Source organism: Schistocerca nitens, chromosome 2 (genome assembly GCF_023898315.1).
Source record: "Schistocerca nitens isolate TAMUIC-IGC-003100 chromosome 2, iqSchNite1.1, whole genome shotgun sequence".
Taxonomy (NCBI): domain Eukaryota; kingdom Metazoa; phylum Arthropoda; class Insecta; order Orthoptera; family Acrididae; genus Schistocerca; species Schistocerca nitens.
In genome coordinates this window covers 364,770,093-365,058,450 of record NC_064615.1, presented here as the reverse complement: position 1 = coordinate 365,058,450, position 288,358 = coordinate 364,770,093, and the positions used below count along the sequence as shown (strand labels likewise).

General features: G+C 41.9%; 1 protein-coding gene and 2 non-coding genes across 3 annotated transcripts; 1 reads left to right on the top strand and 2 right to left on the bottom strand.

The window, feature by feature from the left end:
* Positions 1-83,270: 83,270 nt before the first annotated feature.
* On the bottom strand, positions 83,271-262,139 carry LOC126235022 (calcitonin gene-related peptide type 1 receptor-like). The gene is made up of 5 exons (XM_049943758.1): positions 262,100-262,139; positions 261,592-261,703; positions 209,251-209,324; positions 178,395-178,508; positions 83,271-83,404 (listed from the first exon to the last, which is right to left on the bottom strand). Exons 1-5 carry the CDS (start codon positions 262,137-262,139, stop codon positions 83,271-83,273), a joined length of 474 nt encoding a protein of 157 aa, XP_049799715.1.
* On the bottom strand, positions 172,444-172,518 carry Trnat-ugu (transfer RNA threonine (anticodon UGU)). The gene has a single exon. It is a non-coding gene; the product is annotated as a tRNA-Thr (tRNA).
* Positions 173,087-173,161, top strand: Trnat-ugu (transfer RNA threonine (anticodon UGU)). Its single transcript has one exon. It is a non-coding gene; the product is annotated as a tRNA-Thr (tRNA).
* Positions 262,140-288,358: the final 26,219 nt, after the last annotated feature.

Here is a 288,358-nt window from a genome sequence, read left to right as displayed (position 1 = left end):
TCTACAAATGTGTTAATTTATAGTATTGGTCTACAATATATCACCTATTTAACTTTCACGCGCTAATTTGGTTCAAATGGCTCTGAGCACTATGGGACTTAACATCTATGGTCATCAGTCCCCTAGAACTTAGAACTACTTAAACCTAACTAACCTAAGGACATCACACACATCCATGCCCAAGGCAGGATTCGAACCTGCGACCGTAGCAGTCGCGCGGTTCCGGACTGAGCGCCTTAAGGGGCTCCGGAACGCCCTATACTTGCAATGTTAAAATAACGCTTATAAATTACATCTTTCCTCACAAAGTATTTGAGGTAGGAAGTTGAACTTTTTACAGATTATTTATTGGAATAAGGGCTACAACGTAACACAGGGATTTTACAAAATTTTAGTTCAGTTATTAAAGATGATTTTTTTCAATTGTGATGAAAATTCACAACATTTTTTTGCAATTTTTTATTTATATATTCAAAAATATACAGTTTTTTGGAAAAGGGCTGTGTTAAATTATGCAGAAGGTACTGTGTAACATTTACTGAAAGTTTGAAACAAATATGTTTGGAAGATCCTTAGAAAACATGTAATTAGTATGAGAAAATAAAAGTTTTGGGAATCGAGCGACAAAGATTGGATTAACTTTTTAGTACATTCCAGGTCCATAGGATGTATTATCTTCATCCTCTGCATCCTCCAGCTTCCTCTTATTCCTCCTCCTGTTTACTCTTGCTTGTATTTATAGACTCTTTACAGCCCTGTCTGCAGCCCGAAGGCGTTCCTTGTCTAAAGCAAGCATCGCTCGTACCATGTTAGAACCTATCTTCATTCCCATATTTCTAAATACCTTGCACCTTACAATGTTGCCATCATTGAAAGTCGCAACAGCATCATACACACCAAAGTGAAGTGTTTCTATTCCAACAAATACAGTCTTGGGGATTCTCGACCATATAACACTATTTACACTTTCATTGGGGTTTTGAGTTTTTCCGTGAATACACTTTTTCAACAGTTCAGGTGCTGCTAAGTCTCTGAAAATAGGTTTTATCACCTCCATTATTGCATGAGGCAGACTATGCTTATGAGTGTACACTTCACCAGTTAGCAATCCTTTGTTATATTTACACCAACTGTCTTCTTCTTTGGGACACAAGCTATGTTGGGGATTTTCATCGGTTGAAGAAGTATGAAAATAAAGAGCCCAAACAGCCTTCTTCATTTCGTCGACACTTTGTGTATTTTGCCTAATAGCCATTCCATAATAGTTCTGTATTTTGTCAATTACACTGTCAGTTAACCTTCCCTTCCCATCCAACCCTTTACCACCACTGAGTTTTTGTTTTTTGTACGAAGGTTTCAGTCGCCGAAGTCTTGTTCCCATTCGCTTCTGTACGTGTACAATACACTCAAATTTCTGCACTACAACATCATCACCATAGGGCTTCAGTCCTTGAACATGTTTGAAACTTTTAGAATCACCGTCACCAAGGTAATTAACATATCGCACTTTATCACACGCCTCAGAACGCTGGAATATACTGGCAACACCAGCCACTTCCATTCCTCCACTACTGCCACTATAGTTAGCTTTGCAATAATTTTCATGTGTACCTTTATATTTTTGTGGACATCTACAATACTTTGATATTCTGGTGGCAGATACTACACCATGAAGAGATGTGTGTCCCCGTTTATGCCAGGTACCATCGAACGCTGCAGTCAAATCTCTGTTACCATTATTTTCCATTACTGCCTCTTTCACAGCGTTCTTCATCGATTCTATACAGACATCATCTACTTTAGACCCTATTAATTTATTATAGGTCGTAAACTTGGTTGGGGGATTTGGAAGATTCATGATGCCACAGAAAATTGCACCTGCAGCAGCACCCTTACCAACTGAACGCAAGGAATAAACAAATCTAATGTTGTGTTCGTAGATTTTGCTACCATTTTCTTCAGTTGCAGTTACTGCAACACTGATCCAAAAGGTGGTCATGTATGAACACTTATCACATTTCAGTTGTATTTCACTAGCAAGTCCTACATGCTTTATTATGGAGAGTTCCAGACCAACTTCACTACAATGAATACATCTTACACAGTTTGAAAAAATTCCTTTGAGAACCGACATATCAAATATTTCATTCACATCCGATTCGCCCATAAAACATTCATAGTTTTCACTCATTGAACCAAGCTTCTTCTGTGAAGTATTTTCTTTCCCACTTTGACTGCTATGGGCAGGTGTACTTGAGAGGTTAGGTTCGGTCACTTGGTTATCGTCTTTATTGTTTACAGTAATAACACATACCTTTGGCTTTCCAACATTTCTCCTTTTCTTAAAAGCCTTCAGAGGATTTCTAATAACTTTACTTTTACTCATTATTATACTTCAACAAAACAGAGACTCAAGAAACAGAATTAATTACGAATATTTTCGAGATAACGACAGAGTAAATAAACATGAAACAATCGACAATCACACCAGCGATATATATTGAACCATCACAGGTTAGCCACAACACATACTTTATCTCACATCACTAAAATGTACCTGATGAACACGGACGTTAATAATAACACCATTTGACAGCAGTTTAACAGCGCCACAGTGGGTCACGCCCATGTAGAACACATTTCAAAAAAAAAATTAAAAATAGTTGTAGTCTTCGGAATTGAATAAATTATATGTCTATTAAAAGGTAATAGTCTGCACATTCAGAAAACGCAAAAAAGTAAAAATTGAACTTTTTATCATTTTGAGCCTATCCGGAGCTCCTTAACCGCGAGACCACCGCGGCTGGCGCGCTAATTTGCTAAGGCGTTCAAATTAAGGGAATGCTATGACGCTTTAGTAGCTTATAAGTACTTGTAAGATTTTAGTTAACACTTACGTGAGACACCGCAAGCTTTCCGCATATAAAGATAACTCGTAAACATGGGCTGCCCCTCCTCGCACGCTGCTCTCACCGGCACCGAAGCCCGCGTGAAGCCCACTTATCATTCTGGCTTCTAGCTTCGTCTCCAGAATATTAGGAAGTACAACGAATAGCTGCTGCACCAATGGTCCATGGTACCACTATCAGCTTTTAAATAAAATTCTATACCAGCGTTCTCTTAACCCCCTCCTACCTAAAAATTCATATGGACAGTTAAATGCCGGTTGAATTTCTTTTGTTCAATGTACAGAATGTTTATAATTAAACCTTCACTACTTGAGCCAGTGCACAAGGGAAACTATTTACCCAATGTGAACCCTAATTTATAGGAATTATATTCGGATTGTGTTCTGCAGGATATGCGTTGTTAAGGGGAGGTTTACTATATTTTGGTTCAAAAAATCGATTTTTTTAAAATTGCATTTTTGGATCCATAAAAGTGTTTGGAATCCACCCCTTTAAGGTTTCTCCGAATACGGAACGGAAATGTTTGCTATTCGCGGTTGAACAAAAAAATGCACCTGTCTGAAGTCGGCTTTTTTCACGCACTAGTTTTTTTCCTTTCGGAGGACGAGTTATTGTACCTGTCCTTGGGAGGAAACACACAAAACTGAATTGAAAGTTTGAAAGCGTGTGTTTGGAAGTTTGCCCCCAAGCATTTGCATTCTGGTGCGAACACTGTGAAGATTGCGACTTTGCCGGCCGGTGTGGCCGTGCAGTTCTAGGCGCTTCAGTCTGGAACCGCGTGATCGCTACGGTCGCAGGTTCGAATCCTGCCTCGGGCATGGATGTGTGTGATGTCCTTAGGTTAGTTAGGTTTAAGTAGTTCTACGTTCTAGGGGACTGATGACCACAGATGTTAAGTCCCATAGTGCTCAGAGCCATTTGAACCATATCAAAAGAGAACGCGCAAATGACGATAGCCAAAAGTGAATTGAAATTCACGCGTTTGTAGAAAGATCGATGCGCCAAGAGTACAACAACTACCACCGTCATACCTTAACAATAGATCTTGTCGAAATCCGAGAAAATTCTCGCCCTTCGTACAATTGCTAAGTGGGTCTGTAAAGTCCCTTGATGAGAAGCCTGGCTCGTTGGCAGATTGAACGTAAGTTGCATAATATTGCATTTATATGTAGTCAAAACTTAAATCGCGTTTTTCTCGAAATGACTTTTTTTTATCGCGCTGTATGGTAACTTCAAATTTACTGAACCGATTGGCATGAGTCTTTGTTTCCAACGAAGCTAACTAAATTGTCTAGGAGTTGTACCACTTTTATTCCGATCCATCAACTATAAATGTTTTTACTTGGCCGACGAAGTCGAAAAATCGATGAAAAAACCCTATTTCTTCAAATGGTCTACATTTTGTTTCCTATGGTCTAAATAACTTAAGCGAGGCACAACTCCTACAGAATTTTATATACTTCGCTAATCTCAACTCAGTTTTGATTTCAGTCGAGCCGGCTGACCTGTAACATACCGCACGTGAAGGTCTTCATCGAAATTTTGTTTCTTTCTGACGGCACTTCCGCTTTTGCTCTTCGGTCGAAAAAATTCTAGTTTGTAGACAAAATATCAATAAATATTTTGACAAAATTTTACATTGATGTCTATAACACATCCCGAGAAAAAGATTCTCAGAGAACATGCTTTTTTCGGGCCAAAGATAGTAAACCTCCCTCTAACTGTGCTACCGTCGTGACACTCAGATAGGCGCCGGTACTGGTTCGGCGATGTAGAGTTGTAACAAAAGCATCGGCATGCATCAGAGTTGCAAACAGCCAAAGTGGATCTAGACGTGATGAACAAGACTTTTCTGGTAAGCCTGTTTTATCTCAACATCAGCAATAGTGCTGCTGTTCTTCGTTAGTACCGAGGCATTTAAGATTGCGGCGAGGCCCTCTTTCAGCACCGTGATTGAAGAACGTGATTCGGAGACCGAATTAATTGGCGATTTGGGAATTCTTCCTGGGAGAGGTCAACGACCAATTGCGCCGCAAACTGTTGAAGAAGTTATTGATACCATGGCTGAGAATGGTGGACACAATGTGCGATTTTCAAGGAGTGCACGAGACTGAACATTCCATGGTCCACCGTTCGAAAAGCACTGGGAAAATCTGTGAAATGGTGTCTGTACAATCTTCACAAGTCACCAAATTTTGCCACGTGATGCAGACATTCGAGTAGACTTTGCTCTTATGTTTATAGCAATGGTTGAAGCTGGCGGCATGTTGCCTTGGAACATTTTGTGGATTGACGAAGCACACTGCCTTCTCGCAGGCATACGTTCTATCAGGTGCTAGAAGGTTTCTTGGGGAATGTCAGCCCATTCTTCACAGAGTGCTGCACTGAGGACAATGTCTGTTGTAACCTCAGAACACAGTTCCCATATTGGTCCATTTTTCGCTGATAAACTCGGACCCCATGGATTACACACATGCACTGTGAACGGCACACGTTACTGTGAAATAGATCGTCAACGTGTCATCCCTGCTCTTAGGGAGGGAGGTGCTTTGGACTCAACCGTTTTGATGCACGATGAAGCTCCACTCACATTGCTCGTGAAGTCACTGAGTTATTCCGCGCCGCGCGGAATTAGCCGAGCGGTCTAAGGCGCTGCAGTCATGGACTGTGCGGCTGGTCCCGGCGGAGGTTCGAGTCCTCCCTTGGGCATGGGTGTGTATTTGTCCTTAGGATAATTTAGGTTGAGTAGTGTGTGAGCTTAGGGACTGATGACCTTAGTGGTTAAGTCCCATAAAATTTCACACACAGACACAGTTATTCCGCAATACACTTGTAGAAAACCGAATCATTTGCCGATCGTTCCAAACTGCCTGCCCACCACGAGCACCAGATATGAACCCGAGCGATTTCTGGCTGTGGGCTTACCTACAGGACAGGGTTTATCAACGGGTCACTAACACACGTTGGAGGTTGAAGATGAACATACTGAGCGAGGCAGTTGACAACCCACCTGACATGTATTTGGGGCAGCAGTAGAGCAATCTCTAGAACACTTCCAGGCTGTCATGGATTCAGGTGGTCGATACACTGAGCAACGTTTGTAATTTCGAATGTAAACATGCAACGCAGTTAAGAAAAGTTACCCTCTCATATGTAAATTAACATGTGTTTCTTTCAATGGTTTGTTCGTTATTTCTCTTCCGCATGCTCTTACAAATGTTTCCACAAACTTTCATTGTCCTACGATCACTCGTTTTACGTCAGGAGTCCTCTCAAATAGCGATAGTTTAAGTATAACCACTTCCCTCTACTATGCCTGAGTCTTACCTTTCAAACGCTTCTATAATGTTCCTCGCTGCTAGCGTACCTATTTGACTCTGTACATAATTGAGATAAATTCTCTATAATTGTAATTTATCAGTATATGGTTACAATTTTCACCTGCACAATATAGATTTTCCAATACGTCGTGTTATTATTATTCGTTAAAGAAGATACGTTATTTTTCCGACTCTTAACCATTTCACAACAGGTAATTTTAAACAAACATTTTCAGCTTAATCTTGTTAGAACTTCTTAACTGTCCGATCCTAATTCGACACCTGCTAATCCATGCTATAGGCCGGAAATGAGTAAGTTTTTTGTAACACACTTTTTGTACTTTACATACAGTATGTGATTAAAAGTATCCGGCCACCTGGCTGAAAATGACTTACAAGTTCGTTGCGCACTCCATCGGTAATGCTGGAATTCAGCATGGTATTGGACCACCCTTAGCCTTTATGACAGCTCCCATTCTCGCAGGCATACGACTATCAGGTGCTGGAAGGTTTCTTGGGGAATGGCAGCCCATTCTTCAGTGAATGCTGCACTGAGGACAGGTATCGATGTCGGTCGGTGAGGCTTGGCACGAAGTCGGCGTTCCAAAACATTCCAAGGTGTTCTATAGTATTCAGGTCAGGACTCTGTGGAGGCCGGGCCATTACAGTTATATTATTGTCGTATAACCACTCCGCCACAGGTGGTGCATGATGAAAGACGCTCGATGGTGTTGAAAGATGCAATCGCCATCCCCGAATTGCTCTTCAACAGTGGGAAGCAAGAAGGTGCTTAAAACATCAATGTAGGCCTGTGCTGTGATAGTGCCACGCAAAACAACAAGGGATGCAAGCCCCCTCCATAAAAAACACAACCACGCCATAACACCACCGCCTCCGAATTTTACTGTTGGCACTACACACGCTGACATATGACGTTCACCGGGCATTCGCCATAACCGTACCCTGCCATCGGATCGCCACATTGCGAACCGTGATTCGTAACTTCGCACAATGTTTTTCCACCGTTCAATCTTCCAATGTTTACGCTCCTTACACCAAGAAAGGCGTCGTTTGGCATTTACGGGCGTGGTGTGTGGCTTATGAGCAGCCGCTCGACCATGAAATCCAAGTTGCCTCACCTCCCGCCTAACTGTCATAGTACTTGCAGTGGATCCTGATGCAGCTTGGAATTCCTGTGTGATGGTCTGGATAGATGTCTGCCTATTACACATTACGACCGTCTTCAACGGTCGGCAGTCTCTGCCAGTCAACAGGCAAAGTCGTTCTATACGCTTTTGTGCAATACGTATGCCTTCACGTTTCTGCTTCATTATCATGTCGGAAACAGTGGGCCTAGGGATGTTTAGGAGTGTAGAAATCTCGTGTACAGCCGTATGACACAAGTGATACCCAATCACCTGACCACCTTCGAAGTCTGTGAATTCCTCGGTGTGCCCGATTCTGCTCTCTAACGATGTATGATGACTAGTGAGGTCGCTGATATGGAGCACCTGGCAGTAGGTGGCAGAACAATGCACCTAATATGAAAAACGTATGTTTTTGTGGGAGTCCGGATGCTCTTGATCACATAATGTACGTCTACAGCCGTGTTATAACGATTTGTATTTTCCTGAAGTTTTTAGACACCGAAAATTGCAGATTAATTTGTCGAAACCGATTTACTGTAATAAAATATTCCAACTGTGCCGCTAACAAGTGATTTTATTTAAAAGAAAATATATACCACAGTCGCTAGAAAAATGACAGCTATGAACGAAGCTGTAGACTGTTTTGTTTTGTCTCCCGCGGCACAGTGCTGCCGTTATATATAACGGTACCCGTTTATTTACTCAGTCTGGAATGTGGGAGAAACCTCGTGATTTTTAGAGTAAAGGAAGGAAGAGTAGGATAAAAATTCCGTCGACACCGAGGTCATTAGAAATGGATCACAACCTCCGACTTCTTCAGAGATGAGTAAGGAAAGCGGCTGTGTCCTTTCAAAGTAAGCATCCCGGAATTTGACTGGAGCGATTTAGGGAAATAACGGGACGCCTAACACGGCCGGAAGCGAACTTGAACTGTCGTTGTCTGGAATGCGAGTGCAATTGCCAATCACTGCGCCGCCTCGCCCTGTTGGGAGTCGCCGTTGACCACGGGCGGGAGCTGTAGCTGATAGTCACAAGCGACGCTCCCCATCGCATGCCCCTCAGATTTAGTGGTAAGATGGCCCAGTCGATAGCCCATTAAAAAATGAGCATGCATCAAGCATAAAAACAGAAAAGAAGGTATACTGAACTGTGAAAAAAAAAGCAAAACAGAAACAGTGTACGGTCCAAGGTTAACAACTGCAATATTGAGGAAGGGTAGCTAGCCGTGACGTCGAGGTTAAGTGGCTACGATGTTGGAGTGTAAACTAGATGAGCCGCGTCAAACTCACTCATACGATTTGTTTTTGTTTATTTTGTTCGTCGGGTCATTGAAATGTCTGTTCTCTTTCTGTAGCCTCGGCAGTTGTCATACATAGACAGAACATAGTTGTGTGGTAAGAATACGTTACTGTCGCAAGTAAACGTGGGAGTAGACGTCTCACAGAAATGAAAACAAGAAATAAACGGGTGTGAACTACATTACAACAAAGGAATTGAAGAGTCAAAACTTCGAAACTAAAAGCCACGTTAAAAATATGTGTTTTGGCAGAGCACAGTGAAACTGCGTGATTCTGAAATTGTTGCTTTCATTTGTTGCAGCTTATGCGACAAAGTATTATGTTTTCATCATTTCCTTGGGAGTGGTCACATTCACATTCATACGAACAAAAATGGTTTAAATGGCTCTGAGCACTATGGGACTCAGCTTCTGAGGTCATTAGTCCCCTAGAACTTAGAACTAGTTAAACCTAACTAACCTAAGGACATCACACACATCCATGCCCGGGGCAGGATTCGAACCTACGACCGTAGCGGTCTCGCGGTTCCAGACTGCAGCGCCTAGAACCGCACGGCCACTTCGGCCGGCTCATACGAACACCTAAATAAGGTAAGGAGGCATATTTCACTCAGTTACCAGGCGTACAGGTTAGGTGCAGCGATAAGAGATTCCTATCAGATGACACACGTACTGACACTAATGCTGTGTATGACACACCAGACGTGTTTCCGGCGGAGGCTTCGTCAGATTTATCGCCTTGTCCTCAAACGTTCGCCGTTATCATTTGACAGCCACTTCCTTGCTGCTGCAAGTAGATTAGTTCTGCATTATAGGTCTCTTCCTTACACCTCGCTGTTGCAGACGGATGTTACACTACGACACAATACAACGAGTAGCGAAGAAAGAAGTCCCGAGAGGCGTTCAAACACGACTCGTCGTGTGTCAATCCAACACCGTCACCACTTCACCACGACGACGTCGATGTTTCAGCCTACTCTACAGGGTGTTACAAAAAGGTACGGCCAAACTTTCAGGAAACATTCCTCACACATAAATAAAGAAAAGATGTTATGTGGACATGTGTCCGGAAACGCTTAATTTCCATGTTAGAGCTCATTTTAGTTTCGTCAGTATGTACTGTACTTCCTCGATTCACCGCCAGTTGGCCATATTGAAGGAAGGTAATATTGACTTCGGTGCTTGTGTTGACATGCGACTCATTGCTCTACAGTACTAGCATCAAGCACATCAGTACGTAGCATCAACAGGTTAGTGTTCATCACGAACGTGGTTTTGCAGTCAGTGCAATATTTACAAATGCGGAGTTGGCAGATGCACATTTGATGTATGGATTAGTACGGGGCAATAGCCGTGGCGCGGTACGTTTGTATCGAGACAGATTTCCAGAACGAATGTGTCCCGACAGGAAGACGTTCGAAGCAATTGATCGGCGTCTTAGGGAGCACGGAACATTCCAGCCTATTACTCGTGACTGGGGAAGACCTAGAACTACGAGGACACCTGCAATGGACGAGGCAATTCTTCGTGCAGTGGACGATAACCCTAATGTCAGCGTCAGAGAAGTCGTTGCTGTACAAGGTAACGTTGAGCACGTCACCGTATGGAGAGTGCTTCGGGAGAACCAGTTGTTTCCGTACCATGTGCAGCGCGTGCAGGCACTATTAGCAGCTGATCGGCCTCCACGGGTACACTTCTGCGAATGGTTCATCCAACAATGTGTCAATCGTCATTTCAGTGCAAATGTTCTCTTTACGGATGAGGCTTCATTCCAACGTTATCAAATTGTAAATTTTCACAATCAACATGTGTGGACTGACGAGAATCCGCACGCAATTGTGCAATCACGTCATCAACACAGATTTTCTGTGAACGTTTGGCCAGGCATTCTTGGTGATGTCTTGATTGGGCCCCATATTCTTCCACCTACGCAAATGGACCACGTTATCATGATTTCATACGGGATACTCTACCTGTGCTGCTAGAACATGTGCCTTTGCAATTACGACACAACATGTGGTTCATGCACGATGGAGCTCCTGCACATTTCAGTCGAAGTGTTCGTACGCTTCTCAACAACAGATTCGGTGAGCGATGGATTGGTAGAGGTGGACCAATTCCATGGCCTCCACGCTCTCCTGACCTCAACCCTCTTGATTTTCATTTGTGGGGGCATTTGAAAGCTCTTGTCTACGCAACCCCGGTACCAAATGTAGAGATTCTTCGTGCTCGTATTGTGGACGGCTGTGATACAGTACGCCATTCTCCAGGGTTGCATCAGCGCATCAGAGATTCCATGCGACGGAGGGTGGATGCATGTATCCTCGCTAACGGAGGACATTTTGAACATTTCCTGTAACAAGGTGTTTGAAGCCACGCTGGCACGTTCTGTTGCTGTGTGTTTCCATTCCATGATTAATGTAATTTGATGAGAAGTAATAAAATGAGCTCTAACATGGAAAGTAAGCGTTTCCGGACACATGTCCACAAAACATATTTTCTTTCTTTGTGTGTGAGGAATGTTTCCTGAAAGTTTGGCCGTACCGTTTTGTAACATCCTGTATATTGCACTTCTCGTACTTGGACCGTTCACTGTTTCTATTTTGCTTTTTTCACAGTCCAGTACACCTTCTTCCTGTTTTCATGCTTGACCTGTGTTCAGTTTTTGACGGGCTGTCCACTAGGCCCTCTTACCACTAAATCTGAGCCGGTGCCACGGGGAGTTTCCCTTGTTAGTGACGAATATTCGACAAGACTCGAAGTAGCGTACAGTTACTGCCTGAAAACGTTTCGTTACTCACATTCCTCGCTCGTAATTCTTGCTGAATTTGTATTTTTCGAATTCCTCCACTTTCTTAGTTTCAGCGAACCCAGTTCATAGCGACGAGGGGTACTGGATACATTTAGTCACTCATAATGTTTTAATTCTCAATAAAATTAGTAATCCTCGAATGCCGTGCTTCTGCATAGGTTTCGTTAGTTTTATGAATTCAAATGCTGTGCGTGAGTCATACGAAGATGCTGAGTAACATGCACAAGAACTATATGTCTCCGACAAAAATGAGTTCAAATTACCTTTGTTTTCATTAAAGGGTTCATTTCGAATCTAAAATTAAATTGTGATCAAAGCAGAGTGGAAGGATAGTTCTATTTTAGAAGGACACGATATACTATTCATATGGTTTCGCATCGACGAAAAAAATGTAGCACTTTTTTTTCACTGTATAGTGCAATCATCATATAGCGCAACAGAAACAAATAGTACTACTTTTCTTTACAGAGAAAAGACTACAAATAAAGCATACTATCTTTTTCTTGGCAGTCATCATCAGAGGAGGGTCGACAACATATTTCGAAAAACTTTTATGCGTAATGACGTTTAGTAGTTAAAGTAACGAGTAACGAATGATTTGTAACGGATGTTAGACTCTAAAATACCGTATAAAAGCGGCAAAAAATGTAGTCGTTACTTTTAATACCGTATGAAAGCGGTAAAAATTGTAGTCGTCTTTTTACAGCTCTAAGGGGAAGACAAGAGTGCAGAAATCCTGAGGAAGAGGCAAGTCGAAATTCATCAGACGAAACTTAAGCCTTCGGAGCTGGTGACGTTACGGTGTGGAATTCCGCGTTGCACTACACTGTGGAGGGTGAAATAAAGAAGACAGTATGTTGGATTTTTGCCGCTTGGAGGAGTACGCGACATCGTTTTACGTCACAAGCAGAACACAGAATTCGCCAAGTTGATAGGCGTTAAACATCGTATTTGGAGGGTTTTCTATGTCATACTGTACGAATATAACCTGTATCAAAGCATCATCAAACTGAAGATCTCTGGACACGCGCTGTTTTAGCTACGATTTGTTACAATAAAACGGGAGGAATATGCATATCGAAAAGCAACGGCTACTTGCAGTTAATGTACTTAGTCTTGTAACTTGTGTGCTACGGCAGCATATCGTTTCGGTGCTATAGCATAATGGTGATAACGGTGATAAGCGCGTCTTCCTGGTGTAGTTTGCATATTAAATATAACATAACGACATCTGTAGAAACAGTCTTCAGAGAGTCTGTATAATATAAGGACGCCAGGTGCCCGTATCATGTCTGCAGCGCAGTTAAGACGTGTCGTAGACTGCAAACTGCTACGAGAGAGGTGATTGGTTCCTGCCCCCGTCTTCCAATAGTTTTTTTATGTTGTTAATTTCCCATTCATTTAACAGACGTCGATGTTACAACAGTGCATTTGCTGCAATTATCGTTGCATCAGCCAACGGCTGGAATATTTCCCCAGCGGCCAGAGATCATAACGTGATTGGCCGTCTATATCAGAAGGTAAGCAAGCTATGCATTGGAAGTTTCTGCTATTAGGAGACTTTCTGTAATATCAAAATCTGGTTTAATGGAAAGGCTCATGTTTGTATCTTGACTGTAAATAAATTTGTCAGTGATGATGATCAGCTTCGAAAAAAATCTCCTCTTCCTTCCGAATGAAATTGGGAAACGAATTTAGATCTTCAAATATATCAGGTGAAGTACTTAATTTCAGAGTGTTGGCAAGAAATGGAACATGGAGAATAACGATTTTATGCATGCACAAATTGACATTGGACCCTGTACCTTAAATATATTCAATCTAAAACCGAAATGAAACTGAATTAACGAATAACTACTGGTACGTATTTCACAGGTCGTTGTACGGTATTATGTATTGTTCGTCTACCTGCAATTCGCTGTTCAAGCTAACGACGAGTCCAGAATCTTTTTCGCGATTTTCTCTGCTCTTCTTCGACAATCACTAACAGCTTCCAGGTTCGCGCCCCGGGCAGATTTAATCTGACAGGAAAATTCTTACTGATGGGTTGCTGTAAGCAAATTTCCCTGAACGACTGGCTATTTGAGGACAAGATGATGAGTACCTGGGAAGGTGGAAAGAAGCAAATGATTTCGCGGCTACTGCAAGAATAAAAGCCGAACGAATAGAGATACAAGAAGCACCTTCTGAAACGGCAAAACGAGGAGAGTGAACACAGATGAACACTGACTGTGGGAGGTGTAATTAAAAAAATGGCTCTGAGCACTATGGGACTCAACTGCTGTGGTCATTAGTCCCCTAGAACTTAGAACTACTTAAACCTAACCAACCTAAGGACATCACACACATCCATGCCCGAGGCAGGATTCGAACCTGCGACCGTAGCAGTCGCACGGTTCCGGACTGCGCGCCTAGAACCACGAGACCACCGCGGCCGGCTTGGAGGTGTAATTGATTATTTAGTGGTGTCGAAAGGTGTAGACATTATCTTGTACTTAAAAAATATTAGCCCAAATTTTTGTGCCGTTGCGTGTCAGCAGACAGTGCTTAACCAGTGCTACCGAACGACGGAAGCAGTTTTGTTTTCAAGTAGATATACTATGATTAGAAGCCAGTTCGCTGATTCCGTCGTCTAAGCTTACTGCCTTCCGCCACAAGATATACAAATGCTCCTCTCCATTGACCAAAAGTTAATGTCAGCCGCCACAGAAGCCATTGATACAAGGGAATATTTCTGCTTCCGCAAAGTAGATCGGACATGGCCATCAATTCACCCCTCGCAGATAAATGGATATGCACGGCTTCTGTTGTGTTGGCGAGAAATTATCTGTTGCCGCCAAAGTTATAGCCCAGCTGTGATCAAGGGACGGTGAACGCCGACTGTCAACGTGTATAGCTTTCGCTGAGCCTCATCCAACAGAGGTGTCAACGAACAGGAGTCCATCATTGAACTTCTGTTGGATTAGATACCACACACTCAGTTCTAGTGTCACGCAGCTACATCACACTATGATGACTTTTTATATTGTATATACTTCGAATAGATGATTGTTACTTGTTTCATAATGTGTTACCCAAATGGTTTCTGTGTTAGTATCAACCGCCGTGTCGTGAGTCTACTTGCAACTGTGCAAGAATGCCACGCCAGTACCTTCAGAGCAACTACTTTTCTCTCGCAGGGTATTCTTCTATCCTTTATGTTTGGTGCCAGTGTCATTTTAAATTGTGTATTGCTTAATTTAATGTGTGTACGATTTTCCATGGGTTTAAAGGAAACATACTGTACACAAATATTACCAATTACCATTCCGTGGTCAACAGATGTGAATTAGTTACTGATGCGTCGCCAGTAACGTTAACAAAAATGTACCTTGAGATGACAAATGAAACAGTGCTGAAAATGGTGTAATTAATTATACATTTTCGCTGTCGATATGTATTAACAGGGAGATTGAAACGCGAGGAATAAACAGCAGACGAGTAGCGAGTTAGCAGCGCTGCATGTTTGGCGGTGGCAAAAAAAAAATAAAATGTTCAAATGTGTGTGAGTTCTTAAGGGACCAAACTGCAGATGTCATCGGTTCCTAGACTTACACACTACTTAAACTAAACTATGCTAAGAACGACACACACACACCCATGCTCGAGGGAGGACTCGAACCTCTGCCGGGACCAGCCGCACAGTTCAAAGTGGCCTGATGACTCTTACAAGGGAACCTCCCCATCGCAGCCCCCTCAGATTTAGTTATAAGTTGGCAAAGTGGATAGGTTCGAATCCTGCCTCGGGCATGGATGTGTGTGATGTCCTTAGGTTAGTTAGGTTTAAGTAGTTCTAGGGGACTGATGACCTTAGAAGTTAAGTCCCATAGTGCTCAGAGCCATTTGAGCCAAAGTGGATAGGCCTTGAAAAACTGAACACAGATCTATCGAGAAAACAGGAAGAAGTTAAGTGGAACTATGAAAAAATATAAGCAAAATATACAAACTGAGTAGTGCATGCGCAGCATATGCAACATCAAGGATGACATGAGCTCAAGAGGGCCGTGGTTCCGTGGTTAGCGTGAGCAGCTGCGGAGCAAGGGGTCCGTGGTTCAAGTCTTCTCTCCGATGAAAGTTTTTATTTTCAATTATTATCTGTCCGTCCGTCCGCTATATTTGCTGGATTCATATTGCCCAAGGAATACATCTCACGTATTTAATGCACTCTCGTCCAAAGTAGCGAACAGTCAACTGCCAGCCAGGGAGCCTCGTTGGGAGGAATACTCTCTCTTCCGTGCGTTGTAGTCGACTGACGTCGTGTGTTTCGAAGTTTGTTTAGGTGTAGCGTCCCCATACTACGGCGCAGTTACCTCGTATCGGACGGACAGATAATAATTGCCTGAAAATAAAAAATTAATATTTTCGCTCGAGGGAGATTTTTAACCAAAGACCTCTCATTCCGCAGCTGCTCACGCTAACCACGGGACCACGGCACTCGTGAGATCTCCTTCTCCTTGATGTTGCCTATGTTGTGCATGAACTACTCAGTTCGTATATTTTGCTTATTTTTTTCATAGTTCCGCACAACTTCTTCCTGTTTTCTCGATTGATCTGTGTTCAGTTTTTCAAGGCCTATCAACTGTGCCAACTTATAACTACGTCTGAGGGGGGGTGCGATGGGGAGGTTCCCTTGTTAGGAGACACACCCAGTATATGTAGCTTTATTTATAACTACTATATTTTTGATAACATGTTCTTTTGGATGTATGCAGGGAAGTGTTGCTACTAATAAAAATCTCTATTGGTCTTTGACTGAAACCGGTCGCACAAGAAAGAATAAATCGAACAGAGACTTAAGATATTACATGATGTCGTTTCTGCGACCTTATCCCGCCTAAAATCTCTCCAGACGGATATATTTTGATAGTAACCAGTTCTGAGTGATTGCAGTGAATGATCTCTGATCGAGAATGACAGTGGTCTGATGTTGGACTGTGAAAATATGAGGGTAACCGTACCCATCAGTAAGTTTCAGGTCAACACGTCTGACCACTACAAGTGAAGATACCCGTATTGTGCACCAAGCACAGAGTAACACCTTCACATCATCACCTGCTATCCAAGGTCAAGTAATGGACTCGGTGTCATCCCGCCTTGTTGCTCGGAGACTAGCAGCAGCCGGGCTAGAGAATTACCGTCCCGTCCGTACTGCTGCCGTTGACAGCACACAGAAACCGCTGCGCTTGGAGTAGCGCTGTAATAGGGAAACATGGGCTGCTGATGAATTGAATCACATTGTGATAAATCGCTGTTCTGCACTACCGCGGATGATCATCGTTGGCGCGACCTGGTGAGACGTTCCAGTCTTTCGATATTTTGAAGAGAAACAGCTGGGTAACTCCTACAGCCACTGTGTGGGGAACCATTGGTTATGAGGGTTAGTGATTGAATGAACTCTGTGAGCCCAACGGTTCGTAACAGACATCGTACGATCACGTGTGCGACCTCTCAAGTGACAGTATCATGGTGCCACTTTTGAACACAACATTGCTCTTGCACATACAGCAAGTCACTCTGTCAACTGTCTGCGTGGTGTTGAGGTACATACGTGGTCAGCAAGATCCCCCACCTGTCCCCGATGGAATATAGGTGGAAGCAGTTCCGATGTCAACTTAGTCCAACTGTTAATATCAAGGGTATTATGGACTGCATATAACTGTTGGCCAGACTGCCTTGGGAGACGATATAATGGCTTTACGACATCCTTGCCTCTCACATTTGCCAAGACTGTTTCGAGTGCGTTGTAGAAGATTCGCTGTGGAGCCCTTGCACATCCTTCATACAGTCTCGATCTCTCTTCAATTTACATATTTTTGGAGACATGAAGAACACTCGATTTGCTTCAGTCGAACAGGTGCACACCTGGTTGCAATCATAGTTCTGTAGGCAACCAAAGACAATTTTCCATGAAAGTACTAACCATGTTGTCTAACGATGGTATAAATGTATGAACGGCTATAGCGATTAATTTTGAAATAATAAACAACTTATTTACTTTTTCCCATCTGCATCATTTTCATTTGACCATCCCTTATATATACGACCAGATAAAGAAAATTTAAAAATTTCTCGGGACCCTTGCCTTTCGCGGGCAAGTGCTCTACCATCTGAGCTACCGAATCACGACTCACGCCCGGTACTCACAGCTTCACTTCTGCCAGTATCTCGTCTCCTACCTTCCAAACTTTACAGAAGCTCTCCTGCGAACCAGATACTGGCAGAAGTGAAGCTGTGAGCACCGGGCGTGAGTCGTGCTTTGGTAGCTCAGATGGTAGAGCACTTGCCCGCAAAAGGCAAAGGTCCCGAGTTCGAGTCTCGGTCGTTTCACACAGTTCGAATCTGCCAGGAAGTTTCATATCAGCGCACACTCCGCTGCAGAGTGAAAATCTCATTCTGGTTATTAGAAAGAAGATCGGAAGAATATTAATGATTCTCTCTGGATTTATGAGTTTACGTGAAATAATATAACTAGAGAAATAATTTTTCGGCTATTGAAAGCAGATAAAAAGTGATTAGTAAATCTGATACATTCTTATCTATTCATATTTGCGATAATTCAAGCAAAGTGTATAACCAATAACGAAATTTGTAAGAGTCGAAAATCATTAACAGCACGTCGACTGCAATATATCATCTGCTGAACAATTTTGGAGCAGCAAAGGCGGAGGACCACCCTACGATTCCATACGACGACAAGAACACTTTCAGTGACATTTTTACTTCCATTAGCTCATATCTGCGGGAACTTATGAACAATAGACGAAGAGAGTGGATCACAAATATAGCTATGAAGAAAGTTCACACAAAAAATTCTCTGAATAGTGACCACTCTGAACCAAAGTTGTGAACACGCGGTGAGGCCTTGCATCCAGTCCCATTCCATTTGCCCTCTTATTGCTGCTTTATTGCAGCGGGTCCTCATGGCAACTACGGCGTAACACTGTACGGTGAAGAAGGAATTAGTAACATAAAGTGTACTCACGTGTGGGGTCGAACCCCTCGACGAAGGCCGGGCACGGGGCGTAGACGGTGGATCCTGCGGGGGCGTAGTCCCAGCAGCTGTACCCGTCGAAAGTCATGTTGCAGTACCGCACGCCTGTAACAACGAGCAGTAAAGGAGACGACGTCACAAAGTGAGAGAAAATCCTGATTTCGTTACTGTGCCATGGCTTTCTTTCAAGTGTTCTAATGCTATGAAGTGGGACTTACACTACGAAAATCACTTTTTAAGACTAAAATCTTTACCGAGGTGAACAAAAACCTCACGAAAGGCTGTCCTCCAAATTGTCACAAGATTCTTCTTTTGAACATGGTAATGCGATCAACCCAGGTATTTTAGAGCATCATCTCTCAACCGCTTAAATATTTGTCATCTAAGCAGGTAAAGCTCTTTGTAGACGCTAATGGCAAAAGGAGGTTTTCATCAGCGATTCGCTTATAGCAAATGTAAAGCGACTTTTGCAGAAAAAAGAAGCAGCTGTGTGACTGTCAAGAGCTCAGGTCGTAAACAAGAGAAAATCTAAGACAAAAACTAAATATAGAAGGGCTACTCAAGGGAAAAAACTTAATGGTAAAATTATAAAAACGGAAGATTGAATAAATGAAAACGAAATGTGAGATACGATACTGCTACAGAATTTCACAGAGCCCTGAAAAACCTAAGTAGAAACGAGACCCCGGGAGTACGCGACATTCTTTTCCGATTAGTGAGATCTTGGAAGAGCTAGCCATGGCAAAACCATTCATTCTTGGAGAGATGGTCATTTTTTAAGTAACTTAAGGAAAGGCTGCTTGTTTTGTTTCATACGGATTTCTCTTTTATTAATGAGGCATCTACACTGGCATTTTCATGATTTTGTTATTCCATAATAAGTGTCGTCCTGGAGTCGCGTTTAGTTAGCCTTGGTTAATGTATCATCCATGAAGATGTTTCCTAGATCAAAGAAGAGAAACACGTACGACATAAAACTTACAGCCCTTGTTTTAGTTACATAAACGGACCTCATAACCAAGAATATGGTAGCAACTAAGAAACGACAGAAAATATTAAAAAAATGACGAAAACTATTTCGCCTGGTATGCGAGATACATGAGACAGGTGAAACATTCTCATACTTTCAAGAGACTAATAATTCCAGTGGCAAAGAAGCCAGGTACTCACAAGTGTGAATATTTAAAAAGGCGTAGGTGCAAAGTACTGACGCAAATTACTTACAGAAAAACTCTTAAAGGCCGAACTCAGGAAAGATCAGTTTGAGTTCCTGAGAAATGTAGGGAGACACGAAGATAGGCTAAAGAAACGAAAACCTGCATTTGTAGCATTTGAAGAATGACAGTGTTGATTGGAATACATTCTTCGAACCTCTGGAGGTAGCAGGCATAAAATGCGGGTAACGAAAGATTATTTATAACTTGTATAGAAACGAAAGCGTTGTTCTAGAGTCGAAGGACATGAAAGGGGCCCACTTGAGTGGTAAGTGATACAAGGTTTTAGTATGTCCTCCATGTTATTCGCTCTGTACACTGAGCAAGCGGTAAATTAAACCGAGGAGAAATTTAGAGAGGGAGTTAAAGGTTAGAGAGAAGAGATAAAAACCTTCGGCTTTTGACTACAACGTCGTAATTATGTAGGAGAGAGATAAGGACTTCAAAGAGCAGTTGAACGGGAAGGATACTGTCTTCAAAAGAGGCTACAGGACGAAGATCCATAAAAGTAAAGGAGGGCAATGGAATGTAGTCGAATTAAATCAGATGATGCTGCGGGAATTAGGTTAAGCAAGTAGAAACTGAAAGTAATAGATGTGTTTCACTATTTGGGCAACAAAATAACTCATGATGATGGCAGAAATAGAAAGGATATAAAATGTAGCTATAACAAGAAAATTATTTCTGGAAAAGAGGAAATCTTTAACATCTAATATACATTTAAGTGTTATGAAGTCTGCGCCGTCCCTGGCTCATCTTCCCGCCATCATGTATTTTACACCCTCTTTTCAACGTACTTCAACCTCAGTACGTTAATTTAAATTTCTACTGTCACTGAGTTGCTGCTTTGCCTGACCCTGACTCTCGTAGTATCTTTGATCGATTGCTATTACTTCCCGGTCGTCGTCTGTCGTAAGGGAGTCCGGGTCGCGAGTTCGGGTCTGCCAGTCAGTTGGAACGTGTCTGGAACGCAGTCCGGACCTGCCAACCGGGGAGTTGCAAGGCGGCACTGGTGCAGTCGGGTTGGAGCAGCAGTGAGGTCTGCGACGACATGGCTCGCCCGACCACTGCCGCCACGCATCACATGAGCCGGGCCACGGTCTTGGTGGATCGTCGGTCGGTCGTCCTACCGGACGACGTGTTTTGGCTCGCCGATCGTTAATGAGTCGGCTGTGTGTGTGTGCATCGACTCCCGATTTGTCTCCGTGCCTGCTTAGTTACTGTGAGTATCGTTCAGGTCTTCGTGCAAGTGTTTGTCAGGTTGTGTGTGTAGTTGGTGTTATTTGCACTGACGACTATTTTAGATGTTGTCAGCATTCTGAGTGGAGTCGGTCGGTTGCTGCGGACCAGGGAAGCTATCTCCACGTGGTGCATGTTTTCCTGTGAGCAACACCGAGTGTTTCTATTGCCGAAATTTAGCCGCCATGCGGTGCAATTAACTATATTGGTTGACGACAAATTCAAGTGTAATAGCGGAATTTTCTGCTTAGTGGCTGTTAGTGTTCCGGTTACCTGCCCTGGCCACTAACGTAATTTCAGGCAGCGTCCTTTCTTCACCTGTTGTCGGTCTCCAACATGGTGTGTAATTTTGACAGCTAATACATACTCCATTGTGGATTATCACGTTTGTAACCGTTTTTGTTTGAGTTCTTATGTACTGATTGATGGGAAGCAAGTCGTTGTGTCGGTCGGTCCATGGCTGTCCCCTGATTGGGTTCCAACGGATCATGTGTAGTTGGGCTCACCACCTGTCTCGCCTAAGTGAACGAGGGCAGATCGACCTCCCTGGAGGCTTTTGAGTGCCACCGGTGTTTAATTATCTGTTTACAGCTACTTAAAATTTAAGGCTTTTCTTAAAAATTTTGCAAAATTAATTCTTAAATTTATCTTTCAAGCTTAAACATTGCGGCCTTCTGCCTTTAAAAAATTATGGTAATATATTTTAAAATTTTGAACTTAATTGTGGCCTTCAGCCATTGGCATTGCACCTTGCATATGTTTGTTCTATCTACTTTGCTGTGATGTTTTCTTGATTATTTTACTGGTATTTTAATTGGATTTTTATCTTGTTGATTTGTTAAGATTTCTTGTTTGGAGGCCTTCAGCCGTGAAAGAGTTGCATTCGGCTATGTGCCGTTTTGGTTGTAAAAGTGTTATTAAATTACTATAAATTACAGTTACAAGGTGAAACTGACCCAAACCTTATTTGGCCCTTTCCACAATCCTAATTTGTTCTGCCCAGAGGATTTGGCGGGCGTTTCAAAGTCTTTGCTGAAAATATTTGAAATGAACTCTTGTACGGAAGTGAAACGTGGACGATAAGCTATTCAGACAAGAAAGGAGTAGAAACTATTGAATTCAATTGTTTGAATTCACGACATCCAGGGATTTGCGGCACTATAAGACGTTTTAGTTTATTTGGAGAGGTGCATGTGGGGCTTGAAGATGTCGTAGTGAAATTCTGAAACTGGTAGCGTTCAAAATAAAATAAAATAAAATAACATCGTAAGTTACGCGGCTGGTGGAGAATTTCATTCACATTGACAGTTACTTAAACAGCCGATGTTCCCTGTCCATGATGGATCAACAGAGACGGAAATGGTTACGTTTGGCTACTTGGAGACCATATCTAGCCATTCGTTCCTAACAACGATAGAATCTTCGCGGATGACAATGCGCCATGTCATTTGTCAGAAGAGTTCGCGATTGGTATGGAGAACTTTCTGGACAGTTCGAGCGAATGCTTTGCCCTCTCAGATCGTCCAACATGAGTCCAATCGAACACTAATTAGAGATAACCGAGAGGTCAGTTCACGCACAACACCCTGGTCCGACACGACATTAGGAGGTATCTAACGACTTCTGTTACCTCAGAGTAGAGCGAGGGAAAAACGACTGTCTGCATGCCTCTGTATGAACCATAATTTCTCGAATCTTATCTTCGTGGTCCTTACGCTAAATGTATGTTGGCTGCAGTACAATCCTTCAGCAGGCATTTTCAAATGCCTGGTCTCTAAACGTACCCAACAGCGTTCCTCTAAAAGAACGTCTCCTTTCCTCCAGGGATTTCCGTTTGATTTCACGAAGCGTCTACGTGTCTGTTGTTCGAAATAACATAAAATATTCCCTCCGTTACCAAACTGTTGACTCCTTGATGCCTCCGGACGTATCCTATAAATCGATTCCTTTTTTTACTCGGATATTTATTTTTTCTTGAATTCGATTTAGGATGTCCTCATTAGCTATTGAGCCTATCCATCTAAGTTTCAATATTCTTGTATAGCACCACAAGTCAAAAGCTCCTAAGCTCTTTCTGTTTCATCTGTTTATCGTCCACGTTTCACTTCCTTACAGTCTTTAACTCCATATAACTACCTTCAGAGGAGTTCCTAACACTTAAATTACATTCGGTGTTAACAAATTTCTCATCTTCAGACACGCTTTTCCTGCTATTGCTGGTTTGCATTTTGTATACTTCCTACTTCGGCCATCATCAGTTATTTTGTTGCATAAGTAGTAAAACGCATCTACTATCTTCTTTTCAGAACAGTAGCAGTTTCGTTCAACAACTCTTCAAAGTTCTATACCGTCTCCGACAGACTCACAATGTCAGCGACAAAAATCATTGTAATTCTATCAGAGACGGCTTAAAATTGGTAAATTGTACACATGTGGGAACGTTTAAGGTTACACACACCAGAATTACTATATCAATAGATCAATGCACAAAAATGCCAAGATAAGGACATCGTAGGCTGTAGAACAACTACACACAGTTTCATGGCTCCACGTAAGTAAAATGACCACATCGAATCGTGAAGTGACATGAAAAATAGTTCAAAACCTGTAAACTAAGAAGTTGTTTTCAACTTAAAAGTATCTAAAAAACTGCAATGTAAATAGATACACAGAATTATTCCATTACATACATAACATATAAATAAAGTAAGAAATAAAATATACTACTGTATTACATGCCACTCAAGGGCTTCGAAACTAAATGAAGCATGTGGCACTCAAAGAAATAGTGTTTCATTTTCTCGCAGAGATGGTTATTAATACCCTAAGTACTCGTAAATATAAAAATAAGTAAGTTTCTTTTACAAAATCACACCAAATGTCTGACTCTGAAACAAACATTCCCGTCATTAAATAATGAGGTTTAGTCCTTAAAGTGATAGTAGTTGCCAACTTTAGGAAGATTCCTTATTATTCTTAAATAAATCGATATCTTAAGTGTCTTTGGGACCATCAACTCAGTCCTGTGAAGAAATAGGTATCTCCTTCTCATTCTCCACCTATTAATTTCGTTCTCTGGGCGCTACTGATGCCTGCTCTGGAGTCTTACCTCAGATCTCATGCATGAGCAAGTTTCACTGAGCTATCCTTTTTGTTTAATGGAAGTAGCTCGTATCAGTATTAAGCCCCTATCGGCTACTTCTTTTTCATTTGTTCTGACACTAGTGAATCACGTACCCTATATCCCAGCCATCATTCATTTCCCAGTTTCAGAAAAAGTATGATTCTTTCTTCAAGTATTTGTAACTAAAGCTGTATCTTAGGCAGGTGGTGGAACATGCAATTACTTTGGAACTTCCTACTAGACGAAACCTTTACGTCGGACTGGAGTCCAATCCCACAACTTTGCCTTTCACGAGAAGTCTTCTTACAGACAGAGCTATCTGTGAGTCACTGCGTACCAGTCCTCACAGCTTTAATTCTGTCTGTACCTCTACCCTTCTTTCGAACTTCAGGGTAGCTGTTTGCACCTCTTGCTGAAGGAGCAGTCCTGAAAATAAAATTATAGTGGAGAAATGGCTCAGGCACAGCTTATGGATTGATCCTTGGTTTGCAGGAGAGCTTATGTGAAAATTGACAAGTGGAAAAGAACACTGAAACTGTTTGGCTATCTCGGTAGGTAAGATGGCAGATAGTTTTCATCGGTCTTGATGTTTCAAAGCAAAGCAAACTCCATTGAAGATCGACAGATTTTTTTTTTACATCCATTTCCATCAGATGCTCTGCCACGTGTGTTCCACGTTTATCTTTTTGTAGCCTTCAGGGTCCGGAATGTCCAAGAATGTCATCGTCCTCATTTCACCCGAAATCAGTTCACTAGGCGGTGCAGTGTTTGAGAATCTGGGAGCTTCAAGTAACTCGCGTGTTTCGGCCACAACACGCCGATCTGCTCCGACTATGTATTTTGGGTAGCAATGAATCCTATTCAATGCTAGAGCCATCAATTGAGTTTCTTGCGGGAGTAATTCGCATTGATCCACTCATTTCAATTTGTCAATTTTAGCTTTTTTAAATTCTATAAATGTACCTTTAATGTTGGTTTATTTGTCCCTATGTGTATTTGTTCCTACCTACATCTAAATCTAAATTACATCCACGGTCTGCAAAATACTGAGCACTCCAAGACGGAGGGAAAGTCCCATTGTGTCAGTTACTGAGGATTCTCACCAGTTCCATTCACTTGTTTCCACTTTGCCCACCGATCTGAGAAAGAACAGTGAAAGGCTAGTGTCTTAGGTAAAATCAGTAAGCGGATCGAAATCATTTATTCCTTCACTCAGGGACCATACTGGTATGTAAATGGCAGATATTGAGATAAGTAATCGCGGAACAGAAAAGCAGCTACAATCGCTTAGCAGTGGAAAGGCATCAGGACAAGACGAGATTCCTATATGATTCTACAGAGATTACGCGAAAGAGCTTGCTGCCATACTAGCAACAGTTTGTCGTAGTTCCCTGGAGCAACGAAGGCTACCTAGCGACTGGAGAAAGCGTAGGTCATTACAGTTTTCAAGAAGGGTCGAGAGACAAATCTTCACAATTGTAGGCCTCTATCGTTGACGTCAGTCTGTTGCCGAATTGCAGAACATGTTTAATGCTCGCGTGTTATGAAGTTTTTGGAGAACGAAAATCTACACCATAACAATGAACATTGATTCCGCAAACGGAGATCTAGCGAAACTCAACTCGCTGTGTTCCTCCACGAGAGCCACAGTGCTATAGACATCAGAAGTCAGGTTGATGCTGTGCTCCTTCACTTGAAGAATCCTATTTATACGGACCTGAACTGCCGTTTGGTGAAAAAACGAATATCGGAAAAGATTTGTGACTAGGTTCAACATTTCCTTGCAATGAGAACTCAACACGTCGCACTTAACGGAGCAAAATCGACAAATGTAAAGGTAATTTCAGAAGCACTCTAAGGATGAGTGATATGTCCGTTACTGTTTGCAACATATATATAAATACTCTAGCAGAAAATGAGCCCATAAAGCTGTCAGCAGATGATGCGGTTGTCTACAGTAAGGTATCAACACCAAAAGACTATAGCGATTTGCAAGGATTAATGTGTGGTGCAGAGACCGGCAGTTGACCCTCAATATAACATAGTGCGCATGCCTTAGAAAAGAATTCCACGACTGTACAGCTATACAACTGACAACGAATTGCTGAAAACAGTATCCACCGTGAAATACCTGGAAGTAACCATCTGGAACGATCTTAAGTGGAATGACCATATACGAGAAATAGTAGGAAAAGCAGATGTCAGGCTGAGCTCCATAGGAAGATTTTTAAGGAAATTTATCTCAACCACGGAAGAAGTGGCTTACAAAACACTTGTTCGACCATCTCTTGAGTACTGTTCTTCACTCTAGAACCTTTACCAGGTAGGACTAATAGATGAAATAAAGAAGATCTAACGACGCGTTTCGTCACAGGGTCGTTTAATGAGAGCGAGCCCGTTACACAGAAAACGCCAGGGGGAGACGCTGCAAAAGAGGCCTAGTTCATTAAAGAGTCGGAAAATATATTACTTCCTCCCACATGCGTCTCGCGAAATAACCGTAGCGATAAAAGTTGAGAAATGATAGGTAATACAGAGGTTTACCGACAACGATTCTATCGAAAGGGCCGGCCGGAGTGGTCGAGCGGTTCTAGGCACTACAGTCTGGAACCGCGTGACCGCTACGGTCGCAGGTTCGAATCCTGCCCCGGGCATGGATGTGTGTGATGTCCTTAGGTTGGTTAGGCTTAAGTAGTTCTAAGTTCTAGGGGACTGATGACCTCAGATGTTAAGTCCCATAGCGCACAGAGCCATTTGAACCTATCCACACGGGGAAATCAGGTAGCGATACCAGAAGTACCTTCCGCCACGCGTAATGAAATGGCTTGTGAAGTATTGATGTAGATAATCAAAATATCCACGGGTGTACTGCCGGTCTACAGTGTCCAACGGGCACAATATTTCGGCGATCATACATGTCGCCATCATCAGGTGAACTGACGGACTGAGCTCCTGTGAACGTGCCGGCACGGAGATCCGTACACTATGGCTGCTCAGGTGGAACTGGGTTCGGTCGCGGCGGCGGCGGATTTAAATACCCTCCGCCCGCGGCGCGCTCACTCCGCCGTCCGCGCCCCGCGCCACGGTCGCGCGGTGGAACAGATTGCGACGGCGTCTGAGATGACGTCGGTGTGATGGCTCCGTCCGCCGTGGTCGTCACAACTATACATTTGCTCGATTTACTCTTGATTAACCCAATCGCTGGTTCCCAAGCCTTGCTAAGATTATAGCCACAGTCACGATTTATGAGGTCGTCATTGGTGCGAATTTCGATGGCCTCTCTAACAACGCTGTCCCAGTATCTCGACGTCTGTACCAGAATCCTCGTGCGTTCATACTCCATAGCGTGATTTTCCGACAAACAATGTTCAGCGACCGCCGACTTGCTCGGATACATCAGTCGAGTGTGCCTCTGGTGTTCACGGCATCGATCCTCGACGGTACGCATCGTCTGACCAATATACGACTTGCCACATTGACACGGAATCTGGTACACGCCGGCCTTCCTCAAACCGAGGTCATCTTTGGCGCTCCCCACCAGTGCACGAGTTTTATTCGGAGGACAAAACACCGTTCCGACCCGGTGTTTCTTCAAAATGCGGGCGATCTTTCCCGAGAGTGCGCCTGTATATGGGATAAACGCAGTGCCTACCTCCTCCCTCGTGACTTCATCCATATCCACAGGTTGTGCTGTAGTGGTTGGGCGGAGAGCACGTTGAATCTGCCACTCTGAGTACCCATTTTTTCGAAATACAGTTCTCAGATGTTCCAATTCCTGGGGTAGACTCTCTGCGTCAGAGATAGTGCGCGCCCTATGTACTAGAGTTTTAAGTACCCCATTCCTCTGTGAAGGGTGGTGGCAGCTGTCTGCGTGCAAATACAGATCAGTGTGCGTTGTCTTCCGAAACACCCCATGACCTAGGGTGCCGTCAGGCCTTCTCTTGACCAAGACGTCAAGGAAAGGTAGTTTACCCTCCGTTTCAGTCTCCATAGTGAATTTGATGTTGGGGTGTATGGAGTTTAGATGTGTAAGGAAGTCAAGGAGTTTATCCATACCATGTGGCCAGATGACGAAAGTGTCGTCCACGTAACGGAAAAAGCAAGTAGGTTTCCATTCGGATGACGACAGGGCTTCCTCCTCGAAGTTCTCCATGTACAAATTCGCTACCACCGGGATTGGATTGATGGGGTCACCTGGGTTGCAGCTGATTCCGCCCATAAGAAGGCAACGGGACGTCAAACAGCTAAGTTCTCACGTCTCCTTGACAAACCATCTCTGCAGGTTCCGGGCAAGACTGTCATCAATTTGAGTGGCATGGTGTTGAGTGATGATGCGGTCTCGGTTTTGCAGAAAGGTCTCAACTTCGCTCCCACCCCCAAGTTCACTCCGGTCGCAGAAATTGTTAGTGCTGTTGAACAGGTTGCAGCTCGACTTCCGCCTGAATCAGCTGAGGAAATACGTCGTGAAACTTGTCGTGCGTTGACGAAATCCAAGCCGATGAAGTCAAATATCACTAGTAAAGAGAGGGCGGCCATTCGTGATCTGAGGGAGCGCTCTGAAATTGTTGTCTTACCGGCTGACAAAGGCAATGCTACAGTTGTTGTCTCCCATAAGGACTACACTGATAAGATGCAGAGCCTGCTAAATGACGATTCCTACCGGAAGATCAGCGTTGACCCTACAAAGAAGGTGGACAACAAGACGAGGTCGCTTCTCAAGGACGCAGAATTACCGGAGGGTGACGCTAAGAAATTGTTACCCCAAGGTCCGGTACCGCCTAGACTATATGGACTCCCGAAGGTTCACAAAGAGGGGGTACCATTACGCCCCATTGTCAGCAACATCAGGGCACCTACATATTTGTTGGCCAAATACCTGACGGGAATATTAAGTCCTTACGTGGGTAAATGCCCTCATCACATCCGTAATTCCGTGGATTTTGTTAAACGCCTTGATAGCTTCACGTTGGGTGAGTCAGATATCATGGTGAGTTTTGACGTCGTTTCCTTGTTCACGAGGGTACCCCTGCGAGAGTCACTAGAATTGATTAGTCATAAGTTTGACGAGAAGACCACTGAACTTTTTAGGCATGTCTTGACTTCCACGTATTTTCTTTTTAATGGAGAATACTACGAACAGACGGAGGGAGTCGCCATGGGTAGCCCACTCTCACCGGTGGTAGCGAATTTGTACATGGAGAACTTCGAGGAGGAAGCCCTGTCGTCATCCGAATGGAAACCTACTTGCTTTTTCCGTTACGTGGACGACACTTTCGTCATCTGGCCACATGGTATGGATAAACTCCTTGACTTCCTTACACATCTAAACTCCATACACCCCAACATCAAATTCACTATGGAGACTGAAACGGAGGGTAAACTACCTTTCCTTGACGTCTTGGTCAAGAGAAGGCCTGACGGCACCCTAGGTCATGGGGTGTTTCGGAAGACAACGCACACTGATCTGTATTTGCACGCAGACAGCTGCCACCACCCTTCACAGAGGAATGGGGTACTTAAAACTCTAGTACATAGGGCGCGCACTATCTCTGACGCAGAGAGTCTACCCCAGGAATTGGAACATCTGAGAACTGTATTTCGAAAAAATGGGTACTCAGAGTGGCAGATTCAACGTGCTCTCCGCCCAACCACTACAGCACAACCTGTGGATATGGATGAAGTCACGAGGGAGGAGGTAGGCACTGCGTTTATCCCATATACAGGCGCACTCTCGGGAAAGATCGCCCGCATTTTGAAGAAACACCGGGTCGGAACGGTGTTTTGTCCTCCGAATAAAACTCGTGCACTGGTGGGGAGCGCCAAAGATGACCTCGGTTTGAGGAAGGCCGGCGTGTACCAGATTCCGTGTCAATGTGGCAAGTCGTATATTGGTCAGACGATGCGTACCGTCGAGGATCGATGCCGTGAACACCAGAGGCACACTCGACTGATGTATCCGAGCAAGTCGGCGGTCGCTGAACATTGTTTGTCGGAAAATCACGCTATGGAGTATGAACGCACGAGGATTCTGGTACAGACGTCGAGATACTGGGACAGCGTTGTTAGAGAGGCCATCGAAATTCGCACCAATGACGACCTCATAAATCGTGACTGTGGCTATAATCTTAGCAAGGCTTGGGAACCAGCGATTGGGTTAATCAAGAGTAAATCGAGCAAATGTATAGTTGTGACGACCACGGCGGACGGAGCCATCACACCGACGTCATCTCAGACGCCGTCGCAATCTGTTCCACCGCGCGACCGTGGCGCGGGGCGCGGACGGCGGAGTGAGCGCGCCGCGGGCGGAGGGTATTTAAATCCGCCGCCGCCGCGACCGAACCCAGTTCCACCTGAGCAGCCATAGTGTACGGATCTCCGTGCCGGCACGTTCACAGGAGCTCAGTCCGTCAGTTCACCTGATGATGGCGACATGTATGATCGCCGAAATATTGTGCCCGTTGGACACTGTAGACCGGCAGTACACCCGTGGATATTTTGATTATCAAATACGCCGGGAGAAACTCAAGAATCATATTGATGTAGATGATGTAGAAGTAGATGGAGCGCGAAAAGAATGACTGTTTAAATAGTTCTGTGCACGTTCTAATTAATAAAATGTAATCCCCGCATTCCTATTGGATCTATACGTATGGGGTTGTAGCGTATCCCTAGATTCGTCCTTGAAACGTTGTTTGTGTTCATGTTCAAGAGTCTGCCTTTTCAATTTCTTCTGCACGACACTCACCCATCCGCCAAAGAAACTTGTGATCATTCCTGCTGCTCTTCCCTGTGCCGGTTGCTGCGGCTGAGCGGTTCTAGGCACTTCACTCTGGAACCGCGTGACCGTAGGGTCGCAGGTTCGAATCCTGTCCCGGGCATGGATGTGTGTGATGTCCTTAGGTTGGTTAGGTTTAAGTAGTTCTAAGTTCAAGGGGACTGATGACCTCAGATGTTAAGTCCCATATTGCTCAGAGCCATTTGAACCATTTTTTTGATTTTCCTTGTAAGTTCAATGTTCCCTCTTAGTCCTATTTGGTACCAGAACCACACACTTGAGAAAGATTCTAAGTTGTGTGGCAAGAGTGTATTGTAAGCGATCCAGTTGTGGTTCATTGGTCCGGCATTCGTAGAATACCACGCTTTCTCTCCGTATTTTGAAGTCTACATTTCTGAATATTTGAAGCAAATTGCCAATCTTTGCACTATTTCGAAATATTATGAAGATCCGAGTGAATATTAATAATAGTGTATCACTTACTGCTTCCAGGGACAATGAAGACACAAACCGACAGAGTACTAGACATGCAAGAAGATGCTGAAGATGGTAATGCATGAAAAAGTCGGTTGGAGACCTGTATCAGGCAATGTATGTCAAATAGCTCAAGAGGTCGCTCTTCTTCGTCGCCATGAGATTAGTCTACAAGGTTTGTGAGAAAAGTAAGGAACTGGTTTTTGTACCTACCAACGTTCTTATATTTTCCGAACAACAGTACTGTCCCTTCAAAGTAATTCCCTTCGTCAGCTATGCACGTAGAAATAGTTTTTCCCAGTCTTGATAATAGCGGTGAAAGGCTTCAGCTGATATGGCCTTTAACATTTCGGTCACATTCTTTTGAATGTTCTTCAGTGTCCCGATATGACGTCCTTTGAAGCCATTTTTTGATTTCGGGCAAAGAATAAATGTGACAAGGGCTCAGACCAAGTGATAGGGCTTTGTCATGGTGCAGCAGCCACTTGTCTGTAATATCCGATCTCCCTTGATTCACCCTTTTCCTTAGGTTAATCAGGTCTCCCATCATCCTTATTGTTAAACACTGCTCTGATCTTACAAGAGCACATACACGTTCGACGCTTTCATCGGTTTTTGAAGTTGAAGGTCTCCCTGAGCGAGGATCGTCTCCAGCTTGTTCTCGGCCTTCTAAGAATGATTTGCACCAGTGAAAAAAACTTGTGCTCTTGATCAGAAATGTTCCCCATAGGCCTGCTTCAACTGTCTACAGGTCACACTCGCGGATTCCTCAAATTTAACGCAAAAGTTGATGGCATACCATTGCTCTAAATCGCTCTCTTCCATTTTCGTAACGCACAACAAAAACAGAACTTTACTGATGGCGCTCTCAAAAATCACGTGATGGCTGTAGGGAGCTGAAACTTGGACTTACCGTCTGAAAGGGATGAACACACCGCTCTACACAAGTGTAGAAACATAGCATATCCAGATCGCTCACTGTGCTGTCGGTCTCTTTACTTTTCTCACATATCTCACATAAGCTCCGTATCTCTGTCAAATGGTTCAAATGGCTCTGAGCACTATGGGACTTAACATCTGTGGTCATCAGTCCCCTAGAACTTAGAACTACTTAAACCTAACTAACCTAAGGACTCCCTAGATGATGCCCAATGTGGATTTAGACCTAACAGATCGACTATTGACAATATATATGTCCTAAGGATGTTGGGTGAAAAGAAATATGAATTCAATCAAAATGTACATATGCTTTTCATTGATTTTAAAAAAGCTTTTGACAGTATCAACAGGGAATATTTATGGAAGTGCATGAGGCAGATTGGCATCCCTAACAAATTGATAAATTTAATAAAATCTTGCACTTTAAACTCAAAATACAAAATAAAAGTAGCCAGCAAACTTTCTGAAGACTTTGAGGTTAAAACTGGAGTCAAACAAGGGGATTCACTCTCACCATTTCTTTTTAACATAGTAATCAATAGAATAATTCAAAAAGTAAAGCTACTACAAATTGGAGCACAACTGGAAAGCAAAATTAATATTGTAGCATACGCTGATGACATTGCATTATTATCTGACAGTGAGAATGATTTGAAGCTTCTTACAGCACAATTAATTAAAGCCACAAATGGCACAGGCCTCCAGCTGAATACAGACAAAACAATGTACTTTATCTTATCCCGCTATCCATCAAATAATAATGTACTGAAAATTAATAACACAGCTTTCACAAAGACAAATGAATTTAATTACCTTGGTACAATAGTAACCTCTGACAACTCCATAAAAAATTGAAATAGAGTCACGAATTCAGAAGGCTAACAAATGCTACTATAGTCTCTTGACAGTTTTCAAAAGCAAGTTAATTTCTAGGAACACCAAACTACAAGTATACAAATCATTGATTATACCAGTACTCACCTATGGATCTGAAACCTGGACTCTCACAAAAAAAGAGGAAAACAGATTAAGAGTATTTGAACGAAAAATTTTGAGAAAAATATTTGGACCCATAAGAGATAGGATCAGTGATGAATGGAGATTGCTAAATAACAATGAAATTTACAAATTATATAAAGACTCCGATATAGTGGCCAAAATTAAAGCCAAAAGACTGAAATGGATAGGGCATGTCATCAGAGCACCACCAAACAGGACCATCAAGAAAGTGACTGAAGAGATTCCCACCGGAAGACGACCTCTTGGACGCCCACGCATGAGATACTTGGACAATATTCAAGACGATCTCAGAAAACTAGGACATGACAGACAGTGGCAAATTACTTGTAAAGACAGAGCAAAGTGGTTCAACATTGTCCATTCTGCAGCAAAAAGCCTTCATGGATTGTAATGCTTAATAATAATAATAATAATAACCTAAGGACATCACACACATCCATGCCCGAGGCAGGATTCGAACCTGCGACCATAGCAGTCGCGCGGGTCCGGACTGCGCGCCTAGAACCGTTAGACCACCGTATCTCTGTCCTAGTCTTTATCCTCCCGGGCAACAATGTCACACGATCGTTTTATTTTCTTGTCGTACACGTATGATGTTTTCGTGATTTGGTAAATTTATTTTATTTTAAATTTGTCGACGTATGTCCTTCTCGTCGCCACAGTCATCTGTTACCGTAAAGGACGGAAGCTGTGTGGCTCATCTGACAGTGAAGTGCTTAGCTTATTCTGTGTGTTATCGTACTGTAACTGGCTGTGTTTGATATAGTCTGAGCCGGAGACTGTGGAACTGCCCAGCAGTTGCTTAAGCGAGTATGGAAAACCTGAACAACACTGAGGGTGAGCGGCGTACCAAACCGAGGGACAATAACTCGCCCAGGTCTGGCTCACTTCCCTGCATCGCAAACTTGATCGCTGTGTTTTGAGATTTACAAGCAGGTCACCAGTCTATACAGGCAGTCCACAAACTATTCGTTCAAATTGACACTCGAGGTTTTTTACTGGTCATCAGTCTTCTGACTGGTTTGATTAAGCCCGCCACGAATTCCTCTCCGGCACCAACCTCTTCATCTCAGAGTACCACTTACAACCTACGTCCTCGATTAACCTACGTCCTCAATTATTTGCTGGATGCCTTCTAATGTCTGTTTTCCTCTATAATTTTTGCCCTCTACAGCTTCCTCTAGTAGCAATGAAGCCATTCCCACATATCTTAACAGGTCCTATCATCCTGGCATTCTCCTTGTCAGTGTTTTCCACATATTCCTTTTCTCACCGATTCTGCGCCGAACCTCCTCATTCCACCTAATTTTCAACATTCATCTTTAACACCACATCTCGAATGCTTCCATTCCTTCTGTTCCGGTTTTCATACACTCTGTTTCATTGCCATACAAAGCTGTGCTCCAAACGCACATTCTCATAAATTTATTCCTCAAATTAAGATCTATGTTTGACACTAGCATACTTCTCTTGGCCAGAAACGCCCTTTTGCTGGTTCTAGTCTGCTTTAGAAGCCCTCCTTGCTGTGTTTGTCATCGGTTACTTTTCTGAAACTTTCTGGCAGATTAAAACTGTGTGCCGGGCCGAGACTCGAACTCGGGACCTTTGCCTTTCGTGGGCAAGTGCTGTACCAAGCTACCCAAGCACGACTCACGCCCCGTCCTCACAGCTTCACTTCTGCCAGTACCTCGTCTCCTACTTCCAAACTTAGAGAAGCTCTTCTGCGAACCTGCAGAATTCTGGTTATTTTGGTGGCTAGGTAGCAGAATTCATTTACTTCATCTAGTTCGTGACCATCAATCTTGATGTTAAGTTTCTGCTATTTCTCATTACTTTCGTCTTTCTTAGATTTACTCTCAACCCACATTATGTACCGATGAGCCTGTTCATTGCATTTAGTAGACCATCTAATTCTTCTTCACTATCACTCAGGATAGCAATGCCATCAGGGAATCCTGTCAATGATGTCCTTTTACCTGGAATTTTAATTCCATCCCCGAATCTTTCTTTTATTTACATCATTGCTTCTTCGACCTACAGACTGAACATTCTTTTTAACACTTCGTTCTTGGTCGTTCACTCTTAATATTCCCTCTCGGCTCTCGTACATATTGTATATTACCCGTCTTGTGTCAGTGTCAATGTTTACTGACATTCAAAATTGCTCTTTGTACGGATGGTTTGATGTACCGGTTGGATATACCGCTGAATGCTAGACAAAGGGTGCCCTTCAAACACGATGGGACAACAGCTCATTTCAGCATAAGCTGTGAAGAATTTTCTGAGAACCACATTCAGGGTTGATGGATCGGCCGATGTGGCCCTGCGGCCTCGCCACCCAGCTCATCTGACCTCACTTGTTTTGATTTCTTCCTCTGAGGACGACAGCCTATGCAGCTGCTGTATAAGACCATTGTGGAAGCAGAAGAATATGTCGTCACTAGACCTGCCGTCGCTGCTGGTACCACTGCAGGCATGACAGGAATCTTCGAACAGACACAACAGACAAAGGTCTGACGATGTAATGCGTGCATACAGGCCAATGGTTGCACATACGAGTAGCCACTGCTGTAATTAGCATGGTAAACTACTTTTTGTGTAAATCGTCCCTAGCATCAGAAATTACCATCAGAGGTGATATGTAACTTGATTAAAAATATTTGTTTTGATATTCTCTACTTCCTATATTAATTGAAACGAATGGTTTCGGAACAGCGTGTTTACTGAGTATTGCTGGAAAAAAGACAGAGACGAAAACATTACATTGACATGCACTTGAGAATGAGCGACAGTTTGAATAAATACAGAATTCGGGGGCTCACCATCGTCGGGCGGGCGCGGGTGCAGCTTGATTCGCCTCAGGCAGTCCTTGTAGCGCTCCATCACGGCGTTCAGCAGGTGCTCAGAAGTCACAGGCGGCGGCGTGGGCGTCGCCTTCTCCACGTGGCGTCGCAGCACCTGCACAGCAGACGACGCACGACTGCACTCAGGTTGCTTGTAGGCAAGCGTGAGCGTGCCGTGCTGTACGTGACCTCACAGTGACTGAGCATTACGAATACCAGACCATTCAGACAAAATAGGGGAGGGCATCAGTGCGGCACGAGTCACTTGGCTTCGCAGCAGTTGTGCGGAATATGTACAGTTCCACGCAAAGGGACAGACACAAGCCTGAAGTGTCCCATGTGACGCTGTACCACCTGCATTCCATGCATACCACTGCCTTCAGCCATCGTGTGTCATTTAGTGTATCTCCACAGGCCACGACGGACCATGTCTATTGGCTGCTTAAGTCTTTACAATCAAGTGGATGGTCTTACATTAGGGACTTATGTTCGAAAGAGAACACAAAATGTTTGAGCAAGTTTATTGTGTGACCGTTAACTATAGCAGGTGCATGAATATAAATTTGTCATGCGTTCTAGGTGGAAATTTTGTTTTCTATGGGGCTATGGAACGTTTTTTTCCTATGGGGCTACATGAAGTAGTTCATGCATGAAAGTCCACTAGTAACTGGAGAGGAACTGTTTGGTAGGATGTTAACGGTCTTATTATACAACAGGCGAAAAAGGCATCTGAAAGAGAGCATCAGAACTGTAAGTGCTGTTATAATTCATCCACTGAGAGTTTCGGTCGTCTCTGCGAATAATAGAAATGAGTTTTAAAAAATCCTCGACTACAAGCTACAGCGCATTTTCGTACTGTAATTAATGGCTGCTAACTTCCACATGTATTTCACCTTTTACGTAAGGGAATAATTGGGGGCATTTTCTGGAATAATATACATTAATTCTTTCACGCATGCTACTCTTAAATTTTATGTAGTACTGGCTCGAATTTTTTCACAAAAATAAAGTGTCAGTTGAATTGCTAGTTGGCTGTTCAGCTAAAAGCTGGACAAATCACTCCATATTTCCAGAGCATTAGAAACAACGTATTCACAAGCTATATCTACAGAAGAATATATGAAAATAAGGAATAAGCAAACACTTTTTACCGTACAAGAACATTATGACGCACAAAATCAAATCGGAAAAATACTTTTAAATGACCAAGCGAACAAATAATTAATTGTTTGCATTAATAGAGAAGATTGTAGAAAAACATCCGAACAAATGATTGCCTTAATAACTGCTAAATAACTCCCTTCTCCTTATTCTACACCACTCATATCACCCAAATAACCTCTAAAACCAACAAACATCGAAGCCTCAGAACTGAATACGATCCCCACCCGCATCCCCATCCGTACTGCGAGAATCTCCCTTTACCCACCCACTCCTGCAGCCGACATCTCCCAATACCACAACACCACTCTCCTAATGTCTTAACGTAATGTCGACATTCCTGTAATAAACACGCTATCAGTATTCACCCTACCCGTTTTCGTACTTACACACACTAACGGAGGCAGGCAGGCAAGGAAAGTAAAGAATGGAAAATAATAGATGCTAGGTAGTTCTGTGCGCAGATACGAGAATGGTTGCCAAGCAAACAAATACGCTGACAGAAAAAAATCACAACACCAAAAAACAATTAACATAGAGAAATGAAATTTCAGGAACAGATTTGTCTAGGTGACATATTCAAGTGATTAACATTACAAGAACACAGTATAATCCAGGCGTTAGATAAGCCATTATAAATGTGATTCCTGCTGCATTAATAACCAGTGTAACGGTCAGAATGTTGAATGCAAGCATGCAAACGTGCATGCATTGCGCTGTACAGGTGCCCGATGTCAGTTTGTGGGATGGAATTCCACGCGTGTTGTACTTGGTCGGTCAGTACAGGGACGGTTAACGCTGGATGACGCTGGAGTTGTACGATGATTCTCATATATGCTCGACTGAAGAAAGAAGTGGTGACTGAGCAGGCCAAGGCAACATGTCGACACTTTGGAGAACATGTTGGGTTACAACAGCGGTATTTTGGGAGAGCGTTATCCTGTTGGAAATCATCAGCTGGAATGATATTCATGGATGGCAGCACAAGAGGTCAATCACTAGACTGCACTCAGAGTGCGTGGAATAAACACGAGAATCTCCCGCTGTCGTACGAAATCGCAACGGAGATCATAACTCCAGGTTAGTTGCAGACCCTCAACTGGCCCCCTTCTAACCAAAACACGGCCATCACTGACACGGAGGCAGAACCAGCTTTCATCAGAAAATAGAACAGTCCCCCACCCTGTCCTCCTGTGTGGCGGAGGGCACTTTACGTGCCACTGTCATTACCTCCCTTTCCTGTTCCAGTCGCGTATGGTTCGCGGGAAGAACGACTGTCTGAAAGCCTCCGTGCGCGCTCTAATCTCTCTAATTTTACATTCGTGATCTCCTCGGGAGGTATAAGTAGGGGGAAGCAATATATTCGATACCTCATCCAGAAACGCACCCTCTCGAAACCTGGCGAGCAAGCTACACCGCGATGCAGAGCGCCTCTCTTGCAGAGTCTGCCACTTGAGTTTATTAAACATCTCCGTAACGCTATCACGGTTACCAAATAACCCTGTGACGAAACGCGCCGCTCTTCTTTGGATCTTCTCTATCTCCTCCGTCAACCCAATCTGGTACGGATCCCACACTGATGAGCAATACTCAAGTATAGGTCGAACGAGTGTTTTGTAAGCCACCTCCTTTGTTGATGGACTACATTTTCTAAGCACTCTCCCAATGAATCTCAACCTGGTACCCGCCTTACCAACAATTAATTTTATATGCCCGTGGCCCATCAGGAGCCCAGTCTTCTTTCGGCCGTATATTCTCGTGACCACTCATGCCAGCAATCATGTACAGTGGCTACATTCTTGCCAAGTCTTTCTGCAATATAGCAAAAGGAAAGTCCCGCTTTTCATATTACACGACTTCGTTCAGACTCAGCGAGTTATTGATAATGGCGTGTTTGTCGCCTAAAAAGCAATCTTGACTAACATGAACTCACCATGTCTAACCTGAAAGATAACTAACGCTCACGGCCGTTACAGCGTGTATTCGAAGCAAATCTGATACCCATCCTCTCAGTGGCGCCACTAGCGCCACTCTTACGTGGCTGGCGCAAAATCTGAACCGACATCATCTTCCAGATGCCGAAACACGCGTACCAACTTTCGTTTACGTCGCATAACTACTTCTTGGTGCTGCGCTTTGTTTTGCATCAGTGTAGTTCGTCGAGCAAAAATCGTCACAGTTCTCGTCCCATCAATCTGAAGTTATAGCTAAATCTCCAGTAAAGAGTTTCACATTATTTAGTAAAGGAGAAAAATCAAAGAGATGTGTCCAGGTCGTCTTCTGTCGTGTGTAGTACCACAACGATAATTTTAATTTTTGATCCCTGAGATTACAACTTACTAAAATAAATTTTTCGTGCCATATATGTTTCGCATTTGTTATTTGCAAGGCATCGTCAATTTAGCATATACTGATCTATATGAATTCTTGTTCCGGTTTTAAACCAGTTATGCTTATTGTCATTCCATATGTTACTTGCACATACAAATGTTATGTTTGAGGATGTTGTCTGGTAGATAAACCAAATGAAAAAAATAGATATATTCGTGAAACTTCCTGGCAGATTAAAACTGTGTGCCGGACCGAGACTCGAAATCGGGACCTTTGCCTTTCGCGGGAAAGTGCTCTACCAACTGAGCTATCCAAGCACGACTCACGGCTCTCCTCGCAGCTTTACTTCTGCCAGTATCTCGTCTCCTACCTTCCAAACTTAACAGAAGCTCTCGTGAGAACCTTGCAGAACTAGCACTCTCATTCTGGAAACATCCTCCAGGCTATGGCTAAGCCATGTCTCCGCAATATCCTTTCTTCCAGGAGTGCTAGTGCTGCAAGGTTCGCAGGAGAGCTTCTGTGAAGTTTGGAAAGTAGGAGACGAGGTACTGGCGGAAGTAAAGCTGTGAGGACGGGGCGTGAGTCATACTTGGATAGCTCAGATGGTAAAGAATTCGATGGGCATTTTCTCTTTGGCCCACTTCAACGCGAGGTCGGCCTTGTTACAATGGATTTGGCGATGTAGTGTCAGAGGGTGGCCGGATGCCCTTCCTGCCGCCATACCATACCCCCCGGGACGGAGTCAGTGTACCGCAGCTGTGTGCGTCTAGTGGATAAATGTCTGCGAATCGTGTAACTGAGGCGGGACGTGAGAACCAGCCCGGTATTCATCTAGGGGGATGTGGATAACGGGTTCGATCCGGGGCGGGCGCGCCTACCCGAGTCCAGGAAGCAGCGCATTAGCGCTCTCGGCTAACCTCGCCGGTATTTAATAACCTCTAATATTACAGTAGATAATTTTATTAAACTAATAAGAAAGTATCAGAATCTATTAGGAAACTCAAAGATTAGTAAAAAAAAATTAGACCTTTTGAGATGCGAAACAGCAACACAGCACCTACACCACTCCATTGTTCTGCGACGCTGCTCTTTACGCTATAAGGAGCATGTATTACATGCGACCAAATTCAGCAGTTTACCGACTCCTGAAGGCTTTAATCGAAGCTACCTTATTACCTGAAATATAATTATAACAAATTGTACCAAGAACAATGAGTGTTTGAACAGTCGTCAATGTGTCATTGCCTTGAAACGGCGTACTTTCATAAAACGTAAGTCACAATACTTATTGAACCACTAATATTACGTTTCCAGTCATTTTGTTGCAACAAATCGTAGAATTTACAATCTGTTATGCAGAGATCCTCAATTTGATGATGCTTAAGGGCATACAGAGCATAAATACATATGGTCTTCAGCTGAAAGCCAATATGACGTCTCGTGACTGTACTGAAGAGGGATGGCGGCATGTGACGTAGACGGCGTTCTTTCATCTCGCTGGTCTACGATAAAACGCACATCCAGAATACCTGATGTATATTGATCTGAACGTTCGGAAAGACTTCTCAATGTCTCTTTTCTACGCTATGACGTTAGAAACATGGCAAGTTCAACACTCAAAATTCGAAGTCACGGTCCGTTTGCCGACGGCTGAAGCTATAACCAGAGAAGTTAAAATACAGTTTTCTACATTCCTTTCACATATCATTTGCTCACTTACGTTTTACTATCTTTTAACAGCATCATAGTTTAACCCTCTCTAGTTATAACACGGTTGCGGTTGTTCGACCTGCAAGTTGCTAGTTATGTAAACATAACTTCGAAGCGTGCGTCTAGCGGTATATTGGCGGTAGACCTAGAAAGAAATCATTCAACTGAACTCTCGATCCCAGTGTTACGTAATTTGAAATGAATTTAAATCTGTGTTTAAAAGACGGGTAAATAATCATACTATGCCTCGTACGAAATTACAGGATCCACAATTATCCAGTTCGACTTAACTCATGCATACGTGTGTTCTAGTTCGTTCTCACTAACTGCTTAGCCGGCCGGAGTGGCCGTGCGGTTCTAGGCGCTACAGTCTGGAACCGAGCGACCGCTACGGTCGCAGGTTCTAATCCTGCCTCAGCCATGGATGTGTGTGATGTCCTTAGGTTAGTTAGGTTTAATTAGTTCTAAGTTCTAGGCGACTGATGACCTCAGAAGTTAAGTCGCATAGTACTCAGAGCCATTTCACTAACTGCTTAACAACAGATTCCAATTATGCTTCAGATTTTAACTGAATAAAGTCATCGGTATATTTGCAGGGACGACAACAAATTTCCTGATTTGGCTGTTTCCCAAAGCTCTTTAAAATTTTGTTTCTGTGAGGATTCACAGTCTCTAAACACTTTATAAAAAAACAGCGTACAACGGATCACGTTCTCTTTTACATGAAATTCTGTTGTACTTCTCGACCCTAAGAGTGTTCTAAGAACAGCTTGTACAGTACAATCACGGAATGGTTTATAGTTACATATTAGCTTAATATTTCTGGAGCATTTAACTTTGTGGGTTGTTATTAAACAATTAAAAACAAATTTAGTCACTAATAATCAAACGACTATTAGAACACAGGAGCTCGTTCAAACGCTTGGCTATAGGTCAGGCATCCTTTTGTAGTTGTTAGTATTAGAATGTCACAAGAGGGCTAAATTGCTGCCGAGCAGTAAGTGAAAACAGCAGCGACGAAGAGTATTTTCGTCCAATTTCGTTTACTTTGGAATATTCACTGTAACTTGTCAAAAGAGGATACGGATCTTCCAAACGGATACCTACAGAACAGCCTCCAGTTCCGAAGTCCTACATCTACAGTTGCACTTATTGTACTGTATTCGTGGTTCACTTCGTAGCCTCCCCACCGTAGTTGTTTCTGTATGAAATCTAGCCCAACTTTACGTCCCACTCTATAAAAGTCTACGTATCAGCTAAACTATGTCCCACAAACTGTTATCCTACTTAAAGTCATATGCTAACCTTTGACTAAACAGAACCTAATTTGAACTGAACTGTAACTAATCTGAATACAGCTTGTCTTTATATTAATAGAGCAACTGAAGTGGAACAATTATCTGGCTCTAATCAAAATTTCCTCTTACATCGCGTCTTGAGAACATTGTTGCAGATTTCTAGAAAGCACAACAGCAAACAGTAAGCTGACAGTGGCTAAGCTAGATTTCTATTGCTAAATAAAATTTTCAACTGGTGCACAGAACATGTGGTAAAGCATAATAATAAATAGTGAAGTGGGGAGAGTAACTGTTCGTATGAAAGGATATTCCAAGACAACGATTTTAGAATGAAGTGTATATTCAGCAAGACAGAGGTAAAACTTCGGGTGATCTTCACACATAACATTAGTCTGAACAGCACTCCGTTAACAAAGTGAACAATGATTTAAAGAGGGTGCAATACTGAAAGAGAATTTCTATAAAAATCAAACAGCTTAATCATTTAATATGTTAATACATGACTCAGGGAAGTGGGTGGTTTTTCTCTGCACCTTACAACTTCACATAGCAATCTACTCTCCCCAACGGTGTGCTCTCCTTCATGGCGATATAATACTACAAAGTATCAGAACAGAAACAGTTACTACTTGTAAAACACGTAGAAAACATCACAGGTATGGAAAAGAGGAGACTTGAATTTCGATTTACACGAAGAGAGACGCTCAGTAATGAAAACATTTTTTTCCCTTTTGAACGGTGGTGTCGATAACCCACAAAATTTCTTCGGCTTTGCATTTCGCGACCATACGAATTGCAAATTAGTAAAGCAGCTTGCAGAACTTCATGAATTATGCACGAAAGTCAGCGGTCTCTGCTCTCATTCATTGCTAGAAAAGTCTCGAGGTGTTCCAGAGCGAACAGCTGTGGCATTACAGAGCGTTAGCTGCAGGTAAAGGACGAAGAACTACTTCATGGCACCGTCTCCACTAACAGAAAGAAATTCTCAACTTACTTAGTCCCTTATTCGAACAATAACAAACAGATTTTTCGTATTTTTGTGCTTAGTGACAGTTGAAAATCCCAGTTTTCGATTTACGACTTAGTTAAATTAAAGCTGTCATCAGTAAAGAGGATGATTGACATCTAAGAATGTTCATGATCTCTAGCTTGTCAAGAAACTCAACGGCATATAGAAAATGAGAGGAGACTGAGTTTCACGATCCGTCGACAGCGTGATCATTGGATGTGTAACATCTTGCTCTGTTAAACAAGGTGTCGAAGTAAGTAGGCAGAAACTGATTCTTAAGAAGCATAGCCACTTTGAGCGGATATGATTTAGGGATGTAACAAATAATCTAAATCATGATCCTTTATCCACCTAAATATTAGGCCGCCTCGTTGGTAATAGTGGAGCCTATAGTTTAGCATAAAGTACGAAAGGCGTGAAACACGGTTAGCAGTTGCATAATGCGTTATCAGAGGCAAATGTAACAATACACCCAATAAACATTTTTGGACAAATCAAGAACTGGAGAACATCCCCACTAAACTATCATTCTAAGATTTAACTATTCCCTCTTCGTCTTCTCTTACATTTCATCTTATTTTCTTCTGTTGTGGCACGTGATACAACTTCTGGCAGACATCGTATGCGGCTGCTGTAAGAAGAAATGCCAGACACGTTTCACAAACTAACTTCAGTTAGTGTGGAGTTTACTCCTACCAAGGAGACGACATTAACCTCTGCTAAGGTTTTCACGTTTAACATGCAAGGTATAGAAATTTCAGTTAGTGTATCGCCGAAAGTTGCCTTTGAATACTACAGTCTCTAACGCAGAATTAAAAAAAAAAAAAAAAAAAAAAAAAAAAACAAGAAAGTTAAAGGACTGAGTGTTTGTCTAAATTTTATAAGGCTATTAATTAGCAGAGGTAAATGATTTTTAAAACTCTAAATGAAGCAACAGTTGAATGAGCAAACAGGCAAACACTACGTGAGAAAGGCACAAAAAGCACCATAGTGGTAGAGATGTGTTGACTCGAAATCGCTGAAGTACAAGCTGGGCTCAGATTTTACTTTCTAAATATACAGAGAAACAGAGAATCGTACCTTGATTTTAGAATATTATCTCATTTTCTCGTAAGTGGTAATCGTGTGGTCTGCAGCTTATTGGTGTATCTGATGTTAAGAATACGCAACTAAACAGGGTAATCCTACGTTGGGATACCACCTTACCATACGCACTTTTAGTGCCAGGCGGGAGGGGTTTGCGCGCCACATTGACGTAAAGGACTACGCCGAAGGTAGCTTAGCTACTGACAGGGCCACCCAAGCCTGGACAGGCGTCAGCGGAGGAGCCTAATGAGGTGTGTCTCACAGATTATGGAGGCAGGGCGCTTTTTCCCCAGTGAGCTCCACCAACAGTGGTTGTGTAAGGGCACAACGCTTGTATTGTAAGCTCCGGGTATACTTCAGCGACCTCCATTAGGTACGAGGGTGGAATGTTGTGTGTTCTCAGTCTCAAGGTGTGTTACGTGCTGATGGGTGAGTGGCTGTTGAGGTAAACCAGTAGCTAGTGGCCAAGCTCTGGGGCGCCTCCCCCTCCCCCCCCCCCCCTTCCCGTTCCTTTCCCCCCTCTCCCCTCCTCACAGTATAAGGCTTGCTCATGTACGCGGAACTCTTAAGTCGACATTTATTCCCCCAGCTGCTTCTTGGATTACCACGGAGCGACCTCACATGAAAACTAGTCCTGAGGAGAAGGCTGTATCGTCAGACAGCACCTGCAGCCACGCAACAAAGAAAGCTCGGACATTCATGTCTGACTGCCAGAGAAACTTCAGAATGATAGGACGACGGTCTTCCATAATCAAGAGTGAAGGGGAAATCTCTGAAAAGATTTCCTCTTTCTATATTCAGTAAGACTTTAGGATATTGCTAGGTGTTTAAGAAGTATTAGACGACTTCGTAATGGTACAATACTACAATAGCTGAAATAAGCACGTCACAACAAGCATCTAAGCTACTAGTAAGCAAGAAATTAGGTTACTATAATGTTTTAGCGGAAATGCATAACACCTTTCACTTCGACATAGATGTAGTTACTTGCTCCGATGTAATGGAGATAGACAATGTGGAATTACAAGAATGGAAATACATGGGCGTCGCAGAAGTGCTGAACTATATGAGGAAAGTAAACGGCACATCAGGAAGAACTGAAACATTTATTTTAACAAAGAGAAAATGGTTCAATCAGGTTGTAATATATTTATTGTCCGTGCTGTTGTATAATTTCACTTTTAGTCACTTTCAAGTACTTACCACAAGCTTCCAGCTTCCTATCACATTTGACTAAATAGCTTGTAAACTTGTAAAGGCGCACATCCCTTTCATGTGCGTGTGTAGCACAAACATAATCCAATAGAGCACTAAATTACGTCCATAATAAGTGTTTGAAAAATTCTTAAAGAATTGGAGGTTTACTGGTATCTATAGAATCAATGAGTCACAACTGCAATCTTTCAACGTATACAAATGCCGGTGTCTACTAATTTGAAGCGATATGAAGCTGGGTGATCTCAGAGGCTCTTCGTAGGTAAAGCAGAATTCAGTTCGCTGGTAGAATACTTTTTTTGGTCATCAGTCTACTGACTGGTTTGATGCGGCCCGCCACGAATTCCTTTCCTGTGCTAACCTCTTCATCTCAGAGTAGCACTTGCAACCTACGTCCTCAATTATTTGCTTGACGTATTCCAATCTCTGTCTTCCTCTACAGTTTTTGCCCTCTACAGCTCCCTCTAGTTCCATGGAAGTCATTCCCTCATGTCTTAGCAGATGTCCTATCATCCTGTCCCTTCTCCTTATCAGTGTTTTCCACATGTTCCTTTCCTCTCCTGCCGGCCGAAGTGGCCGTGTGGTTAAAGGCGCTGCAGTCTGGAACCGCAAGGCCGCTACGGTCGCAGGTTCGAATCCTGCCTCGGGCATGGATGTTTGTGATGTCCTTAGGTTAGTTAGGTTTAACTAGTTCTAAGTTCTAGGGGACTAATGACCTCAGCAGTTGAGTCCCATAGTGCTCAGAGCCATTTGAACCATTTTTTTTCCTCTCCGATTCTGCGTAGAACCTCCTCATTCCTTACCTTATCATTCCACCTAATTTTTAACATTCGTCTATAGCACCACATCTCAAATGCTTCGATTCTCTTCTGTTCCGGTTTTCCCACAGTCCATGTTTCACTACCATACAATGCTGTACTCCAGACGTACATCCTCAGAAATTTCTTCCTCAAATTAAGGCCGGTATTTGATATCAGTAGACTTCTCTTGCCCAGAAATGCATTTTTTGCCATAGCGAGTCTCCTTTTGAAGACCTCCTTGCTCCGTCCGTCCTTGGTTATTTTACTGCCTAGGTAGCAGAATTCCTTAACTTCATTGACTTCGTGACCATCAATCCTGATGTTAAGTTTCTCGCTGTTCTCATTTCTACTACTTCTCATTACCTTCGTCTTTCTCCGATTTACTCTCAAACCATACTGTGTACTCATTAGACTGTTCATTCCTTTCAGCAGATCATTTAATTCTTCTTCACTTTCACTCAGGATAGCAATGTCATCAGCGAATCGTATCATTGATATCCGTTCACCTTGTATTTTAACTCCACTCCTGAACCGTTCTTTTATTTCCATCATTGCTTCCTCGATGTACAGATTGAAGAGCCTTGTCTTACACCCTTCTTAATACGAGTACTTCATTCTTGATCGTCCACTCTTATTATTCCCTCTTGGTTGTTGTACTTATTGTATATGACCCGTCTCTCCCTATAGCTTACCCCTACCTTTTCCAGAATCTCGAACAGCTTGCACCATTTTATATTGTCGAACGCTTTTTCCAGGTCGACAAATCCTATGAGAGTGTTTTGATTTTTCTTTAGCTTTGCTTCCATTATTAGCCGTAACGTCAGAATTGCCTCTCTCGTCCCTTTACTTTTCTTAAAGCCAAACTGATCGTCACCTAGCGCATTCTCAATTTTCTTTTCCATTCTTCTGTATATTATTCTTGTAAGCAGCTTCGATGCATGAGCTGTTAAGCTGATTGTGTGATAATTCTCGCACTTGTCAGCTCTTGCCGTCTTCGGAATTGTGTGGATGATGCTTTTCCGAAAGTCAGATGGTATGTCGCCAGACTCATATATTCTACACAGCAACGTGAATAGTCGTTTTGTTGCTACTTCCCCCAATGATTTTAGAAATTCTGATGGAATGTTATCCATCCCTTCTGCCTTATTTGACCGTAAGTCCTCCAAAGCTCTTTTAAATTCCGATTCTAATACTGGATCCCCTATCTCTTCTAAATCGACTCCTGTTTCTTCTTCTCATAGAGGCTTGCAATGTATTCTTTCCACCTATCTGCTCTCTCCTCTTCATTTAACAGTGGAATTGCCGTTGCACTCTTAATGTTACCACCGTTGCTTTTAATGTCACCAAAGGTTGTTTTGACTTTCGTGTATGCTGAGTCTGTCCTTCCGACAATCATATCTTTTTCGATGTCTTCACATTTTTCCTGCAGCCATTTCGTCTTAGCTTCCCTGCACTTCCTATTTATTTCATTCCTCAGCGACTTGTATTTCTGTATTCCTGATTTTCCCGGAACATGTTTGTACTTCCTTCTTTCATCAATCAACTGAAGTATTTCTTCTGTTACCCATGGTTTCTTCGCAGCCACCTTCTTTGTACCTATGTTTTCCTTCCCAACTTCTGTGTTGGCCCTTTTTAGAGATGTCCATTCCTCTTCAACTCTACTGCCTACTGCGCTATTCCTTATTGCTGTATCTATAGCGTTAGAGAACTTCAAACGTATCTCGTCATTCCTTAGTACTTCCGTATCCCACTTCTTTGCGTATTGATTCTTCCTGACTAATGTCTTGAATTTCAGCCTACTCATCATCACTACTATATTGTGATCGGAGTCTATATGTTCTCCTGGGTACGCCTTACAATCCAGTATCTGATTTCGGAATCTCTGTCTGACCATGATGTAATCTAATTGAAATCTTCCCGTGTCTCCCGGCCTTTTCCTAGTATACCCTTTCCTCTTGTCATTCTTGAACATGGTATTCGCTATTACTAGCTGAAACTTGTTACAGAACTCAATTAGTCTTTCTCCTCTTTCATTCCTCGTCCCAAGCCCATATTCTCCTGTAACCTTTTCTTCTACTCCTTCCCCTACAACTGCATACCAGTCGCCCATGACTACTAGATTTTCGTCCCCATTTACATACTGCATTACCCTTTCAATATCCTCATTCACTTTCTCTATCTGTTCATCTTCAGCTTGCGACGTCGGCATGTATACCTGAACTATCGTTGTCGGTGTTGGTCTGCTGTCGATTCTGATTAGAACAACCCGGTCACTGAGCTGTTCACAGTAACACACCCTCTGTCCTACCTCCCTATTCATAACGAATCCTACACCTGTTATACCATTTTCTGCTGCTGTTGATATTACCCGATGCTCATCTGACCAGAAATCCTTGTCTTCCTTCCACTTCACTTCACTGACCCCTACTACACTCCTGGAAATGGAAAAAAGAGCACATTGACACCGGTGTGTCAGACCCACCATACTTGCTCCAGACACTGCGAGAGGGCTGTACAAGCAATGATCACACGAACGGCACAGCGGACACACCAGGACCCGCGGTGTTGGCCGTCGAATGGCGCTAGCTGCGCAGCATTTGTGCACCGCCGCCGTCAGTGTCAGCCAGTTTGCCGTGGCATACGGAGCTCCATCGCAGTTTCCACAGTACATCGATGTTGTCGCCAGTGGTCGGCGGAAGGTGCACGTGCCCGTCGACCTGGGACCGGACCGCAGCGACGCACGGATGCACGCCAAGACCGTAGGATCCTACGCAGTGCCGTAGGGGACCGCACCGCCACTTCCCAGCAAATTAGGGACACTGTTGCTCCTGGGGTATCGGCGAGGACCATTCGCAATCGTCTCCATGAAGCTGGGCTACGGTCCCGCACACCGTTAGGCCGTCTTTCGCTCACGCCCCAACATCGTGCAGCCCGCCTCCAGTGGTGTCGCGACAGGCGTGAATGGAGGGACGAATGGAGACGTGTCGTCTTCAGCGATGAGAGTCGCTTCTGCCTTGGTGCCAATGATGGTCGTATGCGTGTTTGGCGCCGTGCAGGTGAGCGCCACAATCAGGACTGCATACGACCGAGGCACACAGGGCCAACACCCGGCATCATGGTGTGGGGAGCGATCTCCTACACTGGCCGTACACCACTGGTGATCGTCGAGGGGACACTGAATAGTGCACGGTACATCCAAACCGTCATCGAACCCATCGTTCTACCATTCCTAGACCGGCAAGGGAACTTGCTGTTCCAACAGGACAATGCACGTCCGCATGTATCCCGTGCCACCCAACGTGCTCTAGAAGGTGTAAGTCAACTACCCTGGCCAGCAAGATCTCCGGATCTGTCCCCCATTGAGCATGTTTGGGACTGGATGAAGCGTCGTCTCACGCGGTCTGCACGTCCAGCACGAACGCTGGTCCAACTGAGGCGCCAGGTGGAAATGGCATGGCAAGCCGTTCCACAGGACTACATCCAGCATCTCTGCGATCGTCTCCATGGGAGAATAGCAGCCTGCATTGCTGCGAAAGGTGGATATACACTGTACTAGTGCCGACATTGTGCATGCTCTGTTGCCTGTGTCTATGTGCCTGTGGTTCTGTCAGTGTGATCATGTGATGTATCTGACCCCAGGAATGTGTCAATAAAGTTTCCCCTTCCTGGGACAATGAATTCACGGTGTTCTTATTTCAATTTCCAGGAGTGTATATCTAGATTGAGCCTTTGCATTTCCCTTTTCAAATTTTCTAGTTTCCCTACCACGTTCAAGCTTCTGACATTCCACGCCCCGACTCGTAGAACGTTATCCTTTCGTTGATTATTCAATCTTTTTCTCATGGTAACCTCCCCCTTGGCAGTCCCCTCCCGGAGATCCGAATGGGGGACTATTCCGGAATCTTTTGCCAGTGGAGAGATCATCATGACACTTCTTCAATTACAGGCCACATGTCCTGTGGATACACGTTACGTGTCTTTAATGCAGTGGTTTCCATTGCCTTCTGCATCCTCATGTCGTTGATCATTGCTGATTCTTCCGCCTTTAGGGGAAATTTCCCACCCCTAGGACAAGAGGGTGCCCTGAACCTCTATCCGCTCCTCCGCCCTCTTTGACAAGGCCGTTGGCAGAATGAGGCTGACTTCTTATGCCGGAAGTCTTCGGCCGCCAATGCTGATTATTTATCAAAATTTAGGCAGTGGGGGGATCGAACCCGGGACCGAAGACGTTTTTGATTAAGAATCAAAGACGCTACCCCTAAACCACGGGTACCCTCGCTATAATACTAACGAAATGAAATCAGTCTACAAAGCAGACTTCTTAAAAAAGACTCATGCCCGACATCCTACAATATTGTGTGAAACACGTACCAAATACCAGTGGGTACTGGAAGTATACAAAGATGTTGCAGTAAGAATAGTCACAGGTCTGTCTGACCCATGTGAGGGCATTACAGAGATGCCGAAAATGCTGAATTGGCAGACTCCTGAAAAGAGACGCAAACCATCCCGTGAAAGCCTAGTTATAAGGTTTCAAAGACCATCTTTAAGTGATGGATCTAGGAATATAGTCTAGCCTCTTACCTACCCACTGAAAGAAACACTCAAATAAATTATTACTCAAATTGCTCACTTTTCACCTTCAGATTTATTTCCGTCATCAGATATCCAACTACACAGAGCATCATAGGATATGAACGTTGCTACATGAATATACAGGATGTCCCAAAATAATGTATACAGTCTTTGAAACAGAATACGATGAAAAACATAATAATGCTTTCTTTTGTTTCAGGATTGTTAGCAAACACGGCGTTATCGCTTGAACAACGGAAATGGGTGCTAAAGTATTACTGTAAAACGGAGAATGTGAGTGCGGTAGTCGACTATGGAGAGTTGAATTTGGAACACCACCACCGACAAGGGTAACAATTAACAAGAATCAGAGATAAGTTTGAAGTCGAAGGGACGGTGCACGATATGAAGAACGGACACAGCGGACGAAAGAGAAGTTCAGCAGACAATGAGAATGTTGATGCAGTAATCCAGGCATACACACGATCCCCGAAAACATCTGTGAGGCAATGCTCTCGTAATACTGGGATCTGCAGAAACAGTGTTCATAGAATTTTGCGGTCTCAGAACTTTAACTCTTACATTCAACAATTTCTCCAAGCTCTTAACGAGGATGATCCTGATAGGTGAAGCGACTTTTGTGAGTGGTTCATTAACAGATGTGAAGAAGAGTAACGTTTGCAGGATCGAATTCTTTAGTCAGAAGAAGCGATGTTTTACCCTGATGGGACAATCGACTACCAAAATTGTGTGTAATGGGCCAGGGAGAATCCACACGTAACCGAGAAAAGGCACGTTAATCTTCCAGGAGTAACAGTCTGGTGTGGTCTGTCTACTAGAGGACAGCCCATGGTCTCGCCGTCACGTTCTCGCTTCTCGAGCACGGGGTCCCGGATTCGATTCCCGGCGGGGCAGGGATTTTCACCTGCCTCGAGATGACTGGGTGTTTGTGTTGTCCTCAAAATTTCATCGTCGTTCATGAAAGTGGCGAGATTGAACTGAGCTGATAACCGCGCAGTTGAGCGCCCAACAAACTAAAAATTATCATCATCATCATCTCCTAGAGGGTTAATCGGACCGTACACCTTTGACAACATTATCACGGGCGACTCGCACTTGGAAATGTCGGAAATGATAACTCCTGGTCTTAGCGTTGTGTGTGGAAATGAAGATGATTGCTTTCAACAGGATGAGGCGCCACCTCGCTTTCACCTGGATGTGAGGGCATTTCGCAATCTTACATTCCCTGCCGGACGGTTAGGACGAAGAGGGAGTGCGGAGTATTCCGCTCTGTCTTCAGATTTAACTCCTCTAGACTTATTTATGTGGGGTATTCTCAAGAGCACGGTTTACACTGCGATACCACACACACTGGGTGGTCTTAGAGAGCAAATTGAACAAGCCTGTGACGCTATTCCGTTGGAAACAATAAAGTTGGCATGTCGCTCAGTCGTAATTCGTTGTCGACGGTGTATTGCGATGGACGGACACCAATTTGAACATTTACCACCTTAAGTCGGACCATGAGGCACCTAACACCACTAAAATTGTATTTCTAACCACTTTCATTAAATAGATGTTCAGTTTCAAAGACCGAGCGAGGTGGCGCAGTGGTAAAACACTGGACTCGCATTCGGGAGGACGACGGTTCAATCACGCGTCCGGCCATCCTGATTTAGGTTTTCCGTGATTTCCCTAAATCACTCCAGGCAAATGCCGGGATGGTTCCTCTGAAAGGGCACGGCCGACTTCCTTCCCCATCCTTCCCTAATCCGATGAGACCGATGACCACGCTATCTGGTCTCCTTCCCCAAAACCAACCAACCAACCAACCAACCAGTTTCAAAGAGTGTATACATTATTTTGGGACACCCTGTATAACATAGGCTGGCAGACTACTGAGGTGCTGAAGTGCTGCGAAAACTGGTTGAGAGTCAAGGTTGCCGCGTTAGCTGTTGCATTGTTTTATTACGTACCGCTCCCGTAAGTTTCGCGAAGAGAAGCTTAAACTAATTACAACGTGCACAGAAACATGTAAGCAAACATTGTTGTCGAATTCTTTCTCTAGGTCCACAAATGTTAGGCAGGTATCTTGATTTGTCTTCAGTCTGTTTTGCCGGCCGAGGTGGCCGAGCGGTTCTAGGCGCTACAGTCTGGAACCGCGCTACCGCTACGGTCGCAGGTTCGGATCTTGCCACGGGCATGGATGTGTGTGATTTCCTTAGGTTAGTTAGGTTTAGTAGTTCTAAGTTCTAAGGCACTGATGACGTCAGAAGATATATCCCATAGTGCTCACAGCCATTTGAACCATTTGAATCAGTCTGTTTTATATTACTAGGAACAACGTCGCAATTACTTCTCGGGTTCCATTTCCCTTCTTGAAACCAAACTCATATTGTCCACTATGTTACCAATGTTTCTACCACTATGTCTCCAATGTTTCTACACTGCCGTTTGTGAAAAGCGCAGCACCGAGATGGAGTTACCCGAATAGCGCCACACTTCGTGGAAATGGCGACGGGTGTGCAAGCAATACGTGATACGTTTTGCAGCGAGATGGGGGTACACGTAGGCCGAGCACAGCCCTTCCGTGTCGGTCCAACAGCGTCGGTGGAGAGCTGTCACACAAGGTGGAAACAATACAGTGAGTGCCAGTATGCCTCGTCGACGTCAAAGGGAGCCATATCGGCAAGTGAGCGACTTCGTACAGGGCAGGATGACCAGTCTCCAGGACACGGGGTTGTCAAACCGTGACATTTCGGCTCGTACAGGGCATGCTTTTACGACAGTGATGTGTGTGTGGAAGCAGTGGAAAGAGGAAGGTCGTACGCAGTGACGAGAGGGAACTGGACCATGGACCATAACCACAGCGCGGGATGACTGTTATCTTGTCCGCTGACCATTACGGACCGTACAGCGTCATCCACATTTTTGGCTCATCGCTGGAGCACTGAAAAAGGTTTGAATTTGTCTGCATCAACGGTTCGTCGCCGCCTGCTGCAGGTTGCGCTGGTTGCACGCATGCCATTACGTCCATTGTCCAGAAACCACAAGCTCTTCCGACTGCAATGGGCACGTGAACACCGACACGGGGGTGATGAGTGGTAACATGTAATCTTTTCTGACAAGTCCCTCTTCATCGTGTCCTACAGTGTTGGCCGCATACGTGCCCGGCGGTACCGTGGTCAGCGCAACCTGGAGGGCTGCATTGTGGAGCGGGCAAACACCAGGTGTGATGATTTGGGGCGCCATTCGTTACAACAACCGATCTCACCTCGTACCTATTGCGGGCACATTCAACAGCAACCGGTACCTAACGGAGGTTGTGGAACCTGAGGTACTCCCCCTGCTTCAGGCATCTCCACAGGCCACATTTCAACAGGACAATGCCCTGCCACATATTGAGTCGAATGTACAGCCCCTCTTCGAAGAGCGACGGGTACCATTGCTTCCCTGGCCTGCACGTTCGCCAGACATGTCGCCCATCGAACATGTCTGGGATATGGGTGGTCGGCACCTGGTGCGTCACGGTCCTCCAGTAACTGGTGTCACAGATTTGTGGGCTCGGATACAGGATACAGGAACGTATTCAGAACCTTATTGATTCAGTGCCACGGCGTATAGCAGCTCTAATTGCAGCGCATGGTGGCCACACGACATACTGAATAATATGGCTCAAAGGACATGTACAGATTTGAAAAGGTAATCATTTGTTACTTGTAATACACCTGACCCGTGGTATTAAATTAGTTGAACCTACGCGTTTCCTTCTTAGTGTTGCAGTTTCAACCAACGGTAGTGTATCCTTTCATTTGCATATTTTACTGCTCATCAGAAGCATGACTTCTCAGACTAATCATCCGATGGAGTTATATGCACGGTCCACTCACGTTAATATGACTACCACAAATTTTGACTTCAGCGTGCAATAACCACTCACAGATGGTAGGTCGCAGTACTAACGGTGGAGGGTTTATGACGTGTGTCAGTTGGACGCGGTAAACAGTGTAGTGGTTGTCGTAATGCGGAAACGTAGCAATGTATCAAACGCCTAAAGGCCGTGATCATTGTCTTTCGCGCCAAGAGTGGAGACATTTCCGAAACGGCTGAGTTTCGAAGTGTTCGCGTGCCGCCGTGGATAAGGTGTGCCGTGCATGGCGAAAAAGTACTATCCAAAACATGGGCTGAGGCAGCTGTGGAGTACCACGGGCAAAAGATAACAGGGGTGAACCATAGATGCGGTGATGTGTACGGACGAATAGACGTACAACCGTTGAGCAACTGAGCTGGCAGATGAACCAAGAGTCTATCAACAGAACACCATAGGTACAGTGAAAACAGGTGAAGATGCCATGGAGACAAGAGCTTTTTGAGTGAAGAATAAAATAAGAATCTTAAGAATGAAGTACAAAGACAGCATTATAAGTTGCTTAAGAATGAAACCTCAATTAAATGCATTAGAATGATGGAAAAAGTACAATGAAAGTCTGTATGACATAAAGAAACTGTTCCGGAAGTTGAAAAAAGGAGAGGAGGAATTGGCGTGGAAATGATCCAGTCATGTGGTCACAGTCTGATAGAGCTCTGACTTTTCTGAGCCGAGGCATGTTATTTTGTCTGGTGAAAATGCGTCAGACCACCATTCCTTTTGCTCCTAAAAGTCAGCTTCACTATCCTTCAGAGTCACAATAAGCTTTTCTTTCTAGAATACCGGAGTATGAAAAAAAATTTAATATCCACAGAAAATAATGGGCCACTGTATGGTAAAACACTTTTGGTGTAGCTGAACTACAGTATTAGGGACGCACCGGGGTACAGAGACGCAGGGACGGGTGGCGAGAGCGAGGCGAACGGCAGCTGGTGGCGTCGTGCAAACCGCAGACCGGATGGCGGCGGGCCTCATCAGCTCGGCACAGCCGTCTGCTGTGGCCGCCACTGTGCGATAGAGGCTGCTCTGTGTGTGCTGCGCCAGCAGTCGGGCACACCGCTGATTCTGCACTCGCCAGAAGCCCGCTGTTCACTCGGTGACGCCAGCCACACGAGCCACAGTCAATAACTGGGATTTGCAGTTGATCCTATTCACGTAACCGATTTCAGCCTTTCCGCCCCTGGATTACAACTCGACAGATGGCACTTCTAGACCAAGATCCCAAGGCTGCCAGACGCTACTTATTTTCTACATAACGAAATGTGTCGTACGGGTTAGATCAGAAGTAGATCAAAAAGTCAGTATAAATTTGAAAACTGAATAAATCACGGTTCAAATGGTTCAAATGGCTCTGAGCACTATGGAACTTAACATCTATGGTCATCAGTCCCCTAGAACTTAGAACTACTTAAACTTAACTAACCCAAGGACATCACACAACACCCAGTCATCACGAGGCAGAGAAAATCCCTGACCCCGCCGGGAATCGAACCCGGTAACCCGTGCGTGGGAAGCGAGAACGCTACCGCACGACCACGAGCTGCGGACATAAATCACGGAATAATGTAGATAGAGAGGTACAAATTGACACACATACTTGGAGTGACATGGGGTTTTATTAGAACAAAAAAAAAAAAAAATACGAAAGTTCAAAAATGTCCGGCTTCATCTGATCACAATAGCAATAATTAGCATAACAAACTAAGACAATGCAAAGATGATGTTCTTTACAGGAAATGCTCACTATGTCCACCATCATTCCTCAACAATAGCTGTAGTCGAGGAATAATGTTGTGAACAGCACTTTGAAGCATGTCCGGAGTTATGGTGAGGCATTGGCGTCGGATGTTGTCTTTCAGCATCCATAGAGATGTCGGTCGATGGCGATACACTTGCGACTTCAGGGAATCCCAAAGCCAATAATCGCACGGACTGAGGTCTGGGGACCTGGGAGGCCAAGCATGAAGAAAGTGGCGGCTGAGCACACGATCATCACCAAACGACGCTCGCAAGAGATCTTTCACGCGTCTAGCAATATGGGGTGGAGCGCCATCCTGCATAAACACCGTACGTTCCAGCAGGTGTTTCTCAGCCAGGCTGGGGATGATACGATTCTGTAACATATCGGCGTACCTCTCACCAGTCACGGTAGCAGTTACAAAACCATAACCACGCATTTCCTCGAAGAAAAAAGGCCCGATAACGGTAGATGTGGGAAATCCAACCAATACCGTGACTTTCTCGTCGTGCAATGGAGTTTCCACGACAGTTCTAGGATTTTCGGTAGCCCAAATTCTGCATTTGTGGGCGTTGACAGACCCTCCGAGCGTGAAATGAGCTTCGTCGGTCCACAACACGTTACTCAACCAATCGTCATCTTCCGCCATCTTTTGAAACGCCCACACCGCAAATGCCCTCGGCTTCACAAAATCGCCAGGTAACAGTTCATGATGCCGATGGATTTTGTACGGATAGCATCGGAGGGCACGCCTAAGTGCCAACCAAACAGTAGTGTATGGAATGGCGGTGCGACGTGCGATTGCATGAGCGCTGACTTCCCCGTGCATAGACGAACCCGCTACAGTGTACATTTCTTCCTGAACTGTCTCAGCAGCATTACGCCTTGTGCTCGGTCAGCCACTACGGGGTCTATCGTCTAAACAACCCGTGGCTTCGAACTTTGAAATCATTCTCGCCACTGCTGCATTTGTCAACGAACCTTTACGCGTTCGAATCCCCTTCCTATGGCGACAGGATCGTAACTCTGAACTAGCACATTCCCCATTCTGATATCACAGTTTCCCTAAAAGCGCCTTTTCAGCTAACGTCAACATGCTGCGACTGCTGGCGCATCTGATACTCTCTCTCATTACAGCTCCTTTTATACACGATTGTCATGCGCAGTCACTTACGTTTTGCTGTCCAGCGCCATCTGTGGGACATTTTGTGAACTTTGTTTTTATTTATTTTTTGTTCTAATAAAACCCCATGTCATTCCAAGCATGTGTGTCAATTTTTACCTTTCTATCTACATTATTCCGTGGTTTATTAAGTTTTCAAATTTATACTGACTTTTTGATCACGCGATATTAATACACTGAGGAGCCAAAAACACTGGTACATCTGCCTAATATCGTGTAGTGCCCCCGCGAGCACTCGGAAGTGCCGCATCACGACATGGCATGTACTCGACTAATGTCAGAGGTAGCGCTGGAGGGAACTGACACCTTGAATCCTGCAGGGTTGTCCATAAATCCGTAAGAGTACGAGAGGGTGGAAATCCCTTCTGAACAGCGGGTTGCAAGGCATCCCACATATGCTCAATAATGTTCATGTTTGGGGAGTTTGGCGGTCAGCGGAAGTGTTTAAACTCAAGAGTGTTCCCGGAGCTACTCTGTAGGAATTCTGGACGTGTGGGTTGTCGCATTATCCTGCTGGAATTGCCTACGTCCGTCGGAATGCACAATGGACATGAATGGATGCAGGTGATCGAACATGATGCTTACGTACGTGTCACCTTTCAAAGTTGTATCTAGACGTCCCATATCATTCCAACTGGACACGCCTCACACCATCGTTGGAGACAACCTCATCAATGCATGGTCCCTGCATGTTAGCAGGGGATTGTTCAAGCAGGTGGAGACTGCACAGTATCAATGAAATTCAATCAATGCAATCAATCAGAGGTACACAGTATCAATGAAATTTAATAATCAATAATGCCAGACAGTTTCCGTCTGCCGTAATTTCCACCACACTGTTTCAAGTTCACGAAAAAATAACAGTATACCTACAGTCTGAGTGTGTATTTTTGTATGAGATATTTAGGGAACTATTTCAATACGTAAATTATGCTTGGGACGTATGAGTTCCAGCTTTAACTGTATCTTCTTAGCGGACAGCAGACCCAGGTTCAAGTTCCGTCCGTGGCACAAATTTAATTCATTTCTTCAGGTTATATCATTATCGTATTTCAATATAATTTGTAAGTTTGCATAAAAATCGTAGTGGCCAAACATCCCCCAGATACATTTAAAATGTCACCATGAGCACGAGCGCGTGATTGACAATCAGATGGCTTTGTAACACAACCCCATTGAACTTATGTTTTTTTGTGGTCTAATGAAACTGTCCGTATGAATCAAATGATATTTTAATACTAATTTACAAATTACAGTATGGTATTAAATTGTTGACGTACGGACGAAAGTTATACGCTAAATGTATTCTGAAAATGGACGTTTCTTACCAGCATTTAATTTCATCAAGATATATTGATTTGCATTTTTTCTTACAAGATAGAAATGTGTACAGTAAATATTTTAAAAATGTTATTTAAAGATTAGTTATTTTCATTAATAAGCATATTGCGCTTCTTTAACGTTCATCATCGTCGTCGTTAATATTTAATAACTCGTCACCCAGCCAGTCTTGGTACTGGATATCTAAGTCATCTTAATCATCAGAATTATTTGTGTCTGCCTCTCTAAAAACAAATACCATAATTAAGAGTCGAATAGTTACCAATTTATAAAAGTAATTTTAAGCTAAAGCGAAATACTTGAATTTGACTCAAGCGAGTTACTAAAGAAAGCCAGTAATTGGTCTCCGTCGAACCAATTGAATTGCTACTGGGTGTCTTTTAACTTCCGCCTATTGTTTTCAAATCAGAAAATATCGAGAATCTTCATTATGAGCATAAGTCCAGAGACTAGGGTCGTAATTTGCTCCCCGGAACTGCTGTCGACGTTCACTCGCATCTAAGTTTTTAATATTTTACCGAGTGCACGCTTCATTTACGTTGGAAGCAGTGTAAGTGTTAACGAACAATTGAAGTCTTACAGCATCTACATCTTTAATTACTGCAATGTTGTTAACATTACAAATTAATTCTTGAATTACATTGAAGGTTTTTTCTTATTGTTAGGATTCATTGAATAACTGCAGCTCACCGAATCTGGTAAATGCGTCTTGGTACTGTCCTTTGTTTGCCTTTCTTGGAAAAAGCTAGGTTACAATCACACCCAGTGATCGCATGAAAGCCTGGTAAGTTTCGAGAAATGGACAGTCCCAACTTCCCGTAAATATTTTAAAGATCAACGTATCTCAGCTTATTTCCTGTGTCAGTCAATATTCACAAGTCAGGTGAGAGTCATCGTGCTTTAAATGATGCATATTGCCCAGCATGATTGCTGCAATATGCAGTGTGAGTCACCTAACATTACCGCTGGATATATTTCGTAAACCACATCAAATACTGACGAATCGATTCCACAGACCGAACGTGAGGAGAGGGGCTAGTGTAATTGGTTAATACAAACCATAAAAAAATGCACGGAAGTATGTTTTTTAACACAAACCTACGTTCTTTTAAATGGAACCCCGTTAGTTTTGTTAGCACATCTGAACATATAAACAAATACGCAATCAGTGCCGTTTGTTGCATTGTAAAATGTTAATTACATCCGGAGATATTGTAACCTAAAGTTGACTCTTGAGTACCACTCCTCCGCTGTTCGATCGTGTCTATCGGAGAGCACCGAATTACGTAGGGATCCAAAGGGAACGGTGATGGACCTTAGGTACAGAAGAGACTGGAACAGCACATTACGTCCACATGCTAACACCTTTTTATTGGTCTTTTTCACTGACGCACATGTACATTATCATGAGGGGTGAGGTACACGTACACACGTGGTTTCCGTTTTCAATTACGGAGTGGAATAGAGTGTGTCCCGACATGTCAGGCCAATAGATGTTCAATGTGGTGGCCATCATTTGCTGCACACAATTGCAATCTCTGACGTAATGAATGTCGTACACGCCGCAGTACATCTTGTGTAATGTCGCCGCAGGTTGCCACAATACGTTGTTTCATATCCTCTGGGGTTGTAGGCACATCACGGTACACATTCTCCTTTAACGTACCCCACAGAAAGAAGTCCAGAGGTGTAAGATCAGGAGAACCGGCTGGCCAATTTATGCGTCCTCCACGTCCTATGAAACGCCCGTCGAACATCCTGTCAAGGGTCAGCCTACTGTTAATTGCGGAATGTGCAGGTGCACCATCATGCTGATACCACATACTTCTACTCGTTTCCAGTGGGACATTTTCGAGCAACGTTGGCAGATCATTCTGTAGACACGTGATGAATATTGCAGCTGTTTGGGCCCCTGCAATGAAGTGAGGACCAATGAGGTGGCCGCCAATGATTCCGCACCATACATTTACAGTCCACGGTCGCTGCCACTCTACCTGTCTGAGCCAGCGAGGATTGTCCACGGACCAGTAATGCATGTTCCGTAGATTCACTGCCCCGTGGTTTGTGAAACCCACTTCATCGGTAAACAGGTAGAACTGCAACGCATTCTCTGTTAATGCCCATTGACAGAATTGCACTCGATGATTAAAGTCATCACCATGTAATTGCTGATGTAGCGACACATGAAACGGGTGAAAGCGGTGACGATGCAGTATGCGCATGACACTACTTTGACTCAGTCCACCGGCTCTCGCAATGTCCCGTGTACTCATGTGTGGGTTCATGGCAACAGCAGCTAACACACCAACTGCACCCGCTTCTCCTGTGACGGGCCTGTTACGGATCCGTTTGCGTGCTACGACCATACCTGTTGCATACAGTTGGCGGTAGATGTTTTGCAATGTGCGGCACGTTGGATGCTCTCTGTCCGGGTACCGTTCTGCATACACCCTGCAAGCTTCAGCTGCATTTCGTCGACAATCGTCATAGATAAGTATCATCTCCGCCTTTTCAGAGTTCGAATACACCATGGTCACAGTTCCTACAACACTACACTATCACAGACGTCTGGTAACACGGTGTGTTACCGTCACCGCTTTCACCCGTTTCATGTGTCGCTACATCAGCAATTACATGGTGATGACTTTAATCATCGAGTGCAATTCTGTCAATGGGCATGTGTTACTTCAAGAAAGCCGGCCGAAGTGGCCGTGCGGTTCTAGGCGCTGCAGTCTGGAACCGCGAAACCGCTACGGTCGCAGGTTCGAATCCTGCCTCGGGCATGGATGTGTGTGATGTCCTTAGGTTAGTTAGGTTTAACTAGTTCTAAGTTCTAGGGGACTAATGACCTCAGAAGTTGAGTCCCATAGTGCTCAAAGCCATTTGTACCATTTGAACCATTTCAAGGAAACAAAAACTAAGATTGGTTGTAAAGTGCAGAAAGAGATTTATTTGGACGTGTGCTCGGTATATCGATTGACCATGAAATGGACGTGGCCAATATTCTGTTATATCCCATGAAGCAAAAGATATTATGATAACTGATGGTTTTTTTATTACGTCATACTGTGACGAATGTCCCTAAAACTTCTGAATGTATTTCAAAGAAAATTATACAAATGGTGACCCAATTAAAAGCAGCAAGCTATGACGTCATTTTTGACCAGTACATTTCGCTATCAGTTACAGATTATGAGAGATCTCTTCAGCATGAGTCAACACAGCTCGAGTTTAACATTACTGGACTCTATCAAGTTCGACCATCTGACTTCGCAAATGAATTGAAAGACATACGCTTTAAACACGCTATTGTTGATCTCTTTATCTTGCTCTGGGCTTCTAACTAGATGGTACCATTCATTGGCAATAAACGCGTTTTCGTTCATTGTAAACAGTGTCACTCTTATACTATCACCTATAATACAGTCGTGTCTGATATCGAAGAAAGTCTATCGTGTCTATATCATCGAAGGCTGACACGTAAATTGTGTACCATGTCTGTAATATTGATGCTAAGGCTAATTTTGTCAGTCGATATACAGGGTGAGTCACCTAACGTTACCGCTGGATATGTTTCGTAAACCACATCAAATACTGACGAACCGATTACACAGACCGAACGTGAGGAGAGGGGCTAGTGTAATTGTTTAATACAAACCATACAAAAATGCACGGAAGTATGTTTTTTAACACAAACCTACGTTTTTTTAAATGGAACCACGTTAGTTTTGTTAGCACATCTGAACATATAAACAAATACGTAATCAGTGCCGTTTGTTGCATTGTAAAATGTTAATTACATCCGGAGATATTGTAACCTAAAGTTGACGCTTGAAACCTCCGACGTTCAGTTGCGTGTTGTAACAAACACGGGCCACGGTCGGCGAGCAGCATCTGCAGGGACATGTTTACGATGACGACCGTGTTTACGAGTGTGGCTGTAGTGCACTGTTGTGGTTTCATCTAGCTGTCGCAGTGTCCGCATGTAGCGCTTGCTGCTATTGTTATTCTGCATTCGCCTCCGCACGCAGAGCAACGTAGAATAGTTGTCTATCGGATTTCTTTTTCTGCTCTTCTCAAACCTGTTTATGTCATCTGTATATTCTGCAATGAAACTTTTACGTTTGATCTTACAGTTTTGTTCAATATTCAGAAGGAATTTTTCACAGCAGAACCGTACAAACATACCGTCATTTGACCACTAGGGAGACTCCCATACGGACGACATAGAAATAAGCATACCTGGCGTAGAGAAACAACTAAAAGATTTGAAAACAAATAAATCACCATGTCCTGATGGAATCCCAGTTCCATCTTACAAAGAGTACTCTTCGGCCTTGGCCCCTTACCTAGCTTGCACTTATCGTGAATCTCGCGTCCAGGGAAAAATCCCAAGCAACTGGATAAAGCATAGGTCTCTCCAGTATATAAGAAAGGTAAAAAAAGGACCTGCAAAATTACAGACCAATATCCCATAACTTCTGACTGCTGCAGAATCCTTGAACACATTCTCAGTTCCAAAATAATAAACTTTCTTGAGACTAAGAAGCTTATGTGCACAGATCAGCATTGTTTTAGCAAGCATAATTCGTGCGAAATTCAGCTTGCACTTTTCTCACATAATATACTGAGAATTATGGATGATGGGAAACAGACAGATTCCATATTTTTAGATTTCTGGAAAGCATTTGACACTGTGCCCCATTGCAGGCTGTTAACGAAGATACGAACATATGGAATAAGTTCACAGATATGTGAGTGACACGAAGACTTCTTAAATAATAGAAACAAATATGTTGTCCTCGACGGCGAGTATTCATCAGAGACATAGGTATCGTCAGGGGTGCCCCAGGAAAGTGTGATAGGGCTGCTGTTGTTCTCCATATGCATAAATGATTTGACAGGCAAGTTGGGCAGCAGTCTGCAGTTGTTTGCTGATGGTGCCATGATGTATGGTAAAATGTAGAATTTTAGTAACTGTGGGAAGATACAAGGCGACTTAGATAAAATTTCTAGTTCGTGTAATAAATGACAGCTAGCCCTAAATGCGGAAAAATGTAAGTTAGTGAGTTGTGTAGGAAGATGAAACGTGTAATGTTCGGATACAGTATTGCCAGCGGCCCGCTTGACACAGTCAATCCGTTTAAATATCTGAGCCTAAAGTTGCAAAGTGAAACGATGTGGAACGAGCATGCGAAACTGTAGTAGGGAAGGCAAATGGTCGACTTTGTTTTATTGGGAGAAATTTTAGGAAAGAGTGGTTCACCTGTAAATGAGGCCGCATATAGGGCACAGGTGTGACCTATCGTTGAGTTCTGCTCGAGTGTTTGGGATCTGTAAAAGGTCCGATCGAACGAAGACATCGAAACAATTCAGAGGCGGGCTGCCAGATTTGTTACCGGTAGGTTCGAACAAAACGTAAGTATTACGGATATGCTTCGTGAACACAAATGGGAATCTCTGGAACGAAGGCGACATTCTTTTCGAGAAACAACATTGAGAAAATTTAGAGAACTGGCATTTGAAACTGATTGCCGAAGGATTCTACTCCCGCAAACATACATTGCGCGTAAGGACCACGCAGATAAGATACTAGAAATTAGGGCTCGTACGGAAGTGTACAGACAGTCGTTTTTCCCTCGCTCTATTTGCGAGTGGAACAGGAGGGAAAATAACAAGTAGTGGTAGAGAGTGTCCTCTGCCACGCACTGTACGGTGGCTTGCGGAGTGTCTATGTAGATGTAGACTTGGATGTAGATGACGGTGGTAGCCGCGCGGCCTAGGGCGGATTGCCACGGTTCGCGCGGCTCCCCCCGTTGGAGGTTTGAGTGTGTGTGTTGTCCTTAGCATAAGCTAGCTTAAGTTAGATTAAGTTAGATTACGTACTGTGTAAGCCTAGGGACCAATGACCTCAGCAGTTTGGTCCCATAGGAGCTTACCACCACCACTTTTTCCATGTAGGCATTAACCGGCCTGTCTTATAGTGCGATAAATTACTGTTGAAATAATAAACAGTTTGCTTACTTTTTCCATGTATCTCATTTTCTTTTGACTGCCCCTTATAAATTCCTATGTACAGCAGTTATATAGTAATTGTCTTGGTGCCCTCTCTCTTTCCTGGCGATGCAGGCCAGAGGTTGCGCGTGAATTTTGGGATGTGGTAAGCAAGGAAGTGTTTGGCGGTAGGGCGTGTTCTCTTCAAAGCACTTCTATGGATGCAGTACCCTGGCTGCTTCGGCTTTGAGAAATCGTGTTATGCTGCTGCGTCTTGGCTATGTGAGAAACAGGTCCATGGTTGGGAATTTTCTATAGCCAGATACTACGAGACAAGTGCTTGCTTCAGATAGCCTTTGAAAAAGTTTAGCTCCCTACCTTCTCTCTACAATGTATCCTTCAAATATTTTTTTCCCAACAGTGAAATGTCTGGAGAGTTTTTGTTGACAGGAAGTGATAATTAGAGACAGTATACTGGGTATTTTCACAGTCTCGTCAACACTCTGAGAGCTTACAGTAAGTGTGCAAGTAGATACCATTTTGAATAAGAGCTCAGGTCCAAATATATACCATTTTTGTGAGACAATATGCTTTACTCTTCCGAGTGCGTTCACTGACGGTGCATAGAAATTTGTTGCACGTTGTTAATAACCATTTTTATAACCGACCTAGTAGTGTGATGACAAAATCTGTTCTACAGAGTAAATGTATCTTAGAGTAGTCTCGTACCCTACTGTACGGTTAGAGTGCCGTGTGCCATTTACAGTACTAAAATCATTTCGTTACGACGAGAAAATAGTCCATTCCTTGTTTCCGAGAAAGAATTTTATTTAACTTAAGCAGACTTCAAGTTAATAATTTATCTTCTTCAGACAATCAAGCAACGTTTTACGTGCTCTTGACAGCGTAGATAGAAACCGTTGTAAATTACAATAAAGCTAACACCGACCCAAGGTTATTTCAACATAACAGTGCTTTTCTGGGTAGAGAAAATGATAAGCCCTTATCTTTCTCCGGTTTTTGTATAGACTCACTCAGCCAGTTATTGAAAGATCTGCAGTTTAATGACTCCAAAGCGCCTTAAACTTGGCGGATAAGAGACAGAATAAAATCATTGGACTGACTGATTTTCTAGTCTCCCTCTTACTCCCTTATCTAGCGACATATATTTATCAAAACTGTAACTAACATCATTCTTCGTTGTAATTACATTGTGAGACTGGGGTTTGTACACTAAATCGTTGCGATATCTAATAGCTCCGAATACATTTAATCAAGAAATTAACGCCAAAACAAATTATATTCGTTAGTTTTTGCATTAATACATACACCTATATATGGCGCGCACACACGCACACACACACACACACGACATGTTGCGAGTCTATGTGGGAAAAAAAATGAATGGCTACAGAGTTACGTGTATATATTAACGAAACATCTAGTACCTTTGATTTGTTTGAATGTTAACTTCTTCATTAAATGTATTCAGAGTTATTAGATGTCATATTGTACAAATCAAAATGAAAAAGCAATTGTATTAAAGTATACTAAGTAACAGTACGTTTGTGTTACATACTTTACGTGTTTGCCACATGTTACTTAAGAAAGTTCTCCCATTTTAAGTCAATTATCAAAATCGGTTTATTAGCAAAAGGTATCTAATATAGCATGTTTCTGTAATGGAAACAAATTCACGAGTAACGCTCTGTATGCTTTCTGGTGTCATTTAAGTCAGAAACTTGAAGCAATTGCCTCTATAACGTTAATTTTTCAGAGAATTGCCGTGATTAAATTAATCTTCTCAAAAAATTTTAGGCTGAATAGAAATCTCAGTATATCTCCGGTAATAGCATACAAATGACAGAAGAGATACTTTCATTCGGAACTAACTAAATCGATTCATTAGGATTCTTACACCACTCTGACATTGCAAATACGTTATAAGAAACGCTTTTACTACGGAAAGAGATCTGATCAAGTTTACTATCTCATATGTTCAATACTGTCTGCTTCCTCTTCGTTTAATTCCAGAAATTTATTAGATCCCCGTATTATACAATCTTATTTGCGCCCTCTACTGCTCCTCTGAAGATGTCCTGGAGAAGGGTTTCAATGAAGCGACAGAGCTCTGGTTTCAAGTGGGTACTTGTCAAGGGCTCTAGCTGTTGTTTATGTAGTCTCGAACTTGTCTGGAACGCGCTTAAGAGAGCAGTCTAGACGACAAATCCTTATCGTAGCCAGCTCGCTGACTTAAACACTACAGTCATATGTGTGCCAATTCTTGAGCACAAGTAAGTGTGGTGCTACCTTCTTGCATCTCGTTTTGTACATATTCCTTAGAGTAAGGGAATGAACTGGGGACACCAAGCGATTGCAGAGATAGATTTGTATTAGAAAAGATACGTTGAGAACGTAATGCAGACAATAATGTAAGGAGGTATTGGCTGCATTTAAAGACAAGCACCAAAATTTACAGTCCAAACATGAGTTTCATTCTTACAACTCTATAGTCTTCCGCAACAATCTCATTTTAAGTGGAACCAACTACTAAAAGATTAAAATTTGTATGAAATCCATAATAAGATACTCTAGTGAGGGCTAAATCACAGTGCGCTAGCTTGCAAGACAGTGAGGTAAGCCAGATCTGGGTCAGATGAACGACCGTTAACTTGCTACACCGACCGCCCTAGTATGGTTTATATGAACCTATCTACGCCCGTTTAGCCAAATCTCGGGCTGTTGCCAATCTCCGTCCCCGAAAATACGATATGCAAACGGTTAATACAATAACACACATAACAAAATTTACAAACATTTGCACACGCGATTTCCCTCCGTTACGTTAAATGACGACCAGGCGATAGGTAGGGCATACAACCACGGAATTAAAATAAAATAAATTTTACAAATCATGAACAACAGCGCTATGAAAGAGAGGAAATCCATAACGATGAAGCTACAGGGTGATCACTTGTTCCTACCGATGTCATATGTGCAGCCTGCAGTGTTGTATCTGGCCTTCATATACCAAACACGAGATGATCATATTCTCTCACTCGCTATGAGCAAACTATTAGTCCTACAGAAAAAAATGAACAGGATCTTTTTCTAGGAAATTTAATGTAGTTAACTTTTGTACTGGGATACGTTTTCACTGGAGGCCGTGGATTTCGAGTTACTTAAGAAAAACGAGCAAAAGTGACCTGCAAACTTATCCCTTATCAGTCAAGATTTGTAGTATGTTCTTTGTAGTATGTTGTTCGTGGCACTCCCTTCTATAAGAGTATCAAAAATTCCGAGTACATGAACCATTTCCGATGTTCGACGTTCTTTCGTCTCTACTGTTTGAGCTATAATAATTTAAACGAGAATGAGAGGATAACGAAAGGAAAATGACTTATGTAAACATTGCGCTGAATCTGATTACGTTGACAATTCTACCCGAACTTAACCCTTACAAGCGCAGTAATTTCGTAATCAAAAAGCCTGCGAACACGGCGATGTAACTATTTCGGGGTGCACTCAACCCTTGTGAGGCAAACTGAGGAGCTACTTGACTGAGAAGTAGCGGCTCCAGTCTCGTAAACTGACATACAGCCGAGAGAGTGGTGTGCTGACCACATGCCCCTCCACATCCGCAGCCAGTGACGCCTGTGGGCTGCGAATGACACGGCGACCGGTCAGAACCGTTGGGCCCTCATGGGCTGGTGGAGTGGAGTTTAGTTTTTTTAACTGTTTATTGTATGCTGTTGAAATTCACAAAATTGTTAAGTAAAATTTACACAAACGTCAAATTTACAATTTTTAAGTGCTCGACTAAGCCGGTGGGGTTGTAAGAGGTCCTTGATCAAGGAATTTGTTGCTACCGCACTTGAGCAGATGTAATTTCGATGGATTGCTCACGCGCTACCTGCGATATGTAAGCTATAAGAGAATCTCAGACCAGAGAGCAGTGTTGTATGCAGTAGAAGCCGTGTCAGTAGTAGTGGTAGTAGCGAGCAGTCGTGTGTATGGAGTTGGCTGGGCCGGTCGTGGGGAGCGATGGCGGTGCCTGAGCGTTGTAGTATAAGGTAAAAACAGCCTCGCGCATATGTAGTATTGTCATATCAAGTCCTATGTAAATGTATTTAAAAAAATCTCTTAATAATAATCTTTCCTATAAAAATTAACATTTTGACTGTCATTCATTTCAATTTAAAGAATTTACTAATTTCTCCAATCCATGGTCATCCCGATTACTGTAAAGAAAAATCAGTTGTTTCTTTTTTATACATGACAGATCTATCGGCCAACATTGCACTCGGCTGTGCCAGGAAAATTTCTTATAGGAGCAGATATATATACGCGTTATCCGGCGACTTCATTGAGGTAAGATTTTTCAATTTATTCAGTATGATCTATCAGGTCCATGACGCAGCACTGCTGACGTCCAAATTTACCAGTTTAAATTCACAGTCAATTATTGAAAGGTTATAAGTGAGCCACAATTTTATTGAGAGGTTAGTCACGTTATTATTTCAAGGTTACGGAAGTAAACTGTTGTGCAGTTACACTGAATGTGAATGATATAAATATATTTATTACTGTTGGGAGGTTACAGGATGTTCAGGTCAGTTAATGAAGGCCAGAAAAGGTCCGATGTGGGAAGCAACTTGTGCAACCGCAAATTTCTGTACAGTGGTTAGAAGGAAGTTCCATGAACAACATACTAGAAATCCTGACTAGTGAGTGCTAAGTGTTGAAGTGAGGCTGCGTCTGAAGGTAACTTTCGTAAGTTTTTCTTGAATAATTCGAAAAGTACCACCTCTAGTTGAGCCGTGGCTGGCTCATTCTATGCGCTGGATTAAACCTTCGTTGCGATTCTTTGTTTAGTCTCCGGCGGTTATCGCGATTATGCTGTTATCCTCTCCTTCTGCAGGTGGCAGCAGCGGTTTGTATCGATATTCGCACCTTGGACTATCTTTGACCTGGCACTTAGTTTCCTCGGCTGGGCGGTGTGCGACCAGTTGGTCGGTTGGCGTGGAGCAGGGAGGAATTCTCGGCGGGGCGTACTTTGGCCGGGGCCCGCTGGCGGTCTCTACGCGGTGTCGCAGTGTGTGGCGCTGTTCCCATTGCTACGAGGTCCGTGGCTCGCCGACCTGGACACGAAAGTTGAGTTTTGATTTAACCTACCAGCAAGTCAAGATTGTTCACAGTGTGTCGTTTGGAGTTCGTTGTCGGCTGTAGCGATATGCACGCGAGCAACAACGTGGTTTTCAAGTTTGAAAATTCTAGCCACCCTCCGGTAGAATTTCACTGTATTTGGTTATTTGAAGTTAAGTGCACCAGCGGAATCTTCTGCCTTGTGGTCGTTAACGTTCTGGCTACCTGCCCTGGCCGTTGACGTAAATTTCAGGCAGTGTAGTTTCATGTGTTGTTGCTATCCAGCACGGTGTATAGTTTGACACCTCCATGTATGATTGGTTGTGGGCGCCAATATCTTCTACGTTGTTCCGTTGAACTCCCTGTTGTGCCCTGGTCTCGTGGAGTGGAAGTTATCTTGTCGGTGGGTCGTCGTCGGATCATGAATGGTTGTCCCGACTGCCTATCTCACCTAAGCGAGAGTTAGTGTTTGAATTTCAGGCCGATTCTCGAACATCTGGGCGCCCTTATGTGTACTGCCTTATTTTTTAAATTTGTTCTTGTTGTTTGTACTTGTATGGCATTTAGCCGTTTTTTTTTTGTTTTAAATTAGAGTTCTTTTAAAGCCTTCAGCCTAGTTTAAAGTACTGTTTCATGTAAGCCCTTTAGCATTTTTAAAAATTTTAATGTTGTTGAATTTTTAAGTCTTCGGCCTTCAGCTGGTTTTCAGTTTTAGTTGTTTGTTCTTACGGCCTTCAGCCTAAATTAAATAATTGTTTCACGTGAGGACTTTGGTATTTAAAAAAAATTAATGTTTTGGAGTTTTAAGTGTGCGGCCATCAGCCGATTTGAATTTAACTTGTTTACATCAACTTAACTAAAGAACTCTTTTAAGGCTTGCCTTTTAAATTTCTGATTATGCTTGAGTTTTAAGGTATTGACCTTCAGCCGTTTTTAAATGAAAGTGGCCTTCAGCGGGTAATTAAGTCCTAAAGATTAAAGCTGTGTGTTTAAAAAAATTTTTTGGGGCTCTTGTAATGTTTCATAAAATAAGTCATATGTTCGAGTGTAACTGATAGCCCCTTATTTTGGCCCCTTTCCACAATTTATTTTATCTGTCCTGTCCTGCGGGTTAAGCAGGGAATTTCACTAGTGAAAACACAACTACGTTAAATTTCCTACAAAAAGATCCTGTTCATTTCGAATGTAGCAGTAATAGTTTGCGCGGAGCGAGCGAGGGAATATGAAAATCTCGCTTGTGGTTATGAAGGACAAATAAAACATTGCAGGTTGCATAAAACGACATCGTTAGAAGCAGCTGAATCACCCTATATATAGTGAGCACAGTTTAAACAGGAAGGTGGAAAATGATACGTTCAAGCAGAACTATCAAATCCTAGAAAAATAGTTCAATTCAGTCTGGAATAAAAAAGGATCACATTTGACTTCTCACATCTTCAGTTTTTCAATTTTGTATATTAAAAGAAAGTGAAAGAACCTCGCAGCGTACACATAATCTTTTCTATAAACAATAAGCTGTAGACAATCAGACAAGGTTAATAGAGGCAGTGGTAATTTCCTCAACTTTGACTTATATGCTCTGCCTAACACTGGGTGTTGTGTGCTGTCCTTAGGTTAGTTAGGTTTAAGTAGTTGTAAGTTCTAGGGGGCTGATGACCATAGGTGTTAAGTCCCATAGTGCTCAGCCATTTTTTTTCTGCCTAACAAAACAAAATGAAGCACCCAGAAGACACGGTCGGATGTAAAAAAATGAAAATTGCGTTCCTCTATAACAGATAAAACGGCGTTAGTGTCGATCGTGTTAAGTATTGCTGTCACGCCTGATATACACTCCTGGAAATGGAAAAAAGAACACATTGACACCGGTGTGTCAGACCCACCATACTTGCTCCGGACACTGCGAGAGGGCTGTACAAGCAATGATCACACGCACGGCACAGCGGACACACCAGGAACCGCGGTGTTGGCCGTCGAATGGCGCTAGCTGCGCAGCATTTGTGCACCGCCGCCGTCAGTGTCAGCCAGTTTGCCGTGGCATACGGAGCTCCATCGCAGTCTTTAACACTGGTAGCATGCCGCGACAGCGTGGACGTGAACCGTATGTGCAGTTGACGGACTTTGAGCGAGGGCGTATAGTGGGCATGCGGGAGGCCGGGTGGACGTACCGCCGAATTGCTCAACACGTGGGGCGTGAGGTCTCCACAGTACATCGATGTTGTCGCCAGTGGTCGGCGGAAGGTGCACGTGCCCGTCGACCTGGGACCGGACCGCAGCGACGCACGGATGCACGCCAAGACCGTAGGATCCTACGCAGTGCCGTAGGGGACCGCACCGCCACTTCCCAGCAAATTAGGGACACTGTTGCTCCTGGGGTATCGGCGAGGACCATTCGCAACCGTCTCCATGAAGCTGGGCTACGGCCCCGCACACCGTTAGGCCGTCTTCCGCTCACGCCCCAACATCGTGCAGCCCGCCTCCAGTGGTGTCGCGACAGGCGTGAATGGAGGGACGAATGGAGACGTGTCGTCTTCAGCGATGAGAGTCGCTTCTGCCTTGGTGCCAATGATGGTCGTATGCGTGTTTGGCGCCGTGCAGGTGAGCGCCACAATCAGGACTGCATACGACCGAGGCACACAGGGCCAACACCCGGCATCATGGTGTGGGGAGCGATCTCCTACACTGGCCGTACACCACTGGTGATCGTCGAGGGGACACTGAATAGTGCACGGTACATCCAAACCGTCATCGAACCCATCGTTCTACCATCCCTAGACCGGCAAGGGAACGTGCTGTTCCAACAGGACAATGCACGTCCGCATGTATCCCGTGCCACCCAACGTGCTCTAGAAGGTGTAAGTCAACTACCCTGGCCAGCAAGATCTCCGGATCTGTCCCCCATTGAGCATGTTTGGGACTGGATGAAGCGTCGTCTCACGCGGTCTGCACGTCCAGCACGAACGCTGGTCCAACTGAGGCGCCAGGTGGAAATGGCATGGCAAGCCGTTCCACAGGACTACATCCAGCATCTCTACGATCGTCTCCATGGGAGAATAGCAGCCTGCATGGCTGCGAAAGGTGGATATACACTGTACTAGTGCCGACATTGTGCATGCTCTGTTGCCTGTGTCTATGTGCCTGTGGTTCTGTCAGTGTGATCATGTGATGTATCTGACCCCAGGAGTGTGTCAATAAAGTTTCCCCTTCCTGGGACAATGAATTCACGGTGTTCTTATTTCAATTTCCAGGAGTGTATGTTGTGTGATCGCAGTTAAGGACTCAGAGATGTCTCACTCGTGTGGGACAGCGTAATTAGCGCCGTACAGAAAAGGGCGTCATTCAGGGTCTCCGTTTGGTCTTTTGCTCGAATCGTGCAATATCCAGATTTGTGGGTAATACGGATGTGATGGTGGTCCAATGTTGGCCAGTATGGGAACCTGAGGGCAGACATATTTATCGTCAAGATTCAGATGACCACATTCGACCACCAAAAGGGTAGATTTCCGTATTGTGCTTCAATCCATTCGTAAGCCTTTGAAACATGCGCCGGACATCCGAGAACATGTAATGGACTCCCTGGAACATTCTGTGTCAACCCGCACTGTTGTTCACGGATTAGCAGCAGCCAGACTAGGGAATTACGGTGCTATGCGTAGTCTGTTGTTACTATCACAGCACGTACGGCTGTTTAGAGTGGTGCCCTCACCAGGAACCATAGACTGCTGATGAATGGCGTCGCACTGCGTTCAGCGATGGATCGTGGTTCCGCACTACCTTCGATAACCATCGCCGGCGGATATGGCGGTGACTTGAGGTCTCATTCTTCCAGTGTTTTGGAGAGGATTAGCGGTGTTATTACTGGCGTCATGGGATGAAGAGCCATCGAGTATGAATTCAAGCTACTGCTTGTGTTGACTGAGAAAACTCTGACGGCACATCTGTACGTCGTAGACATCCTTCGTCCTCATGTATCGCCTCTCACGCGACTCATTCGTGCTGCCATTTTTCAGCAAGACAATGCTTGCCCACACATGGCACGTGTCTATATGAACTGTCTAGGAGCTGATGAGGTACTGTCCTGGACAGCGGGATCCCGAGATCTATTCCTAATAGAACCTGGGTGGGATATGCTGCTACCTAATGTTGGTCCCGGTGCCGCTATCCAGTATATCAGATACCAGTTGCAACAATCGCGGGCCAACATGTCTCAGGAAGGGATACAACGATTTTATGATACCATTCTCAACCGAATTGCCTGACTTTAGGCCAGAGAGGGTGCAACTTCATACAGATAAGTAGGCTCACAGCGCGAAGCTCTTTGTAAATTTGGCTCGATTTTGTAATCACAGAAGTAACATGACATACCTTCTCAGCACATGAAGTTTCGTTTCCTCCTTCCCTTCTGGGCGCTTCACTCTTTGTCAAGCAATGTATAAATATCAGAGTAGCACAGTCACTAAACCCTTTTTTTCAGTAGCGCTCCAGTGTTTGTATAACCGCTGTACAGCCATTTGGCTTTTGGGCAAGTGATGACTATTCCACAGCAGCTGTCTGCGTGACACCATGAGCAACGGCCTATACTGAAAAGGAGGTCGAACCGTTTCGCTGTGAATAGGCACGACCATGTTACTGTTTCTGCGGGAGTTGCCTGTGTTCTTTTTTTTTGTGAATAATCATTGTGAGGATATAACGTGTGTGTGTGTGGGGGGGGGGGGGGGGGGGTACGTGTGTGTGTCCCACTCAGGAACGTAGTGGCTTGTCGGTTGATTACCAGCTCATCTCTCTACTCCATTAAGTGCGGTTCTGTGGCAACACCCCAGCGTCCAAACTAATGCTGCCGCCATATGTCACTTAATCGGGAGATCCTTGTAGCCATGCATAATCTTGTTTCCGCACTCACACAACGCCTGTTCGTACTTGCAGTGGAAAATGAGCGAGGTTCCAGTCGCATCACTATGTATCACACAATATGATCGTTACACATGCATTATTATAAAATTATGGAAAAATCCATTGTCACATCTAGATCAGGATTTGCACCCATCTCTTATCATCAAACGATTTCGTCAGAACGTCTCCTTCAAGGTGACTACACATATTTTGTTCTTATTTTTGTCCACTGATGCTTCCCAGTCTTCATGGGTTTGATCATGTTACAGAAATGGCTCTCTTGTTGACCAGTGTGTTTTTCTACTTTACGATTATTACCAAATAAGTAGCTCGTTTACAGTGTAATATAGATGAGTAGGGGTTGTCCCTAAATTCATTTTAGGAGTTTCTTGGACGTATAACGGCTACTGGGTAGATGATATAGTGCGGCCCCCGAAAGTCGTGCACATGAAAATAAATGTCTGGAGTTGCATTGCATTTGTCCGAACAGTCACCGCAGGACAGCACTTCAGTTATCATCGAAAACAAACTAAGACGCCAATGTAAATGACATTCTCATGACGTCTGTAATATTGCGCACTTCATTACTTGGTAAGCATGTCGCTTTCTCGAGAGCAACAACAGTATTTGGCAGTTGTTTGTACGCACGTGTTCAAGTTACGTTTCGTGCGAAAAACTCAGATATTGCAATGTCGAACAATTCAATAATAACGATATTAATCGCCCGTTTCCGCGAAAGATGATATGTTGCAGCTAAGAAGAAAACTAGAAGACCGATCATTTTGGCAACGCTAAACCGGCTAAGGCGAGGAATATGATGCTGCGTTCGCCTTCAAAAAGTTTGAGGAGGCTATTAGTTCAGTCTCAGATTTCGCACGGTAATGCTCAGAAAGTGACGCAGAGGTTAAAATATCGGGCATATCATGTTCTTTGTGTGCAGGAATTGAAATCACCTGATAAAGAAAAGCGTCTAGCGTACTGCACGTGGTTTCAGTCATTTGTTGACGGCCATGGCATCGCACACACTTTCTTCACGTACACGGAATGGTTTCAGCTTAGTGTTTGGGAGAATAGTCAAAACGCAAGAATTTGTTCCACCGAAAACCAGGTACATTTCTTGAAAACACCTTGTACTGTCAAAAAACTGGAGTGTGACGTGCCGTACCGCGTCGACGAATAGTTAGTGATATTTTCTTTGAAACTACAGTGAAGAGAGTTTTGTGTTTCGCTTCTTGAGGCTGATGTGAGCGACTTTTTGAGTGCCGTGTAATTTCCGAAATAGGAAGTTCCCATGTTACATATTAGCTCGTAAAATGTGTTCTACTGCCTTCTGTCTGCTGTGAGGATCAGTGACAGTAATTTACTGTTGGTCTGCTTACATGTGCAACATACTAGTATCATAACTACCCTGTGTTAAGGTACACATGAAACATATAGTACCCTTGTACAACATTTTGTGCCCGGTGCGTCTTCGGGTCCCTATGGTTCAATTCCCCTATAAGATCCCCATTTACTGCATGTAAATGGGGATCTTGTCTATCTTGGCTACAATTTAGGTGCGTGCACTACATGGAGGCCCACCATAAAATTTTTTAATTAAAGTTGTTCTAACATGTGGTGAAAGCCACCTTATAGTCGTGGGGGAACGTAGACGTAGTTATTTTTATGGTCTTTCTCGGCTGAATTGCTCAGTGGACAGCTGACATGATTTAAATTGGCATTCACCCCTCAAACTCCACGCTCGCTTGCCTCAGGTTCATAGTGGCATCCAGACAATAGCGTGGCACTTCAGCTGATAAAATCACTAACACATTTAAACGGATCGTTACTTTTTTTTTTCAGTCTGAAGAGAGTTAGTTTTTGCAGAAAGCCTACCCTACTTCACCCAAAGCAGGATCCATGAAATTTTTCCCTTCCTGTCCCCAGATGCCGATTCCTGAGCTCTTGAGGTTGGGGAAAACCAGTACAAGAAATATTTGTTAGCTACTATTTTGGGAAACACAGAAGTTTCCTCATATTCGTATTATCTAAAGGACAACTTACTGACTAGTGAGGTCACAGCAGAAATTCAAGAGTCACATTAACAAGACAAACATATTTTCATAAAAATTGTTTTTGTCGTAATGATGATGCCACTTGCTATTGGTTCCAATCTAAAAAGTTTCCACTATTCACATTACAGCGTTATGAAGGCTGTATCAGTCATTGTAGCCCAACACACAATTGTCATTGCAGTGTTAATCTTGGATGGAAGCATGGTTTTAAAGCTGTTGGGCGCTTAACAGCAAAGGCATCAGCGCCGTTGCTCAAGACCACGGTACTGTTGTCTATGTAGTTACTGTTATTGGAACAAAAAGCAAAGGCCTTATAACTACAGCCACTGTCGTAAAAAAACTCTCCCACCCTCTCCGGTATACCTCTATACCTGTTCATACCATTAACATACGTCAATCCATACATATCACAAGAATGGATGTGTGTAAGTATGTATATACGTATGTGTGTATGTATGTATCTTTCACATCTCTTCCTTCACCACTGGACCGAATTAAATCAAACTCGGTTAACGTATGATTTACTGTCTGGAAATCATCGCTATAGGGGTAAGAACTACCTAATGAAACGGGTGGGGTGAGGCTGAAAAAGTAGTGTAGGCCACGACGCATGAATACCCATACTTTAGAATCCAGTAATTGAGAATGAGAGCTCTTAGAGACTTGCAATAAACTTTACACACAATTTAAAGCTCTTAAACTTTTTCACGGTGACAACCTACACAAAATGATGAAAAAAACAAGAATCTTTATTGCTTGCTACATTTTCGCTATTCAATCATGTTTTAATTTATTATTTATTTACTACTAGTTGTATTCGTGATACAATTTGCAGACATTATTCACATTCAACAGCAAAATTATATTATTGTGCGACACGTAGTCTACGAGTTCAGGAGATATGACATCATAAACACTGAGGTCCATGAAAAACTGCCATGAAATGCAAGACGTTTAAAATTATTACTTCTTTGGAACTAACTCTATTCGCAAAAGTTTTTGTAGACAGTAGCCAAATCTGCCACTAAATATACCTACAAAATATGATAGTACGACACATAGGTGAAGAGATACTTCAGATAATAGAGATGTGGGACAAACTCAAGCATCGTGCGTGACGTTTTATTTTATTACATCTTCACTGCTAACTCTATTCACAACATATTTCGCTGACAGAATTCACATACGACGCTCAATCTACCTACAAAAATAAATAGTATTGTCCGAAACACGGTATAGGAGATATGACTTCAAACCGTGAGATGCGAGAAATCTGCGGCATCATATATAACGTCTTAATTCATTATTTCTTACCACAAACTCTATTGACAATATATTTCGCAGGCTGTAGACACATATGCCACTGGATGAGCCTAAAAAATTATATCACAGTACAGCGTATAGTTCGGGAGATACTGTCACCACAAACATTTAGCCACATGAAAATGAAACTGCAGAGGAAAATCCGCTATAGATACAGGTCAAATATGCCTGCAAATATGAGTGAAATATTTTTAGTATATACATGTTTGATATGTGTGTAAGTGGGCAAACCCACAAGTTAAAAGCTAATCCTGAAACCCTGGAAAGATTTCAACCAAACTTTGTGCACATATTCGTCACAATCTGGAGAGAGATAATGTGGCCGTTAGAATCACCAGCCCCCTATTGGGGTGCGTGAAAACGTGGAATGAGGAGGAGATGGACGGACAGTGAGGAGGAGGTAGGCACAGAGAGGGCAGGGATGGATATGGACAAAGAGAAGGGGAGTAGGAGATGAAATTAGCGGGTGGACGGGGGGGGGGGGGGGGGGGGGAGGAAGAGAGATGGGCAGAGGTAGCAGCATATGGACAGAGGGTGGAACAATAGATTGACATAGGGGGGTGGGGGAGGGGGAAGGAGGGATGGACACAGGGATGGGCCGGAGGAGATGGAGAAAGACTGAGGGATGTAGAAGGTGGATAAAGAAACAGAGGGCGCTGGAGGAAATTGACAGACAGTGGGTGAAGGAGGAGACTGACAGAGAGAGGGGAAGGGGGAGATGGGTAGAGGGAGGGGGAAAGAGAACATGGACTAGCAGACGTTTGGAATAAATACGTACCTGGGCAACGCCAGGTACTCAGTAATATTAAGAAAATAATGGATGGCGAAGAGATGGCTAGTTGATTGCAGAACCGAAATAGCCGCCATAAGTCATATTAAAAGGTTCATCCTATCAAACCGTGTATGAATTCTGTCGCCACATAAAATGTCAACAACTTTATTGCTGTCAGCTCGTCACCGTCTAAAATAGAAGGCAAGTCCCTCGGCAGACCAAAAGTTTCCTCCCTATCAGCATACAAAACATACGATTTTTAAACATAATGCACTGTGTGATGCCACAAACACTGCATTCCGGGCGATTTTCATGCCGCCAGAGATAAGCATGTGTCATTGGACTATGCCAGATACCAAGGTAAGTGAGGACCGCTTCATCCCTTCTTTGAGTCCGAAAGGAAGTGCTCCATGGTCGAATGGTTGGTTTAACAGACCGCACTTTGTTGCTGGTAACTTCGAGCCACTGTTTCTCCCACTCAGCCGTCACTCGCTCTGTTACTCATGACATAAGAAGCTGTTAAGAACGTTATTGTGGAGTGTGGAGCTTTCCTGGCAGGTTGCTTTAGCTACTCTACCAGCTTAGTCATTCCTGTCGAATCCAATGTACCCGTGTACCCTAGATTTCCAAGAGGTGTGGAGCGTCCTGGACCATCTGAATTGCCCTATCAGCAAGGTACATTTGCTGAGTAGCACGTAGAGTGCTAAGAGACTCCGTACAGGCAGGAAACTTCCCTCCAGCAAGAAATCTCATTTGCTTCAGTGTTTTCTTGACGGATCACAACTCTGCATAATACACTAATAAATCGCTTGGTAGGCAGGTTCTAATGATACAGTGAGAGAAAATAAGACACTGTAACCTCGTTTGGATCCAGCAAAAACATTATGTGCTCGTGATACGCCGATAAAATACCAGTAGACTTCTACTGTAGACGGATGTTGATTTTGTTGTGATCCGCCAGGTCCAAGTTAAGTATGGGCCTCGTGTGACAAAACAGGAATATTAGTTTAGCTAGAATTGACTGTGGTCATCTAATAAAAGGGAAGGAAATCTGTTACATCTCGTCTGATATCACACGTACGTAAGTGTGGAGGAAACTCAAACCAAGAATCATTTACTTTCCCAGAATTACACGAATATAATGCTTACACGTGCAAGCAAGTCTCATAAAACTGTAACATTGTAACATGACGAGTGTTCACAAATCTACCCAAAGTGAAATGTTCCCCTGCTACCATAGTACGTCATTAAACACAATTGCTATACATTGTCGGCAGCTATCCGCTAACGTAATGGAGAACACCGCACACTGCACGTATTTGTTCAACACTCGATATTAATCATCACGAAAACTGTCATTAAACAAGAAAATTACACTCGCAAATAAGACAAATAATCAACCGTAAGGGATTAAAAGCAAATGAAAAATAAAGACTGAATAATTTTAGTCTCACTGATAAGTTATTTGCCGTAATGAGGACTGTATCAAGTGACAGGCTTCTAAAGAACTGATGTCATAAAAATGTTTTTAGTGAACGAAATTTAATTTTAATCTATATTTCTGAAAGCTACTTGAAAAATGCTATACAGAGTTAAGTGAAATTTCTGTTTTTAAAGTACAGTGGTCGTGAAAAAAATTTACGTACTTTCAGCACAATTAATAGCTTGAGTATAAAGTTCATTTCAGAAACAGTTCGCGAAAGTATGAAGTCAGCCTTCACTTAGCTGATGCTGCCAGAGAGACGTCGACGCCCGTCTTTTCGATCCATGGTCTTTTAGCGTGCAGTCCAGTAATTATCGTTGTCTTGCTGATCCTCTTGAGCATAGCCGCCCGTTGTAAATCAGCAGGAACGCGTGATGTTTGTAAAATATTCCCAATTACTGTACATGCATGCAGTGACATAAGTAAAACACGCTTCATTCAGTTTACACGCGACATATTCCGACATCATAATGTTTGTTGTCTGTTTATAGGGACTGTTCTCAATTTAGTTTCCCGTTCGATCGTGGATCGGTACATTTCACAGAATCACGGTCCGCAATAAGAAATAACATCAACATATTTGTAATTTAATTGAACAGTTCACGGTAAGCAGTCTGTACTGTGAACAGGCCACAACAATTACGTGGCTATCGGCATACCGTACGTTCAAGACTAACATGTTGATTATCAGTCCACGATACGAAAATGCCTAACCATATTTCCAATTTAATTCGACTGTCCGCGCTATGCACTAAACAGGCAGTGTTGTCTATAATCATAACTTTACATATTGCATAGAGCGCTGACGCGGTTTGGCGTTCTGGACATCATAGTTTTGCGATTAATGTGCCGAGTAACAGTCCAAATGGAACGCAATGCGCCACGTACAGTTATTAATTCCTTGTCCATGGTACCAGCTGTAATCACAGAAACGTGTCTCCGATCAAAGAGTTATTTTTCATCGCTCACAGACGCAGTAGACTTGCACTCGCACGCCTCCTATCCACTTTCCAGACTCTTTGGTGGTGTTTTTCTCTGTCGACCTATCATTACGTTGCTACAGCTCAACACACATCTCTTAATATTAAACTTTCAAAAATTCCGAGAAATCTATTTACAATACCACTTCACATTATTCTACTCATGGAAAATACATTTAAATAACATCTTAATAAACGTGCGCACACAGACCGTCAGAAAAAAATGAAAATAGCAGTTTTATTAATACTAACTCCATGACATAAACAGAAATAAAATTTCGCAAAGAAATATAGGCACAAAACTCATTCTAAAATAAATCGTCCAATGTATCAAGAAAACAGAGCAGAAAACAAGGGGAAAAAGCACAGGAAAACGAAAAAAATTGTAACGTGTCGTAGTGTTTTCTTCACACTGATTAGCATTCAGAGATGTTATTTGCTCGACCCCTGTTTAAGAACTAGTATGTCTGCTATACCAAGCTGGTAGAAGTTTCTTTCACACAGACAGAAAAGGACTCAGTTGCTTGGCGATCAGTATCTTTGTTGTATGAGATATTCAGCCACAATACCAACAGCGGAGTGTAAGGAGGGGGACCTCACTTTGTCACACCATGAGTTCTCAGCGGATGGTAAGGCAGTTGAATACCGTTAAAGTAATAGCAAAATATAGCTATCACTGCAATGAGACTTTTCGTTTATACTTCCCTGTGACATCTGTCATTACGAAATGATTTTTTAATCCCATGAGTTCATTAAATCACAGATCTACAATAGGGCTGTATACACTTAAATAATAAATTTTAAAAACTGAGGTTATATGCTCTTTATTTTAATTTGGTCTAGAACGGTATTTTTGGAGATTTGTTACCACAAAATTTTCCCTGGTAGGTCTGTCACCAAAGGATCAACCCAAGGAATTATAGACCCTGTATCTGGCCTCTGCCGTTCCACTACTGCAACAGGATTTCAGATAGAACAATGCTACTGTGTGCCCGTCACTTGTGTTCGGCAGTAATACTTCCTTCCTTGCGGCGACCGGCAACAAGCATGTTGTTGATATTGGAGCGTCTTGGTCGTAAAGCAGTTGGCGATAGTGAATAGAAGGAAACTGGATCACTGATATTTAGCTTTCCGTATGAGTTGCGCCTGTAGACTCACCCTCATCTCGTGCTCGGAGAGACCGCACGACGTGTAGTTCACGCTGGCGCCGCTCTCCCATGTGGCGTTGTCGGCGCAGGCCCGGCTCACTGCAACACAGTACATTGAGAAACCGTGTTTATTCAGTGCGTTGTGCTTGTTACTGGTGGGATTGTTGGGGGCAAGTGGGGTGTAAAACATTACCATTGCAATCAACTGACAACGGTATCTGTTCATTATTTCAGTGTTGGTGCTCTGTAATTCTTTTTTTTTTTTTGTTTTCCCTTCCTTGATGGAGAGAAGAGAAGTTTGTATCATTCGTATTGACTCATGTTGGTATGTAATATCTATGTTTCTGGTTTGTAAATGCCTTTTGCGCGAAAAATAAATATCCGGCCTTCAACAGTATGAGAATTTTTTCTCCCTTCTTGTTCCTGCGGTTCTCTAACCTACATTTAAGTTGGAGTCTGCTAAATTACTGGAATAAGTGTTGTAATGTCTGACATATAGCCGTGTCTGTCATTTCAAATCCATCACCTGTCCCAATTTTCCTCATTCAAATGGTATCCACTGAGCTTTGAGATTTTTATTTCAGTCTTCAAACAAGAGAAACTGGTAACAAATTGTTGGACGGCGAACGACCGGACATGAATCGCGTTCTCCCGTTGCTTACTTCTTTAAATAAAGCCAAAGCGACCCTGATATATTTCGTACAGATCATTTTTCAATAGCTTACATGATATTCTTCGAAGAATTGTAAGTTGATCGGTCACCCGCAGTCTAAAAAGCGCGTTAATCAGTCTTATCACTGATCGGATACAAAAGCAGAGGAAGAGGGCGCCTTTGACGTAAAAAGTACTAAATGAATAGTAATTTCTTCCTTCGCACTGAACTGTAAGGTGTGTTAAATTATATTTCTGGCCTCCGTCTTCAATGAAGTATGCTTCGCCGTAAAAGACATAGCATCTTAAAAATAGGTAGCGCTTCTGATGTCTGTGTAACGCCTCCACGTGCATCAAAGAGGCGCCGCCAGTTGTTCTGGAGAGAATGAGCTAGACGAACAAACAAACGTGGGGATCGAGTGTGTCGACAGGCAACTCCTGCAGCCAACACGTAGCTACGCTCATGTCTGTCACCGTAAGTTGTGTACAGCCCGCGGAGTGCTGTGCCAAGCACAGTCGCGGTTCGTGGTTTCCGTGCTCGGGAAGACAATGAATCTGTCACAGCGGTGGTCAAATTTTCGTGTGCTGGAGAGTCCAACGGACGTTTTTGTCCCTTCACTTATGTCTCAAAACATCTGTTTTTAGCAGTTCTGTCTAAAGCAGACATTGCGAAAACGTCAAACCGTACCTTGACGGAAAAAAATACCTGGCTGTAACACACCTAATCAAGCAGACACTGTCAACAAGAAAGTAACTTTGCAGAAACGATACCTGTTTCGTCACTAATCGCCCGTGAAATTCTCGCTAGTTGGACACTTAAGTTACAATATCATCGTGTATTTAGCGAAACATATACAAACTTGGCATATCTTCATTGCAGTGGATAGAGCTGCTGATGCCAGAAACAAAAAAACAAAAAAATTTTGAGGATAAATTTCAGTCGTTAACAGCAAATAAATTTTATTACGCTTTACCGGTTAATATGCCTGGGTTATATATTTTATATATGCTTTTATATATGTTCCTTGCTGCTAGCGCAACAGATACATAGATGTGATTCAGTTGTTGTAACTTGTGAAACAGTGCTTAAAATATTGACATGCAATATGTAAATTTCCGAACATACCATAATGTTATCCTTCTACAAGGAAAACATTGACTGTCCGCTAAACAAAGTAAGTTTCTCTAGTAAAATTTTTATACTTCACATCAATGTGTAGCCAAGCTCTAAAAATTTGTATCCCTAATTTTGTAGGTTTCTGAAGATGGGAAATAAATTTGTCAAAACCGGTAAAGGATAACAAAATTTATTTACAACTGATTACCGAAATTTATCCTGAAAAATAAAATACATTAACAATAAACGTTGATTAATGACGCACCGAAGTTTATTAGAGATATACAAGGGCAAGGATTCGAGAGCGTACGTCAAGACATTGACTCCCCGTCTTCGTAAGCGGTGGATCATAAAAATTGTGCGGGGGTTGATAGGAATCCGATAGACTCAGCTAACTGAGCCTTCTAGAGGTAAACAAGCGCTGTTCTCCGTGGAATTAATATCCAAACGTTGCTGCATGTAACTGGCATTTAAAATTGCAGACTTAATGAAAAGCTTTAGAGTTTTCTGCGGGGTTAAAATACTGCGACGTTTCGACGAGTGTCATACTCAACACCTTCACTTTACCAGATTAAGAATGTGACGCTATGTAGTATTTAAGCTTTGCCACATGGCTGGAAAACTGATAGCTTTTCATCAGCAGTATACACCAGGAAAGTCACTTACGACCGTCGGTTAAAAAAAAAAAAAAAAAAAAAAAAAAAAACGTTGCTTGACGTTAAAAGTTATAAAGAAGCTGACTACAATGTTGCAGAACAGCCGAAAAGTATACGTCGTGATACATTAGTAACTGTTTTGACACAACAGACAGCTGCATAGGCGGTACCACCCGATGTCATATTAGATTACTTCTGTATGACAGCAACTTAACAGAGTTACACTGCTGAGTCTTGAGAATTTTACGAACTGATATCATAATGGATGCAACCGTGAACATACGTGTTAAGCGTTAGTCAGTTCAAAGGATGCTCTCGCAAACCTCAATCAACAAATACTAGTAAAAGGTTTCTTCACATAATAACATGATTCATTTATTTATTATAAAATTCGATCATCATATTGTAATTTTGAAACAAGCAGATTAAAACCGTGCGCCAGACCGGCACTCGCACCCAGAATCTTTCCTAATGTGGGCAGTGCTCTGTAGCCAAGTGTCCATGTATGACTGATATTTACCCCTCACACTTTAAATTATGTCAGTGCCTGTATTCTACTTTGCAAGTTTCACTGAACCTCTCCCAGATACCTTGACGGGCTAATGACTCCTGGAGGAAGTGGAGAATTAGCTTAGCCACAGCCAATATGGTTTTCCCCGGAATGAAACTTCTGCTGCGTCAACGACTTGGCGCCTACTCAGCCCGCAATCAACAACATAGCTGAGGCACAGCTCTTCAAACAGTAGACAAAGGAAGGCCTCGCTCCATCAAGTTACCTCTGGACATTGGATTATGGAACTTTGAATTAACTGTGACATTTTCAGGCCTTCAATCTTAAGATATTATCGTTGTTCTTCCATAATTCAAGATGCGAATTGTTTAATTATTGTTTTCCATTTTAACTCCCGTCGGAGGAAACTGTTTATGTGTGTTACAATAAACTTCACGCTCATTTTATACCTGGACATTTTTCCTGCTCTGCCTTCGGTACACACGTTAATTGATGATGAGATTTTTTCTGAGGTAGTGCGTTACGTGTGTGTGCTCCTACCCAGGTGGTCAGTGTTTTGGTGTGCGTTGTTCCAGTTTAAAGCACGCTAACGTCACGTTGCCTACAGGATGACAGAACCAGTGGATGTCTCAGCCCAGGTGCTGCTGCTGCTGCTGCTGCTGCTCCAGAAGATCCAGAACATTCGTGACATGCTGCTCGAACAGCTGGCGACCATCTCCACATCATCTCTGGAGCTCTCCAGCCACTCCCCTAGATAGACTCCGTGGTCAAGGGCTACCAGGCGATGACCTCCTCCCCCCCCCCCCCCCGCCAACCCACTCCCAATTCCAGCAGTTTGATAACAAGATTGGACTATGCATGAACTAAATCAAAAGCATGGAATAGCACTTCTTAGCCCACAGCATGCCCCGACATTAACCAACTTCTGCAAAAACTTAGCCCCACAGGACCCATCACAAATGTTCGCTGCCACCCAACACCGTCAGTTCCAGTCATGCCCCACACCCAGGTTGGATTCACACAATGGAAGTGAAGACTCAAAGGTCAGACACCATCTTCAACAGTTCCTTTTCTGCAGCCAGTGTTTTTGTAGTCATCAGATACGCAAGTGATACTAATGGAGCTCTAAGCAAGAGGAAATCCAGATATCAATAATCTGTCTATAGAGCTGCAGATAGATAAGGGGTCTTCTGCGATCATCATAGATTGGCAGCCTTTTGACACTCTGCTGCATAGTTGCAGCAGTCAGATCATTAAAGCCCACAGCCAATTTAAATTCCAATTACAGTACTGTTCAACTACATTAACAGCCAGGTAGAGGACATAATTGATCTCCACAATGTGGTCTCCAGCTTCTGTTGGATGAGAATTCCCAACGCTTCTTGTTGACCGGTACCTCTTCTAGACTGTTTCAGTAGAACAGATTTGCGTTCAGCATTTATTGCTACCTCATGCACATCACCTGCACTATTTAGATGACATTCTCGTCACACGCAAGGACACACAGGACTGCATGCGCTCTTCACAGATCTCCAACAGGTCAGCATCAAATCTACATCTACATTCATACTCCTCAAGCCAACTGACGGTGTGTGTTGGAGAGTACTTTGAGTACCTCTATCGGTTCTCCCTTCTATTTCAGTCTCGTATTGTTCGTGAAAAGAAAGACTGTCGGTATGCCTCTGTGTGGGCTCTAATATCTTTGATTTTATCCTCATGGTCTCTTCGTGAGATGTACGTAGGAAGGAGCAATACACTGCTTGACTTCCTCGGTGAAGGTATGTTCTCGAAACTTCAACAAAAGCCCGTACCGAGCTACTGAGCGTCTCTCCTGCAGAGTCTCCCACTGTAGTTTATCTATCATCTCTGTAACGCTTTCGTGATTACCAAATGATCCTGTAACGAAATGCGCTGCTCTCCGTTGGGCCTTCTGTATCTCTTCTCACAACACTATCTGGTACGGATCTCACACTGGTGAGAAATATTCGAGCAGTGGGCGACCAAGTGAACTGTAACCTACTTCCTTTGTTTCCGGATTGCATTTCCTTAGGATTCTTCCAATGAATATGCCTGGCATCTGCTTTACCGACGATGAAATTTATATGATCATTCCATTTTAAATCACTCCTAATGCCTACTCCCATATAATTTATGGAATTAACTGCTTCCAGTTGCTGACCTGCTATGTTGTAGCTAAATGATAAATGATCTTTCTTTCTATGTATACGCAGCACATTACACATTCCTACATTAAGATTCAATTGCCACTCCCTGCACCATGCGTCAATTCGTTGCTGATCCTCCTGCATTTCAGTACAATTTTCCATTGTTACAACCTCTCGATATACCACAGCATCATCCGCAAAAAGCCTCAGTGAACTTCCGATTTTATCCAGAAGGTCATTTATGTATATAGTGAATAGCAACGGTCCTACGACACTCCCCTGCGGCACACCTGAAATCACTCATACTTCGGAAGACTTCTCTCCATTGCGAATGACATGCTGCGTTCTGTTATCTAGGAACTGTTCAATCCAATCACACAACAATCACACAATTTGTCTGATAGTCCATATGCTCTTACTTCGTTCAATAAACGACTCTGGGGAACTGTATCGAACGCCTTGCGGAAGTCAAGAAACACGGCATCTACCTGGGAACCCGTGTCTATGGTCCTCTGAGTCTCGTGGACGAATAGCGCGAGCTGGGTTTCACACGACCGTCTTTTTCGAAACCCATGCTGATTCCTACAGAGTAGATTTCTAGTCTCCAGAAAAGTCATTATACTCGAACATAATACGTGTTCCAAAATTCTACAACTGATAGAGATATAGGTCTATAGTTCTGCACATCTGTTTGACGTCCCTTCTTGAAAACGGGGATGACCTGTGCTCTTTTCCAATCCTTCGGAACGCTACGCTCTTCTAGAGACCTAAGGTACACCGCTGCTAGAAGGGGGACAAGTTCCTTCGCGTACTCTGTGTAAAATCGAACTGGTATCCCATCAGCTCCAGCGGACTTTCCTCTTTTTAGCGATTTTGTTTCTCTATCCCTCTGTCGTCTATTTCGATATCTACCATTTTGTCATCTGTGCGACAATCTAGAGAAGGAACTACAGTGCACTCTTCCTCTGTGAAACGGCTTTGGAAAAAGACATTTAGTATTTAGGCCTTTAGTCTGTCGTCCTCTGTTTCAGTACCATTTTGAGCACAGTGTGTGGACATTTTGGTTTGAACCACTTACTGCTTTGACGTAAGACCAAAATTTCTTAGGATTTTCTGCCAAGTCAGTACATAGAACTTTACTTTTCAATTCATTGAACGCAGTAACGAGAAGTGCTGTTTGTTTTTTTCACCAAGTAGAGTACTTTGGTGACTTTATAGTGCATCAAGCATCTACCCTACCCAACATTATACTGAGGAAGTGCAAAAATTTCCGATTCCCAACAATACCAGCCAGCTGAAGTTGATTTTGGGGCAGCTCAGTTATTACTGTAAATTTATTCCGCATACAGCAGCCATTGAAGAACCCTTACATCACCTCATAGCCATTCTCTGGCAATGGACTCTGGCATATGACAACACCTTCCGGAATTTGAAAGAGGCTTTCTTCTACTCCACGTTCCTCAGGGTGTATGATCATACAAAGCTCGTAACCTTGGCAGCTGTACATTGGACTATGGATTGTCGCAATAGTTTCACACGTGATTGACAGTAGGATGACCAATTGCATTTGTATTTAAGACTCTCTCCACTGCACAACGTAACTAGTAAAGTAAAAAAAAGAATTCCTAGCAATCATATCCGCTCTAATAAGTTTCATATTTACGCCTAAAGGTGGCAGAGGTAAAATACAGAGAGCGAAAGGCTATTTACAATTTGTACAGAAACCAGATGGCAGTTAAAAGAGTCGAGGGACATGAAAGGGAAGCAGTGGTTGGGAAGGGAGTAAGACAGGGTTGTAGCCTCTCCCCGATGTTATTCAATCTGTATATTGAGCAAGCAGTAAAGGAAACAAAAGAAAAATTCGGAGTAGGTATTAACATCCATGGAGAAGAAATAAAAACGTTGAGGTTCGCCGATGACATTGTAATTCTGTCAGAGACAGCAAAGGACTTGGAAGAACAGTTGAACGGAATGGATGGTGTCTTGAAGGGAGGATATAAGATGAACATCAACAAAAGCAAAACGAGGATAATGGAATGTAGTCGAATTAAGTCGGGTGATGTTGAGGGTATTAGATTAGGAAATGAGACACTTAAAGTAGTAAAGGAGTTTTGCTATTTGGGGAGCAAAATAACTGATCATGGTCGAAGTAGAGAGGATATAAAATGTAGACTGGCGATGGCAAGGAAAGTGTTTCTAAAGAAGAGAAGTTTAACATCGAGTATAGATTTAAGTGTCAGGAAGTCATTTCTGAAAGTATTTGTATGGAATGTAGCTATGTATGGAAGTGAAACATGGACGGTAAATAGTTTGGATAAGAAGAGAATAGAAGCTTTCGAAATGTGGTGCTACAGAAGAATGCTGAAGATTAGATGGGTAGATCACATAACTAATGAGGAAGTATTGAATAGGATTGGGGAGAACAGAAGTTTGTGGCACAACTTGACCAGAAGAAGGGATCGGTTGGTAGGACATGTTCTGAGGCATCAAGGATCACCAATTTGATATTGGAGGGCAGCGTGGAGGGTAAAAATCGTAGGGGGAGACCAAGAGATGAATACACTAAGCAGATTCAGAAGGATGTCAGTTGCAGTAGGTACTGGGAGATGAAGCAGCTTGCACAGGATAGAGTAGCATGGAGAGCTGCATCAAACCAGTCTCAGGACTGAAGACCATAACAACAACATTTACGCCTACGCCACCGTTTCACCTTCTTCATGGATCACAAGCGCTTGTACCCTCTTTTCGAAGTGTCAGCAAATATTTTGACCAAAACAACATGTTGCCTCCAGTGGTGGGGCTGTTTCTTTCAAGTTATAATCATGACATTCAGTACCACTCAACAACCTGACGTGCTAATGCTAACCTCCTCGTGCATCAGTTCCAAGGCCAGGAACTAATCTTAAACGGAGATGCAGAAGTCTGCTTTCATCTAAATGTCACCACTGAAGTAACTTTCATTGGATGCCAAGTTCGTTACACACGACACCACAGGAGATACAGTGCTCGACGAAGATGGGTAGATCACATAGTGGTGCAACACAATTGGCCACAAGACAGCAAGCAGCAGTGGTACCTGGAGGTCCAGGCCTACTGCCATCACCAGGATCAGCTCTCCACCCTCAAAGGTGCGCTCTTGCTCTGGGTGGCAACAGCTGCACCAAAACTTTGATACCAACAGCTCTCCAGCACATCTTCTGTCTCTTGCCCAACAGACACTGAGGCATTGTGATCACTAAGCACCTGGCCTACCTACGTGTCTACTGGTGGGGTGTGGATGCTGCTGTTACCCACACGGGTTACCTCCTGCTCCACCTTCCAGAGCAAGAAGATCGAACCTCCACCTCCTTTTTTTCCTTATCCAGATACACCTGCCTCCTGGATCCCACTACAACTGGATTTTGTGGGGCCCTCATATCTTCCTGGACCAACACCTCGTGAAAGAAGTGGAGAAATAGCTTGGCAGCAGCCCAGAAAACTGTTTACAGAATGACTCTTATGCTGTATCGAGAACTTGGTGCCTACTCAGCCAGCATCCAACACAAATGGAAGATGGACTTCGACAGGGTCAACTCTGCAGACGACAGGGATGGCCGCAGTCTGCCCAGCCACCTTGGGGCAGCCCAGTCACTGTCAGAGGTCAATGGCCATGCCAATCTTCTTTCTTCCATGGGCCACATGACCAAAAGTTGTACCTGCTGTATCCCTACACCTGGGCAACATTTATGTTATCACCTGGACTGTGCTCAAGCAGTTCATACCGAGTAAGTTACATGGCACAGGTGCAGTCACTCAATCACAACTCAGTGTGGAGCCATCACTAGATGACAACGCAGCCCATGTCGACTTTTCTGTCCAGGAGCTGCCAGCTGCGTATTACATTTTGTGTGCCCTATACACCAAAGATACATGGCCACCAATGCCACGACCAGCAGTTAAACATTCCAATATTTGTCTTTGTTTTTCGTCGGAAAAACTCCAGTGTTAAACTTGGGATAGATTTTTTATGCGTGTTACAATAAACTGCATATTCATCTTATACCTAGGTATTTTTCCCGCGTTGTCTTCGCAGACACATCAGCTTCCATTCTGTAGCCAAGTGTGCAATGATTCATGTTGCAAGCTTTCCATTTTACTGGTAGATTATCAGCCTCCTCTCCATAATGTACAAGATAATGATTACAGTTATCGCCAAATACATGGAAAAAATGGATTTCGATCAACAAGAAGAATAAGCTGGCCTTAGAACTGTGTATTGTGTGTATTGGACTACAGACAATTTTCAAGTTGCAAAGACATGGTAGAATGGAGACACAAAAAATAGTAAAAATTAGCAGTGTAGCTGTTGAACCATGGTATGAGTTTCATGTTTAATTGAAGTCAGCGACTGGAAGTACTGAAAAAGAAATCAACAGAAGGGTGACAATGATCTGTAGTGACATGCACTTTTAGAGCAAAAACGATTCCAAAACTAAAGGCTGCACAACGAATATCGAAAAGATGCCTGAATTACTAGAAAAATAAGAAAACAATCAAATGAAAGGAATTGTTTGAATACCGTCTCAGGTATGCTGAATATGTGTAAAAACGAATAAATGTTTCAGGCAAAAGTTTGGGGGGAGGGGGGGGGGGAGGGAGGAGACATAAGTAAGCGGGCTGAGTCTATTCTGTGTGACAGTACCCGGGATGATTTATGACACCCTTCACTCTGCTGCCCTCTGCCCCCCTATCCTCTTCACCGATAATTGATTTATGACACCCACCCATCCCTCAGCCCTCTGGATCAATTGCTGGTTAGGAAATTTAAAGGAAGTTATCCTATTGCTTCCTTCAAGATGGTGGAACAATGGAATCATATTCCAAAACAGTGGCAAGATGGTGGAGGGACCATCAGGACAGCCGCTGTTGAAAATTTGGCGGCCAATATAGGGTCACAAACAAACACAGAAATCCTAGGTGGGAGAATTAGTCTAGTTGTACTTGACAGTTTGAAAGGAGTCTCTCCCCAAGTTCAGTGTCAAGAGGAAGCAGGTTCTGCGCCAGACAAGGGTAAACAAGATGGCCGATCTAATGTAGTTGTATGTGTGAGAATTTTTTTAAGAATCACTGCCTTGCTACATAATGACTACACTATGGAGGTGGTGAGTTCATTTTTTTAAAACAAATTACATCGAAGTATGCTGGGAGCGTTGGATTTGTTTTTTTTTTAAATGATTACAGGTGCCTTACTGAATGTTCGACCAATTATAGCAACACCAGACGCATTTCGGAAACGCTGCTATCAAGCCTAGCACAGCCGCTTTTGTAGATCACATAACGGAATGCTGCCAGGTGCTGCAGATTGGCCACACACCAAGTGTATAGCTCACTCACGACCAACCGTGAATGAGTCGACCAGCGTGATTATGTATAAACCTTTCACCTCTCGAAAGCTGTCACTCTGTCCGTGAGTCAGTTTCCTTTCTCCTCGCCCTAAGCTCACGTAATGCTTTGCATGAGAGCTGTGTATCCTGGACTCCCATGCTTAGATGATTTACACAGACTGGGAAGTAAAAGATCCACAGCTGCCAGCTCATGGATGCCACCTTGCAGTCTGTCAGCGTCACCTTCAGAGGTCGATTATTACTTACAATGTTTCTCTACCCATAAATGCCAGTAGAAAGAAATCCATAGAAGTGTTCGTATGAATCACGCACTGAGGGATCTATATAAACTTAATTATTTGTATAGATAGCTCATACATCCTGAGAATCGAGAACTTCAACAATTTTTGCCTGTTACCGATATCTATACTGGCAAGATATAAAAACTGTAACAAATATGCCTGTATGTAACATAAATTTCCACTTCATATGTCTACTCAATCCTGAGGACAAGGGGTCTTAACAGACAGATGGATAACAGAGGACAAAAAATATTCTTTTCAAAGTGTGATAAAATTACAAATCAACAATTTTCATATTCCTACCTAAACTTTTTCTATGGAAACTTGCTATCAAATTCCGTGATTGTAGGTCAATGGAAAATACCCCATAGGTGTCAATAATGACATGCACAACAGCCTAATTGTACTCCACACAGAAAACCATGGTAAAAAACTTGATGTACTAGAACAAATAGAAATAATGTTAAACAAAATAAAATCTTCTGAAAACATGTTGAATGAACAAACGGCGATTTTTAGGTAAAAGTTTATTTTTCCCTAAAGAAACAAATGTTTAATAATGTTGTTAGTTCATCCATTTGATAATATAATCCACACTCGACATACTCACATGTATTTGTTTTGGAAATGACATCCTGTGTAAATAATAATAAAATGGCTTTGTATCTCCTTTAAAATAAAAACACTTGTGTATTTTTAGAAATGTAGCCTCTTCACATTTGAAATTCTTTGAACTGTTTTGACTTGCGTTTACACAATGTGCTGCAGAACGAAAAGTGTGTACATGTTCGTTGATACTGTACTTCAAAAACCATGTTTTCAAAACTGGAAACAGTAAATTATTTTTCGATTAGTACTGTTTTTGTAAACTCATTTTTAAAATGTGCCTGATTTGTAATATACTATTTTGATCTTACCGGGACCTGAATTAAACTAAACCTGGGAAAATACCCGATGTGGAAAGTCCAAACACCCGACGATCAGCCCCTAGGGCTCGAAATGCAACGTGCATTGAAATAAAATCACGATTGAGACTGAAAGTAGTTGTTCTTTATTTTATGGAAGTCACACAGTTACGTAAGAAACATCGACAGAAGTGGATAAAATTAGGTTATACTTGCCTAGCCAGGACCTAAGAACGGTGTATTCATTCAAAAATAAGAAACTTAAACTAACCTAACTGTCTTGCAACATCAGATTTATTAAATGTGTTTCTAATGGTTCAGTTCTAAACTATGTTAACATCACGAAAAAATGTCGTTAGAAGCAGCCAAAATAGAAGAAAATTTGAGGAAGCCTGGTGACGTACAGCACAAACAGAAAGAAGAACGTAAGACAAATCCTTACTTGCTGCTTCTTGAGTTAACTAATGTGCTACATCCATTAGAAATGAATTAATTAGATGGATATATTACAGTATTATGCACAAAAGTTAGAACTGATCTAACTGACCAACATGCAAAAAGTTTGAGTCTCTTAAAGAGGAACATCCCAGTGCCCATAATACTGCAATTTCTAAAACACAGAATTTGTATGAAAGAGTTATACACAATACGTCTGCCACTCCTGAAAAAAAGTGGTCAGTAACAGTTGGACAGACAAATGGACAAAAAAGTAATACCATAAGGGTTCAGCATTTTGCCGACTGAGGTGCGGAATGCTAAAAACATCGAAAATGAAATGACGCGTTTCGCAGCAACGAGAGTGCAACGCAAATCCGTCACCCAGTATTAAGAATTAATCGAAGTTACCTTCACGTTATACATAAGCGTCAATATCTTTGCGTACTCTTGACCCAAAGATAAACATTTTAGTGATGTGTTGAAAACGTTGTAGCTCTTAATTTTTATTGGTGGGTTCCCTGCACACAGTAGTAGTGGTTTGATGTTCGATAATCACAGCTCTTTTTGTTAAAAATCACCGCTAATTCTTGGATTATACCCTTGTCCATAAAGTAAGTCATCGGTATCAAACTACTGCAATATTTCAGGCAATTGATACATAGTAAGATAAAGTTTCTCATCAGCTAATTCCACCTTCTACCGTATATCCGCATGTTTTTTATATTGCGACGAAATGATTTACAGTGCTTCCTTGTCGATTTTTCACGTTTTCGTCTCAGTGTCAGTTATGTACACATCAATAGAATGTAATCGTGAAAGGGTAAACCTTACATGCAACTGAAAAATATCTGATGGTGTGGTCTGAGACACCCAAATGTTATTGTTCTCTTGTGGTTAACATAGGAAAAGCGTCTGAGTCTTTCTAAAGCCATCCTACTCGAAACATTTTAAGTCTTTAGTAGAAGAATATTTAACTAACAAAACACAGATATAATCAGGAGCTGTAGAAAGTGTTTTGGTGACAGTGCTGATGTGTAAGAGAAAGTATCAACACTGGACTGTCGTAAGGACTGCGAAAAACTGAGGGTAAAATTTCCTTCAGTAAGGTGAAAGGCGTTAACTTTAATTACATGACAGTGTCCATAACACAGGAAATGAAACTGAAAGTGTCTAATTACAAGATTAATGGTGAACGTCATACAGGTATTTAGGATATACTATTACACAGAACCATCATGTAAATCAGTGTTAGGGGGCAGGATGCAGAACTACTTCAAGAGTGCGGAAAGCAACAGATGTTTAATACAAGACTTTTTCTTTTTTTTCCACGTGATATTCGAGAGTGGAATGGTCGACATAATTGATCTTGATATTGGTATTAGCTGAACTAAGTCGAATGTTTGACAAATAATACACCAAAATTTGGACTTTATTTAAAACACGATGTCTATAGAAATTACTACACATATAAGCAAACAGGGTGCGTTTTGTAGGAACTGATATGATATCCCATGGAAGAAAGATCGCGTAGTTTTTGCGAAACATAGTTGGATAGCTTTATCGAACGGGTGTGTAAGCTGGACTGTGCGTTAATTCTATTGCCAGTATAGGGTTTTGTAGGGGTTTTTCTATAACCTATGGAGATATCAGTGATGCCGCCTGGAGATTACACAGCACTGGTAAATACAATGTTTTTCAAAACTGTCAGCACCACTGTCGTTTTTTATATAAAAAAGGAGTCATTACTGCTTTTGTACACAAAGGCCTCAGTGGCAGGGTGGCTACGCTCTGTAAATAATAAAGTGGCAGTAGTTTACCGCAATTTTGTAGATAAACACATTAACAGTACATGTTTTTAAATGTGCTACAAATACGAGCCCCTGATTACCAACCCATTTTTGTGAAAGCTACACATGAATAGCATTTTCCATTTCCGCAACATCTGCGGTGCACGTTTTAGGCGATTCATCCTGCGTACACTGCAATTCACTATACATGTCAGAGGGTACTACCTACAGATACAAATATATTCTGTGCGATACACATATTGATCAACAAAATAGTAGCTGTCTGTATACCTGTGCACGCATTCTAATCTCTGTTACCTAATTCCTATGCTCCAGATGCAAGATATACAAAGGTGACAGTAGAATTATTGCACAGTCCACCTTGCGTTCCAGAAAATAACCCGACAGGGTTTTGCCAGAACTATGTGATCTTCCTTCCATAGGATACCATATCAGTTCCTACAAAACACACGCAGATTGCTTTTCATATAAAGTAATTCCTATAGACTACACCATGTTTTAAATAAATTGTAAATTTTGATGTATTTGGTAATACACTCATCTTAGTTCAGCTAATACATAAAGATCAGTCATATCGACCATTCCACTCTCGACTATCACGTGGAAAAAGTGCAAATCGGGTATTAAACACCTGCTGCTTTCCGCACTCTTAAGGGGCTCCGGAAAGGCTCAAAATCATGAAAAGTTCAATTTTTACTTTTTTGCATTTTCTGAATCTGCAGACTATTACCTTTTAATAGATATATAATTTATTCAATTCCAAAGACTACAACTATTTTTAATTTTTTTTTGAAATGTGTTCTACATGGGCGTGACCCACTGTGGCGCTGTTAAACTGCTGTCAAATGGTGTTATTATTAACGTCCGTGTTCATCAGGTACATTTTAGTGATGTGAGATAAAGTATGTGTTGTGGCTAACCTGTGATGGTTCAATATATATATATATATCGCTGGTGTGATTGTCGATTGTTTCATGTTTATTTACTTTGTCGTTATCTCGAAAATATTCGTAATTAATTCTGTTTCTTGAGTCTCTGTTTTGTTGAAGTATAATAATGAGTAAAAGTAAAATTATTAGAAATCCTCTGAAGGCTTTTAAGAAAAGGATAAATGTTGGAAAGCCAAGGTATGTGTTATTACTGTAAACAATAAAGACGATAACCAAGTGAGTGAACCTAACCTCTCAAGTACACCTGCCCATAGCAGTCAAAGTGGGAAAGAAAATACTTCACAGAAGAAGCTTGGTTCAATGAGTGAAAACTATGAATGTTTTATGGGCGAATCGGATGTGAATGAAATATTTGATATGTCGGTTCTCAAAGGAATTTTTTCAAACTGTGTAAGATGTATTCATTGTAGTGAAGTTGGTCTGGAACTCTCCATAATAAAGCACGTAGGACTTGCTAGTGAAATACAACTGAAATGTGATAAGTGTTCATACATGACCACCTTTTGGAACAGTGTTGCAGTAACTGCAACTGAAGAAAATGGTAGCAAAATCTACGAACACAACATTAGATTTGTTTATTCCTTGCGTTCAGTTGGTAAGGGTGCTACTGCAGGTGCAATTTTCTGTGGCATCATGAATCTTCCAAATCCCCCAACCAAGTTTACGACGTATAATAAATTAATAGGGTCTAAAGTAGAAGATGTCTGTATAGAATCTATGAAGAACGCTGTGGAAGAGGCAGTAATGGAAAATAATGGTAACAGATATTTGACTGCAGCGTTCGATGGTACCTGGCATAAACGGGGACACACATCTCTTCATGGTGTAGTATCTGCCACCAGTATGTATACAGGGAAAGTTTTAGATGTAGCAGTAATATCAAAGTATTGTAGATGTCCACAAAAATATAAAGGTACACATGAAAATAATTGCAAAGCTAACTATAGTGGCAGTAGTGGAGGAATGGAAGTGGCTGGTGTTGCCAGTATATTCCAGCGTTCTGAGGCGTGTGATAAAGTGCGATATGTTAATTACCTTGGTGACGGTGATTCTAAAAGTTTCTAACATGTTCAAGGACTGAAGCCCTATGGTGATGATGTTGTAGTGCAGAAATTTGAGTGTATTGGACACGTACAGAAGCGAATGGGAACAAGACTTCGGCGACTGAAAGCTTCGTACAAAAAACAAAAACTCAGTGATGGTAAAGGGTTGTATGGGAAGGGAAGGTTAACTGACAGTGTAATTGACAAAATACAGATCTATTATGGAATGGCTATTAGGCAAAATACACAAAGTGTCGACGAAATGAAGAAGGTTGTTTGGGCTCTTTTTTTTTCATACTTCTTCAACCGATGAAAATCCCCAACATAGCTCGTGTCCCAAAGAAGAAGACAGTTGGTGTAAATATAACAAAGGATTGCTAACTGGTGAAGTGTACACTCATAAGCATAGTCTGCCTCATGCAATAATGGAGGTGATAAAACCTATTTTCAGAGACTTAGCAGCACCTGAAATGTTGAAAAAGTGTATTCGCGGAAAAACTCAAAACCCCAATGAAAGTGTAAATAGTGTTATATGGTCGAGAATCCCCAAGACTGTATTTGTTGGAATAGAAACACTTCACTTTGGTGTGTATGATGCTGTTGCGACTTTCAATGATGGCAACATTGTAAGGTGCAAGGTATTTAGAAATATGGGAATGAAGATAGGTTCTAACATGGTACGAGCGATGCTTGCTTTAGACAAGGAACGCCTTCGGGCTGCAGACAGGGCTGTAAAGAGTCTAGAAATACAAGCAAGAGTAAACAGGAGGAGGAACAAGAGGAAGCTGGAGGAGGAGTTTGCAGAGGATGAAGATAATCCATCCTATGGACCTGGAATGCACCAAAAAGTTAATCCAATCTTTGTCGCTTGATTCCCAAAACTTTTATTTTCTCATACTAATTACATGTTTTCTAAGGATCTTCCAAACATATTTGTTTCAAACTTTCAGTAAATGTTACACCGTACCTTCTGCATAATTTAACACAGCCTTTTTCCAAAAAACTGTATATTTTTGAATATATAAATAAAAAATTGCAAAAAATGTTGTGAATTTTCATTATAATTGAAAAAAAATCATCTTTAATAACTGAACTAAAATTTTGTAAAATCCCTCTGTTAAGTTGTAGCCCATATTCCAATAAATAATCTGTAAAAATTTCAACTTCCTACCTCAAATACTTCGTGAGGAAAGATGTAATTTATAAGCGTTATTTTAACATTGCAAGTATAGGGCGTTCCGGAGCCTCTTAAAGTAGCTCTGCATCCTGCCCCCGAACACTGATTTACATGATGGTTCTGTGTAATAGTATTATCCTAAATACCTGTATGACGTTCGCAATTAATTTTGTAATTAGACACTTTCAGTTTCATTTCCTGTGTTACAGACACTGTCATGCAACTACAGTTAACGCCTTTCACCTTACTGAAGGAAATTTTGCCTTCAGTTTTTCGCAGTCCTTAAGACAGTCCAGTGTTGATACTTTCCCCTACACAGCAGCACTGTCACCAAAACACCTTCTACCGCTGCTGATCCTGTCTTTTAACATCTTCTGTCCATTATAACAATGTGTTTTGTTAGTTAAATATTCGACTAAACACTTAAAATTTTTCGAATAGGATGGCTTTAGAAAAATAAGACGCTTTTCCTATGTTAACTACAAGACGGCAAAAGCAGTTGGGTGTTTCAGACCATACCATCAGATTTCTTTTTCTTTTCAGTCGCATGTAAGGTTTACCCTCTCACGATTACATTCTATAATGTGTAGATAACTGACTGAGGAAAATGCGAAAAAATCGACAAGGAAGCATTGGAAATAATTTCGTGGCAATATAAAAAACCTGCGGGTATACGGTAGAAGGTGGAATTGGCTGATGTGAAAATACGTATTGCTGTATATCAATTGCCTGGAATATTGCAGCAGTTCGATACCGATGACTGTTGCTTTATGGTCAAGGGTATAATCCAAGAATTATCCCGGGTTTTTAAAGAAAATAGGTGTGATTATTCAACATCAAACCACTACCTCTGTGTGCACGGAGCCTACCAGTGTAAATTAAGTGCTACAACGTTGTTTCCACATCCGTAAAGTGGTTGTATTTTGTCAAGAATACGTAAAGATATTGACGCTACTGTGTAACTTACACGTATCTTTGATAAATTCTAAATATTTTGTGAATGATTTGCGTTATAATCTTGTTGCTACTAATTGGATCAATGAATTTCGAGGCATTTTTTTAATTCTTTCTGGTATTTATTGGACGAGAAATGTTATATTTGATCTCCGGAACTGGTATTCAGAGACTTCAAGGCTGTATCCATGAGATGGGTGCTGTGTATCTTGTGCTGCCCCATCTCTATAAATCATCTCAGCATGGGGTTTGGGGAACACAGTCTCCATCCAGGGCGATGCGGGAGCTAGGTTTGCGAAGGAACGAATCTGACATACAGAAAGAGCGGCAGTTGCGTTTCGGGAGGTAAAAGACATACATTGGCGCGCTCGTATTCTAGTGTTGCCAACTTAGTGGATTTTCCACTAAAACTGGTGGTTTCTACCCTCCTTTTAGTAGCGAAATATTGCTACTAGTGGCTGGTGGGTTTTATAGTGGTTTAGTAGAATTCAGTTTCAATTACTGAAAACGCGATCTCTCAACCACTAAGCTATTTATGTTTCGAAATATGTCAATTCTGCGTTATTTGATTTCAGGGGTGTTTAACTTGTACTGCGAAGACGCCACTGATGTATTACAATGTGATATCAAACTTACCATCACACTCGATAGACTACATGCGGGGATTCCCTGTAGAACGAACATTATTTAATAGCACCTAGTTACAGTTCATTTAACGAACGAAGACGGCTCGCTCAGTTGCAGGGAGTGCAGCAACCGATTTCATACAGCGGGTGCTCACTTATTTCATTGTCGCTTCGGACAACCACTGAGCGCTTGTTGGCTCACGCACGGTGCATCACGTCAGACGCGCTGTTTTACTCGACTCTCGTCGTTCGTGATGTACACTATGCAATTGTGATTTCAGTGTATGGTATTATTTCACGACTTCATACGTGTATAACTATTCCGAAACCACAATATACGCAAAGGTTTCGGTATTATTTGCTTGAAGACCCACATTTCAAACACTGGCTTCAATTTATTGAAAGTACTTTGGGTCAGGCAGGAAAGTGCAAATTTTGTGGTACAGTTTTAAGGAGTCACGGACATATGCAGTCTCAGGGGATGTCAAAGAAGCATCTACAAAATAAGATGGTAAGCAACCTTTTTTACATTGATTAGTCATTTATTGATCGGTATTACATCTTTCACCATTCTTTGACTAAGTAAATTGTTGCAGGTTGTCACTATGGAGCCTAAAATTACTTTTTAAGTCAGAGCCCATTGGGAATAAAAAAAGTGGAAGAAGGACTTGTATCATTCACAGCCATGCATACTAGTATAAGTGTAGTCAACCATTTGGGAGAGGTAATCAATCAGTCATGAGAAAGATATCGAAAAAGCTCAGCCGCACACAACTAAGTGCACCTCAGTTATAAAGAAAGTGTTAGCACCACATTTCACTGACTTTCTAAAACAAAATTGGAAAGATTAATCATTTAGTTTATTAATTGGCGAAACTAATGATATTGTTGTACATAAATAATTGGGACTGATTACATTTTAGTGAAGTAAAGTACACCAAAAATAGTATCTACATACCTTGACCGTGCTGAACTGCACGAGTGTAATGCTGAAGCTATTGTCTAGGCTATAAAGAAACCACTTCAAAGATTCGATTTGCGACTTGAAAATTTAATGGGCATTGGTGCAGATATTGCTTCTGTCATGGTTGGAGTAAACAACGAAGTACTTGCGAAATTGAAAGAAGAGGTACCACACCTGATTTTCATACGTTGCTTGTGCCATTTCTTGCAAGTGGGTGTTCCAAATGCTGGAAAAGAATTTTTATCGTGAAATTTGGAGTTTTTAATTAATTTTGGTGTAGTTGCTCCTCTTTCAGACAATTTCTTTATAAGGAGCTGTACAAAACCATCAACGATAGACAGAAACCGTTAAAAATAGTTCAAGTTTGCCAGACAACGTAGTTATCAATAGAATCTGCTATATCAAGAAGACACACGCGATGGTCAGAGGTAAAAACACATTCTCCCTTAGCTAAAGTGCGCGAAAGGTGACAAATGGCAGAGTTATTGCACGCTATCTATGTGAACGAGATTAATTACGCATATATTTCATTTTTATATCCAATATTAATTGAAATAAACAGTCAGTACAATGTTCAAGTCGAGAGATATAGATCACACCAAATTCCTTAACGAGTTGACCATCTGATAGATATGTTAATTTTTACTCAAAGTATTCGTGATTTCCTCTATCGAAGATGTTATCTGGAATTCCGCTTTAAAAAATACGAGTAGTAGCTCGAAATGAGAGAAGGATTACCGCGTGAAGACGAAGAAATGTTGCGTAATCGATGCATAACATTTATAGTAATTGTGATTGAGGAAATAAAAAAACAGGTTACTAGAAAATTTGATGTTAAGGAAAAATATTTCCAGAATAAATGTTGAGCCCCCACTTAATCGCAACGAACAAAATATAATTGATATAATGGCTCAGTTCAATAAAAGTGTAGAATTTATGGCAAGAGTGGATCATCAGTGGCGATAAATTCATTTTTTGAACTCTAATGAGACCAAAGATACAAAAGAATTTTGGAATAAAGTATTGCATTTCAAAGATGCTCAAGGGGAATCGAAATTTGAGGAATTAGCGACCTTTGCTATTACTCTCCTAATACTGCCTCATTCCAATGCCGATATTGAGAGACTGTTTAGCAGTATGAATATAATGGAAAACAAGCAGAGGAACAGAATGAATTTAAATCTTTTAACTGCTGTATTAAGAATGAGCTGTGATTCGAGGTGGGAAGGAAAACGCTGCAACGAATATGAAATTCTAATAAATGTTGTAAAACAAATCGGTTCCTAAGAATCGTATCAGTCTGAAACTGACGACTACGATGTTGATGATGCAGACAAAAATGATCCATTTGAAGAAATAATTAGGTGTTGTTACAGAACTCATTGTATGTTCCTGACCTTGACTTGTTGATTTATTTATTGTATATTCATTCAATGATTGTGAATATTTTATTACTTAATAGTAAAGGAAACTAATTACTAATATATGTATTGTTTTCTTTCATAATTTAAAAAAAGTTAATGGGAATTTTAGCGATTATGAGGCTAGGGGAATTTTTTTAGTGATTTTCTGGTGGTTTTTGCACCTGAAACTGGTGGGGAGCTCACTTTAACTGTTGGCAACACTGGTTCTGACGCATGGCTAGAGCGTGGGCTATGCATTCGCACATCTGATAGAAGGCAGCGATGGGCTCACTTGCGCAGGGCTTACAACGATCCTTCAGATGGTCTACGAGAGTTGCTGCATGAGCTGAATAACAGCATTTTCGAGGTGATGGTTGGTTGGTTGGGGAAGGAGACCAGACAACGTGGTCATCGGTCTCATCGGATTAGGGAAGGATGGGGAAGGAAGTCGGCCGTGCCCTTTCAGAGGAACCATCCCGGCGTTTGCCTGGAGTGATTTAGGGAAATCACGGAAAACCTAAATCAGGATGGCCGGACGTGGATTGAACCGTCGTCCAGTGTCTAACCACTGTGCCACCTCGCTCGGTTTTCGAGGTGACTAAAGTGTTTATGTAGTAGGACAAATTTTAAATAAAACACCTCTTACTATTTAAATAAAACAAAGCAAGCACTCCCAGCCATACTTCAATGTAATTGGTTAAGAAAGAATGAAATCTGTTAAAAGAATCCCACACTTCCGCAGTGGGAAGCTGATAGTAAATCAATGGATATAGAGGAGAAGGCTTCGGAGGAGAGTGATCATAACTGAAGGAAAAGTTGGAGGACAGGGCTGCAAATCCTGGATCCTCATGACGCAGAAGTAGATAGGTGAAAGTGCCAGAATCATCTCAACATCCATAGTCACATTAATTATGAATGCTGAGAAATAGACACACAGGGTAGCAGATCTACATCTACCTCTACATACACATGACACAGATGTTGATGGGGTAAAAACTGTGCCAGTGACATAATTATGGCAGTTGAGAAATGGACACACAGCCAGATAAATGGGTGGTAGATCCACATCTACGTACACATCTTCTCAAGCCACCACACAGTGTACTACCGCTAGACATTCCTTTTCCCGTTCTAATCGCAAATGGAGAGATGGACAAATGACTGTCTATTGTGCGTCTGCACGTGCCATGATTTCTGTCTTGTCTTGGTGGTGCTTACATCAGATGTGTGTTGGCAGCTGTAGGATCATTTTGCAGACTGTTACATATGCTAGTTCCATAAACATTTTCACTTGTGTTTCGTGAAAAGAACGTCTTTTTCCGTCCAGGAATTTCCACTTGAATTACAGGAGCATTTCCATAAAACTCACATGTTGATCCGACCTACTGGTAGAAAATCCAACAGCAAGGCTCTCAACTCTTTCGATGTGTTCCTTTACTAGAGCTTGTGAGGATCCCAAACACTGAAACACTAGACAAGAATGGGCCGCACAAGCTTTCCGCATGCGGACTCCTTTATAAATGAGCTTTCCAGTAATTCTTCCAGTAAACCTAAGCCGACCATTCGCCTTCGCTACAACTGACTTCACGTGCTCATTCCATGTCGCTTTGAAACGTTAAGCCTAGATATTCAACTGACATGACTGTCCAAAGCAGCACACCACTAAGACGATCTTCCATCGTTAGAAGCTTGATTTTCCTGCTCTCCTCTATTAACTCACATTTTATCACATATTGAGGAAGCTGCCATTCACCACACAAAAAAGAAAGAATATCTAAGTTGTCCTGTATCATCCAACACTCACTTAAAGACGACACTTTCCCATTCACTATAGCTGCATCACCAGACACACGCAGACTAAAAAAAAATGGTTCAAATGGCTCTGAGCACTATGGCACTTAACGTCTGAGGTCATCAGTCCCCTAGAACTTAGAACTACTTAAACCTAACTAACCTAAGGACATCACACACATACCCGTGCCCGAGGCAGGATTCGAACCTGCGACCGTAGCGGTCACGCGGTTCCAGACTGTAGAGCCTAGAAACGCTCGGTCACTCCGGCCGACCACAGGCAGACTCCTGCTCACGCTGTCATCAGATCGTTTGTGTATATGGAGAACAAAAGCGGTCCTATCACACATCTCTGGGGTACTTCTAACTATACGTTTGTCTCCGATAACCAACGAAGTTTTAATGCTGAACTGAAAGAAATACGACTACGCAGAAATGTGTACCACGACTTAATGGGAAGTGGAATGATCACTTTTGGAAACATGCTATATAACTGACAACTATTGACCACGGAAATGTCTAGAACACACTTTCCCTAGCAGTGGAAGTGAAGTGATCATCATCTTAATCATAAAGTTGATGTTGAGAAGTCATCCTTCTCCATTGCCAGATTAAGCATGGGAAGAGTGTTAACGAGCCAAAATTGTAGATGTTTATTTGCATAATTCCAAGAAACCTTTGTTGACGATGTGTGTCTTGTTGGAATATACTTGAAAGTTCAACTAAAAATTGGAAATTATATTTTTCTATGTAAACTGGCCGACAGTTCAGTCAGATTGTAAGGTAATCACTAAGCGTTGTCACTGTTTAGGTAGTCACATGTAAATTCCGTTAACTGTAGCGTTAACAGTTGTTCGTCTTCAACCGCAGCTAAGCGGACGGCGTATCTCTGTGCTAAGTAGAGTATCCTGATGGGATTCCACTTAATACCAAAACCTTTTCCCTTATGGGAGGACTGGACTGGAATGGGATGAAGATATCGTCATGAGGAGCCTGCCTTCAAACGTACACACAAACTTTTATTCTGCGACAAATCAGTAGGCTGACGACACTCGATACACAGTTTTTCAGTTACTGTAACAGCCTTGGAACTGAAACTTCATGGCAGATTAAAATCCACGTTTACCGTTTCCAGCTGTAATGCTCACTGATGCTTGCGCATCATCCCTACGTCGCCGTACGAGCACCGGCGCCTAACGGCATGTCATGACACTGACACTACCAACAACGTAGCGCACCGTTTGAACGTAAATGCTGTAAAGTTGGGTACCAATACAGTAAACAGTTCTCCTTCTACACTGGTTCTGGCAGTCGAAGTTTAATTATAACCACGTTGTACTGTGTAAACAGGATAGGGACTTTTGCACAGCACGATTCGAAGAGCGTTGCAGCAGCCCGACAGGCGGGTTCAGTTCCCAGTTTGATGCCAGCGACCAGCCCGATGAAACGGCCCGTTACCACCTCTTACCACCTCTTACCAGACACAGGAAGAATTGTCGATAGCGGACATAGCAGAGTATCGAATTGCCTGTCAGACTGCCGGGTACTTTTCACCTCAATATCTCACATGTGGAATTAATCACTGTTGACTAACACACTTCATTTATTCCGTGTAACACAATGAGATTGCCGGCCGGTGTGGCCGTGCGGTTCTAGGCGCTTCAGTCTGGAACCGCGTGACTGCTACGGTCGCAGGTTCGAATCCTGCCTCGGGCACGGATGTGTGTGATGTCCTTAGGTTAGTTAGGTTTAAGTAGTACTAAGTTCTAGGGGACTGATGACCACAGATGTTAAGTCCCATAGTGCTAAGAACCATTTGAACCATTTTTTAACAGAATGAGATTACGTCACCACTTTGATGCATGGTCATCTGCACTGCATAAATTTAAGTCGACTATTCAACTTCTAGCCCTAAAGAGCGTTATGCGGTGTTTCCTCACCCAGTCTTGGACATGTGGGTTATTGTTTTGTCCCTAACTGAGTCAACATTCATAGCTCATTAAACTTTAATCATGTTGCTAAATGTCATTACTGGATTTAGTCACATGCTAGGTGTACTTCACAATCACATCACTCTGTGCAGCAGTATGGCGACAAAAGCCGAAACATCGAGAAGTTTCGAAGACGAGATGGGTGTTACCATTCTGTCAAAGTCTTTCGGAGTGTAGAAGCAGTGTAATTCAGACTTCTACTTCGTTATAGTAAAAATATCGCAATAAAATGAATGTCTTATTCGTCTGTCTTGAAGAACACATACAACATCTGGATACAGCCTAATTAACTGAATTAACTGGCGGCTGGAATGTGCTGTACGTACATCGGCGCTGCTGTCGTTGGACAGAGTGGTCAACATGACATAACGGAGAGCTGTGTTTGCTTGTGATTACGCACAACTTGACGGTGAAGTTCAGTACACACTCCCCCTTCTGCCTACGCTTCTCAGAGACAGCATACTCAGCAAAGAGAGGCGACAGCAACATACACCCACACTCTGCTACCGCTCAACGCTCAGCATTTGTTTCCAGGAGCCGTTCCGTACGTATTACGACGCTATGGTGTACCTCTAGGGTACCAGTTTGCTTTATTTCTAGTCTGTTAGAGTTTGTTTGTTCCGAATATTTCGAAGTTTAAACACTGAGTGAGTGTGTCAGGTAATTATATCGTCAGAGGCTGAGACACCAGTCTGACGGCAGAAGCGGCTGGCAGATAGTTGGGGCACAAGTGAAGTCGTTGCCCAGGTGCGACTGATCAATGTAGCTCCAGTCGATAACCAACAGCGTGAGGGGCTCTGTGTGATAAATGTTCGTGATTACGAACTGTCAGGGGACTACTACATAAATGAAACTGTGCAAGGCTGTGATGAATTACACAGCACTGGGATGAAACGATAGCTCTGAACTGTTAGAAATGTTGGTTTATCTGTACAATATGTTAAGTTTTTTGAATAAATAAGAATTCAACTCGTTATTTAGCATTTTTTGTAAAATGACGCTGATTTTGTGAGACGTCTCAGTAGTGACATGCTTGTACCCTTTGTTCGCAAACTTGAGGAATAGACAAATAATTAAAATAAAATGTACGAGCTGAAAGGTCAATTGGAGTTTGTTAAACGACCCAACAGGCAACAAAGGCTATATCTAGAGACATGGACACTTAGTACACTTAATTATTTATTCACAAGTACGAAAATATGATCTGATGTAAGGTATATCTTTCCATGGATGAAGAATGTAAGGAGGTGAATACTGTCAATTCTGAATGCCTTTACTAAAGGTGTTTCTTATCTGACAGTATTTTAGACATTCCCTGCTCTTAACAGTGAGAGGATAGCTCAAAATAAGCTCATGTTTTATGAGAGAGTATTCTGTCAGGGATAGCTTGTAGTTAAAACGTAGGGAATTTCTATAGAAAGAGAATGAAGTTGCCAAGACAGATCAGCTGTAAACGTTACTGATAATCGGAATTTGATAACAAAATAGCGCAGGTCAATTATGAAGCCACCGACGCTACAAAAATAAAACTACGCCCTCACAGAGCCAGTGACATTATCTAATTGGCGCTGTCCAAGTTCCCACTACCGAATTTTTCGAGCTGAGATCTCGACGTTGAATAGCTTTACCCATCACGCAGACGTACTGCTTCTAACACCAACACAGAAGTACTGTGACAGTAAGAAAACTTTTTTCTTGTATTTTCTGTTTATTTAAAGTTCAACCATGGTTGACAAAAGTGTGGGTGCAACAAGGTGAGAAAAAAATTATAAAAGTACAGTGTAGTATCTATTCTTCTCACAAGCAGTGAATTCTGATCAACATTTATGAATTTCGCTAGGAAAAAAAATGGATTGTAGCTGTGCCGACACAACAACGAGCTCTGCATGAAAATTTGAAAAATACCTTTCGAGACCTCATCTGTAATCGTACTCAGTTCCTACCATGCAAGTCAGATTATGATGACAAGACGCCACGCCAAATTAAAATGACTTCAACCAATTCTGAGCAGGAAAAGTGATCTCTTACTTCTCACGTAGAAAATATTAACAGAATATCTTAATCAATGTATTCCATCATTTACACAGTAACAGCGTAGCTACCAACTCATGAGAAGAATGTTATTTAAAAGCTTACACAATCAACAGAGCACGGGAGGGAGCAACAAACTGTGTTACGACGTACCAAATGTTCAAATGTGTATGAATTCCTAAGGGATGAAACTGCTTAGGTCATCGGTCCCTAGACTTAAACTAACTTATGGTAAGAACAACACATACTCCCATGCCCGAGGGAGGACTCGAACCTCCGGTGGGAGGGGCCGCACAGTCCGTGACATGACGCCTTAAACTGCTCGGACACTCCGCGCGGCTACGAAGTCCCCCCCCCCCCCCTCCCCCCATCACCACCGCCACCATTTACTCTACAATGACTTGTACAGTTCATGTTTAGATATTTACGCGAAAGCGGATCTACTCACAGCCGATTAGAATGTTGCGTAACATCTAATTTTTTGATTCCGTGCCGGCCGGAGTGGCCGTGCGGTTCTAGGCGCTACAGTCTGGAACCGAGCAACCGCTACGGTCGCAGGTTCGAATCCTGCCTAGTGCATGGATGTGTGTGATGTCCGTATGTTAGTTAGGTTTAATTAGTTCTAAGTTCTAGGCGACTGATGACCTCAGAAGTTAGGTCGCATAGTGCTCAGAGCCATTTGATCCTTTTTTTTTTTTTTTTTTTTTTTTTTATTCCGTGGATGGTGTTAATGATTGATCACTTTCCCGTAATCGTTTCCTAAGGACGAAAGAAATTCTCACCTTCAAGCAACTGTAAGATCCTCCTCTGAAAACAGGAGAAATACAAGTATGGTTGAGGTACAATGATAAATGTTAATAACAGTTGACTTTCTAAAATTTGCCACCCGTCCCCTATAGCCAATAGCCTTCCGGCTACGGTGTGCGACACAGCACGTTAGTGTGTATGTAGGCAGTAACTCGTGGTTATGGGTAGCCTGTTCCATTAGTAGCAAAATCATCTTGGGTCATGTATTTGATCCCAACCACTTCTTAAATTTTTGAATAAAAACTATTAGCACTAGAGACCAAAGAGTAGCGGTATAAGGAATTAACATTGTTCTGCCGACGGTCTTATCGAAGAAGACAACGGGTCGGAAAAAACTTCAGTGCAACCTCTTGCAGTTGAGGCGGGGAGACTGAGTCCTTTAAAAGCGGAAGAATCAGGAATGATCAACGATGTGAGGACGCGGAAGGCAATGGTAGCCATCGCATTAATGAAACACATTTTTTATCCACAGAAAATGTGACGTAGAACCGAAAAAGGTTTATGATGATCTCTCCATTCGTAGAGGAAAACATGAAAGAAAGTACAATGCAATGAAAAAACAATAGGCGCATTAAAGAAAACAGCACCCACTTAAGTATGGAAAGTTGTGGGAACTTTGCAAGTGTTAAAAAGTGGTTCCTGACCCCTCTTACCCAATCAAATGCCGTTTCACGGGAGCAAAAAGCTGAGGAAATACGGAAGTCGCCCACAACAAATACATCTCATGTTGAGACAGATGTTTGTGAAACACTCAAACAGCGTATCGAGCAAGTTAGTCAGAAGAAAAATAACCAGTAGCAGAAGCGATTAAAATTACTACAAATAGACTTCACAAAATAGAAATCATAACAGTGTACCTAGGTAGATCCAAAAGAGAGTTGACGGCAGGACTTAGAAAAGAGGCAGAGGAGAAAGAAACAGGTCCGAACTCTGTGTAATTAAAGAAGAGGAACCAAACTGTAAACAAAAACGGAAATAGCGAAGTGGCCTGTAAATCAAGCAAAAAAGCAGTAACGGGAAAGTACAGTATCAGTAGCAGTACTGAGTGAAGTGAAGGATAAGTCACCAGATCAAATGAAAACCGACGTAAAATTAATTTTGGCAGAAGACATAGAGCTAAAAGAAAGTAATTAATACGGAATGTAAAATGGTCACCGTGAATGCTAACAACGTAGAGTCTGCCCATAAAATTTTGGCTTTCAAACAATGTCTACAAGCGGCGGACTGGAGGAAAAAACAGCATCCATTAGCAAAATACCACGTTATGAAATTTACAGGGTTAAGGCAGTGTTGGGCACTCTAGATACAGAATGCGTTTGACAATCTATAAAACCCTCAGGCAGAGAAATTGAGCTAAGTTTTAATGGACTCAACTTTCAGTTATCACTTAAGCACATTTGTTTTTATTAACGCTTACCATTATGTGTTTACATTATTCTAAAACAGAAAAGAACCCAGCATACTGTACGTACAGAAGTACGTACTGATGCATTGTAACAGTGGTACGTTACCGGACGTGGATTCCTATTCAAAATATTATGCACTTACTGCCCTCTACAAGTCTTAGAAGTTTGTGAAGGGAATTTCCGAACATCCTCTGTGCAATAACACATGATTTTGTCTCGGATAAATGCTGCATGTTAATATTGGAAAGAATACGACCATACAATCCATTACTAAAACATTTAAAGCAGCCCTTCGTTGATATTTTGATGCTATGGAGGTTGTTCGTTAGACTGTCAGCGAAGAGGATGACACGCACAACTGACACAACGCTCTAGTTACACTGTGAACTTCAGCGGGCAGCTCACAAACTTTTAGCAGCATGCTAAAATGCGTGTGATGTCGCAGTTATGAAACTTGCAGTACTAAATCTGTGGAGCAGAACGCGTTGATGAATTAACTTCTAAGACTGTATGTCATTTTTTATTTGAGCAACTTTTTTCTATTCTAATCTTCTTGTGTGCATCTTCGTGTCAGTGCCCTCGCTTCTTCAGTTTCGAACATCTCAATAGTGTCTCGTGGAATTGAGGCATATGTAACTACTGCTGGGGATCCGTCCGTCGGATGGGTGCGTTAAGTTTGGTGGCCACCTAGGTGCTATTTGAAGGGAGCAGGCAATGTTTCGGCATCTGATTTCACCCCTCCCTCTTATCATCTTCCTCACGACCAATCAAAAAACGCACACTTTACTGAAGACGCAATGATCGCATTTCACTATACGAAATACGTACAGCCGGGTGATACTAAAGCCATACGGAAAGGCTAACACTAGGTAGAGAGCCACAGGATAAAAGAAAGTTCCAAGCCATATCCACGAAGTTTGTTACTTTGCCTTTAATACGGTTTACTTTCTCAGACCACGAAGTCTCGATAGAATATTCATTTATTCCGTGACGTCGTTACTAAGTCTGCTTACACCGCCCCCTCGGGGAGTGGTTGGACTCCAAGGTTTATTGGGCCTCACCCCTTTCCTTACTCCCTCATGGATTTGCGGTCGCAGGCCAATTAACGCAGTCATTATCACGAGGCTTTGTTCGGTATACTCTCAGGCCACATTTTCCGAACTGACGCACATCAATTCCGTGGCTCTCTCTGTTTTTCTGAACAACTACACGAACCGATTTCATACCACTTGTGATCGCGATATTCGGATTCAAATAATCGGTTTAGAGCATTTTGAGTAAAGTAGGCAATTTTCCAACTTAGATATTACGATTGCTAGTCAAATTGCTTACTTATTCGAGAATGTAATATCATCAGATAATTCTAAAACTTTTATTCTTTAATATAAAAGACAATCTTGCATACGATTGAGGTATCTGGCCATCAGCATGTTGGGACTTGGGTGGCCAGAAAGAAATATTCTCCTGTGACATACAAAAGCAATAATAGTAAACTGGTGTCACACTTTCCCCAGGAATATGGGTGACCATGTCCTTACTTTAATAACCTCTCGTGCCTAGAAAGAGGACTTATAGCACACCATAAATTTTAGGTTTTTAGATTTTTCTGGTTTACAAATGCTAGAATAATACTGAGAAGCTACACACACACACACACACACACACACACACACACACACACACACACACACACAGGCAGCAGTGTCGAAGTTGAAGAGTGTTACATACAACGAATAACAAATGAGGTAGAACAGAATCATCAAGAACGTACTAATAAGATCCTTATTCTGCCACCATGATCAAAAAATCTGTCGCTATCTTCACTGCTGCAGCCCTTCCTGATAAATAAACGACTATATTTGGTATATTTTTCTCTTCAGTTAGTTTTTGGATCCTGTGATCTCATTATACGCTATGTTGTTCGATTTCACTCGTGTTGCTTCTGAATTTCGAACAAATGCATGGTATATAGATGCCATTTACAGTTTACTATATTATATGTTATTAACTGTTATACGTTGTGTAGAATAAATATTATTGTCATACATTTTGTGACCTCGAGCATCCGAAACACGAGCCAGGACGATCGCACGACGGGAAAACTGAAACACAAGGCAGAACGATAAAACATATCGTACATAAGTTTTCGCGTCAAGCAACCAGCGCTGAACTACTAGTGTAATCAGCGCCTACCATGATAAACATAAATAATCCTGCAATCACTAAATTACCGACGATAAACGTGATCATTATTCCTACTGCTGTCTAACTCGCGCCCTTCTAGTTCAAATGTTCAAATGTGTGTGAAATCTTATCGGACTTAACTGGTCATCAGTCCCTAAGCTTACATACTACTTAACCTAAATTATTCTAAGGACAAACACACACACACACCCATGCCAAAGGGAGGAGTCGAACCTCCGCCGGGACCAGCCGAAGAGTCCAAGACTGCAGCGCCTAAGACCGCTCGGTTAATCCCGCCCTTCTAGTCGGATAATCCAGTATTGATGTTTGTCCAATTCGACAGTCAGTTTCTCTTGATCTCTATCACCTCTAACGAAACTAAATAATTATATATTTACTTGCACGATGATAGAGAACTGTTAGAATTTACTTCGAATAAATTCGCTGAATGCGAATAGCGTGGGTTCAGACAGATGTACTACCTATTAGTGACAGATGAAAAACTCTTGCCGGACCGGGACTCGATCCTAGATTTCCCATTTATCGCGGGCTAACGCTGCATTAGGCTATCCGTTCACGACTCCCGGACTGACTAAAGCTTCCATGTATTACACTGTCCACATCCTTATACCACAGTCTCGCTGGTGCAGGAATCAGAGTATAGCTACAAGCATTTATGATGACTATGAGACTATGGTATAGGCGTGTAGAATTGGGGCCATATGGAAGTTTATGTCGGTCCATGAGGCGTGCACGGATAGCCTAATGATTCGCAGTTTGTCTTTGGCAGTGCAGGGGTGCACACGTGCTGTTTGTGTGCTCGCCACGGAATGAGCGCTCGTCTTGTTTACTCAATAATCGGCCATTTCCTGTGCGCTAGCTTAAAACATATAGATCAGCATGGCAAACCAATACAGAAAATCGATATTCAAATTTCTGTGCCAAAACGAATTTGAACGACTAAAAGCACTCTAAGGAGAACGATTTTGGAGAAGAGGTCGAAATCCTGGCAGCCAATATCATCGGTATATATTTATCCACTGTGAGCAGTACAGTCTACATAAAGATCATGACACAACATGTGAACGGATCCTTTGGGAGACGAAACAAAGCCTCTGCTTCTGCCACACTGATGGCAATGTGAGTCCTGCGGACGTTCATTATGCTTGTTTGGGACTTTGCACGGTCAGAATATTCGGAATTTCATTTAAACTCCCAGCGGAAGACGTCGTGTCGACACTTCGGCCCTGCACCATGGTGCATAGTCATGTTGCAGGAAAGTGGACGCAATCCATCCCGTCCTGAACGGATACTGACAGGCCTGAATTGAACTTAAAGGATATTTTGGCTCATATCTCTAAATCGGTGACTGCTATGCCATCGTCATTTATGGCAAACAACCAACCTGTTCTGAATCTAGAAAGGCAGGCACCTCCGATCTGAATGCATCCAATGTCGCCTCATGCAACTACCACCAGCAGATATTGCGCTGCTGTCTCACGACTGCTGCTGCTTGAGCAAGGCATGCGTCACTCCCTGATGAGCCAACAAAGCATCCTCCGATGCAGCGTAATGATGAAATACGCCTTCTATGTATCGCAGACTCCACTTCGACATCACCGCCCACGTCAAGAGATGACGAGGTTCATGAGGATAGAATGGCGATGGACTTTCTGATCGTGTCAACTGTGGCCTTTGTTCTACAGTGTCATGAGTCAGTGCCTTCATCTGACACAGAATGACACATCCAAAAGCAACGATCCCCAAAGCGCTGTAAGCGGAAGTGCAGGGTAACCTCTCAACAGGTTGAGAACCAGCCACATGAGGACGAGGATACCACCTATCAGAAATATACCCTCATACAGCTACATCTAAATCATACTCCGCAAACCAACAAATAGTGTGTGACGGAGGGTGCTTTCGGTACAACTATATGATCCCTCCAACCCTGTTCCACTCGCGAATAGTGCGTGGGAAGAATAATTGTCGGTAAGTCTCCTTATTGGCTCTACTTTCTCGAATTTTCTCCTCATGGTCAATACGCGAGATGTGTGTGGGGAGACGTAATATGTTGTCTGACTTCTCCTCAAAATTTCAATAGTTCATCTCTCCGTGATGCACAACGCCTGTGTTGGGAGACGTAATATGTTGTCTGACTTCTCCTGAAAAGTGCTGTCCCGAAATTTCAATAATTAATCTCTCCGTGATGCACAACGCCTCCCTTGTAACGTTTGCCAGTGGAGTTTGTTTAGCATCTCCGTAACGCTCTCTCGCCAGCTAAACGATCCCGTGACGAAACGCGCCGCGCTTCGTTGGATCTTATCACCCCAGACGAGGTGTTGGGAGTAGCCAGAGGAAATGATGCAACTTGACGATCTATAGACATTTCCGACTTACTGAGTAACTGGGCACCTGCAGTTCAATGACAGGCTTATCGCCACAATTAACCTGATAGGGATCCCAATATTCAAGAATCGGGCTAACAAGAGCACTATAAGCCACTTATTTTGAGCCTGGTGTCTCCTTTTCCTACTATCTGTTTTCTATGGTCACTCACGATCGGTCTGGATAGTTACGCCTAGATGTTTTACGGCAGACGCTGTCTCAAAAAAAATAGCTCTTAGCACTACGGGACTTAACTTCTTTCGTCATCAGTCCCCTAGGGCTTAGAACTACTTAAACCTAACTATCCTAAGGACATCACACACATCCATGCCCGAGGCATGATTCGAACCTGTGACCGTAGCGGTCTCGCGGCGCCAGACTGTAGCGCCTAGAACCGCTCGACCACTCCGGCCGGCCAGACGCTCTCTCCAGCTGTTTCTCATCAATAGTGTAGCTGTGCAGTAGTGGATTCCTTTTCCCATGTACGCACAATATGTTACATTTATTCATGTTCAGGGTGAACTGTCAGTCTCTGCACCATTCATCAATTCGCTGCAGGTTAAAATGGTTCAAATGGCTCTGAGCACTATGCGACTTAACTTCTAAGGTCATCAGTCGCCTAGAACGTAGAACTAATTAAACCTAACTAACCTAAGGACATCACACACATCCATGCCCGAGGCAGGATTCGAACCTGCGACCGCAGCGGTCACGCGGTTCCAGAGTGTAGCGCCTTTAACCGCTTGGCCACCACAGCCGGCGCTACAGGTCGTTCCGCAAATTCTTACTATCTTCTGGCGTTACTACTTTGATATAAACAACTGCATCAGTTGCAAACAGCCTTAAAGAGCATCCGACGCTTTCTACTAGTTCATTTATGTACCCTATATTGTAAACAGCAGCGGTCCTATCACACTTCCCTCTGGTACTCCGGATATAGAGGCAGGGCCTACACTATTGTCGCTGGCATTTTAGGGATAGCTCCAGCCGAGGAGTTGGGAGTGACCAGAGGAAATGATGCAACTTGACGATCAATAGACGTTTCCGACTTAATGAGTAACTGGGTACCTGCAGTTCAATGACAGGCTTATCGGCACAATTAACCTCAATACGACTAGAGCAGAGGTACATCTGCAGTGAGAGATGCTTCGTGCATCGGATACTGACTGCTTTATTGCAAGAAGTGAACTTAGCATCCCACGCTGACTTCTTTGATTATGCGACATATATGGCTAGCTGATCAGACTGTCAGCGGTACAGCGATACTAATGCTGCACGGTATTGAAATCGAAGATGTGGCATAGGCCTACCTCCCCTCTGGCGATCATGGCGTTTGCTATACGTATTACTTAAGTTCGCGCTCTTATCAGAAACGTACAAACGTCGTGAGAAATCGCAGTATTACTGGGAGAAAACTGCCCCCATATTTCTTGGGCGTTACCTTCCATATATATATTCGCCGACAAGGCATATATCTCTTTTCTGGACTTGTCAAGATATTAGTGAAAGCTGCTTCTCATCGATAACTGGCAGAAAGTACAAGGTGTCCACCCCGGACACATATATCTTACCAGTCACTCAGCCAGTCATCTTGACCATTTACCGGGTGATCAAAAAGTCAGTATAAATTTGAAAACAGAATAAATCACGGAATAATACAGATAGAGAGGTACAAATTGACGCACATTCTTCGAATGACATGGGGTTTTATTAGAACCAAAAAAATACAAAAGTTCACAAATGTCCGACCGATGGCACTTCATCTGATCAGAATAGCAATAATTAGCGTAACAAAGTAAGACAAAGCAAATATGATGTTCTTTACAGGAAATGCTCAATATGTCCACCATTATTCCTCAAAAATAGCTGTAGTCGAGGAATAATGTTGTGGACAGCACTGTAAAGCATGTCCGGAGTTATGGTGAGGCATTAGCGTCGGATGTTGTTTTTCAGCATCCCTAGAGATGTCGGTCGATCACGATACACTTGCGGCTTCAGGTAATCCCAAAGCCAATAATCGCACAGACTGAGGTCTGGGGAGGCCAAGCATGACGGAACTGGTGACTGAGCACACGATCATCACCAAACGACGCGCGCAAGAGATCTTTCACGCGTCTCGCAACATGGGGTGGAGCGCCATCCTGCATAAACATCGTACGTTTCAGCAGTTGTTTATCAGCCAGGCTGGGGATAATGCGATTCTGTAACATATCGGCGTACCTCTCACCCATCAAGGTAGCAGTTACTGACGTTTTGCTGTCCAGCGCCATCTGTCGGACATTTTGTGAACTTAGATTTTTTTGGGTTCTAATAAAGCCCCATGTCATTCCAAGCATGTGTGTCAATTTTCACCTCTCTATCTACATTATTCCGTGGGTTATTAAGTTTTCAAATTTATACTGCCTTTTGATCACCCTGCATATCTCTCACACGATCTTGCACCATGAGTGTTGGATGCCGAACGATGGCGACTTGCCTTCTCAGATCATAGCATCTTCATATGCATGCTAATCATCCAGCAACAAGGGGTATAGCACACCCATGTGATCTGGAAGATGAATGCAATACGCCACCAATAATCGGAATACCGTCAGATTATCACCGCCACATAGATGGTCTGTGAACGATATCTTCCACGATATCCCTGGCCATTGGCATGTTGGATGGAATGTACAAAACAATTGAGACGGATGCTGATACAATCGCTGTTGAGGAATCGCTGAATGGTAACATCATACTTTGGACTTTTATTACCCGATGATTCGTGATCTCACATACCAACCAACGTCATCAAACCGACAGATGTCATGCCGCCGAGTTAAATTCAAAATATTGTTTCCTCCAGGGCAAAAATTGGAAGGGGCTGTTATATGGTCACGGCGTCGAGACCGGGCGAGCGGCGAAATCCCATCTCTGCGCCTTATCGTACTCGACAGCCGCCGACGCCGACAACAGCCAATCGCGGACCTCACTCTGCCGGATGGTCGATCCTTGGCGACCAAGGCGGCCATTGTGGAAGCCTTTGCAGATCATTATCGACGATTTTACCACGAGGAGAATATAGAGGAGGGGAACTAAAACACATTTTCAACACGTGTCACACACCCTGGACGCCACAACAGTATTTGGACATTAAATAAACGATAGACGACTACTGCAGGTGATCAGCCAGAAGTTAACCAGAACCTACTTTGACTTAACGGACCTAGTACAGCGTGTGGAGGACTTTATTTATTTATTTACTTTATTTATTTATTTACTTTATTTATTTATTTATTGTTCCGTGGGACCACATTTAGGAGAAGTCTCCATGGTCATGGAACGAGTCAATACATGAAATTATAACACGATTGTAGAAACAGATAAAATGAAATATAAGAAACATATTCAGGCGACAAGTCGTTAGTTTAAATAAAGAAAATCAAGAATGTAACACTGGAATTTGCTTAATTTTTTAGCTCTTCCAGGAGCTCCTCGACAGAATAGAAGGAGTGAGCCATGAGGAAACTCTTCAGTTTAGACTTAAAAGTGTTTGGGCTACTGCTAAGATTTTTGAGTTCTTGTGGTAGCTTATTGAAAATGGATGCAGCAGAATACTGCACTCCTTTCTGCACAAGAGTCAAGGAAGTGCATTCCACATGCAGATTTGATTTCTGCCTAGTATTAACTGAGTGAAAGCTGCTAACTCTTGGGAATAAGCTAATATTGCTAACAACAAACGACATTAAAGAAAATACATACTGTGAGGGCAATGTCAAAATTCCCAGACTATTGAATAGGGGTCGACAAGAGGTTTTCGAACTGACACCATACATAGCTCGAACAGCCCGTTTTTGAGCCAAAAATACCCTTTTTGAATCAGAAGAATTACCCCAAAAAATAATACCATATGACATAAGCGTATGAAAATATGCGAAGTATACTACTTTTCGTATTGAAATGTCACTTATTTCAGATACTGTTCTAATGGTAAATAAAGCGGCATTTAGTTTCTGAACAAGATCCTGAACATGGGCTTTCCACAACAGCTTACTATCTATCCGTACGCCTAGGAACTTGAACTGTTCCGTCTCGCTTATAACATGCCCAGTTCTTGTTGAATTGTGAGTTAGAAACTGTAAAAACTGAGTCTTACTGTGATTTAGCATCAAATTATTTTCCACAAGCCACGAACTTATATCATGAACTACATTATTTGATAATGTTTCAATATTACACACAAGATCCTTCACTACCAAGGTGGTGTCATCAGCAAACAGAAATATTTTTGAATCACCTGTAATACTAGAAGGCATATCATTTATATAAATAATCGGAAATAAATATAATAGTCTTCACATCGCGACCGAGTTGATACACATGGCCCAGGTTCTCCAGCTACCGAAAGCGATGGCATGCAGACTGAGGGCAGAGTTTTGATATCACCTTACTACTGGATTCTTCCCTTTGGTGAAGTCGGACTGGGACTCGTAAATAAAAGCTGCAGCTTTTCATTTGTGCACAGTGGCGAAACTGTGGATCCATCAACATACATCACTTATGGCTCATCTGTTGGAGAAACTGATGCCAGCACCCATCCCGCCACCTGTTATGTTTCCACACATTGCTCCCTCTCTCGCCTACATCTCGGCATTCACACTCAAATGTAGTTACGTTCAGCCCAATCTCCCCAGCACTCGAACTCCGAAGGCGGGAGTGATTTCCCATTTTCTGCTGATATTCATCGCTTGTAACTTGATTGAGAAGAAAGCCCAGCCACACTATTGTCTGCAGTGTGGAGAGCCATCCAATAGCGCTTCGCCCTTACAGGGGTATGAGCAATGTGGTACCATGCTGCCAACCGCAAGTAGGTGACGAGACACTGGTTGTACGCGATCAGGCTTATGGATTCTCCTCTCTGTCCGCAGTGCTTTGTCCCAGACACTGATGAACACCAGTTAACATGTGGATCTGCGTTTGACGTATAGCCCCGTCTCTCACGATTGACCCACGGCTCCTCCTATGCCCGAAGGATACATATTTCCTGACAGGAAAGGCTCGCACTCTCACATGGCTTAAAGGAATGTCCATTTTCTAATGATTCCGAGATGATAAGATGGCTCTTGACTATAAGCAATATTTCCAAGACAACCACAGCACACTTGACAGCACTACTCGATATCAACACCTTTTTGCAAATTATCTGGACAGTCTCTTCGTAAGCCCCGCTCACAATTGGCGAATGCCATGCAGTGGACGATCCCACCAGAGCGGACCTATGCAGACCTATACACAAGGTGACATGTTTATAGACTTGGTACCAACGGCCACTGTCCGCAGGTGGGAAGTGTGTGAGTGCAGGATTTTGTTTACATAATTATTTTTGTTTCCTTGCTCGTTGTGGTCACCATTTAAGTACTGTAACCGCAGAAAATTTTCATTTTCTTACTCTTTCTTGGATGTTTTCTGTTGACCCATCTAATGGAAGACAGATGCACGAAGTATGTGTGCTTAAATTTTGTTTTATGTTGAAGTGATTTTATGTTATTCAAATTGTTTTCTATGTCTTCTCTACAATATAAACAATTTTTATTAAAAATTATGTCCAAAATTTTGGAGTTAAAGGGGAAAATAATTTCGGAGGGGTGGTTCTGGGACGGAAAAAGGGAGATTACGTGCCCAGGCCTTGGCTTTCAACCCAAGCCTGCTCTCCTTCTTCAAAGCAAGATTTAAAAGAAGCAGTAAATACAGGTTTGAGTCTCACTCCTGCTCAGATTTTCGTGGCACCAGTAGGTAGCATAAGACATTTGTACCTAACACAGCTGAAGCCAAGTTATTCGCATTCATAGAATTTATTTCGAAGTAATTAATTGAGTTAATTGATGGTAACACTTATATGGAAGTTTCTTGGGGTTATTGGCAAAAAAACTAAAACCACTTGAAGCTTTTAAATCCAATAACTGATAACACCAAATATTAAGCATAGCACAGAAAGTACACAGGCAGTCGCTGATTATTTATACATTCTCCGTAATTTAGAATGTGTGACAGCATGTGATTTGCATTCTAATACCTAACATCCCCAACAGAATGCAAGCTTGTTTTATTAACACTGTAAGTTTTCGTAGTTCCTTCCTTTACTCAAACTGTCAGCCACGCTCTTTAATGAACACAAACTTCATTCTTGTCTTCATCCCAGAGAAAGCGCAGACGGATCATCATATGTTTAGTCATTGGATAGTTGCTTTCTATTGATTCCAGTTGTATTGCACTTTGATTGTCAGTGTATTACCAGGGCGCTGTTTTCCTGTTAACAGAGTTCAGTATAGCATAGAACCCAGAAAAAAAGAATATAAATTAAACTATCGATACTCAACAATTTAAGGGCTATATGCGCTTTCAGAATAGTAATTTGTAGTATCTTTGTCATTAGGGACAAAAGGGATGAACTTTTTTGTTTCACTGCCTTCTTGGTTCTGATGTTATAGCTGACGGACGCTTTTGTTACACTCATGCTTAGCGAGATGGGCTTTAGCGTTGCAAGAGTACCGCTTCCAAATTGTATATATTAACAGGAAGGATAACATCATTGCTGATGCTTTGTCCAGGTTGCCATAGGGCATGTCTGAAAATGCAGAACTTATCGAACAGATCAAACATGCATACGTAATTTTCTTGACGTGTGTAAACGTATGTCAGAATTGCAAACTGCTTACTGTAAGTGGAAAAACATTGTGCAAATGGTCACTGAGAATCCGAATTCGGAATTAGTCAAGCAATTTAAGATAAAAGATGGCGTTTTGTACCATAAACCTATGAAAGAGGAAGGACAGTGGCGCACATGTATTCCGGAAAGTTGTTTACGAAACTTTATCTGGTATACCTATAAAACTTGGGGACGCTTTGGCTAAAATCGAACGGTTATGCTGTTACCCGAATTTAGGCGGGTATGTTCACCGAATTTCGAGAACAAGTCTCATATTTCAGAAAACAAAACCGAGCAACCGTTCAACAAGAAACGAATTACATACAACCGTACCGACGCACCCATTACAGCTAGCTTCTTTGGATTTAACTGCACCACTCCCCACAGCACGAGGAGGGTACAAATATATATATTGACAGTTTACGATGTGTTTTCTATGTATCTAAAGATGTATCCGCTAAAATGTTCTACAACTACAGCCATTGTTAACAGGACACAAAAAGATTATATACCCATAATAGGTAAACCGGAAGCTGTCATTTCAGATAATGCTACATATTTTACTAGTTATAAGTGGAAAAATTTTCTTAGAAACCATAGCATAAAACAGATACTGATAGCTATGTTCCATCTGGAAATCAGTCCGGGGGAACGCATATTCAAAGAGATTAACAGAATCATGCGGACATAAGCGTCGAAAAAACATACAAAATGGATTGAATATGTAAACTTATTTCAGAACGTATTTAACCATTTACCACATTCTGCCACCCAATACACGCCAGCAGTCTGAGTTGAAAGTGACGAGTGGGTTACTTCATTGCCAAAGTTAAAATGTCGACAGCGGACTAGAGAAGAGAAGATCAGCAAGGCTTTGACCTCTCTTAAAAAACGTGCCGAAATTAGGAAACGGAAGTTCGTCAAAGAGTTAAGAAAAGTAGAACAGTTTGAAGAAGGAGAGATGATACTGCTAAGGAACAACCCGAAGGCCTCTCTTTCGAATAAAAGAAATAAGAAGTGGCAATTATTGTGTAGTGGACTGTATGTCATTGAAAGGATACCGTATGGATGTAGTTATTTTCTAGCTGATCCTGAGAATAAGAAATCAGTGTGATGTTTAAAGCTTTCCCGGCGTACTGATTACAGTGGCATTCACCTGAAGATGGCCAGAAGACTCTGCGCCGAAATATCGTGGCAGGAAGTTACTGATATCCGGCAGTTCTCCCGTGTTTTTATGGAACAGGAAATCAGTGGTTTATACCCGTATAAGGACTTGAAATTTTTTTATTAATAATGTGTATGTATGTAATACATGTAAGTTTAGGCCTAATAAGTATTTCTTTTCATTAATGAATTTTCACTTTATTTGTAGTCACTATCAAAATTTTTTCCCTAGTATGAAGTAAAAGTTTTGTGCACTTAATGCCACAATAGAATTTGTTAGAAATATGTAATGAAAAATGCAATGATATATCTAAAATTTTGAAAGGGACTAAAGAATTTATTAATTGATCGTGAGCGTGGTACACCTAACGGTACAAGCCGTGAATCAACTAAAAAAAAAGGAAAACAAAGTTATAACAGTAAAATGTCACTAAGATACGTTCATGTTTTGAGTGAACCGGACGGTCAAGTACAGTGATTTAAAAAATATCACGGAACCAGAGACATATTCAGGAGTCCTGTATTATAATGTGCATTCGAATACATTGTGTGTATATTTCGTCATGTAAATAAAATGTTAAAGTTTTCATGAACAATTTAATGAGCCACAAGAGACCGTAAAGAACAGTGACTGTGTGCATATACCCGAATGAACGTTGTGTCAATAAACCGGATTCAGTGTGACCAAAGGTAACGTCATTCACGGGAACTGTACTGTAATGAACAGTGTTCACGAAACAATATAAACGTTACAACTCCAGAGACGTTGGTTTTATTACAGTGGATAAAGGTTAAATGTAGTAAATAGCTTACAGACCATGGCGAACTAATAAGTGTGTTTCGGACAAGGACGTTATTTAACGCAGTCGAAGCACAGCTGATATAAACGGACGTGATGATCGGAGCCGAGTAAGTCAACAATGGTAATCAGTCCGCACAAGCGAACAGACCAGCTGATCTGAGCAAGCGTGTCTGGAGATACCTGTTGGTGACTTTATGAACAGTGGAGTGTGTGACAAAAGTAGTGAGGCTGTGTAAACAGCCTACTCTGGGGCAAAACAGATATGTGAAGCTGAAATTATCGTATGACAAACTGTGCATTTGAACAGTCATACAGCAATACGAGACGAAAATATGAACTGCAACGAATGTGTGACGAACTGTACTTGAACAGTATCAACAGTGGACTTCGTATGTGTTAACAAGTGAACGAGTAATTCATACGCAAACCGACATAAACTGGTGCTGCATGAAACAGTAAAACAGGACGAATAATCGTGTGTTTTCCCCATTCGCAGGAATAAACATCTATTTGCCTATAATGAACTGATGCTGCTGCTGTTCTTGCATTTCATGAAATTTTGCTGCAGAGCGGTGGCGGAGAACATCTGAGAGGAGGGTAGAAGACGACCCACGTTCGGTACGCGGTTGTGTGCGGCTCGTCGCTGTCGCGCGTCAACTGATCGCTCGCCTCGGTGACGTCTCAACCTGCAGTACAAGCTGTCGGGGGCGCAATCCCTCATCACTTCACCAGCTTACCGCGGAAGAAGATTAACAATGAACATTGTAAATTTTGTAAAAAAACATTAACAATTAACTGAATTGAAATCATTTATATCTGCATTTATATCTTTAAATGTTGAACAAGAGTACAGTCCTGTAGCTCTGCCCTGGCTTTCCCTGGGGAGTGGCTTTTCCCCAAATGGGGGAGCATAAAACAAATTATTCCTAGGAAAGATAGTAAAAAGACTGCACTCAACTTCAGAATAAAATCATCCATGTGCAAAAACTGCAATAAAGCATCTGTAATATCACAACTATTGAAATCACATGTGTCTGTTGTCACCTGTTTGGACGCAGACAAACTTAAAATATATTAATACCATGATTAAATCAAACGTCTTCAGTCACCTGTTTGTACGAAGACATTATAAACTGAAGTATACTATCGTGGAATGCCATTTACAAGACTGTATGTAACTATGCAAATGGAATTACAGGGAGCTTTTATAGCATAGCCTCCAGAAAAAAAGAATATAAATTTAATTATCGATACTCAACAATGGAAGTTCTATATGGGCTCTCAGAATAGTAATTTGTAGTAACTTTGTCATTTGGTACAAAAGGGATGAAAGTTTTATGTTTCATTGTCATCTTGGTTCTGATGTTCTAGCTGACGGACGCTTATTGTTCATGGTCTTAACTAATACAATTACCTGTAGTAATGCTAGTTATATTTTGAATATATATGAAACCACTGCTTACAAAAATTGTGTTTTTGTCAGTAGCAAGTACCTTTCCTGCCCATGATTTAGGTATGTAATAATTCAATGTCGCCTTGGCCATTTTGTATAGGCTCATTGTTGTAGCGACGCCATTAATGATAAAAATAATATGAGCTATTTTAATAGTCATTTAATGCTAAAGGTATTAAAAAGAATAATCCTAATAAATGCAAAACAGCGTCTTGTAATATTTTGCAATTCATTTTTGGCCAGAGGCACAGTTTTATTAAGAGTAATTTCTATAAATGTGTACGCTGCTACTGCACATAGGCCGCTATCCTGGAGCATCAAGCCTCACTGAAAAAATAATTGAGCATTGTATTTAATTGGCATATGGCGTATTATTAAAGAAAGATTTTTTAAATCCATCGTTAGTAAGATGGATGTCTTTACGTTGGAATACGTATGATATTACTGGCGACAGCGCCCTGAGGAAATTTAGCCGTGGCTTTTACCAATCTTAAAAAATAATTTTTAAAAAAACATTTCATTCAATTATCAGAACATTCTCTTTCAAAAAAAAAGTTACGGGAAATCAGTTTATAGCTGTTAAAGCCACAGATCTTTCTGAGGTGCCATCGCCACTTATTCTGCGTCCGCCGTAGAAAGCGCTATAATTCACTGCCTGTACGAATGAAATGCAGTTTTTTGTGGAGCTAAAAGATGTACCCAGTGTAGGACCTCCTATCGATAAGACCACTGGGACAGGCTGAAGGACGTAGTTAGGATTTATAAAAAAACGGGGGAGGGGGAGGGGAGGTGCGATTTGATAAAGAGGACCTTAAAAGGGCACATCGCGTTCATTTATATTCAAAACAATTAAATATTTCTTTATTTGGCAATATGATAAGCTCTATTGCCAAACAAATTAAAATACAGTCTTCGATGCTAATAAACTCCTCTACGTTATGCAACTTATTCAGTATACGTTGTCGCTTGTGTAACGTTTATTTACAAACACATTAGGGTTGTGACGGCTGCAATCACTGTTCCAAGGATATTAAGACGACCACATTTCACGGTAGTACATCGTTCTTGAAGTAAAACTTTAAGATATGATATATCATCGTTCCAAAAGAGAGCCATCTTTATGCACAGATCGCCACGCGGGGTAGCTGCGCGGTCTATGGCGCCTTGTCATGGTCCGCGCGACTATCCCCGTCGGTGGTTCGAGTCCTCCCTCGGGCATGGGTGTGTGTGTTGTCCTTAGCGTAAGTTAGTTTAAGTTAGATTAAGTAGTGCGTAAGCTTAGTGACCGATGACCTGAGCAGTTTCGTCCCATAATAAAAAATGGCTCTGAGCACTATGGGACTTAACATCCGAGGTCATCAGTCCCCTAGAACTTAGAACTACTTAAACCTAACTAACCTAAGGACATGACATACATCCATGACCGAGGCAGGATTCGAACCTGCGACCGTAGCGGTCGCGTGGTTCCAGACTGAAGCTCCTAGAACAGCTCGGCCACTGTGGCCGGTGGTCCCCTAATAGCTTACCACAAATTTTATGCACAGATATGTTGATTGGCAGCCGCCTTACCCTGTAAATATCGCTGAACTACGCAGATGTTACTCAAAACAACACTAAAATTAAATGGAGCCTGCCCGAGATGTTCATAACTATTCTCCAAATCAATGTAAGTACTGCTACAAAAGTAACGAAAACACAATTTTTGTATCATCGTTTCTACAAATGAAAACCATTACAGTTTGAAGACAATGATAAAACACCTGGAAAAGAATAACAGCTGCTAAAGAAAGGCCGGCCGAAGTGGCCGTGCGGTTAAAGGCGCTGCAGTCTGGAACCGCAGGACCGCTACGGTCGCAGGTTCGAATCCTGCCTCGGGCATGGATGTTTGTGATGTCCTTAGGTTAGTTAGGTTTAACTAGTTCTAAGTTCTAGGGGACTAATGACCTCAGCAGTTGAGTCCCATAGTGCTCAGAGCCATTTGAGCCATTGCTAAAGAAAAGACTATGAGTAAAAGTAACTATTCTGCATATTTTTCAGTAGATTAAAAAAATGTTTAATACGTTGCGTCTTATGTATCAGTTATTTTTACATGATAGCTATAGTCAACCTATAAACTGATTTGACCATGTTTGCTAAAAACGTTAGCTAAAAATATAATGTAAGAAATAAAAGCCGTGACACGAGATGCACATGTACGTACAGACAAACAAATGATTACAGTTTCAGAAAGATTGGATGATTTATCAAGAGAGAGTTTCACAAGTAAGTCACTAACCCGTTGATCCACCTATGGATCTGATGGAAGCAGTTATTGGGCTTGGCTTTAAATGATAGAATGATATCCTCCTCAGGTATATCTTGCCTAATTCTGCCCAACTGGCGCGTTAGATATTCAAAACCCAGAGCTGGTTACAGGGCCCTGCCGTAATACTCCAAATGTTCTCAGTTGGAGAGAGAGATGGCGAACTTACTGGCGAAGGCAGGATTTGGCAAACACAAAGACAAGCAACAGAAACTCTCGCCGTGTCCGAGCGCCCATTATCTTGCCACTGTGCTGTATCCTGCTATGAAACGAAATGGCATCCCGAACCATCACTTCTGGTGTGTGATGTGGTAAAATATACTTACTTTCAACAGCCGAGATAAGAGTTGTATCATCTGAAGGAATTAAATAGTAGAAATCACTAGAAAATATAGAGAAAACGCAGTCAGTGTGCAATTCTGCAGATGATACTTTCACCATGAGTATGAGCGATGATATTGTAAGTCACATGATGACGATGATGATGATGATGATGATGATGATAATGATAATGATGGAGCCTACATGCCTGGTGGGGGAATATCGACAGATACTTCGATACGACATTGATCTGCTCATGGTGGGCAGTGGAAGAAAGCGATGGGTGAAGAATATGACTATTTGGTGAAAACTAAAAGGTGGTCGTTGGTAGATCTTCCCCAAGAAAGTAGCTATTTAAAACGAAGACAAAGGAGAAGGCAGGAATAATTCGGTAGAAGGCAAGATTAGTGGCTAAAGGATGTGTTCAAGGGAAAAGTACTGGCTATGATGAAGTGTAGACAACAGTTGTAAGGTATACTTCGGTTCGTTATTTATACACTGCTTTGGCTGCTAATTCAACTAAAGATGTATTCAGAAAACGGCCAGATATGTGGTATCTTTACGATTTGAAACATGCAGGGCGTCTGTGGTATCTGAAGTTAAATAATATACTGCTTTAAATGCGAAAGTCAAGAACTGATCTTTGAACAAAATATTCTGGTGACAAATCAATAATTTTATTTGTTACAGTGTACGTAGAATATATCTAATTTTTGCTAGCCATCAGATAAACACACTAGAAATCAAAGAAAAACTAAAACAAACATTTTGTATTAAGGGCAGGGGTAAATGGAAGCAATGTACTGGAATGAACATATCCAGAAATCGTGAAACAGACGTGAGAAATGCAGACTGAAAGAAGTATATCAAAGACGTACTGCTACTGGATCTTACTGGAATGTCAGACAACAAACCTGAATGCAAAATTTGATAAAAATTCTACTGGAAGAAGAGGCAATACACCCTACAGACAAGTGAGATGGAGTCTGCAGTATTTTACACAAGTGAGAAGACGCAATCTTTCACATGCTGTAAACAAGTTAAGTGAAATACTGGCTCGGTATGAAATGAGTTTTCAGGTATTTTCAGTGAACCAAGCATCTGCAACTATGTTTCAGTAAAGAAATCTCCACAGAAGTAACTGCATGTTGTGGTGCAGACTGAGACAAGGACGTTGGCAAAGAGAGGGGTGGGGGGTGGGTGGATGGGGGTGGTGGGGGTAGAAACAGGACCTAATTGCCCTGTAGCGAAACTGAAAGATATTTTGATTTTCAATCATACGACGAAAACGGGATACGCACTGTCGATAGTCAATAAGCCCGTCTATCAGTTCAGTTCTTACTTGCAGCTGAATTTAATGTAAGATGTGCTGGCGTTTATTGTTTGTGTTCTGTGCTGTTGTGGTAATTTATAATTATTGATAAGTTTGTAACAAGAAAGAAGAAGAGAGACGATTTTGACTCGTACAACCGAGTTACGGTAAGTGAAAAATTTGTGCGCCCCACTATACCAGGGTAATTATCTACTTATAGCAGTTTAATGTTAGCACTGGAGTCTTTGTTTGAGACTGGAAAGAACTACAGGGTTGCAGCACTTCGGTATTTCACAAGTCAGTGGAGCGGTACTCATTACAAATAACATTAAATGAATATCAGTGCGTTAAAATAGATTTTTATTTGCCCGTGTCGTCCAAAAATCGCGTCGATCAACAAATCATCGTCAAAACAGTTATGGCTGCATTTAAAAAAAAATTGCCCAAAATTCTATCAGTATTAGCCCAAATAGCAAAATATCGCTCAGTGTGGTCACGTTGGTGGTAATTATGAAAAACATTTCTGATAAGGAACAATGGCGAAGGATTTGTGCAGGGTGAAAGTGGTATGTGATGACACCACATTATATATTTCGTTGGTTTTTAAAAGATTTTTTCAGGGGGCTACATGAATTCGTCATAGTCCCACGCCCCCGACTTTATCGTCCAAAAACTAATTACGCCCCTATAATACTATAATAACTGAGCCTGGAATTCTAAACATAATTAAATCTTAAAATATACGTGGTTTCGTGCACAATCAAATGACTAAACAGGAACAATTAAAAGAAAAACGGGGAACATCACAATTCTTTTTTGTGATGCATTTTATTTTAGAAAACTGTACAACTACCAGTTTTTTCCAAATCCCCCACCCACCGGGATAGCTCTGCGCAATGAGGCGCTGAGTTGAGGCGAAACCGTGGATTCGACAGGTAAGCTGGTTCGAATTCACTCGCCGACAACCTTGGTGATGGTTTTCTGTGGTTTCTTTACAGGCTTCAGTTTAGGTAAATCCTGGGATTGCTTTATTGCTATGGGGCACAGCCACTTCCTTCTTAATTCCTTTCTTCCCTGACAGAATCCAGTTCCCTTAAAGATGCATCCTCTCTGCTTAAATGAAAAGAGCTGTATCAAAGGTGAGCCGAACATCTCTTTGGAGACTCCCGACACTAAAAGCCATACGATAACTAAATAACAATCCACGCTCTCCTTTCATTGGCTGATGTGATTATCTGCTGGGACATTCTGCAGAAAATTATCTTTCTACACTGCAAGAAGTGACCGACGGATATTTAAATGAGGAAATTTGGGGTAGTATAAGGCTGAATAATTTCAGATTCCTTGCATTTTCGTGACCAGGGATTTTGTAAAATGGCCTTGAAGGGTAAAGGGAGATTGAAGCATGACTGCCAAAATACAGCACTCCTAAGTAACGAGATTATATCTCTAGTTGGTGAAAACTCCGAGATCATTCTTGAATAAAATGATTTACCCTTCTTTATGGAAACTCTGTTGTGGACTGGCAAGACAGCCAATCCACTATGACGGGAAGCCGAAAGGCACGCGTTAAAGCTCACGCAGGATGGCGTGAGGTCTGGAACAGGACAATGTCTTGAGACTAGCAAAAAAGGGACGTAGCTTCTGGAATACTTAACTTCAATCCATAATTGGTGAACATCGCTCTTGACGGTACATGTTTTACAAGATAAATAGCAAATGATAATGGCGCCTTGCTAGGTCGTAGCAAATGGCGTAGCTGAAGGCTATCGTCTCGGCAATTGAGAGCGTAATTTGTCAGTGAACCATCGCTAGCAAAGTCGGCTGTACAACTGGGGCGAGTGTTAGGACGTCTCTCTAGACCTGCCGTGTGGCGGCGCTCGGTCTGCAATCACTGATAGTGGCGACACGCGGGTCCGACGTATACTACCGGACTGCGGCCGATTTAAAGGCTACCACCTAGCAAGTGTGGTGTCTGGCGGTGACACCACAAACTCCATATTTTATGGAGTCTCCAGATACTATTTCTGTGTAGGATCTCATTGAATGGAGAAGAACTGTGTTTGGTGCTGAATCCTGCTTCGAATTGTGCCCCGATAACCAGCCAAGACGTTTCTGGAAACGCCCCGGACAGCGATGGGTTACCAACGTCATAACGGCCGATATACGGCCCGACAAAAAAGGCTCTGAGCACTATGCGACTTGACTTCTGAGGTCATCAGTCGCCTAGAACTTAGAACTAATTAAACCTAACTAACCTAAGGACATCACACACATCCATGCCCGAGGCAGGATTCGAACCTGCGAACGTAGCGGTCGCTCGGTTCCAGACTGTAGCGCCCAGAACCGCACGGCCACTCCGGCCGGCACGGCCCGAGAACCAGGAGCCATATTCTTACCCGCCCCTTTCTTCCATTGCCCAGAACCGTTAAACTCAGAAGTTCCAAAACTGTTTTGATTCCTAGATCATATTCGATTTTTTCTCTGTTTTTTATAGAGCCCCCGGCTTTTATGTATGGAATTTATTAATCAACTTCAGATTTGCTTTTTGCGGCTGATACATTGATACTTACTTTGACAGATTTAACTGTTGAAGCAAAAAAAGGTTAACTTTTGTACATTTATTAACTGAATCGACACAAGACGCTTGTTGCTGTTGTGGTCTTCAGTCCAGAGACTAGATTGAAGCAGCTCTCCATGCTTTTCTATCCTGTGCAAGATTCTTTATCTCCCAGTACCTAGTGCAACCTACATCATTCTGAATCTGCTTGGTGTATTCATCTCTTGGTCTCCCTCTGCGATTTTTACCCTCCACGCTGCCCTCCAATACTAAGTTGGTGATCCTTTGATGCCTCAGAATGTGCCCTACCAACCTATTCCTTCTTCTAGTCAAATTGTGCCACAAACTTCACTTCTCTCCAATTCTATTCAATACCTCCTCATTAGTTACGTGATCTACCCATCTAATCTTCAGCATTCTTCTGCAGCACCACATTTCGAAAGCTTCTATTCTCTTCTTGTCCAAACTATTTATCGCCCATGTTTCACTTCCATACTTGGCTACACTCCATACAAATACTTTCAGAAATGACTTCCTGACTTAAATCTATACTCGATGTTAACAAATTCCTCTTCTTCAGAAACGCTTTCTTTGCCATTGCCAGTCTACATTTTATATCCTCTCTACTTCGACCATCATCAGTTATTTTGCTCCCCAAATAGCAAAACTCCTTTACTACTTTAAGTGTCTCATTTCCTAATCTAGTTCTCTCAGCATCACCCCGACATATATCGACTACATTTCATTATCCTCGTTTTGCTTTTGTTGATGTTCATCTTATATCCTCCTTTCAACTCACTGTCCATTCCATTCAGCTGCTCTTCCAGGTCCTTTGCTATCTCTGACAGAATTACAATGTCATCGCCAAACGTCAAAGTTTTTATTCCTTGTCCATGGATTATAATACCTACTCCGAATTTTTCTTTTGTTTCCTTTACTGCTTGCTCAACATACGGACTGAATAACATTGGGGATAGGCTACAACCCTGTCTCATTCCCTTCCCAACCAATGCTTCCATTTCATGCCCCTCGACTCTTATAACTGCCATCTGCTTTCTGGTCAACTTGTAAATAGCCTTTCGCTCCCTGTGTTTTACCCCTGCCACCTTCAGAATTTGAAAGAGAGTTTTACAGTCACTATGGTTAAAAGCTTTCTGTAAGTCTACAAATGCTAGATACGTTGGTTTGCCTTTCCTTAATCTATTTCCTAAGATAAGTCGTAGGGTCAGTACTGCCTCACGAGTTCCAACATTTCTGTGAAACCCAAACTGATCATCCCCGAGGTCGGCTTCTACCAGTTTCTCCATTCGTCTGTGAAGAATTCGTGTAAGTGTTTTGCACCCGTGCGTTATTAAACTGATAGTTTGGTAATCTTCACATCTGTCAACATCTGGTTTCTTTGGGATTGGGATTACTATATTCTCCTTGAAGTCTGAGGGTATTTCGCATGTCTCATACATCTTGCTCACCAGATGGTAGAGTTTTGTTACGACTGGCTCTCCCAAGGCTGTCAGTAGTTCTAATGGAATGTTGTCTACTCCCGGGGCCTCGTTTCGACTTAGGACTTTTAGTGCTCTGTCAAACTCTTCACGCAGTATCATATCACTTATTTCATCTTTGTCTACATCCTCTTCCATACCTATAATATTGTCCTCAAGAACATCGCCCTTGTACGTTGTTGTTGTTGTTGTTGTTGTTGTGGTCTTCAGTCCTGACACTGGTTTGATGCAACTCTTCATGCTACTCTATCCTGTGCAAGCTTCTTCATCTCCCAGTACCTACTGCAACCTACATCATTCTGAATCTGCTTAGTGTATTGATCTCTTGGTCTCCCTCTACGATTCTTACCCTCCACGCTGCCCTTCAATGCTAGATTTGTGATCCCTTGATGCCTCAAAACATGTCCTACCAACCGATCCCTACTTCTAGTCAAGTTGTGCCACAAACTTCTCTTCTCCCCAATCCTATCCAATACCTCCTCATTAGTCACGTGATCTACCCACCTTATCTTCAGCATTCTTCCGTAGCACCACATCTCGAAAGCTTCCACTCTCTTCTTGTCCAAACTATTTATCGTCCATGTTTCACTTCTATACATGGCTACACTCCATACAAATACTTTTAGAAACGACTTCCTGACACTTAAATCTATACTCGATGTTAACAAATTTCTCTTCTTCAGAAACGATTTCCTTGCCATTGCCAGTCTACATTTTATATCCTGTCTACTTCGACCATCATCAGTTATTCTACTCCCTAAATAGCAAAACTCATTTACTACTTTAAGTGTCTCATTTCCTAATCTAATCCCCTCAGCATCACCCGATTTAATTTGACTACATTCCATTATCCTCGTTTTGCTTTTGTTGATGTTCATCTTATATCCTCCTTTCAAGACACTGTCCATTCCGTTCAACTGCTCTTCCACGTCCTTTGCTGTCTCTGACAGAATTACAATGTCATTGGCGAACCTCAAAGTTTTTATTTCTTCTCCATGAATTTTAATACCTACTCCGAATTTTTCTTTTGTTTCCTTTACTGCTTGCTCAATATACAGATTGAATAACATCGGGGAGAGGCTACAACCCTGTCTCACTCCTTTCCCAACCACTGTTTCCCTTTCATGCCCCTCGACTCTTATAACTGTCATCTGGTTTCTGTACAAATTGTAAATAGCCTTTCGCTCCTTGTATTTTACCCCTGCCACCTTCAGAATTTGAAAGAGAATATTCCAGTTAACGTTGTCAAAAGCTTTCTCTAAGTCTACAAATGCTAGAAACGTAGGTTTCCCTTCATTAATCTTTCTTCTAAGATAAGTCGTAAGGTTAGTATTGCCTCACGTGTTCCAACATTTCTACGGAATCCAAACTGATCTTCCCCGAGGTCCGCTTCTACCAGTTTTTCCATTCATCTGTAAAGAATTCGCGTTAGTATTTTGCAGCTGTGAGTTATTAAACTGATAGTTCGGAAATTTTCACATCTGTCAACACCTGCTTTCTTTGGGATTGGAATTATTATATTCTTCTTGAAGTCTGTGGGTATTTCGCCTGTCTCATACATCTTGCTCATCAGATGGTAGAGTTTTGTCATGACTGGCTCTCCCAAGGCCATCAGTAGTTCTAATGGAATGTCTACTCCCGGGGCCTTGTTTCGACTCTGTATATACTTATTCCACCTTTCTGCTTTCCCTTCTTTGCTTAGAACTAGGCTTCCATCTGAGCTCTTGATATTTATGCAAGTTGTTCAGTTTTCTCCAAAGGTCTCTTTAATGTTCGTGTAGGTAGTATCTATCTTACCCCTAGTGATATGCGCCTCGCCGGCCGGAGTGGCCGTGTGGTTCTAGGTGCTACAGTCTGGAGTCGAGCGAGCGTTACGGTCGCAGGTTCGAATCCTGCCTCGGGCATGGATGTGTGTGATGTCCTTAGTTAGGTTGAATTAGTTCTAAGTTCTAAGCGACTCATGACCTCAGAAGTTAAGTCGCATAGTGCTCAGAGCCATTTGATATGCGCCTCTACATCCTGACACTTGTTCTCTAGACCTCCCTACCTAACCATTTTGCACTTCTTGTCGATCTCATTTTTGAGACTTTTGTATTCCTTTTTGCCTACTTCATTTACTGCATTTTTATATTTTCTACTTTCATCAATTAAATTCAATATCTCTTCTGTTGCCCAAGGATTTCTATTAGCCCTCGTCTTTTTATCTACTTGATCCTCTGCTACCTTAACTATTTCATCTCTCAAAGCTACCCATTCTTCTATTACTGTATTTCTTTCCCCCATTCTTGTCAATCGTTACCTAATGCTCTCCCTGAAGCTCTCTACAACCTCTGGTTCTTTCAGTTTATCCAGGTCCCATCTCCTCAAATTCCCTCCTCTTTGCAGTTTCTTCAGCTTTAATCTACAGTTAATAACCAACAAATTGTGGTCAGAGTCCACATCTGCCCCTGGAAATACAATTTTAAGCCTGGTTCCTGAATCTCCCTTCTTACCATTATATAATCTATCTGAGACCTTCCAGTATCTCCAGGCTTCTTACATGCATACGACCTTCTTTTATTATTCTTGAACCAAGTGTTAGCTATGATTAAGTTATGCTCTGTGCAAAATTCTACCAGACGGTTTCCTCTTTCATTTCTTCCCCCGAATCCTACTATGTTTCCTTCTCTCCCTTTTCCTACTCTCGAATTCCAGTCACCCATGACTATTAAATTTTGTCTCCCTTCACTATCTGAATAATTTATTTTATCTCATCATACATTTCATCAATTTCTTCGTCATCTGCAGAGCTAGTTGGCATATAAACTTGTACTACTGTAGTAGGCATGGGCTTTGTGTCTATCTTGGCCACAATAATGCGTTCACTATGCTGTTTGTAGTAGCTAACCCGCACTCCTATTTTTTTATTCATTATTAAACCTACTCCTGCATTACCCCTATTTTATTTTGTATTTATAACCCTGTATTCACCTGAGCGAAAGTCTTGTTCCTCCTGCCATCGAACTTCACTAATTCCCACTATATCTAACTTTAACCTATCCATTTCCCTTTTAAAATTTTTGTAACCTACCTGCGCAATTAAGGGATCTGACATTCCACGCTCCGATCCGTAGAACGCCAGTTTTCTTTCTCCTGATGACGACGTCCTCTTGAGTAGTCCCCACCCGGAGATCCGAATGGGGGACTATTTTACCTCCGGAATATTTTACCCAACAGGATGCCATCATCATTTAATCATACAGTAAAGCTGCATGCCCTCGGGAAAAATTACGGCTGTAGTTTCCCCTTGCTTTCAGCCGTTCGCAGTACCAGCACAGCAAGGCCGTTTTGGTTAATGTTACAAGGCCAGATCAGTCAATCATCCAGACTGTTGCCCCTGCAACTACTGAAAAGGCTGCTGCCCCTCTTCAGGAACCACATGTTTGTCTGGCCTCTCAACAGACACCCCTCCGTTGTGGTTTCACCTATGGTATGGCTATCTGTATCGCTAAGGCTTCCCCACCAACAGCAAGGTTCATGGTTCAGGGGGGGGGAGGGGGGGGGACGTTGACAAGACGCTTAAGTAGTAAAATTTATGTATTAATTTATTAATGTATTATGTATGAATTTATGTATTAATTTTACAAGACGCTTATCTAGTAAAATTAATACATAAATGCTTGTAATATGAGGGATTATCCTGATGATTTATTAGAAAATTTTCAATATTTGGCTTCAGTTTAGTGAGGTTCCACCTTAAAGTTCCTCGGTCAGTGAAACCTCTTTCGCCGAGATAGGGAGGCAGTAAAAGCCTTAAAACCTTTCCCGCGAAAGCCCATAATACAGTGTACGTAAGAGGTATGTCTCTGTGAAGCCAGAATTACTCATGTTCATTTCTAAACTGTACCTTAAGTTCTTCGTTACTGCTTATTCCGATCAGTTTTTCTTGTAGTATTACATCAGTTTCTTTAGTATCATTGGACGGATTGATAATTAATCAACTGTGGTATTTCTATAGTCGAAACATTCTCGAACCTTGTTTCAAAATCCGTATGAGGGACATTTGAATGTTGAATGCATGTTGAAATGTCGTCATCCGGACAGTGTGTCTGTGAGAAATTGGAATACTGGGAATATTCGCGCGGTCCTATGTTTTGCTTTATTGGTTTAATTCTGTCAAGATGGATTTTTTTCAATCAAATTTAGACGGTCACATTGCAACTGCAAGTTAACCTCTTAAATATTGTAAACAAATCTGTTAAATACAGTACTGGATGCTTTGCAGTTGTTTATATTTTCTTTTAAATTTGGATCTTTATCATCCAAAAGCACTGAAAAAACTAATAAATAGCGAGAGAGGTCTCGTCAGACATAAACCTTTTGACAGCCAGCGCTCTTCATTGTGAAGGAGTAATCCATCAAAGCTCTCGTCAAAACTTGCCACATTTCGAAAGTGATGAGTGAAGTCACCTTTGAGAAAAAGTTCCTCATATGATAGTTGTCTTCCAAAAATATTCTGTAATGCCTTGATCAAATAATTTGACAGAGAACTAAAACCATCCAGACTATAGCCAATAATGTAATGACAACATGTGGAAAATTTGGTTCAGTAGCATCTCGAGGAGTAAAAGCTACATTAGCTTACATGTGCCCAAGTATTTTTTCGTACGTCCCCACCTTAAACCAGTCTTTACCCCAACCAAGACTGACACTGGATCAGAAACAGCAGCTCACACAACCACTACTATTAATGCCACGAGGACACCTACTGCATCCAGTCTTCTATCGAAAGAGTTTTTGTCTTTGAGTAATCCTCCAGTCACAAAAACGCTTCAACCCAAAATATCGTTGATCTTTGCAGCGGGGGGAGGGGGGGGGGAAGGGGGACGGACGGACGAGTACGAATGATGCGAACGGTAAAATCATCTTATAATTTAAGTGCAGTGTAGACTTTCTGCCGGCCGCGGTGGTCTCGCGGTTCTAGGCGCGCAGTCCGGAACCGTGCGACTGCTACGGTCGCAGGTTCGAATCCTGCCTCGGGCATGGATGTGTGTGATGTCCTTAGGTTAGTTAGGTTTAAGTAGTTCTAAGTTCTAGGGGACTGATGACCACGGCAGTTGAGTCCCATAGTGCTCAGAGCCATAGACTTTCTGTTTATTAGTGATGCCTCTGAGCTTCAAACAAATGAATTATGCATAAATGTTCTTTGTAGTTTACTATTACGCAGTGTAGGGAAACACCACCACGACTAACACAGGCTTCAGTCTAGACTGGTTGGTAAAAGTGGACTTACGACTGGAGGAATAGCGGCAGTTATGACAGTAGTAATAAAAAATTTGTATTAAATATAGTATTTAGCAACAGAAGAACCAAATTGCATTACAATTATGCCCAACGCAACCGTGGACGTCTAGAGCGGTGGAAAGGTTGTCACTCCGGCCCCTTAACCACATTCACCCTTTCTTTTGACACCTCTGCAATGGAGGTCAGAACCGCGACGCCCAACATAGAACTCACGCGGTTTTCTCATGGGCGGCCGAGGAAGACATTTCAGACACACCGCCGCTCGGAAACGAAACGGTATGGTCATATGTCGTGGCATAAAGGGCGGCAATGGAACACCCCTTCCCTTGGAGAGTTGATTCACACACATTCTGCCGTCGGAAAAGCCAGTTCGCAGTTTGTTGAGCAATAGGAGGACGTTCTTGACACCCTTTGACACTGCCAACACCCGTAGCGCTATTTAACCCTTCTCTAATGATATTGTGGGGCAACAACCATAATGAATGTGATTGCACCCGTTCGGAGTGCAGTGTGACTGAAATGTTTCCTCTACTGTACAGGGTGGAACTAGCAGGGACCGTTCAAAACCGTTCGGCGAAATTTGAACGCAATCCCAGAGCAGCATACGGTGCGTATGCGTTTTCAGTCCTCCTGTTCGGCGTCGTCCTGTGGCGTGATGATGGAGGGAGGCGACATTGACACCTGCGTGAATGAAATAGCGGAGCGGCCCTCTAATACCACAGAGTTTGGTATCAACCTCGTTACCACCAGCCAACCTTTGTAGAACGCCTTGAACATGTGCCTCTAGAGACAGAACCAATGACGAGAGTCATAGGCGCTTGCAATCAGGGTACGCTTCTGTCCTTGGGCCCGTTAGTGGGTCATACGTAATTGAAGAGTGTCGATTGTGTTGTATGTCTTCAAACGCCCAGCGTTTCGTCACAGGTTCGGATACATATTTACAGTGCCCAACATAGGCGGTCGGGTGGCACCGAGGATGTTATGGAACTTATTTTATTCGCACAAAAAAATGGTTCAAATGGCTCTGAGCACTATGGGACTCAACTGCTGTGGTCATTAGTCCCCTAGAACTTAGAACTACTTAAACCTAACTAACCTAAGGACATCACACACATCCATGCCCGAGGCAGGATTCGAACCTGCGACCGTAGCAGTCGCATGGTTCCGGACTGCGCGCCTAGAACCGCGAGACCACCGCGGCCGGCTTATTCGCACATGTATCTGTGTCGCACCCCTCCGTCATCACACCACACGAGGGCGCCAAACAGGACGGGTGAAAAAGTATGAGCACCCTTTGCTGCTTCTGCTGTGGTCATTAGTCCCCTAGAACTTAGAACTACTTAAACCTAACTAACCTAAGGACATCACACACATCCATGCCCGAGGCAGGATTCGAACCTGCGACCGTAGCAGTCGCATGGTTCCGGACTGCGCGCCTAGAACCGCGAGACCACCGCGGCCGGCTTATTCGCACATGTATCTGTGTCGCACCCCTCCGTCATCACACCACACGAGGGCGCCAAACAGGACGGGTGAAAAAGTATGAGCACCCTTTGCTGCTTCTGCTGTGGTCATTAGTCCCCTAGAACTTAGAACTACTTAAACCTAACTAACCTAAGGACATCACACACATCCATGCCCGAGGCAGGATTCGAACCTGCGACCGTAGCAGTCGCATGGTTCCGGACTGCGCGCCTAGAACCGCGAGACCACCGCGGCCGGCTTATTCGCACATGTATCTGTGTCGCACCCCTCCGTCATCACACCACACGAGGGCGCCAAACAGGACGGGTGAAAAAGTATGAGCACCCTTTGCTGCTTCTGCTGTGGTCATTAGTCCCCTAGAACTTAGAACTACTTAAACCTAACTAACCTAAGGACATCACACACATCCATGCCCGAGGCAGGATTCGAACCTGCGACCGTAGCAGTCGCATGGTTCCGGACTGCGCGCCTAGAACCGCGAGACCACCGCGGCCGGCTTATTCGCACATGTATCTGTGTGGCTTATTCGCACATGTATCTGTGTCGCACCCCTCCGTCATCACACCACACGAGGGCGCCAAACAGGACGGGTGAAAAAGTATGAGCACCCTTTGCTGCTTCGGATTGCCTTCGAAATTCGTTGAGTGGTTTTGAACGGTCTTTAAGTAGTTCCACCCTATGTACCACAGTAGAACTTGGATTTCACTGCGCTCCAAAGAGGTCAATCACCTTGAATGGCGTTATTGACACACTTCCTTGCAGATAGAACTCAAAACGTCGCTCTTAACGAAACAAAATCGACAGATGTAAAGGTGATTTCTGAGGTACCGGTACCTGAAGGAAGTGTGGTAGGCGCGTTACTGTTTACTGTATATATAAATGATCTAGTAGCAGGTATCAGATACTCTTTAAGGCTCTTCACAGATGATGCGGTTGTCTATAACGAAGTAGGAACGCCAGAAGATAGTAAAGATATGCAGAATGATCTCCAGAGAAGTGACGAGTGGTGCAGTCTCTGGCAGTTGACCCTGAACTTAAATAAATGTGACATACTGCACATATATAAGAAAAGAAATTCACTATTGTACAGCTACACTACTTATGACAAACCGCTGGAAAAACTATCTACCGTAAAATACCTAGGTGTAACTATCTAGAGCGACCTCAAGTGGAATGACCACATAAAACAAATAGCGGAATAAGCAGATGCCAGACTCAGATTCATAGGAAGAATCTTAAGGAAATGTTACTTATCCAAGAAGGAAGTGGCTTATAAGGCAGTCGTTCGGCTTGAGTATTTTTCATCTATCTGGGATCCCTACCAGGTAAGAGTGATAGAACAGATGGAGAAGATCCAATGAAGAGCGGCGCGTTTCGTCACGGGATCGTTTAATTGGCACGAGAGCGTTACGAAGCTGCTCAACAAACTCCATTGGCAGACGTTACAAAAGAGTCGTCGTGCATCACGGAGAGATTTACTATTGGAATTTCGGGACAGGGCTAACTGGGAAGAGTCGCACAACATATTACTTCCCCCAACACATGTCTCGCGTAATGACCACGAGGAGAAAATTTGAGTACTTAGAGCCAATACAGAGGCTTACCGATAATTATTCTTCCCTCGCGCTATTCGCATTTGTTGGAGGGCTCAGTGAATAGTACAAAAGAACTCTCCGCCACACACCACATGGTGTCTTGCGAAGTATGGTGTACATGTAGATGTAGTAAAGGGTTGAATAAGCCGAGCAGTGTGAAGGATTATCAACAACGTCGTCCTGTTGATCATCACACACGTTCGAGAGGTTCAAATGGCTCTGAGCACTATGGGACTTAACATCTGTGGTCATCAGTCCCCTAGAACTTAGAACTACTTAAACCTAACCAACCTAAGAACATCACAAACATCCATGCCCGAGGCAGGATTCGAACCTGCGACCGTAGCAGTCCCGCGGTTCCGGACTGAGCGCCTAGAACCGCTAGACCACCACGGCCGTCGATCATCACACACGTGATCTTTAATTGTGTTGCGCAATATAAAAGCTGTATTATTAGGAATAAGGTAAACCAGCCAGGTTAGCCGAGAGTGTTAATGAGCTGCTTCCTGGACCCGGGTAGGCGCTCTGGCCCGGGATTGAATCAGCCCGGCGGATGAACGACGAGTGCCGGTGTGCCGGGCAGCCTGGATGTGGTTTCTAGGCGGTTTTCCACATCCTGCTAGGCGAATATTGGGGTGGTCCCCATGTCCCACCTCAGTTACACGACTCGCAGATATTTTAAAACGTGCGCACTATTTCATGGCTTACACTCGACGCAGACGGCTGGGGTACACTAATTCCATCCCAGGGGGTACAAGGTGGCGACAGGAAGGGTATCCGGCCACCCTCTGACACTAACGTCGCCAAATCCATAGTAACTAGGCCGACCCGCGTTGCAGTGGGACAAAGGCCCAAACAAAATGATGATTATTAGGAAAAGTAAAGGGAAAGTGCTGGTCCATTCTCTTAGGAGTATTCGATTTCTATGTCACATAATTGGTTCAAATGGCTCTGAGCACTATGGGACTTAACATCTATGGTCATCAGTCCCCTAGAACTTAGAACTACTTAAACCTAACTAACCTAAGGACAGCACACAACACCCAGCCATCACGAGGCAGAGAAAATCCCTGACCCCGCCGGGAATCGAACCCGGGAACCCGGTCACATAATTAATGGTACTTGAAAACACAGAACTTATCTAGTAATGTGACATTTATATTGATACCCCATAAGCCATGTTAAGGTGTTTGAAAGTGTTCCGTGTACCACAGTCACTTGCCCCCCCTTCCTACTACATTCGGGAATGGCGCGCAAGGAGAACAACTGTCAACCAGCCTCCATATCAACTAAATTTCTTTTATGATTTGCCGCCCTGGTCATTTCGAAGATATGTGTGAAAGAAAGACGTGTTTACTTGAATCTTCCCAGAGTGTAATCTCTCGGAAATTTATCACTATTCTCCATGATGCACTACGCTTCTCTTGTCATGACTGCCAATGATGTCAGATTTGCATGATCTCCATTTTGTCTATTATAAGCAAGTGTGGTGGGTAAAATTCCAGTTAGAAATCAAGGCAAGTTCTAATAATCAGAGACAGAACGTAGACATATATAGAGGGCTACAGCGGGACGAAGCCTCTCCGTCGTTTCTAGGTACACGGTTCAGTACAATACAGCTACTTTTCTGTTCTCACTTACTTTGCTGATTTCTAGCGACATGTACTCTCCACATTTGTCTTTCCTATCTCTGGTGGCGAGTGTTAAGCTCGATTTGGAGGCGTAGCACTCGAGAGTTCGCCAGCAGTGCGTGGCGGTTGGCTAGGGGAGCAAACGCCTGAAGAGTCTAAACAGGAGTCACGATCGATGGCGGTCGTGTTTGCACTTGTTCTGCGCACCGGCCCTCCGCTGTGAATATCGTAGCCAGTGCTAGAGTCAAATGTGACCGTAACGAGTTATTTAGTGAACTTTTATTGTATTTGTTGCGTGTTGTCGTGGCTCTAGATGGTGGTAAGCAACAAAAGCAATAAAATTCACACAATCAAGTGAGAGACATAATTTGCAGTACATACGTTTTCTTATAGAACAGAGCACGTGTCTGCCACAATTGTCGCTTGGAAGCAGCAACAGTGTAGTCCCCGTCCGAGCTGCCAAGCCGCCATCGTTCATGGATCAGACTACTGGGGGACTGATGGCCGACGCTGCTGCTGTCAACATGGGAAACCACTCCAGCTGCAGCTAAGTGTGCTCTTTACTTTTGCACATCTAGAGCACAACACCGCCGCAAGCAAGGAAGTGCTTGCTGTAAAGTGTTTTCTGCTAAGGTAGTGCGTTTTGATTACTATAGTCCGTCCAACTGCACAACAATTAGTTACTTCCATTTCGCTGTCTGCCTTTCTTTCTTGATATGTTTGTACCCCAAATTCTGCGTCTCGCCCTTTCATTTAGTGTTTCATTGCAGATGATAATCACACCAAAAGCAAAACACAAACAAACAAACAAACAAACAAACACACATACACACATACACACACACACACACACACACACACACACAAACGAAATACACACGTTTCCTACAGCACTAAGCATACATTTCTGCATACTTCCGCACAAAAGCCGATTCAGCGATTTATACCGATATTAAACCACAGAGATCCGCTTACATTAGATAATCTTCGCACGACACTGCGTGAGGCCGTTTATTTAAAGGCTATATAAGTTAATCATTGCGACTGGAACACGAGAGTCAAAAATACAACAACCTTTTGCAATGCAGTGTCATAGCGTAGCGGTTAGCGTATAAACGTGATGTGTTGAAGATCGAAAGTTCGAATCTCGTCAAATATAATGAAATTTTTTTACTTTTGTAAATCTAATCAAAAGACTTTGGATTATCATGTTTATCCACTTAATTGGTTTAATATTTCTTTTTTTTTCAAATACTTCGTCGTGTCGTTCTCATCATTGTATTAACTTTTTTATTTGCGCTTATTTTTCTTCTTTTTTTCGTTTGGCATTTGACTGTGTCGCCTTTAGTCTGTATCCAAGTGCCAACTGGAACTGCTCATCGATTGGTAATGCGGCACCCTTTGTATAAGTACAAAACGCCTCGTCTGCCACAGTTCAGTCATTCGTCACACAAAACCAACTGCCGATAGAGCATTTTCCACTTTCGTTGTATCCCGCAACAGCCGCTTCCAACATTAACAGCGATACACATAAGCAGCGATTGTGAAATGACCAGTCGTGTTTGTGCGACCAGTCGCCTGTAACCGATCTGTAGCCGGCAGCGGATATGCTGACACTGTAGCGGCAAGTGGAAGACATCAGCTCTCTAGTAATCTTAATCGGACTATGGTGCTCTATCTTACAACACACGGTTGAGTCATTGCTGGGCAATTTAAGTCAAAAGACTACAATTGCAGAACAAAACGAAAGGAGGCCGGTTTGGACGGGGAAGTTATACAGGACAGGCCTGTCTGATTAAATTGTGCCGTGCGGGATTAGCCGAGAGTTCTGAGGCTCTGCAGTCACGGACTGTGGGACTGGTCCCGGCGGAGGTTCGAGTCCTCCCTCGGGCATCGGTGTGTGTGTTTGTCCTTAGGATAATTTAGGTTAAGTAGTGTGTAAGCTTAGGGACTGATGACCTTAGCAGTTAAGTCTCATAAAATTTCACACACATTTGAACATTTTTTTTTATTAAATTGTACTTAGGACCAATTTGTCTGTTTTTCCTATTACCTTCCTTTGTCCTACTTGCTGTAGAGGTACATATGGTGGACGTGTTACTGTTGATTGTGTCTGTCTGTTTATGTTGTACGTCTGGTTTTAACATAAGGTGTCGGCCTTGGTTAGCTGCATTTTATGATTAGGTAGTGGGTTAAGTCTTTTATTGGATATGCTTGTGTTCTCCAGCTGGTGTGCCTGTTTATATTACTTGATGGCCCTTTATTGTACAAAATTCTTTTAATCTCGGAGGGGCTGTATGTTACTGATATCTTACACATTTTCTTAGTTTAGTGCTTTGTCATTTTCGTTATGTATTCGTGCACATTTCTGTAAAACTGATTAATTCCAGTGGGGCAAAGTTTTAATGATGTCTTCTACTATTGTATTAAGGCTCTCGTGTCATTTGATAACTCAGCGACGTTTTGTGAAGTTTAAACTCAGCGATGTTTCCTTATTTGTTCCTTCTTAGGCATGCACTCTGTGTTTACTGTTTAATAAACTGGATTAACATTTTGCTACAGAACCCCAGCCGCCTTATCCTCCCAACGTCTCCTGCTCCACAGTTACTAAAATCATCCTCGTCTTTTGATTTACATTTCCCTTACAGATGTCATGTTTGTTTATGGAACTCTGGCTGTGGATGGTAAGGTGAAAGATATTCATATCCTTAGCAGAACTGTACATGGTCAACCACAAGCTCTGTTAAGGTCACCTGAATATCTGCGTCCAACCCGAACGAGTACTCAACGAATAGCACCGAATAGTCTGTAAATGTGGATAGGAGCTCTAGGTTGTATTGGCGATCACCTAGGATTATTAACGGGCAAAGGTTCTACATGCATCACCACGGCAGAATTGATTTGCTTCGAGCTCATGAAGGAGCACATTTATCTCATCTATCTTTCCTTCTTTCTCCTTGCTTCTCGTTTCCTTCTCTCTTGCTTCCCAGTGATTCCCTGCACAGTTTCGTTTCGTACATTAAACACTTGTTTTATCAACCATCCTCTGCTGCGACTTGCTGGTAGATGTTTTTCCCCGGTTTACTGATCAACTTATCAACAGTCAGTTCTGTGCATAAGGCACTGTAACATTACTTAGTAAATTTAACAGTCACGGCCACTTGGATTACATTACTTGTTATGGCTCTTACATCGAATGTGAATCACCGGTTCGCCTTTTGTGGGCATTCCTTTTTGAGGTGTATTTTCTCTTCACAAGGTTCACAGATATGTTTGTCTCTACTTACAGGATGCCCGTAACAGAGGACGGAGAAAAATTTAGGAATACATTCTCTCGGTTGAACCGTAAATTATCCTAGGATAAAGAGTTAAAGGAATATGACATCGGAGAAAGGAAGAAATTAAAGACGAATACATCTTATTTAAGATATTAAATTTGATAGAGAGTTGCAAAAGCTGCAGATGCAAAGGGCATGTTCCGATGCCGTCGCTGCGGGGACAGTTCAAGCATATCGTCGTTGCGTCTCTCTTCCATTGCATACAAGCGGTGCATATCGGCCATCTCTTCAACAGTAAACCTATCCACATTGGTGTCTATTTTTCTTAACGTAAAACTAGTACTACAGAAAAACAAACCCGACAGAGAACCGAGCACTAACGAATGCAGACTTGAGGGCTAAGAGTGAACTGGGCATTACTGTTGTGAGCAGCAAATACTGTGAGTGATTGGAACAGATTTGTTTTCAAAGACATTTCATAGGATCGGCATTTGCGCTATTGTGTAGGTATTTTCAGTGCAGTGCAGATAAAAAGATGAGTCAGGGTAAGATGTCAAACGAAATTCAACGACTCTGTAACAAGCAGCCGAAGAACGGGCGTCCCGTATACAAAAGTACTCAGAAAATATCTCTGAACAACCTCCGAACTTTGTTGGCAGAGTTCGAGTTCACTCTGTATAGCTAAAGCCTTTCGGAGCACTTCTTGCAGTACCCTCGTACGTCCTCAGGAAAAGGATGTTGATAACTACTGCTTGAGTATGTCTGATCATAGCTGAATAGATCCTTTTTTTTTATCATACGCGATTCACGCTTTATTACTTACAAGGCATCTTGACTATCATGAAAAAAAAAAAATATATATATATATATATATATATATATATATATATATATATATATATACACCTTGGTTTACATTTTGGCTTAGCGCCCCCCTGTTTCGCTTGCGTTGACTGTAGGGACTGCGCACATTATTATTATTATTACTATTTTATCGAATCTTTATGTTGGTCACAGATTGCAACACCTTCTAAACTTTTCACGCTGGTTAAGGCCATAAAAGCACGGTCTTTTCCGAATGTGCTTCTGACCAAAAAGCGATTCTGGTAAACTGACGTCCAAGGTTTTTCTTGAACATGCCTTTTGCATTTTTGTAGCGATCTTTCCATAAAAACTTATGTGTACTAACACATATTTACTATATCTAACTGAGAAATGAAATACCGGTTTTTCATAGGTTTAGCTTTAAAATGTTTTTAATATAACGAAATATTTTTTAAAGAAATTTCATCCCCTATTTCACACCATGAGACGTTGCATTTCGAAAAGCAGTGAAACGCGTATTTTTGAAATTTCTAAAAGAGAAGCCAAATAGAAATTTTCATAGATTTAAATTTTGAAAACGATTTCGTAGTGAAATAATTTTCATCTCATATTTCGTTTCCTTAGGCCAAAAACAATGAAACAAGTATTTTTTTAATTTCTAACCGATAAGCCAAATACCAGTTTTCATAGATGTAGCTTTAAAAATGCTTTAGTAGCTGTTAATAATGATTAATTTTCAAAATGCGTTCATCCACTATTTTACGCACTTACCTGATAAATGTACGAAAATGCTGACTGAGAAACGAAATACAAATTTTCGTAGTTCTAGCTTTAACATTGGCTTATTCGCGATATATTTCCCGAAAGCCTTTCGTGCACTGTTTCATCCCGTTACGAGTGGTATTTGTAACAGTCCATTGTTAAACGGCATTTACAATAAAAGCCCCAAGTCTCTATCCTTAGCAGTTTTGGTTGGGCGGTAATGAGTCATTGAATCAGTCTGGCTCTGTTTCAGCCCCATAGGGGTTGAATTTCAAAACACTGTGAAACGCGCATTTGCCCGCATCTCGTGGTCGTGCGGTAGCGTTCTCGCTTCCCACGCCCGGGTTCCCGGGTTCGATTCCCGGCGGGGTCAGGGATTTTCTCTGCCTCGTGATGGCTGGGTGTTGTGTGCTGTCCTTAGGTTAGTTAGGTTTAAGTAGTTCTAAGTTCTAGGGGACTTATGACCACAGCAGTTGAGTCCCATAGTGCTCAGAGCCATTTGAACCATTTTTTTGAAACGCGCATTTTTTTCATTTCCAACCGCCAACCTAAACACCAATATTCATAGATTTAGCCTCTAAAATGCTTTTATAACGTAATACTTCCATAAAAACTTTCGTTCCCTATTTCATCCCCATACGTGTTAAATTTGCAAAAACTGTGAAACTTGTAATTTTTAACACCGATTAAAAAATAAAAATTTTCGTAGATTTAACTATAAAAATGCTTTCATATTGAAATATTTCATAAAACATTTTACACAGTACTTCAATCCCTTAGGGTTTCACTTTCCAAAATCACTGAAACACGTATTTTTTTGGTTTGTAACCAGTTCTCAAAGATGTAGCTTTAAAGATACGTTAGTACTTATTTAATAAAAATTTTTTCAAGAAATGTTCACCCACTTATTGGCCCCAAAGAGGTCAAATTTCCAGAAATGTAGAAATACTTATTTTCGTAGGCCTAGTTTCGAAATTTCTTTAGTTACAATATATTTTTAAGAAACATTTAATCCCATATTTCACCCAGTTGCGGATGGAATTTAAAAAAAAATCGCTTCTTAACAAAGTCTACAGCAAAAGAACAACACCCTCTCCAATGTTTAAGTTTCTGTCGGTAGCGGTTTGAGCTGAGCGATGATCAGTCAGTCAGTCAGGCCTATGCCTTTGTATACTGTATATAGATTATAAACAATTCTGGTTCTTTGTGTTTGTCTGCCATGTAGCAGTCATCTAAAACTTATAGTTACGAAGTTCGCAGAAGCTGATCTACACTCCTGGAAATGGAAAAAAGAACACATTGACACCGGTGTGTCAGACCCACCATACTTGCTCCGGACACTGCGAGAGGGCTGTACAAGCAATGATCACACGCACGGCACAGCGGACACACCAGGAACCGCGGCGTTGGCCGTCGAATGGCGCTAGCTGCGCAGCATTTGTGCACCGCCGCCGTCAGTGTCAGCCAGTTTGCCGTGGCATACGGAGCTCCATCGCAGTCTTTAACACTGGTAGCATGCCGCGACAGCGTGGACGTGAACCGTATGTGCAGTTGACGGACTTTGAGCGAGGGCGTATAGTGGCCATGCGGGAGGCCGGGTGGACGTACCGCCGAATTGCTCAACACGTGGGGCGTGAGGTCTCCACAGTACATCGATGTTGTCGCCAGTGGTCGGCGGAAGGTGCACGTGCCCGTCGACCTGGGACCGGACCGCAGCGACGCACGGATGCACGCCAAGACCGTAGAATCCTACGCAGTGCCGTAGGGGACCGCACCGCCACTTCCCAGCAAAGTAGGGACACTGTTGCTCCTGGGGTATCGGTGAGGACCATTCGCAACCGTCTCCATGAAGCTGGGCTACGGTCCCGCACACCGTTAGGCCGTCTTCCGCTCACGCCCCAACATCGTGCAGCCCGCCTCCAGTGGTGTCGCGACAGGCGTGAATGGAGGGACGAATGGAGACGTGTCGTCTTCAGCGATGAGAGTCGCTTCTGCCTTGGTGCCAATGATGGTCGTATGCGTGTTTGGCGCCGTGCAGGTGAGCGCCACAATCAGGACTGCATACGACCGAGGCACACAGGGCCAACACCCGGCATCATGGTGTGGGGAGCGATCTCCTACACTGGCCGTACACCACTGGTGATCGTCGAGGGGACACTGAATAGTGCACGGTACATCCAAACCGTCATCGAACCCATCGTTCTACCATTCCTAGACCGGCAAGGGAACTTGCTGTTCCAACAGGACAATGCACGTCCGCATGTATCCCGTGCCACCCAACGTGCTCTAGAAGGTGTAAGTCAACTACCCTGGCCAGCAAGATCTCCGGATCTGTCCCCCATTGAGCATGTTTGGGACTGGATGAAGCGTCGTCTCACGCGGTCTGCACGTCCAGCACGAACGCTGGTCCAACTGAGGCGCCAGGTGGAAATGGCATGGCAAGCCGTTCCACAGGACTACATCCAGCATCTCTACGATCGTCTCCATGGGAGAATAGCAGCCTGCATTGCTGCGAAAGGTGGATATACACTGTACTAGTGCCGACATTGTGCATGGTTTGTTGCCCGTGTCTATGTGCCTGTGGTTCTGTCAGTGTGATCATGTGATGTATCTGACCCCAGGAATGTGTCAATAAAGTTTCCCCTTCCTGGGACAATGAATTCACGGTGTTCTTATTTCAATTTCCAGGAGTGTATATCTGTTCTTTTTCCTGTTTGACGATTGCTCTTCTTCTGCTTACTGCTACATGAAATTTCGTTTTCATAGCAGTAGGACATGAAAAGTAGTTTTGGAGTTATGTTTTGGAACGTGTTGCCAGCCATTGAATGTTATTGTGAATGTCTTTTCGTAGTATCAATGATCTCTCTCTCTCTCTCTCTCTCTCTCTCTCTCTGTGTGTGTGTGTGGGGGGGGGGGGTGCGTGTATTTGTTTTTATGATAATGGAATGTAGTCAAATTAAATCGGGCGATGCTGAGGGGATTAGATTAGGAAATGAGACACTGAAAGTAGTAAAGGAGTTTTGCTATTTAGGGAGTAAAATAACTGATGATGGTCGAAGTAAGGATATAAAATGTAGACGCAATGGCAAGGAAATCGTTTCTGAAGAAGAGAAATTTGTTAACATCGAGTATAGATTTAAGTGTCAGGAAGTCGTATCTGAAAGTATTTGTATGGAGTGTAGCCATGTATGGAAGTGAAACATGGACGATAACCAGTTTGGACAAGAAGAGAATAGAAGCTTTAGAAATGTGGTGCTACAGAAGAATGCTGAAGATAAGGTGGGTAGATCACGTAACTAATGAGGAGGTATTGAATAGGATTGGGGAGAAGAGAAGTTTGTGGCACAACTTGACTAGAAGAAGGGATCGGTTGGTAGGACATGTTTTGAGGCATCAAGGGATCACAAATTTAGCATTGGAGGGCAGCGTGGAGGGTAAAAATCGTAGAGGGAGACCAAGAGATGAATACACTAAGCAGATTCAGAAGGATGTAGGTTGCAGTAGGTACTGGGAGATGAAGAAGCTTGCACAGGATAGAGTAGCATGGAGAGCTGCATCAAACCAGTCTCAGGACTGAAGACCACAACAACAACAAATGATTAGATGTGGATATACAAACTTACATTTCTATTTTTGTTTTTTTTTTTTAATTTTAGTAATAATTATCAACAAATTCCACGCATTTGAGAGGGACAGGAAAACAAAATCTGAAGATGTTAAGCACAGTTATTCTCCAAACACTGATGTACTAAAATCAAGATGCCAGCAGTACTTAATTAGATTAATAACCGGAAAGCACGCAGGCGAAGAAATTTCCCTTATACAGTCACCTTGCGGATACCGTCTCCTGCAGCTAGGGACGAGATTCACTCTCGTTCGAATCGCCCAAGTTCTCTGGCGAATTCGCTACAAAACGACGACAGTGCTACCTTCCCCAAGCATCCACGTGAAGAAAATGAGGTTATGGTAGGAAGTATTTATTTCGTAGCAAGAGCAAGCGTGGCTCAATTAATATAGTTTCAAAAACATATCATTTTAATTAAGAAATCCTTCCAAGGATTTTTAAGGCAATATTCGCGCAATTCAGGAGCTATTAAACTACACGAACGTATTTTATATGCATTGCACTATGAGTTTACTGCTTGTGATTTGTTTTTACTCTGTCTACTGTCGATGGAAATACATATTTATTCCGAACGTTTCACAAGCAAAGTTTCTGAATTATTCAATTTATACTAAAGCTGCGTTTGGTTCTTGCTATCGACTAATACCTATCGAGAAAGGAAACATATATTAAAAAAATATTTTGTTTCCAAATGATTTTTCTATTTATAGGTAAAGTATCATGTAAGATAAAGAGTATCACGCTGTTGTTGCATTTGGTTCTCGCTATTGTTTAACACATTCTGAGAGAAGAAGCATATAATTTCAAATAAAACGACTTGTACTCTGTCCGTGGCTGTTGATGTTTCATTAACCGACACAGTGTGTAGTTTGTAGTAGATGGTAACGCCCGTTGTGTTTTCTGTAAACATAACGAAGGCTTTTACTGTAAATGTTGCTTACTCTCAGTCTCCATGAAATAGTGCAAAGTGCACGAATTTACCTTTCTTTTGTTAGTGGTGCCGGTAACATAACTGATTTAGGTGGAGTTAAAACCTCCTTCTTTATTTTAAGGAACGGGGGCACATTGTTAGAAACATCACGAAAATTGATGTGCATAACGAATCTTATTTATGGCCATCGTTATGAAAGTGAACAACCTCCAGTCACGTGTCAAACCGTCGCATACAGGTGCTGGGAAAGAAAGTCAACGATGTCCCTCACGCTAGTGTGACGTGTCCCATCACATCACTGTAACGTCGGAAAATAGGATCACGCAGCGCAAACGATGTCTTGACTACGCTCATAAGCTGCGCGAAGTATCTGAAGAACGAGAAATTCTCGGTGCGTCCGAGACACCACAACTCGCCATTCGATTCCTAGCCTCAGCTTCTCGAGGAGGATCCAATTTCACACCTTCTTCCAATATCTCCCGGTATTTGAAAACGAGGACGCAGCTGTGGAACTACTAGTTGAGCCACGAATTGCATCTGCCACTTCACGCAGTGGCTTCTACCTAACCAACAGGTTGTAACGGTTTGGATATCTCTTGTTCACGTTGCAGAAGTACTGCTTCCTGTTTATTCATGTGTAAACGAATACCCTCAAACAAACTTCGTACCATGTATCAAACGCCGGTTCAGATTATGTTTATTCGTTGAGGATGCTGCATTTCGTACGAAGGCCGACTGTGTCTTATTTGGCAAACTCAAAAGAATGGCATCAGACTTGTGCATCTTTCCTTGCGAGGTAAATGTTAGGAGCAACGTACAGCAGATGGATGGTGAGCAACAGATGGCAGTTTCACGAAGGCAAGGCTGGTGCTTTGGGTTTGGCAATATTGCCTGGTAAAACGATGCTAAATATTAGCGTTTGCTCAGCACAGTTATCACTGAAGGTTAATTCAAACTTGGTTTTATTTTCTCAAAACCTTCTTTCATTACAGGAACCTATCTGATACGTTTGTTTTTCTGCGTATCTGTGACTATTCGATAAGAAATAGAGAGCTTTTTGATACTAATAGTTCTGATATAGATATTGTAAATGGAGATGCTGACGATGCCATTCTATGATCACAGCGAGCAACATCTGAAGACGGTGAAGAGGTGCCCATAACGAAGCTACAGTAGTACCAACACAGCCTCCATAACTTACGTAATTTTTAAGTAGATGCAATAACACCAGACCTCGCCTAGTACCAATACACGTGAAACAAGAAATTAAAAGAATCATACCTTTTTTTGCATTTTACTACATTTTTTCATTCCTTGGTCGTCGGTATAAGTTTCTGATTCAAATTCGATCTCTATGGTAAGGAAGATATTATTTAAATACTTTCAGTGATATTTGAGTGATTGCTTAGCGACAAAAAAATTGGATATTAGGGGAAAAGCAATGATACAGTTATACGATGTCTCCTGATAGAGAAATATTTTATGGGCATTTCATTTACTGTCTTTGCAGTTTTGAGTTGTCTTCTGTGCCACAGATCAATATGAGGTTGGGGAATGTTAATGACATCAGGAATCACATGAGGCATTGGTCTCAAAAAATATGTTCTGGTCGAATATGAATGGCTGAGGAAATTTTGACAAGGTAATGAGATACAATGATACTACTGCACCCATAATATAGCATGATAATGTTAATTTGGATTTTCTGGCAAGATTTATTATCAATTTTCCCCTTGAGATACAGGAAAACACTACATATTTTGATATATTTTGCCATTGCTACTTAGAACGTTACGTACAACAGTGTCAACAACAGTAGAAAAATAACAAATGAAGCGAATAATTTATTACGTTTTGTTAAACAATGAATATTACGAGATGTAATAGTGACATTGAAGACTGAAATGTCATTAGCGGCTGTGCTGATACTGAAAAAGACAAAGAAAGCGATTAAAGAGAAAATAAATTCAGCCACTATCACCACTGGCGTAAAGAAATAAGTTTATTTATCACATAACAGAAATGGTTACCGGAAAAGAGAGCAGGTCAAAAAAAAAAAATTACTTACCAGACATAGCAGAAACGGTTACGGAAAAAGAAAGCAGGTCAAGAAGCAGGGATCATTGGTGAAAGGTATGATATGTTCTCAATGAATGTTGTTCCTGTGCTTCGCTTCAGAATAAAGGAGTTTCGAAAATGTTAGTTCTTCTTGGAACATAAGAGTGTAATCATTTGTAATGTAACTTTCTGTATTTTCTCTCAAATTTTAGGACGAATACAACGTTAGACTCATCAAAATACTGTATTTGTTCTGGTATATCATATTTCGTGCCTTTAAATAGAAAGGGAACTTTTAATCCATGTGATACTGTTTCACATTGAAAAGAAGAGTGTATGATACGAAAGAAAGTAACGTTTATTTTTTTCATGGCGTCATTTTGTCTCGGTAGCAAACGGATGTATCCACATATGCTATATAGCCTGCAAAACTGTAAAAACAACAAAAATATTTCTGATTGTTGCAGTTCAAAGACAAACGCCTTTCTCACTTTCTACCGTAATACTGATTTTACTCCAAAGGTTCCAGAATACAATACGATACCCGTGACGTATTAGGATACCTAGCCATTTCATGTAGGCTAATTATAATCAATGCAGCCCCATAAGTAAACTGTTGTAGATATTCCATGTAGTTCTCATTTAATTTCGGTGTAATGGTAGGGTTACTACCTTCGTCAAGTCAAAAAACGGGACGCTTCAAACAAAAGGTAGCACTTAATATATTGTATGCGCAATTCTTACTAACGTTCGTCGGCTTTTATTCTCACGCCGAAACTCAATTCTATAGAACTGCAGGATTCGTTATCGTTTACTTTTATACTATAGTCATTTACAATGTCTATAAGGCTGCCAAGGGTCGTCTTATCTTTCATGCTGAGGACAGCGAATTTCGTAAAAGCCGAGGTTTCGAAATTAAACCGCTTATTTAGGTAGTTTGGGCTTTCCTGATAAACGTTAGCAGCAGTTTTCCTAAATTTGTCCTGACCTGATTTGCTGAATCCCTTATTTTGATTCAAATTAAAACAAAAGAATTTACTAATATAGATGCAAAGTTTTTGTTTAAAAATTATAAAATCTCACAGAGTTCTATAGGTTGAGTTACCCGGTTTTCAAGCTGTAAAATTGTTAATGTGACAAAACTGATATCGTTACGTACCTTCATACAACAAAAGGAAGTGAGCGTTTATATTCTTCGCTGACACCTTTCACGGAAGTCGATCTTAAAGGACTGGTCTCCTCTTTCCCTTTCCCTTCTCTATGCTTCCAAATGCGGAACCAACACAGTTCTTACCAGCATCTCATATTTTGTACGTCCGCAATGAAGTTTTGGACTTAATTTCGAATCTTTTGAAAATTGTACTACTTAGGTTAAGCTTGCTGAAATATCGTTGTCAATAAAATAATGCTTTAAGCTAAAAAAATTCGCATGAGAGAAAATGTTCATCTTTCCTCTGATAAATACACTACTGGCCATTAAAATTGCTACACCAAGAAGAAATGCAGATGACAAACGGGCATTCATTGGACAAATATATTATACTAGAACTGACATGTGATTACATTTTCACGCAGTTTGGGGGCATAGATCTTGAGAAATCAGTACCCGTAACAACCACCTCTGGCCGTAATAACAGCCTTGATACCCCTGGGCATTGAGTCAAACAAATCTTTGAAGGCGTGTACAGGTACAGCTACCTATGCAGCTTCAACACAATACCACAGTTCATCAAGAGTAGTGACTGGCCTATTGTGACGAGCCAGTTGCTCGGCCACCATTGACCAGGCGTTTTCAATTGGCGAGAGATCTGGAGAATGTTCTGGCCAGGGCAGCAGTCGAACATTTTCTGTATCCAGAAAAGCCCGTACAGGACCTGCTACATGCGGTCGTGCATTATCCTGCTGAAATGTAGGGTTTCGCAGGGCTCGAATAAAGGGTAGAGCCAAGGATCGTAACACATCCACTGTTCAAAGTGCCGTCAATGGCGAACAAGAGGTGACCGAGACGTGTAACCAATGGCACCCCATACCACCACGCCTGCTGATACGCCATTATGGCGATGACGAATACACGCTTCCAATATGCGTTCACCGCGATGACGCCAAACACGGATGCGACCATCATGATGCTGTAAACAGAACCTGGATTAATCTGAAAAATAACGTTTTGCCATTCGTGCACCGGGGTTCGTCGTTGAGTACACCATCGCAGGCGCTCCTGTCTGTGATGCAGCGCAAGGGTAACCGCAGCCATGGTCTCCGAGCTGATAGTCCATGCTGCTGCAAACGTCGTCGAACTGTTCGTGCAGATGGTTGTTGTCTTGCAAATGTCCCCATGTGTTGACTCAGGGATCGAGACGTGGCTGCACGATCCGTTACAGCCATGTGGATAGGATGGCTGTCATCTCGACTGCTAGTGATGAGAGGCCGTTGGGATCCAGCACGGCGTTCCGTATTACCCTCCTGAACCCACCGATTCTATATTCTGCTAACAGTCATTGGATCTCGACCAACGCGAGCAGCGATGTCGCGATACGATAAACCGCAATCGTGATAGGCTACAATCCGACCTTTATCAAAGCCAGAAACGTGATGGTACGCATTTCTCCTCCTTACACGAGGTATCACAACAACGTTTCACCAGGCAACGCCGGGCAACTGCTGTTTGTGTATGATAAATCGGTTGGAAACTTTCCTCATGTCAGCACTTTGTAGGTGTCGCCACCGTCGCCAACCTTGTGTGAATGCTCTGAAAAGCTAATCATTTGCATATCACAGCATCTTCTTCCTTTCTGTTAAATTTCGTGTCTGTAGCGCGTCATCTTCATGGTGTAGCGATTTTAATGGCCAGTAGTGTACTTCATCACCGCCCCAATACCCACACATTCTTATTGGGACGGAAGCAAGCGGGACACACTGTACACTATACCGTCATTTCATCACCACCTTTAGCTCAGCAACTTTGAACTATTTACCCTCTAACTAATCATTACGAAATGTGCACACACACTTAATTTTATACTTTCAGGTTTCCTTCTGAATGTCATAATTGTCATCACTGCACTCAATAGCACTGTTATTTTTTTCCATTTAATCTACTGAGGATCTTAAATGTGGATCGGACTTCGGAAAACCCTAAAACCACCAAAATATTAAAAATGTTTTGCTCTCTCGCAACAGTGAAAGTATGAAACATCTAAATTTTCCTTCTCTCAGTCACTCCATAAATATAACTGCCTCTTCAATACAAACTATCGTGAAAATAAAGCGTCGAAACAACTGACTTTTAAACCTACTGACATATTTCTGTCTCATGTATATTACATATGAAGGCTTTGGCTAACAAGAATAAGATATAAACCCCAGGATATGAAATTAAAAATTATATAATACGGTATAAAAAAGTAAAAGAAGTAAACGAAAAACGGGTCTTGAGGGTGTCCCGTCATACATTAACATGAGCCCTGTAGTAATTGCACAGCCTGCATTTCCTTTGTTGTTCGCGGATGGTACGTGTCTTGGGTAACTTTCTGTAAACTGACATGTACACTACTTGCACAGTGGATACCAAAATCTCATAGAACTGGGTATGGTATTCTGGTGCTACATCTCTGCACGTGTGTAGATTTTCTGACATAATGTTATTACAAAGTGGATGCGACGATCTTTTAGTCTTAGGTAAGAACCAAATACTCTCAACTTGCTTTCAAATGGCCGATAATGCAAAATTATGACACGCCTATCAATTCTGTTAAAATACACTTATGTTCAGAAAAAAACACAACACCATGAACTACTACAGATAGTACATTCATATTCACATGACATGCACTTAAGTATGTTCTGCAGAAATGATTAGCATTTAAACTATAAGAACCCACGTGCAGTTTGCCTAGAGGCCCTAAGCGAACCGTACCGTGAAATCAGTGCGTTTGAAAGAGGGTGCATTATTGGCTAGAGAGAATGTGATCCATCCATCCGGGAAGTTGTTGCTCGTGTGGGACAAAGTGTTTCCGCAGTGCAACGGGTGACTGTAGAATGGTCCAAGGAAGGCCGTAGAACATGACGAAATGAATTAGGTCGCACCACCCAGTTCACTCCCCTAGAAGATCGACACCTCATCCTAATGACACTGCTGGACAGATCTGCTTTCTCCTCGTCTCTAGCCCAACAGTGGAACACATTGTACGCTTTCAGGGGTGAGAGTCCGTCGCCGTTTATTACGGCATAGTTTACGTGCACGTCGTCCGCTTCTCCGCCTACATTTGACGAATGTGCAGAAGAATGCTGGACGTCAGTGGTGTATAGAACGACGTCAGTGGGGGCAGGAATGGCATCAGATATTGTTTCCGGACGAATCCAGGTTCTGTCTGATTGAAAATCACCGCTGACAGGGGGATCGGAATCACAGTAACTGCATTCGCACAAGGCATACAGCGCCAGCTCAAGGCCTTATGGTGTAGGGTTGTTATTCGGTACAACCACAAATCGCGGTTCGTGCGTGTCCAGGTCACTGTGACTGGTGTGACCTACATGAATGACATCCTGCGACTCATAACCATACCCTTTCTGCACAGCAACCCAGAGGTCAATTTTCAGCAAGACAATGCACTACCACAGGTTGCTGGACGAACATGTGCCTTCTTGGTATCACTGGATGTCAGCCTTTGCCCTGGCCCTCTAGATCACCAGATTTGCCTCTAATTGAAAATGTGTGGGATATGGTGAAACGATGGGTGCAGTGCTGTGACCCAATGCAACCACCACGGATGAACTTGGGAACCAGGTGAATGCAGCACGGATGGTTATACCACAGGATGCCATTCGTGCCTTAGACGCATCTGTACCATCATGTACGGAACTAGTTATCAGGACCCATGGCTGACCCTGTGCCTGTTAAGTAACATGACACATTTTGAACCGAGGTGACTGAAATGCTAATCAATTCTGTAGAACATGTTAATGTACATGTCGCGTGAATATGAACGTCCTATCACTAGTCGTTCAAGGTGCATTTTTTCTGAACATGAGTGTATATCAACTTTAAAATGACACTTGACAACGACTGGTCAGCCAGTTACTGTTGTTTCTAGACATGGTCGTGTTGGAGATTAGCGGTCTACAATTAACGGATTCAGAAAAAGTCTTTTTATTAATTAAGATCGCAATTTGCTATTTTCTTCGTAACTGCACTGCACAACAGAAGTAAAGAATCAATCTTTCGAAACGCCGCACATGTCTCCCTTCGCAACGCGGAAGTTTGAAATTTGGCTCAAAGGTGTCTACAACCTTCCTCTGAAGTGGTGCAAAAACGTGGCGATGTGCCACGTCATCCTTGGGCTTGAGAATGTTTCAAGCAGCACGGGATCGGTATATGCGAAAGAAACGCCAGATCACAGATGTTCATGTGACGTGTAAAATGGGTTAATAATGTTCCATTGGCACCAAATTTCACCACAACTATCGCCACTGTGGACTTCTCCCACGATCGAGAGGTCGTCATAGACCCTCTTACCCACATTTTACCCTTCTTTTGACGGCTCTGCCATGGAGACCAGAACCGCGACGCCCAGCGTTGCAATGACACGGAGTCCTTACGACTGGCCAAGGAAAGTATTGCAGACACACCAGCGCTCAGAATCGACAGGAAAAGGTCTCAGGGGTGCCGATGAAATCACCCCTTTCCTTAGGACGTTGGTTCCCACAAATTTCACTGTCGAGAACGACAGTTTGCACTGCGATGAGCAACACGAAGCCGTTCTTGACAACCTTTGATACTGCTGACATCTCCTCGACAGTTAACCCCCTTCTCTGAGGAAGGGTGGAAGTACTACGTTCCGTTCGAGAGCAATCCATGAAATTTGAATGTGGACAGAAGCAGAAAAGGGCTCTTATGCTTTGCCAATGCTCCTGTTATGCCGTCCTGTGGCATCGTCGTGGATGGGTGCGACATAGACAATGCGTGAATAAAATGGCAAAGGTCCCCCCTAAGCCTCCCCCCCCCCCCCAGCTCGCCAATAATTTCGGTTGCACGTGCTCCCTTACTGAATATTTTAAGAATGTGCCTTTACAAACAAAACCTTCCAAGTAGTGCTAGACGTCTAAAGATAGGCTACTTGATACACTTCCAGTGCCAGTTACCTTCCTGCAGGTGCGAGCCCTACTTGAAATGTTTGTAATGACACATTTTTTTTAAATTCTCATAAATGCGAGGGAGGGGGTATGCCACTGAGGTCCGTTTCCGTTAGGTATGTGTCGATATCCCATCCCTCCATGATCACGCCATAGAAGGGCGTGAAACAGGAACACTGAAGAAGCATAAGAACCGTTTGCACATTCAAGTTTCGTCGAATGTTTATGAAAGGTGCCTAGTAGTTCCCTCCTGTACACCAGAGCAAAAACTGCCTCTCACTGCACTCCAAAGGGGTGAGATCACGTTCGTTGTTGCTGCTAGACCACGATGGCCTTAGAGAACGGTTGCAGCGTCGAGGAGATGTCATCAGCATGAGTGATTGTCGAGAATATCTTCCTATTGCTCATCACACTGCAAACTATCGTTCTCGACAGCGAAATATGTGGGAATTGGCGTCCTAAGGGGAGGGGGTGGTTACACTGATGCCTTTTGTGCCGCTACATGCTGCGTTTTCGTGTCCATTGTGAGCGGCCGTGTGTCTTAGATGTCGACCTCTACCACTCATTAGAAAACGTCATTTCGGCGCTGGGCGTCGTGGTTATGACCTCCATCGCAGAGGGGTCAAACGAATGAGCGAAATGTGGGTAAGAAAAGGTTGTTACGACCTTCCTATTATGGGTCACGTCCACAGCGGCGATGGGCATAATTGTAGAGCAATTCGGTGCCAGTGTGACATCATTAGCCCATTTCACACGTCATGTTAACTTCAGAGTTCTGGCCATTTTCTCGCATATGTTGAAACCGTGCTGTTGGAAGCATCCCCGTAATACAGGGTGACGTCGCACGGAACAACGGTTAGCACCATTACTGCGGAGCGCTATAAACACCTTTGACCCAAACTTTAAAGTTATGCGTTTCAATGAGAGATAATCACGGGGTTTCGCAAAAGTAATCCTTAAATTCTGTTGCGCAGTGTAGTTACGAAGAAAATTGTAAGTTCGGTCCTGAGTAACAAAGTACTTTTTCTGAATCCATAACTGTAAAAATTAGAGATAGTGTACCCCAACGCGACCATGTCAAGAAACAATTGTAACTGGCTGACCAGTCATTCTCAAGTGTCGTTATGAAGTGAATGTATTTCAAGTGAAATGTTATGCGTGTTATAATTTTGCGTCGTCGTCCATCTGACACCAGCTGCTGTATAAATACACTGAAGGGCCAAAGAAATTGGTACAGACATGCGTATTGAAATACAGCGATATCTAAACAGGCAGAATACGGCGCTGCGGCCGGCAACGCCTATGTAAGACAACAAGTGTCCGTCTGGCACACTTGTTAGATCGGTTACTGCTCTACAATGGCAGGTTATCGGGATTTAAGAGTGTTTGAACGTGTTATAGGCGGGGCACGTGCGATGCGACACATCTCCGAGGTAGCGATGCAGTGGGGATTCTCCCGTACGACCATTTCACAAGTGTACCGTGTATATCAGGAATCTGGTGAAACATCCGACATCGCTGCGGCCGGAAAAATATCCTGCAAGAACGGGCCAACGATGACTGACGTCAAGCGTTCAACGTGACAGAAGCGCAACTCATTCGGAAACTGCTGTAGATTTTAAAGCTGTACCATTAACAGGTGTCAGCGTGCAAACCATTCAACGAAACCCCATCGATATGGGCTTTCGGAGCCGGAGGCCCACTCGTGAACCCTTGATGAGTGCAAGACACGAAGTTTTACTCCTTTAAGCCTCTCCTGGGCCCGTCAGTATCGAAATTAGACTGTTGATGACTGGAAACACTTTGCCTGGTCGCACGAGTCTGGTTTCAAATTGTATAGAGCGGGTGCACGTTTACGACTATGGAGACAATGTTCCATGACCTTGAAAGCCAGCAGGGGATTGTCCAAGCTAGTGGAGGCTCTGTAATGGTGTGGGGCGTGTGCAGCTGGAGTGATATGGGACCCCTGATACGTCTAAATACAACCCTGACAGGTGGCACGTACATGAGCATCCTGTCTGATCACCTGCATCCATCCATGCCCATTGTGCATTCCGACGGGCCGGCCGAAGTGGCCGTGCGGTTAAAGGCGCTGCAGTCTGGAACCGCAAGACCGCTACGGTCGCAGGTTCGAATCCTGCCTCTGGCATGGATGTTTGTGATGTCCTTAGGTTAGTTCGGTTTAACTAGTTCTAAGTTCTAGGGGACTAATGACCTCAGCAGTTGAGTCCCATAGTGCTCAGTGCCATTTGAACCATTCCGACGGACTTGGGTAATTCCAGCAGAGCAGTGGGACACCCCACACGTCCATGATTGCTACAGGGTGGCTTCAGGAACACTCTTCTGAGTTGAAGCACTTCTGCTGGCCACCAAACTCGCCAGATATGAGTATTATTGAGCATATCAGGGATGCGTTGTAACGTGCTGTTCAGAAGAGATCTCCACCCTTTCGCATTCTTACGGATTTATGAACAGCCCTGCAGGATTCACTGTGGCAGTTCCCTCCAGCAATACTTCAGACATTAGTCGAGTCCATGCCATGTCGTGTTGCGGCCCTTCTGCGTGCTGGTGGGGGCTCTACACGATATTATACAGGTGTACCAGTTTCTTTGGCTCTTCAGTGTATATCCTAAATTATTTTGCATGCATTGCGATCTTTAGTGACCCCCCCCCCCCCTTTCCCTAAAGCTGCTTCTTAAAGATTTGTAAATTCATCTATTTACCTCCTGTGAGATAAATCAGTCTTCTTTTGCTTCTTAGAATTCTTTTCGCTCATCTACCATACTTCTACCCGGCTTCACCAGCTGGCAACCTCTATTTTAATCACAATTCTACTGCAGTCTCATTTATCTGCTGTCATCCGCTTGCATTGCTCTCTCTCCCACGAATTCCCATTGTTTTCGGAGCGGTTATCAAGTTTTGAATAGTTTTTTCACGGAACTTCCATGACACACTGCCGTAAGTCAGAACTAGTAACATACACATAGTTTATAGAGCGTCTGAAACAGATACATATGGAGCTTAGTTCTTTAAACTGATTTTCGTTAACCAACTTAATGGACTGAAGAGTTTGGTGAGATTAATAAATAGTGCTAAATCCCGGGCAGAATTGTGCTCGTGATTGTTTCAGGCCAGAGCGTACAGACCAGGTTTGCGTGCTTTTCTTGAGTCAGCGGAGACTTTGTGTGACGATTCTCAGCCCAACAATGACTCTGTTTTCTTTTGATACATAATACTTTCAGACGAAATGGTAATAGCTTTCACCTCACCGTACTAGGTTGGTAGAGTTATAAGACACTGGGATCTACCGTAGTTGGTTATTTTTATCCTCACTAAGATGGAATTATCAGTTTTTCTTCCAGCACTTAAGGAGTGTCATCTTCTGCAACCTTCTAGAGAGAAGGAATTCGCTTTCGTCAGCTGATTAGTTATTCTAAAAACCTTCGTTGTGAGATCTTTCTGAACTTTTTTAAAAGTAGCCGGATACAAGGGATAATTAATCATCTTATGCGAATCTTCCTTCTCTGCAGACGATAAGGAGCATCTCTGCAGGACATAAGATTTACCGCCAAACCGTGAGGCTTCCTTAAAATTCACAAAACTAAGGTTTCTTTGAAATGTTTTGTTTATGCTATTGGGTCTTCTACCCACAAGTTGGCGATATACACAGCACCATTGCTGCAACCCTACGTCGATTATATTAGAACCACGGCGCTTTACATCGCGGACTGAAATACATGTGTGTCCGAGTGATAATGGCGTCAGCTTCAGCATCTTTGTTTTCGATGATTCATATGAATGAAGCTATTTCAGAAACACCAGACGTTTTTCCGGGGAAGATATTGACTTTCAAATGGTTCAAATGGCTCTAAGCACTATGGGACTTAACATCTGAGGTCATCAGTCCCATAGACTTAAAACTACTTAAACCTAACTAACCTAAGGACATCACACACATCCATGCCCGAGGCAGGATTCGAACCTGCGACCGTAGCAGCAGCGCGGTTCCGAACTGAAGCGCCTAGAACCGCTCGGCCACAGCGGCCGGCATATAGTAACTTTGCTTTACTTTACGTACACCAGTGGTTTTACGAGTAAACTGATGGGGTTGCTATGTACGAATATATTCCCACTTCGTACAGTTCTTTATACAGATTTTCAAACAACTGGCACTTTAGAAAGCATTTAAAAGAGGGGCTAAGCGGAACCATTATGCGGATGATATTTTCGTTGTGTGCACCCACGACGAAGAAGAGATGCATGTCTTCCTATTACACCTCATAAGCATCAATCCCAAATTTCAGTATACGATGGAAAACGAGAGCAATGGCTAACTTAATTTTTTGACTGTGTCGGTGATCAAACCTGGGGATGGTATACAGGTCAGCAACATACCGAGAGGGATACTTCCATGAGGAAACGTACCATCACCCAAAATTTCAAGAAAACTGTGCAACGAGTAGTACATAACTGAGAATACCAGGATTAATAAAGAGCAACAGCCGCCACCAGTGGATGTTATAAACTGATCGTGTCGAAAAAGTTTTGGCTAAGCGGGGGGATCAAACGATTTTCAAGCCCACAAGGAAAAATAAGAGAATTACCATGAAGTGGAGAAGATGTACATCATCCATTAGCGGCAGCTAAGATTCCGAGAATTTGTGGCAAAAACTGTTCTAGAACTACGAACAAGGTATTAACAGTCGTTTAGGCGAACATTACACTAACTGTCGCTTTGGGCAAAACGTTAAGTCGGCCGTAGCGGAACATGGTTTTCAAACAGGAGATAATTAAATAAAATTTAATGAGACTAACAGTTGACCCAAGATGATACAGCATCACTCTCGCTGACATACAGAGGCAATAGAAATTAATAAATACCATGACAAATGAAATAAAATATGAATACAGACTTGGTACCAAGGAAATAACGTTCGAGTAATTTTAATCGAGAATTAAGTCACCTGCCATTGACAATCAGCACGAGGCATCTCGTGATAAATGTTGGCGCCCTCTACACACCGCACAATGCACCTCAAAATTCGGCCTACCGTTGAGCTTTCCATGCAGATGTAGATTTATCCCTGAAGATATCTCCCACAAATGGGGACGAAATGTCAATGTATAGAGCCATACATCGAGCACGGCCTCAAATCCGGAACTTTTAGCTAAGTTCTGATGTCAATTTAGGATAGCTCATCAGTAAAAACGCATGTAACTGAAATCGACGTTGCTGCAAGTGTTCAGTATAATAAATTAACTAAACATAATTAATTTTTTTGTAATGGGACTCAGAAAAAAATATTTCCTTTCTATGCATTTCGAAAAGAAACAAGAGAATTGAAAATAGGTCCGATCCGTCTTGCGTTAAAATAACGGAATCTTTCAGTCTACCAGAGCTACGTGATTAACTCTTGCGTTAGGCTTCCAGAAGCCGTGACTATCAGGATAATGCCTGAGTGCTTGGGTTGCTCGCTGAAGGTTAGAATGTGGCTTTGATTAGTGCTCCGATAAAAAACTTTAATTACCTTTTAATTTTAGGTATACTGAATTAATCATTAGTGACAGTGATTTCAGAAAGTCATAAAGAACTATCATTTCTTAAAATTTTTTTTTCTAAAGTTTTGTCTCATAGAAGTAGGAAATTAAAATACAAAGAGGTCGCTGACTTAATAGGTGTTGTTAGTCTTTAAAACGGAAGCCTAACTGAGCAATCCTTTTTCGTCGCCCGCATCCTATCCAGAAGCAGTTCCACTGGGAGCCGTTCCTAAAAGTACTGCGAACGATAAAGAGACTGAGAAGTGATCGCAGCGAAAGTGCATGAATTTTGAGTGATATGCCCCTCAGCAAAACCCAGGAACGTCGAGTACGAGGATATACTGCACTAGAGGAATTTCCGCCTAGAATATCACAAGGTGCACTTCATTGCGCCTAAGGTGTACGGTTGATGAGTAGCAGAAGGTACATAGAAATGCCAAGCAGCTGTGCTAGAAGATATCCCCACATTTAACTAACAAATTTTAAGTCACGCCATACAGTGCGAGACGAACTAACAAAGGGACGGCTGGCAATCTTTCCCATAATGGACACACATTTTACGTGTGCCAAGCTGGTTACCAGATTCTAACTGCCATGTATTAGTTTCCGGTCTCCTACGAAAAGAGTTACAAGAGAATGGGGCATAAATCTGAAATTTCTTAAACATAAAAACACGACGTATCCAGTTGCTGACGCTGTACATAAAACACGCGTAATTACAATTGGTGTATATTACACCCAGTTCGTGGGCAACATTCAGACGGTCGACAGACTCCATTTCCTTTTCATCCTGTCGGTCATATTAATATGATACAAGATGGGTACTGAAAAGAGAATCATATTCGCACAGTGTATAGAAGATCCTCAAAAAACGCAGTTATGTATGGTATCCTCCGTCCATGAAATCGTTATTGCTATTTTCGACCTGAAACATTCGAAGTTCCTTTGCAATGTCTGTAGAGCAGTGGTTCGCAAACAGGTGATAATTAGCCCCTGCATGATAGAATTAAATTTTCTCTACGGGAAAAACAAAAGGATTCGGTTGTGTTTTTGCTGTGAAACTGATTTATTTTTAGAAGATTATTACTACTACCGCTAATTCCTAAATGTATAATACTAATTCCATAAGTTACTAATATTTACATTTTTCAAACACTAACATTAACGCGTGACACAATGTGATCGAAGGTACAGCTTGTGAAACGAATGTACGAATATGAACAACGTCTTCATCAAATAATACACTACGCACGTAATTTGTACGTTGTATTATGTATCTGTGACAGTAAAATGGAGACAAGTGCGACACACATCCTTAAACACCTCGTGAAAATACCTTATCCGAGTTGTAGGTTTCCCGCAATGGACCAGAAATTTTTTCACATAGGAGTTGGCCAACAGGAAATTCTTTAATTCACACTGAAACCGATCTTCATCACTTACAAGATCTTTCATATGCTCTGGTAAGTTATTGAATATATGAGTACGCATGTATTTGACTCCTTTTTTGTACTAATGTTAAGATTTTATAGTCCTTACACAGATTGTTTTTGGTTCTGCTATTGTAATCATGTTTTGCACTATTTTGTGTAAAAAGAGACATGTTATAAATGGCAAAGGACATCAAAGAGTATATGTACTGAGAAGTAGTAGTTGGAATACCAAGTTTCTTAAAGAGTTCTCTGCATGATGATCTAGGACTGACACCAGATATAATTCTAATGACTCGTTTCTGAATTTTGAAAATGTTCTATTTGTGACAAGAGTATCCCCAAAAGATGATTCCATAACTCATTAGTGAATGGAAGTAGGCCGAATAAACTAACTTATTCATTTTCAAATCACCTATTTCTGCTACTATGCTTTCTGAAAATGTAGCTGAACTAAGGCATTTCATTAAGTCTAGAGTGTGAGTTTTCCAATTTCGGTTGTGGTCAATTTGCAGCCCTAAAAATTTGACACCGTCTACAGCTTTAATTTCATTGTTTGAATACATTATACTTATAGGGTCAGGTATTCTTTGTGAGGTACTAAACTTTATGTACTAGGTCTTGTCAAGATTCAGTGACAATCCATTTGCTGTGAGCCACCCGCTGATACTTACAAATATTTCATTAGCTGTTTGCTCAGTGAGATCACAGGTACTGTTTTTTATACTTGTATCATCTGCAAATAAGACAAAATTTGCATTTTGCGACACTGCATATGGGAGGTCATTAATATATAATAGGAACAAGAAGGGACCAAAAATAGATCCCTGGCGCACCCCTTGACTGATGGGTTCATATTTTGAATGACTATTGTGCTATGACTTATGTGCTAAGCCTGATACAGACACACACTGTTTTCTATTAAAAAGATACAATGAACCTGCTACCCCAGTTATCCCATAATAATTTAACTTATGTATAACGATATCATGCTTAACTCAATCAAAAGCTTTAGACACATCACAGAATATCCCAAGTGGTAATAACTTTTGATTTATTGATTCTAATATATCATCTGTAAAAGCGAATATAGCTTGATCAGTGACAGTCCTTTCCGAAATCCAAACTGATAGCGAATGAGAATATTTTTCTGTACTGTTTATAAAGTCTATTGTACATAACCCTTTCAAACGCTTTTGAAAATATTGCCAATAATGAAATGGGAATGGAATTTTCCGATGATGATTTGTCTCCTTTTTTGTGTAATGGTTTGACAATAGCATATTTAAGCCTATCGGGAAAAGTACCACCGTGGAGGGATTCATTACCTAAGTAACTCAGTGTGTTACAAAGTTCTGAGGAGCAAAATTTAATTATGGTACTGCTGATTTCATCATAACCATTGGAACATTTGTTTTTAAGACCGCTAATAATATTAGAAATCTCTTTCGGTGAGGTAGGATATAGCTGAATTTTGTCGAACTTCTGTGGAAATGCATTTTTTTAAATATTTTAAGCTGTCTTCTGAGGAACCATGCAAATCTAAGTTGTCTGCTACTGAAAGAAAAAGTTGTTAAAAGTGTCTGCAATTTTGGAGGTATTTATTTACATTTAACAGAATTTCCTCATTTGCCTGATTAGTTTTTCCTGTTTCAATTTTTCTGTGTTCCACATGTTTTTATCTTGTTATTAGAGGCATTCAAATTTTCTTGAAAATAAACAGATTTTGAGGTTCTGATTACATTGTTTAGAATTTTACAACATAATTTGTAATGTGATTTAGCTCTGTAGTAATCGTTTTCCCTTGACATCAAGTACAGTCTTCTTTTTGTTTTGCAAGATACTTTTATTCCATTTGTAATCCAAGGTTTTGAAACATTTAATCTATTTGCTTTGATTACTTTCTTAGGGCAGCAGTTTTCAATGTGACCTGTGGCCATATTAGAGAAACAGATACATTTTTCATTTAGCCCAGGTGAATTATATACATCTTTCCAATCTGTACTCCCCAAACAGTGCTTTATACCTTCAATTCTTGTTTCATTTACTATTCGTATAGTTTCCCACTTCCTGTTATTAGTTGAATCAGACCCCATTGTATTAAATGTAAGCAACTGTGCATCATGATCTGAAACGCCATTAAATATTTGCTAGTGTAGTAGTATCTATGAAAATGTTATCAATATAAGTGCTGCTGGTACCCATAACACTGGTTGGCAACTGCACTACGGGAATGAGATTATAAGAAGTGATAACAGACTCTAGTGTAGATCCTGAGTAACTATCCCAGAAAATTAAAATCTGCACTTAGTATGAGTTCATTATTTCTAGAAGTTAACGAATTTAATACTGCATGAAGCTGTTTAGTGAATATCAGGAAATAACCAGTTGGAGCCCTGTATATTGTGACTATAATTATTTTTCTCTTGCGTGTTTCTACTTGTGTGGCACATGCTCCAAAATGCTTATCACTACAGTATTTAAGAATGTCAATGCTTTTATAATTGTGACCCTTTTTAATGTAAGTGGCAACTCCTCCTTTCTCCATATTTTTTCTATAATACTTTGAAGCCAAGATACACCCTTTCATATAAAACATTTCAGTTTCACTACCTAAACGATTTTCAGAAATACAAATAACATCAACTGGACTTGTGGACTGTAGCGCATCTAAACAGATCTGATATTTTTAACTATATATGACGGTAGTATCTGTTCCCGAAAGAACAGTTACCGTCGATGACCATGCAGCTTTGCTCGAAATGAAATGATAATTGAATAGACACCCTAGCTGCAAGCAGGCGTTGATACACTTCATTGGGGACATGTTGAAAATGTGTGCCCCGACCGGGACTCGAACCCGGGATCTCCTGCTTACATGGCAGACGCTCTATCCATCTGAGCCACCGCGGGCACAGAGGATAGTGCGTCTGCAGAGACTTATCCCTTGCACGCTCCCCGTGAGATCCACATTCCCAACATGTCCACAACACTACATTCGTAGTGCGCCTAATAGATGTTTGCCCATGATACTCATTACTCGTGGCAGATTAATCTACCAAGTCCCGTACGAGTTCGGGCATAGCGTGTGCGTTCGCACAAGAAGGTCAAAGGCCGGGAACCCATATTTTTAACTATATATGACGGTAGTATCTGTTCCCGAAAGAACAGTTACCGTCGATGACCATGCAGCTTTGCTCGAAATGAAATGATAATTAAATAGACACCCTAGCTGCAAGCAGGCGTTGATGCACTTCATTGGGGACATGTTGCAAATGTGTGCCCCGACCGGGACTCGAACCCGGGATCTACTGCTTACATGGCAGACGCTCTATCCATCTGAGCCACCACTGGCACAGAGGATAGTGCGCCTGCAGGGACTTATCCCTTGCACGCTCCCCGGGAGATCCACACTCCCAACATGTCCACAACACTAGTGTTGCGTGCAAGGGATAAGTCCCTGCAGACGCACTATCCTCTGTGCCCGCGGTGGCTCAGATGGATAGAGCGTCTGCCATGTAAGCAGGAGATCCCGGGTTCGAGTCCCGGTCGGGGCACACATTTTCAACATGTCCCCAATGAAGTGTATCAACGCCTGCTTGAAGCTAGGGTGTCTATTTAACTATCATTTCAGATCTGATATTTATTAATTTTGTTTTTTAAACCTCTGACGTTTTGATGTAGTAAATTTACTGTTTCTTTTCTTTGTCTTCACAAGTATTATGCTTAACATTTTCAGATACATCTTGTTTCAATAGTGAATGTGTAGATAATGAACTTAACCTAAAAAAGAACCACTTCCATGAGTTGCAGCGCCCGCCCGCCCCCCCCCCCCCCTTAAAGAATTTGCTATCAACCTAGCCAGTATATCCTTCCCTATTCTATTGCGATGCAGGCCATGAGAAGAAAGTCCCACCTACCATTAGTGTCAACAGGAACAAAACCAGTCCCCGACCCAGAACCAGCCTGAAGCAGTCGATCAAACTCCATACTGACACATCTTCACAGATGTGTTTAACTGGAGTCGATCGTACCGCTTGAAAACAAGCACAGTGTCAAATTTTGTATGGTTCCTTGCTGATGCTATTTTAACCAGGTCACTCTCAATACTGTAGCCCTGGTCCCTATCGATACTGTTCCCTGCTCCACCCACTAATACAACTTGGTCCTCCTTGGTGAAACCTTCACACAAAGATCCTATGCCCTCTATCACTTGGATGAGAGATGCACTAGGCTTCAGAAAGTTTGTGACCTAGTAGTTGTCACCTAATTTTCCCTGCAGAAGTTGGCCCACACCTTTTCCATGACTGCTACCTAACAGCAGAATTTTCTTCCTACTTCCTACTGTTTCTGAAGCAACAGGCTTCCTAACTAAATTCTGCTGTGCATCAGCTACACCTACATCTACATGAGGCTTTTCATTACTTAACTATGGCAGGAGGGCGAATCTGTTTTTTGTGCCAACAATGAAACTCAAAGATACTGTCCTCTTTCTGTGGCCCGTGTTCCCTGCTACCACTTTCCACTTCACTTCACCCTTCTCCCCCCTTAACCTAATTAGTTCCTCCCTAGCTTTATCTAATTCAGCCTGAAGGGCTCTAATCTTCCCCCCCTGTTCTGTTATTTTCATATCCCATGAACACACTCTACAGTACCTAGGAAGAGTCTCATTTTGTTCCCCAGTGTCCATGCCACTACATTCCCTCTAGTGAAACAATCTGTCACAGTAGCTGCACAGCTTCCAAGAACTAACTTTCCTGTGGCAGCTAAAACACTTCATGCTCATGTTTACAATATAGCCCTACTTTTTAAGATTTCGCTAAATAAAGATAATTTCCTATTTACTATGCTCTATAGTGCTCTAATATAAATATAATATTAATGTACGTACTTAATTACACTTCGAATCACATAACTTTCGGGCACAAAATTTAGCCCTAAAAACGGCTGTTAAGCGGCAACGGTTTTACACTATTTTCTTTAAAACTGCGGACAGAAATTAGAATCTTCACTACCCCAAACAGTTATGACACTACTGAAGGCAATTAAACCCAATAAAATCTAGATACTGCACTTAGTACATACTAAAACTTCAAAAATAAGCGCACACGAAATATCAACACAGATAAACGGACTAATTGACAGCAGAAGACAACAGTTATTATGTAATGGCTACTGCACTGCTAAGGGACTACACAGTATTGTTATTATTAGAGTGCGTAGACACTAGGAGCTAGCATCGTCAAGTCTTCCAAATTTTTCTCAGTAGAGACGTAAGGTGTCCAGAAATCAAATGATTCAAATGTTCAAATGTGTGTGAAATCTTATGGGACTTAACTGCTAAGGTCATCGGTCCCTAATCTTATACACTACTTAACCTAAATTACCCTAAGGACAAACACACATACCCATGCCCGAGGGAGGACTCGAACCTCCGACGGGACCAGCCGCACAGTCCATGACTGCAGCGCCTAGACCGCTCGGCTAATCCCGCGCGGCATCAAATGATTGACAGACAGTAACTATAGTGCACACATATTAACTTAGTTGATATTAAATGGCTGTTCAGGGTGAGGGTGAAGCAAGAGTAGCCCAGTAGAGGAGTGGAGCAGTTGAAACACATTTTGTAACAATTATCGACCTCACTGTAATTGTGATCTTTCTTTTCTGAGGAGTTGTAGGTAGCACTGATAAGGTTATGGTTTAACAAAATATCTACAAAAACCAAATATCATCTTTTTTCAACGTTTTTAAAAATGGAAGGGTTCAAAGAAAATTATTTTTCATCCATAAGTTTAATTAGGTGTTAACGTTGATGGCAGTGGGAAGAGAGGGGCGTGGTCCTGGCAAATGTCTGAGTACACAGGAAGTAATGGTCTCGGGAAAGTTCAGAATCACTGCTGTAGAGGTACCAGACACCATTTAGGCTCTGTTTTCATCGATAAGTTATTGTTTTAATTATTTTAAACCTGTGAGTATGTGTGATGTCCACAACTATGTGAAGGAAGATTTCAGATGGCCACAACTAGGAAACAGTCCATAACACAATATACGTTTTTATATTTGTGCGTCTTGAAGAATGTGCATTTACTGTATATGAGCATAAGAAATTCACAGTATTGGAATACAGGGAGAATGATTTTAAGATCGATAAAAGCAGAAGTCAGAAATTCTCTCGAGCTTCAAGTCGCGTCAGGTGATTTAGAATCCACGAGCTTTAGGCCGAGTACTCCTCGGTCATTGTTAAGTGGTGACTGCTTTTCAGATTGCTGCTACCGTCCTTATATAGCCGCCCTGCCTTCTGTGCCGTCACTGGTGCCAATCCAACACCGTACGGTGTAATGTTTCCGTTGCACGCCCACCGCACCTGCTTCAGCCTTCCGATGGTCGGGTCTTAATCTGTGCTTTCCTTTAGGCCGCCGTGTTTATTGAGGATATTGTCACAAATTTTTAAACGTTTTTGGAAGATGGCTGCCAACAGGCGTTATGCAATGTATAAAATGCATATTTAAACCATCAGCTGATTCTATTTTAAACCCAAATTCTATCGGTTTCGGTCATGGACCAACTTCACGGATGAAGGGTTAAAATGATTTAAGCCGCCATATTACGTTAGTCATTACTTAAAATGTGTAGTGCGTTTCTTTATATATGGTACGCAATTTGTATTTGGATGTTTCTTTTAAAGTCCTATGTCACTTATTTATATTCAAGAAACCCACTACAGTCTTTAAGTAACCACTAACGCAATTGAATATGGTTTAAATGTGCATTTTATACATCACATATGTTTATCCCGATCACTTGTTTAATTATGGTCCAATAGTCATTAGCCCATGTAATAACTGATACCTCTTCGAGTGCTGTCCTTTTTCTAGAGAATGCTCCATTACCACTGATATCTGGGGTTGCCGAAGGTGAAATCATCTCTCGTGTTCTACACAGCGCTGTTCAAAAATATGCATAGTCTGTCCGACACAAAACTGCCCCATCCACACCGTATTTTATATACAATTGGCGTTCTGAAGCCTACTTCGTCCATAACAGGCCTCATGAGTGTAGAATTTTTGTCAGAGCCCTGAAGACAGGATCGATTTTATGCCTCTTTAGGAGCAGGCTTATCTTTCCTGTTACTGAGCTACAAAATGAGGTCCTTCTGCTTCCGTGTTTTTGGATATATGGCTTACGAAATCTGGTGACTGTTGTATCAGTTTTCCTTGAATACTTTCCGTAAGTGGCTCAGTACTTTCGGTAAGTTTTCACTTTCTGAGACGCCGTCCAGTCGATGGACCAAGGTCCTCAGAACAAGACGTTTGTGTGACGGATGGTAATAGCAGTTTAGGGTGCAGATAACGCTCCGTGTGGGTGAGTTTCCGGTAAACTCAAGAGAATGTTATCAGTAAATTTCGCCGCGAAACCATGCATTCATATATTAATTGAAGTCATATTACAAATATCTTAAAACCACATAAGCGCCCATATTGCGTTTGCAATAAAGAATTTTTGCATTAACATGGATTGAATTATACTGAAGTGAATACCTTTAAGCAATTGCAAACAGGAATAGTTGAGTATCCCAGGTTATAAACAGTATCAAGCGGGCATTTAATTACGTATCTAATAAGATTTATAATAGCTAGAAACGCTTTTCACAAAAAGAAAAATTCTTTAACTCTAAACTAAAATCAAGTTTTGGAGATCTTTTTTGAGGCTCTGTTTGGAGTATAGCCTTGTACGTTAGTGCGCCCGGGTTTCCGGGTTCGATTCCAGGCGGGGTGAGGGATTTTCTCTGCCTCGTGATGACTGGGTGTTGTGTGATGTTCTTAAGTTAGTTAGGTTTAAGTAGTTCTAAGCTCTAGGGGACTGATGACCGTAGATGTTAAGTCCCATAGTGCTCAGAGCCATTTTCTGAACCTTGTACGTTAGTGAAATGTGAAGAATAAATAGTTGAGACAAGAAGTGTGCTGAAGCTTCCGAAACATGATGCTACAGAAGACTGCTGAAGATCATATGTGGTGGATTGGATAACTAGTAATGTTCTAAATAGAATTAGGGGACAAAAGAAATTTATGTCACAATTTGATAAAAAGAAGGGAGCGATTGATAGAACACATACTGAAGCATCAAGGGATTGTTAATTTGATTCTGTCGGAAGTGTATGGGTTGAAAGATTTAGAGAGCGATAGTGGGTTGACTGCAAGCTCAAAGCTTGAGGAGTTCAAATGGATATAGGTTGCAGTGGTTATGCACAGATGAAGAGGCTTGCGCAGGACAAATCGACGTGAAGACCTCAATTAGATTAGGCTTCAAACTGATGATAACGTAAACAGAATTCAATAATTACTGCATTAATGATGTCGTAGATACGATATTCCTTCTGTTGCAGATGGAACTCTCATTTGTGGTCTGCGATTCCAGCTTCTGTAAACACAATCAGATTTTACCTGCTACACAGTAGCTGTAAGCTTGCTGACTTCTGGCTTAGAGATGAGTGATATAAGCTGTGAATTAACAGGCAGCACTGTAGAAAGATCTCGATTCCGCTCGTTTATTTGAGGACACTATTTCTCATGGCCGGGAGGCAGCGATTAACGCAACAAACGTGTGGTAAACGCGGAGACCTCCTCAATCTTTTAACGTATACACACTGCCGTTTGGGCGTAAGCATTTCTCCTATTTTCCTTAAACCCGTAGGTTTGTTTGGCTCGCCGACCACTCCATCCTTGCTTTGTGGGGAGTTTCGCGCTTTCCCCGACAGCACGTCAGACGCGGCCCGGACTATGAACTCACCTTCCCCCTGGTCCGGCAGGTAGTGCGGACACGCCTGGGTGGCGACCCCGCCAGGAGGCGTGGGCGGCCAGCACGCGATACCGTCAAAGTCCGCCGGGCAGCCGCCGGCTGCTCCTGCAACACACCAAACACGTCCGTCAACCGTGTAGCATAAACAACAGGCGTTTGTGAGGCCACAGTGAACAAGTGTACCAACATCACAGTAAAGCGAGTAGCACAAACAGCAGGGGTTTGTGAGACAGCCGCAAACGTAGTAGCGTTACTGTCTTTCTGTGGCAATATGCATATTTAAAGCACAGCAACACGCTTTATGATTTCATAAATAATTTCTTAGCGGACAAAATTGGATATACATACACGAATCCCTTATCTCTAGATTTATTTTTACTATAAGGAAATAGAAATTTAACTCACTAGCGTTTCTTTGTTTTGTTTGTTCCTGGAATAGTCTTTCCCAGGGAAAATTTCGACCGTGTAAAGTAAATGATTGGATAATATTGGCCGAATATGTAACTACCTACCTTTAGATAAATAAGGATTTCTCTTACTACAAGGAGCACAGAAATTTTCTGTTAGATGGATCAGTATCTTAATAGGAAGATGTCAAACTATGTGCTACCGACTAAAAATGAGGGAGGATGTAAGCAGTTAATGCAATTCTCATACGTTTACGTAAATATTAACAACCATACATACGTATTATCTGCAGAATAATTACTTCTACGAGCTCGAACATTACATAAATAGTGCAAATTATCTCTTTCGTTGTTTCAACGCGGTACCTTGTTAAGTTTAACGATTCAAATTTCTGGTCTGCCGTCCCGATTTAGTGGCCGTGGACGTGCATTTTATTAAAGTCATGTTCCTGTACTTTACTGAAAGAAAATATGTAACAGCAATACTCCCTACCCAGATTCAGGGAAATCAGCTAGAAATGCTTTGAGCTGTAGAAGGAATGAATATAGTCACATATAGAATCAAATTAGTTCTAATCTGAGAAATCTGATAGCTGCATAAAATCAGAGCTTTATTCTTGCTTCGTATCAGTACATATACTTTTCTGTAACAATTTCGGATGTCGACAGTATGTTGTCCACTATGCCTGAGAGGTATATTTCACTATGTGTCCATTCTTTGACCGACAGGTACCATTTATTGTTCTTTCTTAAGACATTTCCACTTTTTTTGGCGTGTAGGAGCCTTCTGATCAAATACTGCTTATGAGATTTTTAGTGGGATAGCTAGCGTCAATAGAAAACGTTGTCTCCCTTTAAATGGAATGTTGCCTAAATTACAATTTATCAGACGGATGGCTAAATGAACATCACAATTGTTTGAGGCGACATTCAGTTCTAGTCAAAAAGATCACAGTACGCATTAGATGACAAGAGAGAGTTTTGTGAGACCGAAGGTACATACGTTATTCCCCAAAGAAATGTGATAGGCCATTTATTATTCTTGATGTGTCTATAAAGTTCATGTGCAATCTGAGCAGCCATCTTAGATAGTATGCAGATAACGCTGTCATTGAATATATAGTGAAATCAGTGGACGGGGAAACCAATTTATACAGAATGATTGAGATAATATATTTGAATGGCGTGAGAAGTGGCATTTGACGCTGATGAAAAAACAGTCTCAAGTCTTCCACATTACTAATAAGATAATCTCTTAAATTTCTGTTACATGTCAAAGTGCGGACATTTAGAGGTTGTAGATTCAAGTAAATAGTTAGGGATTACAGTTAGGATAGTTGCAGTTGAAAATTTGATGTAGAAAATATTCTACTTGAGGTGAAATAAGACTGCGTTATATTTGTGGAACACACAGTGGATGAAAGAAATTCACGAAAAGAACAACTTGCACTCAGTTTATCCGTCGTTTGCTAGAGTACTGCTGCGTCGTATAGGATCAGTACCAGAGAGAATCGACAAAGCGCAACTAAAAACTTCACCGAAAGGCGACTTACCCAGTATTATCCTTTAATAGGTAAGAGACTGTGATGAACGTAACAAACAAGTTTGGATGGCACTTGTTAAGATACAGTAGTTTTTCATAGCAGCGAAATATGTTCACGAAATTGACACCAACAACTTTCACTTGCGAATGTCAAAAATATTTTATTGTGTACCGTTTACATAGCGAAGACTCTACATCGCAATTGCACAAGAGAAATGAGAGATTGTAAAACTCCTTCTCAGTTTTGTGGGCCAATCCCAACAGTGTGGGAATACACGTGAGCACATATCTTTGTATATCTTTGTGTAAGAGAGTGGTTGCAAACGTTTATTGAAACATTACCCCTGAGTGGAGTGAAACATTAGTCAGTACCGAGCCCCCTTCCCCACCCCCACACCGCCACTTTAGAATGAAAAAAAGTTATTTGCAAGCTTTTATTTTTAATGCTTATGTCTAACAACCTCCGTTTTATTTGAACTGTTCAATAACCAGTTCTCAGAAAGTTAGTGAACTATTCACAGTGAGGGTAGACACTTTTTACAAGACATGCTTAGGCTGCACTACTATTTTTCCTACTCGCTTCACCTCTACTCTGTACAAGTTAAAATGTGAGCACTATACTTACTGTTTGCAAGTCACTTGATTGCTGGACTATTTAACTCTAAACTGGAAGAAATTGGAAAATTTCAGGCAGTTAATGCTTTGTGTCTGAGTTACAACAAAGGCGCTGCAGTCTGGAACCGCAAGACCGCTACGGTCGCAGGTTCGAATCCTGCCTCGGGCATGGATGTTTGTGATGTCCTTAGGTTAGTTAGGTTTAACTAGTTCTAAGTTCTAGGGGACTAATGACCTCAGCAGTTGAGTCCCATAGTGCTCAGAGCCATTTTGAGTTCTAACAATAATAATAATTATTATAATAATTATAATTATAATACTGTGTATAGCACTATAGTAACCCTTACTTGCTTACTGTTGTGTCGCGCTGTCAGTTAGCTCATTTATCTGTTCCTAAGTGAGCAATGAAGCATCTACTACTTGGAGAAGACATTTTCATGAATTATTTAACGTTTGTTACCTATACGTCTTGCTTCTACTCTTATCGATGTCAGGTGCAAAGCAAAAAATATGTGCCATGCATTAATGTCAGTAACTGAGAAAAAGTAATTACTGACAAATTACATAATAATTATTAGAAACTTACGTAATTGTAATGACTTTTAAAACTAATTTAGGTGCCTGTCTGAAAGACAAAAAATCATTTTTGGTTTTTACCCCTCATAAAAATCCAAAAATGTTTTTTGAACTTAATCATAGCTAACACTTGGTTCAAGAATCATGAAAGAAGGTTGTATACGTGGAAGAGGCCTGGCGACACTGAAGATTTCAGACAGATAATGTAATGCTTAGACAGGGATTTAGGAAGAAATTTCCAGGGGCAAATGTGGACTCTGACCACAGATTATTGGTTATGAACTGTAGACTAAAACTGAAGAACTGCAAAAGGGTAGGAATTTAAGAAGATGGGACCTGGATAAACTGAAAGAACCAGAGATTTTGGAGGGTTTCAGAGAGAGCAATAGGGAACGATTGACAAGAACGGAGGAAAGAACTACAGTAGAAGAAGAATGGGTAGCTTTGAGAGATGAAATAGTGCAGGCAGCAGAAGATCAAGTAGGTAAAAAGAAAAGGGCATATAGAAATCCTTGGGTAACAGAAGAGATATGAAATTTAATTGATGAAAGGAGAAAATATAAAAAGGCAGTAAGTAAAGCAGGCAAAAATGAATATAAAGGTCTCAAAAATGAGATCGACAGAAAGTGCAAAACAGCTAAGCAGGGACGGCTAGAGGATAAACGTAAGGATGTAGGGGCATATATCACTTGGGATAAGAAAATGAAAGAGACCTTTGGAGAAAAGAGAACCACTTGAATGAATATCAAGAGCTCAGATGGAAAACCAGTACTAAGCAAAGAAGAGAAACAGAAAGGTGGAAGGAGTATGTAGAGGGTCGAGTATATAGAGGGTCTATACACGGGCGATGTACTTGAGGACAATATTATGGAGATGGAAAAGGACGTAGATGAAGATGAAACGGGAGATATGATGCTGCATGGAGAGTTTAACAGAACACTGAAAGATCTAAGTCGAAACAAGGCTCCGGGAGTAGACAACGTCCCATTAAATCTACTCATAGCCTTGGGAGAGCCAGCCATGACAAAACTCTACCATCTGGTGAGCAAGATGTATGAGACATGCAAAATACCCTCAAACTACAGAAAAAATATAATTCCACTCCCAAAAAAAATCTTATAATGACAGATGTGAAAATTACCGAACTATCAGTTTAATAAGTCATGGCTGCAAAATACTAACACGAATTATTTTCAGACTAATGAAAAAACTGGTAGAAGCCGACCTTGGGGAAGATCAGTTTCGATTCCGTAGAAATGTTGGAACACATGAGGCAATACTGAAATAGCGAAAGGCTATTTATAACTTGTACAGAAACCAGACGGCAGTTATAAGAGTCGAGGGGGAAGAAAGGGAAGCCGTGGTTGGGAAGGGAGTGAGACAGGTTTGTAGCCTATCCCCAATGTTATTCAGTCTATATATTGAGGAAGCAGTACAGGAAACCAAAGAAAAATTTGGAATTAAAATCCATGGAGAAGAATTAAAAACTTTGAGGTTTGCCGATGACATTGTAATTCTGTCAGAGACAGCCAAGGACCTGGAAGAGTAGTTGAAGGGAATGGGCAATGTCTTGAAATGAGGTATAAGATGAACACAACAAAAGCAAAAATAGGATAATTGAATGTAGTCGAATTAAATCAGGTGATGCTGAGGGAATTAGGTTAGGAAATGAGACACTTAAAGTAGTAGATGAGTTTTGCCACTTGGAAAGTAAAATAACTGATGATGGTCGAAGTAGAGAGGATATAAAATGTAGACTGACGATGGCAAGGAAAGCGTTTCTGATGAAGAGAAGTTTGTTAACATCGAGTATAGATTTAAGTGTCAGGAAGTATTTTCTGAAAGTATTTGTATGGAGTGTAGCCATGTATGGAAGTGAAACATGGACGATAAATAGTTTAGACAAGAAGATAATAGAATCTTTCGAAATGTGGTGTTACAGAAGAATGCTGAAGATTAGATGGGTAGATCACATAATTAATGAGGAGGTACTGAATAGAATTGGGTAGAAGAGGAATCTGTGGCACAACTTGACTAAAAGAAGGGATCGGTTGGCAGGACATGTTCTGAGGCTTCAAGGGATCACCAATTTAGTACTGGAGGGCAGCGTGGAGGCTAAAAATCGTGGAGGGAGACCAAGAGACGAATACACTAAGCAGATTCAGAAGGATGCAGGTTGCAGTAGTTACTTGGAGATGAAGAAACTTGCACAAGATAGAGTAGTATGGTGAGCTGCATCAAACCAGTCTCTGGACTGAAGACCACAACAACAACGCCCCTCAGAAAATTTCGTTTTACCCCTCAGAAAGTAATTCTTCCTAGGTTGGGACAGAGTGTTCTAGAAGGACTGCTCCACGGTAATATCGTATGATTTTTCGAAGGGTTCTGACATATAGACGAATGAGAACAGCTGAATGCTCGGCAGAGATTACAGGCAATGTGGCATCACGGACCTTTCGGAATAGGGTACTGAAAGGTGGGTTGAAATATAGAATTGCCAGGAGTTGTTTCCGCAGACATCGTACCACTGTCGGCGTTCAAGGAATAGATGCACAGTTAAATGGGACGTTGACTGGCACTGTGTGAGTCTCGTTACTGTCCGTGGCGGTCGGATCCACGGCAATGTGATCGCGGGCGAACTGGCGAATGGTCTCAGGAAGCAGCGATTCTCCAGACCCGTAACATACCAACTCCCGTAAGCACGGTGTGTGGAGTTATTCGATAAGACAGCATTACTGGTCGGACTGGTAACAGGAACGGTAATCCCTGTTGTCGTATCTTACATGACTAGGGTACAAAATGGATATTCGAACAGGATAACGCAAAACCCAACACTGCAGCTACCTCCATAAACGCCTCGTCTAGTATGCTCGGTCGTCTGGCTTTTCATTCTTAGGGCACATCTGCCATGCGATGCGAAAACATATACTCTGAAACCAATCTCTAGCGAACAATATTCACAGTATGTGTTTCAAGCACAGCAAGACATTCCTCAAACTGTCATTTGGGGCAACGTTAACGTTTGCTTCAGTGCCACACCTCTTAATGATGATGGGCACACATTATTATACTACTGTGATGCATCTTTGCTTTGCCTAGTCTTTCTTGTGGTAACACATTCACTACTCTGTCTATGTAATTTATCTTCATTTCTATCGACTTATCCGTTATTAAAACTGCTTCCGCATCACCTTGATTTTCATGTTAAGCCTGTACTTTCGTGACCGGCAGTTATGATCTTCCTACCATCGAACTTCAGCAATTCCCATCATATATAACTCTAACCATGCATTTATCTTTTCAGGTTCTCTAACCAACTGAGTTGCACGACATAATTATAGGGAAAATGATAGGATACACACACTGTGCTTCTAAATGATGATTATCGTAATATTCAATATTTTTTATTATTGCTTAATTTCCGGGCTGAATATTGTGGGAGAAATGATCTATTATTATGTGCAGGTAGATAATACAAAGTGCACGAGCGCAGCATATCTGCAAGGCAGGGTGAAGAGTTTAGCGTCACCACCTGCTGTGGGCCTCTTTTGTTTAGACGTCGCTGCTTTGAGGTGTACTCCAACCATGAAAGAACTGCGCTCAAAATAATAATACTGATGTTGTAGAAGCGAAAAGAAAAGTTCTTAAACTCTCATTATGACATTCATACTCTGGCATTTTATGTGTCAAAATGCATGCACGTGATACACTACAATGGGATAAGACATCGGTAATCAATCGAACAATTGTAATACGATTGTGTCATGCATATATGATGAGTTTTCTGTATATGTAAAAAGAAGCTCTAACATATTGGTACTAAAAGTAGAAATTTTCTTGCTCATAAGTAGCTTTGGTAAAGATTACAGCTCTCTTTCGGTCTCTAGTAGTGAAGACACTAAAAAAGTGAAGAAGTCCGCTAACAAGAACAAAAGCACGGTTATTCAGGAGAGATTAGCACATCCGAGACGTAATTGAGTCACGATATAGGCGAACTCATAAACTATATTACGTACCATTTATTGTTCAATTGAGTAGGCAGATACAATCCATTACTTACCGAAGGAACGTGAGCTTTGGAATGCCAGATTAGTTTTCCTGATGACAAAATTCTCTTATATGGACATGCGAGTGAGTCAGAAGGATTCCATCATTATTTAACCAAATTTTGCGGGTGCATAAATTCAAGATACATGTCTGTAACTTCTCTTTACATATGATGGTCATTAATTAATTATGGCTGTGAAATTTTATTTGATCTTCGGTAATATCTCTGAAATAGTGAAAACTGTGCAAACCTTACTGTAACCACGACCTCGATTAACGAACAGATGTTGCAGAAAAGGATCAAAATAATCTGCAGGTATTCCTACTTGGCTCTCTGCTCATTACAGGAAGTATAAGATTCGCAACCTTATTGCATCTCAGTTATAAAAAGATGATAATTAATTTATGCTTTGTATACTTCGTCTGACGAATTAGGTTTCTTTTATTAGTTTTCTTCACTTTGATATCAATGTTATAGTTCAAAATAGTATAATGTGACCTAAATACATGCTTTTTCCCCTGTGGGCGCTTTCATCTTGTGCCTGACTTCTCATTCTTCAGTTAACACTCAAGCAACCTGTTACGGAATTTAAGCCTCAGCCACGTACATTTATGTATATCCTTTCTCCTGAAGAATGAATAGCATGTTAAATGTATATTTATTGCAGGAGGGAAGTATAAAAAAACTTTACCAACATAGACTACAGCAATGTCTATTAAGCACTTCGACAACTGATGGTATAGAAACTGAGCGGAATAGTATTGAAGACTGTATACAAAAAGCAGTAATTAAAGCAGTCCGGAGTGAGATTAACATAAGAAGAAAAAAGTGTTAACGATATGGAACTCAGAAGAAGCAAAAAGCATATGATCTCTTAGAAAACAGAACACAGACACAGAGAAGTCGTACGAAAACAAGCTAAACTCCGCTATACATGCAATAAGAAAAGGACACCAAGATTCATGTGATAAACTGATTACAAAGGCGGAACATGACACAAATGGGAGGCAGAGGTTTATATACATAATTTTGAAACACTTAGATCAATTGGACAGAGAAAATTTCAGAATTAATGTAATAAATGAAGAACAATGGGTAAACATTTTAAAAAAACTATGGTGTAGTGAAACTGCTACAACAAATAGGTAATACGTGACTCATCAATACAGTAAGGCAATTGACTCAGTAACAATAGATGAGCTCCAACACGTGTTAAAAAGCGTAAAATATCGTAAAGGATTCATCCCAGTATAAATAAAAAAAAAATAAATGTCGAATTTATTAGGTTGGTGCGTAAGTACGTAGCGTTTTTCCATAAGTTTAATAAACACAATAAATACACGTAACAGAGATTTTAGTCATCAATAATGTATTCTCCTATAGTATTTGTAACAGGTTGTCAACGCTGGGGTAGCTTTTCGATTACGCGACTGTAGAAATCACGTGGTTTTCAAACGAAGAACTCGTCGAGTCATGTTCGAAGTGCATTTTTATTCGGAAACGAAGTTGGTTGAAGATATTTTGATAGAGAGCGTGAAAGGTGAAAATCTAACGGTGAGGTGAATAAGTTTGGTGCGGAATGACTTCCCAAACCAACTCCTGCTTTTTTTTTTTTTTTGGTCTGTTTAACAGAATGCAGGCGTGCGCAATCGTGGAGGAGCATCACTTTACACAGTCTTACCTGTCGTTGTTCTGGGATTGCGTCTGCCTGCTAGACGCCTCAGTTGTTGAGAATAAATGTCACCAGTGATGGTTACACTTCAGGGAAACACTGTCGCTGTTCGACCGGATGCATAGCATCATCTTTTTTGGATGCACGCAGGTCTTTTTACGAGGAGATGCTACTTTCGTTTGGTTCTATCATTCCTTCCTTTTCCTTGTTGTAGTGTAAAGACGCCGTTTCTCGTCATCACTAATGCTTAACGGTACGTGATAGGAATGGTCAGTGTTGGTCACGCGTCAATTGATGACGAGCAAGCAGAGATGCAAATATGGCCACCCTCTGATTTTTGTGATTTTTGGCTTAGAGCATGAGGTACACGTACACCCAATTTTTGAACCTTCCCCATTGCATGGTAAAGTTGCATGATAGTGGAATAATCATAGTTCTCTAGTACACTGACGTGAATCATTGTGGATGTATGCGTTTAAACGATCATCAAGCCCCGAAGATCTTCCTCAACGTGGAGAGCCACTAATGTCAAAACGATCCCCCTTAGAACGCAAAAACCATTTTCTTGTTGTGCTCTGTCCTATGGCGTTATCCCCATACAGGGCGTAAATGTCCCTGGCTGCCTCCGCTACTGTCATTCCTCTTTTGATCTCCAACAGAAGAATATGTGGGAAATGTTCCGATTTCTCCACTTGGCACTCCATTTTCTAGTGTCCAGAGCTCCATTCACTGTCTTCATAGGACATAATGACAATACGTAAACTCAAAACTACAAATAAAAAAATTACGATCTATAAAAAAACATAGCAACCGGAATACCAACACGCAAAACAAGAAAGATACGAACTTGTGATAGGAACTTGTGCATCAACCTAATATTAAGTATGCAGAGACGCTGTCTGAGTTAAGGCTTTTATATTTATTCACTGACAAGGGGAAGGCCTTAGACACGGCCAACCGATTCGGCTCAAATTTGGCAGGTCGCTAGTGTACAGCCTAAAACGAAAGAATATATTTTGGGTAAACTACGCAGCTTTTTTAAGAAAATCACCCCTAAATGTTATGACGAGCAATCGACTCAAAATTGGCGGGATCGATAGATAATTGTAAATAGAGCATTTTTCATCATCAGGTATGGGGTCCGAAAACGCATACTTTTCCAGAAATGGAAGTAAGAAACTTTTACAACCTACGCTTCAGTACCCACATTGTAAATGCTTTTCGCCGACAACACCGATAGCGCAACGGCCAAGATAACGCCGGTACGGTAGCTCAGCGTGTTCGGTCAGAGGGCTGTGTGATCTCTATACTAAAAAAAAGGAAGTCAAGGAACGAACAATCAACTTGAATAGATGTCTTGTGACGTCCGCCCAGAACAAACGCAACGAACAATACCGAACAAAATGAAAAAAAAAAGGTAACTGGCTGGGAATCTGAGAACCCGGGTTCGACTCTCGAAGAAACCTAGCGGATGTTCTTCTCTTCGTTTGTATTTTTCCATTCCTCAATTGATAGGGATAGGAGGGTTATTTGCCTACCTTATTATTATCATTCCTTATTGATTTATTTACCTTATTAACCCTCCTATCCCTGCCAATTGACATATGGAAAAATACAAACGAAAAGAATAACATCCGCAGCACGACTCACGCCCCGTCCTCACAGCATTACTTCTGCCAGTACCTCGTCTCCTACCTCGTCCCCTACCTTTTAATCTGCCATGAAGTTTCATTTCAGCGCACACTCCGCTGCAGAGTGAAAATCTCATTCTGGAAACATCCCCCAGGCTGTGGCTAATATCCTTTCTTTCAGGAGTGCTAGTTCTGGAAGGTTCGCAGGAGAGCTTCTGTAAAGGTCGGAAGGTAGGAGAAGAGGTACTGGCAGAAGTAAAGCTGTGAGGACGGGGCGTGAGTCGTGCTTGGGTAGCTCAGATGGTAGAGCACTTGCCTGCGAAAGGCAAAGGTCCCGAGTTCGAGCCTCGGTCCCGCACACAGTTTTAATCTTCCAGGAAGTTTCATTTCAGCGCACACTCCGCTGCAGAGTGAAAATCTCATTCTGGAAACATCCGCTAGGTTTCTTCGAGATGCGAACCCGGGTTTTCTGATTCCCAGACAGTTATGTTTAGTTTTTCTTTTTTTTTTTTTTTTTTCATTTTGTCCGTTGTTGATAGTTGGGTTTGGTCGTTACGGAAGTCACATTATATCCGTTCAAGTTCGTTTGTTGATCCTTCACTCTATTTTTTTTCTTTTTTTCCTTTTTTTTTGGGTACAGAAGCGCCAGTTGTAAAAGTTTCTTTCCTCGATTTCTGGAGAAGTTTGCGTTTGCGGATCCCATACCTGATGATGAAAAATGCTCTATTTACAATTATCTATCGATACTTCCAATTTTGAGTCGATTGCTAGTCATTATTTTCTCAAAATCGCGGGGGTGTTGACTCAAAACATCCGAGTCTTTCGTTTTAGGTTGTACACAAGCGACCTACCAAATTAGAGACGAATCAATTGGCCGTGTCTGAGGCCTTCCCCTTGTGAGTGCTGTCGAAGTTATAGTGTCTTAGCTGACTTGGACACAGTAGAGGTGATTTCTATTTTTGAAAGAGTATTAAGGAAATGTAAGGCATTCAAATGCAGTTTCTAAAATCTATTCAAAAGCATCAAATAATCGCTTGAGAATAATAGCAGATGTATCCCTGGGAAAAGACGAAATTGGATTTAGGAAGGTTTGCTCTCAGAACGATAATATTTTTAGTATGAATGAAATTTTAGAATAACGATGTGAGGTCATTTTATAAACACATGTTTTTTTATTAACTTCCAAAAGCTTTTGACTTGATCGTCAGAAACAGATTACCGACAATAATGGCGAAAGAAAATATGCACATAGTCCAGCAATTATTCGAAGATTCCGGAATAAGCAGAGGCAGCTAAAAAAACAAGAGAGAAAACAAAAATCAAGACATCATGCAAGGAGTTTGCTTGTCACTGGGAATATCTGTGTTGGGAATTTCATAAAAAAACGCTATTATATACCGTCTAAACGCTATTTAACATGTAGGTTATGTAGTATTAATACAAAATAAGGTTCAAATGGCTCTGAGCACTATGGGACTCAACTTCTGAGGTCATTAGTCCCCTAGAACTTAGAACTAGTTAAACCTAACTAACCTAAGGACATCACAAACATCCATGCCCGAGGCAGGATTCGAACCTGCGACCGTAGCGGTCTTGCGGTTCCAGACTGCAGCGCCTTTAACCGCACGGCCACTTCGGCCGGCTACAAAATAAGGGAAAAACATTCAAAATTCGATGTATACAGTATATTATCTGGGAAGACAACGCTACAATCTGGAATGTCCACTACATTTGCGACTCACTAGGACAATAATGCAGCCTGATCAAAAATTATTATTGTAGACAAGACACTGGAACAAGTCTCCAGTTTTAGGTACTTCGGATAAAGTGTCCACTTAAATAACGATAGTGATGTACAGAATAAAAACAATAAATTTCAATACATGTGTGTAACTATAAACAGAACCTTAAAGAAAATGACAACGAACGAAACAAAATTAAAGTTTTACAAAACAATGGCTGTGCCTGTCTTTTGTGTGACAGTGAATCTTGGATTAAAACAGGGAAGACAAGAGCAGCATACAATATGTGGAGAAATGGAGGTAACTTCTTAAACATAATGGAACAAGACACAATTTCAGTCACAGCAAACAGCTACAAGACATCAGGAAAAAGAGACTTTGGCAGCAGGGAAAAAAGATGGTCATAAGAATGTGAAATCAGAACGGTCATATTGCGTGAAGCTTGAAGAGAAGAAGAAGAAGCTATATGAAAGTGTTTTATTCGCAGTATCCGGTTTCACATCAATATAGACGCATCTTCAGGTTTATCTTCCGAGAATACAAATCAAGTGGTTATATTTTCATAATGCAGTAGGACTATTACGGAGTTCCAGCGTTCGGGAATTTATCCACGCAAGAGTCAAGCCATCTACATCATGAAAAAATAAACCTGAAGATGCGTCTGCACTGACATGAAACCAATAACTGCGAATAAAGCACCTTCACACAGCTATGCAGCTATTGGAAACATCTCATCATCCTCGACTTTTTTAATTGTCATAATTTTTATTATAATTTGACTGATAATTGGGTGTCGAGTGTTTTGTATTGTTGTTCACGTCATTGACCTGAGGTTATCCTCCCCAGAATGTTGTGTCACAGGACCAACTGTCAGCGTCAGAGAGCTGTACCAGAACCTCATCAGCAGTTCTTTAAACCACAACTGAGTCGGCAAAATTACAATAAATGATGAAGAATCAAAGGATGTGAATATATACAGCCTTACACAATCATGACCAAGAGAAGGATAATTTTATAGCTTATAACTGCGTTACGTCACCCTGTTCTACTTAATACGGAATTCGTGGGAGCATCAATAGTAAATAATTGTGTTCAACTACAAATCCAGGGATGTGCAACATGTATTACTGGGAAAAAGCTGTTTGTAGGAGACGTGTGGAGGGAACGAGATTGGTTCTTGGGGAAATAGAGGACCTCATCAATGCATGCAAAATCTAATAATTAAAATCAATTTTAATTTTAATAATCAACAGCCTCAGTTGCACCGTTTACCTAGAATTTACCTAGGCTTCAGCCGGGATAACCCAATCTTCTTCAGAATAACAGTAACTACCGTTTGTCCATAGTGGACATCGTCAAGCTAAAACTACAAATCCATGAATTATCGTCAGGATATAAAACTTTTCCAGTACATCACTCGTGGCTGCCGCATCGCGGTCGCGAAGTGGGGCCGAGCCAGTTCCAGATAAATTTTATAGTCTGACGATAACTTATGGATTTGTAGTTTTAGCTTGACGATGTCCACTATGGACCAACGGTAGTTACTGTTATTCTGAAGAAGGTTGGGTTATCCCGACTGAAACCTAGGTAAAGTCTAGGTAAACGGTGCAACTGAGGCTGTTGATTATTAAAATCAAAATTAATATTTATACAGTTGCTGACAGGGCCGCGAAATGTTGAAGATATTTAAATTAAAAATCAATATCGAAGTAATATCAAAGAGTTGGTCTAGTGTGCTTACAGAATGTTCATCTTTTCTACAAAAACTGATTACCATAGCAACAAAAAGAGAATACGCAAATGCTCTGAACAAACTGGAAGGCCATGTAAAAAGCATAGCGCAAGGACTGAGGTTACAGGAGTGGGGCGCTCATTAATTGCTGTCGAATCCAAGTCCCAGAGGAGAAAAGGAACTGACAGGAGGGTGGGCTATTAATTAGGCCATCGATCAATGCTCCAGTCGCGCAAAAACCGCAGATATTTTCTATCTGGGAGATGCCTCACACAGCTGACTCCGACTAGGTACTCCAAAATGAAACCTCACATGTCAGATGCGTGCTGCATAACAACTTTCAGCCGTGTGTAAGGATGTGTTAGAAATAACTACACTCGACGTAACACAGCAGACAGAGCATCGATTCGCTTAGAGGAAACATCATGTTTAGCTCAGACCACCGACTACGTCGTGTGGCTACGAGACTTTGTGGGAGCTCCACGGAGCAAGATAAGCTAATAAAACAACAATTATTTTAAGTGCAAAAATTTGTTCATTATTGGAGTTTGCATCGCCATAGTTTGGAGTTTACTAAGAATGACAGGCAAGTTAAAGAGAATTAACTGTTTTCTGTGCACATAACGCGTTAATTCTCTACAAAAATTTGAGTGTTCGGCAATGTATCTCTGTTAGGATAGCAGTTCATTGCGTATGATGTCAACGGATTCACACAGAAGTAACTGGTGCTCGAGTGCCGTCTACGAGCAGAGTTAACATTGGCGTCAGCGATGAAAACGTAACTCGCTTCATCTTTGTTTTCATTACGACGAATAGTACTGTACAAACTCGTATGGAATCTCTGGTACAAAGGGCACGCTTTCACGCATTTCACAGTGCGGATCTCGTATCTTGACTGAAGTTCTTGACACATTGTAATTTCAGTCATCGACTTTACTCTATGTACTCATGAAGAACTAACTGTACGTACCCATATTCTTCTCTGGAACATACTGATCCAACATTAAAATGAATAATTAATTAAATGTAAGTAGTTGTTTAACATAACAGTTTTTAAATAGGACTAAAAAGTATAAACAGGACTAGAAAGTATAACCCCATACACACAGCTCTGAAAATTTACGATCGTGAATTTGCTCACAGTTATGAGAATATCAGTAAGATTTAAAACAAAAAACGTGGGTGGCATGTAATACATAATAGTTAGCAGGTGAACTAGTCATGCATCAGTTATGCTAGGGATGCATCCCAATTTTTTCGCTATAAATCTTACGAGTATTTTCATAGATGGCTTTAAGAATTAATTGTATGGGGTTAGGAATCGATAGGGATAAGGAGAAATTATTTTATACTTCGTAGTCCGATTTAAAAAAATTGTTACTTTTTAAAAATATTTCGTTTAAATAATTATTTTATGCTTTTTAATCTGTCGTATGCGAAATTTTTCCATCGATTTCAAATATCTTGATCATTTTAGAACAGTGACATGTGGTAAATTTAAGGTTTCGTTTGGTTTCTCTCCACCTGCATTAACCAATATATTGTTTCCTCCAACGTATATTTCGCGAAAAGACACCGAAGGTAAAAATTTGAGCGATTTGAGCTCACATAGGCATACCATCAATCGTTCATTTCGCAAACCATTCGCATCTGTGACAGGAAAAGACGGAATGGCAGTGGTACACAAAATACCCTCCGCCTCACACCAGACAAGTAAACGAGTTAATACTGCATCGTCATCGAGTTTTGAGCTAAGTTGAAAGTTTCAAGTTTCCGCCTCATCGGTGAGTAAGTTTAAAATCAATTGGAAAATTTGTACCTCACAGACAAACACACAAGTGTGCGAGTTAATAAAAACGATAAAAACGTGGTAAAATGCGTCATGCATGTAACAGATTTGGTTGAAATTTATGAATTATGCTTTTATATCATCCCTTTTCACACCCATCCTCAGTTCTGGGTTGTCTTACCGTAACAGTATTTTTTTCCAAGTTGCAAGTGATAGGTGTGCTCAGCTTGGTAGAAACTGCTTCATGTGTTATAGAAGTGCAACTATAAGTTAAAGAAGTTGTCGCAGATTTTTGCTGCAGCAGGAAATTTGCGCACATTGCGCCCATAAGGACTGTGACACAATCTGCAACGCAGAACCATTCTAAAAGTCCTCAGATTAGTTAGGCGGTGCTCTGTGTAATGCCTGTTTGTCATCCCGTTTATCACGCCCTCCCTACCCTTGTTGCAAGTAGATGATTCTTATCCCCACACTACTGCACTGTCATCCTGTTCTGAGCTATGCTCAAAATAGTCTATAGCTCATCGGGAATCAGTTTAAAATCAGCTGGAAAATTTGTAACCAACAATCAGACAGAAAATAATGTGACCTAACAAATTTGTGTTAAAATAGTTCCTGTCCCCAGATTCTGACCAGCTGTCCTGGTATATAGCTGCAAAGTATCTGGTGGCCATTCCTGGAACAGCCCCATCTACATTTATAGATATAGAATGAAAAGTACTAACAAAAAAGAAAAAGATAAAACCGCAGCTTGTTTGATGACTGAGTCCCAGTAATATGTTTGGCCTAGAATACTTACCTACTCAAACTTGATTTTGTACTTACACGTAAGGCTGTGTTTGGAAACAGGAAATTTTTCTTAATGTGCCGCTGAGGTTCGGCATAGCGCTTCGAAACGCTTAAAACAGAATGTTCCATATAGCTACTGCCACTTTAACTTGGGCTGTTGTAAATTCCTGCAGCTTTGAGGCCATGACTAGCCTTCACAGGCTCAACATCTCTTGGACCAGTACAACAAATCCGTCGTGCAGGGTTTTGATGGAGGTAGAAATCTAGCACCATTCAACGAGCGTCATAAAAAAAAATTTCTCCTAAAAGTAAAAATTAATTAGAATCATCGATTCAGAAATGTCCTTCTGATTTTGCCTCTGTGACCCAATCAGTCTTCTCTAAGCCATTTCTTATTCCTTCCAAATATGACAAGAGAAACATTAATTCCGCAGTTGCATGCTAAGGAGTAAGTATTGCCTCTAAATTGTACAGTATATGCACCTCTGATGAGACTGTAACTGCATTCTGTCATGATCAGAGAGCAGTTATTGCCAGCCTTGATGGATATTTTCAGCGGTGTAATCGGTAGCTTTAATACTACAGGCAACCCAAGTAAAAAAAACTTTCATGACTATATCGGTCAGTACCCGACACTGTTTTGGATAGCCCTCGGCCTAGTGACAATTTGTAAACCGATTGGAAGAACGGGCATAGTGTAGCAATCCTACATTACAGGCTCAAAATTAAACATTACACACGTCCTCCTACCCAGGCAAATTGAGCAAATTGGTTGTTTCTTTCCCATTAGGTGTGATCTAGGGTGGATCTAACGCGGCTTGCGAAAACATAACTTCTTTAAGGACTGTTCCTGAGAAAATATCGGTAAACCATGATATTTGGGAACCATTCATAGAGATGGCCACTTCTATAATTTCTAGTCATGGCAGACTGTCAGAGTTTTTACTATATGTTATTACGATGACGATCTTAGAGAACACTGAAAGTTGAAAGATACCGTACTTATGCTAGTAAAATATGCTAGTAACATTCGGTATGAGACCTAAATATAGTTGAAATCAGGTAGTGAATACATGGCAAGGGTTCTGGTGTTATCTAGGACACCAAAAATTGTTTTTAATGAGAATTTTTTCACCAACAAACCTTTATGAAGCACTGTCTGTGTTTTATGGATATTTTACACCTGTACAAATATGCCGAAAGTGGTACTACAGTGGCGAAAAATGGGCTAACAAAGAAAAATTTAAAATGACTCCCAAAAGCTATGTAAAACTGGAAAGCCTGCAACTACAGTATAGTAAAATATTTCTATAACATATTTACTATAGGTTGACTCTTAGAGGATTACAGCAACCAGGCCCCTTTTTACAATGCTGTTTATTTATTTAAACATTGCCGTTACCGGTTTCGAACAGATAGGTTCAGCTTCAGACGGCTAGTTCACCTAATGTAAAACGTGAACTGTCTGAAGACTAACCTGTCGGTTAGAAACTGGCAACGGTGCGTTATTTCGCTGTTTCAAAAAGGAAACAGAAGTAACACAAATCATTAGAAGTGCATCAGTCTTCTGGATTCCTCTTATAAGAATATATAGCAAAATATTAAATATTAAATGAAAGGCTTCGAAACACTGATTCAATTTTATTAAACCAGCAGGCAGATGACTCTATAACGATGATGTTTTCACACTGAAACAAATTTTACAAAAAAGACGAAAATTTAGTTTGGAAACACATCGACTATGAAAAAGCATTTCAATCCATAGAACAAATCTCTAGTCAATAACAAAGAAAAGAGCGTACCCCATGCATCTGATAAAAGTATGTCAAGGTTTGCATAAAAAAAACTGAAATAAGGCCGGATATGGGCAAAGAACTGACAGAAGAAATAGAAAAAAATCAGAGAGGAAGGCAAGGATGTAGTATGTCATCTACACTGTTCAAAATCTACTTCGACGATCTTGTCAGGGTACGGATAATGGACAGAGTACCTCAGGCTACAAGAATTTGGACACGTAAACTTCTAAATACAATGTTGTTTACTGATGACCAGATAATCATACAAGTTAGCGACAACAAATTACAAATAATGGTACTGTAAATATATTAATCAATGTAATCCTAAATAATAACCTGGAGATCAACAGTAAAAACAAAATAGTGATCATAAATACCCAGTAAGGGCTAAGAAATCATTAGTACCATAATAATAGGACAGGTGTCTCATTTCAAATATGTAGGTTGTGATACAACTTTCTAAGTAGAGTGAGATATAAATAACAAAATTAGTACCTATCAATACATATACATGACACCACTCAAAAAAATATATGTGGGCAGATAGTTGGACAATAAGATCAAAAGACTGAAGACAACTTGTAACTTCAGCTACGTAGTTTCTTAGATCACTGGAAGGCTGCACAAGAGAAGACAAAATAAGAAATCAAGAAGCAAGGAAGAGAGGGCGTTACAGCCATTAACTAAAAAAGTAATCTAATGAAAGCAGGACTAGAGAAAACATGTATTGTCTATGCCACTTGGAGAATCCCTCGTCAAGCGATAAAATACAATCATACTGAAAGAAGGAGTGTGGGAATGCTGAGGAAGAGATAGTGAGGGTGGAACGTACCGTAAGGCTTAATCCTGCGTTGGCACAAGAAAAAGACAAAAGAAATTGAAAAAAAGGAGACAGAAGCAGGGTGTGGGATGCACATACGATTTTGAAAGGTTTACAGAAAGTATACGACACTGCATCAATAAATAATGTAAATCCATGTCTTGACAAGAGCTCAATAAATAAGAGAAAGATTGGTTATGCCGACTGTGAGCCACTTTGGCCAACCTAGAACTCTTTTAAAGTCACGTCGTAATTGACCTCGAACGCCTAACGTCGAATGTGACGTCGTAAATGACGCACCCTATTCTATGATGTCATCATGACATCACAAACCACACCCCTTTTCCACGACATCACAGTCAGTGGAAATCTAAAAGAAGCAAGATAGCACAGAGTGGCTCCATGTTCCAAACTACTTGGACAACCAGACTTACTCATATATACAAAAAGTAGATAGAGGGTGTAACTTATAGTATTTCACACCTAAAATGTGTAAAGACACACAAAACGACTATGTCAAGTCTCACAACGTAAACTCCAGGCATAAAATTTTTGTAAAGAAAAGGCATCAGGAAAAACACACACAAACATGTAGTTTATGTCATGAGTCACAGCATTATTGCTAGCTCTAAAATACATAAAGTGTGTAACTTCCAGTAATTTTATCTCTAAAATGTGTACGAAAAATACGTCAGTAACAATGTTCCTGTCAAGTGTCAGAATGTTATTTTCACTCAGAAACAAATGTTTTCAAAATATGAAGTGGGTATAACAGGCAGTACATTTACACCAATTTTTTTTATAACTACGCAAAGCACGTGTGTTCTACTAAAATAATATGCTGCAAGCAGCTGAGGCTTCAATTTAGGCCTAAATGAAGCTGCACAAGACACATGTTCCATAAAATACTATACTAATCAGGCAAGCAGTGCTAGTTGGCACAAACAAATAGACAATCTGATTTACTGTTCAGTAACTGAAGGTTACCTGAAGTATGCTATTAAAGTTTCATTTTACTCCTAAAACATGATTGCGGAATCTTAAATAATAAAGATAATACTTTGTCTTCTTTAAAGCGTAGTGCAATGACCAAACTATTCTCATCAACAAGTGTTATTTAACCTGTAATTTTATGATGATACAATGACTGAATTTACATTCGCGATCAGAAATCCTTACGGAACTTGCCTTGTGTCTTGTATCTGGTAGCTCTACATATTTGGTTTAGTGCAAAAGATTGTATTTCAAAGATATCGAAGTTCTCTCTATATCTTTTTTTTTTTTGTTATGTTGAGTATGTATTTCAAATTATATGCCATGTTAGTGAAATAATGTGGCACACAAAGTGAAGAAGAGTAATATTAAAAGTATTTAGGCGAACTATTTAGCCACCTAGAATTAGTATGAGGTGAGGTAATTTGCTCAGCTGAATGCTGGCTGCAGGTCTCGGGGCCCAAGGCGCGACACCCCGGGACAGCAATGTGGCCACTAAAGCTCTGTCCAGGTATGAAGGCGGTCAATGTGGCCAGAAATGGGAAAATCCCCAGTGGAGGGAATTTTGAGCGCAGTTGCTCGCCTAGCTGAAGAACAGGTGATGCACCAGAAATGGTGGAGTGTCACACATTCTTAAATATGGCTACTTACAACTCTTAGAAATTCTGTAATAAATCACAGTTACACAATAAAGTAAATGTGAATACACTGGCGATCTCAGATAACAATACTGTACTCAGTACCTTAGAAACTACAGAAGTTAACATTTTACACTGTTAATTTTTTTGGAATAAACCTTAGAAGCCACAACCTTTAAGGCCTCAGGGGATTTCAACAAACGATTTGTTAGCCGACAGCATCACACTGTAACTGTCATCCCTGACAGCTATATATCTGTAACTATTTTATTTATTGATATTTCTCACGTTTTTATAGCTTTTTCACTGTGTAATAATGTTTGTAGTCGGAACATTGTATCCTCAGCAACAACAAAGCAACTGAATTCAGCACGAATACCTTTTATTTTGTTATATCGTTGTAGTTATTTGAGGAACATTGAACTAATTTCAGTTTGCTTAAATGAAACTTTTCTTAAGTATAATTACACTCGATAAAACAAAACCATGGTGATTTAAGTTGTTGTTTATCACACGTGGTAACTGACACCACAACTGAAAAGTGTGTCAAAAGATGTTTCTACCAAGCAGGCATAAAAAAATTCTTTAAACAATATTTAACTTTCCTACCACAAGGTTGTGTCGTATCCTAACGTATTGTTTGTTTTCATTCCCCCATCATGCAGAAGTTCGAAAGACAGCAGCGTGGAAAGGTAAGTCGACCTCCAGTTTGTCGCATAATTTAGATACTACTAGAGCCCACTCTGCCCCGGTGTCGGTTACGACTCATCCGTGTGACCTATGTTATCATTTTTCATCGTGCAGAAGCAGCCTAAAGGGCTATTTCTTGATTATTTACCGTCATTTTACAGATTACTATGGTAGAGTATCAACGGTTTACTACAGAAGAAGAATTCCTCAAGAATTATTATTGCAACAGGCTGAAGAAAGCATCAGCGGCTAGTGTAGTGAAACGGGAGTTGTTATCTTACAAAATGGTGATGATGTAGATGACACCGCTTCACTCTCTGATGAAGCTACGTCTGGTTTTTCTGCAGATGAAATTTTTTCTCTGAATGACATGGGAAATATAGAACGTGGGTGAGATTTCGAAACTAATAGGTTATATGTATTTTTTTCACGTTGTTGTTGTGGTCTTCAGTCCGGAGACTGGTTTGATGCACCTCTCCATGCTACTCTATCCTGTGTGAGCTTCTTCATCTCCCAGTACCCACTGCAGCCTACATCCTTCTGAATCTGCTTAGTGTATTCATCTCTTGGTCTCCCTCTACGATTTTTACCCTCCACACTGCCCTCCAATACTAAATTGGTGATCCCTTGATGCCTCAGAACATGTCCTACCAACAGATCCCTTCTTCTAGTCAAATTGTGCCACAAACTCCTCTTCTCCCCAATTCTATTTAATACCTCCTGGTTAGTTATGTGGTCTACTCATCTAATCTACAGCATTCTTCTGTAGAACCACATTTCGAAAGCTTCTATTCTCTTCTTGTACAAACTATTCATCGTCCATGTTTCACTTCCAAACATGGCTACACTCCATACAAATACTTTCAGAAACGACTTCCTGACACTAAATCAACACTCTATGTTAACAAATTTCTCTTCTTCAGAAACGCTTTCCTTGCCATTGACAGTCTACATTTTATATCCTCTCTACTTCGACCATCATCAGTTATTTTGCTCCCCAAATAGCAAAACTCCTTTACTACTTTAAGTGTCTCATTTCCTAATCTTTCCTCAGCATCACCCGACTTAATTCGACTACATTCCATTATCCTCGTTTTGCTTTTTTTGATGTTCATCTTATACCCTCCTTTCAAGACACTGCCCATTCCGTTCAACTGCTCTTCCAAGTCCTTTGCTGTCTCTGACAGAATTACAATGCCATCGGCGAACCTCGAAGTTTTTATTTCGTCTCCATGGAATTTAATACCTACTCCGAACTTTTCTTTTGTTTCCTTTACTGCTTGCTCAGTATACAGATTGAATAGCATCAGGGAGAGGCTACAACCCTGTCTCACTCCCTTCCCAACCACTACTTCCCTTTCATGTCCCTCGACTCTTATGACTGCCATCTGGTTTCTGTACAAATTGTAAATAGCCTTTCGCTCCCTGTATTTTACCCCTGCCACCTTCAGAATTTGAAAGAGAGTCTTCCAGTCAACATTGTCAAAAGCTTTCTCTAAGTCTACAAATACTAGAAACGTAGGTTTGCCTTTCCTTAATCTTTCTTCTAAGATAAGTGGTAGGGTCAGTATTGTCTGACGTGTTCCAACATTTCTACGGAATCCAAACTGATCTTCCCCGAGGTTGGCTTCTACCAGTTTTTCCATTCGTCTGTAAAGAATTCGCATTAGTATTTTGCAGCTGTGACTTATTAAACTGATAGTTCGGTAATTTTCACATCTGTCAACACCTGCTTTCTTTGGGATTGGAATTATTATATTCTTCTTGAAGTCTATATTCCACGAAAAAACATAATTACCCATTATCCAGGAAGTACAGGTAGGGGAAAGGTCCTGTTGAAGACAGTAAAATATTTTTGCTATTTATCACTGATGGAATGATTAACGCATTGGTGAAATACTCCTACGAAGAGTAATGGCGTACCAGTCTACACGAAGGTACATCGGCAGAAGTGGCCCGGCTATTATAGGCCTGTTGCCCATATTTGGGCCCCTAAAATTTCTGGACTGACTCTGAAGGACATATTTTCTCACATTTATGGCCTATCTCTGTTTCGACGCACGATGACAAAAATGGATTTGAATTTCTGCTGAGTGCAGTACATTTTGATAAAAAAGTTACAAGGGATCTTGGAAAAGAAAGCGATAATTTTTCAGCATTTTGGGAATTGTGGAAAATGTTAGTTGAAATAATTCGAATACTACAGCCATTCAGAATACGTCATTACTGATGGGACCTTTTGAGCTTTATGGGAAGATGCCTTTTCGTATGTATGTATCCCAAAAACTAGATAAATATTGTCTCATGATCACTGTATTTTTGTGATGGGATGACACAGTATTTTCTAAATACTTAACAGAACCAAGAGAGAAATGACGACCGACAACGATATCTCCTCTTGTGAATTAGTTGAAAAATTGAATAAAAGAAAGCTGATTTTAGTCGATACACTACAAGAGAACAAAAAAGAACTTCCTCCATCCATGATAAATGCCGAAGGACATAATAAGAATTCTTCAAAATTTCTATACGATGATATGAAGATGCTTGTTTCTTTCTGTCTGAAGAAAATAAAACTGTAGTCTTCGTATCATCCAACCACTCCACATCCGAAATTGAGCACATCTACCCAAAACCTACCGTAGTCAAATCTTATAACTTTAATGAAGGGGGCATTAATGTTTTTGATAAATTATGTCATGCAAAATCTGCCAAAAGACTGACAAATCGTCGGCCTCTGTGACACTTCTTTGGCATTTTAGATGCATCAGCAATAAATGCCTGTGCAATCTACAATCTAAAAATACCGCAACAACATAAAAGCAACAGTTGTAGTGAAGGGTTTTTGACGAAATATCCTTTTGCACTGGTTAAATCACACATGAAGAACAGGATGACAAATCCCCACATCAGCAAAACACTGAGAGAAGAAATATGCAACATCCTAGGAATACAAATGCCTATAGATGCACCGTCACTAACTCGTTGAGCAGCAGACAGGCCAGGAAAATGTTCCTTTTGCGGATGGAAAATGAATGGAAGAGGGAACCACCTGCGCACCAAGTGCAAAAAAAAAAAAAAAATGTTTGTGGGAACACTAGAGAGTGATTTGTCCGTAATGCACATGACTAAATAAATACAAATAAAAACCTGTTCTTAAAAATAAAAAGTTCTTCCGAAATCAACAAAGTTGTAGTTTTGTAAACAAGAAAACCAGTTAGTTTCTAATTAAACAAAATTTATACATTTTGTAAATATCCGTATCATCTCTAACATGTATTTATGTGTGTAAACCAGATGAATCTGATTTATAAGGAGAAAATAATTTTTTTCAGCTAAACATCGTATACGACACGGCCTTGTGGAAGGGAGGTTAGCGACAATCTGTTGTCGTTTAACGTGATGTCGCTCACGGATGAATTTATTTATATACACTATGTGATCAAAAGTAACCGGACACACCCAAATACATACGTTTCTCATATTAGGTGCAGTGTGCTGCTAGGTACTGCGTATCAGCGACCTCAGTAGTCAGTAGACATCGGAACTCACGGACATCGAACGAGGTCAGGTGATTGGGTGTCATTTGTGTCATACGACTGTACGCGAGACTTCCACACTCCTAAACATCCCTATGTCCGGTGTAAAAGTGAAGTGGAAACGTGAAGGGACACGTACAGCACAAAAGTGTACAGGCAGTCCTCGTCTATTGACTTACAGAGACCGCCGACAGTTGAAGAGGGTCTTCTTGTGTAATAGGCAGACATCTATCCAGGCCATCACACAGGAATTCCAAACTGCATCAGGATCCACTGCAAGTACTAGGACAGTTAGGCGGGAGGAGAGAAAACTTGGATATCGTGGTCGAGCGGCTGCTCATAAGCCACACATCACGCCGGTAAATGCCAAACGACGCCTCGCTTGGTGTATGGAGCGTAAACCGTGGAGATTGAACAGTGGAAAAACGTTGTGTGGAGTGACGAATTACGGTACACAATGTGGCCATCCGATGGCAGGGTGTGGGTATGGCGAATGCCCGGTGAACGTCATCTGTCAGCATATGTAGTGCCAACAGTAAAATTCGGAGCCGGTGGTGTTATGGTGTGGTCGTGTTTTCCATGGAGGTGCTTGCACACCTTGTTGTTTTGCGTTGCACTATAACAGCACAGGCCTACATCGATGATTTAAGCACCTTCTTGCTTCCCTCTTATCGCGTAACCTTCTTTCATAAGAGAATGAAATAAATTATTCTGATAATTGGAAACGAAAATGTTTTGTTAAAAGTTCTCTTTTTATGTTGCAAAAAAGCCACAACTAATTGTTTCTCAGGGCGAAATCGCCAAAAATATCATACGTGTTCCAACGTGAAGACATCCGTCTTACTCACGATGGATTTAAAAAAAAGGATACTTTATTTTATGTTACGCGATAGACCAGTTAAATAACTGCTTAATTATTTCTTTTTCTGTGAGGCTTGATGCTGCCTATATGCAATGGCAGCGTATACATTAATGAAAATTATTATTCATAAAACTGTACGTCTGGTCTAAAAAATGAAATGGAAGATATCACAAACCATTCTGTAGTTATTAATATTATTATCTTTAATACTTCTTGCAAGAAATGAGTATTAAAAGCGTTTTTATCATTTTATCATTAATGGCATCGCTACAACAGTTAACTAACACAAAATGACCAGGGCAACATTTAATTATTACGTAAATGAATCATGGGTCAGAGAAGGTACTTTCTGCTACCAACAAGAAACACATTCTACCATAAATAATTGCATATATATTTGACAAAATTGATAATAACGCTACAGATAATTATATTGATTATTTACAGACTGTGATCTCTATGCGACCGTCATATAGGACATAAGAACCAACAAGACCAGGAAGACAAAGAAGACAAGAGCGTAAAACAAAGAAATCTTTTTCTTATATACTATGATACAGAAATAATAATAATTAAAATTCTATGAGTATGTATAGCGCTTCCATTGTAGTTACATATCGGTAAGTTGATTTAACATTACTTTTTCCAAGAACCGACGCTATACACTGTTGAAGAGTAATTCGGGTTGGAGACTGCATGTTTCAACACTATCGAGCATCTGTTCATACTGTACGGCCTGTGACGGAGTGGTTGGACGACAATAACATACCTGTAATGGACTGGTCTGCACATAGTCCTGACCTGAATCCTATAGAATATCTTTGAGATCTTTTCGAACGCCGCCTTCGTGCCAGGCATCACCGACCCACATCGATACCTCTGCTCAGTGCAGCAGTCCGTGAAGAATGGGCTGTCATTCCCCAAAAAACCTTTCAGCACCTAATTGAACGTATGGCTCCGAGAGTGGAAGCTGTCATTAAGACTAATGGTGGGCCAACACCATACTGAATTCCAGAATTACCGAAGGAGGGTGCCACGAACTTGTAACTCATTTTCAGCCAGGATACTTTTGGTCACATAGTGTATGAGCAAACTGTTATTTATATTTGTTGTGAATGGTCTCTGTGTGACCGAAAGATTATAATAACTCTTTATTTAATTATTGTTATAATAAGTTAGCTTGGAGTAGAATGTAGTAAAATTGAGTCAGAACGAGTCTGTAGAACATAAGAACGATATATTTTTGGTGGGGAAGGCCCTCGGCCAATGGAGATGCAGAGAGTGGCGGAATACTATTGGCGTCAAGTGATGATGGACTGTTTTCGTCTAGTGCACTCAAGTGAGCGATTCGAACATTTTACGTTGAAATCTTGAAGAAGACACTTTGCACATTGAGTTCTGGAAGAAGACAATGCAACATCCGTGTAGGTGACTGATTCTAGTGAATGGCAGCTACAAGACTAAGTTTTCGAGGGACAGTAATTTTTGCGAGGTATGGATGCGTTGCAATGCATAACTCTAACTTATCCACTTGCGTTATGAAACAGGGACTAGAAAGAATAGAAGTTTCTACTCATTATCTCTCGTGTGGTGTTATGTAAATTGACATACTGAACTGTGCATTATTTTGAGCTGGCGAACGTTTCATGTATTAAGATCACCAAATGGACTTAGTTCTCACGTGTGTTTTATGACTATTTGAGTTCAGGATTTTGCTACCGTTCTCGTATCGCTCTCAATGCAGCTTTACTCAATTTAATTTCTGTCTGTATTATAACTGATTAGCGTTTCTGTTTGCTTAATGTTTACTTTCTGGAATAAATATTATTGAACAGAATTCTCCGAAGACAGCTACATCAGTTACTGACGTTAGAATAAAGCCCCTTTTATTTATTCTTAATTTTTCTTTTACTTAATAATTCTGTTCATTTTCTTAATTCGCAATTATAGCCAATGATAAACTATTTGACTTCAGAGCCACAGCTACAGGCTGTTACTTGTAGCGCCTTAGCTACTTACTGGGCATCAAAGCAGACGTGTGCGGCTTGACCTTACGATATTCTCGAGTATTCCTTTTAAACAGAGTCGTGCATAGTCCAGTTACGTAAGCCACGGGCAGCATGAGGTAAAGTCACAACTGGTTTGCCCACCTGGAATGGTGATTGGGGAAGCTACTCAGAAGAGTATTCATAAGGTAACGTTGCACCCCAGATCACGTAAGAAACAGATTGCCCGATCGCTTGGTCTAGCAGGCAACTCTTGTCAGGGAACGGCCACCAGGCGGCAACAGCGTCACACCCTTACTTCTGGAATCAACCACTAGATGGCACTCCATTCTGTGAAATATGTGGCAACATCGGCCGAACGCGTGCAGCTTTCCACAATTTGACGTCTGTGAAGTACAGCTGTTTCTGACATACCGGTGGTAGTGGATCGAGTCGTCATACCGAGGACCTACGAGTATATCGACTGTGGAAGAAGTAGACGAACAAATCCTGAACTAAAAATGTTCGGTTTTCCCGTCAAAGATATAGAAAGGTTACGCGAGTGGCTTTTAAATTCAGGTAAATCAATAAATTAGTTACGAGTAAGTATTAATAAAGAGCCATAAGCATTCAATCCTATTTAAATTTTGTCGATGTTATATTCGATATAACGTGGCAGCCCTTCCTGTACAAGAATCATATCATATAATTTTTAAATGAAATATTTGCTGCGATTTGGACTTAATTAAAACTGTTTATTCACTTCACTATCGTAATTTTGGGTGTAGAGGCATTTTTGTGTGCAATGTGAAAACTGAAAGCAATATAACATATGGATAACAAAATGCAAAGCATAGTGTGGTAACATTTGGTAAACAATTTAAGAAGCATTACCTTACAAGACCTTTCCCTTGGTACTTGAAAATGGCTCTTGAGCTGAAATCGCAATAGTGAAATAAATGAATAATAGTCGTCATCTAACTGCTAGATCATCGGTCCCTCTAAATCCTGGTATATACTAGAGCGAACGAATTGAACGAGTGTAAAGCCTCGTTTACACCGCTGCAAACGAGTATTCAATAGATAATTCGCCAATGTTCACTGCCATTCGTTTATGCTTGTGAACAAGCGTTTATACTGGAATGAAAGGAGGAGCCCGCATCTCGTGGTCGTGCGGTAGCGTTCTCGCTTCCTACGCCCGGGTTCCCGGGTTCGATTCCCGGCGGGGTCAGGGATTTTCTCTGCCTCGTGATGTCTGGGTGTTGTGTGCTGTCCTTAGGTTAGTTAGGCTTAAGTAGTTCTAGGGGACTGTTGACCATAGATGTTAAGTCCCGTAGTGCTCAGAGCCATTTGAACCATTTTTTTAAAGGAGGAGAATAGAAGAGAACGAGCATAACATGCAAACTATAGACGCTGCCTATTTTAATTTTTTTTAATCTGTGCGCTAATAATCCTCAAACAGCTTTCACTTGAAAACAACACTACTTATAGTAACAGGTCTGCGCGAGTGTGGATATCCCCAGTAATAACTGTGTTGCAGATAAAAGCGTACGCCTGTTGCGAATATTTGCGGGTTGTCTATAAACTGTACAAAGTAAATTTTTAACATAATTATGGTTTGCCGTCTGTGGCTCTTCAAAGTTGACACCGCCAAAATATGCTCGAAAAACACGCTTTCACTTGTATATTACCGCGTTTGCAGCCCTCTTTCAACAACAATCCAAAATTCATCGTTTTGTGCCACTCTTATATCATTTACGATAAGTTACATGCAAAGCAAAAGAATTTAAATTTGAAATGACTGGCACTGAAATATGTCCAGCATTAATTCGCATCATAACCGAGTGCGCATTTTGAAAACTTTCTAGTGTTAACCTTCACGTGGAGATCTTTTTTACCACCATAAACCGTATCAGAAGAGCTGTATAGCAAAGAGGAAATAGACGGCATGGAAGGCGAGTGTAAAACCCTTGCGACTGCAATACAGTCTGCATTTGAACAGTAACTCGGGAGAAATGTTTGTGTGTTACTTTTCATTTATTTCATTTCGCATATGATTGTGAGAAATAAACTTGGTTTGTAGAATTACAGGAGCTAATCTACATTCTTAGATTGAAAACTCGGGAAAAACCACAGCCGATCATGAGCTACAGTCAGCAGTGTGCCGAATGCATTTCGCGCGCAGCGCTCTAGCCGAACGCAAAGCAGCGTCATTCACGTCACCGACGATACAGCGTTGCGAATTCCGCGACATGGACAGGTCAGTTAGCGTTGTAGCGTCGCCTGCCACATCTGTTGATCGACGGGAAAACTATTTTTACGGTTGCCTGTTCCGCCGTAAGGACGGTCAATCTGTTTCTTACGTGATCTGGGGTTGCACGCTTCAGAATAACATGCCCACACGTAGTTTAGCGGTAGTTTATCGAAATACTGATGACAACAGTTTTGCTGAGTATACCCCTATAACACAGCGGTATACAGGGAATAAGTGAGCACTGAGTTTCGCTCCACAATGAAAAATCTGTGACACGATTCCGAAGGTGTTCTAAGTTCTAGGGGACTGATGACCTCAGAAAAAAAAGGTTCAAATGGCTCTGAGCACTATGCGACTTAACTTCTGAGGTCATCAGTCGCCTAGAACGTAGGACTAATTAAACCTAACTAACCTAAGGACATCACACACATCCATGCCTGAGGCAGGATTCGAACCTGCGACGTAGCGGTCGCTCGGCTCCAGACTGTAGCGCCTAGAACCGCACGGCTACTCCGGCCGGCTGACCTCAGAAGTTAAGTCCCATAGTGCTCAGGGTCATTTGAACCATTTTTGCATTTTGTAGAAATTACATCGCAGCAGAAATCATCTGACATCAAATTTATGAAAGCTACGTAATCCTTCCAGCTAGGGCTACGAATCTCCAGAATTAATGATAATGACACGTTGCTGCGAATGTTTGTCGCTTGTGTGTGCCACACAAAATACGCAATATGTCATCATTCACTGGAATGAAGTTTACACATACTGCGTGATCCATGAAAGCAAGCACCACCTTCATCCTGTAAAGAGTAAAAGGGGCAATTTGTTTCCACTGCAAAAACAGTAATTATCTGGCTTCATGTTTTTTTCTCTTCTTTTTTTTAAAAAAAAAGGATCAGCGTTTGTGATTTGCTGACGTATCGCTGTTGTGGGGCAGGATCCGAGACAACAGAAGGTGCTTTGCTGAATACCTGGCGTGGAAACTGTGGATATACCCCAGACACTGGTGTGAGGTGTGATCGTGTGAGAAAACGAAAATGCATGTGGGCCTCTGGACGCGCTGTAGCGAACAAGATTGGAATGAAAATGAAACAAAAACGGGATGTCTATTTTGATATGAGTCTCTCGTTGCTCATATGGTAATGTCAGTCTCCTAGATACTAATTTTAGATTTGAAGGAGATCTATTCGGCCGGAATCGTTAATCACAGTAACATGACATACACGACGTAAACTGTTTTGTTCGTAAAATAATAAAACAATATGATTGCATTCTTCTGCGACACAATCTACCCCTCGTATAAAAATAGTAATAATCGAGGACGTGCCAATCAAAAGTGTGTCACTATTCAACACAATCTCCTTGATCATTAAAAAATCGACAAAGCGCACACAGTTCGTGCATTCCTGTAGAAAAGAATTTGTCTGAGAGTCGTCAACTTCCTGTTTTAACATATGCACTTTACCACTAGGCCACTACATCCGATTTTTGAGTTATTTTGTCAGAGACAGCTAAGGACTTGGAAGAGCAGTTGAACGGAATGGACAGTGTCTTGAAAGGAGGGTATAAGATGAACATCAACTAAAGCAAAACGAGGGTAATGGAATGTAGTCGAATTAAGTTGAGTGATGATGAGGGAATTAGATTAAGAAATGAGACGCTTAAAGTAGTAAATGAGTTTTGCTATTTGGGGAGCAAAATAACTGACGATGGTCGAAGTAGAGAAGATATAAAATGTAGACTGGCAATGGAAAGGAAAGCGTTTCTGAAGAAGAGAAATTTGTTAACATCGAGTATAGATTTAAGTATCAGGAAGTCGTTTCTGAAAGTATTTCTATGGAGTGCAGCCACGTATGGAACATGGACGATAAATAGTTTGGACACGAATAGAATAGAAGCTTTCGAAATGTGGTGCTACAGAAGAATGCTGAAGATTAGATGGGTAGATCACATAACTAATGAGGAGGTACTGAATAGAATTGAAGAGAAGAAGGGACCGGTTGGTAGGACATGTTCTCAGACATCAGGTATCACAAATTTTGCATTGGAGAGCAGCGTGGAGGGTAAAAATCGTAGAGGAAGACCAAGAGATGAATACACTAAGCAGATTCAGAAGGATGTAGGTTGCAGTAGGTACTGGGAGATGAAGAAGCTTGCACAGGATAGAGTAGCATGGAGAGCTGCATCAAACCAGTCTCAGGACTGAAGACCACAACAACAACAACATGACTGTGACGCACCATTGACAGTGATCCACCGCTACGTGTAGATCTCCAGGGTTACGCCGTTTTCTTTAGAAAACGTTATTAGCCCGAACTTCCATACTGATGACTTACTGATGATTCTACTCAGTGAACATTTGGTTTCTCCGAACACCACATTAGTATATTGGACTTGATGCTGTTGGAGGTGGCGTGGTTTTTCCTTCTTCAGAATTATAATCCATCTCTGCTCAGTAAATTTGGGGAAACGTAAAGCTTAACTTGGAACTTGGCTCAACGATCAGTCTCCCTTATTAATTCGCCTTAATTGACAAAGTAACAGAACATATATCTAACACGAACTGCGCATCTCCAAAACTATGCATTAGTGGACTGTCACCTACCTATCTAAGCTACTACGCATCACCTCCAGCTCATGCGTTCTGTACTACACATTGAACGTCAGTTGGGGCTTTCAACCATTTCATTCCACTGTGTGTAGCTACAATAGGCGCATTGTCAATCAGAGTGATAATCAAGTAACTCTCGGACTACCAAAACTAAACACATAACGGTACCTGTCGTATTTAGATGTTTATGATCAATGTGTAAATGCACGTGTGTAATAATATACACCAGAGTGTAATACTGATAAAGATATAAAGACAGTAGCACTTAGGGAAAATGTAAATGAAATGTGTATTTCATGATTTGGTGTAGCGGAACTAGGATTTGGAGTGGTGGTGTTGATTTGAGAGGTGTGCACAAATTTAAAAAAATCATTAATTTACACTTAAAAACCTAGATGACAGTACCACTCCCAACGGGTGTCCTCCCAGGTCTCATTTACAGTTAAGTCAATCATTTAAAGAAACTCAACTTACTGTCCACCCGCAATTAAAATACCAGCACAGTTTTACAAAATACAACTTCCAATGATTCTCACTGCTCAGCCTTCAGCTTGAACAGCGGTCTCCAGAATAACAGATTTACGTTTTCAATGAATTTATTTTAAATGGAATCATCTGTCCTTGCACTACCTTAAAAACAAATTGAGATCATGTATCACACACTCGCACGTGCCCCCTAGTACCTCCAGCACAAAATACCAAACCAACAAATTGATTTCACACCGTAGTAACTATTATCCACCAAAGGGGAACGTGCCAAAATATACAATAACTAACGTTACCATCATCCCTGCTGTCCAACACCACAATAAACAACCTACAGGAATCTACTATCTGCTGACCAATAATGAATAACACGCATGTGAATAAACCTTATACCCACTGGCAAGCAGCGAATTAAACACAGTTACATAAAGTACGTGAGCACTGCCTCAGGCAAATTAAGCAAATTTGTACAAATTTCAAATGGCTGACTGATATCAAAATAACTATCTTCATAAAAGAATCAGCAACTGAACAATAACATGTGGCCCCAAGACACACAAGTGCTCTCACATTGTACAAGGTCTTCCTCCAAAACAGTCAGTTGATGACAAGTCTAAACAGTTGGTCCAACGTGGCGGCGTCCCGACAGTCTCGGCAGTCACTCCAGATGATCAATCCTGGTTGCTTGCTGTTCCAAAGAAGAGACTCTTGACTGCTGCATCGATGGCAGTCAGCTGACCCCTAAGTTCCCCCCGTGTTTGCGCCGAACAAGGTAGTTACTAACAAAGTGCGTGCAGCCTGCGCTGAGGCCGTCAGTGGGAGTTTTGAAGACAGCACCAACACTGATGGGATAGTGCCGTCCCACATAGTGTGACGCTCGTATGCCTTTATGATTGGGAGCTGGAGGTGGAAGCATGCTGGGCCCATAACTCAGATGTCTGTGCATCGAAACCGCGCTCTGTTACCATTCAGCTCCCGTCGTGAGAGGATAGTACCTTCACATTCAAATTAGAATCGTTATTATTTTTATTATTTGGATAATGGAGAAGCCACAAGATTTTTTGATCTAGAATGCAAAACGAACATGTTTGCATACACTATATAACAATACAGGTAATCTGGCATAAAAATACGTGCAGTATCCTTGCAGTGTAAATTCGTCTTTGGTACCAAGAATGAGGAGATCTGAGATACTTCTGGTCACAATCTGACGACAAACAAATGCTCTTTGAGCGATTACGTTTGATTACATGCCCATAGTTCCCTGAAAGCTCATGGAAGAATGCAAGGGCAAGGAAGAAATTGCCCAGTTTTATTGTGGAGAGACGTATTCTTTAGATAGAAATGCTTTTTTTGGAATATTGAAGCTCTAATTTTAACATCAGAACGCCGACAGAATAGCTTCGCCTTTCTTTCGAAGATGTCAGTTTAAGTTCTCCGAGCATTCGTGTTTCGTTTTCATGAGGGACGTACTGCCCAGTTAAGATCATAACAGGGTGTCTTCTAATTCGTTCAATGTTTGCTGTCGCACCTACTTCATACTGACTCCACACAAAGGAGCAATACTTTAGAACTGGTCGCACCAGCACCTGGAATGTGTTTTACTTCACAGAGGCACACCACTTTTCCAGAAGCCTTGTAACAAACCTTTGTCTTCAATTCATCTTCCCTAATACAGGTTTTATGTCTACTGCTTTTTAGTCCTAACCCTGATTATTTCTATGATCTGTTCCAGATGATCGCAGTTAACTTTGGGCTATATTTTCGGTTCTTTCTCTTTGTTACAGGGACTATCTTTATGTACACTTAAGGAGATCTGCCGTTATTTATACCAAATGGAAATTTGGCCATTTTTTTCTGCATTTCCTTAAGATCATCTTGTAGACAAAAGCATAGTCAGCAAGCAGTCTGACAGTGATGCCGACCCTACCTGATAAATCGTTTATGTAAAATGTACAGTACCTCTATTTTTGTTGTATATATGGCGTCAACAATTAGATTCACTTTTAATGCATGGTCATTCATTATCAAGTGTAAATGAGAAACCGTACTCTTAACAAGCCTTTGCCAGCTGCACACGAATTTGGGTTGGCCATAATTTTTTTTTTTCAATTTATCCACTGATATGAGTTACGTTGATCACGATTACTTTATACAGTCTAATAACCAAAATAGTTTGGCAGACGGTTTATTTTATTGTACAATTTGTAATAATGCAAGAAATGAATATTTCATTCATATCAACGCCGTGTGTAAAAAAAAAAATGCCACTTTATCATTGTAGTATGTACTGTGAATAATTCAGCGCGACTTTGTTCTTTACGCGGATTGGTGATCTCTTATTAACATGCACTGTAGGATTGCATAATATGACGGTATTAAAATTTACAATCACGTATTTATTATAATTTGTGGTGATGTCAGTACCTGGCGCGTTTATGTGAAGCTGTTGGCAGAGCCTTGCGTATCAAATGTAGGCAGAGGCAAATGCAACTAAACACTGAACTTCGCAATAAACATTGTTTCATTTCAAAATATAGCCCAGCGGAATTAATTTCGCTGCCCTGTTTAGTTACAAAACAATTACTTAGAACTCAGTGCATGAGTGTCGAAAACAAAAGCGGGAATGAGAACGGAAAGCATCACAGCAAAGCGCTGGGATAAATGGTGAGTGTTTTGAGCCCCGGTGCAACGTAATTATCAATTTCTCAGTGTGTACATAATTTTCATTTAATCATGTAATAGGGCTGTGTAGAAACTGCTTACACTGTCGTGAAGAGATGAGGTCCGCACTGAATTGGAAAACACACTCTAAGAAAAAAACGCCGCACCACGAAAGAATTATCCTAATGGGAAGGGGATTGGTAGATGTGATGCACAGAGACAAAAGTTCACAGTTTCAGAAAAACTGGATGATTTATTCAAGGGAAAGTTTTTACTAACGGAGCAAATTAATAATTTGTTGGTTCACCTCTGGCCATTATGCAAACATTTATTCGGATTGGCACTGATTAATATAGTTGATGACCTCCTAAGGGATACCGAGCCATGTTCTGCCTAACTGGAGCGTTAGATCGTCAAAATCCCGAGTTGGTTGGAGGGCTCTACCCATAGTGCTCAAAACCTTCTCAACTAGGCGATCGGGGGGGTCTGCTTGCCAAGGTAGGGTTTGCAAGCGCGAAGACAAGTACGGGCAGTACGAACACTTGCCGTCTGCGGACGGGCATTATCGTCCTGAAATGTAATCCCAGGATGGCTTGTCACGAAGGGCAACAAACCGGAGCGTAGAATATCGTCGACGTACCACTGTGCTGTAAGGGTGGAACGTATGGCAACCAAAGGGGTCCTGCTATGAAATGAAATGCCACCCCAGACCATTACTCCGGGCTGTCGGGCCATATGGCTGGCGAAAGTAAAGAAAGTCAGGTTGCTACTCCACTGCTGTCCAGGACATTTCAGGATACGTCTTCCGTGGTCATCGGGGCTCACTTCGAAGCGTGCCTCATCACTGAAGACAATTCTACCCCTGACAGTGAGATTTCAGGTCAAAGACGCAGACGCCGACGCCATGAACACGGCAAGAGTTTCTACAGCTTGTCTCCGTGCTTGCCGTACCCTACCTTGACCAGCAACGTCACCGGATCTCTCCCCAGTTGAGAACTTTCAGAGCGTTATGGGCAGGGTAGTCCAACCATCCCGGGATTTTGACGATCGAACGCGCGAGTTAGGCAGAATTTGGCACGATATCCCTCAGAAGGGGATCAAACAACTGTATTAATCAATGCCAAGCCGAATAACTGCTTGTAAGAGGGCTAGAGGTGAGCTAACGTCTTATTCAAATGGTTTAAGTAGTTCTAAATTCTAGGGGACAGATGACCAAAGTAGTTATGTCCCATAGTTCTCAGAGCTCTGAGCACTATGGGACTTAGCTACTTTGGTCATCTGTCCCCTAGAACATAGAACTACTTCAACCTAACTAACCTAAGGACATCACACACATCCATGCCCGAGGCAGGATTCGAACCTGCGACCGTAGCGGTCGCGCGGTTCCAGACTGTAGCGCCTAGAACCGATCGGCCACCCTGGACGGCTAACGTCTTATTGACTTGCTCTGTTTCTGAAGCTCTCTTTCTTGAATAAATCATCGACTTTTTCTGAAATTGTAATCATTTGTTTGTCTGTGCTATACATCACATTTCCCGATTTTCACTGCATTCGGATATTTCTGTTATGGTGCGTCGTCTTCCTTCCTTTCTTATATTACTAAAAATATACAGAGTGTACATAAAGTCCGGAAACACTTTCCATTATTTACTGCACAAGAACTAAACATTGTACAGATGTCATACATATCGCATTTTGAAGTGAAACTCTGAAAGTATTTTTTTTTACAAAAATTCGATATGCGATTCATGAGTGACCTGGCAGACGTCAATATGGTAATCGAATTCTTGCCATACCCGACCCAGCGTGGCATTGTCGACTGTGGCAGTCGCTTCCCGTATTCTCTCCCGGAGCTCTGCTACATCAGGTGGTAGAGGCGGTACATACACCAGATCTTTGATGAGTCCCCACAGAAAAAAGTCACACGGAGTGAGATCTGGTGATCGGGGAGGCCATTTCATGAAACAGCTGTCCTCTTCTGTAGCACGGCCTATCCATTGATGCGGCAGCTCCGTGTTCAGGTACCCATGAACTTACCAAACTACGCTGTAGCGGTATAAACGAAAAAAAAAATTTCAGGGTGTCTCTGCAAAATGATATATGTATGATATCTGTACAATGTTTGGTTCTTGTGCAATAAATAATTGAAAGTGTTTCCCGACTTCATGTACACCCAGTGTTCCCAGACTTATGTACACCCTATATATTATTACAAATTCCTTCTGGCAATGTATGATGCTTGTCATTATTTTAGTGATAACTTTTCTTTCCACCCACTTTTAATGTACATATACATAAAAATTTGGTACATTCGACCGAGAGTATGAGAGTGGGTCGGAAAGTAATACGTAATCTACGTTTATTGTTATTTAAAATTATGTTACGTGAAATTTTTACAGCAAATAGTTATAGGCTTTGAATCTTGTTACAGTTTTTATTGTCATTTGAACGAGGGTATGTTAATAAAGAAAATAAAAGTAATGAGGAATAGAAGAAGTTATATTAGCGATGAAGTTAACAATCAAAATGGGGAGCACGTACTAGGCTAATCTTGGGATGACAAAGTATATTGTACGAAGCAGTAGGATATAAGGAACAGACTAGCGGAGTCAGAGATAGCATTTCTCGTTGAACCAAGTCCACTCGTATCAACATGGGCCTTCTGAGAATGTACATCTGGAGCGCAGGAAGAGAATCGAAGCGTTTGAGACGTGACGTTGAGAACTGAGTGGACAAATATGGGATAAGGTGGATCTCCATTGAACTGTAAGGAAAGGAATGTGTGGGACTGTTTAGAAGAAGGGACAGGATTACAGGACTTATGTTAAAAGGAAGGTTGACATTGGAAAACGTCCAACAAGAAACAGTTCGCTGCGTGTAAGTGCTCCTCCTGGATGAAGAATATTTTACAGTACAGGAAATCGTGGCAGACTTCATCGAACCAGTGAAAAGACCGATTATCCAATAAAATTACCTCGTGTGGTAGGTGTCATTTTGCCCGTTCCTCAGCCAATGACGCATAGGATTTCGTACAACCCCCTACTTCAATGAGCTTCTTCCAGTGTCTCTGTTAGGTAGTAGTTTAATTGTGCTACATGGCAGTTAAAGTAAACTACGTAGCCAGCTTAGTTTTGTCAGCTGTAGTGTACATAGTAATAAGTCACACAATTGTGTCTGTTTGTGAAGAATCGGTGAAGAAGTGCTGCATGTGTCTTCATGAAGCTGACATATGGAAACGATTTTTTATCTGTTCTCCAAAAACTTCTACCATTACCACGTGCTCTAGATCCCCACAGACACTAGCCGTCACGTTATTGTAAACGTCAGTAAGTGTTACATGGCACACAGCACTGACAGAACGCAACATTTCGCACACTTTGCTCGAGAAAAACGACTACCAAGATCCAGAATGCCTAACTGCATTACTGTACTTTAGTCCTTTCCCACACATCGGTCTACAGAATCTAGAAAGAAGTCAAAGATTTATACTTAATTTAAGCGCTGTTAATTGTAAAGACTTAACATTACTAAAAACCAAAATACTGAATTGCTAAATATAATTATAAAACAAGGTAAAACATTGAATTTTATCAGTTTGTTTGGAGATACTATTCACACAAGTAGTTGTTCCATAGGAATTTCAGTTCCAAATATCATTTCAACCACCATCACTTTACCTACAGGGAATTTAATGTATTACAGCAGGTTGTTGGATAAGTATGTATCCCCTTATCTGAATTCCTTCTGTTCTAATGTTGTTGTTCACGTAGTCTTCACTTCGAAGACTGGTTTCATCGATCTCTCTCCGCTACACTGTACTTCATCTCTGCATATCTACTGCAACATAAATGCATTTTAACTCTGCTAATTGTATTTATCCCTTAGTCTTCCTCTACATTTTTCAAAAGCGAACTGACGATTCCTTGAAGCCTCAGAATATGTCCTATGAGCTATCCCCAACCAACCCCCCCCCCCTCCCGTTCCCTCCCCGTTAATGTACAAGATGGACCATAATTTTTACCCTGGATCGATTCACTACCTCCACTTTAGTTATTCGGTCAACCCATTTCATTTTAAGTATTCTTTTGCGGCATCCCATTTCAAAAGCAGCTATTCTCTTCTTAATCATCTTGGGGTTGAAGCTATTTTCTCACGCGTTTGCTTTAACATTATGTATGTTTTTGGATAGGGCCCGCCTTTAGCAAAACACATTTTTTTGTTTTTTAACCCAAACATGTTTCACTGCAGTTGCAGCATCTACAGTGGACTTTTATTTTCCATCTTTTTACCACATGGTGTGGTTTTTCTGATGTGTTGTGTTGCAACAGCGACCGTCTTTTTGCACACACATCAGAAAAACCACACCATGTGGTAAAAAGATGGAAAATAAAAGTCCACTGTAGATGCTGCGACTGCAGTGAAACATGTTTGGGTTAAAAAACAAAAAATTGTGTTTTGCTAAAGACGGACCTTATCCAAAAACATGCATATTCTCTTCTTGTCTGAAATTCTTATTGTCCAAGTTGTCCTTCTTTACAAAGATGTACTCCAGGCAAATGCTTTTCGAAAAGACTTAATTTTATACTTGATGCCAACAAATATCTCTTTGTCAATACCGGTTTTCTTGTCATTGCCAGTCTACGTTTTATATCCTCTTTACTTCGTCAATTCTTTTGCTGCTCAAACTAACAAAACTTATAGGCCACCTTTAATATCTCATTTCCTATTCTATCTGAATCACCTGATTTAACTCCGTTGTTTTACTTTCGTTCATATTCACGTTATAAGTTCTTTTCACCGCAATCCATTCCTCTTAACTGATCATCGAACTCCTTCGCCGTCTCTCATAGAATTACAACGTAATCGGCAAGCATCAAAGTTTTCATTTCTTCACCCTGACCTTCAATTCCATTTCCAAATCTCTCCTTGGTTGCCTGCACTGTTTTCTCAGTGTATGAACTGAATGACATACTGGAGTGGCTACATAAACGTTTCACTCCCTCGTGAACTACCCCGTTCCTTTCATGCCCTTTGACTCTTAAAATTGAAGTATGCATTCTGTACAAGTTGCAGACAACTTTTTGTTCACTGTATTTTAACCCTTGCTACCTTCTGAATTTCAAAGCGTGTATTTCATTCGCCATTGTCAAAATCTTTGTCTAGATCTACAAATACTTCAAATAGAGGTTTGCCTTTCTTCTGGCTTATTGATCGCATGAATTTGCAGAGGATGTTTTTGGTCCTTGTGTTACATTCACGGTTCTCATTGCTTCTTTGAGAAAATAGGCAAATATCTAAAAGAGAAACAGAATTAACGAATAAATATATTGAGAAGTAGTTTAACATACCAAATTTGTTGAAAAGATCTCTGCAGGGTGTTCTTGGAATTAATGCCAGATACACACTTCTGTAAGCACGTATTCGGATTGAAGCAAAAAATGAAAGTTTGTACGAAAGCCAAGAGACTTGGAAAGGTCTTTGGAACCAGTTTCATTTGATACATGATTCTGTATTTTGAAAATACTGTCCCTGTAAGTTGCGTTTCCTCCAAAGAGATGCATGATTTCTTACTGAACGTAAACTTGCAGAATGAATTAGTTTATTCATTTTTAAATCACATATCAGTGATAATACTTATGGCAAACGTAAGTGCATCATTAATTCCAGGCAGTGAGCTTTGCAAGTACATCTGAGATATATCGGTAGCCCAAATACTTAAGGGGAGTTGGAACGCTCTATCCCGACAATGTTAAATTTAGTGGCTTGGCTTCCCTGTATTTCAAGAACCACTGTAGTCATTGACATGAAACTTTTAAAGGACATTAAACTGTATGTTCTGAGTCTACTGAAATACAGTAATTGCATTTCAGCAACTGCTTTCGGAAATACAATTTTTTAACTACACAGTTAAAATTCTGTGTACTTTTTTGTACATTATGTTAATAATTTTAATTAAACATAACATTATGTTCTTCTTTTAGTTCAGTAGACTCAGGATATTTATGTTATTACTCCCTAAAATCTGAATACTCTACTCGAAATGGTTTCTGAGATTTAGGGAGAAATGCTATAGAAAATTTAAATTTTCAAGAACGGCTTCTAAAGTATCAAAAGACTGTAACTCAACATACGCTTAATTTTTTATTTTTAGTCACTCAGAAGCACCCTGCACCACACTGTCTACCATACTCTTGATCTTTTTCCAAGTTTTTTCTTCTTTCTGGACTCCGTAGTGGCCAACTGTGCTGCATACTCTGCTTTATCAATGTCAACTTTGTCCATGTGTTCAAGTTCTCTGTCGCAGTTTGCTCCAGGATTAATTCCCATGTGCTGTAGCACTTTCACCATACCAATGTTGCCTTCATTAAAGGCAATAACAGCATCACTGACCCCTCACTTTAGTGTCTTCATTCCAACAAAACATTTTTTGGTAAGCGAGTCAAGATTATTGAACGACTAATTGGGATTTGGAGGCTGACCATGCACTCACTTCTTCAGTAATTCGGGATTTGCCAGGTCCCTGTAAATAGGTTTTATGATATCCATGACTGCTGCTGGGATGGAATGTTTATAGCTGAACTGTTTGAGTACTGGGCGTTCCGGTAATTGCACCATGAATCAGGTCCAGGAGGGTAAAGGTGGTGTACTGGTTTTTCATCAGTTGACAGTCTGTGGAAGAAGGTAGCCCATACTGCCTGCTTCATTTTCAACAAATCCTAAGTACTATTTCTAATGGACTTCCTATAATACTGCTGTAGTTCATCAATCATTTTGTCTGTCAGCCTGCCTCTTATGGTTTTACCATCAGAAAGTTTCTTGTCTCTCAAACTTTGTTTCAAATTCCTCAGCCTGGTGCCCATCCTCTTCAGGACTTGAGCAACACATTCCAGTTTTGTGATAATCTTCTCACCGTAAGGCTGAGCGGCTACTACACTGTTATATGCTTTCGAGTCTCCATCACCTAAGAACTTAGTGTAACACACTTTCCTTTCGTTCACAGATCGACTAAAAAATTCAATAGCTGCAGAGGCCTCCATACCAGCACTTGTTCCTTCGTAATTTCTGTCACAGATATGCCCTTCTTCATGCCACGATTTACACTTATAACAATGTTTCGGTTAAAATCTGGAAATCTGTTACGTTTTTCGTATACACACTGGTCACCATAGCAACAGAATTCTTAGAACTGTTACCGCGCTTCCGCCAAGTGCCATCAAAAGCTACTGGTATGTCAGTCATACTATCATTTATTTCAAACTCTTCGTTTGCAGAACCCTTCATTGACTCACATGTAACAAATTCCACAGCAGCTCCAATAAATCCTGCATGCTTGTCGATTTTACAAGGTGGGTGTGCCATATTCATCATGGCACACATTGTTTCTGCTGCAGTGTGTCCTTTGTCAATAGCTCTCAATCCATAAAAGCACCTAACATTTACTTCAAAATAATTATCTTTTCACTTATCAGAGTTCCAAAATGAATAAGTATATTTACAACTGGCACAATGAATGATAAGTTTCCTGGCTAGTTCACATGATACCTCACTATCTTCATTTAAACTAACTGGCCCTCCACATATTTTACAACACACACGTACACCTAACACCCTTGTTAGGATTTGTAAATCTATCAGAATATAACATAACCTACCATTTACATCACTTTCGTTTTGAGAAAACTATCACAACGTTTCATTTTGATCTTCGAAGCACTAATGGGTGTTTCTCTGGATACTGACGAGTTTGCCTGTATTTCATTGTCTGTAACTTCACACCCCACACGTTGAACACAATGTTTCCCTTCATTCGCAAAACTACTACCATGAAACCTACGTTTCTGAAAAACACTTCCTTCTGGCGTCATTCTTTACTTTTTGAGAGATTTACCAATTTATTCGTCACTTTTCCTCGGGAAAACGTTAGCACTTCGACATACAACTTGTGTTTATACTATGAAACGACACGATACTGTTATTGATAGTGCTACCAATACATACACGTAATTTAACATTTATAACACAGCAATCCACAGCCTTCTATATAAAAAATTTCCAATTTTATTAGATCTTGAAGTGACGCATGTAAAAATTTTAATGTTTTCAACGAGTGTACATTATATTTAAGAAACCAAATAAAATACTTCCCATGTGAGTTTATATATATATATATATATATATATATATATATATATATATATATATATATATTCACTTTCCGTTCTAACTCCCCTTAACACTTTCTACTTCTACTAGTTAATTATTTCAGAAAGCTATTTTACATTTTTCTACCGTCTGTGTGAACTATTAACTGATTGTACTGAGCCTTATCCAAATTCAATGATAATTCATTTGTGATGTACCACCTGTTGCTGTTTTTGTATATTTGGTTAGCTGCTCTTTCAGTGCGGGTACTACACCCGTTGCTATTCCTGTACTTGCATCACCTACAAAAATTACAAAAACTTCATTGTTTGTAACTGCAACATTGGCGTACGAGATTCTAAGGCCCTTATTACTCTCGGTGCATTTCGAAACCGTCCACAGGCGCCTCAAACATGGGCAATCAGTGTGATGTCCCTGTCAGCTGTGGCCTCAAAAGCAAATGATTGTAGATGACTCCCGAGAATATAATGGAGAAATTTGTGGTCGGATACAGCTGAAGAGTTACAGAACAGGTGACTGGTCTAGACGAAACGAGATTGGAGCATGTCCGGTGTACGGGGCACACTGTCCATAGACATTACATTTGGAAATTTGTGGTAAGGTCTTATGGGAGCAAACTGCTGAGGTCATCGGTCCCTAAGCTTACGCTCTACTTAATCTACCTTAAACTAACTTACTCTAAGGACAACACACACACCAATGCCCGAGAGAGGACTCGAACCTCCTATGGCGAGAGCCGCCCGGACCGTGACAAGACACCTACACAGCACGACTACCCCGCGCGGCGTCCATAGTCATATTAAAGAATAGTTTGTCCTAAATATGGCTTCACAAATTACGTACTCCAAGGCTCGAAATGTACTATTGGATGCAAACTATCCGAAAACTTCTATGAAACGCCGAAGTGACCACCAGATGTCACGAGAGGCGGACCCACCAAAATAAAAAAAAGGAGGGGCACAGTACTGTGTTGTCAGTAGAGAAGAAATAACAGTAGAATGCCTTCATCAGGACAGCTCATGTCTTCGAATGTGGACTAATCGTTGGATGTCATCTGAGTATCAGTTCCGTCAGGGACATTTTAACTCTTACAAAGCTACCGAGGTCGATTGTTGATGAAGTGATTGTGAAATGGAACAACCAAGGGATAACGAAAGCTAAACTAGAATCATGCTCTGATCTCTTATACTGACGCACAGGATCCGTTGAGCATTTCGAAGGTTTGTAAATACTGGCATCAAATCAGGGCTAGGAATTACTCGTCAGTTCCAGTGTGCTGCTAACAATGCAGCCAGCACAATGATTCTGCAGAGTGACAAAGGATGGGGTACAGCGTTAGAGCAACTCCTCATAAGCCAAACATTTCTGTACTGAGGTGGTACAAAGAGCAACACCACTGGACAGTGGATAACTGGAATCGACTGATTTGGAATGATGAACCACGCTATACACTATGGCGATCCGCGCGTTCGGGAAATGCCTGGAGAAGGTTACGTGCCATCTTAATGCCAACAATGAAGACTAGAGGAAGTGATGTTGTGGTACCGCAATGTTTCCCTTGGTTAGGGAAAAGAAAACGTCACAAGTGGCAGGATATGAACACATTTTGCAGCAATGTGTACTTTATACAGTAGACCAATAGGATGGAGACAATGCTTGTATGAACATATAAAATAGCCTCTGTGAGTCAATGGTTCCGTGGACAATAACATTCCTAAAATGGACTGGTTTTCCCAAAGTACCGACCGTGTCCGAACAGAACATGGAGGTAAATTAGAACGTAGACCACTCCAGGCCACAGTATCCAACCCATTAACTTCTCTGGTCTCAGCTTCTGAGGAAGAATGGGCTAGCATTCCTCCACGGAAATCCAGAAACCTCAATGAAAGTATCAACAGCAGCCGTCATAAAGACAAAGGCTGGATACACCTGATATTAATGTCCACCGAAATGCGTCCAGGTGGTTTTGATCGGATTGTGTAGCCTAGGGAGCAAGCTCTGTTCCCTGTTAAACTAATTCAGAGTCATCCAATGGGTAATATTATTTGAGAAACTCATCCAGCAGTTGAGAATGGAGTGAGGTATGGTTGTTATTCAGCCTGTACACTGGGGAAGCTATAAAAAAAGCAAAAAGAAGTTTGAAAAGGGGATTAACGTTCAAGAAGAAGAAATAAAAACCGCGAGTTCTGTAGATGACATTGTTATTCAGTCACGGACGACAAAGGAATTGGAAGATCAGCTGAACAGTACGGATAGTCGCAAAAAGTAATGAAAAGATCAATATCAACAAAAGTGAAACGGGGGTGTTGAAGAGCGGTCGAACTGCAACAAGCGATTATGAAATGAGAAGTTATAGACGAGTTTTGCTATTTGGGCAACAAAACTGACGATGGCCGAAGTAGTGAGAAAATGAAATTGAGACTAACAATTGCAATAAAATCGTGCCAGGAAAAGAGAAATAATTTCACATCTAACATAAATTTTAAGTATGACGAATTCTTTTCTGGAGGTGTTTGTCTAGAATGTAGACTTGTACGGAAGTGAAACGAGAATAACAAGCAGTTCACACAAGAAGAGGAGAAAAGTTTATGAAGTACAGTAATATAGAAGAATGCTGAAGATTAAATTGTTGATCGAATAACCAATGAAGAGGTACTAAATAGAGTTGTGGAAAAATGAGCAATGTGGCATAACTTAATTAGGGATCAGTTGATAGGACATATCATGGCCATACCTTACGTAGGAATTTGTGGGGAGCAAGTAATGCGGAGGGGAGCCGACCGTTGACTGCTGTAAGCAGTTTCAAGTGGATTAAGGTTGCAGGAATTATCCCGATATGAAAACACTTGCACGGAGCGTAGGGAGCTGCATCGGACCAGGCTTCGCACCGAAGACGACTCATCCATAATGGAATCAAACGCAGAGTAACCTAATTTCGATTATCATTCACATTGTCTACCGAAACAGCATAAGCCAATGCAACCACGATATAATGGGCGTGGGGTATGTTAAGTGCTTCATTATTTATCAAACCAAAACGGGTCGTATAATTACCAGTCCGCAGAATATTTTCCTAAACGTCAATAGAGAAATATGTGTAAGCCTAAGTGGTTTTGGATATTAATTTTCAGCTCGTCAGTAAATAATATTCTGCTTGTCAAAAATGTGAGACACCCGGTATGGAAGGCGAAAGCTAAATGCAATTTCACGGCTTGAGACGGTACACCACGTTATACCAATAAGTAGGATACCGAGACAGATTTACGACGAACTTGATAGTGTGAACCCACATCAGAGTGGTGTTGCTCTCGCTCCGCATGGATGCATGGTACTGATTCGGTTGGGAAGTCTGTCATATAATAAATCCGTTGTGTCCTCTGGTGAGGCAATCAGGCCCACAATTGTTGTAACTGGTCCTTAGTATCCTGAATACTGACAATGAAACAGAGTTGACGTCCCAGTTGGTCTCACACGTGTTCTATGGAAGATAGTTATGGGGGAAGGCCGGCAACGTGGGTACCCTAATATCCCACAGACCGTTTATAGAGACACGCGTCATTGTCCTGTTGAAAAATGGCTCCGCAAATCTGTCGCTTGAGAGTAAAGCATGAGGAGTCAGCACCTCCGTCGTGTGCGACGCTGTGGCGTCTGAATTCCATCAGTCTGTACAAGTCGTAACCTGAAGTCCTGCCCTTTGGCTCTCCACTCCAACACCGTTGGAAGAATGGGAACTCAGGTCACAGCCATACTCGGCGTCAATGGCCATCTGGGATAGCGCAGAACCGCGGCTCATCGGCGAACAGAATGAGGTGCCATCCATCAACACTCCATTCTTTCCTGTCACTCCACACCAAATGCCGGCGTTGCCAGTCGCCCACCAGTGGTGTGGGATGACACAGAAAGCTGAGGGATGACATTATTTGCTCTTGGATGGCAGGCATAGGTGAGGAGAGGTTACGATGTGCTTGGTGCACAATACAGCCATTGTCCCAAGTCCCATGTGATGGTTAGACGTCGTTGGCCAGAACCTCGTCGACGGATATGCCTGCCCCATGCGCTCCAACATCGCGCCAAGTCACTTCCGAATGCTTTGCTAAACTGAGACCCAAAAAGGCTCTCTGAAATTCTGTCAGGTGTTGATAACGCTGTCTCGTACAAGTACGCAGCATTTCCGTGTCGTTCACAGTGATCACTAACAACTGATGCTGTCCACACTCCCTTGTACATCCTACCAGTCCTGCTAATACGACCATCACTACAGCATTCTGGTGGTCGTTTTACCTGTCGCTGAGAACTGAAATTTTAGTCATTCACATACGCCCCGATTGTGTGAACATATACGAAGCTACACTGGCACTCGACCATGTTTTTTGGGCGCTTTACTTTACATGTGAGGCAGTGACAAGACGCCTAGTGATTGTGCACGCAACATTTCTATGAATACTAGTTGAACACTTTCGAGGATACGGGCCAGCAATCCTCCGCAAAGAAAATCTATCGTCGAAGACGAGGCGCAACGCTCCTGCATAATTATCTGCCAAATCGTAACCATATACCACACTCAGCATTTCAGAAGTTCTGTACTGAGCCAACGTCACGAGCAGACAATATGAACCCACAGCTGCGTTACAAATTAATATAGTACGAAATCGTTGTATTGTGTTAAGCTGTGTTCGTTGGCAATAAAGAAACTGTCATCCAACATGTATTTCTTTGGACGGATGAGTCATCTTATGCCAGATAAAAGAATATACAGACAATTCAGATAGAATGAAAGTTTTGTCTGTGAATTACATTCCGATCTATACAGAGGCAGATGCAAATAATTTTATAATGACACCATCAATGCCACACTCTCTATTCTTGTACTACATGGGCTATTCTCCTTCACACTGGCCCAGAAATTACGGTAAAAAATTGCACACGAACGTGACTTCCCAGAAAAACCTTACTCTTTGTCCTGATGCTTGACCGCCCGAGTGTTTTTAATAGGGTATATAAAAATTAGACATGTTGTTATTGTTGTTGTTGTTGTTGTTGTTGTTGTGGTGGTGGTCTTCTGATGAAAGACAGTTTTCATGCAGCTTATAACGAAATGACGTCACATTTACATTTGCGTTGTTTGCTCACAATTTGTTATAATTTTGCGAAAGATTATTTCGATGTGAATATGGCACAAAAGATGCACAATTGCTAGAAAACTAGGTTGTGGTTAGCAAGCGACAATTTATTTCATTGTTATTTACTGAAGTATTTAAATGAAACATTTTTGTATAGTCTGAGCTCTTCCTGAGGGAGTAATATGTTGAAAACAGTGGCAGCGCATTCATTAGCGAAGTAGGGAAGCAATTAGACCAGTAGCCGACAGGGTTTTCCCTGAAATGTTTCCGCTTCTGGAGAGCCTTTTCTGCATGGTAAGTGTCCAGTAGCCAAACGCAGAGCACACAGTCTCCATAGTGCCCCAAAGGTGGGTTTGTGTTTTGTTGCTGGAGCAACTTTTCGTTGTAACGAGGAGGACCGCAGACGGACTGGACTGAGAGGAAATAGCCAGCGAACAGAGGTTGAACGCATTCATTCACATAAAGGTGCATCCTTCAAGTTTTCTGTATTTTATGCTAACATTGTTGCAGTTTATGGCAGAAAGCAATAATTAGTTGTTCCAGAGTAATAAGTCGTCAATGGTAAATCGTAGCCGTGGCTGATATTTCCAGGCAAAAACATGACGGGAAGAATTACATCATTATATACCAAGAATGCTTTCGAAAAGGTAGACATAATGGCGTGTTTGGTCTAATTACTGAGAGCCATGACGATATTGTAAAAGCAATTTTGCACTAAATTCTCAAAACGGCAAGCTAATGATATTTTATTTCGTAGTTAACGTCGTAGTTAACGTTGTAAACGAAAGCCAGACTAATATTAAAAATAATAGCTGCGCAAGAGCTTTTCGGATTAAATAGCAAGAGTTTAACTTCTCACTGACAACTTTTCATTTCATGTACCTTTTATTTAATCTGAAGTCATCAGTTATAAAGTGGGGAAGTAATTGCATTTGATGTCAAGTTTGTGTGTAAGAATGATGAGACACACAACTTTGATAGATTGTATTGTGGCAGTACTTGACTAAATTCATTTACCTAACTTATCAATTCTAGTAAATGCAATTAGAAAGAATAGATAACTTCATCTTTCTTCGAATAGTTATCTAAAGCGTTTGTTGAGAATAGTGCATTCTTGGAAATTCTTGTGAGCTTCATTCCGGTATGGAAAGCTAAACTTTATACTTATTCAAATATAAAATCAGTAATTATTTCAAGTTAAATGAACACAATTATTTTCAAAATTCGGTCTTTCTGGACTGTCGTCCGGAAATAGAAAGCAGAAGTAGAAGGAAAATTCTCAAGGTGAATTAATCTTCGTTCCTGACTCACCGGTGGATACAAGCGCTGTGATTTCATGTGAAACACTGAATATCAAAATGATATTTAAAGGTAAGGATAGGAAGTCAAGTTTTAACTTTGTTATTTGTTAAAACGACTACCAAGTTTTTCACTAAACGCTACGAAATAATACGATAGTCAAAAGATTATCGTAAAAGTTTACACATAGTATAAGTTTGAGAAGAAGCTCAGTTTTGAAGTGTTCCCAAAGTGGAAATTTATTGTTCTTTACCAGTGCGTAGTTAGACGTTACGTGAGCCATTCAACGACGCGGCGAGGTCAGGAAGTGTTGCCGACGCGACCAGCCACTCGTAACAAAACACAACTAAAGTTCACCAAAATTACAAGCATTGAGAGGAGAGGTGTAGCATCATTAAAAGTTCTCCACGTTAGTCTGTCTCGTCCAAGCCTCTTCATCTCCTAATAGCTACTGAATTCTACATCATTTTCAACTTGCTTAGTGTATTCACCTCTTGGTCTTCCTCCACAATATTTACCCTCCTACATTTCCCTCCAGTACTAAATTGGTGTCCTATCAATCGATGTCTTCTTTTAGTCAAAATACCCCATGAATTTCTTTTCGCCACAAGTGTGTCCAGTAGTTCCTCATTGGTTACATCTAATGCTCATCATTTTCTGTAGCACAGTATTTCAAAAGTTTCTGTTCCCTTTTTGTTACAACGGATTGTCACACACGCTTCATTTCCAGACAAGGCTACAGTCTAGACAAATGCCTTGAGAAAAAAAACGTCCTAACACTTAAATTTATATGAGATCTTTACAAATTTTTCTTATTCAGATATCCTTTCTTGCTATACTCACTCTGTATTTTATATTCTCTCTACTTGTATCCTTATCACTTGTTTTGTTGTCCAGCGATTAAAAACTGTCTACTACTTTCAATGTCTTATTTCCTAATCATTCCCTCAGCTCAGTCTGACTTCATTCTACATTTTATTACCTTTTTTTTGTTTTATTGGTGTTCATCTTATATCCTCCTTTGAAGAAACTTTGCATTTCCGTCCAACTGCTCTAGCAAGTCTTTTCTGTCTCTGACAGAATCACGTTATCATCGTTAAACGTCAAATTTATTAACCCTCTCGCTTAACGCTCATTCTTTCCCCCAATATTTCTTTGGTGTCCTTTACTTCTTGTTCAATGTAAAGACTCAATAACATCAGGAATAAGCTGCAATAATGTTTCACTCCTCTTTCAGCTACTGATTCCCTTTCATGCTCTTCAGCTGTTATATTCGTTGTGTGGTTTCAACACAAGTTGTATATTGCTTTTCGCTCCCTAGGATTTAAGCCTCCTACAGTCAGAATTTCGAAGGGTGCATACCAGTCAAGATTGTCAGAATCTTTCTGTAAGTCTATAAATGGTATAAAAGTAGGTTTCCCATTCTTTAACGTATGTTCAAGGGAAGTGGTATGGTCGGTATTGCCTCCCGTATTCTTACAGTTCCCCGGTATCCAAACTTAATTCCCCGAGATCGTCTTCCACGTTTTTTCATTCTTTTGTTAAGTGAAGTGTGCCAATATTTCGCGACCATGAGTCATTTTTAATGTAATGTGTAAAAAAAATTTGACTTAGGAAATGCTGCAGTTGCCTCAACTGATGGGACAAGGATGGTCTTCTTTTCATTCCTCACTTATTCCGAACTTTTAATCTGGTTCTAATGACCTCGCCGTCGGCGAAACTTTGAACTGTATTTTTCGTTCCTGTTTGCACTCACATTTCTTGAGAAAATCTGCGTCATTCGTCTAAATGTCGTATCACACACGTTCCAGAAGACTGCCGTTTCGAAGCACAAGGTTTTGGATCCCATGTTTATCAGGAAAATAAAGTTAAAGCATTGAGCGACAACATGGCTGCTTTTAACATCTCAGACCACAGACATATTGGAGGTGGTATGCAGTTGCCTTCCTCCGAATTATTTTGACATGATTTACCCAGACAGTTATAGGGGGATTACATTTGACGCCGACTCCGAAGAACCGCGATGCAACCGAACCAGGACGTTTATCCTGAATTACGCCTAGGAAACGCAAAACCAAAGAGCGTATGGGCCGCATGTATTTGACATCCCGTGTAAAAGTCTATAAATAAATAATAGCAACTTACTACTGACAACAGACTTAATGTTCTTCGGTCGCAATTCTAGTCGAACTACAAATATAAGTATTCCCGTTTTCAGAGAAGATAGCAAACAGGTAAAATACTTTTCAGAAGCCGTTTTCGGCTATAATGTTTTTACCAGAACTGTTCAGCTGCATTGCACTCTCATTTTGGGACGAGCTGCTTGTGACCTGGTAGTCAGGGAGAGGCAGGACACGGCAACGATTGTGGATGTGGCCGTAATCAGCTACCGTTGGCTACAGTAAACACATACACTTTACTTGAGGAAATAATTTTCAACAATCATTTTCAAGGGATTTACTACACTGACGGTTGAAGGCCTTACTATGAAAAAATTCAAAATTATTTGTCTGCTGAAGGCAACAAGCAACTTCAGAATACTCAATAGCTGAAGGCCTGAATTACAAGTGAGGAAGACAGTTACACGTCAGCAAATACTAAGATATTTTCTTCTTAAACAACCAAAAACTGTAACAAGCCATAGTAACGGCTGAAGGCCGTATTAAGGAAGTATTGAAAATTTTTTGTCGGCTGAAGGCACAAGCAATGTTACGAACAAAAAATGGTTCAAATGGCTGAGCACTATGGGACTCAACTTCTGAGGTCATAAGTCCCCTAGAACTTAGAACTACTTAAACCTAACTAACATAAGGACATCACACACATCCATGTCCGAGGTAGGATTCGAACCTGCGACCGTAGCGGCCTCGCGGTTCCAGACTGCAGCGCCCAGAACCGCACGGCCACTTCGGCCGGCTGTTACGAACAATTAATGGCTGAAGGCCTGAATTACAATGAGGAAGGCGATTACAAATTAAAACATTAAGGTAAATTTTAAACAATTATGACAACTTGCCCAAGTAAGGTGGATTGATACACAGGCAGTGCTCCGTGGATCGACCTGAGGAAGGTCACTACAGCTGTGCAAGCGGTGAGACTGGCAGCCAAGAGTAATGTTCACCTAAGGAAGGCAACTCTAACTAGAGACGGTTTAAACGCCGATCAACCCTCTTACCACAGCCACCTAACGCCAGATAACCAGTACAACAATGGAATAATTCAGGCGAGGGCGAAGTGTCAGATAGCACTGCGTCTCGAGGATCCGGTGTTTAAAACACCAGAAGGCAGAAGGAACCACTATAACCAAGGTAGACAACGAAAACAATTATCCACGCCCCAATCAAGGATGCTGTCAAATTACACACCATGCCGGACAGCATCGGCAAGACGAGGAAAAGTACACTGCCGCAAATTACGCTAACCTCCAGGGCAGGTAACAGGCGTTAGCGGCCACTAGGCAGTGAGGTGCCGCTGGTTGCACTTCACGCATAACAACACCAAATTCAAACTAATATCGAGCAGTAGAAGGCGGCTAATAGGTTCCGCCAACCTGACACACTCCACTTGTTGCGGTTGATCTCACTGACCCTGGGAGCAGCAATGCGAACAACAGGGAGATATGAAACAGTAGAGGTTTCACTACTGGCTAACGTTCACTCAACTTCAAACATCCTGAGTTCGGTCGTCGGCTACAGTCCATCGATCCGACAGTGCCTGCACGCCACCAGCGGTCCCAGCCTGCCCTTGCACTGGCCGGCCGGTGTGGACGAGCGGTTCTAGGCCCTTCAGTCTGAAACCGCGCGACCGCTACGGTCGCAGGTTCGAATCCTGCATCGGGCAGCGATGTGTGTGACGTCCTTAGGTTAGTTAGGTTTAAGTAGTTCTGAGTCTAGGGGACTGTTGACCTCAGATGTAAAGTCCCATAGTGCTCAGAGCCATTTGAACCAATTTTTTGCCCTCGCACTGCGGATCTCCTCGCTGCTCCGTCCGAAGCTGAACTGCCTGACACACACGACGACCTGGAAATACAAGCGGTCGCACCAAATATACACTCCTGGAAATGGAAAAGAGAACACATTGACACCGGTGTGTCAGACCCACCATACTTGCTCGGACACTGCGAGAGGGCTGTACAAGCAATGATCACACGCACGGCACAGCGGACACACCAGGATCCGCGGTGTTGGCCGTCGAATGGCGCTAGCTGCGCAGCATTTGTACACCGCCGCCGTCAGTGTCAGCCAGTTTGCCGTGGCATACGGAGCTCCATCGCAGTCTTTAACACTGGTAGCATGCCGCGACAGCGTGGACGTGAACCGTATGTGCAGTTGACGGACTTTGAGCGAGGGCGTATAGTGGGCATGCGGGAGGCCGGGTGGACGTACCGCCGAATTGCTCAACACGTGCGGCGTGAGGTCTCCACAGTACATCGATGTTGTCGCCAGTGGTCGGCGGAAGGTGCACGTGCCCGTCGACCTGGGACCGGACCGCAGCGACGCACGGATGCACGCCAAGACCGTAGGATCCTACGCAGTGCCGTAGGGGACCGCACCGCCACTTCCCAGCAAATTAGGGACACTGTTGCTCCTGGGGTATCGGCGAGGACCATTCGCAACCGTCTCCATGAAGCTGGGATACGGTCCCGCACACCGATAGGCCGTCTTCCGCTTACGCCCCAACATCGTGCAGCCCACCTCCAGTGGTGTCGCGACAGGCGTGAATGGAGGGACGAATGGAGACGTGTCGTCTTCAGCGATGAGAGTCGCTTCTGCCTTGGTGCCAATGATGGTCGTATGCGTGTTTGGCGCCGTGCAGGTGAGCGCCACAATCAGGACTGCATACGACCGAGGCACACAGGGCCAACACCCGGCATCATGGTGTGGGGAGCGATCTCCTACACTGGCCGTACACCACTGGTGATCGTCGAGGGGACACTGAATAGTGCACGGTACATCCAAACCGTCATCGAACCCATCGTTCTACCATTCCTAGACCGGCAAGGGAACTTGCTGTTCCAACAGGACAATGCACGTCCGCATGTATCCCGTGCCACCCAACGTGCTCTAGAAGGTGTAAGTCAACTACCCTGGCCAGCAAGATCTCCGGATCTGTCCCCCATTGAGCATGTTTGGGACTGGATGAAGCGTCGTCTCACGCGGTCTGCACGTCCAGCACGAACGCTGGTCCAACTGAGGCGCCAGGTGGAAATGGCATGGCAAGCCGTTCCACAGGACTACATCCAGCATCTCTACGATCGTCTCCATGGGAGAATAGCAGCCTGCATTGCTCCGAAAGGTGGATATACACTGTAGTAGTGCCGACACTGTGCATGCTCTGTTGCCTGTGTCTATGTGCCTGTGGTTCTGTCAGTGTGATCATGTGATGTATCTGACCCCAGGAATGTGTCAATAAAGTTTCCCCTTCCTGGGACAATGAATTCACGGTGTTCTTATTTCAATTTCCAGGAGTGTATAAACAGCCGACCAGTTGCAATGGATAAAGAATTCTTTCCTAGGTTTCGACAAATATAAATTTGTCTTCTTCAGAAGGTAGCAATTTTACATTAGTAAGGACTAATGTGAAATTGCTACCTTCTGAAGAAGACAAATTTATATTTGTCGAAACCCAGGTAAAGAATTCTTTATCCATTCCAACTGGTCGGCTGTTTATAATTTTATTATTATTGAATAGAAATCTGTTCGACACTTGTATCATCTTTTGTTGCTGCAAGAATAACAAGCTGACAGGCTTATTACGGTTTCAAAAATTTGCTTTTAAGCATAGCAGTTTTAGAAAATTGTGCAGCTCTCTCGCATTCAGCGAATCGTTGTTCACGTCTCGTATCTCTCTACGTCAGTGAAACAAAAGCAGAGTCTCCTCTTAGTCTTTCAGAGTCTTCCACGTGGACGCCATAAAGATTTGTATTATTAAATTGTCTCTTGCGTCAGACAGCTACAATTTAACCTTCTCTGCGTTTGGGTCAGACTGTCACTTGTGTACGGACGTAACATGGCTGATGGATAAACTTAAATTGGTCACGGAGTAGGCATAAATAATACTGCACGTATTGTAGTGAATTTAATGGGCAACACTAAGAGGCCGGAAGCTAAATTAGAAATCGGAGGAATGGGCGTTAGTTACCATTTTGTCAGGAATTCAAACGCTCTTTTAAAAGGTCTTGAGCGAATTTTATAAAATTGCCAACTGACAGGTCCTGAGAAACACGGAAGTGTGCGGACGATGCGGAAGACGTAATTACGACACCGATAAAAATGTAAAATAAAACAGTGGACATAATACACATCTAGGTGAATGTGTAATAAATAATAAATCAAGATAATTCTTCGCTGGATCGCAAGAGAGAAGAATATGTGGAGGCGACGCCCTAAAGGAGAGAGGGCCATTAGAAAACACTTAGGAAGACCTAATGCCTGTAAAAGTCTAGACAAGGACTTCATCCATCAGCAGCTGCTGCTATGATGATGATGTCATGACGGTGATGCGTTAGACCGTTATGAGAACGCTTAAGTCCAGTACAAGGCAATCCCTTATGTTTACACAGGCTTTAATAAATCATACAGTCGCTTAGTAATCATCGCCGAGAAATTACAACAATCCGTCAATCTGTCTACAATTTATAGTGGCGGGTATTTATAAACATCGATAATGAAATTTTATACGTTAATGAATAAAAATAGTTTTAAATGTCGAATAAGCACCGCTTTAATAACAGAATGGAAGCGGATAATGGCAGTTAAGTCTGCTTTGTTTACTGTAGTTCCCACTGCGTAGCGCAGGTGTTCCCGTGTCAACAGCGCTGCCCTACTTACCTCGAGCTCCTGTTCATACTGATGTCAAACACCTGTCTATAGCTCGTAATGGGTGGAGCACCCGGAACAGCCACTGTGAAAACCACACACGCGTAATGAAGGCCGGCCCAGATGCACTAATTGTTATAGTCTATTACCGTACATACAGTGCTGCCTATTAAAACTTCGACGCCTTACAGAATGCACAATATCAGCAGGAGTAACGCCATCTACATTCCCCTGAAGCTAAAAGAAATTTGGAGACAAATTCTTTTAACATTCTAGGTCACAGTTGTATAAAATCAATGATTACTAGTTTCAACTGTTTATTCAGTCATCTTAAGTTCAGTTATTAATTCAAGTGCGGTGTTTGATCGTAAGATTAGGTTGGTTGGTTAGTTGGTTGGTTGATTTGATGGAGGGGACCAAACAGTTAGGTCATCGGTCGCATCGAATTTGGGAGGGATGGTGAAGGAAGTTGGCCATTCCCTTTAAAAGGAACCATCTCGGCATTTGCCTCAAGCGATTTAGGGAAATCACAGAAAACCTAAATCAGAATGGTAGGACGCGGGTTTGAACCGTCGTTTTTGTTAGCTTCATTAAAATTGAGTCGCTTGTTTCGTTCCTGACTATGTCAGTGAACAACATGGACATTCTACACTGAAAAGCCAAAGAAACTGGTACACCTGCTTAATATGGTGTTGGGCGCCGCGAGCACGCAGAAGTGCCGCAACACGACGTGGCATGGACTCGACTAATGTCTGAAGAAGTGCTGGAGGGAACTGACACCATGAACCCTGCAGGGCTGTCCATAAATCCGTAAGAGTACGAGAGGATGGAGGTTTCTCGCGAACAGCACGTTGCAAGACATTCCACATATGCTCAATAATGTTCATGTCTGGATAGTTTGATGGCCAACGGAAGTGTTTAAACTCAGAAGAGTGTTCGTGAAGCCAATCTGTAGCAATTCTGAACGTGTGGGGTGTCGCATTGTACTGCTGGAAATGCCAAAGTCAGTTGGAATGCACAGTCGACATGAATGAATGCACGTGATCAGACAGGATGCTTACGTACGTATCATCTGTCAGAGTCGTATCTAGACATGTCAGGGGTTCCATATCACTCCAACTGCAAATGCCCCACACCATTACAGAGCCTCCAGCAGCTTGAAAGTCGCCTGTTGGTATGCAGGGTCTATGTATTCATGAGGTTGTCTCCATACCTGTACATGACCATCCTCTCCATACAATCTGCAACGAGACTCGTCCGACCAGGCAACATGTTTCCAGTCGTCAACAGGCCAATGTCGCTACTGACGGGCCCAGGTGAGGCGTAAAACTTTCTGTCGTGCAGTCATCAAGGGTACACGAGTTGGCCTCCGGCTCTGAAAGCCCATATCGACGAGGTTTCGTTGAATGGTTCGCACGCTGACACTATTTGATGGCCCAGTATTGAAATCTGCAGCAATGTGCGGAAGTGTTGCACTTCTGTCAGGATGAGCGATTCTCGTCACTCATCCTTGACCGTTCTTGCAGCATCCTTTTCCGTCCGCAGCGATGTCGGATGTTTTACCGGATTCCTGATATTCACGGTACAAAAAATGGTTCAAATGGCTCGAAGCACTATGGGGCTTAACATCTGAGGTCATCAGTCCCCTAGACTTAGAACTACTTAAACCTAACTAACCTAAGGACATCACCCCATGCCCGAGGCAGGATTCGAACATGCGACCGTAACAGCCGCGTGGTTCTGGATTGAAGCGTCTAGAACCGCTCGGCCACCGCGGCCGGCTTCACGGTACACTCGTGAAATGGTTATGCGAGGCAATCCCCACTGCAGCGCTACCTCGGAGCTTTTGCGTCACGTCGCTCGTGCGCTGACTATAACATCACGTTCAAACTCTCGTAATTCTTGATAACCTTTCATTGTAGCAGCAGTAATCGATCTAACAATTGCATCAGGCGCTTGCTGTCTTACATAGGCGTTGCAGACTGCAGTGCCGTGTCTGCCTGTTTAGATATCACTGTATTTGAATACGCATTTCTATTCCAGTTTGTTTGGCGCTTCACTGTTTAAACAAGCAAAGCTGCCGCAGATTGTTTCTCATTCAGCTATTCAATATCAATCTGTCTTCGTTTGTGAGAACACGGTGCTGCGCCTAATGTAAGAAGGAGAAACCTCTATCACAGCGTGTCAGACAGTGGACGGTGGATCGTGGCCTATTGAATTTGCGGCTTTTCGTCCCACAGCATTGCTGCTCGGTTTGGTCGGGTTTCCACGACTGCCATGTGAAGTTATGAATATGCCGCCCTCACCGCCATATGGGATTTGAAAGCCCCCTTGTGCCCAGTACCCGACAGAACAGACAGGGCGTTTGCTCAGTCGTGTAGGATCGTAATACGACGTCAGGATCCTTGAGTCAGGAAATCAGGCTGTGCAGCAGAACAACTGTCCACGCTGATATTTAGACGAAGCGTGGACCATCACTACTGTCAGCAAGGCGACTATTGTTTTGGCTTCTTTTATTTTCTTTTTTTCTTAAATTTGCATTTCTGGCGTGCCCCTACAGCCGTCTCAGCACTGGAAATATGACAATGTGTTTCGACAATTCAGAACATTCATTACAGCCAAGCTGTGCGCTAGTACGAAGTTACATGGGCTTAGACTTATCACATGACGCCATGCAAACGATTTTCGTATCGGTTAAGACAGCACGAAAATGAAGACAACGCAGCAGCCGGTACCTGATCGAAGAAAATCTGCGATCCGGGCGGGAATCGAACCCAGTCACTTCAGTTAGCCATCTGCCGCGCTTATCCCACAGCTACCAAGATCGACACTTCACTTTCCTTGACGAATAGGGAGGCGTCCCGATAGTGCTGCGTCCAGCGCCAACACTGGAGAGAGAAACGTCGCGGTTCTACATACCGCTCCAGCGCGATCTGAATTTAGATAATAGTCCAAAACATATTTATGGGTGACGCATACTGAGATGAAAATGTATACCACTGTCCCTTCAACAAAAGCCACAGTCTCTTGTGTTAGTAGCCAGCCACTCTGGCCGAGCGTTTCTAGGCGCTTCAGTCCCGAACCACGCGGCTGCTACGGTCGCAGGTTCGAATCCTGCCTCGGGCATGGATGTGTGTGATGTCCTTAGGTTAGTTAGGTTTAAGTAGTTCTAAGTCTATGGGACTGATAACCTCAAATGTTAAGTCCCATAGTGCTTAGAGCCATTTGAACATCTCTTATGTTAGTAAGGCAGTGCATATATCGTGTGGCACAGGTGGTACTACGGAGAACTGGGATGTATTCACCTGTCTGCGATAAGTGTGCTTGTTTCCCAGGTTAAAAGCATGTCTGACCTAGAAGCAGGTATCCAGGAGTGCGCGGAGCTTTTACTATAAAACTCGGGCGGCTGAGCTTAGCAGTGCCTCCAGAGCGGCCTGCTCCACGCCACCGGCTCCTGCTCTCACCCAGTGTACACCAGGCGTTTATGTTATTTTACTTCCATTTTTGTATTTATTCCTCGACCACTTACGAAATGTAGTGCTATTGTTTACTGAGGAAAACATGGTCTGATGATGGTTTGATACAAGACCGAAACCGGTCACCAAACGAAATACACTGACGGAAAAAAAATTGCAGCATCAAGGAGTTGTGCGACGCAAACGAAAGTATGTGGGCCTGTTTCTACATCTAAAAGATTATGTCAGTACAAGTTTCAGGTCAGTAGAGTAAGCGTGGTGCTAGTAGCGTCACTATGAGAATGCAAATAAGGTTTGCTTTAAACACTTGCTGTAACCGTAAGGAGTGTTAGTTAACTTTGAGATCGGACATGGTGAGTTAATGTTAGTTAACAATGACTTTGTGACAAAAACGGCATTATCACCGCCTCACTTAGTTGAAGGAGGTCGCGCAATAGGGCTACGCGAAGCTAAATGTTCGTTCTGTGATAATGTAGAAAGACTCGTGGTGTACGGTAGCAAGAAGACGGGTCTCCGGACGGCCTCGTGGCATTACTGAGACGGAAATCCATCGTGTTCGGTATGTGGCTACGGCGCATTTCACTGCGTTTTGAGCACCAGTTGGTAGCACAGTGACACAACGAGCTGTTAGAAATCGGTTACTTCAGGGACATCCCCAAGCCAGATAGCCTGTCGCGTTCATTCCACTGATCCCAAACAACTGCCATTTGCTACTTCAGTGGTCTCAAGCGACAGCTCAGTGAAGGGCAGGGTGGATGTCTGATACGTTTCCTGAGGAGAACGAGTTCTGTCTCGGTGCCAGTAATGGCCGTGTTTTGGTTAGAAGGAGGCCAGCTGAAGGGTTGCAGCCGACCTGTCTGCGTGCTAGACACACTGGACCTACACGTAGAGGTGTAGGCTGGGGTGCGATTTCAGCAAGAGCAATCTCGTGTTTATGTCAAACACTCTGACTGCAAATTTGTATGTCAATCTGGTGATCCGACCTGTAGTGCTGCCACTCATGAACAGTTTTCCAGAGGGTGTCTTCCAACACGATAGAACTTGGCCGCACACCGACGTTGTAAGCCAATATGCTCTACGGAGTATAGACGCCTTGATCTGCTTGATGACCAGATCTGTCTCCAATCGAGCAAATGTGGGACATCATCGGACGACGACTCGAGCGGCATCCACAAAAACCATTAATCTTCCCTATATTGACCGATCAAGTACAACAGGAATGGAACTCCATCCCACAAACTGACATCCGGCAGCTGTACAACACAATGCATGTACGTTTCATTGCTTGCATTCAACATTCTGGCCGTTATACCAGTTATTGATTTACCAGCATTTAGCATTTACAAAGGCTTACCTCGCGGTTACATTAACCTGTGATCTTGCAGAGATAATCACTTCAGTATGTTACCTCCAGACACGTATTGCTGAGATTTTATTACTCTACATTAATTTTTTTTTGGTGTTGCGATTTCTTTCCGTCAGTGTATGTACAACTCACATGCGACCGAGACTGTTTTACTGAAATAATTTTAATACTGACATCATGCGTGACCTGATGCGATGGAGACTATAGTTTGTGAAACAAATGTATGAAGTAGATAATCGACTCATAGTCCCCCCGTTACACACAGTCCAAAACGTGTCGAGGCTGGATTAATAGAAAAAAATAATAAGTTTGTTGTTGTAATGATTCAGTAGTCTCCCCTCACTTGAGTACAACGCACATAACGTCCATACAACCATGTAATGAAATTATAGTATGGCATTGATGGCTGAGAGTCTCCACCAAGGAAATTTGGTCACCGAATTGCAGGTCTTTTAAGGTGACGCCACACTGGGTGACTTCCGTGTCGATGATGATGAAATGTGGTGAGGACAACACAACACCCAGTTCTCTAGAGGAGAAAATCTCCAACCCGGGCAGGAATCGAACCTGGGTCCGCTGCATGGCAGTCAGACGCACTGACCAGTCATCTAAGGGGGCGAACACAGACCCTATGTCGTTGAAGTGCTCCTTTGGGATTTTATTCAACTCACACGTCACATTCGCACCTTCTTCGGACTCGCGGATCATCAGAGGTCCATTCTACATTATTTCGTTTTCTGGTTGGTTCATATTTATCTAAGGCTCATCATCTGATGTTTAGAACACCTCCAGTACAATTAGGCATTTAGGGTGGCCCTAAAGTTTTCAGCCCCATGACGAGAGTCTAAGAATTTGTTACCCAGCTTCTCACCGAACTTTCGTAGTTCTGGTTTCTTGCCTGCTACTCGGCTCAGGACCAAAGGTCTACGATAAGTTCTGGGTAAAATGCTGCAGATTGTGAGCTTAGTAGAAATTTTCTCAGCAAGACTGATCTCCTCAAGTTCTTCTACCAAACGCTGGAATGTACCAGGAATGACCACGGAACGCAGTCGACAAGACACGTCGTTTGTTCCCATGTGCGTCACATTCTGCGACTCGTAGCACCCTGTTCCCTCAGTGGCTGCCAGAATAGCTTCCTAGACGAGTTCAGTGAAGCTACCAGGCAAAAACGTGAATTGCACAACGTTGTCCTCCCCATCCCTTGTTCCCATTTGTTATTCCCAGTACGTTCGAATAGCCGACCCATCCTTTTGCATTTGCTTCACTCTGGCACGGCTTGTAGCATGCTCTCTTGAACCTGAGGCGTTTAGCACTGGCCCATACTCTGTTTAGTGGAAGAGAACACCTAGCCTTGTTGGTAGCGGGGTAAGTTCTTCCTCGTCGCTGCCTGTGTTGTATAGGACACCCACTTACTCGCCATTCATCGATTGCCACATAGTATAGTAGTCGAGGAGGGATAGGTTCCATATTCCGTGAAGACAGTACCCATGGAAGAAAACAGAAAATTGATGCACCTTTGACATCTCTGGTACTTGCATCTTGGTAGCTCATTCAGCACACCCATTCGCAGCAGCCTCCATTTGCTTGACAGCCGTTAGGGTGATTTACATCCATATGCTTAGTAACTGCAACTGACTCATCTTGTGCACGACAGCATCATTTGTAGTGATGCTGCATTGGGGCCGTTGCATTTGTCTGAACAGTAAACAAATAACTACATTAATCAGGCTGAGTCTCTTTAATTTCAGAATATTTTGCGCTACACGTGTTGCCAGTACCCATGACGAATCTAAGCGGCCGCGGCCAAGAAAATTTTTTATGTCATAACAAGAAAAATAGGTGGGAAAATTTTAATTATTCTTTGAAGTTAACTTGGTGTCTCGAACGTTTGTCGAGATCATTTTTACTAACAGAGTAGCTTAACAATGCTAAAAATAGTGTTAATTTACGAGAAATATGGACAATATACACTACTGATGAAGGTGGGAACAAACATAATATGATGGTTATAAGATACGCAAAATACGACGTTGCGCTACAACAACTCCATCGCAGTGAATCTGTCATGTCTAATGAAATTATGCTGTAGCGTTTTGTTCCACTCATTTGGGTTTACTGATCTAATTTATTTGCTGTCTATTTCTAGGTAACTACGACATCTTTCAACCACTTTTACCTTGTGATCGGCGTCATGTATCGACGCAACAATAAGCCGTTAAGGTACTCCAGCATCATGTAATGCAGTGCTTCCCAAACAGATGGAATTAAGTTCACATTACGATTGCAAACCTTCAGGCACCAACTTCCAACAAACATATCGCATGATGGTAACATTTCTTCTATTGCTTGGTTCTAACTTGTTATAGAGATCTGATCTCCAAAAATTGAATTTATATTATACCACATAAATTAGACAAGAACACTAGATATTACCCTCTGTATTTCTGTTTTCACTTAAAATGCAATTCATAGCTTACGATCGAGCTCTTGTTCTCTCTCGCATCATGCTGGGACGGAGATAGTGGGGCACAAACTAGCTGTTGGTTCTCTGTCCTGTGTGACACTACCTGTGCACTAATACGTGATGCGTGCTTTGATGTATGCATATGTGGCTCTCAGATGATCACGCGGGAAGAGTCACCAGAAAAATACACGGAAATACATGCTTTCTTAAAACTGACATCTTTTCTCACGTGGGATCTTCTAGGCATCTTTCTAGTCTGTATTATATTCTTTATTTGCTGATGAAAGCTATCCTTGTCTTCATCGACGAATGCCACCTACTACGTACAAAAGCTCCAGGGTGGCACTGTTATGATCGGTAACAGTCCCCCAGTTAATATCTGTTAGTCACAACCATAAACAAAAGCTGTAATGTAAAGGAATTAATCACATTTCTGACTCGCCTATCGGAGTTTTACAGCACAAATTCGCAAATTTGTCAAGAGCGTATACAGATAGCGTATATAAACAGAATGAGCCACCCTGGCGAACGAACGTTCCACAGATAGTAGAAGCACTTTCACTGAGTGCGTAAATAACGACCATGTGATTGTGAAATACGTCCCGATAAATTATAATAAAAGAGGCTTTTTGACTTCCATATCATTCATAGTACGAGTATTATGGGTTTTTAATAAAGTAGCGATTCTAGGATCATGACAGTTTTGTGATTCGTAGCTCTCCCCAACTCCCCAGCTCCCCATGATGAATACATATATTCTTTTTCCAATAATCACTTACTGCCCCTGACCAATAGTTAATTATCGTGTAAGCCTTTGATTTTTGCAACTGTTCGTGACTTACAAATAAGAACGAAGAACGACAAGGTGGTGCCGTGGATGCTTTTACGGAGAGAGGGGAGAGAGAGAGAGAGAGAGAGAGAGAGAGAGAGAGAGAGAGAGAGCGAGAGACAGAGAGGGAGAGAGCAATACATTAGCCTGATGGACAGCCCATGTAACTGCTGTCTTGCACTTGACATTTCTCTTGATTGTTATTAATGAACTGGGCGTGGGATACGCTGTCTTCCGTAATATTCATGAGTGTCACTCTTCCCTGCTTCTGTGCGGTATCGCCGAAAAGACTTCTGTCGTATCTTAATTAATTGCAGCATACACGGCCAAGGCGACAACCTTCCTTTAAAACTGCTATTTTATATAACTGTCATTTACTTAGGTGAGTGGGTAGTTTTTACAAAAAGCAAATTGAACTCAGTTTTTACCCTTGCATTCCAGAGTTACGACTACCAGATTTGGAGAGCTACATTATTTTCATTTACGTGGAACATATTTCTTTTCGGCGTCAGTTGACACCAAGGGCTGGAGTGAGAGAAGTAGGAAAGGGTGGAGGAGTGAGGTGGTTTGAGAACTGATAGATGGGTAGGATGACGAATACCGCAGGCAATAAACGGGTACAACGAAATTAATAACTAACTTGTTAATCTCGACAACCACAAACGAGACAAAAATAAGACAGTTTGGAGACAAAAAATGAAATTTCAAAAGTTTAAAAAATATTTGCTGTGTCAGACAACTCACTCAAAACGGTCACCAACTTACACTATTTTGTACCATGTTTAAGGCAAAACACTCTGAACGTCGGTACGCATGCGATAGCATGCGCTACCAATATGTTCCAAAGCGCCGCGCATAAAAACGGAATTTGTCAGGGGCTCATACCTCGGGTTCTACTGGTGACAGAATGGTAAAGTATTTTGTATAGCCCTTAGGCTAGGCTGGTGGAATGTCCCCTTTTCAGCCCCTATAGATTCATGAAGTTCCGATAGGTGACGGCGCTATACATAGCCTTCAAAATGCCGACTGTAACTGAGGTACGTTCGTTTGACGGAAAATGAGATCATTTCAGATATTCACAGGCACTTGCAGAATGTCTCATGAGACCTGGAGATGAACAAAAGCACGATGAATGGTTGGGTGTGGCGTGTATAGGTAATGCTGACACAGTCGTCCACCAGTTGGAGTGCTGAAAGATGTGTGGCCGGCGAGTTTTTCGCCATCTATCAGAAGACCATGAAGAGTAACGAAGGATAATCTGTCCCGATTTGCCTGCACGTTACGAGGCTGATCGTGACAGTTTTTTCAACCGGAAATAAACCGACAATCCAGGGAGAGGCGCCACATCATCTATCCTCGGGAGAAAAAGTTCAAAGCTTCACCTCCTCGTTCCTGGTGCAACGATCGGTTGTGTATTGTGTTACCCTCAGGAAATTGAAGAAATGACTTCGGTTCGTTAGTCGTCACAAAAATTCAAACGAACTTCTCCGTCTCCATGACAATGCTAGCCTCACACAAGTCTGCGCTCGCGAGCGAAGCACAAAAGACTTCATTGGATTGTTCTTTCTCATCCACCCTAGATTGCGGATCTCTCGCCTTGTGATTTCCATGTGTTTGGCCCAATGAAGGTCGTACCACGCAGGAATCAGCAGGTGGATCATGGGGAGGTTATTGATGCAGCGAGATGTCGGCCCCAACGTCGACCAGTGGAGTGGTGACACGCGGGCATGCAGATTCTTCCAGTAACGTGGCGTAAGGCAGTCTAATTGGGTCTATCGTATTCCTTGCAGTTGTGGCATGTCATATATTGGTCTAAGCGTCACACACGCTTACAACAGCCGAGCAAATCCGCTATTGAAGAACATTGCCTTGACACCGGTCATCCTATGGAATACAACAACACGGAGATTCTGGCTTGCACGTCAAGCTATTGGGATAGTGTTATTAAGGAAGCTGTTGAAATCAGACTATCAAGCAACCTTATTAACAGAGATGGTGGATTTTGTTTAAATGCTGCCTCGAATCCGGCTCTGTCTCTCATCAAAAACCAGAGGGACAAAATTAGTGCTACCTCACCTGTTGATTAATTGTAACCATCTATATTTCTGATGCCAGTTATCTTTGTGTTGACACCTGTCCTGTGTGTGGTATCTTCCTTGTTTCTCCTCTATGAACCAAGGTATTAAATTTGCTTGCACATTTTTTCTTCCTTGCATTTGTGCCTTGAGAATGGCAGGGTGTACTACTGTCGAAATATCGGCGGTGTTCGACGACGTCACCCGGCAGCAAACCCGTAAGTTATTTGAATATGTTGTATTTATTTTGTAGCCAAAAAGTGGGGAATAACACCGTTTATGGGAATCTTCAATAAAACCAACCTGCTTTCAGAAAAAAAAATGTGTTGTATTACTTATTGAGCTCCCCTAGTATCATAGCTTCTCGTCGTTCCGCTCACGTAGGGAGTGTAGGAAGTATAACTGTTTAAATACCTCTGTGCGCTGTAATTACTCTTGTGCTTGCCATCCCTAAGGCAGCGTTCCTTAGAGGTTGTGGTACATTCGTAGATTCTTCGTTTAAAGCCATTTGTGACTCGTTTATTTTGTAGTCATAGGACGCTAAGTGCTTTCATTTTGTGAAGTGCACAGTTTTAAATTTCTGAATATTCAAAGCAAGTTGCTAGTCTTTGCATCACTTTGAAACCTTATCAAGATTCGAATGAACATTTGTGGATCTTTCTTTTTTCAGACAGTACCTCATTGTAGATAACTGCATTATTAGCGAAAAGTCTGAGGTTGCTATTAATATTGTCTACAAAATCATTAATATACAAAATGAACAGTAATGTTACCTACACACTTTTCTGGTGAACACTAGAAGTTAGTTCTACATCTATTGATAACATACTACGGCCTCCCTACCGAGATATCCTCAATACTGTCACAAATTTCTCTTGGTACACCATACGATCATACTTTTGAGAATAGGTGTTTGTGTGACAGTGAGTGAAATGCTTTTCGGAAACTGAGAAATACTGCATCTGACTGACTGCCTTGATCCACGGCTTTCAGCCTGCCACGTGAAAAAAGGAAGACTTGCGTTTCGTTAGAAGTTTTCGTAATTCATGCTGGTTGTCATGGTGGAAGTCATTCTGTTCCAGTGACTTAGTTACGTTTGAGTTCAGAACACGTTTTAGGATAAAATAGATGTCAAGGATATTGGACCGTACGGTAAATTTGAGGATAACTTCCGCTATCCATTTTGGAGACGGATGTGACTTGTGCTTTCATCCTGCTACTGGATACGATTGTTTGTTGGGGGGATCTACAGTACATTATGGTTAAAAGAAATAACATGATTTTCTCACAAGCAAACCACTCTCAAATGCGTATTATGATTGAGAAAGAACCATCTGTAATCCCTTCATATATATACAAAATCTGTATATCGAAGCATGCTCATGCCATCTTGATGCTGCTTGCAATGAGTTTTTTGAAGTTTTAAAGACCAGAAGAATATTTTGCGACTTCGATCCTGTCACAAGCCATTGTATATTTATACATAATACTTCCCCTAATTCCTTTCACTTCCAAGTTACTTTTACAGGTTCTTCAGAAACAGCCTGAAGAGTTGTGTGTTACAGGGTACGTCATTCTGAAAAATAATTGTTAAGGAAAAATTCGATACCTTGCGCCGTTTGCGAGTTAATCAGCACTGAATTTAGCCAGTGAGGCCGCTGGGTGCGCAGATTATAAGTGGCCCGCCAGAGTCGGTATCGCCAAACGTGTTCTTCGTTCGCTTTTCTAAAACCGAACCAGAGAGCGATACAGAAACTGGACTGGAGGCTCGAAACCGAGCAAGGTTAAGCAATATCGTGCGCTATCATCTACGCTACGAGAAAAACTGCTACTAGTTTATTCTGGCGGGCTAAATTATTATATCTGGCGGGTCGCTTGAAATTGCGCGCAACTGCCTGACTGGCTAACTCCCGTTCTAATTAACACGGAAACGGCGTAGTGCATCGAACTTTTCTCAGCGCAACCTACTGAAAGGTGGACATCTATAGGTGGGTTGGACATTTATTTGCGGATTGTTTCAGAATGAGTGGAAATTACATGTTACAAGAGCGAAGTAGTCGCGTGTGATATCTGTGGAGTAGTCGACCTACGGCAGCGTCTGTTGTATCTCTGAGCTTGTGTATCTGTGGCTCAGGTGTAGAGCGGAGAGTAGTCAAATGTTGGAGTAAGTTGGAACCTTTAGCGTAGTGTATATGGGAGGAGGATTTCGCTGAAGAAAATTATCAAGCTCTAACGATCTGACGAAAGGACGTACAGACGCACAATTTATGGAACAGAGAGAATGGATGTGCATTATGGACATGTTTTTAATGTAATAATTTTTGCTGGTGCGTAATGTTAATGCTAGCTATTCTTGCAACAGAACAGTCCATCTCCCCACCTCATTTTAGATTATTTAACTTTAATTCAAGTCAATTTGCAAAATCGTAAAACGATTTCCTTGTATGACTTTTATAAAGAAAGTAAAGCTTTCCGATTTCTGTGAGTTTTATGTTCTTGTGAAATAATAGTTTAAAACATAGCAGTGTCATTATAATGAACGGATTATCATTTTAATTTCAAGAAAGAAACTTTTTTACGTGTGAAAAATTTATCCCAATCTTTTCCCCAGAAAGTTTTACTTTAGTATATTTTAGCTGACACGATGTCTTCATGCTGTGCTGTTGCTGCTGATTATGCTGTGATTTTTCGGGTGTGATTCTTTTCATATTTTGTAGGTTCTTTCGTTTCTCATCTCAAGTTATACTGGTGTTGCTTGTAATTTTTTTTATTCTGTACAGCATTTCTTAACATAATCGGTAAAGAAAAACTTGGAATAAAATATGAGCGAGAAATTTAAATCTTCATCAAAATTTCCATACAAACCATTGCGAAAATTCTAAGCGTTTTCTTTGTAATTCACATCTTTAATGGGCCTGTGAGCAGTGTGTGTTTCACAGTAGTGATACGTGTTTTCAGCGTTTAAATTTTTTGGGCAGTGCACAGTTTGATTTTGATAGTGGTTCTTGAGCAACAGTTTTGATTTAATTTCCTGCACAGCGAACGCCAGTTAGTTTTGTCTTCATGTAAATGTGTGAACTGAGACACACTGTACGCAATAGTTATTTCAGTTCAACCTTTTCTTAACAGAGAACAGTACATTCAGTTTTGAGTTGAAAGAAGGCAACCATTGTAATGCTCATGAGTTAACGAACGATCGAATCAGAAAAAATAACATTCACTACACTGCAGCACCCTTACAAGCCTTTCAGACTATTTCTGACCACTCTGTATAGAGGAATACAATTATTAGTACGCATTTAAATATTCGTACTGAATTTTGGTTGAAATAAATAAGTAAAATTCAATATTATAGAAGTCTCGTTAGAGACCGATAGAGACAACACAGTAGTTAAGAATTTGGTTCAAATGGCTCTGAGCACTATGGGACTCAACATTTGAGGTCATCAGCCCCCTAGAACTTAGTACTACTTAAACCTAGCTAACCTAAGGACATCACTCACATCCATGCCCGATGCAGGATTCGAACCTGCGACCGTAGTGGTCGCGCGGTTCCAGACTGAAGCCCCTAGAAACGCTCGGTCACTCCGGCCGGCTTAAGAATTTGTTTCTTATACGTTAGGGGCGCGTATTAAATCTCGAACCTACCACCCAGATTTGGATCTTCTCTAGTTTCCACAATACACCGAACAAACGACTCATACCACCATTAGAAAGAGTAAGGTCGGTATTTTACCTCAGCATTTGCCTTAAAGTCACATTGGGGATTAACGCGATATCGACAACGTAATCCTTTGAGACAGCAGAAATTCGGTCACGGGGAACAAGGCAGTGGGAATCGGATCCGTTTTCTTGAAAGAAAGTGAAGGAAGTGTATTATCTGTGAGCATACAGCTGAGGGCTGTCTATAGCCTCCTACATGAGAAATTGAAGAACTGGTAGTGGACGAGTGTAGAGAGAATACGTTTCAGAAAATAATATTGATGAAGCAGGATGGTCTGGAGATGCAATTCACAACTTATAGAGACTATTGCCTGTGCTGTAGCTGTTCATGTTTCTCAAATGGACGGTCAATCTATGGTGAAGTAGGTGACTTCGCGTGCCCACTCTATACGACCATGTGTGTGTGTGTGTGTGTGTGTGTGTGTGTGTGTGTCTCACTGTTTGATGTCAGGGTTTGATACAGATGCCTCCCACTGCAATGGTCGACAAACAACCTGGTGCTTGAAATCGAAACAAACGGTGCTCTCTTTCTTTCTTGAAAACTTCATCCTATTTCACTGCTACCGAAAGGTCACCTTGCTATAGCTGCTGTGTAAATTATACACTGATACTTAGTAAGAAGGAATAGGAGAGCAAACATCACTGAAGTGCTAGGAAAGCCAATACATGCTACCACAACTGATGGTGAAGGAAAACGCTCCTCTGTTCTAATTACGCATCTAAAGTGTCGTAAAGAAAAAAAAAAACCAGCACTCATAAACAACAGGGTCACAATGCAACACATTTACTGGGAATTTAGAAAAATCGTTGTCAAAACACAACTACTGCAAAAATCGACCCCCAAAAGATCACACCAGCAGAGAGGGGTATGGTCACGAGCAAACCAGCATAAAGCTTATCTTACCTTCCTTCAAAACACATCTCATGCCTGCCTCTCCTCACTCTTGGTTAGGATACAGGTCTATTATATCCTGTCACTGATGACCCAGAAAGAGATCCACCTGGTGGCAATGATACACTGTCTCCGGTCTGTGGAAATCAATCACAGATGGACGAAAGACTCAAGAACAGGACGCTTCCTGAAATCCCCATGGAACAATAATGAAATTCTGGAAAACTCTGCCGATTTTCTAACGTCCGCTGCCGTCACCACGACCATCCTCCACCCAACGCCATCTGCTGTAGCCGAGAGCAAAGTCTTCAGTCAGCTGTAGCCAGAGGGATCGTCTCCAGCAGAGCACGTGGCTGAGGACAGTCAGCACTATCGATGCCAACAAAAGCTGCACATACACAATAGGCTGCGACTCCAGCAGGCCACAGAACAAAGCGAGATAAGTAACGGCTATCCTGTCCACTTGTTGTTTGTCTTACAGTGCAGCTGCAGCTGCAGCTGTTTATATGACTATAGGACATGACCCCAACCTAGCAGCAGCACCCCCTGCATGAGCAAGCCGTTATAAGAGAAAAACATTACAGTGTAACAGTTGTATTTAATATCAATACACAACTTATAAGCAAGCAGCTATTAAAGAAATACAATCTCGATTACAATAAAAACGAGAATATAAGCTAAAAATAAAAATAAAATAGAGCGTGCAATCTAGCGAGATATCTATGTTAAGCGAATTATTTCAGTTTGATAGCCAACATTACATGCTTTGAGAGCTTCCCTGACTTTCAAATCAGTGTCAATAAGCACACTGTTATGCCCCTGTGTATTACAAATATCTCAGACACGTGAAATAACATTACAGAATACAGTCTTTCAAGTTATCTGTTCACATGTCGGAAAAAAAACTATCACTTTATGTTTGGTAACAAAAATCTGTAATACAGGAGGACGTTGCTGTTTTGTGCATTGTGGCTGGTCCCTTTTACCAATGAAATGATATATTGCGCCGCAACTTACGAAATGTAAGAAAAAAGTCTTGAGAGCTTGCCTTGTAATAGAACCTGCTAATGTCACCGAGTACAGAACCCTATAAGATTCCACTGATACATCGAAAACAAATACCATCTGCATGCTGACATCCGACATTTCTACTCCATAACTCGCCTCTACCGACCTGTGTGTAAAGTTTCTGTCAACCATACTTGAAGAAGGAGATCACACACAGAAGACGATCATTCGCAGTAGCAGCAGATTCTTGTGTTGCAGTTTCGTAAGCCATTTGATCATCATAGAACACCCTTTTTCACACAATCTATGCACATGCTGGGGAAAACACTATTATTTCTAGGCTCCAGAATGAGATATAGTTCAAGCGGTGGCTACTTTATAATAACAACCTATGAAGTATGAAATAACACAACACTTACTGTAATACATGTTTTTAAAAACATAATCGTGACGATAATATTAAATACCAGTCATGATACCACGACAATAAAGACGGTTGACTTCTATTACTTTTATGAGCAAAATCGTTGAATTTTGAGAGCACTGAGGATGTTCATACTACAGATTGCCATGTTCAAAGGCATTACATTTATTTTAGGCGTATGAAATGCCGATACAGATCAGCATCTATGCAGTCATTTATTACGTTTGAGAGCATTTCTCTTCGTTCCTTTGTAGCATGTAGAGTAGGTCAAAGAAAAACTATGAACTGTCTGCGTAATAACTTTAACCTGCCACAGCTCTCCTTGTACAAGAATCTCCTAACGTATCCTATAAAATTTTCGGCGTCTCTCTTTAGATGTATCCAAAAACAGATACCGTCAGCATGCTGACATCAGGCCATCACTCACAATACGTGATTCTCGTGTTACAGCGACAAGTAACAGATATCCAGGTGATTCATCTTGAAGAGGCCAAGAGCATTTCATCCTCTTATTGGACACTTACGTAACCACTGTTCGGGTGTTGACCATCCCCGGAAGATGCTGTTCGAAACATGCATGGGGTAGTTTAAATGAAAAGAGGTACTGTTATGTTACTAGCGAAAAATGAAATGTGGTGGGCATCGCAACGTATAGAAATAGGAGGAGTCTGCAACACTGAGGAACGTCTCCAAACAGCTGTCTGAAGTTGATGACTTCTACATTCAATCCCAAGTTCCGCAGTGACAAGTAGCAGACGTCCAGTGTTTTCCGTTAATTTACGGGAGCCAATGACACACCAGAGTGCCTTCCAACTTCTGTATCTTAGCTAAACGACCCCTCCACTATTTTGCAAGCAGCGTGCACTAGACTGCAAATTCAGATAGATGACTGTGCAGTACGTCCATTGACTCGTACACCAAAGTATGCCAGATAGCGTCCTATACTGATGCAGTTAGGTTATTTAAGTATTTCTAGCACATCGATATTAGTGCGGAATTTACGATTACGACTGGCCATCTCTCCCTGTGTGGATGGGAGTCACAGAGTATTGTCGCATTCATAGGATATAGTTGGAGGATGAAAACAACTCCCAATATTCTTAACCAACTCTCCCGGCAACACTGTCGCCAAATTAATTTGCAACTGACCAGAATTAGGAGGGTACTGTACCCGATAAATTCCATGGCTCGTAAAGGAACAGAGCGAGCTGAGTCCGTAACTGTTGTCCAGTGAAGACTGCTCTGCACCAGTGTTACCCATAGCACCCTTCGAAGTGCACGTGATCTCTCAAGATGCGCGCATGTTGAGGTTTGCACACGTTATCGGCGTGTATTACACGTAAAGTGTTGTGGTTACGAAGAGATGTGAGACTAATGCAAGGTGGACCTCCACAAAGATTTTACATAAATCAACTGTGCTGTCTATTTTGGTGTATTATTCCCATGTCTTGAGTCAGTACCAAGAAGGTACTGGCAGGAGAGAAATGATCGTAGAGCATAAACACATGGATTCCTAAGGCCACATAGTTCTGCACTTAAAAACGCTAGAATTTCGACGCCATATGGTTTCTGAAGCATTAGTCGTGCGAAAGGCAATGCTCTAATGGAGGACATACATGTCCAACATCTGATATACAACCACCGTACATGTTTTCTATCCCAATCGCTACGGTGATAAAATTTAAAACTACTACCTTCTGCACTATTCTGGAGTCATAGAGTTTCCAATTTATGCATCATCTGCACAACTTGTTGAACCCCGTCTAGGCATGAAGCGAGTTTACTATACTTCTCATCGTCCTACTATCCAAAATGCGGAATTCTTAGGATTTCTTAGAAGGCTGGTGTATAAGACACGCAGATATCTTCGTATAAAATCAAACAATAGATGGCTGTGTCAGCAATATGACAATATAGACACAGAAAACTAACGGAAAAATATCAAAAATGACATAAACGTGGTAAAAAACGAGGAAAACATAATGCAATTACGACAAATTGAAAAGTAATACGCAAAATTGAGGTAAATACGACGAAATATGTAAAATCGCGAAAACCTAGAAACATTACGTAAATATAACGAAATGCGGGGAATTCATGTGGGTTGGGGACACCCGGACACTCAAGACAGAAAAACTTAAAAACTGAGTTCTTTCTGCGTTCGGATTTAATCCCCCCCCCTCCCCTCCTCCTGTAAACTACGTGGGTTTTCGTAGCGTATACGTCAACAAAGGCGATATAAGTATTACACAGAAGCGGCCTATTAGCCAGGCAAAAAGTATGATCCCAATCCAGGACAGTGTTCTCAGACATGCAGTCCAATATGGGTATTACCGAATTACGATTGACTCTCACAAGCAATGTGTTTAACAGACATAAGCCATTCCTTAGCGTGTTCTGTAGGAGAGTGGCAGATGCCACACATATCTGCCTTAATAGTGTGAGGTATTAGCGAATTACGATTGACTCTCACAAGCAATGTGTTTAACAGACATAAGCCATTCCTTAGCGTGTTCTGTAGGAGAGTGGCAGATGCCACACTATCTGCCTTAATAGTGTGAGGCAGGGGTACTCCAGAAAAATTGAGATATTATCCGACTCATGAGTGAAACTACTTAACAGTAAACCATGACTTCTGTGTGCAAGAGGAAGGCTACCAGGACCGTGGTGATGCTATTGTAAACAGTTATAAGGCTATTAAATCCCCTCTCGCTACTGATCGTATTGTTTACTCCCTCGTATGAAGTTGCTGTTTCTTCGAGGGCAGTTTCATGCAGCAGAGCGAGGGTGGTAACTCATTGCAGCAACTAACGAAAATATTCTCGACATTAAATCTCGTTCTATTTCCCAGTGAGGCTTGGCTGTATTCGCCAAAACAGCTACTACTACTACTAATTAGCACGACTCACACGCATAATGTGATCGAGGGTATGTAGATTTCCCACTTAAAATGACTTGTAAAATTCGTCAGTTTCGTAACAGACAGAACAGCAGTCTCCTGGCTTCGTTCTAGTTTGCTTATAAGCAGTCAAACGGCGGATATACAGCGACGTACAGACGATTCCTTCGTAGCGAGAAACAGCTCAGTGGCTTTCTAGGACCCCAAAATAGTATAGAAGGAAGTAGTTTCATTATCTTAAATTTTGTCACCGTAGTGATTTGAATAGAAAACTTGCGGGATGGTTGTATATCAGATGTTGGACATATAGGCCCTGCATTAAAGCATTGCTTTCCGCACGACTAATACTTCGGAAACCATATGGCTTTAAAATTATAGCATTTTTAAGTGCAGAACTATGTAGCCTTTGGAGTGAATGTGTTTATGCTCTACGTTCATTTCTCTCCTGCGAGCACTTTCTTGGTACTGACTCCAGACACTGGAATAGTACACCAGAACTGATAGCAGAGTTGATTTACGTAGAATGTTACAAACTCCATCCGTCTAGAGATCCACCTTGCATAAACCACAGGTCTCTTCTTAATCATCTGTTATATCAAAACAACACTTTCATGTCTACTATTCACCAGTAAGTGGTGCCAACATCCTCAACATGCAGGCATCTGGAGAGACCTTGTGAACTTGGGTGGGGGCCTTGAGTAAGGTTGGTGATAAACAGTCTTCGCTGAACGGCAGTCATGGACTCAGCTCGGTCTGTTCCTTCACTAGACGTGGAATGTAGAGGTGTAGTACCCTCCTAATTCTGGTCAGTTGCAAATTAAGTCGGTGGGAGTGTTGCAGGGAAATTTATTCAAGGACAAGTCTGCCTTCATCCAATTAATGCGAGAATACTGTGTGACTCCCATTCAGATAGGGAAAGATGGCCAGTCGTAATCTTAAATTCTGTGCTCGAAACATGTAAGTAACATACGTTTAGGACGCTGTGTGGCATACTTCCGTGTAAATGACCGAATGGATACACTGCATAGTCATCTATCTGCATTCGCAGTCAGTATATAGCACTCGCAATGTGGTGGAAGGGTAGTTTAGCGATGATGATACAGAACTTGGAAAGCATTCGACTGAGTCATTGGCAGGCGATGAAATTACAGAAAAACTGGTAAAATTATTAAAATTCATCCCACACTATCAACTGCAGTGCTTATTACAGCACATCATCCCGTATCGACGGTGTCTTTAACATCCCACCTGCGCACTGGTACACCGTTGGCTACTACATAATGATTGACTGGTCCCACTTCTTTGCGATGGAGAAAGCCTTGGTAGATCCTTCGACGTCTGCTAATTGTCACTGCAGAACATGGGATTAAATGCAGATGTCATCAACTTCAGACAGCTGTTTAGAGACGTTCCTCGATGCTGCAGGCCCCTTCTATTTCCGTACGTTGCGATGCCAACCACTTTTCTTTTTTCGCTAGTAACATGACAGTATCTCATTTTATTTCAACTACCCCACGCGTTTTGGGAACATCACCTTCCGGGGACGGGCAACATCAGAACAGTAGTTGTGTACGTGTCTAATATGCAGATGTAGTGCTCTTGGCCTCTTCGAGATGGAACACCTGGATACCTGTTACTTGTCGCTGTAACACAAGAATCACGTACAGCGAGTGACAGCCTGTTGGACATGGTCTTCTTTCCTCGATAGGTGTCAAAACTTTACACACACACACACACACACATATATATATATATATATATATATATATATATATATATATATATATATATATATATATAATCATTGAGAGCGAGTTATGGACCAGTTGTTTTTGATGTCAGTATGCTGATAGTATTTGATTTTCGATATATCGGAAGAAAGACGCGGAAAATTTTACAGTGTACGTTAGGAGATTCTTTTACAGGAAGAGGTATGACAGGTTAAACTTTGAACGCAGATAGTTTATAGTTCTTCTTTGACCTACTCTACATGCTACAAAGGAACGAAGAGAAAAGCTCTCAAACGTAATAAATGACTGCATAGATGCTGATCTGTATCGGCATTTCATACGCCTAAAATAAATGTAATGCCTTTGAACATGGCAATCTGTAATTTGAACATCCTCAGTGCTCTCAAAATTCACCGATTTTGCTCATAAAAGTAATAGAAGTCAACCGTCTTTATTGTCGTGGTATCATGACTGGTATTTAATATTATTGTCACGATTGTGTTTTTAAAAACATGTATTACAGTAAGTCTTGTGTTATTTCATACTTCATAGATTCTTATTATAAAGTAGCCACCGCCTGAATTATATCTCATTGTTCATCTTAGAAATGATATGTTTTTCCCAAAATGTGTGTAGCTTGTGTGAAAAAGGGTGTTCTGTGATGACCAAATTGGTTACGAAACTACAAGAATCTGCTGCTATTGCGAATGATGGTCTGCTGGGTGCGGTCTGCTTCTTCAAGTACTGGTAACGGAAACTTTTTACACAGGTCGCTAGATGCCAGTTATGGAGCAAAAATGATTCGCATCACTTGGCATCAAACTTTACAGTACACTGATTAACAAAGACATTATGACCACTGCTCACTGCGGGACAGAATGCCGCCTACTGGCCGCAAAGGAGGATACTCACAGGCATAAGTGAATCTGGAGAGAAGACAAATTGTTGTGACCCATCGCCGGGGAAACGGCTGCTCGCGTGCTACTGCTGTGACCTTCTGTGGAATGTGGCTTAAGAATGATGAACCTACGAATAGGCGACAGGCTTGAACGTCCACGCCTCGTGACAAAACATGAAATTCGAAGGCTCCCCACTCAGAAAAGCAGTATAGGTAGCAATCAGCGACAGAATTGACGCTGGGATGTAGGAACAAATGTTGATAGTGTGACGCATGAGTTGACCCATGCCGTTCCTACATTGGCTCAACGATATAATTTAACATAGCAGTGGGAACTGGGTATCGAGACTGAAGTGTGGATAAATGGAAACTTATACCCTGGTCGGACGCATCATATTTATTACTATACCAGGTCGGTGGTCTTATCCGGATACGCCACCATACAGGAGGAAATTCTGCGCCAAACATGCGCCGTGCCACAGGCGCATTCAATTTTGCCTCACTCTGACCTGTAGTAATAATAGAAGGCACGATGACAGCTAACAATTACGTAAATGTCATTGCGGACCACCTGTATCCCTAAAAGTGTGGTGTCTTCGCCGGCGGTGATGATAAGATAAGCATCCCTGTTAGAAGTCCAGAATCGTGCTACAGTGGTTTAAAGTCCAGTAATTTCATGGTCATGACAGCGAACTCAAGTTGGTATCTTGGGCACCACATTTGTCTGATGTGATCACGATGGATCACATATAGGGCAATTTCTATCATCAGCTCCGCGTCCACAAACCACGGGTGTTAATTAACGTGAATTGCGTGATCTGTGCGTAAAAGGCAGGTGCAACATACCTCCGGAAACCTACTGTGAAATTACCGTATCCATGTCACGCAGAGTCGCTGCTTTAATGCATTCCGAAGATGCTATAACACGCTGTTACGAAGGTAGTACTTTGGTTCATCAATGAAAATTTTGAAACAAATGGCTATCCCTATAAACACCTCATAATCTCATAATCAATCAGCACCAGCAAAATGCGCTATTAAGGGGCTCCGGAACGCCCTATACTTGCAATGTTAAAATAACGCTTATAAATTACATCTTTCCTCACAAAGTATTTGAGGTAGGAAGTTGAACTTTTTACAGATTATTTATTGGAATATGGGCTACAACTTAGCACAGGGATTTTACAAAATTTTAGTTCAGTTATTAAAGATGACTTTTTTTCAATTGTAATGAAAATTTACAACATTTTTTTGCAATTTTTTATTTATATATTCAAAAATATACAGTTTTTTGGAAAAAGGCTGTGTTAAATTATGCAGAAGGTACTGTGTAACATTTACTGAAAGTTTGAAACAAATATGTTTGGAAGATTCTTAGAAAACATGTAATTAGTATGAGAAAATAAAAGTTTTGGGAATCGAGCGACAAAGATTGGATTAACTTTTTAGTGCATTCCAGGTCCATAGAATGGATTATCTTCATCCTCTGCAAACTCCTCCTCCAGCTTCCTCTTGTTCCTCCTCCTGTTTACTCTTGCTTGTATTTCTAGACTCTTTACAGCCCTGTCTGCACCCCGAAGGCGTTCCTTGTCTAAAGCAAGCATCGCTCGTACCATGTTAGAATCTATCTTCATTCCCATATTTCTAAATACCTTTGGCTTTCCAACATTTCTCCTTTTCTTAAAAGCCTTCAAAGGATTTCTAATAACTTTACTTTCACTCATTATTATACTTCAACAAAACAGAGACTCAAGAAACAGAATTAATTACGAATATTTTCGAGATAACGACAGAGTAAATAAACATGAAACAATCGACAATCACACCAGCGATATATATTGAACCATCACAGGTTAGCCACAACACATACTTTATCTCACATCACTAAAATGTACCTGATGAACACGAACGTTAATAATAACACCATTTGACAGCAGTTTAACAGCGCCACAGTGGGTCACGCCCATGTAGAACACATTTCAAAAAAAATTTAAAAATAGTTGTAGTCTTCGGAATTGAATAAATTATATATCTATTAAAAGGTAATAGTCTGCAGATTCAGAAAACGCAAAAAAGTAAATATTGAACTTTTCATGATTTTGAGCCTTTCCGGAGCCCCTTAAATCACTTTCACCTAAAAATCTTTCACATAAGTATGTATTACTCACTTCTATAACGCAATTACGTAACTTTTCTCTAATTCCATTCAGGTTCTACCTTGATGCTTCTCATTTTCTTTTAAAATGAGAAACCCTGTCCTTTGCAGACCATCTATGCTACAGCAGTTGCCAACACGCAGCTACGCGAGACGATGTGATTGTTACGGAATAAAAAATGCGAGCGTGACTTTTCTGATAAATAGCTCGCCGCTTTTACACTTCTTCCGCGTCTACCTCACCTATTCACAATATCTTCACACAAGTAATGGTCCACAATTAGGACAAAGAGGCAAAGAGGGAAAATAAAATGGTCCTGCAGAAACACTCACCTAGAGACTTTAGATATCAATGCATGTACAAGTAAGAGCTACAGAGAGTACTCCCCTCTAAATTTAAATTTAATTGTTCGAAAATACCGGGATATGTCTCATCCTGGTTTAGAGAATATCTTTTTTCCAGTGGATGTCCCAAGTCTCTGTTTAGAAACTGAATCATCATCTACCTGTTTCCCCTGTCTTTTAATATCGGTTGGAATCCAGATAAGAACTTCGTTCGTCCATCTACAATCCAGTCGCCAGGCTACATAACTGACTCGCCTCCATTCCATAATCATTACAGTTATAATTGCATCATTCACCCCAATCTGCTCTCAGATTTATGTGCTCGTCTTCCTGTCGCTTCCAGTAACTACAAACTCGTCAATAATTCTTTACAATTTGAATCGATACACAGTACCTTGTCACATTTACTGATACCATGAATAACGGCAAACGGTAAGAATAGTGCAAGCAGTGTCCAGCAAAAGAAAAATAAATAAATCTGTGCTCTGGTTGACAGTGCAGAACACCCGACCGTAGAAACAAGTGTGAAATCAATACAAATGGAAAATTCTTAGTACTTTCTTGACATATCGTCGTGCCACGCATGCTAAAGGATTTCACCGTATGTGACAAGTAATTATGCAGAATAAATTAATATAAAATTATGAAACTACTAATGCAGCAACTACAATGCTATGCATTACAAAGCTTATAGACTTTATGTGTGGGACACTGCTTGCCATATTATTGCATTTTCCACTTATGCTTGTTTCTGTATCGTGTGGCGAGGTCCTTTGTATAAATTCTGACTCATGGTTTGTTGGAATTTGTGATTTTTTTCTGATTAATTATTCTTGTTGTTTAACAGTTTTTTGAAGGCAGCTGGTGGACGGAACGGGTACGGAGAAGTGAGTCAATTAAAAAAAAATTGTGGTCAAGGCAGGACAGTTGCATGATACAGCTCTTATTTCTACATCTACACCTGCATCCATACCTCGCAAACCCCGTAAGGCGTAGGGCGGAGGGTACCATGTACCACTTACCAGTCATTTCCTTTCCTATTCGACCTGCAAATGCAGCGTTCTGGCTCTGGAGTACCCAGAGGCCACTGGCATGGGCCTCGATTGGTAGCAATATTCTCCAGATCTGAACACACCCTACTCCTTTTTGTGGGGCTATATGAAAGATAGACAGCAATAACCGCAAAACAATTGCTGAGCTGAAAGCAGGCGTTCAGGGAGTCATCGACAGCATCAATGTTGCAACACTTCACCGGGTCATGCAGAATTCTGCTATTCGTCTGCGCCACGTCATCGCCAATGATGGCAGGCATATCAGACATGTCATAATCTAAACCCGAATATCTGTAGTGACGTTTACATGTTGAATAAATTGTGTGCACTCCGTAGTTTGTACCTAATTTACGTTTCTTTCACACAGTTCAATAATTATCACCCTGTAGTATCAAGTGGTTCATCGTGTCCGCGTGAAATATGACGATAAGGCGAATGAAGCGCCTTTAATCCCAGTTGTGATAATATTATAGTCGACTAATATGGCGCAAGCAGCAACGAACGTGTCGAACGCACATGAGGTACCTTCAGTTGTCAGGAGTTTGCTGAGAGGCAGGCTGCCCCACCTACCTGTGGCTGGCGTGGTTGACCCGCCTGCCGGCTGCAGTCCCAGCCAGGCTGCACAGTGAGCCATCAGTTGCAACATCTGCCGCCAGGGGCGCCCGCTGCTGGCGCACACCATCTGCAACAGAGAGGGAGGCCCGGCGTCATGGGCTGTCCGATGTACGGATGCTTCATCAGTAAGACATGTAGCAGCAAATATCGATTCTGTACATCTCACCTGATCAGTCTTAATGGTAACTAAAGTCTTTCATTTAATTTTTAATTTTTTATTTACTAATGTCAATTTCAGCAATAATTCATTGTAGCCTACTTGCCAAGTGGGATCTACGCCTCAGCAGAAGTTGTTTAATCTTGTGGAACCTGATCGGCTGACAACATACCCCCTCTGCACCCACTGCGGGTAGCCAGTAAGGAGCATTGCCACGTCCGCTCAAGACTGGTTTACAGATAGCAATGTCCTTAGTCCTTTGCTATTACTTATTCTCTTTTGTGTTTTGACATAAAATTATCTTACCTGATTGCCTACCAGACTGACTAACAATCTCACGAACCATCCTGAGCGCGCACGTAGGTACAAGAAGGAAGCAGGATTGGGTCTAACGTCCCGTCTACATTTAGGTTATTATACACAGAGCACAAGCTCGGATTGCATCAAGAATGGGGAATTATATCGCCGGTGCCCATTGAGAGGAACCATTTTGGTATTTACGTGCAGCTGTTTAGGGAAATCAAGGAAAATCTAAATGTGTATGGCCGGACGCGGGTTTGAATCGTTGTCCTCCCGAATGCGAGTCCAGCGCGCTAACCATTGCGCCACCTTGTTCGAACGCGCTCGTATGTGTTCTGCAGATCGGCTATATGGGTTTTATTAATCTTTAACTAACTTTTTCATTTAAAACAAAATTCCTTCAGACGGCCACACCCTCTGCAATTCCAGCAGCTCCCCTCGATGTCTGTATAATTTACGAGGAAATTCTGTTCAGTTACTGCCACTTTATCATATGTGAAATTTCTTACAAACACAATAACTTTTCAACCCTCTGGAGACACGCTGGTACCCATGCGCACTCTATACATTTTTCTTAAATTAAGCTAATAACCACCTTATTGTTTCTCCAATAATCATAATTCTGTTGTTAAGGGGCCATTTTTCGGAATGGTCCTGTTACATATGCAAATTTATCGTATTCAAACTAGAGACCCCACCCTCGACTTGCGTAACTGGTTGAGGTTAAATATACGAGTAACCGACACTGACAGTAGTATAAAAATTAATGCGATTTGCATGCCGTTCGGAATTAAGGAAATGGTTAGGAAGCAAACTGGACGACATAGGCAGTGACCCTATCGCTGGCGTGGCCACACGCCCTGCTGCAACCTTCGGAGGTGAAACGATGATGGGTGGCGGTTACACCATGGTCAAGCGCCGCCGGAGCCATCTCTGGTGGCTAGCGCCCTGTGGTGTTGCCAATAGTATTTCGTAACAGAAAGAACGTCGTGGAGCGATCGTTCGCGTAAAAATTTTATGCGATGGAGCGAGGAGAAACCTTAGCAGAAGGCGCTATTGTCCGCCGAATGTAGAAACGAGTATTAGGATATTGCCGGGCAGATGATTAGAAGCCCAGAGTCTCTGAAACCATACGATGCTGCTGCATGCGCAGCTCTTAGAGAAATACTTCCTTCAAGGACGTAAGCACAACAGACGTTGGTTCACGTGAAACTGCTTCACAGAGTGACTGGGAGTACAGCTATGCCGAAAGCAAGGGCCGTTACTGGCTCAAGACAGAGGCAGGAAGAGCGACGAACGACTTTCTTCGAGAAAACTATTAGGAAACATTTAACTGTTTAAACAAGTTAAACACAATCCAGGGAAGAGGACCTGTACTCTCAGAGCCGCATTTTTAGTGGGCGGACCTCACAAGAAATAGAACCTAGCCCACCGTGACAAACTCGTGTCGAAAAACGCGTTAAAGCGACGTTTCCTCCACGGACGCCGTCGGACTGTAACTCTGATTTCATCAGAGAATTCAGTGAGACACGTCATCAGACGCCTCCTTTCCTCCTGTTTGCCTCGCTGCGCTGCTCTGTAGCTCTTCAACTCACGACGCCAACTTGGAAGATCGCCATTACTGCCGCAGATTGAGACTGCAGCATTTCTGCCACCAATAGCCACAATATGGTGAGACCAAGCCGCTTCTGTACGAGATGTTGAGAAAATCACATCGGTTTACAACTTCAATATCTTTGAGCTTCACTCTAACAATTTGTCTGGCAAGTCTGAAATGTAGACTAAAAATTTCACAACACGTGCCATGTAGTATCTTCCATAATTATATGTGTTGCCTTCAGCAGTTCTGTCCTTTACTGACTCATTTTACTATTATCACTGAGTACCTATGCGTTTTGTTTTCAAAGTTAAAGCAACTATAGCCTACTATCGCAAAAATTAAGTCTTTTGACCTGGTTTCGACACTTCTGTGAGTGCCTTCATCAGAAAATTAAACATTCAAATTGGCATGTTACGTATAAAAATGTTCAGGGAGATTCAGGAATACAGAAAAAAGTCGCTGAGAAATGAAATACATAGAAAGCGTAGGGAACCTAAGACGAAATGGCTGCATGAAAAATGTGAAGAAATCGAAAACGGAATGATTGTTGGAAGGATTGACCTAGCATATAGAAAAGTCAAAACAACCTTCGGTGAAATTAAAAGCAAGGGTGGTAACATTAAGAGGGCAACGGGAATTCCACTGTTAAGTGCAGAGCGGGTAGATGGAAAGAGCACTTTGAAAACCTCAATGAAGGGGAAGAATTGTGTAATATAACAGAAGAAGAAACAGGATTTAGAAGAGGCAGGGGATTCAGTATTAGAATCATAAATTAAGAGGGCTTTGCAGGACTTAACGTCAAATAAGGCAGAAGGGATAGGTAAAATTGCATCAGAATTTCTAAAATCGTTGGGGAAAGTGACAGAAAAAAACGACTATTCACATTGGTGTGTTGAATGTATAGTGTGGCGAAATACCATCTGACTTTCGGGAAAATATCATCTTCCACTATCAACCGTAACGTCAGAACTGCTTCTCTCGTGCGTTTACCTTTCCTAAAGACAAACTGATCATCATCTAACATAAAACCAAGCTGATCATCATCTAACACATCCTCAATTTTCTTTTCCATTATTCTGTATATTATTCTTCTTCTAAGTATCTTGGATGCATGAGTTGTTAAACTGATTGTGCGATAATTCTCGCACTTGTCAGCTCTTGCAGTCCTCGAATCGTGTGGATACTATTTTTCCGAAAGTCAGATGGTATGTCGCCACACTATACATTCAACACACCAATGTGAATAGTCGTTTTTTTTGTCACATCCCCCAGTGATTTTAGAAATTCTGATGCAATGTTGTCTATCCCTTCTGCATTATTTGGCGGAGCCCTCTTAATCTCTGATTCTAATACTGAATCCCCTGTCTCTTCTAAATCGACTCCTGTTTCTTCTTCTATCATATCAGACAATTCTTCCCCTTCATAGAGGCTTTCAATGAGCTATTTCCATCTACCCGCTCTGCATTTAACAGTGGAATTCCCGTTGCCCTCTTAATGTTACCACCCTTGCTTTTAATTTCACCGAAGGTTGTTTTGACTTTTCTATATGCTGAGTCAATCCTTCCGACAGTCATATCTTTTTCGATGTCTTCACATTTTTCCTGCAGCCATTTCGTCTTAGCCTCCCTGCACTTCCTATTTATTTCATTTCTCAGCGACTCTTATTTCTATATTCCTGAATATCTCTGAACATTTTTGTGCTTCCTTCTCTCACCGATCAACTGAAATATTACTTCTTTTAGCCATAGATTCTTCGCAGTTACCTTCTTTGTTCCTATGTTTGTCTTTCCAATTTCTGTGATTGCCCCTTTTAGAGATGTCCATTCCTCTTCAACTGTACTGCTATTGAGGTATCTCAGTATCCTCAGCCTCAGAGAACTTCAAGCGTATTTCGTCATTCCTGAGTATTTCCGTATCCCACTTCCTAGCGTATTGATTGTTCCTGACTAATGTCTTGAACTTTAGCCTACTCTTCATCACTACTACATTGTGATCTGAGTCTATAACTACTTCTGTATACGCATTAAAATCAAGAATTCGATTTCGGAATCTCTGTCTGACCATGATGTAATCTAACTGAAATCATCCTGTATCACCCGGCCTTTTCCAAGTATACCTCCTCCTCTTGTGATTATCGAACACAGTATTCGCTATTACTAGTTGAAATTTATTACAGAACTCAATTATTCTCCTCTCTCATTCTTTGTCCCAAGCCCATATTCTCCCGTAATATTTTGTTCTACTTCTTCCCCTAAAACTGCGTTCCAGTCCCCCATGAGTAGGAAGGTAGGGCAGAGAGTGTGTTACTGCTCAGTTATAGAGTTGTACTTAACAGAATCGACAGCAAACGAACACCGACAACAGTAGTTCAGGTATACATGCACTGTATTACCTTTTCAATATCATCATATACTTTCTCTGTCTCTTCACCATCAGCTTGCAACGTCGGCATGTATACCTGAACTACCGTTGTCGGTGTTCGTTTTCTGTCGATTCTGTTAAGTACAACTCTATCACTGAGCAGTACACACTCTCTGCCCTACCTTCCTATTCATAATGAATCCTACTCCCGTTATACCATTTTCCGCTGCTGGTGATGTTACGCTATACTCATCTGAGCAGAAATCCTTGTCCTCTTTCCATTTCACTTCGTTAACCCCTACTGTATCTAGGTTGAACCTAAGCATTCACCTTTTCAGATTTCGTAGCTTCCCTACAACGTTCAAGCTTCCGACATTCCACGTCCCGACTCGTAGAACTTCATCCTTCTGTTGGTTATTCATGCTGTCTCTCACAGTCACCTGCCCCTTGTCAGCCTCTTGCCACAGATCCGGATTGGAAACTATTCCGCAAAATTTTGCCAATGGAGAAGTCATCATGACACATGTCTTGTGGATACACGTTATGTGTCCTTATTGCAGTGGTTTCCTTTGCCTCCTGCATCCTCATGCCGTTCATCACTCCTGATTCTTCCTCATTTAGGGGCAGCTTCCTACTTCAAGGACAAGAGAGTGTCCTGAACCTCTCTCCGCCCCTCTGCTCTCTTTGACAAGGCCGTTGGGAGAATGAGAGTGAATTCTTATGCCAAAAGCCTTCGGCCACCAAAGCTGATTATTAATCAAAATTTAAGACGTGGCGGGTTTCGAACCCGGAACCGATAACGTTTTGATTACTAATCAAAGACGCTACTCCTAGACGCAGGAATAAAGGACCTAAACCAAGGGAACGTGTCGGCCATTGCTCCGTACTTCCTATCCCTCTCTGGGGAAACTGAATATCCAGGTGTGCCTGGACATATAGCCCGCAGTAACATGGAGAATCATCGTACTGAAAGAGATTTGGAAATGTCTCGTCTTAAGACAGTCCAAATGGCAGAAAACGTTCGTCGATTAACAATAGATAAAAGGATGCTTGTAATATGCCCTGAAGTAAGAAGGACCCAACGATGTGAAAATCCCACATTCCACCCCAAACCATCAATTTCTGTCTACTAACTGCCTTCGATGGATTCATCCAGTGAGGGCTGACATCTGACAGTATCTGTGATTCTGTTTACTTGTCTCTCTGATCACACAGCTTCTTTCGCAAAAAGTAAGTGATAATGGAAACGACAGTTTTCATATAACTTGCATCTCATCCACTCCGCACGCTGACCTGGCAGTCTGCATCGTCCACAGTGAGATATCGTAACATTCGTATTTTGTAAAGGTGCTGTTTGCGTGGGGTCAAAATTCTCAGTATTGGATGGGCCCATTCTCAAGTGAGAACCGTTGAGTATTATGTTTTGGACTCTTACTGACAGCTTCCAGAATAGCGGTTGATGTTACTTCATCCATAGCCATTTTCAATTGTCCAGAATTCGTATTGTCTGCGAAAGAGCAAGTGTCATGGAAATTCGTGAAAATTTCACCACTAACTATCGGTCTGTCTGTGTGGGGTTACCTGAAATCCTGTCCTACAACAGGGTTATTCCTCGCTCCTGATATCAGAACGATCTCAGTGCATTCGATCTGCGTTAAGGCCATCGTGTTTCACGTCATCTGTAAGGAATAAGCGTCAGCCACACTTACGAGGATGAATAACGTTATGAACCAAGGAAAGGCACAATTATTTTTCACGAGTAATTCTCTGTTTGACATGTTACATGATCCCCTATCCATTTGAAGATTAGGAAATTAATCGAAGATGGCAGTTTCTCATATGGTCACCATGTTGCTAATGTTGCCTCAAAGATTTTCCTGCCTCTCTCATCTCACATTACTTGAGATGAAGTTGTGTGCTTTGATAACACTGCACACGCTCGAGTTGACAATTATACGAGTTACACAGTTAGGCTTAATAATTAATAAAAGTAATTAGATGGGAAATATGTTAATTGATGCATCACCTTTGTTACTATAAGAATACTGAAAACAGCATAACTGTTGGAATACACAGCTTGATTAAGCTGCCCCTAAGTATGGGTTTTTGTAACCTGCAGCGTCTTCAAATAACATGCGCATGATTTTCATATTCTCTTTCTCACGTAATGCAAACTATTAGTTGTACAGAAAATATGAACTGGAACTTTTTGTAGAAAATTAAATTTAGTTAAATTTTTTATTGAGGTACGTTGTCGGTACGGGATGAAGTTTTCGGATTATTCACGAGAAACGTCCTAAAGTGAACTTCACAAGCGTTTGATGTACAAGGCCAATCTTCTCCTCTGTCAAATAGCAAAGCTAGTGTCTCCTATCTTGCTCCTTTCTATTCTTCCTCTTCATCTATCTCTATTAGACACGCATCGTCTTTTCCTTTATACTTCCTTAATTATGTTTCGTCATGTCTCTATTCTTCTCCTCCCTCCACCATCATCTCCCTCATACTCCCTGCTGCTAGCATTCATATCTAAAATCTGTCTCTTTCATAATATCTAATTATAACAGTACTTACCATCTACGAATATAAACTCTATATGTTTATATTTTTCCAAGTGTGCCTTTGTAATTGTTCATTTCACATTTTGTACTAGATGTAATTTAACATGCCTACTAAAACATATGAATGTAAAATAAGTAGAATGCCTGGTTAGATGTAAGAGAGGACCTGATGGCCCTAATCTTGCTAGATTAAATAAATCAAAAAATAAATCAATAAATAAATAAATTTTATTTAATAATGCGAAAACAGTGGCCTCCAGCTGAAACGTATCCCGGTACAAAATTTAAGCACATTAAAATTCCGACAAAAGGTCCTGTTCCTGTGGGACTAACAAATTGCACGTAGCGAGCGAGTGACTATGAAAATCTCGTGCGTTGTTTAAAGGCGTTGCAGGATAGATAAAACCCAGAGTAGCTGAATCGTCCTGTATATAGTGGAGGTACTTAAGTTTTAATTCAGCGAGCCTACCAGGAGTTTCAATCGGCAGCGACTGGAGCGCGAAGAAACCACCTCGCAGTCAGAGTAGCGAGCTAAGCCAGAGGGATTTGGAATGTGGAGGCGCTGGTGCAGGGATACTTAAAAAGAAGCCCAAGCATAAGTTAAGACGTAATTTCGAGGGGCAAACATCCCTTAATTTTAGTTTCTGTGGACAAGTCCATCAGCGGACACAGCCAACGGGAAAACACTCCATCTCACCTTTGGATCGGAGGAGGTTCTCTCTGGTTTCGGGCGGCTATCGGAAACCGTAAAGACTGCCAGACTTGCTAGCGAGATTAAGGCGGAGCTTACCACCTGCAGTATCGTCGATAGATCCGACTGTGGTCCTTTGGCCGAGTGGAGGGTCTGAATAAGAGACTCAGGCGGTTCTGTGATGGTGTAGGCTGCAAAGTCCTTAACTTGCGCCATCGGGTGGTGGGTTTCCGGGTTCCTCTTAATATGTCAGGAGTCCACTATACACAGGAAGCGGCTACACGGGTAGCGGGGGCTGTGTGGAAGGGACTGGACGGTTTTTAGGTTAGAGGGTCTCAGGAAACCTCAGAAAGTCCGTCCATCTAAAAGGTGGAAAGTAAAACATAGTAAGGTAGTTCTAGCAATAATCGGTATTATAGTTGAGAACTGTCGTAGCTGTGTTGGTATAGAACCAGAGCTCCAAGCCCTAATAGGAAGCACTGAAGCTCAAATAGTTGTAGGTACAGAAAGCTGGCTAGAGCCGGAAGTAAGTTCAGCCGAAAGTGTTCATAATGGATAGATTAAATACAGTTAGTGGTGGAATACTTATTGCTGTCAGAAGCAGTTTACCTTGTAGTGAAATTGAAGTAGATAGTTGGGTGGTTTGTTTGGGGAAGGAGACCAGACAACGATGTCATCGGTCTCATCGGATTAGGGAAGGACGGGGAAGGAAGTTGGCAATGCCCTTTCAAAGGAATCATCCCGGCATTTGCCTAGAGCGATTTAGGGAAGTCACGGAAAACCTAAATCAGGATGGCAGGAAGCGGGATTGAACCGTCGTCCTCCCGAATGCGAGTCCAGTGTGATGTAGATAGTTCCTGCGAAATAATATAGGTAGAAGCTATACTTGACAATCGGACTAAAGTATTAATTGGGTCGTTTTACCGACCGCCCAACGCAGAAGATATAGTTGCTGAACAGTTCAAAGAAAACTTGAGTCACATTTCAAATAGGTACCCCACTCATACATTTATAGTCGCTGTTACTTCAATCTACCCTCGATATGCTGGAAAAAGTATACGTTTAAAGCCGGCGGCAGGCATAAAACGTCATCTGATACCAATAGTACTAGACGGAAAGTCATCGAGTAAAACAGAACTAACAACCGGCGTTTCCCAAGAAAGTGTTATAGGCCCTCTATTGTTTCTGATCTATATTAACGACACAGGAGACAATCTGAGTAGTTCTCTTAGATTGTTTGCATATGATGCTGTCGTTTACCGTCTCGTAAAGCTATCAGATGACCAAAACGAATTGCAAAATAATTTAGATAAGATATCTGTATGGTGCGAAAAGTGGCAATTGACCCTGAATACAGAAAAGTGTGAAGTTTTTCAAACGAGTACTAAAAGAAATTCGATAAATTTCAATTACGCGGTAAGGCACACAAATCTGAAGGCTATAAATTGAAGTAAATACTTAAGGATTACAACAGCAAATAACCTAAATAGCAATGGTCACATAGATAATGTTGTGGGTAGAGCAAACCAAAGACAGCGATTCGTTGGCAGGACACTTATAAGGTGCAACAGGACTACTAAAGAGACTGCTTATACCACTCTGTCCGCCCTGTCTTGGAGTATTGCTGTGCGATGTGGGATCCGCATCAGGTGGGACTGACGGATGACATAGAAAAAGTTCAAAGCAGGGAAGCTCGTTTTGTATTATCGCGAAATAGGGGAGATAGTGTCACAGATATGATACGTGAATTGGAGTGGCAATAATTAAAACAAACGCGTTTCTCGTTGCGATGGGATCTTCTCATGAAATTTCAGTCATCACTTTTCTCCTCCGGTTTCGGAAACATTCTACACAGGTAGAAATGGTCATCACAATAAAATAAGAGAAATCAGGGCTCGCATTGAAAAATGTATGTGCTCGTTTTTCCCTTGCGCCGTTCGAGAATGGAACGGTAGAGAGACAGCATGAAGGTACTACATGAAACTCTGTGTCAGGCACTTTATTGAGAATAGCAGAGTAATCACGTAGATGTAGATATATTGTGGCAGGCATTAGAGAATTCACAGTATTTACTAGAGTCTAGAGTGTCTCCGTACCAGTAAATCGTAAAGAGTGATATAATTAGAGTAAATACTTGGACCTGTAGTGTCTGACGTAATTGCTGCCAAAAATTAAGCACAGTGGGGCGACACGCCACTGTCAGAAGAGAGGCGGCTCGGACGTTGAACCGGACGTACATGTGTCGAGTGTCGCTCCGTCGGGATTGTACTGTAAGCCCTGCTAATGATCATACTGAGCTAGGTAATGTACGCAGGCAGTGAACTTAATAAATGCGTTTTAAGCATGTTTCTGCTGCCGACAAACTGCCGAGGATTAGACGCAATTAGTTAATGAGTGTTACTTACCACTTCAGAGTATGAAGTTAGGTCCAGTGCGGCGTACTGGCAAACTCTTATTTATTCAAGTGTTACGATATTATCGTCGCTGACGAACTTTTGGTCGCAACTCATGATTTAATGGCATTTGTCAGATTGGAAAATACTTAATTAATTATTTCTGAACTTTGTTGGCCACTTGTGGTAAGCTCGCATGACAAAGAGCATTAACTGCATTTCAACAACACAGACCAAGTGTTCAAATAGTTCAAATGGCTCTGAGCACTATGGGACTCAACTGCTGGGGTCATCAGTCCCCTAGAACTTAGAACTACTTAAACCTAACTATACTAAGGACATCACACACATCCATGCCCGAGGCAGGACTCGAACCTGCGACTGTAGCAGTCGCACGGTTCCGGACTGCGCGCCTAGCAGACCAAGTGTCGTGTGCCATTTATGAAACATAAATTTTTACTTGAGTGAAAATTCTTGTGTGACCTTCGTGCCGCTGGCACACTTGGCGTTTGAGGAAACTCTGTGAATTCTGATAAGCTTCAACTTTGATTTGGTTTCGATGTAGCTACGAATGTACGACCACTTATTTTGGGGACATTTGCCCTCCATAAGATTGCTAACTTTTACTGGAATTAGTTTCTCTTTAACTATAAGCGTAGTAAAACTACCTAAGTGTGGTAGTGTTGAAAACTTAATTAGGCGGAATTCACATGGTGGGGTGAAGTGTAACTGTACTGAAAATGCGTGTGTGAAATCTTATGATACTTAACTGCTAAGGTCATGTGTCCCTAAGCTTACACATTACGTAACCTAAATTATCCTAAGGACAAATACAGACACCCATGCCCGAGGGAGGACTCGAACCTCCGCCGGGACCAGCCGCACAGTCCATGACTGGAGCGCCTAAGACCGCTCGGCTAATCCTCCGCGGCAACTGTACTGAAGGTAATGTCACGCGAGTTTGATAGCTTGAAGAGGTTAGGCTGGCTTTAAGGCATACAGTACTGGCAGCTAAATCAGCATGAATAGAGGGGCCCACATCCCTGTAATCTACCACTTACTGAAACACTGTGTTATGTCCAGTAGCACGTTGTCAGTTACCGTTTGACGCTCTAAATTTTCTCAGAGGTGGCCGATGTAAATTGTGTCGTGTTCGTTAGCTACACAACTGTTAAATTCAGTTTAAGAATTAATATGACTACTATAAGATATTAGAAATATTTCATACTTGAATAAAAATTGCAGTTCCTCCATCCGTTTATGTTTCAGAATGGTCTTCTACTACTGTAGACCTTCATACCATCCTGTGCCACTGGTTCCTACTATCCACGAAATTCGCCTTGATATCTGCCCTAACTATCATAACAAACAATTCACAACTCCGCGCAAAATCCATTCCTAACGTGCTGCAACCAAGAGCAGAGCGTGCCCAGGGTCTGAGATAGAGAGGGGTGAAGGACCAACTCGTATTTGTTTAATAAACTTAAACATGTTCTGCAGCATAGGCTGTAATGTGATTTCTATTTAATTGTGTGATTAGTTAATTTCGACTACTTGTTATTGTCAAGCACAACCACATGCTAACTGACAGCAGTTGATAATTTGTTCTCACAGTCTGTGACAACAAATTACGATCCTGACAATGACAAGTAGTCGAAATTAGCTAATCGTACGATTAAATAAAAATCACTTTACAGCCTACTACGGACCATGTTTACGTTTATTATGCATTTGGAGGCTGTGAATCCTCACAAATACAAAATCATATTAGCTTTACGGTAAATGACGAAGAAGTTTTCAGATTTCACGCCAAATGAGCCTGGGTACGTTTGCTAATAGTCAGCATCCATTTTATGTTCTTCCTGAATTGCCAGGTTAAATAATCCAATAAACAAATGAATAAAATAAAAAAATTAAAGTGTTCGTCTTTTTGGTTGCGCAATATGAGTTTTGTTCACAAGAACTTGTCTACTTGGGACAAATGTGGGGGGGACGTGCTGTTTCCTTCCCTTGCCCCTCACTGGGTATGAAGTTGCAACCAACGTAGTGCGTAGGATGTTCTCAGTCTCTCTCCAAGTTAGTAAACATTGTCTCAAAGATCATTCCCAAACTATTTCTCGCACTCTAGTCCATTGCAGTATTTACTCCGCAGCTATAAACATCCACTCCAACACCAATTCACACATGACTCTAGAAATTACGTAACCCCATTTCTTATTTCTTTTCTAGACTCACCGTAGCCAAATAGACGACGCCACCCAAAACGTACAGTCTCAGATACACATCACTGTCACTATTCAGTCGTCTTCCACCTCATTTCAATACCTGTGAAACGGGAAACGTGGCCAAATATGTGATCTATGAACATAAAAATACTGTACTTGAAATAACAAATTTTGTTGTATCTCGTTTTAATCTTGTGAAAATAATTGTTGACTGAAGCGCGCTTGTAACACATCTAATCTTCTATTTTCTCCTCATCCCTCTCCTCCTCCTCTTCTCAAATTTCTGTAATGACGGTAAATGAAATTAAATAATAATAAATAAGAAGATCTTTGAAACTTCTTGGCAGATTAAAACTGTGTGCCCGACCGAGACTCGTACTCGGGACCTTTGCCTTTCGCGGGCAAGTGCTGTACCAACTGAGCTACCGAAGCACGACTCGCGCCCGGTACTCACAGCTTCACTTCTGCCAGTACCTCGTCTCCTACCTCCCAAACTTTACAGAAGCTCTCCTGCGAACCTTGCAGAACTAGCACTCCTGAAAGAAAGGATATAGCGGAGACATGGCTTAGCCACAGCCAGGGGGATGTTTCTTTATTTAATATGCAATAAGTTTCTTTTATACTCATTGCCCTCCATAAAGACTGTGTTCAGAACATAGAAAAAAAACGAGAAATAACAGCGAAAGAAATATCTCGGTCCATGGAACTGACTTTCAGTGAGTTATTATTAAGACACGCCATCTAACAAAACGACAAATATTTTGTTTTAATCTGTGTTTCTTCAAAATTGTAGCATCACTGAAAGACGATTATTTACTGTTTTTTAAGTTGCATTTAGTATGTTTCTTGCCTCTCCATTTCAGTCACGACTGTATGTCAAATAATACATGTCACTGCTCGGGCAATAGCAACATGTCGTCGTGTGACTAGGGCCTCCCGTTGGGTAGACAGTTCGACAGGTGCAAGACTTTCGATTTGACGCCACTTCGGCGACTTGCGCGTCGATGGGGATGAAATGATGGTGATTAGCACAACACAACACAACACCCAGTCCCTGAGCAGAGGAAATCTCCGACACAGCCGGGAATCGAGCCCGGGCCCTTTAGGATTGACATTCGGTCGCGCTGACCACTCAGCTAGCGGGGGCGGACAATAGCAACATGAAGTCAGGGATTAGAGGCTGAAAATCAAATTATTGAAAATAGAAAGTCCAGAACAATGAAAAACTGCGCGATTAATGTCGCCAAAGCACACTGCTTGCAAAAACATAAAGTATCCAGGAGGAATGGTCACTTGTCAATTTAATTCTGTACATGTGTACATCATTGGCGAGTATGCAAATGATTAAAGTTGTTTGTTGTTAATGTTGTTATCAGCCCTCGTAGGATAATGAGGGAGTGAACAGCATGAGATGTAGACTGATCACTGTGCAAGACACGGAGATACCGTGTACTCGTGTGACATGTCAGCGCCTGACAGAGTTTGGAAGGGTCGTCATTGTTGGTCTGCACTTACCCGGCTGGTCGAATCATCGGTATGCAGCATTCGGATATAACAGTGGCCCCACGTTACGCAGGCATACTCGTTAACATTTCGGTTGACCGAGTCTTACCACGACAAAGAAGGATCCGTCTATTGTGCATCAAGTACATCGTGACCTCTTAACACCTGCACCCGCCATCTGATAACAACCAACCTTCTCTCTGAAACACTGTGTCATTCCGCATCATTGGTCAGAGACTAGTAGTAGACGGACAGGGAAAATACCGTCCTTAGTGCTCAGTTTCTAAAATATTAGTTGCCGGACCACACCTCTTTAACCATACAACATCCACACCTAAATCAGTCATAAAAACGAAGTAATGCACTTAAAAGTAGTCGCACACTTAAGTGAAACAATTTATTTAGCATACTCTGAAGAGCCAAAGAAAGTACACCTACCTAATATAGAGTACGGTCCCCGCGAGCACGCAGTAGTGCCGCAACACGGTGTGGCATGGACTCGACTAATGTCAGAGTAGTGCTGGAGGGAATTGACATCATGAATCCTGGACGGCTGTCTATAAATCCTTAAGAGTACAATGGCGTGGAGATCTCTTCTGAACAACACGTTGCAAGGCATCCCAGATGTGCTCAATAATGTTCACGTCTGGGGATTTTGGTGGCCATCGGAAGTGTTTAAACTCAGAATAATGTTCCTGGAGGCACTCTGTATCAATTCTGGAACCGTATGGTGTCGCATTATAATGTTGGAATTGCCCAAGTTCATCGGAGTGCACAACGAACGTGGATGAATGCTGGTCATCAGACAGGATGCTTACGTATCTGTCAACTGTCAGAGTCGTATTTAGACGTATCAGTCGTCCCATATCACTCAAACTGCACACGCCCCACACTATTAGAGAGCCTCCACCAGTTTGAACAGTCACCTGCTGACATACAGGGGCCATGGATTCATGAGGTTGTCTCTGTACCCGTACACGTCAATCCACTCGATACGATGTGAAACGAGACTCGTCCGACCAGGCAACATGTTTACAGTCCTCAACAAGCCCATTCCGGTGTTGAAGGGCCTAGGCGATGCGTAAAGCTTTGCAGGCATCAAAGGTAAACGAGTCAGCCTTTGGCTCGAAAGCTCATATCGATGATGTTTCGTTGAATGGTTCGTACGCTGACACTTTTTGATGGCCCAGCATTCAAATCTGCAGCAATTTTCGGAAGGGTAGCACTTCTCTCACGTTGAAGAGGTCCCGTTCTTGCAGGATCTTTTTCCTGCCGCAGCGATGTCGGAGATTTGATCTTTTACCGGATTCCTGATCTTCACGGTCCCTCACGTGAAATGGTCTTACGGGAAAATCCCCTCTTCATCGCTACCTCGGAGAGGCTATGTCCTATCGCTCGGGTGCAGACTATAACACCACGTTCAAACTCACTTAAATCTTGATAACCTGTCATTGTAGCAGTAGTAACATATCTAACAACTGCACCACACACATGTTGTCAGCGCCGTATTCTGCCTATTTACATGTCTCTGTAATTTAATACGAATGCCTGTAGCAGTTTCTTTGGCGCTTCAGTGTATCACCCTACGGATTCTAGAATTGTTGCTCGACAGATAATTTTATTTATACTTTCACTCATCAAATAGTACAGGCCTTAAATAATAAAGGGTGATTCAAAAAGAATACCACAACTTTAGGAATTTAAAACTCTGCAACGACAAAAGGCAGAGCTAAGCACTATCTGTCGGCGAATTAAGAGAGCTATAAAGTTTCATTTAGTTGTACATTTGTTCGCTTGAGGCGCTGTTGACTAGGCGTCAGCGTCAGTTGATGCTAAGATGGCGACCGCTCAACAGAAAGCTTTTTGTGTTATTGAGTACGGCAGAAGTGAATCGACGACAGTTGTTCAGCGTGCATTTCGAACGAAGTATGGTGTTAAACCTCCTGATAGGTGGTGTATTAAACGTTGGTATAAACAGTTTACAGAGAATGGCTGTTTGTGCAAAGGGAAAAGTTCTGGACGGCCGAGAATGAGTGATGAAAATGTAGCACGCATCCAGCAAGCATTTGTTCGCAGCCCAGGAAAATCGACTCGCAGAGCTAGCAGAGAGCTGCAAATTCCACAATCAACTGTATGGAGAGTCCTACGAAAAAGGTTAGTTATGAAACCTGAACCTCAACTACCCGAGGCGATGGATCGGCCGCCAGGCAGCCCGTGACAGAGCACATCACTGGCCTCCAAGAAGCCCTGATCTTACCCCCTGCGATTTTTTCTTATGAGGGTATGTTAGGGATATGGTGTTTCGGCCACCTCTCCCAGACACCACTGATGATTTGAAACGAGAAATAACAGCAGCTATCCAAACTGTTACGCCTGATATGCTACAGAGAGTGTGGAACGAGTTGGAGTATCGGGTTGATATTGCTCGTGTGTCTGGAGGGGGCCATATTGAACATCTCTGAACTTGTTTTTGAGTTAAAAAAAAACCTCTTTAAATACTCTTTGTAATGATGTATAACAGAAGGTTATATTATGTTTCTTTCATTAAATACACATTTTTAAAGTTGTGGTATTCTTTTTGAATCACCCTGTATTCTATCGCCAGATGGTATTTTTAATGTTCTTTCACAGGCGCTTAATTGAGCAGATCAAGTTTTCCAGAACTGACGGCTTTACACACAGCTGGTTTGAATCATATTGAACCCACAGAATGTTTTGATAAATAATTCAATGTCGGAAAGGTAAAAAATTTTAATGATTGTAGAAAAGCGCAAAGGAAGTCCCACAGGGTTCTATTTTGCGTCGACTCTTACTCTTTATTTTTGTGAATGACATTCCTCTTAACATTCATGAAACAAAACTGCCACTTTTTGCTGATGATTCTAGTGTTACAACAAATCCAATTAGAGAGAAAGGAACAGGAGACTTGGTAAATAATATTTTCCAAACAGTTATTAAGTGGTTCTCTGAGATTGGACTCTCTCTAAATTAAAAAAGAAAAATGTACTGCTTTCAGTCCTATACAACAAATAGTCACACCTATGATTGATGTAGCACTGGAGCAGGAGTCAGTAAATATTATAGAATGCTCCAAATTTTTGGGTATACATACTGATAAAAACCTGATCTGGATGAAGCATGTTACTGAACTTCTCGGGTAATTGAGTTTAGCTATTTTTGCTCTTCGTGTATTGCTAATCTTGGAAACGAACGTTATCAACGTCCTCACATATTTAGGGTATTTCCACTCTATAACATCTTGCGGAATAATTTTTTGGGGTAACTCATTATTTAGAAAGAAAGTATTGATTACCCGAAAGCGAGCAGTAAGAACAGATGCAGGTTCACCCACGGACGTCATGTATGTACCTCTTGAAGGAGCTAGACATTTTAACTGCTTCGTCACAATATACACATTCGCTAATAAAATTCGTCTTAAGCATTCCTCCACAATTTAAGAAAAAATAATGATGTCCATCCCCATAACACTAGAGGGAAAAGTGACCTTTATTATCCATTGTTTATGCTGTCAGTGGCTCAGAAAGGAGTTGAATATACAGCAACAAGAAGTTTTGATCATTTGCCCACTACCATAAAATATCTCACAGGTAGCGAAAAAAGTGTTAAATCCTAATTAATATTATTGCTCCTTCACAACTCCCTCTGTTCCACTGTCGAATTTCTACTTAAAACTGGTAGCTCCTAAAAATATTTAGTTGCATGAGTCGGATCAAAAATAATAATGTGTTTATTAATGTTAACACTAATCATGTATAAATATAATGTAAACTGTCTCGTTCCACATCATTTCGATAAAAGAAAAGTTCAAATAATCTGCGGAATATGTAATTAACTCACAAGATTTTGATTTTTGAAAACCTGTGATAAAACTTACAATGTGTGTCCATACATCATGAAGTTCATATAGAAATAAAGCAATTCTCACTGGTGACGCTTCAACTATCGTGAGAGGTCTTTGTGCTAAATAAAGAACCGTGTACATGTGAGACAGTGGTATCTAATAATTGTTCTTTCGTGTGAACAGAGCTACAATATCCGCAAGAACTCTGTGTTTCTGCAAATACATATCAATAATTTATCCAGGGACACAACAATCTACCCGTAAGTATCCTGAAACACACATCAACATATTTATAATCTCAACCTTCAAAGTGAAACAATTAAACTATATGATCTTTAAAAATTTTTTGTAGTCTGAGGAGTCCGAAGATTATTTTTAATGTGTGACATTGTGTGTATGCTCTTTTAATGATCTGACTTTCTTCACATCCATAAAGATCACTCCACTTAGTGTCTGTGGAAGGGGCATTAGCAGAACACCCTTTTATAAAAATTAGGTAATCTTGTTTTATGACATGTTTGCATCCTTGAGGATATCCTCACTATTTGAGCCTCCGTCTCATACATGGATAATAAATGTATCACAATGGCCAAAGAGAACAAAAACAGAACAGCACTTGTAAGAACGGGGAGATGAATTCATCTCTCCTTCTTTTGAGCATATGTGTGCTGATTGCTTGTGACAGTATTTATTCTTAGTTCGTGCTATTGCACAGCTACCTATGAGACAGCGTTTATTCTGGACACCATTGTCATTTCTGTCCTCCACCTGGCTGCTGTATTTTGCGGCAGGTTTATCCATAGGGGGTAGGATGTCGGCGGCGCCGTGTCACGTCAAAAAATAGGCCTTTGTAACAGGCAGGTCGCCACCGGCCACCTACTGCCGACACCAGTATTTCTCTTTTCCGTTACACGAATATTTTTTCACGTACTTGTCTCTGTTTGTTTCGGACTTTTCTTTCCTGTGCGAACGACAGTGTTGATGACAGAAGTACCTCGTTAAAAAATAAAAAAACAAGAGGGCCTTTTTACATACTTACCAAAAACAGAATGAATTCAATTCATGCCAACTGTCTGACTAATGAAAACTGACGTTCATCCCGGCATGTTTAAGCGTATTGAACACATGGCGAGAATCTCCTTTACAAGTCAATGCCGTACTTTAGAGCATCGGTGTGATGTCACATGCAAGGATACTGCATTATTAATCTTTCTAGAAAGTACTAAAAAGAGGTCGTATTCCTGATGAAAGGCCGCCTGAAATCTTGGCGGAAAACGTATGATTTGTATGATATATATTTTAGTGCCCTTGCACAGCACATCGTCAACTGTTTTGTTACATTTTAAGGTGGCAGCTCCCAAGGCATTTGATACAGAACATGTTGGCGATATAACCGAAGTACTCAGGCACTTAAACTGGTTTAGTAGTCAGACAGCGAGGAACAGTTATCTGAACATTATTAACTAAGTAGTCAGACAGCGAGGAACAGTTATCTGAACATTGCAAGATCCTGTTATCACAGAGAGACCTGATTCCATCCTGGAATCGACAACACGCTCCCATGTATGTCTTCGTAAAGTCACTTTTCAATTATTAACTAAGTCTCAAGTTTTTTAAACTTTTGAAAGCAACTTTCATAAAATTCATAAGCCTCTATTCACCTCCCGAAAATGCTCCACAAACATTTATTCCGAAGTGTCTTCTGGTGAACTAGCACGTCCTACGGCTAGTCAAGCTCTTCATAGGCAGACAATCGCCTTCGTTACAGAAGAACCTTTCATTCTGGAAACAAACCAAAGTTATCCAGCATGAAATTTAGGCCACCACACACGTTCCAGCGGTCTTTAATATCTACTACAGACAAATGGCATAGATTTATCCCCTGAAGTATCTTCGAGGTGAAAGAAAAGTTTCACAGAGTGAGAAGCATATATTTCAGCACTAAAACGAGACCAAAACAACTAACCACAGTGGGACTGAATGCCGCCTGATGCTTATAAAATAGGGACAGAGTCGAATGGGGACATCCACTGACGAGCGGTTTCGGCAAAGGAAAGATTATTATGCTCCGGTCACGACCAATTCGGAAATGACCAATCTGGAGGCATTCCACTGTTGTGAGGATTTATAGAAAATGATTGAAGGGTGGTGTAACCATGCTTAGATGATAAAATGTTGGATGTCCACTTGTCATCACAAAAGGTGGAGGCTTGCCTGTTCTTAAAGCAGGATAAGCGACGATCCGTGGCAGATCTGAAGACAGAGTAAAATCTGGTGCAGGCACGATTTTCAGTAGCACACCTTTGTGCAAAAATTGTTCAAAATGTTGCCCCGCATCACATGACACCAAGTGATTGCGAGAGCGTGCTGAAAACTAAGGTCTTCGGATTTTTAATGTGAAAGCTCTAAAACCTTTGTAAATAAAGTATACTTCATTAACAATCTACATCTTCATTTTTCATGTCGATTTCTTTATTTCTCAGCATGGTCACCCTGGCAGCGAGAAACCAGTTTGTTAATACCGTCACTGTAGAATGGTTGATTTCGTCGACAGAGTCACAGCCTCATCTCTGCTTGCACCGATTCATCACCATAAAAATATGAGGATTTCGCAGGTGTTCCTTAAGTACTGGAAGCAGATGAAAGAAGGATGGGGCCTCGTCGGAATCGTATGTATGATGACTGATGACAGTGAACCCAAGATATCGGATTGCTGCAGATCTGGCGAGGCTAGAGTGTGGTCTGGCATTGTCATGTTGTTAAGGGGAGGCGGAAGGCAAGTGGGCTTCAAAAATTCGATTTTTAGATTTTAGCATATTTGAAATGCCTGGTCTTTCCTGCGTGAAACACTTTTTGTTTTATATAAATAAGACCATTTTTTTTCGTGATTTATGCTGGTTTTCCTGTCGCTCTGTGCAGTCTTACATTTAAATGTCACGTCTTCCTTTTTGCGCCATGCGGAGATAATGTACAGCATTCTTTTACTCCTTGTATATTATTTCATGCTTCTATTGTTTTATCACTTGAATGTTTCCTACCCAGTATCTACTATCGATACTCGTTTTTCCGATGGTGTTTGTTATTGTTTTCGAGCGTTAATAGTTGTACTTAGTGAAGTTTGTTGTGAGTGAAGTACGTGTTGATTTTTATTTTATTTGTTTCCGCGTGTTTTCATAAAAATGAAGTAGGATACAATGGAATTTAGAATGCATTAAAAAAGCTGTATGGTCTATCTTTTTCCATAAGCTTTCCGCAAATGAAAATCCAGTGCACGGTATTTTCCCGAATGATCATGACACTTGATGCAAGTGCAGGAGAAGTGCCAGAAATGACCACAAATATTATTATAATATAATAATTAATGTACAAAAAAGTTAAATTGTACTAATGAAAGAATAATTTTTTTCTTCAAAACCATGAGACGTATTATGTTCATTTTATTTGTAAATTGAGGCATATGCAGTAAAAATTTCATTGTTTTTTCATACATATATTTCTTTTGAAGAGTGTACCTCTTCAAATGGTAAATTAGCATTGGCAGAATAGGGATAAAATTGTCTTCCGTCTCCCCCTAAAGGAGAGAGTGCTCCATGTATGAGCAAAATCTTCGAATTCGAAACACTATTACAGCATGCTGTTTCTCAGGCACCGACGTAATTGCTTTACACACCGCCATTTCACTGACTATAATTCGGAGCCTTCTAATGGCAGAGAGCTGGAAATACGTAGACATAAAGAGTACAGATGTAGACTTTTAATAATTTAAGTTTTATTTAAGAATCATTAAGAGTATTCACACAAAAATTAGAAAGCATTAATTTTAGTACGTCCTCATACATGATGACCCAACAGTATCGTCCATTACTGTTGCAGTTGGCACGCTATCATCGATTTTGGTCGGTGGATCAATGGAAACGTGTCACTTGGTCGTATAAATTACGTTTCCTGTTACACTTGGTCGACGGTGGGGTTTCGGTACACTGTCATCCAGGCGAAAATTTGCTCGAAACATCCACTGTGACACGGACGTAGGTTGTTCGGGACAACATTTATGCTATGAAAAACATAAGCCTGGATTTCCAGCGCATCTTTGGTAGTAATTGGAGGCATAATGACAGCCGTGGACTACGGGAACATTACTGCGGAACATTACTGCGGACCAACTGCATCCCTCCTTACTTCATGACTTCCCCGATGGCGACGGCATCTTCCGGCAGGATAGCTCTCCGTGTCACAAGGCTAGATCGGTTTGAGGAGTATAACAGTGAACTAACGTTGTTGTCTTGGCCAACAAACTCGCATGATCTGAATCCGATAGAATACATCTAGGAACCTTTCTGGTGCCAGCTCAGTGTCCACAAACCATCTGTCTGTAACTTTCGGTAATTTTGTGAACTGTGCTGAAAACTGCCAAGGACATGTGAAATTCTCGATAAGTGGAACAGCTTTCGAACTCTTTTCCATATGTGGCACAATATGCTGTTAAGAAGGTGGTAGAAATGTTTCGACTCACAACGTATATACAGGATGAACAGGAATTTGGATTGAGGAGGAAGTCATGCCGGTGTTGTCCGCGCAGCTGTGCAAAGTCCCTGTGCCAGGGTGGCGTAGTGGTCAGTGCATTTGCCTAGTGAGCAGGAAACCCGGGTTCGAATCCTGGTCTTCTTAAAATTTTCGTTCGTCGCTTCAGTCTGCATATATACATCATAAATGGTTGAGACCCATTTGATTTATATACAGAATGTATTTATATACAGAATGTTTCACAAGAGTTGTTTTCTCTGCAACTTACAAAATAATACGAGGGTAATCCCAAAAATAAGGTCTCCTGTTTTTTTTTATAAGTACATAGACCTATTTATTTCTACAATGGTTTACATCAGTTTACAGCTTGAACATTTAGCTATTTTTCGACATAATCACCATTTCTGTCGATGCATTTTTGTAGACGCTGTGGCAGTTTTTGTATGACCATGTCATACCAGCTCGCCGCCATGCTGTTCAGAAAGTTATGAACCTCTTCTTTCACCTCGTCGTCGGAGCTTAATCGCTGGGATCACAATTAACGCTGACAGATACTGTGTGACTCTGAAAAAACTGAAACGGGCAATTCAGAACCGGAATAGAGGAATGTTGAGCAGGGCGTACACATTCTCCATGACAACGCTCGCCCACACATCGCTCGGCAAATCTTTGCTCTCCTACAACACTTTCAGTGTGACGTAATCACCCACCCACCCTACAGTCCTGACTATCATCTATTCCCTAGGTTAAAAGAACATTTGGCAGGAAAACGAGTCCAGTGTCTAACCACTGCGCCACCTCGCATGGATGAAAGGACTTGGTGTACTTGCAGAAAATGTAACTGTAACTGTAGATATTACTCTGTACTATAGTTATTAATAAAGTGTGATCCTTGACTTCTGTAACCTGTAGATGTACATATGGTGAACGGGGGCTCAAGGATGCAACAGTTTGAAAAAATTCGAAAACGTAGTGCCGCATTGCTCGCTGAGCGCCTAGCGAGTCGGTGACGCAACCCGCCCGACTTGGTTCGGCGCCAGGGGACTTGGCTCGGCGCATCACATGCTGATTATGTCGAAAAATAGCCAAATGTTCAAGCTGTAAACTGATGTAAACGATTGTAGAAATAAGCAGGTATATGTACTTATAAAAAAAATAGACCTTACTTTTGGGATTACCGTCGTAAGTGAGAGATGTGTTTTTTTCGAAAGATAAGAGTAAGGAACTTTAGCATTTCTGTGGGGGAATGAACATAGCTCATTTACTTTATTGTCCATAGAGAAACAGTAACAAGTTAGTATTTCTTAAGTAGAACATCATTTCTTCAATCATGTAACTGACTGATCTAAATCAACTGTCTACAAATCAGTTTCAATCAGATGTCTATCAATGTTAATTTGGAGCTAGTGAAGACTGAAATTTTGAGAGTGGATGGAACATTTTGTACATAATCTGATGTGTGTTCAAATGGATGTTTAGCTGACGGAACGTTCATATAAGTGATGTGTTCAAATAAGAGCCCAGTTTTCTGAATGCAAAGTTCCACGTGACTTCTAAATGACCCACGGACGAGATGTAAACTTGCTGGTGTCACCTACCCACCTTACATTAGGTCAATGTCCACCGCTCTCCCGGCCGTTGTCAGTTTCCCTGACGGAGTCGCTACTTCTCAATCAAGTAGCACCCTAATCGGCCTCACAAGGGCTTGAGTGCACACCGCTTGCCAACAGCGCTCGACTGATACGGACGGCCACCCACCTAAGTGGTAGCCAAATCCGACAGGGCTTAGCTTTGGTGCCCTGACGACAAACGGTGGCACCACAGCTGCTACTGAGCGAGGTGGTGCAGTGGTTAGCACACTGGACTCGCATTCAGGAGGACGACGGTTCAATCCCGCGTCCGGCCATCCTGATTTAGGTTTTCCGTGATTTCCCTAAATCGCTCCAGGCAAATGCCGGGATGGTTCCTCTGAAAGGGCACGGCCGACTTCCTTCCCTAATCCGATGAGACCGATGACCTCGCTGTTTGGTCTCTTCCCCCAAAAACCAACCAACCACAGCCGCTAGGCCGTTGGCTGGTTTTCCTGTCTGTACTAGCAAATCTCAAAGTGCATCTCAGGATTTATCACGAGATTTTTGAATATATGTATATTTGGCAGTCGTGTCAACTGATTTTCCTGTCTATACAATCAACTACGTATAAGAGTCAGTAAAATAAAACCGAAACAGATGGTCAAAAGCAAGTAAGCACTTATTGCAAAGGTTATCGCCATAACTGTTACTGCGTTTATCCCACTGTGAGACAAGGCCAATGCCTACATGAAAAATTATTTCAACTACATCTAAATCTACATGGATACTCCGCAAATCACAATTAAGTACCTGGTAGGGGGTTCATCGAACCACCTTCTCAGTTCTCTATTATTCCAATCTCGTATAGCGCGCCGAAAGAACGAACACCTATTTCTTTCCGTACGAGGTCTGCTTACACTTGTTTTATCATGGTGATCGTTTCGCCCTTTGGAGGCCGGCGTCAACAAAATATTTTCGCATTCGGAGGAAAAAGTTGGTGATTGGAATTTCGTGAGAAGATTCCTGCACAACGAAAAACGCCTTTCTTTTAGTGATGTCCATCCCAAATCCTGCATTATTTCAGTGACATCCTCTCCCCTATTTCGCGATAATACAAAACGTACTGCCCTTCTTTGAACTTTTTCGATGTACTCAGTCAGTCCTACCTGCTAAGGATCCCACACCTGCCGGCCGCGGTGGTCTCGCGGTTCTAGGCGCGCAGTCCGGAACCGTGCGACTGCTACGGTCGCAGGTTCGAATCCTGCCTCGGGCATGGATGTGTGTGATGTCCTTAGGTTAGTTAGGTTTAAGTAGTTCTAAGTTCTAGGGGACTGATGACCACAGCAGTTGAGTCCCATAGTGCTCAGAGCCATTTTTTTGATCCCACACCGCGCAGCCGTATTCTAAAAGAGGACGGACAAGCATAGTGTAGGCAGTCTCCTTAGTGGATCTGTTATATTTTCTTAGTGTCCTGCCAATAGAACACAGTCTTTAGTTAGCGTTCTCCACAACATTTTCTACGTATCCCATCCAATTTGATTTGTTCGTAATTGTAATTCCTAGTTATTTAGTTGTATTTACGGCCTTTAGATTTGACTGATTTATCGTGTAAACAAGGTTTAACGAGTTCCTTTTAACACTCATGTGGATGACCTTAACTTTTCCTTATTTAGAGTCAACTGTCACTTTTCGCACCATTGAGATATCTTTTCTAAATAGTTTTGCAGTTTGTTTTGATCTTCTGATGACTTTATTAGTCGATAAACGACAGCGTCATCTGCAAACAACGGAAGACGGCTGCTCAAATACTCTCCCACATCATGTATGTAGATAGGACCAGCAAAGGGCTTATAACACTGTCTTGGAGAACGCCAGAAATCATTTCTATTTTTCTCGGCGACTTTCCGTCCAATACTACGGACTGTGACCTCTCTGACAGGAAATCACTACTCCAGTCACATAAATGAGACGATATTTCATAGGCATGCAGTTTCACTACAAGCCACTTGTGTAGTGCAGTGTCACAAGTTTTCCGGAAATCCATAAATACGGAATCAATTTGAACTCCACTGTCGAGAGCACTCAACACTTCGAGCAGGTAAAGAGCTAGTTGTGTTTCAGAAGAACGATGTTTTCTAAATCCGTGTTGACAGTGTGTCAATAGACCGTTTGCTTCGAGCTAATTCGTAATGTTCGAACACAATATATGTCCAAAATCCTACTGCATATCGAAATTAATGGTATGGGTCTGTAATTTAGTGGATTAATCATATTACCTTTATTGTATATTGGTGTGATCTGTGCAACTTTCTAGTCTTTCGGTACGGATCTTTCGTCTTGCGATCGGTTGTATATGATTCTTAAGTATGGAGCAATTGCATCAGCATACTCTGAAACGAATCTAGTTTTTATACAATCTGGGCCAGAAGACCTGCTTTTGTTAAGTTGCTTCATTACTCCTAGGATATGCCATGTTGGCAGCTGTTTCTAATTCTGGAAAATTCGTCTTCTTTTGTGAAGGCATTTCGAATGGCTGTGTTTAGTAACTCTGTTTTGGCAGCACTGTCTTCGATAGTATCTTCTATCGCGCAGACAAGGCTTTGATTTTGTCTTGTCGCTAGCATATTTCACATACGACCAGAATCTCTTTAGATTTTCTGCCAGGTTTCGAGACAAAGTTTCGTCGTGGAATCTATTATAAGCACCTCGCATTGAAGTCCGTGCTGAATTTCGAGCTTTTGTATAAGATCGCCGGGTGGTCCCGGCAGAGGTTCGGGTCCTCCCTCGGGCATGGGTGTGCGTGTTTGTCCTTAGGATAATTAAGGTTAAGTAGTGTGTAAGCTTAGGGACTGATGACCTTAGAAGTTAAGTCCCATAAGATTTCACACACATTTGAACATAAGATCGGCAATCTTGGAGAATTTGCGTCTGTTTCAATTTGGCATGTTTCTTCCGTTGTTTTTGCAACAGTGTTCTG

Coding starts and splice junctions, on each gene's coding strand:
- LOC126235022 (XM_049943758.1), bottom strand. CDS start 262,139: ATGGTTCGTGAGATTGTTAGTCAGTCTGGTAGGCAATCAG. Junction 209,325..261,591: donor GTCAACCACGCCAGCCACAG/GTAGGTGGGGCA, acceptor TACTCTTTACAG/GATGAAGGTGGTGCTTGCTT. Junction 178,509..209,250: donor AGTGAATGATGACATATTGC/GTATTTTGTGTG, acceptor GGTGTGTTGCAG/GAGCAGCCGGCGGCTGCCCG.